This window comes from Stegodyphus dumicola, chromosome 2 (genome assembly GCF_044657685.1).
Source record: "Stegodyphus dumicola isolate Sdum_Otavi_A_Nest chromosome 2, ASM4465768v1".
NCBI classification, from domain to species: Eukaryota; Metazoa; Arthropoda; class Arachnida; order Araneae; family Eresidae; genus Stegodyphus; species Stegodyphus dumicola.
Genome location: NC_140769.1, coordinates 79,848,813 through 80,051,206, shown reverse-complemented (window position 1 = coordinate 80,051,206; position 202,394 = coordinate 79,848,813). Strand labels below are relative to the sequence as shown.

Here is a 202,394-nt window from a genome sequence, read left to right as displayed (position 1 = left end):
TGTGTTTGACGCAGTTTTCCGACGACTATAAACGTGTTTTTGGAGCTGTCTTGAGTAAAACTGGTTAATAAACTGTTTTTTTATTCTTCAGAAAGTGTTGTTGTTAATCACTCCAAATTGCACGACCACGTATAGAAACCCAACAATATAGTTGAATAAACAAATGATCAAAAATTGTCATCAAATCAGGAATGCCTCCTTGAAAGACTTTCTAAGAAAACTTGTCTGTATTGTTACGTGTATTTGAGTTCGGAATGGACTGAATGCACACAGAACCGACGATAGCTAGGTAAAATTCATTAAAAAAAAGAAAAAAAAAACTGATGTCTGAGAGTTCTGGAACTTTTTATAAAAGCACCTTTACAGCTCTTCTCAGTATCACAGAACACAATCAGTAATTACATTTCAAACTACTAAGAACGTAAGACACAACTCACTGCAACGTGCATCTAAAAGGTCACCAAGAAGTATCCACTACCTTCGATTTCTGGAAATAGCTGGAAAACATGTAGAGTTACACAGGCATATACCGGTTCATATAGGGTCGGGTGGACGTACAGTTACACTGGAATTAAATTGCAGTTATACAAAGGTAGGAAAAAATGTCGTCAAATGCCGTGCGAAGTTTGACAAACTCTGGCAATCTTTCACCAAATTTGGGACAAAAAATTAGTCGTTGAAACCATCACCTGCTTGGCGGTGAGATAGTCGTTAAATGGTCTTGCCCCTGTAATCTCATTTTTCCAGCGGAGCTTCACTTACTCGAGGAATTTTATGTTTTATTATACAAGAGACGCTACAATTTTACACGTAATTTTACTAATTAGTTGCATATAAACAATATTCGTAACAGTATTCATGTTACACATGGGGGAAGCCACGAAACCAACCATGCAACCAGCTTGTTCACCTGGAATGGAATCCGAATAAAACTCGCAGCCTTTAGAGGCCTTAACCACTCAGCCACGGGGCAAGATTCAAACAATGCATTGACAATTTATTTAATTACATACCGTGGCCGACGTGTTATCAAGAACCAAACTGGATGAAAATGGTCATCAAATAAAATGTGCTATGTTAACTTGTAAAGTTTCAGATTCCCGGGAGGTAACCATTTCTTAGTTGTTAAAGAATCCAGAATGCGGTAATATCTATGCTTATTTAAAAGATCCAGATAACTTGATAACTTTGAACATGAAGACCTTGCAGTAATCAGAACTAAAGCCCAAAATTACATTATTATAGATAATTTTGCCGTTTTATACTAAATCGACAAATGAAAACCATCTCATCCCAGCCACACTACGGCTGACGCACCAATGGCTAATGGCTGACCATTTAGAAATGAGGAAAACGGTGCGTAGGGTACGCGAGGCGGTGTATGTTTCCAAAACTACAGAATGTAGTAGTAGTAACGGAGGATGTAGGCACCATCCTTCTACCATTACGGTTAATCGGTTCTGCCCACGTCCGTCCCCTTGTTTAGTATTTATTAATAATTCTTAGAATTTTACATTGCCATATATTGTGGCTGATTTACAAATAAAGGCTATACAATAATTGTATTCACATTATTAACGTAATTTATTACATAAATTTTGGTTGGAGAATTTTCTCTAATGAATTTCGTTCTTTTGTAATTTATCTTTATTTTTAACAGACTATGTATTATTTTTTTATTGTGAAGTTTTTCTTTTGTTATTTGAACCATTTCAGCTAGAATGTTATATAAGTCCTCTTGCTAAATTCCTTTCATTTCGCTGCAGTTGTTTCATGAGTTTCTCGCTTTCAAGTTTTCTATTTTATTCCTCATCTTAAAACCTTATACAGTGAAACCTCGTTACAACAATATTTTAGGGACCAAATAAATATATTGTTGTAGAGAGGCATATTGTTATATCGAGGGCCCACATATTTTGAGCATTTAATAAGAGTTTTTTTTATTATTATTAGTTTAAGGTGCATAACATACTACTTTTAAGTCCATATTTAGAAGAAATTAATTTGTAAAATACTAATAATAGTGGTTTAAATACTAAAAAAATAAATAAATAAGATAAATTCAGAAAATAAGCACAGAAATATTCACATACCTGAAAACACTTTTTATTGAAAATAATCCAATATTTTTGTTTGTTTATTGATTTTTTTAACTGTTAAGTTCACCAATACTGTATGCATTGAGTCTAGTGCACGAAAATGTTCTTCATTTGTCGACGGAAGGCTTGAAAAAAATGTCCGTAGAGAATTCACAGATTGAAGAGCTTCCTGAGATGACAATAAGGACTGCGATGGACTTGTATTATCATCATCATTAATATCATCATCATCTTCATCATTGTTTCCTATCTCATCAGTAATTTCAGAGAGAATATCTTCATCAGTAACTCCTGCGAAAATCATAAGATCATCATCTGCTGTTAAATAGTCTTCTATACTAATTCCAAACTTTTTACCGCTTGTTTCCTCAAGTTGGGATACGGATTTTTTGATGTGCAAAACACATTCTTGATCATCTGAGAGATCATTGTCTATGGAATTTTCATCATTATCAGATTTCTTATCTTCCATAACACAAAGACCGGCCTTTTTCCAGCAATTCCGAATGGTTTTTTCTGTTACTTCCCACCAACTTCCAGCAATATTGTCACACGCTTCCTTGGCATTTACAGCTTTGAAAGGGTCTTCTACTCTATTTTCAAAGTTTACAAGTATGGAGTCCAGCAACCGTTTTCTGTTATATCCTTTGAAGCACTTAATTATGCCCATATCAAGAGGCTGTAAAATTGAAGTGCAATTGGCAGGGAAAAAAGCGATTTCGATACTTTGTAGCTTTGGAAATGACGTGTGAGCACCGCAGTTATCTATCAACAAAACGATTTTTTTCTTTCTTTTCTTCATTTCATTGTCTAACTTCTGTAACCATTCGGAAAAAAATTTAGACGTCATCCAAGCCTTCTTATTTGCTTTATACTCCACGGGAAGACTTTTCACGTTCTTAAAGCACCTTGGCTTCAATGATTTACCAATGACGAGAGGTTGTATTCTATGCGTTCCTGTGCTATTTGTACACAGAAGAACAGTCAGTCTCTGCTTTGATTTCTTCCCTCCATAACACTTTTCACCCTTGAATGCCAAAGTTCGATCGGGTAGGAGTTGGAAAAACAGCCCAGCTTCATCTGCATTATAAATGTCTTCTGGAGCATACTTTTCTAAGATTTCTTTCATCTTGTTTTGCCGCCATTCATTTGCGTCGTTTATCGGGGCTGACTTTTTCTCTCCGTGAACTTCTTGGAAAGTTATTCCATGACGATCTCGAAAACGCATTAACCAACCATTGCTAGCTTTGAAAGTTTCATTCCCTAACATTGCTGCAAATTTCCGTGCTTTTGCACATAATAAAGGTCCATTTATTGGGACATTTGTTGCTCTCATCTCTTGAAACCATTTTAAAACAGCAGCATAAATGTTTTCATTTGTCACAACTTTCAGTCGTTTTCGCTCTGAGTTAATTTCATTTGAAGTTACAGCATCTTCGATTTGCTTTCTCTTCTTTAGGAACGTTGCAACTGTAGATTGCGATAATCCATGTTTCTTAGCCGCATCATTCTGCTTCATTCCCTCATCAATATCAATGATAACGCTCAGTTTATCCCGAAAAGATAGTTGCTTTCGCCCTGCCATCTTAGAGAACGATATCGCGTGAGTAGTAACCCACGGTAACCGGCCGGCGGAAGTGACGTCACAGAAAAGGGACGTGGTCGCCGCCATCTTGAATCACGTGACAACCGGAAGTGACGTAGATGGAAGGAATGACGTAGATGGAATGACATAATCAAAATTTCGTTTTTATGGTGTGGCAACGATCTTTTCAAAGTTTTTATTTTTTGTGGCAACGACACTATTTTTTATGTTTGTGGCAATGGTCGCTTAAACCACGTGACGTCAGCTTTATTATTTTCCTTATTTACCAATTTTTTCTTTATTATTTTAGTTATTTAATCTTTTTTATTCTTTATTTTTTAATTATGTTTCATTACTTAATTATGAATTATCCTTTTTAATTATTTAATCCATCATTATTTTTAATTAGTTTTAATTGACTCCATTATATTTTAATCCATTTTTAATTAATTTTAAAAATAACTCCACGACCGAGATTCGAACTCGCTATCTCTGGGATGGGAGTCTTGCACTTTACCGCTCGCCTACTCGGTTCTCTTATCAGACTTGTTATTTGAAACCCTGTTTTTCCCTTTGAGTTTTTGCACCATTGATGACATAAGGCTGAAAGTCTGAGCATGCGCTTTGACATGAAAACCACGTCACACATTTGTATTTACACGACGGCTAGGATTTCTTTTGGCTTCTTAATCATTACTTTATTCATTGTTGTTTTAAATGTAAGATTTCCCCACAGTTTAATTTTTTTTATTATTGAAATATTTTTAATTGTTTTCATTTTTCATCTCATTCTTACTTTTTTTTAAGTTATTAGTTAATTTATTAATTTTTTTTTCATTATTTTCCCTTTCCCAAACATAAATTTTATTTTTAACTTTCACAAATTGACGTTTACTTCCACAAAAGTGAATTTAAATTTTCTTTTTGCTTTTTATCTTGCAAAGTTTATTTTTTTATATTTAATTTTCTTTTTGGTTTTACAAAAGTAATATGTATTTTTACGAATTGAATTTTCCTTTTCACTTTTTTTATTTTGCAAAAGTTTTTTTTTTTTCCAAAATTTTTTCCTTTTCGTATTTTTACTTTACTTAAATTTTTTGTTTAACTTTCTTTTTGGTTTTACAAAAGTAATATTTTTATTTACGAATTGAATTTTTCCTTTTCACTTTTTTATTTTGCAAAAATTTTTCTTTTTTTTTTTTTTTTTTTTTTTTCCAAAATTTATTCTTTTTTGTATTTTTACTTTACTTTATTTTAATTTTTTGTTTAAACTTTTTTTTTTTTTTGGTTTTACAAAAACAATATTTATTTTTACAAATTTAATTTTCCTTTCCGCTTTTTATTTTAAAAAAAAGGTGTTACTACATTTTTAACTTAACTTTTTTACAAAAGTAATATTTAGTTTCATAATTTTAATTTTTTTTTAGTTTTTTGTTTACACAAATGCAGTTTTTTGTTTTCTCCCTTATGCATTTTACTTCCTAAAATAAATTTCATTTTTTCCTCCTTTCCTTTAAAAAAAATTTTTTTTTGTTACATTTTTATTTTACCTTTAACTTTTTTCCCTTGTTTTAAATACAATACGATGTTACATTTCCATTTCTCCAAAAGTAAACTTACCTACATTTCTCTGTCTTTGAAATTTTAAGCTGGAATTTAAATGCATATAACTTCACTAGATAAAATTTTCTGTAACATTAAGGCAATATACACAATGCTCTTTCTATATAGTTTAACTGGAATACTACATTTTTTACGTTTTTACTACTAAGTTGGACATACTCAGAACTTTTCCTTCTAATGCATTGTACTAACTCTTAATGACTGTATTAACGTTTTGGTCAACTATACAAAACTTTGTTGATTCCCTTTTACACGTCTTACTTTTATTCAAAGGATTCACCAAACTATGTCTGACAAATGTAATTTTTACACTTTCCATTTACACATGTACCCTTATATTTAACTTATAAAACATATTCATGCTGTATTTCTGATTCCTTTTTCTCATAATAAATACAGACTTACACATGTTTCTTTATTGTAAGACCTACTGACTTTAAACAAATCTTATAAGGAGCAATAAATTTTCATGGTATGAAGCCCACTCAAACCAATGCATGGAGCATTTCTACCCAGTTAAGTTTAGATACGTACCAATAGTACTTCATTTCTTCTTATTTTACTCTACAGACATTTATACATATATATTCAGAACACTCCCTTTTATTCAGTAAAATTCATTGATACTACTAACACAAATTTTGCTAACTCTTTGAAATATTTTACAAAAATATCTTGCATTTTCTTGCACACATCCTACTTAAATCACCAAACATACACTGAACCTTGATTTTTCCTTCATCTGAAAACGTCATTCGGATTCTTAATGATTCCACCATTTACCGCAGAACTTTATAAACACTACTCTATTTGAACTTATCATGCCTAACTCTCTTAACAAGGTACAGAAGATTGAATTATATTTTAACTACAGAGAAGAATATCCACATTGTAACGTATCATTTTAAACTTGAATTATAGTCACATTTTGTGAAGGAGAATTTAAGGTCTATAATACACATTGAATTAATATTCAGCCATGGAAATGAAATTTTATTGCCTTTCTCCCAATTTGGAATATAAAAATGTGTTAACTTGGAATATTTTTAACGTATTCATTGTAACTTAACTGAAAAATACCCATATTTTACATTGTCAATAATTTATTTAGCACTGAACTCTTACAGCCTTTTAAGAACGAAATTTAATTTATCATACCTGATAAATGACTCCTACATAGTTATGATACATTACACGAAATATTGAGTAGAGTTCCAAATAAGGATCTAACATAGTAATTAACATAAAAACCCTAACACAAATAATTTTAATATAGAAATTTCAAACTGACAATGCCTAGTAATGAACTTTTACAGCTTTTTTGACATTTAACTTCTCATAGATAATAAATAAAATTACACACAAATAAGTATACAAAATAGGTAATAATGACAGAAAGTCCATATAGTGATCTACTATAGTCACCAACTTTAAAAATTTTAACGCATTTTGAATATGTCATAAGAAAGACCACACTTTTTTGAAAAGCATTATTTTAATTAAACATTGAAACCACGCAGTCCAGCGCACATGTATAACATTTTTATTTATCATGAGCATGACACATAATAAGTAAATAAAATTTTCACAAAGTACGAAACACATTTCGCTTTTAACTGAACTGTACTCTTAAGAAAAATGCAGTATGGAATGCTTAGAACACTCAGTGCCACAGTTCCTCATTTCCCCACGCATTGACCAAAATATACATGTACTTTAAAATCAGTTAAACAAATTCAAATGTTAGTATTCAAAGAGGAATACTTCACAAATTAGATAAAAGAGAGGTACACAATGAACTTGAGTGATAAATACAGAAAAGCATGTAAGGACCGAGAAAAAGATGTATTCGTGGAGAACTTTTTAAGATAAACTTGCTCTATTTTTGCACATGGGTTACATTTTGCATTTCAGATTAAGGAAACATTCAAGATAATTCCTGTATAACTAGGGATTTTAACACGTTAGTAATGTAATTTATTAGAACAGTGACAGACATATAGGACAACTATGCCATTTCCACGGAAAACAATTTTCCCAAGCCAGACTTTAACAGTGAAATATAAAATGGAATAAGAAAATGCCCTATTTCCAACAAAATTAGTATCTGAGTATGCAAAATCATGAACAAGAAATGAATATTTTTCTGAAAATGTTCCGAATGGAATAAGTCGGGACTAGTTTCATGAACAGAGCATGAAAAATAAAGATGAATTTTTAATTTATTTTGTCTGTAGTACATTTACTTATGCTAAAATCTTCCATTTGGTTGACTGTACTTTACATTTAGACGCAAGTTGATAAATCAGAGTGATTTTGTGTTTTAAAGCTTCAGATTCAGAAATAATACAACTGAAAAGCAAAAAGATTAAAACGACAAGAGAATATACTGTAAACAAGCGAACGTGATAAATGATGACTTTTTGGGGCTGATTTTCATGAATTCATAGATCGATAGCAAAATTTTAATGCACTGTATATGAACTACTTTTTCAAATGTATTAAGATCACTGTTTTCCAACTTTACATAGACTTTAAGTACACATTTAATATAAATTTATCGTTTTTCCTGAGATTTATCTACGTATTTACTTAATTTTTGCATTTTGTTTCCAATTATTATACCAAAAGGATATAAGAGAACATTTGTTTCTTGAAAACGTCCATATTTTTACCCAACTGTTATTTCTTTCGTATCTTTGAAGTAACCTATTAAATACATAGTTATCTTGTATTGCCCAGACAACCGTTGGTCTTGCCAATGTCTGAGTCACAAAGCTAAAGAATTTAAGTGATATTTTATCATCGCGGAGAACTTCTTACTACGTTTTTGATGAAAATTGACCGAATTTAGTAGTTCATTAGCGATCTAGGAGCCTTTAACTATTTATATTAAAAACAAACACACTCAGAAATTATCATCAAGATTTTCCATACAGATATATTTGTCTAATTTTCATGCCATTGCATTTTCAATAAAATATGATTCATTGCCAGATAATTAAATGTTTGTTATTTTTCCCGCATCCGAATGCTCATTACATATTATTTAACAAAACTGCAAACAAGTTAAATGAATAGTTCCTGAAATACGGAACATTTAATTTCGGAAAGTTTGCATGAGTATTTTCATTTTGAATCTTTTAATATTTCTTTTCCTGCATCCCAAGTAAATTTTGAACATAAAATTTTCAGTTTTGACGAAAATTAATTGCGGATGGCTGTGATGTTATCGTGTTTTCATAAACAGTTTTTTTTTTTTTTTTTTTTTTTTTCAGTACCTTTTCGATAACTTTTTGAACACTTTGAAGGTTACCACTTTTACATTACTGCCACTGCAAATCATTGAGTTTTCAAATATTTTCCTATTTATCGTTTACAACGCTTCGTAAAGACTTGAGAACAAAGTTTTACTAAACAGTTATATTATTTGATTTAATAATTGTGTTAGACATTTAGAAGATTTAACAACACTACCACGCTGAACCAGAAATTAAGAAAAGAAATGGAATTTTTATCTTAGTATACTAAGGAATAGATTAATTTTCTCTGACTTAGATGTATTCGAATGTAGATAATGGAGACTTTTAATTCAGCTCATACAGACTTTGAATATTTTCTCGAAGTCACCACGATCACTGACTTGCATTGTCTTAGATTTTTCTCGTAAAGACTATTTCTTAGAAGAATTTTATATACTAATTTCATTAGAAACATGTCTAAAAAATATCTCATCTTCTTAAGAAACATCAACGCTTTGATTTAAATTACTAGGAAAACAAGAACCATTGTTTTGTAAACATGGTTTCTCTCTGACTCAAAAAGTTTCTGCTTTGTCATATTCGAAATAAACAATTAACCATACATACCTAATATATTGCATTGATGAGTTATATTTTAACTTACTGCATTACATTTCAAGTGAATGTGTTTATTGCATCTTTTAATAAAATCGTAAAGGCTGAAATGTTTCATTACCAAATTTGTACTTTCTAACTTCATTCTACTGAAACGAAAACATTCATAACTTATTGCGAAGAAAAATGTTTACGTGTTATACTTTTTGATTAATTTTCATACTACAGTATCATCTTTGAAAATTTGTTTCCTACTCCACTGCTAATATATTACTAATTTTCGCTATTTCAATACATTTCGTACGTGACAAAAAACCTCAGTTTAGAAATTTTTTTTTTATTTAACAACTTGTATTTCATTGCTGAACCGGAGCCATGCTTTCATTTTTATTACATATCATGTGAATATTTTAAAAAAAGCATATTTTTTCCTTCTGTTAGCACAATTTTAACCAGCATTTTACTATTACAGAGACTTCTTTAGTAAAATTTCAAGGGTTAAATTGAACGTTTCATTACTAATTTTGAAGATTCTGGATATATCATACTTAAAAGTTCATAACCGATTAGCAAAATAATTTATATATGTACTTCGTTGTGCTCTTGGTTAATTTTTAAATCGTTGTTCATTTATAACACTTGATTTCTAGAAAAGTATCGAAATGATTATTTACTTTCCGCTTTTTCCAAAGAATTTCGTAGACACATATGTTCAGTATAGAAAATGTTCCTAACTTAAAAGTATTATTACCCAAATAGAAAACATGCAAAATCTTCCTAAAAATTTATATATTTGTTTTTTACAAACATGTACACGAATACCCACATTTACTTACTTAATGTGTATTTTCCTATATCAGAACTAAAATTTCGAACGAAAATTTTTAAATAATGTCATGTTCCATAAAATTTATATCTTTGTGAGATCATTGTCTTTTCTCAAATGTTTTGAGAGTGTGCTCTAGGTTGTCGTTTAGACATTTCGAAACTGTTTTCTCTTTGCTATTGGAAACTATTTTATCTTTGCTGCTTTATCTCTTTGAACATATGCCAATGAATTCCCGATACTCTTTTGGTTTATCTTCAGCTTATGAAATATTTAAATACTTAAAAATATATTTGTATATCGTTTATGTTGACACTTATGAAAGATTTTCTGGATGTTTGTTTTTGAGAATGTATTTATTCACGTGAATGAAGTTGATTTTTCTTAAAATTTTTATTATTCAGAATATTAGTCAATTATGACTGAATGCTGGATTTATTCAACATTCATATGAACTTCAGTATTCCAAATCTCTCATGTAAATATAATTTTTCCTATCAGTAATAGGAAGACGAATGGAATAAATGCAGGTTATACAGACATAAGGTAAAAATCTGGAAGTAAAAGAAATTCTTCAGATCTAAGCAATTCAGTTGAATGTGCTAATTTTCATCCTATTCGAAGCTTATTTTTGGAATTATATAGCATATAAAGTGTAAATTTGATAAAAACAGATATAATGAAGATCAAGTACTCTGCAAAATCTGGATGGTAATTACACAAAATAAGTTATAAGGCAAGTTTTCGTAAAAAGCGGTTCCAACGAAGGAGACATGCCAGCAGTCTCCTGAAACTCTAAGTGGGCATTTGATCTTCGCTCTTACGTAGAATTTACAATTCTACTTAGCTTTTGTAAGAGCAAAGATCAGGTGCTCACTTAAAGTTTTAGGAGACTGCTGGAGTGTTTCCTCCGCAGGAACGCGGGGAAATGAGACTAGGCATACATTTACACTTCTCCCCCCTCACCCACTCCAATTCCCATAATCGCGTCTTCATAATCGCGAAAAATCAATATTAATTTTTTTCGTAATTTGAATGCATGTACATATTAAATGCATATACATTTTAAATATAATATGTATGATACTTTTTGCTAGAGATTAATCACTTTTTCAAATTATGAGCACTGATGTTATTTGCTTTATTACTTTACTTCTTCATTTATTATATTATTACATCTTTATTATAACTTGTTATATGAAATTATATTACTGGACATAAATCTGTTCCCAATTTTCTTAGGATGTCCATTGTTTTTGTGATTTTTGGCACTGTGTACTTTTGTTTTACTAAGAGTTTACTAAAAACTTAAATATTTGTTGTTGGCATTTTAATATGAAAATCTTTAGTGAGTGGTCAGTTAGTAATGTAATGTTCAGACGTTCCCAGCTGGCCACAAATACAGGTATTTGTGTTTGAAGTGCTGAAACTTTCGAAATATTCGGGAAAAGGTCTGTGACCTGAAACAAAGCGCACTGATTATGGGTTTGCAATTAATCGTTGTGGGTTTACCTTGGCAAAGTTATGATGTGTTCTTTTACCCGTTTCACTGTTATTCCATTCGCCTTGCTATTTTGATATGGCAATTGATCTAAGATGCCTTTTAAGTTGAGAGTTTGGCCATGAGATATCTATATATTCTGCGTCTTGTCGTATAGCAGCCTCTTTAGCTAGTTGGTCCACTATTTCATTCCCGTATATCTCGGCATGACCTCTTATCCATTCCAGAGTTATTTTGAATGAAACATTAAGTTGTAAATCTTTCTGTGTTACTGCAACAATAGATGAGGTAGTTTTCGGATCTTTAATTGCGTAGAGTGTGGAAAGGCTGTCAGATTTTATAGTCATATTATGTCTGTAATGTACTTTAATATATTTTATTGCTTTACTTATTTCCATCGCCTCGGCTTGAAATATACTATTAATTTTTGTGAAGCTGACCCTTCCATTGGTAAATTATGATGCCATTATGAAGTGTCACTAAAGCGCATCCAACATTCTCATTAATTTTAGATCCATCAGTATAGATCTCATATTCTGTAGCAGGACGAAGGTGTTTATTATTTGTTTTGACCCGAATCCCTAATCCTTGTATTGATGGATGAGTTTCTAGATGATTTGGCTGTCGTTCATAAACATATGAGGAGAATTGAATATCATTAAAATTAGCTAACTGGCGCAGCAGTTTTACTTAATGCATTGTGGCTTCTAGTTCTGTGCTGATATGGAGCGGTATTAAACCGGCCAAGAACATTTATTGCATTTGAAGATGTTGTTCGAAAGACTTTAGTTGTATTTAAAACAAATGGTCTCTGTATACTCAGAAGATGTATAATTCTTCACGCCTGCATTGGATATGCCCATATGGCTGCACAATATGTGACAATTTTTTCAATAACGATATAAAAAAGGACCTTTCGGATATGTGGACTCAGTCTCCAATGCTGTCTTTGCATTTGACATAGTTTAATTGCAACAGCACTAGTACGTTTCTTGATTTCTAAAATATGAGGTATTCAATTCAGTTTTTGGACAAATGAGCATAGCAAATAGCTGTTAAATCTATATGTTCAAACTTTTCGGGATCTTCAAGATATGTGTAAATATCTTTGAATTCCGGATCCTTTCTTCATTCTTCAACTATTGATTCACGGGACTCCATAACTTTTGAAGGGAGCATAGCACTTAACTGTATTCCCCTCCTCATCGATTTTTATTCTTGAAAGGGCATCGGCAACTAAATTTTCTTTTCCCGGCATGTGTTTTATAATTAAATTCTTGTAGTTTTAATGTCCACCGTATCAGGCGAGGCGATAATTTTTTTCTCCGAATACAAGCGACCGACGGCCGCATGGTCCGGGTATACTGTTATCGAAGAACTTCCGAAGTAGACGCGAAACTTCTGAACCGCTAAATAAAACAGAGAGCGTTTCTCACTCTGTTGCTGAATAGTTCCTTTGGGTAGAATTCAGAGTTTTCGAAAAGAAGGCTATCGGTTGCCTTTTCTGGGAAAGAACCGCTCCAATTGCATAATCGGATGCATCTGCAGCAATCTCTAGATCTTGTTAGCCTTCTGGGAATTTCAGGACTGGAACATTAATTAGGGCATATTTTAGTTGTTCAAAAGCGGTGTTCGACTCGGTTGTCCAAGAAAATCTAGTTTTCTTTCTTTTCAGCACTAAAAGTGGCTATACGATTTTGGCGAAGTCATTAATGAACATTCTGTAATAGGAACATAAACCCGAAAACGAAGATAATTTCTTAGCTGTGTTTGGAGGAGGATATAACTTTTAATCTCTAATATTTTTGGAATTATCGGTCTCTATGTCCTTATTTGAAATCTCGTACTCAAATTACCGCAACTCATTGGTGGCGAACTTGCATTTTTTTTTTTTTTTTTTTTCCATTTATTTTGAAACCCGCCTCGTTAAGCAAAGAAAAAACTTTTTTTAAGTGTTTCACATGTCCGTCTATTGTTTCGCTGGTGACTATTATATCATCGAGATAAATTATTATACTTTTACCCGAAAGTGGCCTTAAAACGATGACCATTGCTTTTTGAAAAGTAGCCCGGCGCTCCGCTTAAACCAAATGGCATTATTCATAGACGCCTGACTTTATAATGAACGCAGTCTTTTCAACATCTTCGTATTTTACGGCGATTTGAAAATAACCCCCCATAGCACAAAACATCCTCAGGATGTCCTATTTAAGTCGCAATATCCCGGGATATAAGTAGGATGTCCTAAGGATGTTGATTCTCAGATGTCCTGAGGAGATCGTAATTTAACATCCTAAGGATGTCTTATTTAAGTCGCTATGTCCCGGGATATGACAGGATGTCCTGAAGATGTTGATTCTCAGATGTCCTGAGGAGTTCACCAATTTCACATCCTGAGGACATTCATTCTGCATTGTCCGGAGGACTTTCGTTGTCAAAACATTTTGAGGATATTTGTTCTCAAATTTACCAGTTTTAATTTTTTGACATTGCACATCTGAAACTTGTACATTATTTTATTTTTCATATGTATTTTACTAAGTTGTTTCTAAATGTTGTACATTAAAAATATTGATATGATTGATGATTTATTCTTGTTATTTTGTTATTAATTTTAACTGCTATTTTTTCTGACGTTTTTAAAAATTTATTTAGTCATAGAAAAGATTTTTTTCAATGGATTAGCATTTTCTAGAATATTTGCAAAATTCTAAATAACATAGATTTTTTTTATAAAAAATGTATAAATTACATGTATAATTACTTACAGATTACAAACCCTACTACAAATATAGGTAAAATTAGATATAGATATATTTAATTACGGAAACGAATTTTTTTTTAAATTTGGGTATAGAGACATTAGGTATTTTTTTGGAAGCAGGAAACATGAAAAATTAGCAACTGCCTTCGCCGGGAATCGAAGGACGGACCTCTGGAATACCGGCCCAGTGTGCAGAACCACTACTAAGGGGAGAGATGTCTTCGTGGAGGACTTTCTAAGGGAAACTGGCTCGTATACACGTTACACGTGGGGAAAACCACGAAAACACCCATGCAGCCAGCCCGTTCGCGGGATTCGAACCTCGGTTCGCACTACCAGGGTTCAGCGACTTTACCGCTCGGCCGCTGGTGGGCCGAAGACACGCTAGGAAAGCGGGAGAAATGCCTCATATTACTTCTCTTTTTAAAGGCCGACTTTTTTTGAAGGGGATCCAATCACTAAATCCTGGGTGTGGATATACCTCATCCAACACCTTTTTAGTTCGGGCGCCACTGTAGAGACATTAGGATTTTTTTGGGAAGTCGTAGAGATGAAAAATTAGCAACCGCCTTCGCCGTGAATCGAACCACGGACCTCTGAAATACCGGCCCAGCGTGCAGAACCACGAAGGCACGCTAGGCAAGCGGGAGAAATACCTCATACGGAAAATATTTTCCTCTAATTACAGGACAGAAAATGTTTTTCAATCGCGCGATCTGTTTTTGATATTGAATTACAGTCGTGCGATAATTTCGCAGTAAAGATACATCTCTGATGACTATCCAAGATTCTAGAAACTTTGGTCTTATATAGAGATGGTCGTCTTATAGAAATAATGCTTAATATCAATATTTATTTATAATCTCAGAACTATTGGTCACTTTCAGAAGTGGTCGTTTGAGAGGCGATATTCTATATATTTATTTACTGATACTCTCAGATTCCAAAATTTGTTTATATTCTCAGAAATATTGGACGGAAGGTGGTCGTCCCATACATACAAAATTTTACATTTCATTAAAAATGAATTCGGCATTACTTAACTATTTCCCTATTAATTAATTAATTAGATAAAGAAAAAATTAGGAAATAGTACTGTTTATTACGGAATAATGTAGGAAGTTCTCCAGAACTATATTCTTTCGCGTCATTGCACATTGTATCCGGCAAACTACTAGTTCCTCGTATTCTTCCGCAAATCCGTAAACATCTGTCTGATTTGAAACGAAATCCAAAATGGCTGCGCCATGAGGTTAACTTGTATGGATATTTTTTGTTGCATGAAAGGTAAGTTCAGTTGCAATACTTGTATGTTTACTTTTTTTGCTTTTCGAATTTATGTCATTTTGACAGTTAAATGTTTCACAGCTTTATGAATTGTTACCATTCTGTCGTGAATTACGTGTACCTCAATGGCTGGCTGTCTTTTCAAATATCTAATTTGCCCTGCTATCCAAATGTTTATGACTGAATTTTTTTTAGTCTAGTTTATGCATTCAGTTTCAGAATAATATGTGTGATCAGATTGCTTATTATTTTATTGCAGCAATACATTTATGTTAAATAGTTTGAACAATTGTACAAAAATAAGAGTTTGCATTGTTTTGTCCAAAATATGTATGGTTGAAACATTATCTTAATCTAGTTTGTAATTCAAGTTTTTTTTGGGGGTACTGTTCTGTTATTGGGACCAGAATCGGAAATGTATGAACCTGTGTTCGTAAGTATGTGCATAGATGTGTATATGTAGACATACAAATATACAAGCATACATAAATACAATTCTGAACCCGGTCCTGATAACAGAACAGTACCTTTTTTTAATCTTTTTTGAATATTTTATAAAAGGATTGAGCATTTTTCAAACTGCATATCATTTTAAGATTCGACTTGCAGGAAGACAAAATATGGTCATTCAATCAAATGCTTATGTAATAATGGCTTTTAACATTTTCTCATAAATATTGTTTGCATTTTTATTGTATTTTAGATACTTTAGTTATGTAAAGTGAACATGAGAATATTAGTAAAGCTGAAGAATATGAATAGCTACCATAATACATGTATTTTTTCATCGAGCCCATTGTTTTAGAAACCAATGCACCATTATTATATGCTGGCTTATTTTATAGTTATATGCAGTTTAATTTTATGTTCATGTTACTGTAGTATTGTCATTATAATAAAAGTATTGATAATTTTTGTTGAATCTTGCAAGTTGCCTAACATTCAGAATTATTACTACCGAATTTTACCGATAGGTTTTTTTTGAGTTGACATAATCTGTCTGATAAATAAAATAAACTGGTGTTTAAATTATATGCATTTCTCTTAATGTTTCATTGAAAGTGAGATGGAAATATAAATGCTATCCAGAAAAGTGAATTCTTTTTGCCTGAAATAACAAACTGTACTAAATGATTAATGTTTATATCATTTTAGAAATGTCAATATTAAAGTTTCCCCCCTTCTCTTCTTTGATTTTGAAATAATTTATAATAAAATAATATATGCATAAGTGTAATTAATGTAAAGTGTCATTCAATAATATAATTTATTTTTAGTGATATTTTTATATTTCTTATCTGGGTTTTCTTTTGGTGTTAGAAGGAGGAAAAGACTGTAATGTTTTAATTAAGGAAATAATTAAAACATTACAGTCTTTTAAATAACACAGTTACAGTAATGTTTATTGAAGCAATCAGTATTGTGTGATTGCCAGTGATTGAATAATGTTAAAATGCATTGTTCATAAGGAAATTTGCTTCGATTTGTGTTATAGATTTTATTTTGACACAAGCTGAAATTTGAATTATTGGAAGCACTTTGAAAACCCGAATTATTTCCTGAATCATTAATCAGGCCAATATATAACATACAAATTTTCATACAAAATTATTTCTTTGAGCATATTATAAAGAGCTCATTTAATTTTATTATTTGTACAAATTTTAGACAAAAGTAGCATGTAACAGTTGAAGATTTATTGAAGCCTACTTGTTACTTGTGGTAACAAAGAAGTGTGAAAGATATTGCCACATTAGCGAACATGACGATCATTAATGCTTAGTTTAGTAATTTAATAATATATTGAGAAATGCTGGGAACTTTCAGAAGTAGACAGTTCGGAAATGATGGGCTTGATAAGAAATTTACATGGTTTTATTATTTATTCTTTAGTTAAGAATGGATTTTAGATGTTCATGTGAAAGAATTCTGTTTAAGTATATGTGAAAGAATTGTTAAAGTTTGGCATTTAAAAAAATGAATTAATAATATGCAATTATCTTTTTATTATACATATATTACTATATATTTCTAATGTGCTATGTAAATGTCAGTGCTAAACAATTGAGATACTATTGTCAGGGCAATCTTTTCTTATACATGAAAAATTCTGATACTTTCTTATCATCTGCCCTCACAGCTTCAACTTATGCTAAAACAGCAAGAGTATGCACACGATAATAGCAAACTATGAATATGCATACCACACACATGTTTACCACACACAACTTAACATGCTTTATATTTAATCTTTATTTCTGAATAGTATTCCATTGGATGAAAAATATGTGAATATTGACCCAATGTATATATTTTTGTGTGTGTGCATCCTAAAATTTTTTGTTTCTTATAAAGTGCTTATTTGAATTACTACTTGTGAACAGAGCAGTAGATATGAACCATAAACTAACCATTTTGCCAATTTTCACAGCTTTGCAGATAGTCAGAAAGCACCAAAATTTGTAATAATGTTAAGTTTAAATGATGTTCTATACTTTTGTGTTAATTTTTCTATTCTATTAATTCTATTACTGTGTTATCAAACTTTCTGCAGGAATTTCAACTGGTTAAGATGTTATTACCATGTGGAGAATTTGGTTTTCAAGCTAGAAAAAATTGCAGCTGAAGGATTTTGTAGAAGGTCAGTCAAACTGGTTTTAGTTAATTATAATTTAATTTTGGGTGAAGAATTCTCAAATTTATTTATCATAAGTGTCTAAAGGTCTTCTAAATTAAATTCTGCTTGTTTTTGAAATTTTTCATGACATTTATTCTTTGATTATTATTATTTTTTTTTTAATTTACTAACTTAATCCAGGCACATAATTGCTTTTAATGCCATACCTTAAATATTGTAAAATGTTAAAATAATACATTTCACTTAAAAATGTGGTTGTGACAGTAAATTTTCTGTTACATTTAATCATATCTATAAACATTGGTATACATCATTTTTCAATAATCTGTATATTATTTTGTGCATTTCTTTTACATCCAAGATCTGGCATATGACTTGCTTTTCAAACTGATAACATGGTGTAATAATGTAATCTAATGGTTAAAGTTTACTATGGAACGGGCCAAATTTAATAAATTATTCTTTGATAGAAATTTATTCATTTGTTCAGTGTGTCTCATCTCTTTAAATTGCTAAAGTAAATTTTATGTACTTGCATTTAGGAATTTTGACTGTATCAGAGTAATTTTGTTTCAGTTATTATAACATGCAAGGGAAAAAATTCATTCATAGCTCTGTATTTAAAATTAGTTAAAGTCCTTAATAAAGAGGGACGTTTTGTTGTTTTTAATGTCGATAGAGTTTAATTCAAAAATATGCCACATTAAGGGTTACTTTTTAACCTAATTTAAAATTTTCATTACTTTAACATGTCCAATAATTGTTATTTTAACTCCAATATTGTAATAATATCAGAATTCCTTACTTTTTGATAGGTAATCCAAATGTAAAACAAGAAAAGAAAAAATTAAAATCTAGAAGTATATTTATTTCATACCTCTTACAAATAAAAACAACACAAGCACTTTTTACTGTCTATCTGCATAGTGTGGCATGTCCGGTAAGACTGAGATTTGTATGGTCAAATCCATGTTTCAGTTAAAGGAAAATGCATGCACAGTCTTCTGATTTTCCCTTCGATTAAGGATTCTGTATATACTAGCATAAGAAATATATTAGTTAATGCAGTGTTATACATCAATATTTATAGACAATTATTGTGGCTATGTTTATTATAATTTTGTTCACTGTAATGGCTGGAGTGCCTAAACCATCATGCTGTGTAAACAAAACTCAAATCTTCATCTCTGCATACTGCTCCACTAGTGTTTAAACCACTGAAATGGTGATTATGGTAGAACATCTTTGGTAAAAATTTACTCTACTGTAACCCTTGGTGAATCGTTTCTTTTTTTTTATATCAAGATCGTCACCTGAGAGGATCGGCACCAATTTCAAGGTGGCCGCTACACAAAACCAAAATAAGAAGTCAAAGACATACACAAACTCTGTGTCCATGTACACATTGACCTATTAAAACAGAGAACTGCACAAACTGGGCATTGTGCACTGCCTTAACTTTGTCCATGTACACATTGATCTATTTTCACTTTAAGAAAATCAGAAAGTTAAAAATATCATAGTTACCAGAAAAAATTCGCCACTGTCTTAACACACAGACAACCAAAAATACACAAACAGAGAGGAATAAATTACCAAAAATACATATTTCCTAACATAAAAACATTAAACAACAAATCTTCTAACAAAAATTAACACACAGAGACAAAAAAATAAATGAAACGTCATTTTTTTTAACATACCTTTTTTTTCACATGCATATGTTTAGGCTTCCCACCACCATCTTCCAGGTAAGCAATTCAATTAAATTTTTCGTCTCTTAGTCACTTCAGACATACTCAAACGATGGTACCCACACCAAAATAATAAATAGTATGTTCAAAATAGAAGACCATACCACTTCCGTGCAACCAAACACAGCAATTGAAAAGAATGGTAAGAACCAAAAACCTGGGACCGTACAAAAGGTTTACTATTAAAAAAAGTAGCCCAAAACTAAATGTATCACAGCACGTTGGCAATATTTGCAGAAATAACTCCTTTTTATTGACAAAAAAAGTTTTTTTTTTTTTTTCCCAAAGGCTACTTTCGCCAACATTATCAACATTAGGGTTACCGAAAAACTTATTTGACACAGTGGGCTTCCACATTTCACAAACAACCAATACCACTTTGCGATTTTTTTTTCAGACAGAAACCAAGGTGTACCATACAGTAAAGATTAGCCACATCTTCATTTACTACTGTTACAAGTACTTCTTTGGTAAATTTCTGCGGTTAAATTCAAAAGTTTAAAATTGCATTAACATGATCAGATTCAGAGTCATAGCTAGGGTTTTCAGCGCTCAGGGGCAACTGAAGATTTCGCACCCCCTACTGCTAGCCAAGGATGGAAACCATTTAATTCTAAAATGTTCTAACATCAGTTTGGCGCCCCTTGGATTCTGCACCTGGGGACAGATGCCCTCCTTTCCCCCCTCTAGCTACACCCCTGATGCAGATTTTATTTTCTGCACGTAGCTAACAATTACTTATGTGTTGTCAGATAAATGTTACCAGATGCAGTTAATTATTTTTTACTTGCCAATCTCATGAGACAAGTTTTTTTTTGCTCCTGCAAGACTTTACTTTGTGTTGCAAAATAAATTCATTCTCACTCTTTTTGGACTTGCCTACACATTAAATTTAAAATAGTTTTATGAATAGGTAAGATGTGATTATCATAATTTTGTTTCTCTCTTTATCTTGGCAACTTTATATGTTGATTCAGTATCCAGGTTACCTACCAGTGGCTGATTGATAAAACTGCTCATATGTTCAGCTGGTGGTTTGAGTTTATTTTCTGACATAAAAAATTTTAAAAGGCATCCCCCATGTTTATTTTACTATAATCGAAAAATCAAATAATTGCTACTCTGTTTATAGGTACTAAATGTTAAAATATTTTAAATGCTTCCTTTAATTTGCATTCTAATAGTCATTTGTTTAAATTTAATTATGAATTATATTGACATATAGTAATTGTGAGTGTTTTCTTATTTTAGGTGCTGTGAAAGGCAATGACAGAGATCCAATTTATCAAGAGTTCTTATATACATAAGAATACATGGATATAAGATTGTTTTTCATGAATTCAAATAAAATGTGATAAATTGGATTAATAAAAACTATTTTGAATTTTGAAAAGTGTTTTTCCTCTGTTAATCATAATATAGTGCCATAAATTTCTGAATGTGTTTATTTTTCATCCAAATAAATAGCTTTACAAAAATTTGTCATATTAATAGATATTGCATAATTTAGCATTATTATAAATATTTATTATAGCAGATTTAGCTGAACTACTTTTTTTAGTCCCTTTGCAGATGAAGTCACAAAGGTAAGTGGTTAGATATTTTTCTGTATTCCCCATTAAGTAATTTTATCTGGTAAATTACCATTACTTATATACTAAAGGTGAAAGAATAAGCTTTCCTTGAAGATACAAAAATTTGCAGATATTTCAAAAAATTGGTATACATAAAAAAGTTCTTAAATTGCCACATATGCGAAACTGAAAATGTTATATATGAAATAGTCCAGAAATATAAATATTTTCACTATTTTTTAACTATAATTCACTGTATTTGTTATATATAATCACAGTTTAAGGTAGCAGTGCTTTTCTCACTGTGATTTCTCATGTATTTTGATTCATAAATACACGTACATAAGTCCACGTATTTTGATTTCTCTTTTGAGACCGAATAAAAAATGAATTAAACATTCTTGTTGACATTGAGAGTTGAATAAAAGCTCACCTCAAAATAAAATGAATTAATAAATTTATGGAAAATTTTACATTGCATATATTGAGCAGAAAGAGTAAACTGAATATACTTAATGGAGTTAATAATTGGTAAAGTTGATAGCAGATTAAAATGCCTTAATTGCATGGTAAACAGTAGATCTTTTGAAGTTTTTCTATCTTGCGTAAAATGCAGATTTAAATTTTTGATATTGATTGTCATATAAATGGCAATTACTGTTTTATTTTGCTCTGAAATGAATGTAATAAAATTCTGGATGAGACAACCTTTAACATGCGCTAGAGTTTACAAAGTTTAATTTGGTGCTGATTTCAACGGGTAAATTTCATTTTACTGAATTTTGCATAAAATAATACTAATGAACCATTGCAAATTATTTTCAGAACTTTTTTTTTTTTTTAAATCTAAAAGGGCTATTAGTTTTGAAATGTGAGTTCATATCGTCAGTCGTAAACTTGTTTCGCTTTTCATTCAAGTCTTGCCATTTGGCAAAATTTAACATATTTACCTTTAAAATCTAATATATTATTGACTAACAAGCCAAGCTAATTAAAAGCATTACACACAGTTCTTAACAATGCTTTTTTTAATCTGATTGATTTAAAATGCATTTAATTCATGATATATCTAATTGAAAACATTTTAATATTTCTACATAATTACATGATATATTTCTTCACTTTTCAAATATATAGAAGATATATAACTTTCTGGTGTCAGTATCTTATAAAATGTTTCCACTGCCCCATCTGTATTGATAATCTATGCATTCATAAACTTTTAGCCTCTTTGAGTGACTGCTAAAATCTGAGGCCTTTCAGATTTTTTTTTTTTTAATTGTGTGAGCAGAAAGATAAAATTTTAGAAGAGCTTCTTTAGTTAGCTTTTGAATGATATAAAGAATTGTTAACATAATGTCAAATTTTTACAACTAAATATTAAATATATAAAAAAGCCTGCAGCATTCTCATGTTACAAAAACATATTTATTTATTCTGATGCTAGGAATTGATTTAGTTTTAAAAATACAATTTATTCCTTTTAACAATTTCCCAACAGTGTCATCAAAACTATAAATTCCTTACATGTTTTAAAGAAAGATGATTCATTTATGTAAAGATTATTAAATGGGTAATTTTATTATTCAATTTTTAATACAAATTAACTGAAATTAGAAACTGATTTTGTAAAATAATTTAATTATGAATAATTCAATTTGGGGGCTATTGGATGTTTAAAAATGATCAAAAGATTTTTAATATCTTAAAAATAAAAGCAAAATTTTCAGTTTTAATATTTTGTATTAATAATTCATTTTAATTTCCTTGCTCAGTTTTAATATATTCACAAATTCTGATTTAAAAACAAAATAAGTTGTATAAATATTTTCAACATTTCTGATTTTTCCATAGTAACCATAGGAGAACGATTTGAGACTATCTGTGTAAAAAAAAGTAGGTTTTAGATCATCACACCTTCACATACTACTTTCACTGGAATTTTCCTCTGTATATGTACTGGGATGTGACACTAAGCAGTTGAGAGTATGTATTTAAGAGGTTAAAGGGATATTGTAACTAGTGTTTCAAATCCTGATAACATCCCATACGCTGTCGGTGGGACGTAGATAGGATGTCCTAAGGATATACTGGGATGTGACATTAAGCGCTTAGAAGGATGAGTTTAGGAGGAAATTGGGATATTACGGGATGTCCTGAGGATGTAGTAAGTAGGACTTTAAATCCTAATAACATCCCGCACGCTGTCGATGGGACTTGGTTAGGATGTCCTGAGGATATCCCGGGATGTGACATTAAGCACTCTGGAGGAGGTTCGCGGGATGTCCTGAGGATGTGCGCATATCCCGAGAGCAACATCCTTGGGATATCCCAAGGATGTTTTTGTGCTATGTGGGACCAGACTTTAAGTCTAAGGTTGTCATGAACTTAGTAGAATGAACTATTCTGACGATTTCAACAATTATTGGTGGGGATACGTGGAATACTTTGTTATACTGTTAAGTTTGCGATAATGAACTGCAAACCTGTGCGCTTCTGGGTGCTCGGGCGGTAGCCTATTTTTCTTCCTGCAAAGGACCACCGGACTAGTGCTTGGCACACTAATTTTATTTTCTAACATTGTTTTTTATATGATGTTCCAGAATCTTTTCTTTCACTTTATCATAACGACAAGGTTTCGATCGGACTGGAGAGGCGTTTTTTTGTCTCAATAGCATGATTCAGTACTTGGCAGAAGCCAGGTAAGAATTAAACAAAAAATTAAATTTTCTTCCCAACTTTTCAATCTTTTCTTTCTCTTCAAGTTTCTGGTTGTCTAAGCTCATTTCCGGCATAGACCCTTCCTCTTCTTCCACGGGGTCCATGTGCACCTGAAACGTAGAATTCTGGAAATTAAGATTCGTGCCGGATGCGTGTAAAAAATCGACCCCTAATATGACGAGTAAATTTTTCACGACTAAAAAATTAACTTTTGACTTTAATTTTTAATCTGTACATGCAGTGCGGTTTTTCCCAAACATACGCACTGTTTGCCTTGGGCGGCAATTGCTTTTTGTCCCGTGGCTTTAAACAGTCTATAAAGACGAAAATGCTTCTTGAAAAAATCTTCTGAGAGAAATGAACAACTGAGCCCCTGTGTCCAGGAGCGCAGTGGATGGTACATTATTTCTGAGGGGTCTTTCTTCCCACTCGGTGACCGTTGCCCCTTCTCGATCACCGGTTTGCGTTTAAATTCTGGTTCCCCGCCCCCTCTTTACGTTGATTTTTATATCCGCCACCCTTAGATTTATCCACACTCTTGTTATTGGAATTTCCACCTTTTCCAGACTGCCGATACGCATTGTGCTGAACTTGCGGTTTCTTCTGCGGAGCAAACCTTGAGTTTTGGCCAAACTCATTTGCACACGCTTTTTCCGAGTTCCTTCTGCTTTGAAGTTTCACCGCAAGCTGGAATAAAACTTCTAATGTTTGCGGATTACAGACTTAGAGGAAATCTTGAGCTGACGGTAGAAGACTGTGTAAAATTACTTCAATAAGTTCATTATCGGCCCTTTTCCTGTATAATAAATTGAAAACATTAACTTTTCTTAAAATGAACTCTGTCAAATCCTCGAAATTGCCTTGGTATTTACTATACAATTCCGACTCTAGCTTCGCACGGTCTTTGACAACTGGAAATGCTTTTAGCAATGCAGACTTAAAATTTCCCAGCTGTACGATTCTGAACCTGGGTTTCGCATCAAAAATTTTCCAATTCCTTTATACCAGCCGAGGGCTTGAACTTTTAAGGCTGTAGTAGCAATGGTGACTTTCTGCATCTGGTTCACAGGATGCAAAGTGAAATGCATGTCTAGTTGCTCCAGGAAGGCCATCACTGAGCCTTTGCCGTCAAATGTTGCGGCTGGCTTCATAGAGGCACCCATCGTTTCCAAGATAAATCCGAATCCTTCCATATTGGATTCGTGGACATCTCAGGGACCTGAAAGGTCGGAGGGGTCAATGTGAACTTCCCACTTTCTAACGACATGGTCCGTTGAATACTTTTCGAGCGCCAATTGTAGGATTTTCCACTGTGTAACTCTAAGTTACAGTTGAAAGCGAAGAATCTTGTTATGTATTAATGGTTTTTTTTTAAGCTTAAGTTGTTTTGCTTATTTCAGTTTTGATTTGTAATTGAAGTTTTAATTTATTTGTTGTTTAAAGTTGGTTGTAAGCTTAAATTGTAACTTAAAAACTTTATTTTTGGTTAGGTTGCTTTAAAAGTTTTCTTGAGTTGAAGTTGTTTAATTTTAATTTGAGTTTAGGGACTTAAGATTTTTGGTTTTTGTATCTAGTTTTTTTAACCCTTAAAGTTGTTTAACTTTAATTTTTTTAAAGCTTTGCTGTTGAACTTTTGGTGTGTTATAATTTTTTTTTCTTAACCTTAAGTAACTTAATTTGTATCCCTCTTTCGTTTAAAGTTAAATGAATACATATTTTCTGACTGGCGGTAGGATACCTTTTTTTTTTTTTTTTTTTTTTTTTTTTTGGGGGACTTGGTATTTCAATTTGGATAATATGTGTGTATACTTTAATTGTGGCTGAAGAAACAATTATTATAGTGTTGACATTTTTATTATGAATTATAATGTTGTGTAATTAGTAGTTTCATTTTTAATTTCCCAAAGTCATTTCTGTATTAACTTGGTTCAGAGATTTTTCACCCCTTGCCCTCGGCTTGGATTTCCTTCTTGGAAACTCTTATCAGCGGTTTTACTGCATCCCAAAATTCCTTTTCCCAAGCGATACACCACATGTGGGGGGCGAAGTTGAATGGATATACCATATGGTGTTTCACGAAAAGAAGACCCTGTTTTGCTGGACAAGCAAGCATGGAAATGTTCTACAGCATACTTTTGGTGGAGGAAAATATTCGTTGAGTTAGAAGATCTGCATTATCGACTGGGACCCTGGAGCGAGGCTAGTTTCTTCCCCCCTTTTGTTTTTCGTCTGCAGATCTGATGACGCATTGGTGTGGCCTTGGAAGTTGAATGATGGAATAGCGAGAAACGGCTCGTCTGGTAATCGGGAAACCCCTTCCCGTGAAGATTCCTAGCGTTGGGTTGCTGGTTTTTGGCTTCCTGCTGATCAACATCTACGCCAAGTTTTCAAAAAATGCGCCGGCTATTAAAGTGGCTGCGCAGTGTTTTGGGGGGAAGAGGAGGAATGGATTGACGTTGACACATTTTTTTTTGGAGGCTTGACGCAGCTGCAGCGACAAGATGAGACCTTCTTCTATCTTCTGCCTGGCAGACCCCGAGAGTTTCGGGAATATATACATCATACTCCATATGCTAAGCCGTCAAAGGAAGATGAAGTGATCCGTGATCCTCTCAGAAATGGTCTATAGAAGTTAACCACAGCGAACCTTCCTGACGGAATTGCTGTTTGAGCGGCAGGACAGAGTCAGACTTCGACGTTGTTGTTATCATGACTTGATTTCTTTTTTAGTTACGCTAATTTCTATCTTTCCCTTCCAACAGATATGCCGAAATGCCTGTAAAGATACCTAAGTCCTACTACTTGTTAAGGCTCAAGAATTATGTATGAATTCCTTTATGGTTGTACCAACCCTGTTTGTTTTAAAGGTATGTTTTTATTTAGTGTTCTTCAGCTATGCTCAATATCCAGCCACCTCGTAATTATTGTAACGTAAATAGTGAGTGTCATGACTCTCTTCAGAATTGTAACTTAATAGTTTCCTACCATAAATAAACGTTAGTTTGATTTTATTTAACCTGTTGTAATTATTGTATTTATTACCTTACACTGGACCTTAAACTAGAATGGGTTTGCTTAAACACAACACATTTTTGAAATTTATAATTGTTTGCATATTTTGTTTTTATGTTACACTATGATAACTACTCTTATACAGTTTTGTGATTGATGCAATATTGGTTGAACTGTTCTCTTATGTTACATATAACACACAGTTACCTACCTTATAATCTAGTATGAACATTTACAATAGTTATTTCACAGTAATGATGTTCAGTAGTAAATATTAAGTATGATTTTCTATGATGCTAAAATTATATAACAATCTTAAGAACAAGTAAGCGAATAATCGCTTGCGTTCGTGAGATAGAATACAACAAGTAAGAAGGGTGAAATACTAAATTTATTATTCCAACTAAAGTTTAACAAAACTCCATCTTGGAGTTATACAATAAAGCCGATATTTGGTCTTGAATTTAAGAGACTAAGAATCAAACTAAACTAATCTTAACTAAAGAGATATGGCCGAAGCTATCAAAATTCTAAAAGAGTTGGTCCCTTAACGCTAATTGACTGCGAAGCTATCAAGGGTCTAAAGTACGGCCGAGCGTAATAATAGCTTACGAGAGAGTAGTCTAAAAGGGCGGACGCGTGCAGCCAGAATATCTGGTATCTCTCTCACTAAGACTGTAGAACTTCAAGAAAAATAATAAAGATCCAACAGATCCGGAAGCCTTCAGACCAATCAACCTCTTACCTGCAATAGGTAGACTTCTGGAACGTGCAATCGCGGGCAGATTACGCCACCACTTAGAGAAAAACGGTACCATAAGCCCCAACCAATACGGCTTCAGACCTCTCAAATCTACATCGCATGCGATAGCAGAACTTCAAGAGCAGATCTAGGAATAAATCTTCAGCTCTCCATACAGCAATACTCTGTATGGATCTCAAAAATGCGTTTGACTCCGTGTGGTGGCCTGGTATCCTTGAACCCTTGCGCAACATTAAATGCCCTCAGAACATATTCAAGCTAATGAATAGTTTCCTAACAAACAGCGCAACGATAATCATCAGCAACAATAGTATAATAGAAAGAAGAATAACAAGGGGCTGTCCACAGGGCTCTTGTCTAAGTGAAGACCTGCGGAACATCACTTTCAATTATATCACCTCCTACAAGTGGCCGACCATACAAAGCTCATCGCCTTTGCCGACGATGTGGCCTTTGTAACAAATGGGCATTCAAGAGACATACTAGAAAAGAATAGTAACGAGACTCTCTCCATATTCCATTCCCTCTGCGTCAATGAAAAACTAATAATTTGAGAGCCCAAATCACATATTATTTTATTTCCAAAACCGGGCAAATCGCTACAAAGGCTACCTTGCATTAAAATCAATAATAGAAGAATCAAGATCTCAAAAGAAATCAAATTTTTTGGATTGAAAATTGACCAAAAGTTTTCTTGGATTCCACACCTCATGGAAATTCGGAAGAAGACCCAAACTATTTCTAGAGCCCTCGCAAGGATGCAAGGCACAACGTGGGGCCTCAAGTCTAGGATGCAAAACATTCTTTATAATACCGTGATCGAAAAAATAATCCTCTACGGGGCATCGGCATTGGCTCACCCTATGACAGTGAAAAAGAAAAGACTCTTAGCTTCGATCCAACGCCCTTCCTCTTACAAATAGCAAAAGCATACAGAACTACCTCAACCGCAACTCTCTGTGTATTAACAGGAATCCCAACCCTCCATCTGAAAGCAAAAGAAGATGCAGACATAGCCACGTTATTCCACCTCAAGAAAAACATAGATGTAGAAGATCAAAACCTGTGCCCCCTTTATTTTAACAGCCACGAAATCCTTACCTAAGACACCCTGCAGTACACGCAAAACTCAGAATATCTACAAAAGAAGACACCCTCAGTGTACCTTCATTTCCAGTCGTGTGCACAGATGGATCAAAGTTAAACGAAGAAGTAGGATGCGCGTTCTTTGCACTCCTCTCAGAACAAGAAACAACAGAATGGAAAGGACACCTAAGGAACAACAACAGCGTTTTCCAAGCTGAGCTTTCAGCCATAAAACACGCTATTCTATGGTCTCATCAAAAGCATCTAACATATGTTACCATCTACAGTGATAACCAAGCGGCAATTAAAGCTGTGAGTGATGCAAGAAACAAATCATCAATAGTACAAGATATCTACGATTTAATATCACAGCACAACAGAACATCTATGAAAATAAAGTGGGTAAAAGCGCATGCTGGACAAGCCCAAAATGAAAGGGCAGATGCACTTGCTAAGAATGCAGCTCAAGACCCATTTCTACCTCCAGTCAATGTCCCATTCCCTACATCGTATGCGAAACATTATGTTGAAAAAAATTACATTAAAGAAATGGCAAGCTGAATGGGAAAATGCAGAAGTAGGTAGAAGGCTTTTTAACTTCTATGATCCAATCTCTTATAACTTCTTCATCAACATATTCTTATCTGGACATGGTCCTTTCCCCACGTACTACTTTGCGCGAAATTTGAGAGATTCAGATAAGTGCGTATGTGGGGAAAAGGGAGACCCAGAGCACTATATTTTCAAGTGCCAGCTCACAAAAGAGCTACACTGCAAAGGAAGGTCACAAATTACGCCTGAGTACATTAAATGCATGCTAACGATCCCTCAATCACAACAAAAGGTTTCCTTGATCATGCAGAAACTTTTCGCATATAAAAGAGAAGACATATGTCAAGATGTTATCACATCTGTATAAATACCTCTTATTCCATAACTTGCAATATTAATGCAAGATTTCAGAAATATTTCAAATGTCTGAAACAGGCTAAATATGGTATGAATAGTTTTTACAAAATAATTACATTAAGAATTTGAACTGTATTAGGACATGAGGGGAAAAAATCTTGTTATAATTAAATCATTAAATAAAAAAATAATATACGACTCTATTAGATATATTAGTGTAAATGTAAGTACTACGCGATCTTCTAATGTATATTTTCTGTGTTTATGATACATTAATATACAAAAATAATAATGTAAGACTTCAGTACTGATGCAGTTGTGTGTAACAAGTTAAAAAATGAAAGGAAATGTATTAATAAGATAATTCGCCTTAGTAATACAACTAAGTATAATAAGATGCACACACACACACACACACAAAAAAAAAAAAAAAAAAAAAAAAAAAAAAAAAAAAAAAATTCTTTCCCAATTAGTTTCTTAAAAAGATGTTTATTGTAATTCGATATAACTAGATATACTAATGTAAATATATTGTTTGTATGAAGTACAATGTACAATGAAAGTTTGCATGTATGTTCGAAGTAATTATGTTATATTAATCTGCCATAATCCAACTTTTGTTAATAGGTCAATCTCTTTGTAATAATTGTATACTGTGTCTTTGTAATTGTAATTGTATATTCAATACGTAAGTCTAGTATTAATGTAAAATTACTATGTAAATGTCTTGGTAGACTAGCATCCGATGCGGGCCAACTAAAAGCCCAGCGGGGTACAGTAGTGCGGCGGAGCAACACCTGTAAAAGTCACTGACGAAGTTCTGGTGCTCCGTCCACTTCCCTGTCCCTGTCCCCGTAGAACTTCGCGGTTATATACCGCTCTTCCTCATTAGCATTCAGACGGGATTCTAAAACTGCGTTCTGGCCGGAAGTAGTAAGTTGAAATTAAGAATCGATGGGAAAGAAAGTATAACTCAAAATTTAACTGTTAATAAAATTAACATAATCCTTACAAATGTAAACATATAGTACTTCGTTTTTATTTATCGAAAAACTATTTATTTTATGTTAAAACGGCAAAAGATATGGCCTTGATACAAGCATCTTCGTATTAGTACTTGTTCATGAAAATTTTTTTTAGGTTCGCACTTTTGGCAAAAAAAGGAGTCAACTAAAATGTTCATTTTAATGTTCATGTCTGTTATGTTAAAGTAAATGATACTGAAAATGTAGATTAAATTTCAGAGAGCATATAAAATAAGTACTTAGAACGAAAGGCCTCAGAATGTAAAGTTAATGTGTTTAAAGATTAATGTATTCAAGAGAAAATCTTGAAATTGCACCAAACGCAAAGTTAGCCAAGTCAAATAATGCGTTTTTCGAGTGAAAGCTTGCATGTGTTAAAGCCCGAATGTAAGCGAAATATTGTATGCATTTGTTTTGTAGGGCTCTACACCTATACTCTAGTTAATTTTCATGTGTATTAGCTTATAGAGAATTGGGAATTCGATTTAGGGTGTGTCTAAGAAGGCTGCTATATGCTAACAGGTGGAGCGTTTATTCATTGTGACATATAGCACTTGCGTTTATCGCCACACATTGTGGAGAGTCAAAAGATGATTAAGTTTAAATTAAAGCATGAATGAGTAAATGTGACCGCTGATCGCTAAAAACCGTAATGTTCGGAAAAGTTGAGAAAGCTACGGTGGTAAATTCAGGAGGGTTAGAAACTCAAATAAAAGGGTTAATATAGTGTTGAAAATAAAGTGATATTTATTGTTTGATACAAGCATGTAGTCATAAATATTCCTTCCAGATGACTGGAAGGACAAGAATTGCGCCCCCTATTGAGCAAGCAGCATGAAGTAAGTATAGCGGAAGAAAAGAAGAAAAATAATTATTTGCATAGTAGTTTAGTATTTGTGAGTGAACGGGACTCAGGGCTTCTTAGCCTTCGTTCCCCTAATTGTCAATGCCAGAATATTTAAATTTGGTAGCGCGCGTGAAGTAATGAATATTCTACTGTGAGAAGAAAAGGGTTTAAATACTAAATTCTAGAAGTAAAAGGCAGAGAGTTTGGGCAATCGCAGTCTCCTCTGTGAGGTAAAAGGGTTTAAATACTAAATTCTAGAAGTAAAAGGCAGAGAGTTTGGGCAATCGCAGTCTCCTCTGTGAGCGCAAGCGTGAGCTTCTATTGCTGGTTTACGTGGCATAACAGCTATTACTTTGCTGCCACAAGATTTCGACGCAGTTTCAAATAGCAAGAATTTCTGAGCCCTGTAGAGTAATTTCTACTACTTGTTAATATCTTCGAATTTTACTTTAGTTTTAGTTATCTGAGTTACAGTCAAGTCGACGCATTGTGGATTTTAAAGAGTTTAATAACGTGTACTTTTAACCTTTCTTCTGTGTAGTTGCTACACGTACAGTTGTCACTTAAAAGACAAAGTTACAACTTTATAGAGTCATTTTGAAGTAGGAAGCACAAAAAATGAGCAATGCCTCCGCCAGGACTCGAACTTGGACCTCTCGAATACGCACCGAGTGTGCTACCGTTACAACACGAATGCATGCAGAGAGGAGGGAGAAAATACCTTATATACTTCCCCTTTTAAAAGCGTGACTGTGGATTAGAGGACCAATCGCCAAATCCGATAGTGAAAAATTATCATCTACCACCTTTTAGTTCGGGGACCACTGTGAACTAATTACTTTTAAGCAGGAGATGTGTGAAATGTGAATTGTCCTTGCCAGGACTGGAACCTGGACCTCTCGAATATCCACCGAGTGTGCCACCGTTGCACCTCGAAGGTACACAAAAAGGAAGGAAAAAATGCCTTATAACTTCAAAGTAGGAAACGACAATGTAATAGCAAAATGTTTTATAAAAGAAGAGGAAAAAATAAATAAAAAAGCTTTCATTTAAAGCTCATAAAATAATTAATGAACTAAATCAGTTGGAACAAGGGATTAAATAATTACATATTCAAACTTCATTTACAATTTTATATCAGGAATAATAAATTTAAAAATATTTGCTTATACTTTTGCCAATGCATAGTAGATTTCGTAACTTGGACCCCCTACGCTTTTATTATCCGAAATATAAAATTACGAAGGAATTTTTTAAAGAGAGTTATTTAATCTTTTTCCCCATGAAACTATATGAAAATTATTTTTATTTTTTTAGTTCATTAATTATTTTGTGAGTTTAAAATCGAAGCTTATTTTAGGAAAACCTCTTTATACTCATTTTATTTTCATTTTTCAGTCTCACTATCATATAATCAATCAAATTATTTCGTTGAAAAATTATTTTTCTAGATTTAATAATTCCTCTTGTATCCCTAACAATTACGTTATGCAAAATGGCTGAAATATTCCGGTGATTTCTGCTAAAAAAATTCAGAAATTAAGTTAAAGCTCTCATATGAACCTTATTTAGAAGAATTTCCACCTCTATGCGACGATGCAAACAGTAAAATTCTTAGAGTTTTGATTTGTTCATTAAACGTGTGTATGCACAAAAAATCGTTTCAACACTAAATTGTAAAAATACAAATCATATCTGGAATATATTGTTTTATCACCATGTATTATATCTAGAAAGAGTGTTGGCATAAATGATTAAAGCACACACTCATTCATCTTCCACTGTAAAATCTGAATTTCGTAACGTATCAGAAAACAGTTTAAAAATTCAGCGGCACAGTCTTGAGCAAACACCATGAACGATGAATACAAACTAATAAGAACACCGCTAGTATAAAAAAATTCCCTAAAGGTCGCCTAATAAACACTTTTTTTTAATATTCTTCTTTTAGAAGAGGGTAACATTGCAACGGGTATGTTAAAATTAAAACTTGTCGTATTTTTTCCCCTAATCTGAATTTCGTAACGTATCAGAAAACAGTTTAAAAATTCAGCGCACAGTCTTGAGCAAACACCATGAACGATGAATACAAACTAATAAGAACACCGCTAGTATAAAAAAATTCCCTAAAGGTCGCCTAATAAATACTTTTTTTTAATATTCTTCTTTTAGAAGAGGGTAACTTTGCAACGGGTATGTTAAAATTAAAACTTGTCGTATTTTTTCCCCTCGCTGTGTCCATTATCAGCCAAATGGAATTTTCGCTTCAGGCAAACTTAGGAGGAAAAAAGTGTTCAGTTTTACCGTGACATAGAGATCTAATGCGTTGATATGCTTATTTAATGATAAAACTTATCGTAATTTTCTTTCTCATTACATCGTTATCAAGTACATGGATTTTCCGCCTTCATCAAAGCACACACGAAAGTATTGTTCAGTTCTTTCAGACACACACACGTGTTGCATCCACCTGCTTGCTGTAAAAATGTTAAACTCGGACTTAAAGTTTTTGCTTCTTAATGTAAAAGATTGTGTTCAGACGTACAGTGTGTCGGCTATATTAGCTTTTTTTCTTGTTTTACTAGTTCCTTCATCGATAAGGTGGTGTTTGTTTTATATTGGAGGAGTTTTTTTCTTAAGCTGTTTGATCGCGAATTTTATTGAGGACTGGAAACCAAGGAAACAAGTGAGTCCAAATAGGAAAGCGGTGTTTATAACAGGTAAGCAATTGACAAGTGACAGAATCAGTAATGAATATTTCGCATTTATGTTTCTAACTTAATGCATTGTGAAATCGTTTCGTGCATTGTAAAATTAAATGCGCCGTATAAAATTAATTAATTGAACTGTATAAGGTATTTCTTTCGCCTTATTAGCATGCCTTCGTAGTGTGGTGGTCTGCACGCTGGGCGCGTATTCCAGAGATCCGTGGTTCGATTCCCGGCGAGGGCGTTGCTCATTTTTCATGTTTCCTGCTTTAAAAAATACCTAATGTCTCTACAACTGTAAAATTAAAACTCGAAGTTTTAAATTTAAAGCAGAGGAGAAATGTGCATGCGCAGTGGGAAAAAAAAAAAGAAAAAAAAAAAAAAAAAGGAAGCCGGAAATTAATTTTCCTTTGCCGATCGACAAAATTCAGTTTGCAATGACTTATGACACACTATATTGGCTAGATTCGATTGCGCATGTCAGCGCCATGTTGTGTGTGATTTAATGTGCTCTTAAACTTGTGTCTATAATTTGGTAAATGTGATGCTTTTTCAAGTTTATGTGCTTGTTTTACATTATATTTGTGTTCCGACATTGAAATAAATCAGTGGCTAGAGCATGCAGGTCTTTTTCAAGCGATTTGGATGGTCTGAAGTTCCGGGGCTAGCTAAGCCTAACCTGCGAGTTTGTTTATGCCTGTTATTTTCTTGTTGTTTGAGAAACGGTATTTAGTGGACTTTTAAGCTGTATGAGGTGAATTGAATGTTTTATTAAGACTTTTCACATATATCTTAAACTTTTTTAATGTATTTTCTTCCATTCTTAATGTTTTTAAGAATCTGCTCAATTTGCATACAGCCTATCTATAAAATTGGTATGCATTGAATTTTAATGTGGCGTAAATTAAATTGAACACTTATTTAATATTTCTTATGTATTTTTATGCCTATTTTTAAATTCATTTGTTTACATGTGTATATAGTTTTGCATCAGTACAAGTCTTTTGGCCCGCTGGTGAATTTTTGCATTGAGCTTACTTTTCAGATGAATTATTTTAGAATACATTTTATTTGATTTCTTGTGTATTTAAATATATTGTTCATCTTTGGGATTTGTTTTGCTTCCCATTATGTTTTTTTTTCTTTTGATTGAGATTCTACGGGGAGTCCATCACTTTATTTTTCTGTATTTCAATAATTTTTGTACAATTTTTTTTAAATTGTAGCCAGTCTTATGGTAGATATAAAACAAAAAGACAAGTCTAGGACCGACTGTTTAGCATAATCTGATGAGAATGTTTTGCCCACTCTATCGCATGATAAGAGAAACGAAGTTGGCAGTGCTATTATGTCATTGGTTCGACAGACTCTCCAGACTGTGAACGTACTAATAAAAACGAAAGTGGGAAAGAAATATCTAGATGCCATATCCGAAAATCTTGAAAATATTAATGCCTTGGCAGCTCATCAATGCTTGAAAGTTATTGAAGCGGAAGTGTCAGCAAGGGATACTTTTGATGTTACAACTACTAACGATTTTTCAAACCAGAATGAACTTAGAGTGATGCAAAAACTGGAGGTTCTGCACGATGAAATTCTATTAATTATAGAATTTGTGAGACCGAACGTGGCAATGAATACGGATGAAGTGTCAAAGGGTAATGATGAAATTATTTTATGTCCTTTGAAGGAAGGTGTATCTGCACTCGATGTACTGGAGAACTTGCCGGCCCCTGAATGCCTTGGGGTTCATCCACGTAAGAGATTTGTTAGGAGAAATGGTGATGTTGTACTAAGATTAGGCTCCAGCAAAGAGGTTTCAAGGCTGGATGCACAAATCCGCTCTCGAAAAGAATGTAATGAGATCATTCGCACAAGAAGAAGATTTATACTCCTAAGATTATCATCTGTAATGTGCCTAAGCATCTTTCAAACGATGATTTAGTAAAAGCCCTTAACTGCAAATGTGGTACTGCAAATGCAAATGTGGTACTGAGAACTGCAAATGTGGTATACTGCAAATGTGGTACTGAGTACTGCAAATGTGGTATACTGCAATGTGGTACTGGTAACTGCAAATGTGGTACTGAGAAATGTGCACGTTTTCTTTTTGAAATTCGGAACGGGAGAGACAATGATTTGAGCCATAGGATTTTTCAGATTTTGCCTTTATGACAATTTGGTTTCGTGGATCACCGAAGTATCTCCATTGGATGACACACCTATGATGTTAATCTTTTTATAAGACCTAAACAGTGCCTAAACTGTCAGGAATATGGTCATGTTGTCAAATTCTGTCGAAATGCTTCAGTCTGTCGTTGGTGCGCTGGCACAAACAGTTCGAGAAAATGCCAAAATAAGAATCAACACTGTTGTATTAATTGTATTACGGCTAATAATGTGACTTGCATTGATTCTGATACTGCTCATTACGCCAATTCAAAGGAGAGTCCTGTCTATAAAAGGGAGTTAAATTTCATTAAGGCACACACGAATTTTGACACAGGATTTTTAGGTGTGTAATGAACTTTCTATAAGTTCATTTTCTATAACTCTCTGTTATATTTGTTTTCAATAATTTGTATGTTTAAATTTCAAATTAATTATTATTATTAAATATTTTAATGAGTTAGGGATTATTTATATTTTACACTAATATAACATGGTTTTATTTTTTTATGAGTGGATGAACTTCCTCATTTTAATTTAATTGATGTATATTCTTAACATTAATCTTAACCACTGTAGAACCGCTGCGTGTCAGCTCCCGATGGTCGAAAATTTAATTCAAAGAAAGATTGATATTTTATTAATCTAGGAGCCTTATTTGGTTCGGGGCATCCCTGCTTTTCTACCGGAAAACTGGAGTGCAGTTACCAAGGAGGGGGGGAAGAGCCGCCATTCTTTTTCCAAATAGCTCTATTAATTTTTTGGTAGCCCATGTGGAGGATACTATAGTGGCAGTACGTATTTACGGCGAGGGGATTGATCTTGGTGTAATTTTGGTCTACTTCTCGCCCGCCGAGGACCTTAACCCACACTTATTGAAACTGGAAGGGATTGTTAGTCTTTTTGATAATTTTATAATTTGTGGTGATTTTAATGCAAAAAAATGTTATATGGGGGGCTAGATTGAACGATTCCCGGGGAATGTTAACTCTTAATTTTATAACTCAAATGAACTTGATTCTTTTTAATGAGCCGGATTCCCCTCCTACATTTGTTTCCTCGGTTGGGCAGGGGTGGACCGATCTTGTAATCGGATCCTTCTCCTTGAATCAGTTTGATATTCAGCTTGATATTCTTGATGAAGAATCACACAGCAATCATCGTTTTATTTTGACTGATATTAGAAATTTTGAGTTCTGATGACTATGTTATTTCAGCTGATAGCAGGCGAATTCGCTCCTTTTGTAATAAACTGAAAAAAGAAATTAGGAAATTTGAATATCTTCTCGGAAATATTGACTCTAAAAAAAGACTTAAATAACTTTGTTTTTGATCTGGAAGAGTTTTTGACTTCAAATATGAAAAAACTTTATAAATCTAGGAAGAAAAATAAATCTTTAGCCACTTGGTGGAATGACGGACTGGCTCGTACTCGTAGGAGAGTCCGTGCTCTGAGGTCCAGATCTCAGGTCAGAGACCTTAATTGCGATGAAAGAGTTAAGAGAAAAATTGAATACAAAAGGGAACTTGCATTATAACAGAAAACTAATTCGTAAATCTAAACGTGAGTTTAAATACAAAACTCATTAAATTAAATTTCAAAAAATTAAAAATTATTATGACAAACCTTTTAAAAATGCTACTAATAAGAGTAAAAAAAAATATTTTTTACTCGGCAAGTGATTTTTTGAATCCTCAACATTATTACGAAAATATATTGGATAATGCTCTTGATTTTGGTTTTTTTGTGATGACACAATTTGCTTTGATGATTATACTGGCTATGAGGAAAAACAGTTCACCAGGTCCGAACTCGTTTCTGTTATTTCCGCGATTCGATTAAGGAGTGCACCGGGTCTCCACGGGATCACCCCGACTTTTATTAAAATATTTTTTGATTTCTTCCCTGGTTTTCTTTTAACACTGTTTAATAAATGTTTAGAATTACACACATTTCCTAACGCTTGGAAAATGGCTAAGATTATTTTGATACCGAAGGAAGAGAATCATTTTCGACCGATTTGTTTACTGAAAGTTTTTGCTAAAACTCTTGATAAGTTGATTACAAAAAGGATTTATCACCATTTATTTATTAATAACTTAATTTCAGAAAGACAGTTTGGTTTTGTCCCTGGTAGGTCAACAGAGGACGCTCTCTACCAGGTGGTTGATTTTATAAGATATAATAAACCTCATTTGCACGTCGCGGTGGTCTCCGTCGATATTTCCGGTGCCTTTGACGCCGTTTCTTGGCCTTCTCTTCTTTCCTCCTTGTGTAATATTGGTATTAGCTCAAATAGTTTCGGACTCATTAGGGATTTTTTCAATGATAGGATTATAATCTATAAACCGAATAACATGATTGAAATTAAAAGAAGTATCTTCAAGGGTTGTTCACAAGGATCTTGTAGTGCTCCACTGTTCTGGGGCCTCATAGTCGATAAATTTTTAAAGACAGAATTTGATTCGGGGCCTCTAGATTAAGATTTAACGGTGAAATTTTGAAAATCAATCGAAAATTTAAATATTTAGGTGTTATTTGGATTCAAAACTCAATTTTAATTATAATCTTAATTATATTCAAAAACGAACTGATTTAATTTTAAATTTTTACAAAAGAAATTACCCATCCAATATAAGAAATAATAAGAATAAAAGAATAAAAGAAACGATATTTTAAGACTTCTTTATAATAATGCTTTTATACCCATTGTTATGTATGGAATTACGGCTTGGGGTCGCAGGGCAGGGGAGTTACTACGCTTACGTACGAAACTCAATTCCATTCAGCGGAGCTGGCTTCTCGCGCTCACCCGTTGTTTCCACACAGTCTCGAGTGAGGTGCTTTGCGTCCTGGCAGGCACTCCGCCTCTCACGATAATCTACAAGTTTTATTATTATAAAACTATATTAAGAAACAATATTTCGGACTTATTTAACTATGATGAAATCCCAGTTTTTGCTGACTCATTTTCTGTCTTTAATTTACATGTGATCCGTCCGGCAAACCGTGTTTCTATCAATTATAATATTTATGATCCTTGTTTAACGGAATACCAAACTTTTACTGATGGATCGGGTTATGAGGGCGGGGTGGGTTCGGCTTTTGTTGCATATTATTTTGATACTGAGATCTATCACTATAAATTGGGCCTTGAAAAATATAACTCTGTTTATCAAGCCGAACTCATCTATCAATGGTCCTCTATCATTAGTGGTCCTCTATGCCCTTAAATGGATATTGAAAAGTAATTTTGCAAGAAATTCTAACTTCTATATTTTTACATATTGCATGTCTTGTTTAAATGCACTTTGTAATGCAGAAAATAATAATGGTCTGATTATCGATATTAAAGATCTTTTCCAAAAACTATCCTTATCCTTTAATATTAAGTTTGGTTGAGTTAAAGCCCATATCGGAATATACGGTAATGAGAGAGCGGATGTGCTCTCTCATTACCGTAAAAAAAAGAGTAGGTAAAGAGTAAGTAAAGAGGCTGCCATAGGGAGTGTTTCGGGGACGCCTTATGTTCAGGGTTAAAAAAAAATAGCAACTAAAGTTATTTATTCGTTTTATTTTAAGCAATGTCAGTTACAATGGAATTCTTCTGAAAGGAAAAGTGGAAGCTCAAAAGCGTTATGAACAAACTTGAAGCACTAGGACTAGAATTATGCAGCCCACAATAACAGACTTAAATTTCGCAGAGATTCAAAGCATCAATGTACACTGGTTTCCAGTGGCCTCTGCAAGAAGCCCATCTTGAGTCAGTACGCAGAGTAACATTAGGCTGTGAACACAAAAAACAAATGTAAATATGATTTGATATTATCCAAATGTAAATAGTTCAAGTATGTATATTTGTAATGAGCATATTAATGCATGGGTGCAATATTGTAAGCATGTGCATTTTATAAATAGAATATTGTGCAGTATATTGTGAATAATGTATTGTACAGCACACTGTGTATAGTACCTTGGTAAAATGTGTAAGTGCTCGTAGCATACTGAGCTATGCTTTGAGCCGCAGGAAGCATAATAATTATAACTGTAGTACTACAACTTAATGTATTCAAGAGCACAGAATGTAAATATTATAGTAGTAATTATTATAGTAGTTATATGTATGTAAATATTATTGCATTCTGTAAATTTTAGTGTATTGAGTGATTTATATATAGCAATGTGTTAACGTGCATATTATGAAATGTATAGTGCATGGTAAATACGGTATTTAATGTATCTAGCACATGTAATTTTTTAACCGCAATTAATTTAATCTGTAATTTTTTCCCCTCAATGTGTATTTCGAACAGTGTTTTTTATAAGCTTTTTGTATTAAGAATTATGTTGTATATAACAAAGAGTTACTACCACTGCCTATATTATTTAAGAGTAATGTTCAATGTAATATGTAGCCACTACACACAATGCATTAAGTGTAGAAATGAGTTTTGTAAGGTGTCCTAAATATAGTGCAGTGTTCAATGTAATATGTATTATAAAAATTTTAATGTATTGAGTGTTTTATATATAGCAGTATGTTAAGGTGCAATGTAACCAGTAGAATGTTTAATTACAAAGTTATTTTTGGTATGTTTTAAGAATACAGCAAAATTTATACCACAGTTAACTTTTAACATGTTATTTAATCAAAAGTAATATGGGCTGTACTGTGTTCCTAAATCTGTATTTTGTATATTATAAGTACAGCACAAAGTAAACAAAGAGGATTTCTGTGTGCAAATGTGTAATTTGTTTGTAATGTGCAATTTTGCTCTTTATTTAAGAGCTCTTATTTTATTTATCCGTTGTATCAAGTTATTTAAGTCTGTCTTATATAACGAAGTTATGTACTATATAATCCAGTTATGTCAGTTTTAAACAATTACATTGTTCAGAATCTATGTTGAATTGTCAAGAATAATGTTCAGCGTAATATGTTGCAAAGAATATATAGTGTATTAAGTGTAGCATTGAGTTGTAAATGTGCCTTAAGTACAGTGCAATGGTCAACGCAATGCATGTTATGAAATGTATATTGTAGCGAGTATATGTAGCAATGTGTTAGCATGCGATGTAGCCAGGAAAATGTTTAATTTCGCACGCAGAAAAATCTATATTTTGCCCTTGTATGGCCATGTACTTTGCCCTTGTATTGTTTTCGGAGTGTAGCTTCAGATAGTTGCGGGATCCGGACGATACCCGACTAGTCTATGTAAGCCGTCCGGGTGTCCGGACCTGCTCTGACCTTTCACCTGTCACCTGAAAGGAAAAGTCGCTATTTGAAACATTTAGAACTGATTAGGAAAAAAAATTATCTTTTATGATTTTGAAGTTAACTAGTTTCTGACCGGACATGGGCGTTTCCCGGGATACTTCGTTAGGTTTAAGATACAGAACGACGATAAATGTAAACTATGTGATCTGTTTGGTGATGCTAAGCATTTCCTCGAGGTCTGTCCCTACTTTGATGGCTTAAGAAACAATAAAAATATTGATTTTGAAAATCCCTTTTTATGCTATAAAGATTTCGCCCAATTATGTAAATCTGTGAAGAAATTTATTGACAGTGAGCGCCGGGCAGTGGGAATCAGTGTATGATATTTGCATTTTATTGCCATCATTATTTGGTATATTTTAATAATTTGTTGTTATCATTGTTTGTGTTTGTTATTCGCTTTTTTGTTTTTGTCTTTAGTGTCTGCTCTTGTCTAAATGTTTGTATTTGTTTCTTTTTCTTCACTTTTATGCTTATAATTATTATTTACACATGATTATTCTCATTTAGATATTTTATGTTTCATTTTTTCATTTGCTGAAATGGGCATGGCCTGTCATGACCATAAGACCAACTTGTTTGGTTAGGCGGGTCGGGCTGCGCCCGCTACTGATACTGATACTGATACACTATATTGGCTTTCTTATATCATTGTTCTAACATACCTATTTTCACAAAACAACGGACCTTTTTCTGATAAGGCATGCAGTTTTTTTTTCTTATTTCGAATTTACACCATAAATTACGTAAAAGTAATAAATACATGTTATTAAATTCGTATGAGTAGTTTTACATTTATTTAAATTTTCAACTAAAAGTTAGTTTTCAACCCAGCACTGAAGTAACTTCACCAATTTGTAAATGTTGTTACGAGTGCGAGTTTGCAAAAACTGAGAAAAAAATATATATATATAAAAGAAAAACAAAGGGGGAAAAAAACACAAATCTGGATAAGGTTCATATTTTAACGGTCACCCAAGAAGGTTTGTTAAGGTTTTTTTTTTTCACCCTCTCACTGAGCTCGCAGTCTACCAGGCTGCTGTTGCTCTCACTCCTGCAAACCCTTTCTTCTTATCTTTTTAGTTTCGTTATTTAATATAAGTTTTTCGCGTATACGCTAAAATTAATTCATCAGCAAAATTACAAAAATTTTAAAAGTACCATATATTCAGAATTCCCTACAGTGTTATGTTTTGGTATTTTTTCTATTATTTCTTTTCAGTTTTTTCTATTATTATCATATCAATTTTCTTTGTAAGATGATTTGCAAAATTATTTTTGTCGTTTTATTGCTAACATTTTGTGTGTTACACTTATTAATTAAATATCATGTTCTTGGCGCTTACGCCCCTTAAATTTCAATTCAACAGTAAATTCTCAAAACACTTAGAAAGGGCATAATTTAGAACTTCCGGTACACAGTCTCGTGCGTTAGACATAAAAATGTTTTATTACGCATAGTGTTCCCACTGCTCGCTTTCAAACCGTTGAGATGTTAATCAAAAACTCCTTAAAGTTTTAAAAATAGGAAATATAAAATTCGAAATTAAAAATTCGGGCTTCCAGCTGCACATGTTCCGGTGGAGGGCTAAGTTATTTAAAATTTGATGTACTTCTTTGGCAACGTCGTTTTTCATAATGCGAGAAACATACATACAGGCAAATTCTTCATTATTTAATTTCTTTAAAAGTAATACAAGGGGATAAACATTTGTTTGCAACAATTTGAAAAGTGATACAGCTGTTTATAGTGAACGACGCTAAATCCCGTTTCGCAACCAACAGAGACTAACGTCCTTTTGGACTAGAAAGGGAAGAAAATAGCCTATTTGAATTCTCTTCAAATTTTACCAATTTTACATGCCAGGAAATTACTAATCCAGTCGTATGGATTTTACAAAACGAATGCATCTGTACCAGCTTCTTATACATGATCGTAATATCATCAAATATCGCTATTGCCGAAAACAGCTGTCAGTGTATGTTCTAGACACTAATTATGAAAAACATGAAAGCAAAATCATTTCTATTCCACTACAGAAAAACGAGAGTGAATACAAATACCAAAATGTATTGAACATTATGTGTATCTTATAAGATCCGTTACTGCTGTCCCCAAGAAAACAACTGGGGGGCAGAATCATTTCTTATAGGAAGGTGAGTGTTATGTTTCATTTTCAAGGCTTCTTATCCATGGATCGAGCTGATTGCGTATATGACAACAACCTTTGTGATGACGAAGGATAATTATTGCTAAATTATTAACAAATGTTACTTTTTTATCTTAAAAATTGACATAAATAAATCTTTTAACGTTTAAAAAGTTTCTGCGAAATTTAAGCCCCCTAATGGCTGTTTATAATAAATAAGTCTGCTGCACATTAGTAGTTCGAGCTGTTGACGTTAGATTTGAAGCTGTTTAAATACGGCAAAGAACACGAGAAATGACCCCCTAAGGGAAATGATGTCTTCATGAAGTACTTTCGATCGGAATATGGCTCATGTTCAGGTTACACATGGGGGAAACCACCATGCAACCAAACCGTTCGCCTCACATCGAACTCCCAGCATTCAGTGGTTTTAATAACTCGGCTACTGGTATGACCTCCTTCTGGGTATGAATTCCGGTGAATGGGCTAATCGCATGAATCTCCCCATGATTTTTAATATGCATAATGCATATACAAGTCAATTTTCCTTAGAAATTCCTCTACAAAGGCTCTTTTACCTGTAAACAAAAAAAATTACTCTGCTTTAATTTAATCACCTGATAATTTGCAAAAGTGTTGATTTTATTTCCGGAGCTACAAAAGCTAATAATACTACAAAAATTAAGCATTTTATGAAGTACAAGTGTTTACTATATCAGTTACGTTTACATGTACTTTTAAAGTAAATTTTCAAATAAAGCACTAAAAATTTTTATTTGACGATGGAAATCTGCTAACTGAAATCATAATCAAATTTGATTGAATTGGAAAAATAAATATAAGTAATTATCTTCTCTGAAGTGTATCAGTTGAACAGTTAAAATTATTAAAATGCCCAGTTTTGGCCTTTTATGTCGCATCAAAAGTAGGTATTCTGGCGGGCATTTAGAGTTAGAGAATGCATTACGGGTGTAAAACCATAATTAAATCCTCATTTGAAATTTTTTTTCCTGAGTTTCTATTGCTGTAAACTTTGTGTCCTTTTATAATATTTATCTATAACCTCTCTTATTTTTATTTCATTTGGGAACTTCATCTCTCTGTCTTAGAAATGGCGCAATAAATTTAAACTGCGTCATTCAAATTAATCATGCGATTTTGCGTAACTCTTAATACAGATATCTCTTGCCCACTCAAAATAATTGCAAACCAAAACTTTTTTTGACTCCCACCTTTCTTCCTCAGTACAATTGCGACATTCTCTCACTCTTATCGTTTAAGCTTTAATCCTGTTAAGACGCTTTGCTGCAATCATCTATGTGCTGCTATTATACTTCTAGCAGTATAGTATCAAAATTACGAATGTTCTAGAAGTGGGCACGATTGGAGTGCCAAGTGAATTGTGGCCACAAAATGTGAATTTCAATAAATATGACATACAATTCGGCCCGACTGTTTATTCTTCATATCAAAATGGATGGACGCTTTAAGCATCACGTATCTACGCCATTAGTATTTCTGTGGTTCTACATCTCACTGTTCTTACATTCAGTGCTTCAAATATGTTGTGCTATCATTACATATATAGTATGTATATATGATATTGTAATTTTGGTCGGTGATGAAAACAATTCACTTTCTAGTCATGGCCGAAAAGACTTCTGCGTAGATGAATTGAAATTGCGGCATATTGGAATGAGTGGATGGAATTTTGGAAGAAGCACAACCCAGCTTGATATTTAAACGTTTTTTATTTTTGGATGACGAATTTCTTAGCACATAGAAGACAAGGCTGCTAAACGCCTCCTATAATTTAAGATATGCCATTACATTTAATATAATGGAAATTAGCTAGCAGAGGCGTAGGGACACGTTGTCAGCAGTAAGGCGAAGCGGCGAAAGAGAGAGCGACTATCGAATCGAATCGAACCTTAATATTCCACTAATATCGCGCAGAGCGCGACGTGTCCGGATCAATGACATATATTGCCATAATGGCACATAACATGAATGCAGTCATGATAAGTAGGACCTGGAAAGGAGTGGCAGTGAGTGGAGGCAAAGGGGGGCAAGAGGATCGTAAAATGACCCGACATCGCAAATAAGGAAGGGCTGAAGTGTATGAAAAAGCAAGTCAATAAGAGTAATAAAATTAACTAGCAGCGATTTAAAGTAAGAAAAATCTCCTCATAGTGCAAAAGAATACAATGCAAAACAAGTACAATGGAAGACAAAACAAATGCACAAACAATATGGAAGGAAAATGTAAAAAAAGACTAGGTGATAGGAAGATCAGTCTTTTTATGGTGTGCGGCAAATGACCTCAGTTCATAGTCCTTTTCAAGTATTTTAAGTATTTTTTAGTTGAAAAGATTAAATGAATTTAAGTATTAACTTCCAAATGCTATACCGAAGAATTTTGTGTTTGTCTAGCTAAGATAAGTTTCAATAGTATCAATTCTGAGATCTTCATGAAGTGTGACATTTCTGACATAGTAATGTGAGTTAGTGATACTGCGAAGGGAAAGATTTTGAATTTTCTGTAATTACAAGAGATCATTTTTTTGTAGCAGAAATCCATGCAGGTGAAGCGTAAACTAAAACTGGTCTGATAATGGAGGTGTAAACAAGACGTTTCTTCCTAAGAGCCATACTTGAATGTCTCCAACAATGAGAATTATACTATTGATAACCTTATTTGCTTTGTTTCTAATCTTGTTAATATGATCTTTCGATTTTAATTTAGAATTAAAAGTTATACCCAAATACCTGGCGGTCTTGACTAAACAGTATTTTTGAATATGGTAAGTTGGCAAGTAGGATTAGTCCGGGTTTTTTCCTTCTAATGGTAAGTAACTGAGATTTCGCCGCATTAATAGCTGATCTCCATAAAGTGCACCATCTCTTGATATGAGGTACTTGATCTCGTAATTTTTTAATCGCATGGTTAACATTTGTAGATCTAGCCGCGAGAGCCGTAGCATCAGCTAACACCCAAGAAAGTAGTGATGGTCAAGATTTTCCTTTGAGAAATCGGCGACATATAACAAATAAAGTATGGAGCCAAGGATATATCTTTGAGGAACACCGGCTCTAACGGGTCTGATGTCTGAACAGTCATTTCCTTGGGTTACGATGAATTTCCTGTTGGAGATGAATGGCATGAATAAGATGATAATTTCTCTGCCAGTATCCAGCAGAGGGGTGGGACTACGCAAAAATTGCTACGCAAGTTTTGCTTTAATCTTATTGGCCGAGAAATTATGCTCAATGTTGATAGCTACAGAATTAATTTCCAGATATGACGCGTTTTCAAACTAAAAAAAGGAACTAAGAGAATTAAAAGCTAATTTAAAGTTTAATCTAAAGTTACGTAACTTTTCGTATGACAAATTTAATTGACATAATATCCCTTTCATCAGCCTACTTTTAGTAGCTAATTTTACAAAATTTAGCTAAATTTTACAAAAGTACATTCACCTCTTTATAAAATTTTAAAAACGTCTGTTGCAGGTTGTGATACTGGATTTGGGAACGCACTAGCTCGTAGATTAGACAGATTGGGGTTGCATGTATTTGCTGGATGTTTGTTTCCAAAAGGGGAAGATGCTGAAGATTTAAAGCAAAACACTTCAAACAGACTGCACATCGTTCCACTTGACGTGACGTCCGACGACAGCGTTCAAGAAGCCAAAGATTACATCAAGAGACAACTGGGAGATAACAGTAAGTAATTACAGAATTTTTTAGTTCCGTTTCCATAATTAAATTTCATCCAGAAGCTATTATCCGTGAATTCGTGCAAATAGAATCGTAAATAGAAAACCTTTACTTTTCAATAAAAATAACCAAAGGGAAAAATCTTGAAAACGTTAGCCGTTGTTATAGCTTCCATAATAAAAATAGTAACAATAAATGTGATGGAAATCGTATTTTGAGTAAAAAGGCAGATTAAAAACCTTTGAAGAAATGGTGTGAAATACGTTTGATAAGGAAAACCTTATCATTAAGTAGTTTAATTCGTAGTTACTAAATAACTACACCGTTGAGCCTTTACAATATCGCAAAAGCGCAAGCAAGCCAGTTAACTCAATGACAACGCAAACAAGGGTTGCCGAAACTTATAAACTACTTATAACATACATTGTTACTATTATTCGTTTTCTTTTTTAGCCAAATGACAGTTATTAGTCTCAAAACGAAATTTTGCGTGGTTCAGTGTAAATACATTAGGAAAAAATTAAGATATTATTCGTTTATATTTACTCTTTCTGCTACTGAAAAACAAACTGAACTATTTGAAATCAACAGATGCTCTTTTTAAGAATTATATTTTTTTTCCTTTATAATCTGATTGATTTAAAAAAATGCATTTAATTCATGATGTATCTAATTAAAACCATTACATATTTTTATAGAATTACTTACATATTTTTTCACTTTTTAGCAGACAGAACCATATAATGCTCCCATGGTAGTCTAATTGCATACTCACCTAATATACCATGAAATACTTCCTAATCCTCCTTGTGCCATCTCTATTGATAATTTATGCTGATAAACCATCTTAAATTTTAAGAGTCCTTTTGGGCGAGCGATAAAATCTGAACTGTTTCAGAATTTAATTTATTCATTTTTCTTTTCCCTCAACCCCCTTCATAATATAGTTTAACGGAAGGCCTGTTGTCCTAGGCTGGTAAGAGGAATATTACTCAGGAATACTAGTTATCTTATTTTAAGAGATTTGATTGTGACATTTGTGCATATCAAAGCTGTAATTAAATACTCAATCCTATAGTTCGCTTCCTTTTTAGATGTTATGTAATAAGAATAGTCAAATAAAATCTGGACTATTAATCTGTGTAGGTCTTATTTTAATCAGGGCGATAACTCGCTGATATTTAACGAAGTAAATCTCTTGAAGCACCGTCAGGTGAGAACTTAATTCAGATTAAATACTAGAGTTTAAATATTGAGTCCAAATTTTAATGTATGGAATGAAAGTAGAAGCGTAACACTCTTTCATGACTAAAAGCATTTGATGCATGATATCGAAAATCAAAATGCTGCCAAGGAAGAACTGATAGATCGGTACATCCTAAACTTATCTCCTATGTCAAGAGTTTTAAAATATCAGTAAAAAGAACGCAGAAATCTGTAAATGTTAAAAAACTTTAGAGTACAGCAAAGCACACATCGGCTGCCTGTTTGAGGGAAGGGATGCCTTCACGTAGGATGCCTTCTTTGACATAAGCTGGTTCTTATTCACCTTACACATGAAAAAGAGGGGGGGGGGGACTCCAAAGACATGAAAACTCTCACGCAGCCAAACCGTTCGCTGGCATGTGAATCCCAATCGAGCTACCAGTGTTCATCGACTTCTTCTCTCGGCTTTTGATGCGCCTAGCTGTGTGGAAGAAGAAAGGCAAGAACAATGATATCTATTATAATGATTTTTCAGATCAAAATGCTTTTGATGCAGTGACGTATGAGAAGTCAGTAGAAGAATATGAGGAAGATATAGCAAAGATGAAGTCTGCGGCATGTGTAATACTGGGATGCGAAGACAGCATGTTAGATTGCGCATGCGGATGAGTAAACTATGTTATAATTAAATGGCAACGCAGAGTAAAAACCACCAGCAGAATAAAAAACGAATGTTGAAACGACGCAAAAAAGGTGATAACGTCAATTTAGTTTATTAATTTCCATAATAATCTATGTAAATTTTGTTATTATTTCATTTTAATGCAATTTTTAATTAACTACTCTAAATGTCAAACTTCTGAAGACATCATATCTTACGACCTTCACGTATTGACTGAAATGCTTCCTGTTTATTCGTTTATAAAGTATAAATTAATAAAGATAATAAGAAAAAATCGTGCATATTGGAGCCTATCAAGCATTTTAATTCTGCAGAGCATTTCCTGTTTTCAGCATTGCTAGACATTGTGGAGATTCATGTCATTTGAATTTAAAGCACTCCTCTTAATAAAATTTAACAGTGTCTTATATTTACTGCCCAAATTATCAGTTGAGCTATAAATTTCTTGCAAAGTTCATAGCAAATGATTCTGTGTTTTCAAATTAAATATGTTTAATGTTCGAGTAGCCCTTTCTACTGCTACCAGTAAGCCTTCTATTCTCTAACGAATCCAATAAACATGTGAAACTCGATACGATAAGGGATATAAGTCTATAAGTGTGAGAATGGAGAGATTAAAAAGTGTCCAACATTAAAACTGCATATACATTTTAAGATTTGACGATACAATTAACAAAATAAATAAATAAATAATATTAAAAAAGATTAAAATAAGGAGGATCAATTATTTCATTCTTTTACAATGGGTGTTTACACATTTTTAGAATGATTTAAAAAAAACACTAAGAAAACTAATATTTTGGATTAAAAAATTCTCGCAAGAGCTTTTTATTTGAAATGAGAAATATCGTCTGCTACTTTTAAATTTATTCTTTAAAAATTCTTATTCTTTTAAATTTATCGTATGTAAACAAGCTGGGAGTTAAATGACAGGTTTTTTTTTTTTTTTTTTTTTTTTTTTTTTTTTTTTTTTTTTTTTTTTTCACTTTCCAACGAGAAATATTTCTAATCCATAATTCAAAAAGTTCTAAAATTCACGCTATTAATATTTCTATGTGCAAATTAAACAACATTATTAATAGGAAAAGGGAAAAGCGTCAGTCATTATTTCTGCATGGAAAGAAGATACCAAACGAGTATACGAAAAAGGTGAGTATTATTTCTAAAGTTTCTAACATTAAATCATTGGTAAAAAGCAAAATTCGCCAGAGCAGAAGTCAGTTGCAAATTCTTTAAATACATCTGCAGCAACAATAAATAAAATAATTATATAAGATTAACAATTTAAAAAGTTAAAAAACATAATGTTCATCAGTTGAGGCATGTGGCGTAATGCAGAACAATTTGCACAAGATTAGCAGGAGATAAATGGACATAATTTGTCACCTTTGATGATGTCTGGATTTACTTAAATGACTGCAACAGAAAAAGAAGGTCTATTTATCATCAAAAACGAAGAGAAAAAGTATGCAAACATGATTCCGTAAATGCAAAGATTGTTTCAGTAAAGGCTTTATGATTGTCGCAAGATTCTCCTACAAAGTAAAATTAAAAATAAGAAGAATGGGAAAAGTTTTAAAACCAACTCCATGTACTATGTAAAGAAAAAATTTATCCTGTATTTAGAGAAGGAATTCCATTTCTTCATCTCAAGAACATTCAGAGAGTGAAACTTCATCAAGGTAAAGCAAAATGACACAGTTCGAAAGGTACCACTGTATTCCTTGAAAAAATGAAGACTAATGGAGGTATTGTAAATATACATTTCCAAAGCAATCCTGTAACGCCCCCTTAAGTTATTTTATGGTGATGGTAGTGAATAGAGGAACTATGAACAATAGGTGGGCTATGGATTATTGTGTCTTCGGTCTCTTGAAAATGAATCCTTCTAAGCACAAACCTACCACTATTGATGGACTCCTAAGAGTAGTGGAATAAACTGGGCGTGGTGCTGTAATCCCGCTGCTTTGGAAGTCGGGTCTGTCTGACGGCTCTTGAGTTCAAGCAAAGGCAGAGAAAAAGCAATTCGAGTACAACCCCACCCCTGAAAATTTTATGAAAACCCTTCTATAGAGAAAATCACGATGCATACCTGTAGTCCAGACAAAAGGCTATCAAATCCAACATTAAAAAAATTTTAAACATTCATTAAACGGCTTCAAAATATTTCTAAATTTGTATAAACATCCTCTCTGTTTTTCTGCATAACTCAAACTCTGCTCAAAAACTAGCAGCAAAATTCAGAAAATAAATATTCTCGTGAAATTAATAAAAAATTTCACTGTACCCTATGCTTCAGGGAAACACTTTGTTAAACTCTTATAGTGTTGCGAAGCCCCAACTTGTCAGCAACAGTGGTAGTGACTGCTATGAACTGTAAATTATACAAACTCGTAAGAAGGGTTTAAATCCCTTTTTATTCCACTTTAGAAATAACAGCTGCGTTCACTTGACGCTCACAAACTACGCCGACCCGGCGGTTTAACAAAACAGAAATGTGAAACTAAAAATAAATGACAGGATGAATAAATAACGAGATCACTACCTACGAGGCTCTAAAATCGTAACTAACTTAACCGCGTTCTAAGATACAGCTGAGATTCAGCAAGCTTACTGATTAAGCAGTTGAAGATTCAACGAACTGCCGAAATAGGCACACAGGCCGAAACGCGCGGTTCTTAAATTTCTACCTAGCAACCTTCACGTTAGCGATTCGAGAAGCACACATACAAACTCGTTTCCCTTCTATTTAAACTCAATTTACTTCTGCTAAAATTTGAATAGACTGCGCGTTCTACTACAATTTACATACTCTGGCATTGCCAAGTCTAGGAGAAAGTAAAGGCTTGACAGGAAAGACAGCTTAAAATAAGTGTTAGTTAAAATAAATATAAACCCTACACTCTGATAAAAGATTGATCATCAGAATGAGACCATTCAAAACACAGTATTTTCCGATATAAGATACTGTCCAGTAAAATGCATCATCTTACGTATACATTTGTAGAAAATCATTGTGATGCACTTACATATAAGCAGTTCTTGTTGTAAACTAAAGGATTTACTTATTTTTGCTCTGAACAAAAAGAGATATATTTTTTTAGCTCAGCGTATAGTATAGTATGTAAAAATAATAAAATTTCTAAATTTGGAAATCATTTGAAATTCGAAAATTTATGTTCTTATATATGTAACTAATCTGCATCTTGGAGGGAGACGACGGAAATAGAGCTGGTAGTAGAGGCAAAATAATAAAACAATGGGTTAAGTAAACCTATAATTTCACCAAATTTCTTTTCTATGAAGTTCTCCGAACAGTTTTAAATGCATTAAGAAAATGGTCTCTGAATGGGCATCAGTAATAATAACTAAAAGGAATTTAGGATTTTGCCATGAAGTTTAAAAGAAATGATAGTCTCACGAAACATTTAATTATGTATATTTCCACAAGTTTAAGCAAGGTAAACATCTTCCGAGAGAGATTAAGAAAATGTTGAAAAAACGCTATCAGTGATGTAACATTTTTCAAGAAAAACCACACTTTTGAAACATCTTTTAATCATTTTATATAAGGTATAGAACATTAGGTGTCTGAGAAGCAAATGAATGAAAATGGTTTTGTTAATTTACTTTAAACTGTCTCCTAGAATGCAAATCACATGTTCGGAACACAAAATAAAACGAGACCATATTTGTTTATTATATTGCATTTTCTTCATGTTTATCTCTGGAATATATTTTTCCACTCGATGTAATAACTTTGAGTTACCATTATCGTGTATACAGTCAATAAAAATGTATTGGTTTTCTCATTACTTTTTATTCTGTTTCTAAGAATGCGCTGCTTTCTCAAAACTATCTAAGATGGAGTTAATCGTTCGTGGTCTACGCTCTTGATATAAAGATAACTCAGATTTTAATGATAATATATAGTTAAAAAGATTTTTTATTATTTTCCTGTCATAATATTCTGAATGAGAAACTTTTCAAAATTAACTGCATAATTATTTATATACTTATTTGGATACCCATCTCATTTTTGTTTCATGTAACGAAGTCTTGTGGGCCATTGTTAACAATGCGGGCATCAATGCTGGTGGAGAAGTGATTTGGACCAGTATGAATACTGTAAAAAAGATATTTGATGTGAATACTTTTGGTGTCGTCCGCGTGACAAAGGCTTTTCTACCGATGTTGTGCAAATCTCAAGGAAGAGTGGTAACAACAACAAGCTTCGTTGGTGAGTCCTTTTTAATTTCCGAATAACAGTTTCCTTGTATCTGATTTCTATTAATCTCTTAACGTCTAATTAGAAGCATTTCTGGAGATAATTACTATTATTCCACTGAAGAAATTTAAAGCCTTAAGTTTAAAAATATTTTGTTTTTTCCTGGTTTTATTTTCAATAAAATCAATTATTTTACACAGGAAAATATTTGGACAGCATTTCAAGACTTAACTAAACTTTTATTTCTAGTGAAGTTTACTGAACAGTTTGAAATGACATCTAATGGTTTTTCTTAGCATATCAGCGCAAATTATAGGCTGTAGCACAATGGTATCTACTGTTGACGTCTTTTGTTGGAAATTGGTGCTATGCAAAATACGGACTATGCGAAAAAGGAAATTGCTATAAAAATAAGAGATCAAATTTCAACGACTAGGTGAAAAAACGGTGCATAAAGAACAGAAAAGAAAAATTCGAAATATAAAAGTGTATTACACATCAGGACAAGGAAAGTGTGCATACCATTCCATCAATCACATTGTTCAGGGCACAACAGTAGCACGAAAGTTCTGGAGGAATAGGCGTGTTCTGCTTGTTTTGAATTCAGATAGAGTCCGTATGTTTCCTCCTTAAGTACGATCTGTCAGAAATCTCCTCAACCCAATTACAGGGATTCAAGTTTGAAGAATGAGGATGTCGGGCATTCCAAAAACTTCTGAAATTAACCAACCGTCTGCAAAGTGAACATAAGGCAGTTGCTTCATTTTCCGGCCAATATGAAGTGCTGTATTATCTTCCATGAATATATTAATTTGTAAATAATCTTGTTGTTTTAAAAAAGGAATAACCTGCTGATAAAGAAATTTGTAGTAAAGAGCAATCGCGATGGTACAAGTTTTAGAATAGATGTCATCGCTAATACCACATCACACATAATACGGGACACACGTAATCAGAATATAGACGCTTTCATGCATAAAAGTGGGACTCGCAATATACCATATGCGACAGTGCTGAGTATTCACCTGAGAAAGGGTAAATTGGGCCGCATTTTACAGAGATGCATTGTCGATGGCTATTCACGTCAAAAATTCATAAGCAAAGTCAATGCGTTGATGTGGGCATCTACGATGCAACTTATGTATCATGCGGATCATGCATGTATACCGCTCTATACTAGGTTCCAGAGGCTTTCCTATTGTAGACCAAGTGATAGATAAATCACGCGACACCACTTAAGCACTTGTAAAAGAATATCGGGAACACAACGCTCTGTCAAACCACAGCTAAAGTAACTACTTCTACCACAGTTCCGTCTGAAATTTGTTCCCATCCTCTTTCTTGCAGCATATCTAGCTACCCAGTCTCTTCAAGTTTAATAATCATCTTTTGCAAGCTTTTCAGTTGTCGGTATTCTAGCAGTGCAGATACACTTTTACTGCAGTTCTGATAAAACAATTTAACCAGTAATGCTCTTTCTTCTCTAATGGCATGGTGAAGATAGAGTTTACAGCACTGAATGTTCCCATTTGAACCCTGATTTGCATAACGTCCTTTCTACATTGCATGAAAATTACCATCTAGAGTTTGAAATTTGAACTGTATTTTGCACTGCAGTTTCCTTTTTTCCGTGTCCGTATAACGTTCCAAATAGGGCGGAACTTTGCAATGACGTTGCAAACCCGTCGCGGGTGATGTTGCAAAAACGTTGCAATATATGTTGTCTTTAAGACTCCCAGTGTCCACGAAACTCCACTGTTTTGCAAACGTTGCAAAGATGTCTTTATTACGTCTTTGCAGATGAGGTTTTTGTCGCATAGACGTCGTTATTGCGTCTTTCTCAGGTTGTATTTTGGTTGTGAAAGCATCGTATCATGACGTCCTAACAACGCCCAAATGTTCGCAGAATTCCACCTTTTTACAACAGTTCTGAAAACGTCGCTGTTATGCCCTTGTGTTACACATTAATGTATGCAGAAATATAAGTTTTATAATTAATATATTTTTCTTTTAAAAAAATCGTATTCCTTGTATTTTTCTAAAATTTAAATATTTTATTATTTCCTAAAAACCAGGAGATAATACATTTTTTTCTTTAGAATAAATATGCATAATTTTAAAGAGGCAAATATTCAACAGAAATTAAAACTTACAAACCTGATACTAAATTGCAAGCATTCAGTATAAAAATAATATACTATAAAGAATGATTATTTTCTATCCTTAAGAATAACTGCGATATTAGATACTATAATATGATTCGCTTTTTAACAAATATACTGCGTCAAAGTAAAACGCCATTAACAAGATATTATTAGTTTTCAGTAGTTTATTATGCGAGAATAAAAGTAATATTACAAAACAATTACCTTATTTAACTATAAAGAAAAAATATAAATACAGAATTCTATCAAAGGTATTAAATATCAAAATTCCTACAAAATTATCAATGGCAGCAAAACAAGTTTTCTCAAGAAACATCAAATGAATTTATTGTTTTATTTATTGTTCCAGTTTGAAACAAAGTGCATAATCTTAAACAAATATTTATCATACAGTTTCATAAAATAGATTTCTGGCACTTCAGTCTTCATGAGAAATATTTTAAAAATTACTTTATCTTTTTTACTTCAAATTTACTTATACAATAAGAATCAAATTTATGCCACAAAAAAATATTAAAATTCTTACAAAATTATTAAGGTTTGCAAGCTAAATTTTTTTCTAAAAACACTAAATGAAAGTATTGTTTTACTTTACTGCAGTTTCAAGCAAAATGCATAATCTAAATAAACAAATACATGTTTGGTCTTTCCATAGATTTATCATCCACTTTCATAAGCAAATTTCTAGTATTTTAGTCTTTATAGGCATATTTTAAAAATGATTTTGTCTTTTCAACTTTTACTTATACAGTAAGAATAAAAGTAGTTACAAAATAATTAATATTATTTTACTACAAAGGAAATATATAAATACAGAAATCTGTTAAAGCTATTAAATATCAATGTCAATTAAGAAATAATTCCACCAAAAAAGTGGACTGTAATACAATATATTTTCACTTTAGCACTAAAAGAAAACACATGTCACACCAACATAGCTCTTGTTCACATACACAGGCTCCAAAACTCTCACTAGAAGGCGCTACTGTTACTCAATAACAGACATTCCGCTCCGCATTGCACTGGTTACACCATGCAATTACTATACCACTTTTAAATACACAAATGACACTTAAATTCACGCGAAGTAAAACATATTTAAAAATTGAGTTCCATTCAAAAATTGAGTGCACTATACAAACACTGCATTCAAAAAAATTCAAAAAAGTACTATTCAATAAATCAATCAACGTAAATACACAAACACTAAAACTTAAATTAATTACTTGGTATTGGCAGGATACAAACTTTAGAATTGTTCTTTTAAAAGTCTGAATAATGTAACAAATGAGTTTTCACATTGACAACTCGGATTTTTTTTATCTTCACCATAATAAACATCTATAATTCTGCCCATTTATAAGGCTGTAAATTTTCTTCTACCAAAAGCAGTAAGTCACCAATTTTTACATTATTTTTTTCAAACATCCATTTATTATATTATTGAAACTGGTTTAAATAACTGAGCTGCAAAAATTTCCACTTTAGTAGAACAATTCTAATTCCCCCCTGCCCCATTTTTTAAGCTTATTCTCTTTTAAGTTTGTTAAATTAGGTTCAACAATGGCATTCAAGATCTGTTAATAAGTGGGCAGGAGTTAAAACCTCAAAATCGTTTTCATTAGCTTACAGTGGACAAAGAGGGCGAGAGTTTAAAATTACAAGTATCGTAAGAAACTCTTCATATGTTAAATTTATAACTCTTTCAACTCTTTTTAAATGATATTTTAATGACTTAATAGCAGCCTCCCAAAGGCCTCCGAAATTAGGGAATCTTTAGGGAATAAATTTCCAGTTGATGTCCTCTGTCGCTAAATATTCAGGTAATTGGTTATTTGGCTTTATTACTATATCATAAAGTTTTTTAATTTCTTTAGGGGCTCCGACAAAATTCTTAGCGTTATCTGAAAAAAGTTTAGCACTTCTTCTAGCCATAAACCTTTTTAACGTAGCTATGAATGCTTCAGAAGTTAAATCGGACACAATTTCTACATGCACAACTTTCAATAAAAAACACACAAATATACAAACAAATACTTTCTGTAAAGCTCTTTTGCACTGTCATCTGTTTTTTAGATTGTGGATGAATCTGAATAGATAGCTTATAACATTTATAATTTTAGCATTATTATCACTTATTTCAAAAAACGTATTAGGAGTCACTTTGTTCTGAATGTCTCATTTCACATGTAAACTCATCTCTTATGTCTGACGTAGGAATTTCAAAATTGGGATACTCTTAGTCAGTCAGGAAAATAGGGGTCCTTTCGAACCACAGTTTATTGCCCAACATTTTCTCAGGATTTATTCCACTTAAAACAGTGTCAGCGGGATTGTTCTCAGAAGCTACGTGATGCCATTGATGAACTTTTGTCAAGTCCTGTATTGTGGCTATCCCGCTACATAAGAAGATGTCAGTTGTAAGGCACTCTTCACTTTAGTTATCAGTGTGGCTAAAAGAATGGCTGCACACAACTCCAACCTAGGTATTGTGTCACTTTTCAATGGTGATACACGTGATTTGCCTAATGAAACAGAGATTTCGCCTGAAAAATATTTAAGAAATGTCAAAACAATTATTAATTATGTAAGAGATGAAACGAAATCGAGGTACAAGAAGAAAAGGAACCTAACGAAATTTTGATTTACAAGCTCGGTTATTTTAAAGCAGAAGGCTGCCACTCCGAAAAGCGAATACATTTATTTTTCAAATTTAATCAACAAACTCGAACGAAGATTTTTTTTAAATGTGTTGCCAACGCCCAAAATAAAATATTTTTATGTTCCACATTCCATTGTGCTTCCATTCATTAAAGCGAAAGGTATTTAATTTTTTTTTTAAATTGAATCTATTATCTATTTGTTTTACAGCAAACTAAGCGATTTAAAACAATAAATACAATTCTTTATCTCAGTAATTCTTTAACTAATTGTTATCTGGACTCGCAAAATTACACTGGCTAGACTTATTCAAATCATTATATATTTTCTCTTTTTTTATATTAACCATTTTAAATGGCTGACAGCGCGCAAGTGGTTGGTTAACAGTGACAAAGGTCGAAAATTGCGTTTACAACTTTATTAAGTTAAATCGCTTATTAGATTTTAATGAATTACAGATCGATTAAATTTGGAAGAAATGGGGCATTCTCAAAGCAAAAATCCTGGCAAAATCTATATAAAAATTACAGATTGTTTCGATTCTGTGTTCGCTGTAATCGTTCGCATTCCTGTAACTAAACAAGACTTTGGTCTGTCACTTTCGAGCATTTTCTTTTACAGTGCGGCGACTAACACTTCTGTCTGCCGATCTGTCTCACTCACTCAAGTGTCTTTTCAGTTGGTTAAACGAATATGAAGGATGTGTTTATAATTATAAACCTAGGTGTATTCCATTTTGTACGAAATGCTCATTAATATGGCAGGAAATGAAGTTCAGTTCGCAATAAAAAGACTATTGTAGTGAGTTCGTTCTCAGGAATGAACTTCTCAATGAAATAGTTCTGGAGTGTAAGTACTTAAATTTAGTGAACTTTAGGATTGTGCTTTATAATGATTTCAATAATTGCATGATTTCCGTGCAGCAAGTTATATTTGAATTATTTAATTTTTAGTTGAGTTAATTGACATTAAGAAATCTGTTTTTCAAGTGATAAATTTAGAACTTTTAAACTTAAAACTTTTTGCACTGTATGCGGTAAAATATTTCATATTATGTCAGCATATTAATTCAGATAAATTCATCCTTACTTAAAATAATAAATAAAGTCATATTTCAGTAGTGAAATAATTGTTAACACATGACTTGCAAAGAATTAGATTTGCATTTATTTCGGAAATATGATTTTTTTAAAATATATAACATGCTTAAATTAATAACTTACTTTATAGATTATTTTCATTTTTAAATATTTTGCTGTAATAGTTATAAAAATATTTTAAGTATTAATTATTTTAACAAAATTTTAAACAATAAATTAGCACTTATTTTTAGCTAATTAAATTTAATAATTTAAAAATATTTATATTAACTTTATATTTTATTAGGTGTATCTACCTTAGATTAATATATTTAGATGAAATAAAGTAATGAAACATTACAAAATAAATCTTATGCGGACTTCAGATTCTTGAAAGGGCAAATTTAGTCTCTTTTCATTCTAAAAGTAACGTTGATGAACCATGAAAAAAAATGCTAAAATTATTAAGTCTAAAAGCAGTCAAATCACGACGCTTCAGCGACGTCGACAAATTGCAAAGATGCAACGGCAAATATTTTGCGTCTTCACTACGTTGTAAAGATGTCTGTCTCTGTTTCACGGGCGAATGGTGGATACACCAAGGTACTTGGGCCGAAGGCCCTATCCCTATCGAACAAAATTAAAAATTATTAATTATGTGTGCATTAACACAAAGAAAATTTCTAAATTTTAAAAAAAAAAAATGAGTTATATGAAGAAATTTAAGTAACAAGTTACATAACAAATTTTGTCACAAATAACTTCAAGGTAAATCGTTAAATTAAAATAAAAAGTTAATAAAGCAAGATATTAACATTAAATTGTTAATCACAAGTTAATATGAAATAAGAATTTAAAGGTGTAGTAAAACAGCGTCGACTAATGACAGAAGCATCTGGTGAAAGCCTTTCGAGCCGGCGATAAATATCCTGAAAGGGAGACATACAACAATTGGAAGAATAAAACAAGAAGTAGGTGCAACTTCTTCGGTGAAAAATTTAAAAAGAGGAAAGAATAAAAAGGCCGGTAAATAATGGATAAGTTTGAAATACTATAATAAATTAACAATATTAAATTGACACTGGTCCTGTTAAAAGGCATAACAAGATACAAAATATGTGCATATAAAAAATAAGAGGAGATATAAATATGATAAGTAAGGTGACAATATATAATACAAATGTTGAGTAATAATGCAGGTAACAGTAAGAAAACATTAAGTATCGCCATAAGTTGTTTGCAGTTAACAGAATCATTAATGTCGTAATTACATATCTTAATGGCAGGGTTTTGAATATTCTTTTGGCTTTCGAAGAACTTCCTTGCTAATTTACAATATATAGTTTTAAGCTGGTCCATTTTGAGCTCAAAATGCATACGGTTATTACAAATGTACCAGGGTGAGTTTGAAATTTGACGTTATATACAATTTCGGGCTGTTTGGAGCCTCTTTCTATCCGATTTGCAAGAATATGCCCATTGTAAAGACATCGTAAAAAGTACCACAACCACTTTTAAACTTCTCGCACTAGTTTGCAACGTCTTTGCTATACGTCATGTGCTACTTGGAGTACACATCAAGTTTAAAAAAAGGACAACAAAGAGAACGGGCTTTATGTAGGTCTTAGTAACATCGCTCAATACCTGATGTAGCAGAATTGCAAGAACTACATGGAATTTTCACAATGTTTCGCACTACCACAACAATAACCCTATGTTATAAGGATAATCAAAACGAACAAATTAAGAAAACATGTGATGTTGTAGAATTCAGTATACAATTAATAGTTTTTCTAGAATTTATTTAAAAGTGTATTTTATGAAAGATTAAAACCAGGTTTCATAAAAAGGCGGTTTAAATTAGCAAATTAGAATTAGCAAATTAAATAATGTGTTTCTGCAAGCCATATATACAAGGTCCCGCTATTACTTTCATGTTGGCATTACATTAGGATTTTGTGTTTCCATTTTCATTTTACGCAATTGGCTTTGCCCTCCTTGTTCCCATCTTTCAACACTAATTGCTAATTTGTGTACATTTACAGGCATCACACCCAAATCAAAGACCTGTTTAACTTTGGTTTCAAGAAAAAGTCGTATAACGTTTTTGATGCTGTAAAACATTTAGTAACATGATAATTATTTTTGCTTTCATCTCACAATATGCGTATCGCTTTACCTTAGCGTAATTTAAACATATTTGACGTCTCTTCTATGGCTTTTTGGTGGTTCGCCGAAGATTAATAGAAATTTATTATTGTCTTTATTATTATTATTACTGCTAATGTCAACCATCGTCATCATTATTGTTTCCAATTAATAAAAATTTCATATATGTTGAGACCTATTTAATTCTAATGAATTATTATTACTGCCGTTATCATCAACATATCAAGATGGTTACAAACTTACTGATGGGTGCATATTTTAACACTAATTTCCTACAACTTACACCGCACTTTTAAACAACGTTTTTAAATCGTAAATGTAATCTCGGATAGGATTCAAATATACTTTACGTATAATTTATACGTTGAAGAATATGTGAAAGCCCTTTTACCATTACGAAAACAGAGAAAATTGTTGCAAAAAATATATTTCATGACCATCTTTAAAAGTTAATCTACTTAATCTCAATAACATTATTAAGCTTACATTACAGAAATACAATAGCTGAAAATCTTGAAATATTTATTATATCTTGAAATATTTATATTTATATGAGAAATCTTGAAATATTTACTCTAATCTCGCGTAGAATTCACCTTTGAGTTCGTGTTTTAATACGAGTTTGCAATTTTTTATAACGATAGCATGTTCCTTAGTAAATTCTTCGAAATATTTTTATCAACATTTATGTAAAATAAGATATTTCCATTTAGAGTGTCAAGTACTCAAAACATTGGCATAACAAGTTAGGTTTAACTCGCATTGCAAAATTAGCTGTGTGAATATTTATAGCAGCAATAGCAAAAATTTATCGAAATGCAATTAATATTATTATGATTATTATTCTATTTTCAGAAAAAAAAACAGAAGTATAAACATCCTTATCATTCTTTTACAGTGCATTGAAACAACTGTGAATAACTGAAAAGAACATGCGTGTGCTTTTGTTTCATTTCCTGCACTTCTGTTGAAAATAACATTAAATAAAATTTTAATATTTTTAACGCCACTGACGCGTTTCTCGATTTAGATTAAAAGGTAGAATGATTACATATAAAACTTATCATACCTGGTTTCTTGTGTTTCTTTCATATTGTTACGAATTTGCTATTTAAAAAGCTAATGTTAGTTCAATTATAAATTAAATGGTTTTATTTCAAGGACTGCACGTCCCGGGCAGTACAATCCCTGGACAGGAAGCTAAACTTACACCAAGTGTTACGAATTTGCTATTTAAAAAGCTAATGTTAGTTCAATTATAAATTAAATGGTTTTATTTCTCGCGCAGTGCAGCGCGTGACGAATATTAAAAAAAAGCTAATCCGCGAATTCGCTGCAATCAACAAGAGCAGTTTTCTAAACAACAACAAACTAAGCAACTACTACTACGAACTGAGATGTTTTCCTCCTTTTATAAGATTTTAAAATCACGCGCTAGAATCTTCCAGTACTTTCTCGAAATCAAAAAGAGATATTTATTTATTTAATGCACGCGTTCTTGTATTTTCAATTTTCCGGCTTAGCTTTCTTTTAATATTCGTCACGCGCTGCACTGCGCGAGAAATAAAACCATTTAATTTATAATTGAACTAACATTAGCTTTTTAAATAGCAAATTCGTAACAATATTACCAAAATAAATTAAATTAACATTAATTATTTGATATTTATTATTTAAATTTTTTCATCTGCTGTAATTAATTTTTTACTTCTTTCTCAACTTAGCTAGGTGTTCAACTCCTGGCCTTGTCGCTTATAGTTCAAGTAAGCAAGCAGCTCAGAGCTTTTGCGATGGTCTAAGGTTAGAAATGTATCGGTTTGGCGTAAAAGTGGTCACCATTCAGCCATCGGCTCACAAGTAAGTAAGATATTTCTGAAAGATTAGAGCAAATTATTATTGAGTATAATAATCATCATTTGAGTGAACCATCAATGTCAGAATAATAGTACTTTTGCATGCCTTAATTTGAATCCAAAACTTAAGAGTGTGAGATAAAAAATATATAATGGGGTTTGCCGTAATCACACACACGCACAAAAAAAAAAAAAAAAAAAAAAAAAAAAACACCATAACACACACATACACAAAAAAAAAAACACACCATAACACACACACACAGACACTAATATTATACAGACTTTCTAATTTCTTTCACATGTTTAACAATATATCTCTTATATAGTCCAATATTAATGAAAATGAGTCAAATGAGCTCATTTTTTTCTCTTTATAAGTCATAATTCTGGTTTAATTTGTTTGTTTAACAGATTTGTTATAGCTTCACCATACATAAATTAAATATTTTATTTCGTTTTAGACACTAATACAATTTTTTTAACATTTTCAATTGCTATTGCTTCGTGCGTATTCAGACGTTTCTTTGCAATTTTTAATATACTTGTTATATTCTCCGATCATAACTAATCATCTACACGATTTTATTTGACATAACGTTACGCACAAGTTTCTTTTAACAACTTTAGCGATACGGTTTAACATCGTTTATATATGAATGCATGATTTCAAATATTTGCTTGAGATTTCTCTACATTTTATAGAGTAATGTTTGCTTTGGAGCCGCAGTTACTTACAAGCGAACTTGAAATACTCTCGCTTTCTATACTTTAGGAGGAAATTACAGCTTTTATCCGTAGTTTTTTAAAACCATAGTAACTGTTTCATTTACTGATACTAAAATCTTTTGCACCCTGTAAGAAATATTTAATTTTCTAAGAGTTATTTTTAATTTTGAAACTATTTCCTTTAAATTCTTGTTTTATACCTACAACTCCCTGCCAGAATTAGATTTCAGTATCGCGTTTTGTGTGAATGAAGTACAACCAATATTTAATGGGAAGTTCAATCCCTTTCGTAGAAGAGTCCAGATATTCTCAGTAAAGCGTGTTTTGCCACCGGGATACGTCCTTGCTTTAGGCCTATCTTACTACGTTCTGCCGTAGTCTTACGTGCTTGTTAGTATTTGCCTCTGAGGTTTAATTACGGGTCAATTCTGTTAGCTACTTTTGTACAACTTCGGCTAAGGCTCAGCTAGTTAGAATTAATTTAGTTCCTTAATTTTATATCTTAAGCCCAAATGAAGGGTTTCCTGTAAGCACGTCTGTAGTATTTTTTTTGAGTTAATATAAGGATATTTTAACCCTTGTTTGGACTTCCAGCGAATGGTTTCTAGACACTTCAGTAAAGTTCTAGTAGCCAAGGACACATTAAGTTAAGTAGAACTTTATAACTCTCTCTAACAAATAATACCTCCTAATTCAGTTTTTAGGTTAATTTATTGCATTCATACTGCTAATTTTACATTTTAGTCTGCATTCATTGTGGTATTTGTGCTTACTTTATTTTTCACACTCTAATTGATTATGCCCATGGAAAACTTTCTGAAGGAAAGCGCATTTACTTGTATTGCTTAGATAACGAAATAACTAAAAAATAACACTTTCAGAATTAGCTTTATCCTACGGAACTACATAGATGCTGTTAGCTTTATATAAAAATTGATTTTAAAGTTTTGTGAATGAGATTTGTAGTTAATGCTTAGAATTTCATAAAAGTTAGCCATGACAACAAAGCCTTAGCTATGTGAGTGCTAAAGTATATGTATCATGAGTTATTTACATTAATAAATGTAATATCTTCTTTCAATACGTTTTGTTTACGTACCTCGTATTAGAATGGCGCCGACATGGATGACGCAGTTTCGACTTTAAATATCCTTAATAAATTCAGTCACTCTCGGTCTATTTCAACCAAAGTGAATACATTTAATAATAAAACATTCACACGTAAACATTTAATAATAATTCAGGAGTACAGATAAGCATAAAATAATAATTACAACCGTTACAGACCAGCTACGCTTTTAGCGACCGAATCCTACAAACGACAAATCTCAAAAGCATGTTGCCAACGCAGGGCAACGAAAAGGTAGAAATTAATTCGACAGGCGTGGAAGTGAACATACTCCCACCCTATCAGGTTTAGTCCTGATACACAGGCAAAGGTGAAAGTTTATTAATTCCTCTCTTGAAAACACCAGTTTTAGTTTTGACAGTGGCTACGCGAGCTAAGCCGTCCTTGCCCGGATGGACATCGATGATCCGTCCAATAGGCCAAGCTAGCGGTGGAGATCCATCTTCGATGATAAGAACCACCGTGTCGATTTTTAGATTGGGTCTGTTGTACTGCCACTTGGATCTCTGCTGCAGCAAAGTCAAGTATTCCTTTTTCCATCGCTTCCAGAATCCCAGACGTAGATTCTGTACAAGTTCCCACCTAGAACTCCTTGTGCGTAAAGTCTGATGGCTCTCTGGAAAGGAAGTTAAAGTATCACCTGTAATGAAATGAGAAGGGGTTAAAACATTAATACAGTCAATATCAGTATCGTTCACGTAAGTAAATGGACGTGAATTCAAAATAGCCTCAATCTGGGTAAGTAGCGTTGACAACTCTTCGTAGGTTAAAAGAGTCTCTTTCAATACTCTTCTCAGATGAAATTTCGCTGAGCGAATGCCGGCTTCCCATATTCCTCCGAAGTGGGGCGAAGCAGGTGGTATAAAATGCCATTCAATAGATGACTTAGTTAGTTCTCGGGAAACCGATTCCGTTGCATACAAGGAAGACCAAATCTGATTTAGTTCTTGTGGTTTTCGGCATGCTCCCACAAAATTGGTACCGTTGTCACTGTAAATGTGCCGTGGTGCACCGCGACGTGAAATGAAACGTCTAAGTGCAGCGATAAACGAGTCTGCCGTCAGGTCACTGACTGCTTCTATATGCACAGCTTTAGCCGACAAGCAAACAAACAGAGCTATATAGCCTTTCGTTGTTTTAGAGCCACGACCCTTATTAAATTTCATGGTAATAGGACCAGCGTAATCCACACCAGATGCGTAAAAAGGTCGTTCCAAAGTCACACGATGTTCAGGTAAGTCACCCATCAATGCGGATTTGAAGCAGCTTTAAATCGATGACACTCGTATTAAGCAATGGTTGACACAACTGCGTATCAGTTTCTTTCCTCCAATTATCCAGTAAGATTGTCTGATGAGGTGTGATAATAAAGAAGGACCAGCATGAAGGTAAGTAATATGAAGTTCTTTCACTAGTAATTCGCTAAATTTATGTCGAGAAGGAAGTATGACAGGATGTTTGATGTTAAATGCTAAAGATGAATTTCGAAGACGTCCTCTCACCCGTAAGAGACCATCTTTATCTACGAATGGATACAAAGAACGTAGTTGGCTCTTCTTGGGTAAAGGTTTCTCTTCTTTAATACATTGTAAATCATCTTTGAAATGATGATTCTGAATCCAACGAATAATGAAATTTTCTGCTTCTCGAATCTCTAGAAATGTTAGCGGCATAAGGCAGCTGGAGTTAATGCCACTACGTGAAATGTTCTGAGTAACATGATGCTTCTTGCAATTATTAATAAATCTTTGGCAGTAAGCCAGAATACGAACAATTTTACAACGCGAAGAATAATGCTCGAACAAATTAGCTAATAAATCATTCGATTCACATATATGAGAAATAAAAATAGGATCAGATCTTTGTTCGGCCTTCACTTCAGCATCATCTTCAGATTTTAATTCATATTCAGGCCATTTTTCCTCTTCCTGACGCAACCATGGTGGACCATTCCACCACAAAGTACAATTTGGTAGGAGTTGAGGTTCAATACCACGAGAAGCAATGTCTGCAGGATTCTGTTTAGAGGGAACATGATTCCAATGTTTAATAGGTATCACTTCTGTGATTTGAGATGTTCTGTTTGCCACAAAAGTTTTCCACTTACGTGGATGAGCGGATAGCCAAGACAGAACTACCTTGGAATCCGTCCACGCAAAGATTTCGAAATTAAACTTCTTTAAAATGTTCAATAGAGATCGCATTAATCTGGTCAACAAATACGCAGCACAGAGTTCTAATCGAGGAATGGATACTTGCTTTATAGGCGCGACTTTAGTCTTTGATACCGAAAGATTAACCTTAACTGTACCATTGCACCTTTGGCGACAGTAAATAGCTGCTGCATAAGCCTGCGAAGATGCATCAGAAAATCCATGTAGTTGGATAACACTGTCCGTTGTAAGTATGACACATCTCGGAATTTCAAAATTATTGATTTGACTGAATGTCTCTTGAAATTTAAACCAATCATCTGAGATATGCTGGGGAACAACTGAATCCCAGTCGCCTTTAACTAACCATAGTTTTTGATAGAATATTTTAATCAATATAGTGCAAGGAGATAAGAGACCTAAAGGATCGAAAATGCGAGCAGATTCTGCTAATATGCGTCTTTTTGTTATAGGTGCGTTGATGTGCAGTGTAGCTTTAAAACTGAAGATATCAGTAGTTGAATTCCAAAAAAGTCCTAAGACTTTCGAACTCGAATTAGGAGATATCTCAAAATCAGAATTCGATGAACAATGTTCCTTAAATTCAGTTAAGAATTCTACAGAATTTGAATTCCACTTCCTCAAATCAAAACCACGTGCATGTAAAATTGAAGATATTTTCTTGCAGACAAATACTGCATCATCAACTGTATTTGCACCCGACAATATGTCGTCCATATACATATCCTCTTGCAATATACGAGATACATCTGATTCCTCTTTAGTCTCTAAAGCTATCTGCTTCAGACATCGAGTTGCTAAAAATGAAGCAGAGGAAAGACCATAAGTAACTGTTTTCAACTTGTACGTGCGCATTTTATCACTGGAATTGTATCGCCAAAGTATCAATTGATAATTCTGATCTTCAGGGGCTACCATCACCTGACGATACATCTTCTCCACATCGGCTGTGAAAACAATTTTAGGAAATCGAAAATTAATCAAAATCTCAAAAATATCTCTTTGTAATTTCGGACCTACCCCTAAAAGAGAATTCAATGATATACCATTTTCAGATTTGCAGGATGCATCAAAAACTACTCTTAATTTTGTCGTCGTGCTAGAAGGTTTAATTACGGCATGATGAGGAAGATAAAACTTTTCTGTATCTGATCTGTTAGATAAATCATCATTAATCACAGTCATATGTCCTAACTGTTCATATTTACGTATGAAATCTTTATACTGTTTTTCAAATTCCGAATTATCTTTGAATATTCGTTCCATGGAACGCAACCTAAAAATTGCTGCCGGTTTTGAATCACCCAACTTCAAATGCGAGTTATAAAATGGAAGTTTTACAACAAATCGCCCATCCGAATTAACAGCATGAGTGTTTTGAAAATGTGATTCACAAAATTGTTGCTCAGGTGTCAGAAATTCCTTCCTCCCAACATCGACAATATCCTCCATTTCCCAGAAACGTTTAAGTTCGTAATCAATATTTATATTATCTTCTAACTTTATGAAGTGTGCATTTGCTGTTTTTGGGCCTTCCATATTATTTCCGACCTTCCCAGCAATCACCCAACCGAAAATTGTATTTTGAGCTACAGGCTCATTTTTAGAACCATATATTTGGCCACATCTTAAAACGGAGAAAAAATCACGAGTTGGAAGCTGTTGTGGAAGCTGGCACTCCGCCAATTCCACGCAAAAGTAACCTTTGATTTGTTCTTTTTAATCCTAATCTTCGAACAGCTCGTTCAGAAATAAACAAACTTTCACTTCCGGAATCCAATAATAATTTAATTTCGATAGCTTCGCCACTGGATGAAAATGCGAGTGCGAGAACTGTAGGCAAAATCGCCGAATTGCAATTTTGAATCGTATTACTGACTACTACCTGACCTTGACCCTCGCATGATTCATTCGAAATTCTCTCTGGAGTGCTTTCGTTTTCATTTGGCGCTTTTAAAAGCTGTACGTTGTTAGCTTTAATATCTTCATGCAACAAACTATTATGCGTTTTTGAATTACACAAATTACACTTTAACTGGGAATTACAGTTTTTGATTAGATGTGAATTTAAACATAAAAAACACAATCCTCGTTTCCGTACAAAGTTCTTTCTAGCAGTAACATCCAAATTCTTAAATTTAACGCATTTATATAACACATGAAGTCCGTTACATTTCGAACATTTAGTATTACTAAATTTAGAATTCTGTAATGTTTTAGAACTAACATTACTACTTTTATCAACAACTTTAGCTTCCGCTTCTTTATTTATGATAATTTCGAGAGAAGAACACCTTAAATTTAAAAATTCAAAAAATGATTCCAATGTAGGAAAATCATCTTCCTCTGTTTTCTGTGCCCATAACTTTCGAGTTTCTGAATCTACCTTTTGAAGCAACATAAATATTAACCATGGATCCCTAGAAGTTGCTTTGTCACCAAGAGCTTTTAAACCTCTGATAACTTCATCGGAAGTATCAGCTAATTGCCGTAAATTAACATTATCAACCTGTGTAATACATTTTTGATCCATAAATGTTTTAATTAACGATTGTACGATTTGTTTCTTTTTATCGTATCTAGCGAGCAATTTTGCCCATGCTTCTTCATAAGAATTATTTGATAACGGAATATGTTTAATTATAGAAGCTGGTTCATCAGCAAGTGATCCAATTAAATACTGAAATTTCTGTACATTCGATAAAGAAGAATTATGCACTGTTGCAACAAACAAATCTTTAAAATTCATCCAGTCATTAAAGTTACCCGAAAAAATAGGAATATTTAACTTAGGTAACTTAATGTTACTAATATTAGAATTTCCTGTAACATTTGGCACATTAGCCACATTCATTACATCTAATAAATTTGGATACTGAAGTTTCAAACCAAAATACTTCGATTCAAAATCTTCAATTTCTGACTGTTCTTCTGGTAATTGGGCATCAAATTTATCAAAATCTGAATAAATCCTTTCTAAGCGCTCCAGATGCAAAATTACTTCATTTTTAGATAAATCGGAAGAAATAGTATTCTGAAACCTTGTGAAGGCCGCTTTTGCCCTACCACGCAATCTAATGACAGTAGCTTGATCCATAATAAGTAATCGAAGTATTCAAGTTCAAAAACCAATGCAAAATAGATATAAAACTTCAAGAATCAAATTTAGATGTAAATCGAACTAAAATATTCTCACTTATCTGTAATTGAACTGCTGACGAATTCTTGATATGATCTCGTCGGTGCCTCCAAATGATGTTTACGTACCTCGTATTAGAATGGCGCCGACATGGATGACGCAGTTTCGACTTTAAATATCCTTAATAAATTCAGTCACTCTCGGTGTATTTCAACCAAACTGAATACATTTAATAATAAAACATTCACACGTAAACATTTAATAATAATTCAGGAGTACAGATAAGCATAAAATAATAATTACAACCGTTAAAGGCCAGCTACGCTTTTAGCGACCGAATCCTACGAACGACAAATCTCAAAAGCCTGTTGCCAATGCAGGGCAACGAAAAGATAGAAATTAATTCGACAGGCGTGGAAGTGAACACGTTTCTTTTTCTTGCATCGACCTTTTAGACATATATACTGTATACATATACGTATTTAAAGTTAAATTTTTCTTTTATTATAGCTGAATAATTAACTCTTATGTGAAAGAGATATAGATATTTAATTTGCATTTATTAACTTTTCCCAGAACCCACACTGAAGCACATTCAATAAATTCTTCACTTTTTATTTCATACCCTTTAAATAACTGTGGACAGTTGCTAGGGATATACAGGTAAATGCATTCAATTTCTCTATCTTCACACTCACGACTCATTTTATCGGTAACTCCTGAACACCGTTTCAGACACCGATATGTTATTATACATTACAACTCAATTTTTCTGTAAGTTCTAATTTTATATATTCATGAAACTCATCTATGTCTTGATCATTTAAGACAAGATTTTAGTAGACTTAATGCATTGTCAACGTTTTATGGTTTATCCAAGGTTCCTGTCAGACCATCCTCCACTGTAATATGGTGAAACAGATGCCTTGTTCTTTTAAACAGATCTTAACATTTTCTAAGATGAGAAGTTTCATATTACTTCAAAGCATCACCTTGACGCTACTACATTAAAAAGAATTTCATGTGTTTCTTCAAATCCCTTTATCCCTTTTCATTGAAAAAGTATCTGAACTTCCAGTAAAATTTCTAAGAAATGAAACTTTGTGTTATTTTAAATTTTCAAGCACTTTAAATATCTTTGAGTATCTCATTAAATATCTCTTACGTTTAAAAGTAACTCTGTTAGTTTTTATACATTCTTCTAAATTATTTTCTTGAGAAAATATCAGAAACTTCAGTACAAGTTTTTGGATAAGAAACTTCTTGAAATGTCAAGTTATCATCTTCAATCTATTTCTTAGAACATGCACTACATCTGAAGGCTCTTTCATGACGTTTCAGGTGTCTATTCAAATCCCGTATTTTCACAAAAACTTGTAAACATATTGCATAAATAAAATTTCGGAGACGAATCGCATAAATTACAACTCGAATGAATCGCTTGAAACAAACTGGAAAGGTGTTTGACTGATGTACTTCACTGAAAAAGTATTTTTTAGCATGAATTCTCATGTCTGTTTAAGCCACTATGTCTAAAGAAAGACGTCACATTCTACGCACTGAAAAGGACACTTTCCCGTATGGAACATTGGGTTTCGATTTAAATTCTTTTCATAGAAAATATCTTCGCCTCAATTTAAATTCTTTTTTATAGCAAATATCTTCCCACAAACAGAACAGGCTTAAAAGAAAACAAGAGAAATTCCGAAATATTAGAATAATTTAACATATATATATATATGTAATAATAAAAGCACAAGGAAAGGGAAAGCCGGAACACTATCGATAAGTGCTTAGATCCATATTGAAGAAGAATTTTGATTGCATAATATACCAATAATGTTAACTTGGTAATATCTAAAGAACTTGGCAGTCGAGGCAGTTTTACTTCCAATTCATATTTGTGGCCACAATCACTTGGCACTCTAGTCGTGCCTTTCCACAGAAGATTTACATTTTTGATATTGTTGAGTTAGAAAGCAAGCCAGCAAAATTACATCTCAGCAGAGTAGAGAGCAAAGTTGAAGTGCGTAGTTATGCAAGATGGAGGCACGCGAAGAGAAAAGTTTTGGTTTGCAACTTGGTGATTGGTTAACAGGCATCTGCATTAAGGGATCGCATGATTAATTTCGCAAGATCGCATGATTAATTTGAATGGCGCAGTTTAGATTTAAGGGCTATTTTTAGGACAGATAGATGAAGTTCCCAAATGAAATAGAAAATAAAACAGGTTATAGTGATTTAAATTTAGAAGTTTGCTTTCATATTTTTTATCTTATATATATATAATACTCGTATCTATCTATATATCAAAAATCTTTCAAATAATAAATTAATAATAGTCCTTTAGCTTCCGTATCATCTAAAAATAACAGCAATAAATTTGTTTTCCTGCAGTTCTGATGCGCACTTACTGATGAAATCTGAACCCAAAAATCTGGACATTAAACTGTCATGGGATCTGAAATGGAATTCGTATAAAAGGTCAATTGAGTCCCAACTCCTCTTCTCTTATCGTCTTTTCTCTAGCTTCGTTTCGCTGTTTTGCATTGCCGCTAGCCTCGTAGAGTTGACGTTTCTAAATTTAGCCCATTCTTTAAGAAATGTGAGCTGTACAAAATTGAAAGGTGCATAGCGCACCCACAGTGATTATGTGCATTATCCAAAAATAAAATTATGAGTGGAATTTAACGATATGTGCGTTCTTCGAGTAACATCTTGCTAACTACGCAGCAAAGTCTTCCAAGTTACGATGCAGTCCTCTGAATCCGCTGCAACTCTCACCAAGTCATCTTATTTCAATAATAACGCAGGCTTATCGCAATAATGGACCAGTTATATGACATATATACTATATATATGTGGGGTTCTCCTTTAAATCAGAGCATGAGAGCAGCATCGTAGCATTTTTAAATATGCTTTTATTTAACGATAAGAAATAAAATTAATAAAGATAAACTAAGTAAAGATTAGATGTTGAATGATCAATGTAATGATGCACAATCACAGACTGTCCTTTCACACAGAGTTCCTCCGGCGTTGATAGAATAAATGATCATACTATTTAAAAACTAGTTCCCAGCTAGTTTTTAAATAGTATGATCATCTAAAGTCATAACAGCTAAAGGTGAAAAATCAAAAGAAGACCGTCTGTCTTCTTCAACTCTTGAAGACGAGTGAGCCGTCTGCTCACATCCACGTCTGGAAGCTATCTGACTCTGTCTGGAATGTTCGCTGAGCTATGCTGGTATGACGTCAGCTGGTAATTCAGCATCGGTCGTCGATGATCTCCACAGCTTCGGCCAGCCTGAAAGGGCATCGTCCTCGATGTCTGTTGAGTGGACATCATTATCATCTACCTGAAAAGAGAATAAAAAAAGAGAGAGAGAGAGTATCAGGTCCTTAGGTTTTGAGCTGATACAACATCAATCAATTTGACCATGGCTTCATATGGTCAGCCGCAGTAGATGTCAAATTCGGTCCTTCATGGCATCCTACTTTTTCGACTTCATATCTGTCACTTGGTCTAAAAGCTATGATTTTATACGGTCCATGAAACTTTGGTCGTAGTTTCAAACCAGTCCCATATTGAGTTCTCTGTGTGGCTACCAAGTCGCCAATCTTGTACAGTTTTGGTTTCTTACGTTTCTTGTTGAATTGCTTACGATTCTCTTCTTGTATCTTCAAAATGTTGTTTTTTGCATCTTCTCTCATTTCATCACGTTCTTGCACCAATTGCTTTAGATATTCTTCGTTCAATATTTCTTTAATTCTCATATCTTCTTTGTTCTTCATTTTTGTGCCTATGAGAAGCTCAAACGGTGAATATTTCGTACTTCTCGTAGTTATACTGTTGATTATCCTCTGGACATTGTATTCGCTCAATCTGTCCTTTACCTCTTGGAATACCGGTAGTAATTTTGATATGTTCTATACCTTTTTCAGTACAATACGCTGAAAATTCTTTCGATGTAAAGGCACTACCTCGATCTGAAATAATTCTGGCTGGATTTCCAAATACAGTCTGTTGTTGCTTCAATTTTGAAATAACCTCTTGCGTAGGTGGTGATTTCACTGGATAGAATTAAGTAAATTTCGTAAAAGCATCGACAACAGTTAGAATGTGTTGGTATCTCTTGTTCGTTGATGGAAGAGGTCCAGTAAAGTCGATATGATACGTACTCAAGGGAACGTTTTCTTTCGGTACAGGATGAAGAAATCCTTCAGCTTTTCCTTGCTTCTTGTTGTACAGTATACATTCTATACAGTTAGCAATTACTTTTTCAACTTTACATTTCAGTCTGGGAATATAGAATTCTTGCTCTACAGTATTCACAGTTTTTATCTACAGCAAAGTGACCTTTTTTATGTACCTTCTGTATGATTTCGTTCTGTAAGGAATCTGGCACTGCTAGCAGATCTTTACCATTTTCAAATTTATACAAAATATTATGTCTCACGAAGAATCCATTTTTTTCTCCCTTCTCCACTAAATTCTTCATCAATTTCACATGTTCATCTTCATTCTGTTGTTGTGCTAACCGAATCTTCTCAGTTACATCGGATGTGTATGATGTTAAAATTAAAGCATTTCTACTTAAAGCATCAGCATGTTTCATTTGGCTTCCTGAACGATGTACAATTTCATAATCGAATTCTTCAATAAACATTGCCCATCTCGCAATTTTAGGAGTTAAATCTTTCTTATCTAAAGTTTTCTGAAAAGCACTACAATCAGTTACAATTTTGAATTTAGTTCCTAACAAATAGTTTCGAAATTTCTTCAGAGCTTCTATTACTGCAAGGGCTTCTAATTCGTAACTACAGAGTTTCTCTTGCTGCGGTGAAGTCTTTTTACTCATATACTGGATTGGGTGATAATTACCATCATCAGACAATTGGAGTAATACCGCACCAAAGCCTTGACTACTAGCAACAGTTCTAATGGATATCCTTGCTTAAATATGTGTAGAACAGGTGCTTGAGAGAGAATTTCTTTTAATCTGCAAAATGCTTCCTGTTGTTTGGAATCGAATTTAAAACCAATACCTTTTCTAAGCAAATCACTAAGAGGTTTAGCTATTTTAGCATAATGAGGAATGAATTTACGAAAATAACCTGTTAGTCCTAAAAAGCTTTGTAGTTGTTTACAGTTACGCGGTTGTGGAAAATTTCGAACAGCAACAGTTTTGGAAGGTGATGATCGAATAATTCCGTTTTCAATTATATGTCCCAAAAATTCAATTTTACGCTTTAAGAATTGGCACTTTTTGAAATTTATTTGTAATCCATATTCCGAAGCAGTTTTGAATACTCTTTCTAATTTGTCTAAACATTCATCTTCATCATTAGCCGGTATGACTATATCATTCATATAAATAATTAGTACACCTTCATTTAACAAGTCACGAAATACTGAATAAATATACCTTTGAAAAACAATTGGACTAATACATAAACCAAAAGGAGCTTTAAGAAATTCGTAAATACCATTATGCGTTACAAAAGCGGTATATTTGGTGCAATTTTCATCTATGTCTACATGGAAAAAGCCATTTTTCAAATCTAGTGTCGTGAAGACCTTTGACTGTTCTAAACGATCAAGTATTTCCGGAATTAAAGGCAGTGGAAATTTGTCTTTAATAATCTTCTTATTTAATTTCCGAAAGTCGATGCATAATCTTTTAGAATTATCACGCTTGTTACACAAAACAATAGGTGCTGTGTAGTTAGAGTTGCTAGGTTTTATTATTTTTTCTTTCAGCCATTCCTTAATTTGATCGTCAACAATTTTTTGTTCCGCGAAAGACATGTATCTTCTATTTTGACAGACAGGAATTTCATCGCATAAATTTATTTGCATCTTGAAGTCAGATTGTCTATTTTTCCGAGGCTGGTACGAATTAATGAAATTACACAGTCTTTCTTTATGTTTCACATTTGAGATATGAGATAAATCTATCTCGTTGACAGAAATAGCATTCACCAGATGTGAAAGGTAATTAAACGTCAAGCCACTTCCGCTTTCGGGGTTTTTGTTTACATTCACAGAGACGCCAGACGACTGAGAAAGATCATAAACATTCTTCAATGACACAGCAATATTCAAATTTCCCATAACGCAACGAACGTTAGAATTTCGAGATGACTCAGCAGTTATCAAGTTTACATTACTTTTATTCCGATGAGAAATTATTTGAAGGCTATTCTCCGTAAAAAAGAAGTTAAACTGAGTCAATACATCCAAACCTAATACAATTTGATTACATAACGACTTGACTACATAAATTTTCGTACGAAGTTAAAAACTATCAATTGAAATATCAGAAATAAAAAAGCCGATGGGGTACGTTTGCTTTGATTCAATTCCGTTTAATGTGATATCGCTACAATTTAAACTAGGAGAACCAATCTGCTTGTGTAACTCTACGCTGCATATCGTAACATCTGAACCAGTGTCGACTAGACTATCAACTAAATGATTATTTATTCCTACAGTCTTCATAATTCTATCCTTGTCAGAAATTCGATGTAATAAAGCTGCTTGTTGTGTCTCGGGGTTCTGCTCTGGACAGTCATTTGATTTATGCCCGAACTTCCTACATTTAACACATTTTATACCCTTCGATTTGTTTACACAGTGCGAAGATAGATGCCCAAATTCCTAGCAATTAAAACATTTGACCTTATTAACGTTAGATTGATTTCGGTTTGATGACGCAAGCTTACTTCTATCTTTAACTTGAGTGTCTACTTTCGGTTTCGGATTTTTAAACTTATCATTGTCCGATCTCATTCTATCATAAATTTTAAGCCTTTGTTTAAATTCAGATGTTGTTTCGCAACCATACAGTATAGGTTTCCTCACCACAGAATCGGGAATACCATCAATAACATATTTAATTAATGAAGCATCTTCAATGTTACCTCGCGAACACATTTCTTTCATTTTCAAAAAATACTCATCTAAAGATTCATTAGGCATTAGTTTACGTTTACATGACATTTCATGCAATTCAGCAGAATTAAAAGCTTTACCATATTCAGATTTCAAAAGCTTTTTTAACTTACACCAGTCATTAACTTTAGGTTCACTCTGAATAAATAGTTTCGCTTTACCTTTTAATGATCTTTTAGCAAAAACTAATTTATGCAAATCACTCAATTTCAAAGAATTTATAACATCTTCAAATTCATCAATCCATTTATCAACATTTTCATATGCATTACCAGAAAAAGGATTAACAATACTTTCAATATCCGAAAAACTAAGATGAGGTTTAAAATGATCTTGAATTGGAAGCTGCATACTTTTATTTACTTGAGACTCGTTAAAACCAGGATCGTGTCTTTGATTATCATCAAGCATTACTTCAGAAATTTTATTAACAGTTTCATCTTCAATATCACTATTTTCTTCATGCAAAATATTTTCAAATAATACAGAAAATCACATAGGAAAGAGACAATTCGGGTTACGACTTCCGTTTTTAAACCTTCTGAATTTATGAACAATACATTGCAAACTTTAATTAACTCATTCAAAGTAAAACTATTCTGCACTCTATCTATTTTCTTATTATATTCTTCAGAACCTGGTTTAAATACAAAGCCAGAAAATTCACGTAATCTTTTCCGGTTATTTCGATCTCCATCAGTATTAAAAATAAGCTTATGCAAACTTTTGATTTCAGAACTTTTGCTGTTCTTTAAAGCTGCTTCCAATTCTGGAATTTCTACTAACTTCATATTGGAAAGAAAGTTTTGTACTTACCCGACAGATGATCGTCGTCAATAAGGGTAATCCAGGCACTTAAACGGTAATCCAATAAATCGAATAACTTGTGAGAACAGTTCACTCAATCAGTTCAAAGCACAGTTCGTAATGTCACTCGCACACTTTCGAGTTCGAGGCCGCACGGTTGGTCGCAATGTTGTGTAAGGTTTTCCTTTAAATCAGAGCTTGAGAGCAGCATCGTAGCATTTTTAAATATGCTTTTATTTAACGATAAGAAATAAAATTAATAAAGATAAACTAAGTAAAGATTAGATGTTGAATGATTCATGTAATGATGCACAATCACAGACTGTCCTTTCACACAGAGTTCCTCCGGCGTTGATAGAATATATTAGTTCCCAGCTAGTTTTTAAATAGTATGATCATCTAAAGTCATAACAGCTAAAGGTGAAAAATCAAAAGAAGACCGTTTGTCTTCTTCAACTCTTGAAGACGAGTGAGCCGTCTGCTCACATCCACGTCTGGAAGCTATCTGACTCTGTCTGGAATGATTCGCGCTGAGCTATGCTGATGACGTCAGCTGGTATTCTAATTCAGCATCGGGCGTTGATGATTCCCACACATATATGTGTGTGTATGTGTATGTGTACATATAGCTATCGTACTTATACACTAACATACCGAAAATGGAGTTTGATAAAATATTTGTGGCATACGCATTTATTAAACTGTAATTGCAGTACTCGCATTCATCGTAGCCCTCATAAATGTTACATGTTAACAATTTAACATTTTCGTATTGAATCATATAATACAAATTTATTTTCCACTTATAATGCATTGCTCTTTCCTGAGATAAACATTGATTATTTTCAAAAATTTCCTCTTAGACCTATATACGAGTATTCAGCTCTTTTTAGTCTTACCACTCGGACATTATTATCTCTTCCAGGAAGCACTTCTGTTACTAGCCTCAGTGTCTAACGTAGTGAAGGCATATTACATTCTTTAACGAGTACCAAGTCATTTAGACGAATATTTCTGCTAGGCTGGCTCCATTTGTTGCGCTTGTGTAGTTGGCACAGGTACTCTTTAGACCAACGGTCGCCAACCGGTAGTCCGCCGTCCGTGAAAACTTTTTGATGCTCCGCAGAAAACTTGGGACATTATTTATATTTTTATGAAGATTCAGTTTAAAAAATGACGAGTAACAAAACCTATTATGGAATATGGATTATACTTTTTTTTTAAATTTTAGCTATTACTTTTAGCAAAATTCCTTCTGAATTTAGCGATTTTTTAGCTACTTTTTCGGGTTATCTAGCGACATTTGAAAGTGAGAGTTGCCATCCATGGATATGCTGTTGTTATCAATAATAGCGCGAATTGGAATTCTCTTTCCTTTTGAATTATTTACAAACATGTGCTATTGTAGTCGTTAATAACACAGTTTTTCTCAGTGTCAATAGGCAACTTGATGGATTTTTATGAGCACCATCTGCATTCTTATTTATAATTGCATCACTGGAAGCGTCATCTACGTAATATAAAGAAAGAATTTTTTTCCGGAAACTTTTGATCATTTAGCACGTGAAACATACAATAAGGTAAAATTACCCCAGTTAGTGCACCTAAAATGTAAAAGCAACGGTATGAATCCGATAAATTAACGTAAAATACTGATTTAATAGGTATTAATTGTTAGAAGCGGGAAGAAAAATTTTAGCATCAGTTGATGAAACATTAATATGGTTCTGAAATTACGAATGAAAGCTGTAATTTCATTGTAAAAAATAAACAGCGAGAATATGTCAAGTTCATTTAAAAGTTCGTTTTCAAGGCTCGAAAGTACATATTGCTCTTTATCTAAAGTATTTAAAAACATGCATTTATATGTAAATTATATTAAATTCTATCGTTAAAGCTGTGGAAGGAAACTTGTGCGTAAAGTTATATCAAATAAAATCACGCAGATGATTAATTATAATCGGAGAATATAACAAGTATACTAAAAATTATAAAGAAACGTCTGGATACGCAGGAAACTATAATAATTGAAAATATTAAAATAATTGTATTAGTGGCTAAAATGGAGGAAAATATTTGATTTATGTATAGTGAGACTATGGTAAATGAAAACAGTACAACAAATGAATTGAACGAGAACTATGAAATATAAACTAAGAAAAAATGATGAAATGAATAACATAAGAAAAGAAATGAAGAATTATAGACTTGAATTTCTTAATTTTAAAAATATTGGATAGTGTAAGAGAAGTATTATTAACATGAGAAAGAAATCAGAAACTCTACATGATATTAAGTAAAACTGCTAAGATTATGAAAAATAAATGTTTCTTTATAAACAGAATATATCACAAAATTTTAAATTAAAGAGTTTATAAAGAACTGGAAAGGTTAAAAAATATCAAAATAGTTACAATTATCATTAAATTTATTTTACTAGTCAAGTAAATGTTATAAAAAGTAACGCTTATATATACACGATGGTAGAATGTAAGAAATAAGTTGAAATTCAGAGTATGTTGAAATTTTCCAAATTAAAAAAATAAAAAAATAAAAAAAATAGTACGAAAGAAATTAAAGGAATGGAATATAAAGTAATATAATAGATAAACAGCGGGTATGTGGACAACTGTTTTTGTAAAATGTAACAAGTGAGTTTAAATTCAGAGTATACTGAAAATTACAAAAAGTATGAAAAAACTTCTATGTAATATAAAATAAAATATTGCAATTTAGAAAAGTTAAATATTAAAATTTGCAGCAAATAAATGTATTATTATGAGTAGAAAATATAAGAAATAAGTTAAAAGTAAATGGGAAACTAGATATTATTAAAGTGTCAAGATAAAATTAAATAGAATAATAAACTAACAAAAAAATTTCCAGAAAGTTTAGTTTTCATCAACACCTGAAGAGACCTTTTATTATTATTATCATTATTATTATTTTGTCTTTTCCTAGCGCATTCTGTTTCCAGCAGGAACTCTACTTCTCATATCAATCAGAGACCTGAAACAACTCATCTCCACTCTTGATATCGTGGAGAATCCCCCCCCCTCTATTGTGATGTCACTGATGATGCTCCACGCTGCCCTGTAACGTGAATGACACTCTGTACGCACTGAAAAGTGTCTTAGAACTCCCATCATTTGACTACCGATGCAGTAGTCTCTTGAATCTGATTACGTTCCGACCGTCTTATTGTTTATGGATCTATGCAATATGATTTAGAAGTCAAACAACAAAAATCAGCATTATATTTTCAAATTTTCACAGGACTAGTTTCGATCATCCTCAGCTGCAAAAGCGTAAATGAACGAGATAAGATATAATGATTAGATAAAATAAGAAAGCCTGGACAGGACATAAGCCACTGACACCATCTGGTTGATAAAACCAGAACTAAAACATAATTTCTTTAAAGTCTGAAGGCAAAAATGGATTGGAATTACGGTCGTTAACGAGAACAGAAAGATTTTTTTGAATGTGAAATGCCTCTAGAAAATCCAGTTCACCAATGGAAGATGTTTCTTGAATAATTTTGGCAACAGAAAAATTCAAAGTGGGATTTCGGACCAACGATGTTGAGAAACAGAAGACTTCTGTGTTTCCTTTTTTCTAACATATGCCTCATTTGCCTTAACAAGTAATTTTAAGGCTCTCTTAGTTTGGCCAATGTAAATTAAGCCACACTGGCAAGGAATCCTCTAAATACCCCAGGAATTCATATCCGGAATGGGGTCCTTGAGTATGGAACTCGGAATGTTATTGATGGGAGAATACACGACCCGAAAGTTAAATTTCTGCAAAATACGTGCAACTTTATAGCTAACTGATGGAAAGAAGTGAATGGCAACAGAATTTTTATAATCTTCTAAAACAAGAGTGTGCCTTTTGGTGTGTTGAGATATTTTCATAAATCTTGTTGCTGTGACATCACGGAATACTTCAAATTCTATGTTGGTTCCTCGACGAAATTCTAACAACCCGCAGAATGCTAAATTCAAACTCAGTAATTACAATAATAAAATTAAAATACATCGGAACGTAAATTTGTGGTTCGGAAACTTTATGATTTGGTTTGGTTTCATTGATTATAGCAAAGCACACTAGGGCTATCTGCCTAAAGAGGGGGATGCCTTCGTGGAGGACTTTCTAATTTTCACGTGGTAAGTTTTGGCAATTTTTTGCCAAATTTCTAAGGAAACTGGTTCATATACACGTTATACATGGGGAAAACCACTAAAACCTCATTCAGCCAGTCCGTTTGTCTGGAATCGAATCCAGGTCAGAATTACGAGTCTTCAGCCATTTTACCACTCAGCCGCTGGTGGGCGTGAAACTTTATGAGACGGTAATCAATCGCCATTGTCTTCTATTACATTTATTATAAAAATATTCTCATATCGTTCTCGTTACTGATGAATAAAATGTTTTTTCTCAGCTAGTTGTATCTGTTATTTGTTCACATACAACTTTATAATAACGAAATATATTTAATAACCAAAAATAAAGTAATTTTAAGTATTTTAATTCCTTTGTCTAATAGTTGAATCATTAAAGTAACAGCGGAATATTGTCTATAAAGTCTTTCTTCTAAGAATATTAAATAAGTATACTGTAATGTCAGTAATGGTAATTTTAAACGAGATATTTCAATGTAATAAAAGTTCTTTTTTCTTTTTTCAGTACTAATTTTATGAATAAAGAAATGATTTTTGATTACGTAAATAAAGAATGGGAAGAAACTGCTCTTGAAGTGAAAGAAGTTATGGCTGCTGATACCTTGGAGTTTGCAAAGCGTGTTGCAATGAATATTTCAGCGTGGTCCACAAAATATGACCTGAAAGGGACCATCGATCAGTTTGAAGAAGCAGTAATGGCAGTGAATCCGAAATACTCTTATAATCCTGGAACTATGTATTCTCGTATTTCTTTATGGTTCTTGAATATGATTCCTAAGCCCTTTGCCGATCTTCTCCTCGCAAGAGTATTAATGAGATGAAACCTATATGTATTAGCACTCTCTAATAATTGATTGCATTATGTTGTTATTCTAACAATGAATTATATTATGTATAATAACGGATTAATTATGCATAATAATGAATTACAATATGTGCAAATATGTTGTAATAATTGATTATATTACGTACTTTCTAAGTAGTAATATAATCCATTATTACTACTTAGAAAGTTATAAAAGTTATTAGAAAGTGTTAGTACTTTCTAATAATGGATAACATTTGTTAGCTCATGTTCTTATAAGATGTACGCAAAAATTAATCACGTTCAGTTTAATAAAGAAATCCCAAACATGCTAATTTTATCAAATTACTACTTATTCAGATTAAAATAGAGATAAACTTACTATACACCAAAAGCAAAAGGGCACCAGTGATAGAATAATTAACACTAGTAGTTCGCCACGGGTTCAAATTTAGAATAAATGGGTAGCGTGAATATTCTCTTGTTTTTACACATGTGTAACGTGAATTTTCTATTACATGTAATCTAAAAAGGCACCATTTTCTTCAGGCAGATAGATGTTAAATGCTTTGCCATAGCCAACCTAATGCAGTTGAAGCAAAATCTTTAGAAAATACATTCACAATGGACTACCATAAGTAGAAATAATATTTATCTTGCGGTGCATTATTGGATCTCTATGAGACGTCATGCATAAGCACAGAATTCAAATATCCACATTTCTAGCAAATAATTCTCATGGGCTTTAATATTGTTACGGGATGCCCAGCCGCGGTAAGATAGCTTCCCCGCAGGGCGAGTTTGGGGTTTCCAGAAAATGACAAGGGAAGGCAGGTTTGCAAGATTTGGCGCAAAATCCCCCATTTGACGACATTTGGCAACAAAATTAGCGATATGCCAAAGACGAGTAGAGAACATGAGAACATTCTAGAATGAGTTCTTCCCAGTTTGGCCCAGAATGTTCTCAAAAGCCGCCCAAAAGCTATGTAAACCTTGCTTGTACGCAGAATAGCAGTCGATCGCGAGTCTATCGAATTGATCGTCAGTCTAAGTGTCGAGTTGGTCGTCGAGTGTATCGCAAGTTGGTGCATCGAGAATGTGTATCGTTGAAGCTATCAAGTATATCCTCAAGTGCATCGCAAGTTGTACCGTGAAGGGTCTCGAGATTACGCTTAGTTCCGAGAACGACCGAACCGAGCCGGGAACCGTACTCTGGTGCTATGCTGTAAAGCTGTCTTCCCAGTTAGCCTGAAGCCTGTTTTGCTGATTGTTTCAGCGTGTTTGTCACAGCTTTCCGACGACTTTAAACGTGTTTTTGGAGCTGTCTTGAGTAATACTGGCTAATAAATTGTGCTTTCATTTTTCATTAAGTGACATCGTCAATCACTTCAAATCGCACGAACGAACCCGTACAGAAACGCAACAATGTTATTGCCTAAAAAAGTGATTTACCCTATTCATAAATTCCTATCGAGCTGTCATATTTCGAAAAGGAAACCTTAGAATTCTAATAATTTTTCTATTTGCAAGCAATACATCTTACGTTACAAACACAGGGCAAAGTACACAAGGGCTTAATGGAGGGATATCTGTGCGAAAGACTTTCTAAGAAAACTTTTTTGTACTGTTGCATGCTTTTGAGTTCGGAATAGATTGAATGCACTCAGAATCGATGATAGCTAAGTAAAATCTATTTTCCGAAAAAACTGAGGTCTGAATGTTCTGAAGCGTTTTACAAAAGCACCCTTACAGCTCTTCTCAGTATCACAGAATACAATCAGTAATTGCACTTCAAACTATATTAAGAACGTTAGATAAAATTCAGTGCAAAGCGCACCTAAAAGGTGAAGCCCTGGCCACCAAGAAATTTCCACTACCTTCGATTTCTGGAAACAACTGGAAAGCATATAGAGTTACATAGGCATATACCGGTTCATATATGGTCGGGTGCAGGTAGAGTTACGTAGGAAATAGACAAATTGCAGTTATACAGGGATCGGGCCAAATGCCTGGCAATCTTTCGCCAAATTTGGGACAAAAACAATTGTCGTTGAAACTATCATCAGCTTGCAACAAAAGGCTATTGGGTGGACAGATAGCTTGGCGGCGAGATAGCCATTAAATGGTCTTGTCCCTGTAATCTTATTTTTCCTTACTTCTTAGCTTCACTTACTCGAGGAATTGTATGTTGCATTGTACAAGAGACACTACAATTTTACATGTAATTTCACTAATTATTTTCATATATACAATATTCGTAATAGTATTCATGTTACATATGGGGAACACCACGAAAATCAACCATGCAGCCAGCTGGTCCACCTGGAATCTCGAGTAAAACTCGCAATCTTCAGAGGTCTTAAGGGGAAGATTCAAACAATGCATTGCCAATTTACTTAATTACATATTTATGCGCTATATTTTGCTAAAAAATTAAGTATTATACAAACTATAAAATAAATCGTGTTATGGCAACGTAATTACTATAAGTCATTTAACAGAGTTTTCTACCTAAGTAGACGTGGCAACGTAAGCTACGCTGTTAGCCTGAAACCTTTAATAAACTATCCTTCTAAAATTAAAAAATAAGCACTTTTTAATGTGCAGTATTAAGAAAGAAACGGAAGAACACAGAAGAAGTGAAAGTTGGCGGATATCTCGCCAAAGTTGCGAGATTCATTCCTGTGGAATTCTGAAATACACTTCTACAATCGTGCAAAATTAAGAGAATTTGCACATTATGTCAAATTTCTGAAGAACTACTGGACATATTTTAATGAAACTTGTTACGAAAATATATTTATAACAGAGGTAGAGATGTACCATTCAAAAGTCATTATACCTACGGATGATTATCAGCTATGCTGATAGCGCAAGCATGTCCAAAATCTTCACTGGGTTATCGAACTGAAAATGAGTCTAGTACGGAGTATGACCCCCCCCTTACAGCCAGATAGTAGGTCGTACAGCGTTATGGCACATTTGACAGGAAGCAGCTGAGGATACCCTGTGGCAGTCGATCCCAGTCCTGCAGCAAGGCAGTTCTCAACTCAGGGATGGTTCTCGGAGAATGACAGCGAGATGAAATTGCCCTTTCAAGAAAGCCCCAAACATGCCCAAACATGGTTAAAATCAGTAGATCTGTCTGGCCAATCCATGCGGCGAATATCCTCACTCCATGTAATCGTCGACCAGCTGAGCCTTATGTGGACGAGAGTCGTCGTCCATTAACGGGAACCAATTACAACTGTTCCTCTGAAACGTTGATCATAGGACTACACAATTTCTTCTCCATACCTCAATGCGCTCAACTCAGGGGTGAATGCGGCTGTTCAGCATAATGCCTTCCCAAACAATTACGCTTCCCCAATGCGAGAAAGATCGTATCGTGTTCCAGGCTCTCTCCAGGCACAAGTACGCCGATAATCAGTCTCCAGGCTGAATCGTGATTCATCTGTAAAATGCGCGGTGGCCACTAATGTCTGGTCCAACTCTCATGTTGTCTATGTGCTGTGTTGCTTGCTGCAGTGAGCGAGACTCAAACAGCGGGTCTTCTGGATACAGCCTTATTTCATGAAGACTTCGGGCAACTGTAGACCGTGAAACTCAGGTTCCAGTGACAGCATACAGCTCACCTGAGAGCTGGGAAGCTGTAGTAGTCCTGTGCCCTGGCGCTAAAGGTGCCAAGTAACGATCCTCATTCGTCGTGGTGGATCTGGATAGACTTTTTCCACGTCTTCTCAATGTGGATTTTACTGTCTGGAACTGTTTCCACAAGTTGCCGACGATATTAGGCGTTACATTGAGCTCAGTAGCCACCTGCGCTTGTGACTTTCCTGTCTCCAATTTACCGACAACTCTCCATCTCAGTCCGTCATCTATACCTTCGCGGCTACTCATTTTACCTGAAACTTTATAAAATTTAAAACCTGAAACCCAACTCTTGAGATAAGCATGGCGTAAACTGCGCTTATGTCCCCTCGACAATCACAGCTCCACAGACACGGACGTGTACGCTTATATGTTCGAATATTTGCATAACTTTTCGAGGGCATAATTAGTACCCTTGGTTCAATGCTTTGGTTTATTTTTTATAAAAATAGGCCTAGTTTAGAAATTCTCTTAATTTTCCCAGGAGTGTATCTGCAACTCTTACAATAAAGCATTCGCCAGTCTCTGTCCACCCAATAGCCTTTTGTTGCAAAAATATTCGACCCGCTTCGTTTCTGTGCTTCGTAAAAAAGCTTTTGTCGATTTCAACTGATTTATTAGGCTGTCCAATTTTGCCGCAAGATCTGTTTGGAATAATATGAATTAAAACTTTCCGCAGAAAATCAGTCAAGGTTACATCAAGCGAAAGAGCGGATGTTATGAGTGTGCGTTGCTGTTAAATCGCGCTCTCTGGAAACAGTTTTACAATTGACGCATAATATGTAAGTACTGGAAGAACAATAACATACTTTAAAAGCATACGTAGTGAAAGATAAAATTTACACTTAAACATATAACTAAGGTATTTAGAAAAAAATAAACTTCTTTGGAAGTTCCCTTTTGTAGTAAATATAGGCAAAATTTTTAATTCAATTTTACAGATATTATTGATTACATTAAAGAAATATTTTATACCACACTGACCACAGATAAGAAGAAAGGGACTTTAACCAAATGTTAATTATAGCACTTTCATTCGAGTTATAGAATAGTTTTGAAGTGAGATCAGTGACAAGAAGACCAATGAAGGAAATCCTGTGTTAAAAATCTTTGGAAAACTGTTCCTGATGGTTTCGAATAAATAACAAATCAGTATCGTCTTTTTAACTCACGATTTCGTAAGCTAGAAAATGAATGCGTTATAAAACAGTGAACAAGGGGTTTCACATATCAGAGTTTAATGAAAGACACTTTACTGTTTGTGTTCCTCTTACTTCATCACCAGAAAACCTCATATTGTTCAAGTGCTGTTTTCTTTAATTAAAGTGTAACGATTTAATACAGCTGCTTTTGTTGAATATAATAATATAGATATACATACAGTAGTTAATTTGACTTTGCATAGAGACTTCCATAAATGGCAATAGGTCTTATTAAAGTTTTATATAAATTTAATTTAGTTTTTACGCTTATTAGTTTGGATTTAAGTTGTTAAGGCCGTAATAACATTTATTAGCCATAAATATTCTATTCTTTATTTCAATTTTTATATCACTGCAACTTGTGATCAATGTGCCCAGATATTTAAATTTCTTTACTGTTTCAAAGGTATAACTGTTTATCTTCAAGGGTGGAAAATCAACAGTTTTATTAGATGCCATCATAAATTTTGTTTTGTCTTCATTAATGTTTAGGCTCATCTTTCTTGCTGCATTTTCAAGTGAGACAATAGCCTCCACCATAGCTCGTTTTGATCGCCCAATGATATCAATGTCATCGACGAAAGCCAGCAGTTGAATGGTTCTGTGCAAGCTGGTTCCACTTGTGTTTATTCCAAAGTCTCTTATGGCCTTTTCTGAAACTAGATTAAACAGCAGTCAAGGTAGTGAGTCTCCCTGTCCTTAATCCTTTCTCAGTATAAAAAGGTTCTGAAAGGTATGTTGAAATTTTTATTCTACATATCACTTTTTAAGGGTCATCCTTGTGAGGCTTTTCAGTTTCTTAGGGATATTAAATTCTAACATCGCTTCAAGTAGTTTTTCTCTGTTAATACTGTCATAGGCAGCTTTAAATTCAACGAACAGGTGGTAGGTGTCAATTTTACATTCTTTAGTTCTTTCCAAGATTTGTCTTATAGAATGCAATTGATCAGTTGTTGCTTTTCCTTTCTGGAATCCATAATGGTAATTCCCAATAACATTAGAAGTTGTAGGATTCTCCACTATGTATTTCTAATTTACAGTTGAAAGTGAAGAACCTTAAGAACTAGTAAGCGAATAATCGCTCGAGTTCGTGAGATAGAATACAACAAGTAAGAAGGGTGAAATAACCCTTTATTATTCCAACTAAAGTTTAACAAAACTCCGTCTTGGAGTTGTACAATAAAGCCGACACTTGGGTTTGAAAGCTAAAACTATCAAAATTCTAACAGAGTTGGCCCCTTAACGCTAATTGACTGCGAAGATATCAAGGGCCTAAAGTACGGCCGAGCGTAATAATAGCTTACGAGAGAGTAGCCTAAAAAGGCGGACGTGTGCAGCCAGAATATCTGATATCTCTCTCACTAAGACTCTCGAACTTCGCGGTTATATACCGCTCTTCCTCATTAGCATTCAGACGTGATTCTAAAACTACGTTCTGACCAGAAGTGGTAAGCTGAAATTAAGAATCAATAGGAAAGGAAGTTTAACTCAAAATTTAACTGTTAATAAAATTAACATAATTCTTAAAAAGTAAATGTAATCATTCGTTTATACAAAATAGCGGAGAAGATTTTATATACTGAATTCAGTAAGGTAATTCCTCTGTAATTACAACATTCTAGCTCGTCTGCTTTTTTTTAAATAAGACGAACAGATCCGTCTTCCCTCTCAATGGGCATTTGTTCCTGCGTCCATATGCAACAAATTAGATAATTGATTGCTTTATTTAAATTCGTTTCATTGATATTTAAAAGCTCCGCCTTGATGCCATCCGGTTTAACTGATTTATTACTATTTAACTTTTTTAATTGCCATTCAACATTATACAGAGTTGGTAGATTATGCTCCATAATCTCACATTCACAACTCATAATAGGTAGCATGTTATAAATAGTTATCTCCCCCTCTATATCTCTATCCGAAAGCAGACACTTAACCCTCTGATTGCTCAATTTGCGGACCGAAATCGCTTCAAATTTTTTTTGGCATATTTTAAATCTATATATATTGGAGAACTGAAAAATGCATTTTTCCTTTCTAGAAAATATTTGTTTATATAGATATTTATCATGAGAAACTAAGTTGCCTGTAAAACAAATTTCAGATATTAGTACCAAAGAAAAAAAAATTTTAAATAAATTTCAGTCGAATTACTGTTAATTTCTATTTATTGCATAATATAAAAAAGTAAAATTTAAGAAAATATAAAGCACTGAGGAAAAAATACCTTAGAAATGCAGTTTAGTATGATAGAGTTCAAAACAGGGTTCAAGGCAAAGTCCAACTTTGCAGTCTTTGCACCAGATTCAATAAATCTAATTAATAATCAATCTAATTATTAATCTAATCAATAAATCTAATCAATAAATCTAATTAATAATTCAATAATTTAATTAAATATTCAGATAAGCGCTGAATGTTTTCTAGCAGCCATTTCTGTAAGAAAAAAGCGGCAAAAAGTGGAGATTGAGCGGTAATAACACGTGTCTTCAAACGGCCGCAATTTAGTGGACAACTAACGATATCTGTTGGCCAAAACGTAAACTAAACGTCTAATACGTTATATAATTTATTTCAGTGGTTAAACGGGGAAAAAAACGGGATGCGCTCCTCAATAAAAGAAGAAAAACGCATGCCCGCGGAAATCGCGGGATGAACAGCCAGAGGATTAAAATACTCACGCCAACAAACCAGTACTTCCTCCATGTCTCTGGTGATTTCTCCATTTTTTTTACAAGTTATTGTTTTGGGATTAAAATCAGCTCTGATATTATTTATCAGCTGATAAAATTTCCTAGCTTCTTTTTGTATTTTTAGATAAAAGTAGCCCCTACCTTTTGTTATCTTCTCGTTAAGATCTCGTTTTGCGAGAGAACATTATTTTGACCAATGTTCACACCAATGTAAACTTCGCCTCCATTGCATAAAATGTGCAGGTCCACACGGGACCGATCAATGGGAAGCTAAAAGGCTAACCATAGTGAAATGATGCAACTGCGGCGAAATTGGCCCCACGGCCATTTACAGAGGATGTGTAAACTTTCCAAAATTGTATAAGACTACTAAACAAAATGTAAATAACCCTACTAAGCAAAATTCTGTAAAAAGTACAAATCCCACTGCTCGGATTAATACTGGTCACTCCTACGCAAATGCTGTTAAAAATGACAAACAAACAGTGCAGAATCAAATACCTGGATTGCAAAAGACTGTTAAAGACACCAGAAAAAAGAATGAGCTTGGATTTGATGCCTTCCTAGACATTATTAAATTTATTAAAGAATTATGTGGAATTTTCAAAACCTGTTCTATTTCAGACGTCCTACACAAAATTGTGGCTAAAGTGCCGGAAATTAATGCTACTGAAAACTCCATCAACAAATTATTCGCACTGTTTAATCTATTCAAAGGCATTTTCACGGGCACCTTTGTAAATAATAACGAATATATTTCATAATGTATTGATCAATACAGTGTCAAAAGACCCAGCTAATGTAACATGCTCCATGGCAATTCTAAGTAACAATAATGATATTTTGTTTTTGTAAGTATTATGTTTTGTATATTATGTTCTTGTATATTATGTTAGCATACTCACAATGTCTTTGTATATTACTGGTTCTGCTATAAGTATTCCCATTTTGTTTCTACATACATACCCTGATGTATTCATTGTCCTCAGCGCCAATGTCATTGCAACGTAATTATACTCTTTATATGTATGCCTACTTTTTGCATATTAGATTTTTGTTTGCTAATTAACTCTTTAAATCATTTTTCGCCGAAGGATTCGCACTTGCCATTACTTTTCTTTTGTTCCCATGTTATTTAATTATGTTTCAGGATGTTAGTCACCAGACGGTTCTGCCCTCGCCCAGATGCGCATTTTCAGAGTCTCTCAGTACAGTTTCACCACACTTATCTTTCCCTGCTTCTCATTTTTAACAAGTTATTCATTCCATCACAGCATTCATTTCTAATTTCTTACGCCCGACTATAAATCCACTTAACTGCTTCAAAATTTCCTTATAATATATATATGAACCCTTTTTGGTTTCAAAGTTCACCAAGCAACCCACAAGCTATTAACTATCTAAAACTTAGGACGTACCCTTAATTTATTCTTACTTTATATTTTGCCTTAATGCTCTCACAGTTAAGAAATATCCAATTCTTATTCGATAGGGGTTGGGCCTGCGGACCTGGTACCTATGTGTGTTCACCATTCTCCAGTGAAACGATTATTTTGAGCTGTTTATTTTGAGCTGAATATTTGAGCTGTTTATATTATTTGAGCAGACAATTCTATTCGTTTATGCACATGACTGTGAGATTGTTCATGGGTAGAAAGAAAATTCGAAAAATCTTAACTAAACTATATGCCTAACTCTTGCGGAAGAGCCTAGAATTGACGAGTTTAAAATGACAGCAATACGCAGTATTAATGCTTCACTTCTCACCATATGAAAGTCGATGACAGCTGTGATGAACATTGAAACAACTTCCCGTTTCTGTGCCTATGGAGAACGTCCCGTTTTTATCATAAATATTTATTAGATTTTCCTAAATTGAACGATTTTTTTTAATCATTATCTGCAATACCTAGCTATGGTCCATGAACTCTTGAGTGAATTACGCGTTCAAAACAGTTACGTTCTTTCGGTTCCAAGTAATTCAACTATTATTTTCATTCATAGAAGTTGCTTAAAAAGTGTTTTCTTCTTCTAATTCATATTACATTTACAAGTGATTCTGGCAGAATAACGATAGCTGCGCTAAACTTCATTATTGTATAACAACAAGGTAATCTGTTAAATCAAATACATAAAGATGCGCGATGCGTTTTGAGATTTTATCATATCGTGATCGGTGTATTTCAATTATTGAACTGGAATTAATATTCACGCAAGTTTTCAAACATGCATGGAATTCCAATGTATGGTAGCCTTATTTCAAAAAAAGCCTTATTTCTTTACAAGATAAGTGACGTTTGATTAACATGGTTTTATTTTGTGCGAAAATGCCGCCCAGACAGTATAGTGGTTAGGGAAGTCGACTGCGATACCAAAGGACCTGGGTTCGAATATCGGAGAAGGGGTGGCTGTAACTGTCCGTCCCTTCATAGGAGGCAAAGGCGAACTACCTATTAGGTGCCTTCATAATAAAATAACTACCACTTCTATCCTTAAAAGTGGTAAAGCGAAGTCGGCTAAGAGCCCGCCATAAGAGGAAATATTATAAACAAATGTTTATTTTTCTAAGTTGATTGCAGTATTTTAAATTGTATATATATTTTTTTTTAATTAAACAAAACAAACAAACACAAAAGTAAAAACAATTCGTTACTTGCACTGCAATAAATATGTGTCCAGCTTATAGAAAAAAATAATCCAATTAATTATTCCGACCTCCCGATTATCCGGTTGGACTGGAATCGGTTTCGCTGTTTTTCCTACATCGCTAAACGCTTAGGAACATAGATCAAGGACAGAGGGAAAAACACGAAGATGATACAGGGAAAAATGCCAGCTCCCGAACACCCTTAGGGCATTCAATGCAAGACTAATTTTGACCTTGACTCGACTGGTGATAGAGAAAACTCCCACTTCAGCTCAAAAGCAAATCAAACTCATTTGCTAATACAGCCGTTTCGAACAAACATTTGTACGCTTGTTAACACACGGAGCAATTATATACCTGTTTCCGCAAATATTGGGTATGTCCTCGCAAAAGGTGAGGCCAAAGACCTTACGTCGTGCAGTGCACGATACATTCCAGAATTACGGCGTTTCAGCGATTCTTGCCGTCGTTTTGATTTTTTTTATTCCGTGGTGGTTGCGTTGGTGTTTATTTTATTTAGGGAGTATACTATTCTTAGCTTTTGTTATAGCACCTTTCGTAAATGATTGGAGGCCAAGAGCTCGAGTCCCAGTCGAAGGAAAAGCTGTATTTATTTCTGGTAAGTTTCTACGTTAGTATTTTGTTACGTGTGCTAAAAGAAAAATTGGTATGTCACCTTTTTTTTAAATTCTTAGTTTGTTATCTATTTATTTTATCTATTTGAGGAACAGTATTCATTTATTTATTTTCCCACGTCTTTATGCGTACTAAACCCATACTGTAAAATGTTAAATTCCAAAATAATTTAGAAATTATTGTAAATAAAAAAAAAATTATTAATCATGAGTGATGATTATTGTTAAAATTCCTTTTCTTTCCCTTCTTTTAAATCTGGAGTATATTTTTATATATTACTTAAAATGTGAAAATGATTAGAGATAAAACATATCCAGCTTGACCAAATAATGTGCGATTTATGTAATATATGTGCAAGGAAGAGCTGTAAAAAAATCTGCAGAATTCGGATTACGATTTAAAACCTCAAAGAGTTTACTACGAAAGAAAACTAAAATATTAAAAAAAAAACATTAATGTAAATATTGTAAGATTTAAAAATTTATATTGAACATCTCAATTCAATACCTCAATAATTGTAACCTAAACAGTTAACACAGTTACGATTAGACTACACGTTTAAGAGTTAGTTCAAAAATATTAAAAACAGAACGCATGAAATCCTTAATTTAATACGATCCGTCTAAAATAGTAAAAGCCAAATAGTTGTAAAAGTTTACTACGATATTATTTTATCATAAATTAACGCTACGTAAAGATGTGTCCTTATCAAAGAAAGATAAGACTAATTATTCAAGAAGTAGCTGAGCATTTATTTGAGTAGATTGCTTGTGCACAAGGCTTGCAAATATTTCCTTTAAGTGGCAGTACTATTTATTTTCCTAGTATAGGCTATCCGCCTATTGAAACAATAAGCATGTCTAATTAATAAATAAATAAAATTATAATGTCATTTTAATTATGTCTATATAGTATAATTTACAATAATAGATAAATAAAAATTAAATTAAAAATAACCGTTTCTCCTAATGTGAAAAGCTGTTTAAAAACGAATGTGATCTTGACAATAGTCACATAATAAAAATTTTGACAAATCAGACGAATGTTATCCTAGCTGCAAGAGTGATTTTCGTGATTCTTCCATATAATATACTTTCCCATGAGCAACTTAATTACCATTCATTTTCCTTAGAACGTTTGGTTAATCTTTAAATTATGGTAACTTGGCGATTTTTTGGCGTAAATTTGGCGACCAACCCTGCTACAGCAACCTGCTAGTTTTTGTTTGGATGCCATTTTGTTTTCACGAAGTAAAGGCATTTTTTTTTTTATTTATTTATTTTTAATTTTTTTGTTTTTACTCAACATTTTTTTCCAACAATCTGCTAGCCGAATTACGCTAATGCTAGAACTTTTGTGGAACAAAAGTGCTTAATCATGACGAAGGTTAGTTGCGAAATTGGGACAAAGTGCAGAATTGCCAACTGCTTGCCGCGTTTTTAAGAATTGCCCATACACGATATCATCCATGTACACGGCGACCTATTTTCACTTAAAAATAATCCCAGAATTGCACAAAAATGGCATTGTGCACACTCTTGACTTTATCCATGTACACTGCTAAAATCCTAGCTAGTAACCTTTATCGCCTTACCAAAATGTCGCCTTACTACCTGTTACCATATTCCAAAGATTAGCCGGAGTCTTTACTCAATAATAATAACTAACACATGTAATCAAGGTTACACTAAACCCAGCGTGTTTGTAAAAGACTTCCATTTTTGGCGAAAAATTGTGTAGTTTGGCGTCTTTTCTTTAATAGGCAAAAAGGGTCAGCGGGATTTTCCGTTAAGTACCATTATGGTCTTTAATTTAATAAAATAAATGAGCAGCTTGTTAAAATATGACGAGTCGAAATAGCTTCACTCACATTTTAATATACTTCAAGACAGTATTAATAGGTTCATTACATGCATTCACGAAACAGTATCCATAATGCAAGAGTTCAATGCAATCATTTTATCATCTTCAGAACTACACTTCCGTTGCCGTTACGTAACAACTAAAAGACTACTCTTTCTCATTTTTTAAATAATGGGTATCCCAAACTTTACAACAAAGCACTCAGGCCGTTTCCTATGATGCAAACCCTATGATGCCAGATGAAATTCTGTATTTTTCGATATAGTTATGCTGCAAGGCGTTTTGCAAAAAGCTTAGGATTGCTTGCTTCATTTTAAAATATATCATATTGCGCTGATATATTAATTGGGTAATCTTTGGAATATGGTAATAGGTAATGGCGGCATTTTGGTAAGGCGATAAAGGTTACTAGCTAGGACTTTAGCAGTGTACATGGATAAAGTCAAGAGTGTGCACAATGCCATTTTTGTGCAATTCTGGGATGTTTTTTTAAGTGAAAATAGGTCGACGTGTACATGGATGATACAGTGTATGTGCAATTGTTAAAAACCGCGGAATGGGCGATTCTGCACTTTCTCCCAATTTCGCACCTAATCTTCGTCATGATTAAGCACTTTTGTTCCATAAAAGTTCTAGCATAAGCGTAATTCGGCTAGTAGATTGTTGGAAAAAAAAATGTTGGATAAAAAAAACATGCCTTTACTTTGTGAAAACAAAATGGCGTCCAAAAAAAAAAAAAACTAGCAGGTTGCTGTAGCAGGGTTGGTCGCCAAATTTTTGCCAAATAATCGCCAAGTTACCATAATCCGAAGATTAACCTATTAATTTGCATCAATAAATTTCAAAACATATAATGCATACGAAATGTTAATCTATGTAAAATTGGGTTACAGCTCATATCAGCGTGTGTCAAACGCAGCAACTTTAAAAAGGCAATGTTATTTTCTACTGATCTTTTCGATATTATTTTGGGTCCATAAATATTTTTATCTAATGCAGTTTTATTGCAGTTTCTGAAATAAAAAGGAGACAATCTTTTAAGTTCCCCCCCCCTTTATTTGATTTCTTCCCCCTTTCTTTTTATTTGCTGAATATAGAAGCATTTTTTTTAAAATTTATTGAGTTTAATCAAATAAAAAGGAAACAGAAATGGCTAAAAGCTCAAAACGTTGTTTTTTAGCAAAGCAGATAAGAAGAAAAAAAGTTGACTCTTATCTGACCTCATCACGTCGAGTTTGAGGTTCAAAGAACTTTAAATTAAACCAATGATAGTTTGTGTCCAAAGGTACAAATAAAACTGCGGCGTAAGATGCTAAGATTCTTCAGTACGTTGGATCAGAAGCTATAGAAACCAATTATATTAGCAACGGAAATTAGCGTAATATGAGCAAGCTTCCAATACTGTTGGTTTGTTCGTGTTAGGCCAATTTCTGATGCTAATTATTGGTTTCTTTGATATTTGTTACATTTAGCGAGTTCTTTGAACACACTGGATTAAAAATTTCAACATCTCGGAGCTCACTGGATACAGAAGAGTATTTTGAGGTAACAAATTGAAACGATTGAGTAAAACTTCTTTTGGTTTTTGTTTTGAATTTAATGCATATAATTATTACGCGTTTGAAGTGCTGTATTAAATTGTTTTGTCAAAATAAAATTGAGAAAAAAACACTGTTAAGGTTGTTTAAGATAATAAATTAAAACAGTTGATCGAATTGAGGAAGCAAGTTCCTTAGAACAAAAATTTTAACTATGTATAATTCTTTTAAATACGAGTTTCAATTAATGGGTATTATAAAGACTGTATATTGTATAGTTCTTATTCTGTGATTGAGCAAAATGAAATATAATGCTAGTTTTTTCGAATTTTTAAAATTTCTTTTAAACGTTCTTGGGTTATTTAATAGATACATATAACGTTTCGAATAGTATATTTTCCAATTTTCCATTCAATACTGAACCAGTTTTCCTTGGAATATCCTTCCTTTCAGCAAACAGCTTTCACGTACTTTGCCTTAAAATCAGTCTGATGAACATACTGACCAAACCAAATGGTCAGAATTTGTGATAAAGCTCATACACGATTTTAAGAGTCTGAAATAAACTTTTCAAGTATTTTATACATATCTGTAGAATAGAAAATTTTTATGTAGAATAGAAAATTTTATTATTAGTATTATATTTCTTATATGGAGAGGGCCTACCAACGACCGAGCGATTAAGTGGTTCGAAACCCGGCCAACGGTCTGCCTGCACGGGTATTTTCATGGTTTTCTTCATGTGTAACGTGTATACGAGCAAGTTTCCCTTAGAAAGTCCTATAGGAAGGCATTTTTTTTTTTTTTCTCTTAGGCAAATAAACCTCGAGTGCGTTGCCTTAAATAAACCAACCTTATGTGGAGATCCCCGTTCGTATTGCACAATTAAATATTTTTAAAATGGTTGGTTAGCACGGTTTCAACTTAATTAAGTAGATTATCAGATTAAAAACATTTTATTCCCAAGACTAATTTTCGTAATAACATGTAAAATTAAACATTTTACACATGCTGAATGCAAAGAAAATAACATTTCCTTGTTTTGATAACCGTGTAACGTGATCAATATTGTCATAATCAGAAAGTTCTATCTTGTTACATTAATTACTTAAACTGGCATTATGAATCTGTGGCCAATCCTTCCGGAGAATAGATAATCATCCAAACATTTTTCATTTAAAACCTTTTTATGATAATTTATTACGAAATTAAAATGAAACTAATGATAAAATATATTTTTAGATATTCGCGATAGCTAAAAGCTTATGATTTACATGTTTATGGAAGTGGGCAAATTCCAATTACAATTTATGCAATAAATGAAAGAACCCTCAGTTTTAATCATGTCTTCTTCCGCTTTAAATCGATGAATATTCCCTATCTCGATCTCTCATATATCTATATGTGCTATCTTGAATTTAGAAAGGGGGGAACTATTTTTTTTTTTTTTTTTAGCCTATCATGTAGAAAATACATTTGTTTCATTTCACGGTAATTAAAAATAAGAACTAAGAGCACTGCTGTTTGATTTCAATGAATCCTGAAATCATTTTCATTTTTGTACTTTAATTTTAAATTATATAATAAATTGTTTCTCTAGACGTTTTAGTTACATTCAGTATGACTAGTTTTAGCACTGATGTATATCAAAAACCTTCTTATCTTCCTCCTCATGTCAAATCTTTTTATCCTACTAAACAAAAGGTTTCTTTTTACCATATCATTTGTCGGGCCCACGAGCAGCCGAGAGATAAAAATCGCTGAATACCGGTAGTTTCAACCTGGGCTCGATTCCAGGCGAACGGGCTGGTTGCATGGGCGTTTTCTCGGTTCTCCCGATGTGTAACGTATATACGAAGCAATTTCCATTAAAAAAGTCCTCATTGGCAGATAGCTCTAGAGTGCTTTGCCGTAATTTTACTAAACAAAACCAAAATATATCGTTCATTGGGTCTCAAGATTTATTCATCTGAGTCCGCCTCGATCAGAGATATAACTATTTAACAGCATGAGTAACTGATTGAGGCTTCTTATCTCATATTACTAATTAAACAGTTAAAATAGTTTATTTTCTCAGAAGAGAAATTTCAGTTATAAGAATTCTCCCACTTAATTTTAAGAATGTGACCGTTAATCTCTTCTATATATTTGCTATAAAATTTCACATAATTTACGAAGGTTGAATTCTGGATTATTTTTAGTGGTAATTTTTGCATTTCAGTATTTGAATACCCTGTATTTCCGGCCACAAATTCTCGTGAAATTTACAGCATTCATTATCAATATTCTCACCATTGGTCGAATCACTTGAGCATTAAAGAATATATTATTAAAAAAAACTACTTGTTGCGTTAATCTGTGAGTCATATTTTTTCGTTTACAGTTCCAGCATATTCATCAAAAAAACTAAAAGATGTTCCAACAGATTCATCAAAAGCTTCAAAAATACAGTTTATATACTATATAGGAAGTTTTATATTTATATTCCTGAAAAATCTTCCTATTTTTGTTGGTACGAATAATTTTAGTGTCGGTCCCTTCCAAATTTTAAATAGCTTAATTCTTTGATTTCTTTTTCATCAATAGACAGTGTTACAAATTTTGCCTTCTTTTGCTGCAGGAAGGCATTGTTGTAGCACGTTTTCGAATTCTTCTTTGACTGGTTTCTTTCTTGAGAAGGTTTACTGTTTTGTTAACAGCCGAAAAAGGCTCTTTCGAAACCAGTTTCGTGAAATTTTCATTTATCAAACAACATTTCCTTAAAATCTGCTGACTTCCCATTTACTTCATTTTGACATTTCTTTTTTTAGGCGATAAAGTGTTTAGTTTCAGGATGAATGACATAATCAAACCAAAACGAGTGCACGGTAAATTGTTTTAACAAGAGCATTGCGTGATGAAATACGTGACCGACGCAGTGATCTGGTTTCCTTGCTGACAAGGTCTTAGGTCTATTCTTTTGCTTATCTCCTGGAATTTTCATTTATTACACCATTTATTTCCTTAAAATTCCTATTCATTTCATTTTGGCATTCCCTTTTCTTAGCTGATTGAGTGTTTGATTTCAGGACATAATCAAATTGAAATACATGGATAGTAAATCATTTTGACGCTTGGTGAAAACAAGTTAATACAGGCAGGTTAGCCGACTCACTGATCCGTGAATTTCGGTTTAGCAATAATTATTTAAGATTCGTGTGTTACGCAAAATGTGCTTTATATATAATTTCCAGTTCCGTTCCTGCATATTTTTCATGTCAGCTGTAATTACTGATTTTTCTGTTTAAATAGCTGATGGAAATGCTCTGAAATAAATAAGAGGTCGATGTGCATCCTAGCTGCCTGTGATGTCTTAATCATTTCCCAGGTATTAGATTTGTCTAAAATATATTCCAATACTGTGATCAAAGGCTCGATCGAATGAACATTCATCCTATCAAAACGAATGACTTAAATTTGAAAACTAATCTGAAAGCTGTTATAGCTCCATCTATTGTAGAAATGCATATAATGAGTGATTGGAAATTAATCTTGCCACTTTCATTCTCTGTCCTTCCTTAGATCTAACTTATCGCAATTCAGAATAGCGTATGGTTTTATTTATAATTGATCCGAATTTAGATTGGGTTGGGTCCCGAACTTAATTTCGCAAACGGTAATGCAAGTTTTATTTTGCTCCATCATGAAAAAAATATAAAAATGAATTGAAACACGTGTTTTTGCGCACTAGCGGCCAAGCGACAAAGTCGCTGAAACCAGATTCAAATCTCGCCGAATACGCTGGCTGAATATACTTTTTCGTGGTTTTCCTGTGTAACATAGATATGATCCAGTTCCCCTCAGAAAATCCTAAACAAAGGTATCCCTCGTTATAGGCAGATAACCATAGAGATGCTTCGGCTTAATTGCACAGCTAATGTCAGAGCCTGTGTAGCAGATGCGGCCGCACCGAGCGGCAGAGTTGTAGAGTCAATTAGGATTTTTGAAGTAGAAAACACTTGAAAAATGAGCAATGCCCTCACCGGGATTTGAACATGGATCTCTCGAATACACGCCGATTGCGCTACCGTTACACCACGAAGTCATGCAGCAAGGAGGGAGAAAATACCTTATATACTCTCCCTTTTAAAGGGCGACTGGGAATTAGAGGACAAAAATCACCAAATCCTGGTGGTGAAGAATCATCATCCACTACCTTTTAGTCTGGGTCATTAGGTTATTTTAATGCAGAAGACTTGAAAAATGAGCAATGCCCTCTTCGGGACTGGAACCTGGACCTCTCGAATACTCGCCGAGTGTGCTACCGTTACACTATGAAGGCATGCTGGAAGTAGGGAGAAAATACCTTATACAATGACGGGTTACAAATTTTTCAAATTTAGATAAGCACTGGACGGCAGAATTTACAGGCCATAGAAATTGCACTAAGCGGCATAAATTTTACCCCTGGCCCTGGAAACGCGTGTTTTTTGGACCTTCTGCACAGTGGTGGAATATTTTAATTAAGAATTTTTAATTATATTTAAAAGTTTTTTACCATAACGGAACTTTTATGATATTCCTCTTTAATGAAAAGATTATTTAAGTAAGCAAATGAAAGAAAGGTGTGACAGAGTAACTGAATGAACCAGTGTTTGCACCATCAATTTAAAATCAGTTATTAAAATTTGAATATATGAATTGCAACTGAAGCCATTGCACTTTCATACATGTAATGTTTCCAAAGATACATGCGAATTTTAAATTTGTTTTATATCATGAAGAGTAAGCAACAAATTGCTTCAAAAATTTCTAGTAAAATTATGTTAAGGGAATCCTTTCCTACTCGTTCGTTGTTCTACCCGGATCTTTATCATTATAAATTTAAATGATTTATTCATTTCTTGGAAGCTTTCTAAGTTTCTAAATGCATATTTGTTTATTTAGATCAGAGGTTCCTAAACTTTGCTAACATCAACCCCTTTTAAAATAATAGTTTTCATCATCGACTCTCTCATATTTTCTTTTCAGTATATAGCACAAAATAATCATAATACAACTAAATGCACATAAGTAACTTTAAAGATAACAGTTGAGTTAAAAATACGAACAAACGTTTTAAAAAATGGTTATTAGATTTACTTTTCATTAATCTTTGTATTATTATTATTTTTAATTTTACAAATATAAAGTAACAAAATATTAAATAGCAAAATCATGTATTCTAACTGTGTAAATATTCGATTTTAATTAACCTGATGGCTACGCTTCATTAAATAATGAATTTTTTAATATTTAGCTTAATTTTTTAACTTATTTCTCAAATCACCTCGTTCAAAAAGTATTCAACCTGTTTCTACCATAGTAAATTGGTGACTTGACTAAATCCTGCTTTTAATAAATATAAAGAGGGAAAAGTCAATAATGTTGGTTTGACGACAACTTTTATTTTGTGACATTTCCTTTCGGATGACTTAAATTCCAAAACTTAACGTATCCATGTATTTTGAATAAGACTTTTTCTTGTACTGGCTGGAATCTCTGTTTATTTTATCCATAAGTATACCTAAAAGTGTTTTAAGCTTTTTTCACAGTATCTTCTGATTATATTTAAGGCATCTAATACTATATCATTCTTTCAAGAGTAGAGGATGCTAAATGGGGGGAAACAATGTCAAAAGTTGAAAGTGAGTTGAAATGTTTGGGAAACTATGAACTACAGGTTGTAAAAGAGCAACCTTATAAATCTTATACTATATACTGAAGATTTCAAAAAAATCTTTCAGCTGAAGTTTTTTAAAAAAAAGCGAAAGTTTCAAATTTAATTTAATATTCTGTTTTCGTATTTTCAAACCTTGCAGGCTGTCATGATGGTTTCAAGAGGAATATTTCGCATTTGTACTAAAATATTTTAAATCTGATGATATTTATGCAATGGAAATCAAGGGTAAATCAAGTCAAAGTTAGTGTGTTGCAATTTATATTTTAAACCACATAGTCTTACTTTGTTTACAACGAAAGAATTTTAGTAAAAGATAGTCCTTACAAATAAGGGAAAGAAAACGAGCAAATACAGAAGGGATTGCTGGAAGTGAAACCACCGACTAATTTCCTTCGTGTGTAAGACGGTGTTAACTGTTCATGCGCAGCATAAGTTCCACTACACTCTGTTACTTTAAAATAGGCATTTAAAGGTTGTACCGACCCTCGCCTCCTCTACGATCATAACCTGTATCGTCTTCATCATAAAAGGCCACCAGCGGCCGAGCAGTCGCTGAACACTCGTAGTTCGGTCTGGGGTTCGAATCATCCCAGCGAGCGGATAGGCTGCATGGATGTTTTCGTAGTTACCTCCATGTATTCTAGACGAAGTCTCCACAAAGTCCTAAACGAAGGCTTCTCTCTCCTTAGGCAGTTAGCCCTCGAGTACTTTGTCTTAATCAAATAAACTCGTTTAAACCGCACAGAGGGAATAAAGGAATTTTAATAAATGAAAGGGCATGACAGTTTTGCAACAATCGCTAACATGGCTACATAGATATGAGGAAAGACAGAAAATAGGAAACGACCTTGAAAGTGACAAAGTATAATGGCTTAGTGGTGAAGATTGCTGAATACAGGTATTTTAAAGCTAGCGAAAGAAGTGGCTTCCATTATAGCGTGAAATTCTCTTGAATTGCCCGTGTGTGCCCAAAATTGTATCATTGTTCAATTACATAATGAAGTTTTTCTCATAAGCCATTTAAAATTAAAACTGAGAGCACATCTTAATGGAAAGGGGTCTAAGAGACCAGCCATTATATAAATAAATTGTGCGAGCATTGCAAACATATCTTTCCTATTAAAACAGCACGTTGCTTAAATAACTGAGTGATTTTAAACCAGATATATGCTTTTTAATAATTTATTTTTAACACTTATTTTAACCGTAATTTATAATCCAACTCTAATTCATCACACTTATGGCCTATTAATTAATTATTTTCATAAGCATTTTTACCATTATTGCAATAGAAGACTTTTCTAACGCTTTAATACTTGCTATATTACTTGCTTTAGTACAAAGAAATATTTTGCTTTTCCCTAATAGCGAATTTTTTCCCCGTGGAAAATTCTTTAATGCTTAATGACATTGACAAGTTATTGCTTCCCATATTATATAATATTTTCATAAAAATACCATCTTTTTTTTCTTCTTAATGCAATTTATAATGCATTCAGTTGACTCTTTTTACTTCCTTGTACGAAGTAAAAAGGAAGTATTGTAATCGCGAAAAGTTTCAGGCAACATATTTCAACGAAAATATCCATTTTGACCGCTATCGAATGCAATTTAACGATGTTCCTGCGTGATATCTGTACGTAAGGACAGAATAAAATACTCTTTTCCTCAAAAAAATTATAAAACTGCTTTAAAATTAATTCTGAAGAGAATTTTTCGTGGCGTCTGTACGAACGTATGTACTACGTACGTGCGGTACGTACGTATCTCGCATAACTCAAAAACGAGTAGCCTCAGAACGTTGAAATTTTGTATATAGGACTGCTATAACATGTAGATGTGCATCTCGTATTTTGGTTGCAATCGGCCGCACCAAACGTATATAAATATATTTCTATATATATATATATCCACTCTGTTACCCGGCTCAGTGATCTCAGTTTCTTTGCTCTTATATGTTGGTAAATTGGACATTTTTTGCTTTAAAAATGATTGAATTATGTTGTTTTTATCTTCCAGTTAAGGATTTTATGCCTTTAGTAAATCTGTGTTCAATATTTTTAGAATTATCAGCAATTTTAAAGTTGTTTAATTGCCGCTAAGCCTTTCTTAATGTTTACATTTGAAACAGGAGACTAGTGGATTTGTTGCCAATCTAGAGAAACTTAGCTTCGCAACAACAAAGATAACGCCTTCATTTATTATTTAAATCATGCTTAATCCTTTCTGGAATTTTTTCAAGGAAATAAGCGTTTAAGATTTACTTCGTAATTTTTAATATAGATATTTTGAGTTTTTATGTATTTTTGCCTTCTCGCGAAGTGAGAACTGAATTAATTAAATGAGAAATACTCAATCGTCTGTGAAAAACTGTTTCTTTTTTGTTTTGTTTGCTTAATTTCTTTTATACATCATTCTAGCTTTATTATAGTATTTGAATAGAACATGTGGCAACGATTAGATAATTCTATTCTTTAAATAATATAAATTTATTTTGTGCATTATGAGTTATAATATGAACGAAATATATAAGTTAACTGTTATATAATTATTGGATTATAATAACAGTTAACTTAGTTTCCGTTATAAAATTATTATATAAGTTAACTGTTATATAATTATTAATACTGTTAAGTGAATCTAGCGCCAGAGGGTCTCGCTATGGTAAACAAATACTAGAGTGAATTTTAAAGAATGCATTTATTCTATTGTGGTTTATGCGCTGTCGGCGAAGTAGATTTAATTCAATCCAATAAGTTTAAATGAAATGCAAGAAAAAATGCGTATAATTTAATATTCCAATTTAATATTCCAATACAAGGAAGTCATATGGTGTACGCATCAGATTTTTTTAAATACAAACACAACATTGACTTCCTTAAGATTAGTTTGATTATTCTGAATGAGGAAAATATCCATAAAGAAAGCACATTATACTTCCTTATAATATTGCTTCAGGTAATGAAGGAAGACGTTACATCAAATCAGCGAAATTCCATAATTAAATTTTGAGCTGACTTGAGGTGTAAAGATTGCTTAGTTACAGTTTAATAAGGAAAAGGATTGCTAAACTTTTTTTTTTTTTTTTTTCTTTAAAGAATTCATTCCATGCAGTCAGCTTGTGCTCCGCGTTTGTTGCTTAATCTTTCATGCATCTTAAACGAAATTCCTATCAATTCTTATTTTGTGAGGGAAAGTTGAAATATTTACCTCTCTTCAACCTATACATAGATAATGTTTTCGGTTCACAAATTCGATAGTGAATTTTCAGTGAATAAGCACTAAATAAAGGCCCTAACACGTTTTAACAATTTTTACACTGATGTCTGTCTGTCCGTGAGTTATAAGTATGGCAATTTTTTTGTCTAAGATACCTCTTACATCAAACTTCCAAAAATTTTCTAGTTTTCGTATATAAGCTTTCTGCTTTTATATAATATGTTGATTAGATTTTGGATAAAATTGAACACCCAGAATTGGTACTTAACCTTTAAGGCCATAATAGTTTTTATTGAAAAACTATATTAAAATATAATCCATTCAATTTTAGTATTTAAGGCTTTTATACCAATGAAAATAACATGTTATTGTAGATTTTGGCTAAAACTGATAAACTGGATGTGATAGTATGAAGCTCTTAGCATGTTTTTGCGAAAAGAATGTATTATGATATAATTCAAAACTTCTCAAATTTAGTGTCTGACACTCGTATTTGCTTATACGATGCATATACAATCACGTTTGAGAACAACATATTAGATTATGATTATTATGTAATAAACCGGAAGTGATGCTTTACTTGAAAAATATAACAGATTTTCGTGGGAAAATATGGAATCATTAAAATAAGAATTTAATCTAAAATAATGCGGAGTACATGAAAGCTATTCCTAATATAACTTGCTATGATGTTTATTTAAATAATAAAGTAAAATAATTTTTACAGCAGTGTTTTATTTGAAAAATTTCAAAACTCTTGCAATACAGGCATGTTAACAAAACATATATTTATCTTGCATTGTTGATGATGACGAAGCAGAAAGTAAACAGCAAATTCGAAAACACCCATTACTTTACTTTATATACTGATTCCGGAACTAGAGATGGACAAAATCGCTCATTTAAGGGATCAGATCAGAACTGTCCGCTCACTGAAATGAATCGGTTCTTTTTAACTATTCGTCGCTCACTAAAAATAACCTTGATGAATGCGCTCGGAACAGACGGTGGATCAAGAGCGGTGTGCAAAAATGGGGGAAAAGCAGAAAGAATGAACAAGAAGTGGGATCGCTAGAATAAATTCAACCAAACCACTCACTTCCTGGACGTATTTCTTTCAATTGTACTTTTGAGATTCAATATAAACACTTTTCTACACAGAACAACAATAAAATTTTGGAATAAAAAAATGCTGAAACTTAAAAAAATAATGAAAACTAAACTGTTTTATTAAAGATTACATTATTTCGTTACTATGATATTTTGTTTCTACTGCAAAAATAAATTTTTAGATTGGAGGCAGATCCCATAGAACAGGAAATTATCTGCTAACAATACCGGCATTTTCCTTTTTTTTTTTTTTTTTTTTTTTTTTTTTTAAATCTAATTTGACAAAATGTTACCAAATATCGCTGGAGGTCATTCTCTTCGGTAGGATCCACATTTTGTTCTGCAACCTTGAAAAATACCTTGATACATTAGATGGAAAAATTTATATTTATAAATATGTACTAATTTTAAAGAAGATTAAAGAGAAATTCACTGCTCTTGATTACAAGACGTTAGTAAAATAAGTAAATAAATAAAAATATAATTTATTATTGTACATAAATATTACCGTAATGTTCCATAAAAAAAGGTATATACATAGCTATAAATATGAAACTCAAAGGAACAGCTCCAAGGAAGCGAAAAAAGCAGATAATCAATCCGCGACTAGAGCAGGAGCGATGAAAAGAGCGAATAATGAAGACTCTTTAGGAATCAGATCCGCGGCTAGATCGGAAAAAAGAGTGAATAATCACGACTCCTAAGGACCCAGATCTGCGACTAGGAAAAGAGCAAAAATGTCGTCATATTAACCACTTGCGTTAAAAAGACGTGCCACGCACGTCGAGATGCTTTTGTCTCAAACCGCGAGCGACGTGAACACCACGTCGATAAGCATTTATTGCAAAAATGAAAATAACGTGGTGCACACGTCGCCTAACAACGAAATTGTTTATTTCTCGAGTTACAGCTCTGGATTGCAGGGGAAAGAAAGCAGGGGAAAAACATCGCAGTTCTAAAACATCGTGGTACAAAATAGCGTCGTCGAAAATAAAGCTATTCAAAATCTTCGCAATTTAAAAACATCGCTGTCGAAAATATCGTGGTTTAAAAAAAAATAATAATAATAAGCGCCTGAAAATCATCGCAGACATGTGTTTTTTCAAGCTTTAAAAGTTGTATGCATATTCACATAAGGATTTGTACGCCCAAAATGGAATGAGAAATTTTTTACTTTTATATTTTTTAACTAAATAATGAATTTTTTTCTGAAGAATTCAGAAGGAAACTTAAGCATTTAAAAACTGAAAAATCAATGCTTCTTATAGCAGTTAATATAACTTTATAAGATAATAATTAATTAAACAATTTTAATAAAGGTAACCACATGCAATTACTCATGTTCTTTTTCTAATTTTTTTAGATTGTTTTTCTAAAATTTTTTCCATGAAAAATTACCAATAAAACTTTGTAAAAAAAAGATTATTGATTAATGTTAGTTTACTATTGTTAGTTAACTATAAAAGTTTGTGCCTAGAATTATTTTCTACTCAGTTTTAGTCTTTGAATGCTTAAATTTCTTTCTTATTTTTTCAGCAAAAGTATATAATTCAAAAATATAAAATATAAAAGTAAAAACATTCTTCACTGTATTTTGCTCTCACAAATCTCGATGTTTTCTTTTCTCCTGCAACGTTTTTTCCGCGATGTTTCTGTCGGACAACAAATTTTTTGGCTTACTTCCCAGCAACAGCTGTCAGTGAACTATTAAAGAACTGACGTTCCGTTTTCACCGGAGCGCTTATCATAAGTTCAGTAAAGTGAATCTTGTTTTTTTTTAATCGGTTCTGGAGCGGATCGTCCATCTCTCCCGGAACACATAGTACTCACTATTCAGTTTTAATTCCAAAAGCTAAGGAGCACTGTTTACTGATATCTAAATATCACAGGTATATAAGTGCAGATCAAAATGAATTTATATGTGTTGATACTACAGAAATAACGCAGAAGAAAATTTAATTATGACATTCGTTTCGAAGTATTTATTTTAAATGTACTTTACATATGCTCACATACGTTACAGAAGTAATTTACATACTTTTGTAACATATATGCGCTCAGACGTATGTCGCAGAAAAGAAAATAAAAAATGTCCATAACTTGAAAAATGAATAATACACCTATACCTCGATTTACACGATTTCGGCTTTACACGGTTTAAAAATTAATGGATTTCAAAAACGTGTTAAAAATGTATATTCTGCTGCATATACGCAAATACATATATTTGAAGTCATTTTTGAATCTCATTCCTTTGGTAACACTGGTGGCAACAACAAGGATGGGGATTCCGACTAATTTTTATCTACATATCTGAATGTTTACTAAGTTTTCAACATTTATATTTTTGTGACATTTTTATAATTTACGTAAATATTTTAAGGTTTTTATAATGCCAAAAGATTTGAAAAAAATCAAATAAAAAGAAAAGTTATTTCTTTAGAAACAAAAATTAAAATATTAGATCGTCTACGTAATAGAGAAAGAGTAACAGATGTTGCTAAATTTTACTCCATGAATGATGCCACAATAAGGACAATTAGAAAAAATGAAGACTATTAGAAAATGGGATAGCAGCTTGACCCTGCAGCAGTAAAAGCACAGTTTCATATCTAAGAGATGATACAATGGAAAATGTAGAAAAGGCATTAGTGATACGGATAAAAGACCAAAATCAAAAACGGATTCCAATTGATGTTAATGCTTTTACAAATAAGGCTTTAAAGATTTGTAAAGCACTTAAGAATCAGTCACCATCGACTTCGGCAGATGAAAAAAAGGTATCGTTTTCCGCAAGTCATGGTTGCTTTGAGAGATTTAAGCAAAACATTCTTTACATAATCTAAGATTGAAAGTAGAAAGTGCATCTGCTGATTCGGATGCACCGCAACAATATCCATCAAAATTTGCTGAAATCATTGCCGCCACCTCCTACACTTCTGATCAGTTCTTCAGTGCTGACGAGCCCGGTTTGGTCTGGGAAAAATTTCCAAAATTTAAAAAAATGCCTACCTATTTAGCTAAACTTTGCAAATCAGCTAGCGGTCATAAGGTAGCGAAAAGTCGTATAACAACTCATTTCTGTTGCAACGCTTCAGGCGATTCCATAATGAAACCATTGATTATTAACAAATCAAAAATATCTCGCTCACTTAAAGGAATAAACATAAATATCCCTCCCGTTTATTGGATGGCTAACAAGAAAGCATGGGTTACTGCCATAGCTTTCGGAGAATGGTTTCATAATATGTTTGTCCCAAATGTAAAAAATTATTTAAGTAAAAAGGAATTGTTTTTTAAAGCTCTTCTACTAATTGATAATGCACCTGGCTATCCTCAAGATTTACAACACGAAAATGTAGAACTTGTCTTTTTACCAAAGAATACAACTTCCTTATTACAGCCGTTAGATTAAGGAATAATTTCGACTTTTAAGGCATTGTATTGGGTCATATAAAAAGTCTCCGAGGATTTTTTGCCACTAGATGGTGTTGATGCCTATATATTCGGCAACACTCACTCGATTGTGTCGGACGAACATCTTCTTAAAAGGTGACATTTCCATTGTTTATGAATATAGTTGTTTAATTCGTTGCTCGTGTAAAAAGTTATATTGATTTGAAAAGGAGTGAAATATTTGAATAAATACACTATCTGACGCTTTTTTACTATAAAAAAGGTAAAAACGTTGCAAAAACATGCCAAAAAATTTGTGAAGTGTACGTTGAGAATGCTGTGAGTGAACGAAGGACCCAGGAGTGGTTTGCTAGATTTCGTTCCGGAAATTTTGATGTCAAAGTTGCATCTTGCTCTGGTCGGCCAGTCACTGAAAAAGTTGATGAAATTTTGCAACTGGTGGAGCACGACCGGCACGCAAGCTGTCAGGAAATAGCGGAGGCAGTAAACATCAACCACATGACAGTTTGAAATCATTAGAAAAGACCAGTCTACAAAAAGAAGCTCGATGATTGGGTGCCACATTTGGGCTTTGATGTTTGGATGTCCATTATGAGCTACTGCAACCTGGCGAAACCATCAGTTCGGCCCTGTACTGTGTACAACTGTACCGTTTGAACGAAGCAATCCAGAAAGAGCGACCAGATTTGGCCAACAGAAAGGGAGCTATGTTCCACCATGACAATGAGCAGCCACACACATCTTTGATGACGCGGAACAAACTGACGGAACTTGGTTGGGAAGTTTTGATGCATTCAACATATAGCCCGGACCTTACACTGTCTGACTACTATTTGTTTCAATCTTTGGAAAACTCTCTTAATGGTAAAAAATTGACCGACCCAAGTGCCGCTGAAAATCATTTTGCCAAGTTTTTCGACGATAAACTACAGATTTTCAACACCGGTGGAATGAAGCTATCCGAAAAATGGCAAAAAGCCATAGATAATAATGGTCAATATGTACGTGATTAAAACTGATTTTCTATTAAGAAATTTTTTGTTCAAAAATGTAGCAAAAAGCCGCGGAGACTTTTTATATAGCCCAATATATCAACCAAACCTTCAGGTATATTTTAAAACAAATGAAGAATGATAAATTTCTTCCTCTTATGGATGCTTGGAAGAAATTTACAATCTTAGATTGTGTTGAGCATGTTGGACTGTCATATACTCAGATTAATCAACGCAAGCAATATGGCTGGATGCTGTTAAAGATGAAAATGCTAGATTACCATTAGAACATGAACATTCTCAGATCACTAAATTGACCCAAACTATAGGAGGAGAATATTTTGAGCATTTAGCTCAAGAATATATTGAAGAAATAATGGCCGAGGAAAAACTAAATGAGAATGAGTTATTTAACATGATTCAAAACCTCTCTGTCAATTTAAAGTCGTCAAGCTGCTCTACAAATTCATTTAAAATGTGCATGTAGCGCTCGCTGTTCACTGCTTCCTTGAAAAATAGTGGTCCCATGATGCGAGTGAAGGACAGACCGCATCAGACTCCAACTTTGTCTGAATGGAGTGGCATCTCTATTATCGCATGTGGGTTTTCAGTCGACCAGATGCGTGTATTTTGGGAATTAACATATCCGGACGAGTGAAACCAAGCTTCGTCTGTGAACCATATCAGTTCCAGAATGTTAGGGATAATAATAGTCTCTTGTATGGAATTTCGCAGTTTTCGCTATTTCTTATTTATTCCTTTTTTTGGCGTTGCAGATCAAAAAGCGGATCAAAAAATGGACCACTAAATTTTCATCCTTTCTAAATCTTTAGCCGCAAACCGCATTAAAATCGGATACATTTTAACAAAAAAAACAGCCAAATATAATTGGTCAGTTCTAAAAGAATCGCCCTGTAGTATTGCACATTGTGCAGTATTTTTTCTTAGTATGTGTGTAATAGTTTATTCCCATGTATCTATTTTCAAATGGGTATAACAGTATGTTTGTAACAAAATTGTATTTCAAGAACCCAGGAAAAAACAGCTCTGTTTTTAAACCAAAAATAACATGCACTGCTCTCTTCAGCTTAATAGCGCACAAACAGAAATGCGTTTAGCCGCATGGCTGACCTTACTCCTTGTATATACACTCCTCACATCTACTTTCGTTGCTCTTTCCAATAAAACAGCTCCTCGTATCCGGACTTATGAAACGAAACTAGAATTACTGACAGGGCTTAAGGATGCAGATAAGCATCATTCCTAGGTAGACAAGCTGCTTTGTTGGTGGAGTAAAAGAAAGTCGTAATTTTGGGCCAAAGTCTTAATTTTGGTAATCAACGAGAAAATCAGGCCTCAACATCAAAACGTCACGTGAACAAAGAAAGGGTGGGAAGTTCGAAGTTCGTCGTCGTCCATACTGATATATTATAGGTGTGCAAGCCTATGGCTGTCACTCTTTATAAAGATTTTCTTAAAACACCATGTCTTTGAAATGCGATGAGGTGAATAATCTGAAGAACAGGAGATGAGAGAAGAGTGAAGACCTCTGTTCCAGGGCATTAATGATTCTTTCGCGGGATCAAAATTGAAATAAATGTGCAATTTAGAGAAATAAAATAAAGGTAATTTTCTTACCTTTGCTTTCTGAGCGATCAAGCAGGTAGAAACTAGAGAGGCTGAAAGTGTTAGATACAATAAATACTGTAAAAGTTATGAACACAAACATTTATTCAATGCACACACACTCAGAATCTTATGAAATAACAGAACATTGAACATACAGTAAAGAAAACAAAAAGTGTCGGAAAAATCTCTGGGTATGCCCGAATTCCACCCGGAAGTATTCCATTTCATATTATGGGGGTTAGAACATTTGGTTCTTAACATGGGACGTTCTGGACGGTCTTCTTTTTTTTTTTTTTTTTTTTTTCCAGAGACATTACACATTTGGAGATTCCGTGAAGTCTGCCAAATATGATATCCTTTTCATGAGACATCAGAGGTTAACACTTTGTTTCATCTGAAAACTAGCTAATTAAACTAAACAGAATTCTTTTCTCATCTTCTACATTAAGAGGGTAAAGTCTTTGTTATGACCTAAGGAATTCGCCATTCATTATCTTTATGTGAGCAAGACGAGTGTTTTTGTCTTGTCTGGGATAGGCCATTCTATTCGTTTATTGTTATCATTTCTAGAGAACGACTTCATCTGCTCTAAGGATGCCTGGGTGTTTACGTTTGGAGTACGATTTCAGTTTATCCAAATACTCTATTTGAAATCTTTTCGTGAGTTCTTATTTAAGTTTGTCACGATAATGATAAATTTTCTGTCAATGACTTTAAATTTTAATTTGAAATAAAGTTGAAATTAAAAATTGTAAGTCTTCAACGCCTTCTGGCAGATAAGTCAAAGGTCATCTTAATGCAGTCAGGTTCGTCCCAGCAGTCTTCTTGAGATTCGTTTGGTCATTCCTATTAACCGCTGTCACCATCCGCTTGCCAAATGGCGGTAAGAGGGATGAATGTGCGCCACTTTAATCACAGCACACGTAAAGAGACAAACCAACCCTTATCTCCATGAGTATAATGTCCTCTCTAATCAGTCTCCGTTATCTCAAGCGTAGTGGCATTTTTATACAATTTTCTGATAAAGATGCGGGTATAACCTCAGGATTCGAAGCTTCAAATTTTTTGCAATTTTTGCAACATCTCAAAACTTAATGAACGGATTTTCTAAATCTAATTAAGAAATTTTCTCTTAGTTATTCAATTAAAGTATTCCTTTCGGCATGGCTTAATCTTCTGTGATGTTCTAAGATAAGCAATTGAAATACAGAATCCTTGCTCGGCAGTATTACTGGACGTTTGTGTTCTCACTCTTTGAGACGTGTACTAACACGAATTAAACCATCTTCATAATGTAGAGTTTGCAGAGATTTCAAAACAGGATTAGTTATCGCTACAAAGACTTCTTGCTGTATTTTAGCGTGTTCTGTACTCTTGGAGAGTCTGTTTTTGATAATACCTTTCTAACTTCTTCACATTTGCTGTGAAACGTTTCATCAAGCAAATATTCTATCTTTAAGTAGGAAGAAAACCTGTTGTGAAACCAGCGCATGTCTTTTTCGGTGTTGATCATGGTTGTCTTACTTCTTCCTTGATTCAAACTTTCTTGAGATTCTGGCCACTCTTCTACTGGAGATTTTAATTATTTTGGACTTCGTAGTCATCTTGTTTCAATCAGGTACGGGATCTAGATGGAATAGCTGATGAATTAAGATTTCTAAGAACATGATGCCAGTCATCAGAACGTAATAACTCTCGTATTTCCTGTACCCTAAATGGCGGCAAAAGTTGCCCCTGGTCTTTTCTTAATATTATGAGATAAGCGAGCAGCAATCAAACACGCGAAGAGTGCATAAGCACTCTTAATGGCATCCACAAACACATGTGAACTACATTGTGTGTGGAGAAATTCTCTTCCTGATCCATCAAGGAATACAAATGTCTTTTAGAAGCATTATTTGATTCTGCCGGTTTTTAAAATTTCTTCGTGATAGCTTCAGGTAATTCTTCGTCCCATAGTATTTTCTGTCACCAACATTCTTGTAATAGCAGTTTTGGCAGCAACGTAACTAGGCATACAATTCCCAAAGGATCGTAAATTTGTTGCGCTATGGCTGTAATTCTCTTTTTTTGTAATTGGAGGATCTACAGTTTGATAGAAAATGAAATTTCAAAATAATGTATTCCATATCAGATTGAACTTTAATCCTAAACCGATACTAAGTTTTCATCATTTGGATTCTCGAGTCCATCATTATTCTCATTTAAAAACACGGCAGTTTGTAAGGAGTAATTGCCTTGCCAGCCTCTTAAATCAAATTTACCTAAAAGCAATAATTACCTAGATTGTTCAACGAATAGTTCCGACTTTTTAACACTGCCAAAACTAGCAAGACTATTATCGACATAGGAGTCCAGTAAAATCAAAGCTCTGCCTTTAAAATGAGGGGAAGCATTTTCTAAATGGTGTTTTATCGCGGCAGTCATCAAAGACGAACTGGAGGTATAGAACACGGTAGTGTCTGTATACTTTTAACGTATTTAAATCACCGTTTTTATTCAAAGAATTTAATTAGATTCTGTTACTTCTAAAAATACTAATTTGCAAGAAGACCTTTTTTAATATCTGCTGTAATAACAAATTATTTCTTGCGGAAACGACTTAATTTCGCTGGACTGAGTTCTGTAACCTCGATTAACCTTTGGGACCATTAGTTGGGATTATGGCAAAGCACATTGGGGTTATATGTCTAAGGATAGGGATGCCTCCGTGGTGGACTTTCTATGGTAAATAGCTCGTACACACGTTACGCATGGGTAAAACCATGAAAACGCTTGTGCAACAAGCTGTTCGCCTGGAATCGAACCAGTGTTCAACGATTTTACTACTCGACCGCTAGTGCAGCGGATTGATGATTGATCCCTGCGTTTTGCCCTCAGTAGAAGTTAGAAATCATGCTTCATAATTATAATACCGGTAACTAATGGTCAGAGGTATCAAATACATACCTAATTTTCATAGTTGTTAAATTCGTAACTACCACTCGATGAAGTAAAAAATGGCGAGGAGTCATTACATCATCTTCTTTTAGTTCTCCGATTATTTTATCTTTTAATCATGTTTATAAGACTTCTTGATATGCTTCTAGATACTAGCTGCTATTATTCTCTTAATGGAGGGGAGCAACCTTTTTTTAGATTAAATCGTTACTTTCAAGGAAAGTGAGATACAATTTGAGCCAAAGTGACGTTACTTCGTACCCTTTCCCCAACATTAGGTTTGAGACTATGTTAAAAATACACTGCTCAAAACAATTAGGGGATTTTATAATTTTGGATGTAAACTACGGATGAGAAAGTGTTTTAGTGACTGATATATGATGTATATGTGTTTTACGAAAAAAGCAACATCGGATAAGGAATTATTGAATTTTATTAAAGATATTTGTCGGTAAGCAAAAAATGCACAATTTGTGCATATTACATATAAAAAAGTGGGATTTCTCGGATACAAATAAGTTTCAATAAAGAGTATGGCTTCCCCTAGTAGAGACATTAGGTAATCTTTGGAAGCAGGAGAAGTGAAACTGAGCAACGCCTTCTCCAGGAATCAAACCACGGACCTCTGGAATACGCGCCCAGCGTGCTGATCACTACACTACGAAGGCGGGAGAAATACCTTATATACTCACCCTTTTAAAGGGCGACTGGAGTTTAGGGATCAATCGCCAAATCCTGGGTGTGGAGAATCATCATCCACCAACCTTTTAATTCGGGCGCCACTGTAGAGATATTAGGTATTTTTTGGAAGCAGAAGAAGTGAAAAAATGCGCAACGCCTTCGCCGGGAATCGGACCACGGACCTCTGGAATACGCGCCGAGCGTGCTGGTCACTACACTACGAAGGCATGCTGAGAAGGCGGGAGAAATACCTTATACCCTGACTGAAAGCAATATCGCATACCTACGAGGCATGGAATCAGTAAGGTTATCAATGACGGACTGAGGTATCCTCTCTCACTTTTATAGATCACTTCTGTAGATCTCTCACTTCTGTTCTCTCACTTCAGCTTTCAAACTGCTAAATTTTTTCTGGGGTGATAAGCGACTATCAGCCCTTCTTCTTAGAATGTCCTGAACATGTTCTATTTGGTTCAGATATGGGGAACATGCTGGTTAACCCATTCGAAGGATTCATTCGTCGAAATGGAAACTGCCTACTAGCTGAGTACGATGTGGCCTGGCGTTATCATCCATGAGAATGAATTCATCCCCGATTTTTGCAGCTTAAAGGACCACGATAGGTCTGAGGATCTCATACCTAATATCGCTAAGCCGTTAGTGCTCCATTCCTGATAATGTGCAGGTCGATGCAGCCCCTGATAGAAATACCGCCCCAGACTATCACTCCGCCGCCACCGAATCGGACGCTTTCATGCATAAATGAATGAGTATTCCGTGTACCAAGTTCTCTCCAGATAAGAATCCGCCTATTATCTGGTTGAACACTAAAGTGGAACTCGTCCATGGAGAGCGCGTTACTCCACTCATCTCTTCCGCATCTGAGACGCTCCTGTGCCCATGTGGGACAGCACGTTGGGCCTGTGTTAATGAAACACAAGCCATAGGTCAGCTGGCATACAACCCCATATGGCGGAGTTGGTTTCGAACATTTTCAGTGAAACGGTGGGACTAGTAGCCCTCTGAAAGTGCTGCAGCAAGAAAGTACCGTTAATAGTGCGGTTTTCCCTCGCCGTTAGTCTTAAATACCGATCCTCATTTTATGTTGTTGTAGGTGTATGACCTTGGCCCGATTTTCGGCCAACATTTCCATTTTCTAAAAACCAATTCCATAATCTGTAAATAGCACTTTGAGAAACTCCCAAAGCTTCCGATACAACGGAATGTATTTTACCCGCCTCTAAACAACCGATGGCCCTCCAGGCTACCGATTCAACTAAATCATCTTGCTGAAACATTGTATTCCCTATAACAAAACATTCAATGCATGTCGATTATTTTTAATCTCCCCCTACGAAGGAATGCTGCAGACTGCTTCTCACTCCTTACCTAAAACATGTAGTTTTCGATGGCACAGGAAAATGCATATTCCCAATTCAGTAAAAGTTATAATTTTCCTTTTTAACCTCTTCTATTTCATTTTTATTAAAAAAGTTGTTAGCTATTTGTTTATTTCATAACGAACACTCAATATTCCCTAATTGTTTAATTGTTTTGAGCAGTATATTCAAGTGTAGTTTTGAGCAATTTCGCATCAGTTTGTCTTTCAACTAGATCTACAATACCTTTAAGCTCTAAACATGTCTTCAACGTTAATGTCATAAATGATCAGAGAGATATGATCAACAGAGAAGATTTGGATGCCTGTAGAATCTTTCCTGTGAGCGTCCAACTTAAGTTCCAATTGTAACACGCCTGTCTCCTAAAATTTCTACTTTCCCATTTAGGTTCACCAAAGAAAACAAAATAAACTGTGATCAGAACCAAATATCAAGACCACCAAATAAACAGTGAACAGTAGGTATCTCTCTGAAACACTCCTAACTTAATAGCTTAACTGCTTTGGCACTCAGATAAGAATGTTGGCTTCCTGTATAATAAAGAACTCTTACGATGTGTCTACAATTTTTACCTTTAAGATAAGCTAACAATATTTGTAACAATTCATCTGATACAGTGTGTGTGTGGATTTTGGATTTTGTTCACCATTCGTCTGACGCATAATAATCTTCAAGATTTTGTGGCATTAAAAGTAAACCAACCAACAATATTTGTAACAGTTTCCTTGTTAAATTAGACTGATTTTTTAAGGGTCTGATCTTTAAACTGAGCACATTTCGGGTGGAATTTGGACATATAACAATGCAATGAAATTTCCTGCAAATAAAAGATATGGCATTGCTTGCAAAAATGTTGCAAAAATGGCTGGTTGTTGTTTTTCCTGTATTAAAAAGAACATGATTCTTTTTAATACAGGAAAAACAACAACCAGCCATTTTTGCAACATTTCTTTTTTCAACTGAACTCTTTTTTCCTTTATTGCAATCTTAAGAATTGTGTTTTTTATCATTAAAAATGCACTTCTTTTCTTTGTATCCATTCGCAATCAAAATATCGGTCGGAATATCACATTTATTATCATTAAAATTATGCTTAGTTGATCTTCTGATGGTGTTTCTCTTTCACTATTAAACGAACATGTAGCGATCTCCAAGTGGTTATTCCTCTTCCACTTCGGATTTCAAAAATTCTTTTAAAACATATTGCTAATTTATTCCCCTTTTTCCCATTTTTTTAACTAAACGAGAACTGATATGTCGTTCCCATATTTTCAAAATATCCTCTGATAAACTGCTCTTGATTAGAGAAAAAATTGTAGCTGTATATTTATCTTAGGTAGCACATAATGTACCTAAAACTCTTAAATATGTTTCAAGTCTCGCTAAATTGCATTTTTATGGTTCAATACTCAATAATTCGCATACATACACTTCAGTTAATAATTGGTCTTTACCAAAGCACGGCTTCTTGCATTCAATCACTACAGGATAATTATCTGACATTGGGTGCAAAACTTCCCACAAGGTCACGAGCGATCCAATATTTTTAATTATGTTGTACTAGAGTGTGATACATGAATCTCAATCATTCTACAAACATGGGTCATCATGAATATTTTTAACAGCTCCAAAACCCAAACCCACCCTTTTCTTGAATCCTCATTAATTTTGTATTCGCTTTTAGGTAATTTAGCACTCCTTTTCTTTATCATTTCAACAAAATAATCATCACTATATGTTATATTACGTAGAGCATTTAGCAATTCTTTCACTTCCCTTTTCACCGATTATGAGTCAGAATAAGAATTTGTCTTCTCATATTCTTGATCAAACGTATTTTGATACGTTTTCGGATCTTTCGATAGAAGATCTAAAATATCTCAGTTAATTTCTTCTTTTTTTCCAATAATTGATTACTGATGAGTAATTAACAGTAGAACTGTTAGCTGCCTCAGCAAAGAACTTTCCATTGGTATTTCGGAGATGCTCACTAATCAGAGACTTTTAAGTCTGTATGAGTTTCCAATGAAAATGTAAGCATTAGTGATAACGCGAAGCAACTTTATTTCGAATAGTTTGCAGTTTATTTATTCGTCTTCCGTGTGTGTTGTGATATTGGTTTCGACAGCTGTGCAATGATGTCATTGGGAATAAACAGAAAAAATGAACATGAAACAAAGATATTTTCCCTTTTAGGTTTTCTGATGCGTTTTGGTTCAGGTTTTTGAGGAAATCATCGAGATTTGAGGAATCAGTTTTCCTGAAAGCGTCAAGCTTGTGGAGTAGGGGAAAACAGTGAAATGAACATCAATGCGGCACCGCCCTCCGACATCTATATTCTTACTGAATTAAGTCGGCTTTGATTGTGAGAGAAGACACTGTTTTCGATAATGTTGATTGAAATAAACTAATTTATGCGTTCTTTGAATCTGAAATTAGTTTGATAAAATCTGTTTTGTTTAAAAAGCGAATTTTATGGTTTTCGATTACATGTCAAAATAAACGGTATTTTCGTATCAAGGCCCAGCATATCATGGACTCTAAATAGACTATTAAAGATATTCTTAAAGTATCATTTTATGTTTGAAAATAGGTTTGGAGCTTAAATAAAAACATATCTCTTTTAAACAACAAATATTTTTAATAAGCCTACAACAGAGACATATTCTAAAATTAAAAATAAATTATTCTCAATTCTAAGAAACAAAACTAACAATAATTATTAGCGACGGAAATACGTAAAGTAAAAAAAAAATAAAATAAAATATAACTACGAATAAAGTACGAACTATATGTCATCTGAAATCCAGCATGGTTATATTTTGCTTATCGAACAGGAGAGCGATTTTTGACAAGTAAAATATTAACACAGATTAATTGCAGTTAAAGAAAGAGCAACAGAGAAAACAGTTCGTATTTGAATTTGACTAAATTTAGCTTTAAGATTAATAAAATCTTGGGTGGCTATAAGAAAACACCGAGTTTCATAACAACCGAATTTTGTTCTGCTAGAGTAGCAGTGAATGCACAGTGAAAAAAGCAAAAGGTTTTACATTAAAAATTGTTGAAATCTTCTACATAATATTTCTCTTCTAGCTCAGTACTTGGTTAAAGATATATGTTTGCTCCACATTAGCTAGACAGTCTTAACTATCAAATTTGGGAAACAGAAGGAATGACAGAACATTGCGAATATCATTTCCGATAAAATATCTTTTATTTTTCGAGGACACCATAGCTTCATTCTTTAGTCAGTCAAAGAGCATATGGCTGAATAAGCTTTCAGAATTTTGTTTTTGAAAGTAACTAAATATTTAATTTAAACGAAGTACATTTATTGCATGGTATGTCTTAGAGCTGAATAAAATCGAAAAACTTAAAATTAATTTAAAACAAAATTAAATAAATATTAAATTTTACACTTTTCGTGTACAAATGAGGAATTAATGGGACACATAATCATATTAAAAAAACTCTACCTAAAAATTGCTCTAATAATGCATTGAGCCTTTTTTTTTTCCTTTTCATGAGCTCATTTAGTCGTCTAGACATGAATGTCATAAGATATTGATTGAGATTTTTTTCTGTTCTTCATTTCGTGGTGAGATTTTCTCCAATTACATTACTGTCGGAAATGTTGACTTCATTAATTTTGTTTTGCAAATTATCCTAAATATACTCAGTAGGTTTTAGGATTATAAATAACATTTCTATCGATCCTTTTTTTTATTCGTGTTCAGTGAATCTCTTCGTTTGTGATTTGTTTTTAAACAAATTTGTTTTATAATAATCCAAAATTAAGTTCAAAAGAATATTTTATTTTAAATCCAATAGGTCAGCTATTTTCTTCTCAGTTATTGTGCGATTCTAGTGAAAAATTATATGTTTGCTCGTATCAAAAGAAATTTTAATTTCTTCGACACGTATAAACAAAGTAGTTCCTAATCATTAAAATGAATCTTTTTCAGGTTTTAAATCCTTCTTTCAGGTGTCTTGCAAGAAAAGCCTTCTACAATTGGCTTTTTATAGCATTTGTATCACAGTGCTCCATAATTTCCTATTTAAAGACAATGTATTTAAAATACCTCATTTATTCATTAGTGCCACTCTATAGTATTCCTCTTAAGAGATTTATCATGGTATTTAGACACAGAAAGCAACAAAAAATATTTAGTTTGGGAATAATAGTTGAATTTTTATCATTAAATGTTTGAACGTTTCTTATATTCCATTGCATTACTGAGTCATTGTATGTCATGATGAAGATATTATATCCCATTCTTGAATAAGTGAGCTCTTTTGAGAAAATTATTCTTTCTAAATCGTTTCACAACATTACAGTTAAACTCCACATACGCCGGCTAACGAGAAGAACGAATTTCTAGTACCGTAGCTGGATTAACTATTAAGCAAAATAAGCACACGTTGAAGGAAAGGAGGCACCATAAAAGTTTGGCATTGCCTGTTTTACCATGGAATGTATGATGCAAGTGAACCAAATCTTGAAAGAAAACGAATGGAGAAAAACGTAGCATAATTTTTTTTTCGGGGGGGGGGGGGCTCCAAAATTGTTTAAGTGCTTATGAGGGCCTCTAAAAGCCTTAATCCTGCAGTGTGTGGTTCCTTTGTTTTGAAAAATCAGAAAAAATAATTGTCATTTTGGTTCTCTTTGGTCTCTTTGATCCTAAGGAACTTAAGTCTCCCATTTTGAGCTCATATGATTTGTCTCAGAATCGCAGCTATGTATCAAATTCATTGCAGCAGAAGACATTGACTCATATTAGACATTTAGATTAAATCGCAGAGGATTCTAGACATATTTCAATTAACATACTCCAAAAAAATATTGCATTTATAAGGCTATCAAAATCGGATTTTGATACCGAAGTACAAATATAGAAGAGAATAATTTAGAATAAATATACAGAAATATAGAAAAATATAGAAGGAAAGAAATGGAGATTCAATTTAATTCATGTTAGTTTTAAAAATCTAATCAGTCATTATCCGGTTTCCTTTTTATCATTTGGTTTATTTGATTATGACAAAATACGCCAGAGCTGTCTGCTTGAGGTGATGGATGCGGAGGATGTTTTTAGAGAAACTGGCTCGTAATGCACTTTATACATTAGGAAACCCACCGGAACGTCCATGTAACCAGCCCATTCGCCCTGATTTTAACCCACGTTGGAGCTCCCAATGTTTAGCAAATTTACTACTCAGACACTAGTCAGCCTGTTTCCTTTTAATTATCATACTAGCCAAAAGAACCGAATACATTTTATTCAAGAAATTTTACAACAAATTAAGTATTTTGTTCAATAAGAAATACACTTAACTTATATCCTTACTTCGTTCACTAATCACTGAAAGATGACTATAGTATTTTTAAAGAACAGTAAAATAATTTTCATCTTTACATATTCGTAGATTCGTTCTAATTTTAATTCGTTTCTGAAACCTTGTATTACTGCACTAATTTCTGTATTTAATTTTCAGTAAATGCGCAACTATGACGTAATGGTTTTCAATACGTTTTTTAAAAAGAATATATTTAATTATGGTTGGACCTTGTCAAACAGGGATCTAATTATAAAACTATAGAATAAATTTATTAATATATTCCATTCTAACTGATGTTACGGCTGAAAGAATCATACATGTTAATTGAATCGATTCGTTTACTACATCTGCTCATTCAATGATTCCCGACCATTTAGTGATGATATTTAGCTGAACAGTTAAAACCTTAGAAGCATAGCTATTTAAATTACATTTATTATGACGGGTATTTTGATTATTATTATAAGCATCATGTGAACAGTCGCATGTTAAGATGAAGCGTGGACTTGATGTATCCAATAGAGTTTCTCAGTATGCTCTTATTGATCGATAAATATATGACATCTCTAAATTTCTTCTCCTATTTTATATAATACAGTCATAATTTACAAAACATCTGGCAAATAGTGACACAAAGATTGGAAAATAACGTGTACACTGCTAATTCATGTTTCAATCTTAGCTATTTCTTACGGGAAAATTTTTTACGTGACAAGAAAATAACTCATTCGCTTCTGCCTTCTGTGATAACTGTCTGTTACTGTAACTGATAACTGTTATAATCTCTGTATCAAACCGAAATTCGGGTTTTACATTGACGGTAAAAACCAATATTGTTAACATAAATGTTTGTAAAAATTTATTTTTAGCTATTCGATACCGTATTTGAAGCTAAGAAAAAATAGGCAATTGGATTATTGGACAGAAATTAAGAAATAAATTTTATTGCTATGGCCGGGCACTTGCTCTGAAGCAATTCTTGAAATCTACTTATCGGGAGTGGCCGAATCCATCGATCTTTTAACAGCTTCATCATTGAGAATGTTATGCAGAGTGCATAATACCAGGTAGACCGATATCGCACACTCGAGCAGAGGAGGAAGACAATAGCAGCCAAGCCTTACGCGAGATTCAAGCCCGCGACGGAGAGTTCGACTATATTAGTCAGTCTCCATTAACCACTAAAGCTCCGTGGGTGACATTCTCAGATTTAAAAATTTGGCTTTTGCTGAATCCTAAAAACGAATGCCATATGAAGTTAATTTAAAAAATAGACGAAAATTAACAAAGAATAATCGTAATTTTTTTTACTAGTGCGGCTGGAAAAGAAGATAAGTTAATTAAAATTTCGAAGCGCATGCATTTTTTAAACACATTATGCTCATTCTTGTTACTAATTTTTGCTCTTTTTATAATTAATTAACATATTTTATTGTAAAACACGGAACTCACATTTTGTTACCTGTGATCTTCTTTCTTTACAGGTTGCGACAGCGGCTTTGGCAACGGGTTAGCTCAGAAGTTGGACGACTTAGGTTTACACGTTTTCGCAGGGTGTTTGTTTCCTGAAGGGAAAGGGGCGGAAGCCCTAAAAAAATCTGCTTCCGACAGACTACACATTGTTCCCCTTGATGTTACATCCGAAGAAAGTGTTAAAGAAGCTCTGGAATATGTGAAAGATAACCTGAAAGAGAACAGTTAGTAAAATTATATATTTGACTGTGCTTTTGACATTTTCACCTTAATTTTTTCAAAATACTTTTATTTTTTTTACCTATATTAAGTCATTCAATTAACTTACAATTATGGGTACTTTTCCGTTTTGCCGGCGCAAACGATAAAGTCGCCAACAATGGTACAACTGATGCCAAACGAAATATCTTCGCTGGTAACCTTTTACGCGTCATTTTCAAAACAAGTCGCAGCCATTTCTTATCAGATAGATTGTTTCTTTTAATACTGGCATACAATTACATAGAAATTTTACAAGATAGTTAAATTTTATGCTCCAAGACCATTCGCGGTAATTAAGTCGATTAGAGTGCAATCACACCGCTCACCCGAAGGCGAAAATAAAGAAGAGGCAAAGTCAAGGGTTAAATTCATCAATTCTATTGAGAATGCACTAGCGAAGTAAAGCACTGCGGTTTTACATAATTTCTGAGTAAGCTATTCGTACGAATTGAAATAATTCTTGCATTTAAACTTGTATTCCAAATTAAGATTTCACTTGAAATTAATGTAGATAATTAACGAGAGAATTAGATTTTTGTAGCGTAGTTTACGTGAGATGAGATCACTTGGGGTCTCGTGATACGAATCGGCGAATCAGGATGTTTCATGAAAGCATAGTAAATTCTTAATGTCTTTTTACAAATTTATTGTCTTTATTTATTGGCTTTTTACAAAATTTTAAACCATATTAAAATGTTTATGCCTTCAAAATAAATTCTTAGAACTGACGTTTGTTAACATTTTTTATGTGTATACTGTAAGAAAGAAAATGATTGTTGCCGTCAACTAAAGTCATTCCATTCATCAATCCGAATCGTACTTTCGGCATCAACAATTCTTGTAAAATATGATCAACAGTATCTACATAACATTCATTATCATTGCATTTATCAGCATCCGAATCAGAATCTGACGATGTATTTCTGTTTATATTTCTCTTTCTGAAAAATCCCGGCTGTGCTTCATTGCAACTATCCGAATTTTCGTGAGCCTCGTAAAAGGTTTCTTCTTCACTGATATATCATTCGCTAAGAAATAACTCTTCCATGTTTCTTTTGACGTTCCGAAATAAAAAAGAGCAACAACTTTGAAACAAACAAATTTAACTATTCGTCTCTACAGAAAAAAATAATTGGAAAAGAAGTTCGTTCTTGCGAAATGTATGTCCCAACACGTTTCGTTTTAGACATTCTAAACTCCTATGATCAGAAACAATTACCGTATAATATAGCAGCGCTCGTCGCTTGACGGAGATTTTTTTATAAACTCGCGTGGCAATAAACGTGTTAAACAAGCATTCCATGTAAATGAATATTCATGAAGTCAAGTACAAGCATTCCATGCAAATGTCCCTAGAAAATAGCAAAAGTTAATTTATGTACCATTTTCTAAATCGCTATACGTATTTGTGCTTCTGATAAATGATATTCTGTCATGATCTAAATTATACAAGATCTGGATGTAAAATAATGGAAACTTATCTGTTGGTGATATAATATTCATTCATGGAGCACAACAAATTTGCATCCCTTCTGTTTACTCTTCTGCCCGATTTATAACATTATGTCATACTTCCAGGAGGAAATTAATGCTACCAACAGAACTAATGAGACATGAACTTATGTAATGTAATGGTGATGTTAAGACCTTAATGTTTAATGATGTTGTTCTGTTGTTTATAAACTTTTTTATTGGTCAGAGATTTTCGTATTTTGAGCGAAAGCATTATATATTAGGTATAAGGTAAATGTTAAGTTCCTTTCTTGTTATCCTGCTGACAAATTCTTTGCACAAAAGTAGGAGCCTGAGATATAGTATCGTTAAATATTGCAATGGATATGTTTATTTTGGAAATTGCACAGCTTTCTTTGCATATAAAGCAGATATTACATGAAACATTGACAGTACTTTGCATCGAACTTACGTTTCGATTACAGAATGACGTATTACGCTCTGGGCATCATACTCCACTTCAACATTACTTCCACATTTTTGGTGCATCCCGCCCCCAAGGAAGGTGATGCGTGCTATCATTCACTGCTCTATTGCTTCGCTTCTGGTTTGTACCAGGACATTGACTTTCAAAATGAAAGAAAAAAAAATCAAGTAGGAATGCGTTTACAGACACGAAAAGAAATGCCGTGAGGTATAGGACTCTTCTCTTACGATAAATGTCTTACAGAATTCTGTTCAAAAATACAATGTTAAACTTCTTTAGAATTATGGTCGAGTATTCCACAAACTCAGTGATGTTTTTTGCATTTCTATAAAAATTTAGATATAGCATCGATAGAGTTATTTACAGAAATTCTAAAGATATGTGTCGATATTCTAGAGTGGTTTCTGCAGAGATTATATGAAAACTTTACGGCTTTTATATGTTCCGCGCATAGAATTTTATATAATATGTAATATATATAAAATCAACTCATAAAGTTCTACTAAAAATATCATATCTAGTTTCTAGAAAATAGGGTCATAATTCTAAAGAAATCTAAACTAGTTTCTTTTGATCTAATTTTCTACAAAAGATCTTATAAAAGCTTTTGAGTATTTAAAAGCATTTTAAATCAACAAAATTTTCTTTGGCATAAAAAAAAATTTCCATTTTTAAATAGAACTCTTAAAACTAAATTTTAAATTGATTTATGACATGGGAGGAGGAATAAAACTTTCGAAACAGATATGTTCATTTGATTTTAATAAAAAATTTCAATATCGTTTCGATTTTATAAAAATAGCTAAATAAAAATAAATACATTTTAAATAATAGATAAGTTTAATTAAAGTTAGAAAACAATTTCTGTTATCAGAGGTACGTATAGAATAATTAAAAATATTGATTTTAGATATTATATTTTATAACTTACAGCACAATTTAATCTTTTAAATTGATTTTACACTTATATAAGCAATACTGTCTATAAAACATTTCACAAAATATTGCTTAAATTTAGAAACTAAAAACATTAAGCTACAGGATATTATAAGACAAAACAAGACAGACAAAATTTATTCAGCACTTGAGAATAATTTTTTTTCCTCTTCTGTACACCATATCAGTGCATTCAGAAACTGAAAATTTGCTTTAAATATAGTTTAAAATTTTCTATAGAATGCCATTTCTATAGAATTTCTACAGATATAGGATTTCTAAAGGTTTTACGAAATTTCTATGGGATTTTACAAAATACCATTTCTATAAAACTGCTCTCTGAAAGTTTTAAAAAATTTCTATGGAATTTTATAGAAAAACATATCTATAGAGGATTATCTATAAATTTCTACAGAGCTTTAGCATCCTCTACAAGATATTTTCGCAAAGTCATCCGCTGACGTCATTAAAAATTCCGTGCAATAACTTCTAAAAAGCATGCCAAAAAGATGAAACCAAAAAATTGCTTCTTTTTTATCTACTGTTTGTGAAGAACTGCTGTTGTCCTTTAAAGCAATTTATTGTATTGCATAAATGTGCACATAAAACCTTTCACCTGCGGTTGATCTTCCTTAATAACTCTTGCTCTTTAGTCTCTGAACACTCGTAGTTCGGTCCGAGGTTCGAATCCCGCAAACGAGCTGGCTTCATGGGCGTTTTCATAGTTTTCCCAGTGTATAACGTATATACAAGCCAGTTTCCCTTAGAAAGTCCTCCACGAAGGCATCCTTCCCTTCCGTGTAGTGCCTAAGGGCGGAGCATGTAAATAAATAAATAAAAAAGAATCGAACGTAATTGGTACGTTATGATAATAAGTGGAGGCTACCTACTAACCCGAGAGGGATGGGTTTGAAATCCACGTACAGCATAAGCATTTGTAATTGTACTATCCTCGAGGAATGAGAGTACTTAAAATATGTAGATCCAGAAATCCTTTTAAAATTTGATGATATGGAAGCTTGTAAGGTATTTTCTCCCTTCTTTTCCTCATGCCTTCATGGTGTAATTGGAATATACTCGACGTGCATTCGAGAGGTCTAGGATTCGAGTCCCGTTGAAGACATTGCATATTAGACTAGAATAGAAGAGAAACACGCTAATGTGACAATCAAAATCATAAAAAACAACCTTGTATTTAGCGTAGGTATAATGAAACACTCAATCGATTTCGAGGGCAGCTAAAGGTCCCTCCTCATCAGGAGAAAGAAATACATAAGAAGAAAATAGGAGAAGGAGTCACAGAAACACGTGGTCCTTATCAGCACTGCACGTGGTTATAACTAGATTTTTAATCAGAGTTGCACTGGCCGCCTACTTTTACTGAGCCAGGCTATCTGATCAAGCATAAAGAAATATTAGCGAAGTTAAAATAGGGAGCGAGGGGCAAATGCACCTTACGCTCAAAATCTGAACTTCAAATAATGGAAAGCAACGACTGAACGGATTTTTATACCCTCTGGTAGTACCAAACGCGAGGAGGTAATGCCATCTATCGGCAAAAATAACTGAATTAAGATAGTAGAATTTTAAAGGCATTAGGAAGGACTGGATTGGACTTCAAATCATTAACTAAACTTGCTAAATCTTTATGAATGTGAAAAGCCTCAAGAAAATCCAATTCACCTATGGAAGAAGCCTTTTGGATGATTTTTGCAGACCCAGAATCAAAATTGTGGTTAAAAGTCCAACTATGATACGCTATTGAAGACTTGTTAATTTCGCCTTTTTTGACATAAGATTCATGTTCCTTGATACGAAACTTCAACGCTCTTTTTGTTTGGCCAATATATCTTAAACCACACTGACACGATATACTATAAATTCCCCAAGAATTCAAGACAGAAACGCAATCTTTTAGAATCGAAGGGTGAATTTTATTAATAGGGGAGAAACCGACTTGAAAATTGAATTTCTGGAGAATCCGTGCAATTTTATAGCTAACAGAAAGATAAAATGGAAGCACGACAAGCTCATTAATATTATTTCTAACAGTGGAATGTCTTCTTTGATGGGAATCTGAAAATTTTTTAACGGCTTTATCAATAATCACGGGAGAAAATCCACGGTCAATCGCAACTGCTCTCAAATATTTTTCACATTGCATATTTTTCACATCTCCTGCTTCAGAAATACCTGATGACTCTACAAGTGACGCTCGAACTAAAACGTAGTGGACGATAATTCGTCACCACCAAAATTTGGTGATTAGATCCCCTCATTCCCAGTCGCCCTTTAAAAGAGGGAGTGTATAGGATTCTTCCTTCTTTTCCGCATGCCTTTGCAGTGTAACTGGAAGCACACTCGCACGTATTCGGGAGGTCCGGAGTTCGAAACCCAGAGAGGCCACTGCTCATTTTCACATTTCCAGCATCAAAAACCCTAGGAACTTATGAAAATGTTGTGGAGAAATGAATAAAAGCTCTGTAGAAATTTTTGTAGAACTTTATAGGTAATCAATCCACTACAGAAATGTGTTTCTATAAAGTTCTATAGAAATATTTTAAAGCTTTCATAAAGCATAAATCTATATAAATATTGCTTTTCAAATGATATCGAAATTTTACAAAGCTTTTACAGAATGCCATTGTATAGATATCAGCAAAGTTTTCAAACTGTAATCAAAAGAATGTTTCAGTTTTTGCTGTACTATATTAGTCTATAGAAGACAAAAGTAAATACATTTTATTCACAATTGTTGAATCATTATAGAATAGAAAATTTTGCCTTTTTTTTTTACCTTCTAGCTTAACGTTTTTTAACTTCCAAATGGATGTAACAGTAACAGTATTGCTTATATAACATAAAAATTAAATCTTATAGATGGGTAAAACCAATTTAAATCATGAAATTAACCAAAAGGTAAAAACTTGCACTCCTGACAGAGAAATGGTTTCTTAATTTTAATGAACTTAAGTATCATTTAAAATGTATTTATTTTTATTTAAATATTGATTTAAATATTCTTGAAATCAAAACCATATTAAAATTTTTACTAGAGAAGAGCACATCTGTTCCAAATCCACCTTCCCCTACATATCACAGATCATATCAAAATTTAAACAATATTAAAAAGTTCTATCTGAAAATAAAAATTTAATGCCTTCTTTTTTAACTAAAAGATTTTTTTTCATTTCCTAAAGCTTTTAAATACTCAAAAGCTTGTCTAAGAGCTTTATTAGACAATTAAAGAAAGGAGATTAATTGCTTTAAATATTTATAAAAGCAAGGAAACCTTTTAAAAACTCTCAAAATATTTGTAGTAATTTTGTCTTGCAGGATTCTATAAAAAATAATCTAATTTTCTAAAAAATGGGCCTGATTTTCAGTAGAATTTTGTTAGTTGATTCTGTGCATATAAATAAGATTCTGCGCGAGGGACCATTAAAAGTTATATATAATTTTTCTTAAATATTCGCAAAAATCTCTGTAGAATCTTTATACATAAATCTATAGAAGCTATATCTAAACTTTTACAGAATTCTACGGAAAACCTCTGATCTAGTTTACAGAAAATTAGGCATAGTTCTCAAGGATTCCACAGAATTTAAATATTAATTTTTTTTTAATTCTATAAGACATTTTCATAAAAGAAGATCCTCTGATCCCTTTGCTAGAGTACTCTTGATCAAAAGGCGAAGGCAAATATATATCTTAGTATACTTTTGCTATTATTAAGTAAAGTAATTCGGTTCAATCATTCTGTGTTTGTAGCGCAGAATCACTGAACTTCTACTGGTTACTTACTACTGTTCAGAATAAGAACTACTTTATTTGCCCGGAAAACTTTATTTACCGTATAATTTTAATTTATTTTAATATAGTTTTATTTAATAAATGTTTGTTAAAACATTTCAGAGTTATGGGCAGTGGTAAATAATGCTGGACTCAACGAAGGTGCTGAACTTATGTGGACTGACATGGAAGTGATTAAGAAGGTGTTAGAAGTTAACACATTTGGTGTTGTGCGAGTAACAAAGGCTTTTCTGCCACTACTATGCAAATCCAAAGGAAGAGTTGTAGCTGTGGCAAGTGCCGCTGGTAAGACTGTCAAATTTATGCAGTTAAGCGTCCTCTTTGATTGCCATTCACTCTTAAATAATGTGTTATTTAAGGATATGTGAAATGTTTTATTTATTTATTAAAATTATGTATAAATTCGCTTTTAAATGCTTATTTAAATTATTTTTTAAAACTTCAATCTTCTTAGAGACTGCAGAATTTTGTTTATCTACTAAAATATTCCATAGGAAGATTACTATAATCGGTAACTAAATTTAATATGTAACAGATTATTATCATAGTATGATTTAGTGGACACTTTGCTGCAATCATGTGGGAGAGTCACTCATTCTTTTACGTGAAACATTGATATGCAAATATATTGAAATAGAGCCACATAAATATAGTGTGATGCAGTTTTTTTTAATGTTTTAGGTAATTATTTCTGCCTTTAAGTTACAAAAATAGTTAATTTTAGGTTACCAAAAAACGGTTATCCGAGGTAGCTTCACATCAGTTAGTTGGAATAATCCGATTTCTTATGTTTATACAGCCGAATTTTCGAGCTTATACACTGAAGTGACAAAAGTCATGGGATAGCAATATGCAAATATACAGATGGCAGAAGTATTGCGTAGAAAATTTATAAATGCGAATTTTCATTTGAAGTGCATTTATACATTATACATTTCATTTGTGTTCAAGTTATTCATGTGAAGAGGCTTTGACGTGATTATGGCCGCACGACGGGTATTAACAGACTTTGAACGCGGAATGGTAGTTGGAGCTAGACGCATCGGTCATTCCATTTCGGATATCGTTAGGGAATTCAACATTCCGAGATCCACAGTGTCAAGAGTGTGCCGAGAGTACCTAATTTCAGGCATAACATCCCACCATGAACAGCGGAGTGGCCGACCACATGCACTTAACGACCGAGACCATCGACGCCTGCGTAGAGTTGTCAATGTTCACAGACAAGCAACAATGCATCAAATAACCGCAGAAATCAATGTGGGACGTACAAGGGACGTGTCCGATAGGACAGTGACTTGGTCAGATGAGTCATGATTTCAGTTGGTAAGAGCTGATGGTAGGATTCGAGTGTGGCGCAGACCCCACGAAGCCATGGACCCAAGTTGTCAACAAGGCACTGTTCAAGCTGGTGGTGGTTCCATAATGGTCTGGGCTGTTTTAACATATCATGGACTCGGTTTTCTGGTGCAACTGAACCGATTATTGACTGGAAATGGATACCTTCATCTACTTGGAGATCACTTACAGCCATTCATGGACTTCACGTACTCAAACAACGATGGGATTTTTATGGATGACAATGCGCCATGTCAACGGGCCACAATTGTTCGCGATTGGTTAGAAGGACATTCTGGACAATTCCAGCGAATGATCTTGCCACCTAGATCGCCCGACATGAATCCCATCGAACTTTTATGGGACATCATCGAGAGGTCAGTTCGTGCCCAAAACCCTGCACCGTCAACACTTTCACAATTATGGACGCCTATAGAGGCAGCATGGCTCAATATTCCTGCAGGGGACTTCCAACGACTTGTTGAGTCCATGCCACGTCGAGTTGCTGCACTTCGCCGGGCAAAAGGAGGACCAACAAAATATTAGGAGGTATCCCATGACTTTTGTCACTTCAGTGTAATGTTATATGACCTCTAATTCATTATTATAAATGACAACGCTCGTCTACATAGAGCTAATCTGATGGATGATGCTTTTTGGAAAGTTAAAATACTAACCAGATTAGTTGGCCAGCCAGATCTCCAGACCCTATGTGTATTAAGCACTAGCAAATACATTATTTTCTTGGGAAGATAAACCTCTATTGGCTTAAGTTACGAAATAATTGATAAATCATTAATTTTTACTTTGTATGACAAAAGCATATGAAAGTTAAACTAAAATACTTATAATCTGAAACGTTGAAAATATTCGTATATGTAAATTTACATTTCAAGAAAGCTGGAAAATATTAGTCAATAAATAAAAGTTATTATTTGTTACATAAGGACAAAATATTATATTTCATTACAGCTGCATTAATTTATGTAACATACATTTAACAACTAATTTCTTCTGGGAAATAAGTGGCTCAGAAATGAAGCTATTCTCAGTTAATTTATTATGTAGTATGCAGGCTGGATTTAAGATCAGTGAGGTTCTAAGCTGAAACTTCCGCTGCTCATCCAGCACACCGAACAAAACACGTGTGTATATCGCAATTAAAATTCTAATTATTTTATAAATAAGGATTACTTAATATTGAAATAATTGGTTGCTGTAATTAAATGTATATCCTCAAAGAATATATTTAAGTTTAAAAAACTTATAATAATTATTTCCTTTGCTTTATTAGAGAAGCTGATATATCATTCAAAAAAAAAACTCTTAAATTTGTTTCTTTCTGTACATGAAGTAATCAAAGAAAAGTATTTGTTTTAAATTATTTTTATAAACAAATCGTTATTACAATATTCGATTCAACTGATATAGACAGCTACTAATGTATCCGCGTAGACATGTAAAACGTTTTAAAATTAACTTGTTAAGCCCTCATTTCGATTTTTTTTTTTGGGGGGGGGGGTTGCTTACTGAAATTTTTGTTTTGCGAAGCGCATACAAAAAGTTAAATTTTAGTTAGATTTTACTTTTTGCAGAATTACCTTACCTTAAGGCTGAAATTATTTTTGAAAGTTTATTTTAGAAAAATGTAGTTTGAGAAACTTATTTTAAGAAATTTTGTAATCGGAATTACGTGTTTAGGATGAACGTTTAAGGAAATGAAGTCTGTAGGCATCTTTTATGAACACGCTGTATATAAATGTAACTAATATTTTTTAATGAATTTAATAGAATTGATAAATTTTTGTCGTAAAAAAAATTTTCTCTTTATTAAGCTCTAAAAAAGACATTAAATTTTTGACGCCCTAAAAGTGGAAGGTCCTTGTGATATGGTCTATATAAATAAAATAGTTCATTATATATTAATCCTTTACGTAGTAATATAATGATTTGCAGTTCCTAAAGTAACATTCAATTGCAAAAATTACAAACTGGAATAAATAACGTGTCAGTTAAAAAAATGCCGCTCTGAATAATAACTTAGCATCTATTAAAATGTATAGTAATAATAGTACGTCATTCATTTTAATGTAACACGAAACTTAGAATATAAATTTTCTTTAATTCAGTTGTGAACACTTATATTTAACTCCAATGAAATAATTATTGAGTTTTTAAAAATGTGAGTTTATTTTTCATAAATTTGTATTGAACTCTAAATTTAAGTTAGGATAATTACTGGTAACTATGTTTAATAAGAAAAATGTAATTGCTCCTATCTCATTTTCAATTTTAAATCCAAATAAAATGGTTTCTAATTTCCTTAGAGAAACAATCTTTCTGTATGTGGCTATTGTTAATTAACTTAAACATATGTTTTTCAAATTTTGTGTGTTCGAAACTTAACTATTATCAAACATTATTTATGGTTCACTTCTTAGACTGCAGGAAGCAAGAAAGTGAATATTCTGAATTGTTTTGCAGATACCTGAACATGCTACAAAATATTCTTCCCTTCACTTTACTCAATTCTCTAAAAGATATTTTGCTTCTTTATATTAATTAGAATTGCTATGCCTGTGGTATAGCTGTTTAAGGAAAATGTGTTCGTTTAACACATTGATGACGAGATTTGCTTCTGAGCGTGGGCTGGTTATATGCCCTTATGAGTATAACTAATCAATACATTCTTCTAGTATTTACTCTAGGTTATTCTCATTTCATTTCATGTAACTCTGTATTTCAGGAAGGTACACATATCCTGGAATGGTTCCGTACTGCATGAGCAAACAAGCTACTGTCAGTTTTTGTGATGGTTTGAGATTGGAAATGTATCGATTTGGAATTAAAGCCATCACTATTGAGCCCTGGATGTACAAGTAAGTAGAATATAATATTGAAAATCATTTGACAGTGCAAATCAAAATACAGATTGCGTTTGCTGTGGATGCATGTCTGCCTTAGCATCAAAGAAATCTACATGCTAAAACTGAGTTGTAATTTAATTTCGACGTGAACATTAAAAAGTGATAATATTTTCGATGAATAAATTTAGATTCGCATTTTGATTGCTATGCATGATTTCAAATGCATTTGTAATGTTTCTGTTCTTTCCAGTGTAAGAAAACATTTAGGATTAAAATTAAAATTTTAAAAAATTTCAAGATTATTCTGTTGAATTTCGATATATGGGTGCAAATGCTTTAAAAAACAGATACAGGTTTTTAGAATTTAAGAATATAAGTGGGCTGTAGAATCTAGGAGCCGCACAGATTGTACCGGTTGGCAGAAGTTTGTCTCCAGACTTGGGAAAGCGTAGACACTTTGATTGAAGACCTGAATGATTTCGAATTTTATAAGCAGCAGCAGAATGTGAAGCTTAGATTTTTAGTGGTATTAATTTTCAAAATTAAAGAGCACTCAGTCAAGATAAGCAAAACGTTAAAATATCATTTTAGATGATAAATTCAGTTGGATTCCGCATATAGAATACTTGAAAGATAAAACATCTTGGTAGTACAGCAGTCTGCTCCGGATGACAAGGAAAACCTGAGGCATCTCCTCAGAACGCAGATGTTGTATCACACGGTGACAGTGCCAGCAGTCTTCCATGGAGCATCAGTTTGGTGTACCACGTTAAATGCCATAAAGTCAGAAAAAATTCTCAGTCTATACAGGCGAATAACCCTGTTAATCACCAGAGCATATAGAACTGGCCGACAAACGCAATACTGCAATACTCAGCCTTGCAGACCTCAAACCACTAAATATGTTAGCGCTAGAACGGGGCATATCGGCAAAAGTCTTAAGATTAAGAGTATACGTAATCACATATGATGCCACATACCTGAACATTGGCTATGAGAAGACAGTACCATCAGCAAAACCAATCCTGCACGATATAACTAAGAGTGTATTATATATAATACACTCTTAGTTATAGTATAACTAAGAGTATAAGTGACAAAGCAGAAGGGACAACCCACCTTAATATATATATATACATATACCAAATTGTTCAAAACCTGAGGACGGAACAATCAATGCCTTCTGTACAAAAATGATGAATAACTATACTTTTCAATTGTTAAATAGATAAAGAAGTCTTAATTCTGTCTTTTAAACAGTATTATTTTCAATTCTCAAAGCACTAAAGTGGGCTGCCGATAAAAACTTCAGTTGTATGCATAGACAGCATATCTAGTATTGAAGCGTGCTGGCGCCTCTAAGAGTGAACTGGTATATGCTGTTAGGGAATTTCTCCTTAGTAGTGATGGTTTCGCTCTCCATCAGTGGACCAAAGCCCACGTAGGTCACAAGGGAAACAAAAAGGTGAACATGTTGGCAAAGGTAGCAACAAGATTCACGTTCCCAGGGACATATTCTTTACCGAGTTAACACTAAAAAGAAAATTCAAATTAAATTCGGACAACAACTCTCAAAAACAATGGGATACAGAGGCAAGGGGGCGTATCACCCATGACTACTATCTCCTACTAATCTCGCCAACCCTAAAATCAGAAAGTTCGATGCTGACCCAACTGTACACTGAACACTGCCCTACACCAGCCTATGTGCATAGGTTTCGCCTTAGAATACTGAGACCAATGCTTCTGTGTTAATGTAAGCAATCTGAGACATTACTTACATGATTGCACCCTAACACAGGATATGCATCTCTCAGAACCCTCTAAAAATAATCTTCAGATCTGAAGAGCTCGATTACTGAAAAGGAAAAAGGTTTAAAAAAAGTTCTTAAGTGCGTATAATACTAATGCTGACAATATTTTTGCATTTCGCACAGCGTATTACTCCTAAATGAGAACGAGGTACATTGCTCACTCTGACGTAACGTTTAATCTGTAAAGCTCATATATCTTCACATTATCAAAAACTCTATTTTATAAATAGAATGTAAATATTCCTGTATTATATTCTGTAAAATGTTCCTATAATATCTATAATATACGTATAATATACAGTATTTGATTGTATATATTTGTATATGAACATATCCACAGTATATGTTCATATAATCCACAGTATGTGATTTTATGAAACTAATGTAAATAATCCTACAATTTGTTACCACGCAACTTTTAAACTTATGATATATTGTTCAGTTGCAGCAACAGAGGATTCCAATGTATTTCTTTCAGAAGCCTTGAATGCTATGTAATGTCCTTCTAGACCTTAACCATAGTGTACAGATAGTTTTTTTTCTTCTAGAGAACACGCAATAATAGCTTAATTATATAACAGCAGGTCTGCTGTCCTCATGATAATATTAGAGATTTAAAATTTTCAGTCCAATTTTAGAAGTCTGTAAGTTCTTCTCTCCCCCCCCCACAGCCTGAAAATATTATAAAGCTTATCCTAATTTTTTCAAGAAATAAACGTAAAAGTTCACAATTTTTGGAAATCATCGCTTGACTATCATGATGTAATTTTCATAGTCCTTGTCTTGAAAGTCTTTTGTAAAACCTGTTGTAGTGAATATAAAAAAAAAAAAAATTTCTTCTTTTATATTCATGAAATTCTGTTAAAAATGCGTATTTGCGAATCATAAAACAATCCACATCTTATTGCAAGCAATAATAATATAAAAAAAAAATTAGTATGTGTAGTGTGTATGTGTGGTAGCATTTTGTACTAAAACTGCGCCTGATTGTAATGGAATGAACTGGGAATAGCTGCTGTGGATTGGCGATAGTTCTTTGTGTTGTAAAAACTTGGAGGCTTAACTGCATAGTTACTTAAAGACACACGTGTTGCGTATTTGCAACACGTTCATTTTATTTCTTGAATGAACATCATTTTATTTCTTGAAAATTAATTCTTAGGATACATATTCTTGTTTACATATCATTATGGGTGCGATATTCACACAGAGTTTCTGTGTTCCTTAGCACATGTTTATACAATGAACGAAGCGAAGCGGCAAATTATGTGTTAAAACACACATTTGCAAGGAGCGAATGAAGCAGGAAAAAAAGGGCTGCGCAAGCAGTAATAGCGGTATATATAGACTTGATTCCTTTGTTCAAATTTTTTACTGCGATTGGATAAAACGTATCCGCGATTACATAATGGCGTAATACGGATTGATTTTCAGATGACGCACTTTAGATTCATATATTAGTATTTTAAGACAAGAAGAGAACAGTCAAATTAAAATGAAGAATCAAAAGGACTATTAATAAATCAAAATTAATAGTTTTTATATTTTACATCTTACATGTATATACATTCAGCAAAACGAAACCTTAAAATGCTCGGCGACGTACCAAAACTTGTTTTCGACGCACAGTTTGGAAACCACATTCCTAGTTGATTAAATATGAGGGTCTTCATTACCAACAAAGCCTCCAGAGGACTAAGATAGACACTAATATCGACGAAACTATTTTGGGGTTTATTTCGCGGTTATATAATTCGTTTTAAAATGTATCAATCAAGTAGATGCGCTTTCAGTGAAAAGCGTAAAATGCGCCACTTTGAACAAAATACTGGCACAAATATTCAACATATTTTATTAAGAAAACATATTCAAATATTTTTATATCTTCTTTTAATATCATAAACTTGCTCTAGGTTTAGGATAATATAAATAGTTTCTTTTTTACTTCTAATGCTAGTTATATGAAAGATTAAAGGCTGTGAAATGTGGGTTATAAACTTCAAAATATTCAGTATGTCATATCTATGTTATATTTATCTAATTGATGCCAAACTGGCAAATAAACTAACTAATAAATAGAATGCTGCAAATTAATATAAATGTAACTTATTTTCATTCACATTTAAAACTTTCTTTTGCCTATCTTTTGCCTTTAGGACGCCTATCACGAACGAAGACACCATTGTGAAATATGTTACCAAAACTTGGGAAAATGCTCCCCAGGAAATAAAGGAATATTTTCCGGAAGACTACTTGAAGCGTTACTTGAAAAGTACCATAAAATTTATTACGTTTTCGATCAGCGACAAGCCTCAACAAGTTGTGGATTGTCTCGAAGAAGCTGTCATGGCCATTAATCCTAAATACTTTTATAATCCGGGAACATTATTTTCTCGGTTTACATTCTGGTTCATTAGTAGGCTACCTAAGCCCATTGCGGATTTAGTACTGTATGATCACTGTGCAACGGAAGTAGATTGACGTACATTTTCATTTTTTTTTTTTTTTTTTTAGTAACTGATTTGATTTAATACTTTTTTTTTTTAATTTTTTCGCGAATCCTCATTTGAATTTTGAGATTTGCTCTTGAAATATTATGTCTACCTCCTTCACAATGTGTAGTTTTTTATGTTGTTTTATATGTAAATGTCAAACAAATAAAAGTGTCGTATTATTAAAAAAGGTGTTCATTAGCATGTTATGTAGTAGAACTGAAGACAAGAAGTTAAAAGTGGTATAATTAATTTCATGCCCTTTCATTAATTCATGCCAGTTTGTCAAAATAGCAAAATATTGGTAAACTCAGTTTCAGTTAGATTTTAACGGTTCAACAGAGTTTTCATGGAACAGTTTTCATTTTTGGTTTTCTCCATGTAGCTGTAGAAATGCCAGCCAGTTTTCTTTAAAAAAAGAAATCTTCCACGAAGATACTCCTTCCGTTAGACATACAGCGTTCACGAAGATACTCCTTCCGTTAGACATACAGCGTTAATTCTCTATGCCGAAACTGAATACTCACTTCCAGTCTTAAACTGCTTTTATTATCTATTCTCTCTCCCCCTCATAGGTATCAAAAAGCACATTTTCAAAAATATTCAGTTTGTTTTATAAAATTCCAGCATATCCAAAAGTGATGTTTTAATTAGGTTTAGCGCGCGCTGGCCTTGTTATTTTACCAATCTGTATTATTTTTTACATTTTGCATATACAGTAATGTCCGTTATCCGTGGATAATACGCGTATCCCGCTTCTGCGGGAATCTCAAAAACAAGAGATTTTTAACGATTGATTATCATTTAAAACTGTTTACAGTGAAAGCTGCCGTGCCATTACTCGTTTTTCACATTTTATAAGTGTATATACATTTTTTCTGGGAATTTCATTTTAAAAGCTGATTTCTTTAATTTTATTATGAAACGAAACAGGGCCGGGACAAGGGTGAGGCAAATGAGACACTTGCCTCTAGTGAACTACTAGAAGGAGTGCCAGATTAGTTATGAAAAATCTGAAATTCAATTTAAAAGGCAAATTATCATTTTTCAATATCAAAATTCATTCTTTGAATTTACGCTTGATGTAATGCTCGAAGTCCCCTAAACAAATATGGAAAGTGTGCAATTTTTTGCAGCATATCTGACACATAATATCTCGTTGGAACAGCATTAAGAGACTAAATAAAGATGTTTCAAAATGAAATGCAGCGTATTGTCAACCTTTCGCTTCATTATTCGTGTAAAATTTGCCACTAAATGAGACTTATATGGTTCAGTGTTTAGACTTGTATCCATTTTAGTTTGATGTATTTCTTATTTAACCTAAGATATAGTAGCTCTTATTTAAAATCAAGAAAAAAATCCTTGGTTAGGCGTAGATTTTGAAATCTACGGCAAAATAAGGTTACCTTTTTGCCTAATTTTAAATTATGTATTGGCATATTTCTCTTTTTATTTAAACCCTGCTGCCCAGATGGTATAGTGGTTAGGAAAGCAGATTGCGATAGTAAAGAGCCTGGGTTCGAATTCCGGAGAAGACATCGTTATAGCTTTATAGCTAACCGTTTCTTAATAGGAGGCAAAAGTGGCTCATCTGTTAGATATTTCCATAATAGTGACACTACTTCTGGCCTCTGCTGTGGCAAGCCGAAGTCGGCTGAGGGCCCGCCAAAAAAAAAATTTGAACCATGTAATAAAGTTTTATCGTGGTCGAAATGGAGTAGTTATATTCGATTTGAATTTTCTCTTCTGTAACAAAAGAAGTGTTCTATTTTTTCTTACCATTTTGTTTAATTTTACCAATCGCTCTGTTAATGGTAAAAAAAAAGTCAGCAACTTTAAAATAATAAAAGGCTATACAAAATCTTCACTTAAATTAGAGAAACTTTTAAATAACGTCATTCTGTTTCAGAACATGAATAAAGTGATTAAGTAAATTTTCTGAAAAACATATTGACAATTTTGTTTCGATAAAAGCATGAAAAAAATAAATTATAAAAAAAACTTGAAAGATTAATGCAATACATTTTTGTATTAATTGCATTACAATTTATATTATTTCAATGTTATTTGCCATTTATCAATAGGGAAATTTTTAATGCATCAAAACTGTAAATTATCAATTGTGTCATTTTTTCTGAATACGTAAAGCTATGAGTAAATATTATAAGAATTATGCCATTATCATTTGAAATAGTTGAATTTTTTAAGGTGCACATATATAGTTAGCTTGCACTCTGTGTGTATGTATATTTCTTTTTCAGCACTTCTTCAAACGAGTGGGCACCTTACACTATATATAGCACAATTACCTCTGCTGCAGGTAAAAAAATATATATGGTACGTATGTATATATGTACACTGCTAAAAAAAAATGGGACAGTTCTATATCTCCCGTTCTACTGGGCCGATTGACAAAATTCAAATTGCGTTTTTCATGTCTCGAAAGCACAACTTGGGATATATATTAGGTTTATATATATCACTATTCTAACATAGGTATTTTGACACAAAATCGGACTTTTTCTGAAATAATATACCAATTTTTTTCCATATTTCGATTCTACAACTCAAATTATGCCAGAATGCCAAGTTTTGTAAAAATCGTACGAGTAGTTTTTAAAATATTAGCTCTCAAAATTTTAGCTCCTCAATGTTAATTGAATTTGGCAAATATTTATTAATATCTCTTTTTTTTATTAAACTTTTTTGATTTTTCCTTTCACATTTCGAAATTTAGGTTCATTCCAAATAAAATTTACCCATTTTTTGTGTTTTATTTTTAAAATTTGTATTTTTAAATAATTTTTATAAATTTTTCGAAAAGATTTTGAATAATAACCAATAAAACTTTTACCATCGTCTTAAAGTAGGTGTAGTTCTAAACATACCTGCAAAAAATTAGAGTTTTTTATTCAAAATTCTCGAAGATATACACGAATTTACATATTTTCGCGTATTGAAATTTGGCATCTTTTTTTGAGCGATAATAACGCCAAATGTGGTTAATGCATTTTTGTTACAGTGAATTGCCACAGCTATTTTTAATCTTAAATTTCAAATAAATTTTTACGGAGAATTAATTATATGAAAATTTTTCCCTCAATGATGCGTAATAAATATTTATTAATACTATGTGAAAAATTATTATTTTTTAAATTATGGATGATGTTATTCAAATTTTGACCATTTCTTTTTTTCTTCCTTTTTTTAAAAAAAATATTTGTAAGAGTAAATTTTTATCTTCGGCGTTTATCGTCTGCTACTTCACTTAACTTCGTATAAATCGAATTGTCTAAAACTGAGAACTTTCGTTTGATGTTTATTTGAATTTTATGAAAATATTTTATGGCATTAACTGCATAATTTATTTCTAAACAAGCTGTTGCTTATGAAGTGGCTGAAAGAGCGACTGATACTATTGTCCATATTTTTAAAACACAGTATATGTTTATAGAAACATAAGATTTAAAATAATCATTTTTATAAAAGTCAAATTATGATATAAACATACAACCCTCTAGAGACCGAATTAATGGAGGTTCAATGGTTATGTAGAAATGATCTGCTGCTACTTAATGGCTACTAGATAAGCCTGCAGATCCTGTGGACAAGTAAGAATAATTATATAAATGACACCCGACATTCTGGATTCAGTTACCAACGAGGGTACGATGTTTATTAAATGAATTTAAGAAGTTTTTAAACATAAAAAATCGACTCAATTTTTATCCATAATGTATTTTTCTGCGTAAAGTATTTTCATTATATCCTTAAAATTCTAATTTTTAATGTAATTGTCAAGAACTGAATTCTAATCATCAGTAATATAATAAGTAATTATTACGGTTATTAATAAATACTTCTTATAAAGTAATTGCAAATATTTCAAAAAAACTTCTGTCTGAATGAAATATTTTTCTATGCAAATATTTCTAATTTTATATTAATCAAGATTGCACGAAATATTATTTATTTGCACTTCAATTCTTACCGTCAGCTCTAGCAGAAGTTACAAATCAATTATATTTACTTAAGGAATGACCATCTAAGTTTAGAAACAGCGTACCGTAACAGCAATTCAATTATTGGCGCCGTATCTTTCAAGTTACTCCCGATTGGCTGATTTTTAATGAATATTCAGGTTTTGCTAGTAACTTCACTTGGAAATCGCGCTTAAACTAGGTTAGTTGGTTATTTGAACATAGAAAGAACATGGGAGCTATTTAAGATGCTTTCATAGAGGACCTTTGTAAAGAGAACCTAGAAAACTGCGAAAACCAACCCGGCAACCTGGGTTAGGCTTCGCAACAAACAATTAGTATTTAACAATATTCAAATGCTAGGCTACTGGTGAGGCTAGAATTAAATCTCCAATTTAATATTTTATTTGTAAATATTTAAAATTTGTTGAATTCTTAGGCACAAAAAGCAGAATTTAAGTTTTGTTAACTCGTTAGTAAACTACCAAGCCGTAGTGCAAAAGAATATTTAATTTCTTTTGCTATAACTGTATTCACTTAATATTCTTGGAATATTAGCTAAAGAAGGAATGTTCTCGGAAGATTAAAGAAGTGTTTAAATCCAGTGATATTAGGTTTGTCTTACAAGCTCAGGTATCAAAACGATTCTGCAATTGTCCGAGTAGTTTACTTGTAAATGGCTGTGAATTAAGCAGATGACTTTTAATCTTACGTTATTCAGTCAGAAAACGTATTCAAAATGTTTTGTATTGCATGACAATGCATCTTTTCATTATTCAATAACCAATCGGAGAACCGCTTGTGTTCCGAAAATAAGTATGCGTACTCAATCGTCCTGCATGTTCTTCAAATTTGTCTTGTGATTTTTTTCTTTCCCAAAAACTAAAGCTCCCTCTCAAAAGAACGTTTTTTGACATTAAAGACACAAAAGGATTATGACATCTACTTTTAGAGGCATGTTAAAAACAGGTCTCTACAAGCCTTCATTCAGACAAAAAGTTGCACCAGCGTAAATTCTATAATCCATTTTTTTACACTGATTACTTTATTAACATACAGTGAATATATACTAAACCTTTTGCTTCAGTAATTCGGAATTTTTGACGGCATTGTTGTCGGAGCTAGGACAGAAGAAATTGAATCAAATTGAATATTTCGATAATCCAATAAATTCAAGTTGAATTTTCCATATTTTATTTTCGGAGGAAGGGGAAATTTTTTCAGTTTTGGTCCATTATCCTAAGTAGTGTTACGAATTTGGTATTTAAAAAGCTAATGTTAGTTCAATTATAAATTAAATGGTTTTATTTCTCGCGCAGTGCAGCGCGTGACGAATATTAAAAGAAAGCTAAGCCGGAAAAATTAAAAATACAAGAGCGCGTGCATTAAATAAATAAATATCTCTTTTTGATTTCGAGAAAGTACTGGAAAATTCTAGCGCGTGATTTTAAAATCTTATAAAAGGAGGAAAACATCTCATTTTGTAGTTAGTAGTTGCTTAGTTTGTTGTTGTTTAGAAAACTACTGTTGTTGATTGTAGCGAATTCGCGGATTAGCGTTCTTTAGCTGTTTTGAATTACGTTCTATTGGACATTTGAGTAATTAAAAGAAAACGACTGTGAGATATTGTAATACTGCATGATAATTTGAGAAAATTTAAGCATTTTTGTTGTGATAATAATAAATTTTTGTTCATTTTTCATCGGACTTGTGCATTCATTTCATAACGAACCCGTACGCACGCAACAATTTTTGGTGTCAGAAGTGGGATTTGAATGCCAATAACAAGAGGGATGGAAGAACAATTGAGACAGCTCATTACTGCTTTTGCTGCTTTCCAAGAAAAGATGGAAGCTGGCCAAACATCTTTTAAAGAAGAAATGAAATTGGGCCAGGAATCCCTCAAGGAAGAAATGAAAACGGCACAGGAACAAATGAAGTTGGGCCAGGAATCCGTTAAGGAAGAGATGAAATCTCTTAAAATGAGATGAAAGCAGGTCAGGACGAAATGAAAAGAGAAATTACCTGCGTAATAGAAAATAAATTTGAGGCTATGGAAGGCAGAATAGACGCGGTTGAAACTAAAGTTGGATAAATAGAAGAAAGAGTTTCTTCGGTAAAAGAACAAGTAGAAGAAAGAATTTCTTCTGTAAAAGAACATATAGAAGAGAGAGTTTCTGCCGTCGAACAACAAATTGATGATAGGGTTTCTGCTGCCGTCGCCAAAGAAGTTGACAGCCTAAAGAAGTGCATAGCGACGGTAGGAAACAATTCTGAAGGTTTCAAATTTTTATCGATGCCTGCTCGTTCCGTTCTGAAACTATCTACATATGATGGGAAGACCTCCTGGCAGGTGTATAGAACACAATTTTCTATCGTTGCGGATGCGAATGGATGGGATTCCCAAGCTAAGGCCTGTCATCTCGCCGCTTCTCTGAGAGCAGACGCAGCGGATATCCTGCAGACGCTTCCCGAAAATCAAAGGCTAGATTTCGAAGCTCTATCCGGCGCTTTGGAGCTGCGCTTCGGCGAGAAATGTTTAAAAGACTACAGCAGGCTCCAATTAAAATCTCGTCAACAGAAGCTCACCGAAACGCTTCAGGAGCTCGCCACGGATGTTGAAAGGCTGTCACATCACTCCTTTTCAGAGTGCCCGACAGAAACAAGGGAAATCCTGTCCCTGCAATATTTCAACGATGGCATCCGGGACACTGAAATACAGAAAGCACTGCGAATGGCGGATGTTAAAGATCTGAAAAGCGCTTTAGTGTATGCCATGAAATTTGAGGCAGCCCAGCAAGCCACCCGTCGAGACCGCAATCCAGTCAGAGCTGCTCAAGTCCAGGAGCCAGGGGATCAAGTCACTGCTCGTCTAGACGATTTAACTAGACAACTGAACGCCTTGAGACAGAATGTTGGTGACAAGAAACCGACCATAAAGTGCTGGAACTGCGGTGCTGAAGGACACATCCGACGAAACTGCAGAACACCCCAGGGCACGGATGCTAAGACCGCTCCTAACAAACAGCAGGGAAACTAATTAGTGGCCATCTCGCGGGCGGAGGTTGCCAGATCATGAAAAGCCCTAGTTTAAAGCGCTTCAGATTTCTGCAGTGAGAGGCGGCAGTAATGGACTTTTCATAATAGGACATATTAATGGAGTTCCCTGCAATATGACGATAGATACAGGAGCCAACGTTACCATCATCCGAAAAGATTTGGCTCAACAACTGGGAAGCAAACTTATCTGGACGCCGCCCTGCGTTACCCTACAGACTGTGCCCGGTGAGAAGATCAACATCGATGGAAAAGTAAATGCTAACATCACGTTTGGAAGTGCCGCTTACCATCACACGGCATATGTAGCAGAGATCACTAATTCTTGCATACTCGGATTGGACTTTCTAAGGAAATACAATTTTTCCTTGGACTTTAAAAATAACGAATTGCATTCTACATCTGAGGACATAGCGTTATTTGGAGTCAATGATGAAGCTAAATCTGTCCATAAAATCATAGCACAAGACAATATCACAATACCGGCAAGAACAGAAATTTTACTTCCTGGATCCATAGCCGAAAACAGAAATTTCCGCTACGGCATCATAGAATATCCCAATAACTGTAATAGCCCAAAAGGAGTACTAGTAGCCTCAACACTCGTCGACCTATCCAGAACGGTTATCCCGGTGAGAGTCGCCAATGTAACTGAGAAGGGGAGAATTATTAAGAAAGGTGAAGTGGTTGCAGCATGTACTCCAGTAACCACCGTTGAAAGAAAGAGTAACATCCAAGAATCCGTGTCCTTAGAGAGAATTACATCGGAGTTATTGCAGAATGCGCAATTAAACGATAAAGAGAGGAATGCTGCCGATCGCGTCATTAAAGATCTTCAAGTTGTTTTCTCCCGCTCGTCTTCTGACGTGGGTCGAACTAGTTTGACACAACATAGAATAGATACCGGCGATCATCCCCCGATCAAGCAACATCCAAGACGTCTACCGTTTGCTAAACAGGAAGAGGTGCGAACACTGTTAAAAGATATGAAAGAAAGCGATGTCATCGAGCCTTCAGTAAGTCCATGGGCATCTCCCATCGTCCTAGTCAGAAAGAAAGACGGCTCAACAAGATTTTGCGTCGACTATCGCCGGTTGAATGAGGTTACGAAGAAAGACAGTTACCCTCTTCCTAGAATTGACGACATTCTAGACACTCTTTCTGGCAGCAAGTGGTTCTCAACACTTGATTTAAAGAGTGGGTATTGGCAGGTAGAAATACAGCCTGAAGACCGAGAAAAGACGGCATTTACTGCGGGACAAGGGCTTTGGCAATTCAAGGTGATGTCGTTTGGACTGTGTAATGCGCCGGCAACATTCGAACGTCTTATGGAAACTGTTTTGAAAGGCCTTTCCTACGAAGCCTGCCTCATATACCTGGACGACATCATCATCGTCGGAAAGAGTTTTGAAGAACATTTAGAAAATCTTAGGAAGGTGCTTCAGAAACTGAAAGAAGCCAATCTGAAGCTGAGTCCCGCTAAATGGAAATTGTTCCGGAAGGAAGTGACTTACCATGTCATCTCTGCAGAAGGTGTGCGCACGGATCCTGAAAAGGTATCAGCCGTTAAATCCTGGAAACGTCCCGAAAATGTCCATCAGCTGAGAAGCTTCCTAGGGCTTTGCACCTACTATAGGAAATTCGTGAAGGACTTTTCTTCCATCGCAAGACCCCTACACAAGCTGACAGAGAGCAAGCAAAAGTTCTTGTGGACAAAAGAATGCGAGGATGCATTTAACAACTTAAAGGAGGCTTTAACATCTGCTCCAATCCTGACGTATCCTCAGCTTGACCGACCATTTATTCTCGACACCGACGCGAGTAATGAAAGTGTTGGTGCTGTTTTGTCCCAAGAAATAGACGGCCAAGAACGTGTAGTGGCATACTGGAGCAAGTGCCTGTCTAAACCGGAGAGGAATTATTGTGTCACCAGGAAAGAGTTGCTCGCCATAGTCAAAGCTGTAGAACAGTTCCATCACTATCTATACGGCAGAAAATTCCTGCTCCGCACCGATCATGCATCATAGACCTGGCTTTTAAATTTCAAGAATCCTGAGGGTCAAATAGCCAGGTGGATACAGAGACTCCAAGAATATGACATCACTACCCGTCATCGTAAGGGATCATCACACGGAAACGCCGACGCCCTGTCTAGAAGACCTTGCCAAGAAAGCTGCCGATATTGTTCCAGGGTGGAAGCGAAATACGAGCTGCTGACTCCGGTCGCAAGACAAATTACAACATCAACATCGGCTGATTGAGAACCGTGGAGTGATGATGAAGTCAGGAAAGAGCAGCTGAAAGACCGCGATATTAAACCCATAATTGATTTAATGGAGTCATCAAACAGAAAACCTACCTGGCAGGACATTTCTATCTGTAGTCCTACAACCAAACAATATTGGGCACTCTGGGATTCACTTCACATTCGAAACGGCATCTTATACCGGAAATTCGAATCGGATGATGGGAAGACGTTCCGATGGCAACTTATACTTCCAAGATCCCGCATTCCTGATGTCCTTAAAGAGTTACATAGCACCCCTACTGGAGGTCACTTTGGAATAATGAAGACCTTGCAGAGAGTTCGTGAGCGCTTTTACTGGAATAATGCAAAGGATGACGTGCAAAAGTGGTGCCGATCTTGCGATGCCTGTGCAGGTCGGAAAGGACCGAGGAGACGCAGCCGAGGCAAGCTGCAACGTTACAACGTAGGGGCGCCTTTTGAACGTATCGCCTTTGACATCCTGGGACCTCTGCCACGAACTGCTGATGGCAACAAATACATACTCGTTGTCGTTGATTACTTCACCAAGTGGCCTGAAGCTTATCCTATTCCTGATCAAGAGGCGGTCACAGTAACTGAGGTAATGATACAGCACTGGATTTCCAGGTTCGGAGTGCCTCTTCAGTTACATTCCGATCAGGGAAGGAATTTTGCCTCGGTAGTAATCAAAGAACTATGCAAACTACTCGGCATTGACAAAACTCAAACGACGCCATTGCATCCCCAGTCGGACGGCATGGTAGAGAGGTTCAATCGAACCATCCTTAATAACCTCTCATTAGTGGTTTCCAGAAACCAACAGGACTGGGACAAGAAATTACCACTCTTTTTACTGGCTTACCGCAGTGCTGTCCACGAGACTACCGGCTATTCTCCATCACAGATGCTCTTCGGTCGTGACCTTCGTCTGCCTTGTGATCTATTGTTTGGCCGCCCTCCGGATGCTCCTTCATCGTCTGAGGAATATATTCAAGATCTCCAGGCCCGGTTGGAAGTGATGCACAACTTTGCACGAGAGCGAGTCAACCTGGCGACGGAGAAGATGAAGACCCGCTACGACACAAGAGCTACTGAACATCAGTTCCACGAAGGAGACAAGGTGTGGTTGTGGAATCCGACTCGACGGAAAGGACTTTGTCCGAAATTACAGTCACCTTGGGATGGCCCGTATACAGTCCTAAAAAGGCTGAATGACGTCGTGGTTCGGATTCGTAAGTCTTCGAACTCTAAACCTAAAGTCGTTCATTAGACAGGTTAGCTCATTACTATGGCCATAGTACGTAATGTAAATAATTGTAAATAGTATCAGACCATGGTCCTTTTTGTTTATAAATGTGTATATAGTATTTGATTTGTATTTAGTATTTGATTTGTATTTAGTATTTGATTTGTATTTAGTATTTGTTTTGTATTTAGTATTTGATAGCATTTGATTTGTTTAAGTTAGTTATTGCATTTATTGTTTATATTGTTTGATATTGTAATGTAACGTTTATGCCTCAGTTGCATTTATGCCACAGTTGTAAGTTTAGCTTCCTGTCCAGGGATTGTACTGCCCGGGACGTGCAGTCCTTGGGAAGGGGGCAGTGTTACGAATTTGGTATTTAAAAAGCTAATGTTAGTTCAATTATAAATTAAATGGTTTTATTTCTCGCGCAGTGCAGCGCGTGACGAATATTAAAAGAAAGCTAAGCCGGAAAATTGAAAATACAAGAGCGCGTGCATTAAATAAATAAATATCTCTTTTTGATTTCGAGAAAGTACTGGAAAATTCTAGCGCGTGATTTTAAAATCTTATAAAAGGAGGAAAACATCTCAGTTTGTAGTTAGTAGTTGCTTAGTTTGTTGTTGTTTAGAAGACTACTGTTGTTGATTGTAGCGAATTCGCGGATTAGCGTTCTTTAGCTGTTTTGAATTACGTTCTATTGGACATTTGAGTAATTAAAAGAAAACTACTGTGAGATATTGTAATACTGCATGATAATTTGAGAAAATTTAAGCATTTTTGTTGTGATAATAATAAATTTTTGTTCATTTTTCATCGGACTTGTGCATTCATTTCATAACGAACCCGTACGCACGCAACAATATGTTGCAGGTTATATTGCCTACCGTGTGCGAAACAAAGACCCATCACTGGGAACAATATCTAAAAATAGTGCTGATGAACCAATATTTTAATTCAGAATGGATTAAATTATTCATTCTTAATTAAAATATTGGACTTATTAATAGATTGGAGGTTTGACTACACCTTCCCATTCATAGATGAATACAGTTTACGAGTTCGAAAATATATTTTGTGCAGTTCATGGTACAGGTCATGGTAAATGTGCAGTAAATGTGCAGGTCATGTGCAGTTCATGGTAAAGGGAAGCATGTAATTGGCTCTTTAATTAATAAACTGGAGAAACATTATCCTGAAGTTAACAGAGAAGCAATTCGTTTATTTTGCAGAGTGCGAACTTTTATTAGAATAAGTTTCTTAAATAAGAAATGCATATGATTTTTCCCAAAGAAAAGCAGCCCTAAAGACAAAAAGTGGATTGCTTCGAATGTGGCAGCCAATAAATAATATTTCAACAATATGTAGTTTCAACAATTTGTAGTTGCATTGTGACTGTACAAAAAAGCATATATAATATGTTTTGATTTGAAGTATTTGTAGATGACATTTTAGAAGTTAATAGCGTAAAGCATATTTCAAATGAGAACTAATTTTGTTAAGTTATTGTTAAAGTTATTTTTATTGTATCCTGTGTTATTATTGATTCGATGTTGTGCTAGCTTAGCATTCTAGATAAAATATAATAATATAAAATTAAAGTAATTGACATAAGAAGACCTGCCTCCTTAACCCCCACTTTTGAAAAATTAAATAATTTTTTTTTTAGGTACTGTGAGTAAAGTTGTTTTGTCTAAATTAAAATAACAATCTTACATGTATTTATTTAAATGTAATATTGATGTAAGCCTAAGTTACAAAATTATTAAAAAATATATATGTTATTATATTGAATCGGGAAATATACCAATGCAAAATTTACAATTAGGCTGAAACTCAGATTAGCAGAAATTTTGAAAACTATGCCAATTTAAGGTTGCTTTTTGATTAATTTTAAATAGCTGTTATTATAGTTATCTTAGAAGCAGTAGTAGAGTTCTTTTAATTAAATCTCAGATAAAGAAATGATTAGAAATAAACAGGCATTTAAAAAAACAATCCCTGCAAATTAAAAAAAAGGAACTTTATGTTAAGAGTAGCGTATTTTATTTGTTATTTTAAAATTTGTTAAATTAAAATTTTTTAATGTTCAGTGTAAAACGCATACTACAGTAACATTGTCTCTTCTAAATGATAACTGTCTTTCACACACAGCTCATTTTAAACGCTGATTCTTCAAATTTAAAACACTAATTTCTATGTTGTCAATTGCATCTCCGCGTTCAGTGTCATTATGGCTACGTCATCACTCCTCGCTGCCTGTTTCAGGGGAAAAAGCTCTATGAGCTAGCCCTTCTCTTTTAAGTCCTGGGTGGTGCGTGCACTGTTCTGTGATACCGCGTGATTAGTTGCCCCAACAACTTTGCTTTCATGTCGTCGGGTAATTTTGCTCTTTCTAATAACGTGTCTATGTCATCTTCCAATCTCAATTCTGGCTTCTGAAGATGTTAAGACGATACCAATTCTTCGGGTATGAAAGCCACTCTTTTGGCCATTGTAGCCCAAAATTGGGATCAAGAATTTTTTTTTTTTACAGTCGTTTGCTGATAACTGGTCCTAAAATACCACCCAAAGCGGATATTATTGCCGGAGCAATCAATGGTAAAAAGCCTCCCGATTGGTTGACTAATTTTTTTTTTCTTTTGTATGCTTTCGTGTTTTTTAGATAGCAACCTTAAGAGATTCTTATATTTTTTCAGCTTACGTATATTAACGGGGATATTTCCATTCAAAATATTTAAATAAACTTCGCAGAGAGATTTGCATTTGATCCTTATTTGCAGTCTGTAACAAAACACGTTTCTGCGATGGGTGGGAATGAGCTAATATTCGCAAGAAATGATACTGCTTTTTCAAATTCTTCTTCTTCATTTCGGACGAAATAACCACAGTATTCCGTCTTTATCTGGAAACAGATTTTCGCGCATCCGATACTCCTCCGATGTTTGAGGGTGTAAGTCAATAACTAAATAACCAAAGGGTTTCATAGTTGCTTTTATATAAGCATCCGTCAAAAAATGCCAGTTCTGAGGATATAACTGTCGTCCTAAGCAACTAACTTGGGAGACATCTCTTGCATTTTTAAACAAAATGATATAATGCGCATTAAAACTAATATCGCGCATAACCTTTAAACGAGGGAATAAGTTTTGTGATATCACTATAACGCTGACTTCACAATGGTGTGAGGCGGCAGTAAAAAGATCGGCAATTTTCTCATTTAATCGATGCATCAGGTCATCGACCACTATCAAATCCCCTTTTTCGTATCTATCCGGAAGACCTTGAATGAATTCAATGTCTGATTCTTCCCAAAACCAAAGTGCGGAATACGAATAACACCATTTTACTTTTCTGATAGGGGCTTCATATATTCGATTTCGTATCATTTCGCGTACCAACGAAGTTTTACCTGATTGACTCGGGCCAATAACCAAACAGGAACTTGGATGTTTGAATTTTAACATCGCTGATAAATTCCTTTTTTTTTTTTCTTTAACAAAAATATATTTACATTCATCCAACCGTTTCCGATATCCGAGGACTCAAATGTCTATATATTTTGTCTGCAAAAACTGCATAGTTTCATAAATTCCCCCCCTCATCATTTGTACGCCAATTATATCGGCTTTTAACATATCGATATCTTTCCAAAAATAACGTATATCATAAACTGTTTTATTCTCTGTTACACATACATGCAAATACAATTTTCGAACAATATAAACCGATTCCTTACAAGTAGAATTTCTTAAATCCACTTTTCCTTCACCCCATTCACAATTCCTCATTAATTCTCCGAAAAATATTCCTACGACGACTATTGTTATTGCCAACAATAAAACGAAATTATCATCATCTACATCACTCATCTTGCATCTACTACTCCTAATTCTCACTTTCAACTCCCTTTTTATACTAAATATTCCCCCCCCTCCAAAAAAAAAAAAAAAAAACGAAAATGCACAAGCGAACTCAAGACGACGAACCCAATGAATGACCTTGCGTTTTATGGGTTACTGCTGGTCGTCTCCGACCCCCGCCGTCCAAAGAAGATTAAAAAAAACTACCAAAAAGAAAAGAAGAAGATACTACTTTTAAGAAAATCGAAGGCGTTTTATGAATGGTGTTGGTGGTGGGCATGCACTCACAATGTCGCTGCTGTCCATCTCCAACCCCATCCAAAGAACGTTAAAAAAACTACAAAAAAGGAAAGAAGATACTATTTCTAACCAAGAAAAATCGAATGCGTTTTATGAATGGTGTACGAGGGGGACAAGCATTCACAACGCCGCTGCTGTCCTTCACTTACACCATCCAAAAAACGTTAAAAATACTACAAAAAAGCACTCACAGCTGGTGGCTATCAAACAAAAGAAACCTACCGATCGACAACAAAAATGTTCCAAAAGTCAACAACCGAGAGGTCAGTCTCTAACTAAAGCAATCCCATTTTAGAAAAACATAGTATATGACAAACAGTCTCGCCTACATTACCGCCTACTACTACATTAGCTCATCCAAGTACTTTTGAAGGTCATGGACGACTGCACTTCCGGGGTGCAGGGATACTCAAATCCTAACTACTCACGCATAGTCAAAATTAGAAAATTGACACCAGAAAACTATTTGATGTGTATTCGTGATATTTATAATGACGAGTTGATTTAAATCATATCAAAGACGGAGTACATCGAGATGAAATACTACATTTAGTAAGGAATTGCAAGCCAAATAACATAAAAACATCTACCCTGAAGATGAGGATAGTCTTGACAGATCAACTTCCAGTTCATTGTGGGCCGCGACGTTCTCATCCCCGCAGAGCAGCGTGAAATTGATAAACAGATTTCGGATTGGTTAGAGAAACAAAGGATATGGCTTTATCCATTTTTTGCAGCAATTACTATCACTTTTTGTTTGATGGACATCGAAACATGCTTTCGCTTTGTAGATCCTTTGGCAGCTCCAGAATCGGAAACTCTTTTTGACGTAATCGAAAGTTCAAGCTTACTTTTTATAAAATTCCTCTAACAGTCTGCAAAAAATAATAAGCCGGATCCAATTAGAAGATTAAGGAACAACGCAATCTGCAACATTAACTGAAATAGATAATTAGGTAATTTTAGCCAAGCATATACCATCTGATATACATTAAACGTGCATGCGTAAATGCGTTATGCTATTTTAGCTTTGAGGTCCGGATGGCTCGTTTTGAAATTTGCATATTTGTGATAAGCGATAATAATGCCGAATGTGGTCTATGCACTTTGTTAAAATTATTTGAAAATATGAACGGTTTCCTTTTTTTCTTTTTCCGCTAGGTACAATGAATAAAATTAAAGGAAAATAGGTTGCTATAAATTAAGAAGTTCATTAAGTAAATTTTTCTTGGCGCAAGTTGAAAAAAAATCCGGCAACATGAATGCACAATTTTACAAAATCTAGGCATAATTTGAGTCATCGAATTGAAATATGGGAAAAAATGGCATATCATTTAAAAAAAAAGTCTAATTTTGTGTCAAAAATACCTATATTAGAGCAATGCTATATATAAATCTTATATGTTTCCCAAGTTGCGCTTTTGAGAAACGAAAAATGCAATTTCGATTTCGTCAGTCGGCCCAGTAGAATGGGAGGAGGTAAAGAACTCCTCCTCTTTTTTTTGGAACAGTGTACAATACTTTATAATAATCTTCCATAATACACTGAAATTGTTCATGATTAGTACTATTTTGATTTTGATATGTAGTGGAAACGCATCTGCTGTGAGCAATTGTGACAAGAATACGAGAATGAATTTTCCTTTTCATGATATTTCATCCCATCTGTTTTACCTTTAAGTTTCATTAAGCACTTAGCTTAAAGAAGCTGATATTGACAGTATAACTTAATTCCGATTGTATTTCTTTACACTGCTTTTTAATATTAAAAGTTGGAAAATTAAGGGAAATTTTAAATATGCTTTTAATGAAAAACAAATTTAAGGAGAGTTTTTGAAAATACACTTGTATTTGTTACAAAGGTATAGATAAAATTTAGTGAAATATATAAATAATATCTTGAATCTTATGCTGTTATCACACACGGTATTTGTTGCCGGAACAAAACATTTGGTGGAACATTTCTGAGAATCGCTCATCCGCGAAACAGGACTATCTTCACTTGGTAAACAGGCTGAAAGCCAAACAAGAATCAGTTATCATTCAGATTGGCGTTGTTTTGTATCGCTCACACTCTTTTCGTTTTAAACTTTATTGTTAGTTATGGAATATAATAGAAAGGTGATTGCTATCGAGTTAATCACTTTGATCTCCACTCTGGCACTTCAAGTAACAGATAAACACACTTCTGGTTATAGCAATCAATTACATCAGTAATAGCCAAATTCTGTATACACTAAGAATAGTTTAAAATGTGTGCCGGATAAGTCTATTTATCAGACATTACTTATGTGTATTTTCTGATGTCTGCATTCCAATCAAAATTTGATGTCTTCATTCCAATCAAAATTTGATGGCTCGCTGGAAAATTTGTGACCTGGTGAAAGCATTTTCTTGACTAACTTTATGGCTCATAATTACTATTCTGTCCATAAATATAAACAAACAGACAATAAAAAAAATAAATAAATAAAATTAAATTAAAAAATTAAAAAAAAAAAAAAAAAAAAAAAAAAAACAAGACCTTCTATGATAAAAATCTATATGGCTGATATTTACATCCTTACAGCCAGCAGATACTATTCAGCAAAATGAGGATTAAATAAAGCATATGAATACATGAGCAATCAAACATGTGCGAGTTATTTACTGTCCCATAGAACACTCGGTAGTATACCTAAAACACATTAATTATACCAACTCTAGAAATTAGGAGGTGCACATCATGAGTTTGTTTTATGTGATTATGGCAAAGCCTCGAGGGATATTTGCCTAACAGAAGGGATCCTTTTCTAGAAGATTTTTTAAAACTGGCTTGTATACTAGTTACAAATGGAGAAAACCAAGAAAACGTCTATGTAGCCAGCCCGTTCGTGGCATTCTAACCTCAGACAGAACTATCAGTGTTCAACGATGCTTCGGCCACTAGTACGCCCATGCACATAATTGGAAAGTACAATTCATTATATAAACACACATGAAGGTGATAATCAGTTGCGTACTGTTTTAAGTAATCAAATGTTACAAGTGCACAGCTGTTACATTTCTTATTATTTATTAGTCATGTTTATATTACGTAGATCATAATGATATAATTATGAATTAACCCAAAAACAAAACGTGTACACTCTTTAGTACACAAATGCTCATCAATTATTTTTCAACTGATTATTACATATCCATAATAATTTGCAAAGAACTGATGACTACAGTTGCTGCCAATTACATGATCATTATATGAATTAGAAGTAACTTCAAATAAACTTTTTGGCGATGTTCATTTTTGTATTTATACATATGCACATAAGTTATATATTTACATACAGATAGAGAGATGCGATGGTTTAAAAATTGTTGATATATATTTATTAGTATTAATGTAATGAATAAGATTTATATTGAATGTATACAAATGATTTTCATCATGCATAATAATAAATCCATAAATTTCCAATGTTTCAATGTGTAGCATTTGCAATAAACATATAGTTTCTAGTGTATTTATAATTCAAAAAGTATTTTTTTAATAACAGGAAAATAATAGACAAATTTAATGAGTATTCTCATTATTACATAAGCTATGCTTTTCTTTTTTTATGTATCTTTTATGCTGTTTAAAATGTGTCACTGATTATGCTATTAACAATTTAAAAGATAAGTAATTAGGAGAGAAGCCTCGCATATACAAAGAGATTTTAAAAAATTATTCAACTTAAATTTAAGAAATAAAATTCTATTATATAACAGTGATAATACACGATCAGCACGAAATATGACAAATTTGGCGAACTTTTGATGACGAACAATCTGTAAACAAATCTGAACTGCAAGAACATCGAAAAATACTGTCAACTCTGAAATTTCCACGCTTATATATTTAATGAATATATAAACATTTTAAAAATGACTCGGGCAGGTATATTGCAACAAAACAGCAATAATTAAATCGGCCTTTATTTCTACTGTCCATGACTTCACAGTGAGAGCCATCACATTGAAAGTTACCTGTGATCCTTCAGAAGCAGAACATTCGTCTGATTGGTTGAATGTACGAGGAACACATCTTCAGACGGAACATTTTCGGAAAAGTTTTAAAATGTTGCTCGTAGCCAAGACATGTTCCTCCTAGCTAGACAAAACATTTCTTGGAAGCCTCCCGCTTAAAGCAGTGCTACTAAAATCTCGTTTCTCGGAATTGTCCCGCGTAGCCGCGCACGTCCATAGAAGTGATAGCCTCTTTAGGTTGCGTTCAGACTGGGGCATAAAGGGCATAAGTGGATAAAGTCGAGCTCCATTTCCAAAGCAACCAGTCTGTGTTACGTCACAAAATCCGGTTTAGGGCTCGTGGCTTAAGGTTCCAAGTTTTCAACTTTACGCCAAGTTTGGGATAAGCGTTGACCAATCAGAGCGAAGATAAAATGAAGCAGCTTTCTGCAGATGATTTTGCTGTCACATCGAAGGCGACTTTTTTTTTTAATAATACGGAGCACATCGTATCCGAATGAGTTGTAATCGTATCCGAACGAAATAACGTGTTGATCTTGCAAGAAATCTACGATAATGACATGCATTTTTTAATGAGTTTGCACAATGAATTGAAAAATGTGGATGAAACTCGTAAAGCGAAAGTTAAGCTCAGGATTATGCATGCTGTGTATGATCCTGTAGATGATTGATCCCATCCATTATTTTTCATTTTATTATGAAAATTCTTTAAAAAATGCATGCTTGCAAAAAAATTTGTTTTCTGTGTAAATTATTATTATTACTTTCTTTCTGTTTATATTAATTTTGTATAAATTATTACTATCATTTTCTTCCTGTTTAATTATTTTTGTATTTATGAACAAATTTATTGAAAAAGCTGGAAATATTGTAATGCTATTTGCTTCAAATGCTGATTTTCTTTCCAAACAAACTTCATGAATTAATTTTACTAAAACATCAAACCAATATCAAGAATGTCTTTTTACAGTAAAAATATTAATTTTTTGAAAAAGAAAAAAAAATATTTTCACTTATTTAAGAGTCACAATAATCAATTCAATGGTGTAAGCTTTGTATTAGTAATAAAAAATTAATCTTTTGAGAAAATGCTCTTATGAAGTCCAAAAAGGAAAAAATGTAGTGAAATATCCTTAAAATAACAGTCAACAGTCTAGACAGTTTTGTCTCCTGATGATGTTCTGTTCTGTTTTTCAATTATGTTCTCCTTGAAAGGAATTTACTTTTAATGAAACTGAATAGCACACGTAATTCATAACATGGATTATAATTTAATGAATAGTATTTGTTATTATTATCCATTCTTTATTAATATCATTTGAATGAAATTTTGATAATTAAATTCATGCTATTTCTCTGGTAGAAATTCCTGGATTAGGTATGAATGATTGTTATAATTTTGTTGTATTTGAAGACTTGGGTACCTAAAATTTGTCGATGTAAAATTACTTTTGAGATATTGATCGTAAACAGAAATGAAAGCATGCATATGTTGAAATTAAACTCACTTTAATTGGCATGTCTGCCAGTGAGTGAAGAATTGTCGTAATCTGTCAGCAAATCAAAAATCATTAAAAGTACTTACTTCTGACAACAGACGTGGATGAAATTTACATCTATGACATCTTAAAGCAGAGCAGAGTTTAATTTGAATTACTCATGTGATATAAACATACCAGTTTGCAGAATTATCAGCAAAAATTTCTGAAAGTTATTGTTTACTTTGTACTGTATTGTCTCGAGTGTAAACCCCCTCTTTTTCTTCAGAAAAAGCATATGAAATTCAGGGGTGCGGATTATACATGCAAATGATTAGAAATAGATGCATACAAACAGCTGGCAACACAGCAAAATGTATTTAATGATTGAGCATAAAGTACATTGTTGGGTGAATGTTTCGTAGTATTGTACAAGTTTAGTTCTGGCTGCTGGTCATGGTGACCAGTTGTGGGATATTAGTCTTAGTTATAATTGATACTGGTAGTGCAACCAACTACTGTAGTGATTGACAGTAACAGTGAATAAGGAGTGCTAAGTACAGAAACATGTTCCTTTTAATTGAAAATTAAAAAAAAAAATAATGTATGGTAAGTACTGTTTTCCGCTTAACTGCTTTCACACCTGCAAAATGGAAAAATATTATATACAAGCTATCTGACACTTATCGTCAAGATTTTTTTTAATTAGGCATATTTAGAATATCGTATTTCTTCTAAGAGAAATTCCATATAAAATTTGAAGTTTATATATATATAAATATGCAGGCATATGTTTATAGTATAGAGAGTAACTACAGTGCAATGCAAAAATATTCCGTACTGCTTTGCACAGAAATATGTGCCAACCAAGTATTGGTCTTCCCCCTCCAAATATCTCTAAACCATTTCGCTCTTTTTCTACCTTCTTCCGTTGCTTCTTGGCTAACAATAAGGGCAGATAAAAGAGCAGTAAAACTTTGGGTGGTTACCTTATAAGTGACAGTATGAGTTTGCTCAGCTGAGCCCCAATTTCGACGAAGAATAACCCCCGAGGGACAGGTACGACATTCTCCTGCACATTTTACCTTATAAACATCCTTTCAAAAGGACTTTAGAGAGGACTTGATAATATTTTAATATTTCCATGCCGCAAAGATATTTTATATTTACAAACATCCATGCCTTTTCCGAAATTTGATTCGATATTCAAGACTATGGCAACCTGCCTGCTTTTGTAACATGGCAACAGGGTGGCCGACCTTCTCACGACCTACACCAAGGGGTAAAATAGTTTACCTTTTGTATGAATTCTCATTAAATGAAATACCATGGAAGAGCTGTGCAAATATATGCTCTGACGGTATAGAATTTTTACTAATCCAAAACTTGTAACTATCTTGGTGGTCCAGTTTGTACGTAATAAGAGAGGAAAGGCTCAGTTTTGAACACAACAACAAAGAATTTATTTACATGATTACTGAAATAAAGTGTAGTATTAATTGTGCCGTTAATTATTAGGGCCGGCGACTCCCTTACAAGCATTCTTACTCATTAGTTATGCAATTCTACACTGAAGAGCCAGGCGGGGTACAGCGCCCTCTATAGGCGTTTCTTAACACTCCCCACCTAAACTCTAAACATAGAGTTTATAACAATACTTATCAATTTCCATAATTTGGATTTACATCAATCACATTGCAATAAAGAAATTACCATATTTTGACATGTGATCTAAACAAGTTTTCCATACAAACCTTTCTTGAATAAACTATTAATACAAAGAATAGAGGAATAACTATACTATTAGCGCATAACAATTAAAAGAACACAATAATAAAAAACAAAAATAATGTTTCATTCTTATGAATATCATACTGTAAATTTTTAAATTTTAGACTCAGTCATTGAGCTCTAAATTTGTTGTGTCGTTTTTGAAATTACCAATAAGGTACCCTACTAGTTGACCACAACATAAAAACTCTAACCCTTAAATCAATTTGAGTAAAAGACTGCTAAAAATCATGAGCACACAAAATAAATTTAACCATGGATTGATCTAGGAAAACTTACTTATTTAATACTTAATGCAAATTATATATATATATCCAAAATTGGAAAAATCAAAATATTAATTGGAAATAAATTATTGGAAATAAATTATTGGAAATAATTGGAAATATTAATTGGAAAAATCAAAATATATTCAACAAAAGTTGTACTATTGTTTTACACATCAAACTATTACTGAGAAATTATTTCTTAACATCCTTGGAATCTCTATTATATTTACTATTGCAATCTGGTAAAACATTCCAAAATAAACTTTAAATTTATAAACAGTACCATCCCCGGGGAGAAAAAAAAATTTAACAAATTACACCTTCCACTTCACACAGAATAATCGGTACAGAAGAAATATTATTGCACTCAATACCATCAAACAGACAATTGTATTGCACATAATAATTTTTATCATTTAATTTTCTCTTTTGATTAATAAAATATGGTTTAACAGGATAAAGATAAGTAGTGACACTATTACACTTCTACAAACAAGTTCGTCCTGAGAGGAGCAAAAATGCTCTAATACAGGCACTATTACAAATCAATCCTCACCAATAAGTAACTCAAACAAAAATTCAATTAAATAATTTCATGAAGAACTTCTTTCTCTTAACTATTAAGTTAAGTTACTATAATTTTAATAAGGTTATAAATCTTTATTCAATCTAATGCTTTTACTTAATCGACACACAAAAGAAAAATATGATTTCTATAGAGTTAGGATAAATTTATGAACTACAAAAAAAAAAAAAAAAAAAAAAAAAAAAAAAAAATTTAAGGCTCAATAAATTAAGTTAATTCAGTCCTTTTAACTGGGGAAAAAAAAAAAGAAAAAAATCTATTTTCTCAAATAGTTAAGCAAACAAAAAATAAAAAAAAACTTTACATCCAGACAGACAGCTAGGACAACCATCCCGAACAAAATGGACGTCGTTTTCTGATGAAGTAGCACTCCTCTTTATTACGAATCAAGCAATCGTGCAAACGGCAGTTCACCAAGCAAGATGAATAGTCCATACTGGTAGGCAAAGCATCGGTGAAAGCAGGAGACTATTACTTTGTTGAATTAGACTCGGAATAGGGTTGAGATGAATTTCCATCAATAAGGCAAGGTAAAGGAATCAATAAGGCATTAAATGTGGATCCAAGTTGCTCTCTCTAATTGCAGTGCAATATGCAAATTCTTCACGACCGTTAACCATGGTTGGAAGCACTTAGTATTGCAAAAAAAAAAAAAAAACATGAGTAGAACGAAAAAATGGAGCTAATATCGATGTTGAAAAAAATTATTGAAGTTGCAGATCATTTTTAAAGCTATTATCTATGCTGTCGGAATTCTCTTGATAGAGATGCCGAAAATTTTCTCGGGCTGAATGCTACGAGAAACGGCTACTGGAGCCAACATCATTAGGGTAAATTCGAGAAGCAATGGCCTAACAATGGTCCTTCAGAAATTTTCATCTCGAACATGGTTCCAGAAACAAAATCAGCTGTCGGCTAGCTCCAATTCACGGCAAGTGAAAACAGTCAAAAACGTGTCAAAAAGAGACCTCGTCCCACAAAACAGCCCGTTAAAAGGGAAAGCGTCGGAACTCCAACTTGGCACAACTCACTCCTCGCCAACAGTTAAACCAATTGCAACTACAGCATTCCTTCATGTTAGCGAACTCGCCAAAGCCACCACTTTGAAACCCCAACGGAAATTCTAAGTCGCCAAATAACCACGCCTAGTGAAGGGGGAAACTTGGAATTTCAACAACCCTGCAAGCCATCCAAACGAGGAACGCTGAAAAACTCGAAAAAGCGACTATTTTACCGGAAAAGGGCACTTCATCCCCCACAAGAGAAATCACAATGAAAACGGAAAAAAAAACTATTAATTAAAGCTCATAACTAAAATGCAATTAAAGTTAGGAAAACGAAAGTTATGTCAAATTAAAGAGCTAATTTTTCTGCAACTAATGATATTAAATACTAAGAAATCAAATTAATTTTTAACATGAAAAACTAAGTTTATTACATGAAAAATTCACCTATATCCATTGTCTGAGCGTACAAGATTGAAGACGCAGTTCGCGTAAACTCGAATAGCCGAAATAGATTACACTAGAATTGATAAGCCAAATAAAGAATATAACCAAACTTGTTGTGTAGCTCAAATTTTGAATAATTACAAATTAAAATTTTGATTTTTATGAATCATTTAATTAAATTAAATTCGCTACACAACAAATTGTAAATCAGTTGACCTGGCCTACTTATTAGTCCATTGCCAGTTTTGATCGAACATGAGCGAACTTTGCCGTCCCTTCCAGGGAAAGTCTCTATAATTCTACCTAGAGACCACATATTTCTTGGGTAGCGTTCTTCAGAGATTAACACTATGTCATTTGGTTTGAATTCAGTTACCTTTGAATTTTGCTTAGCAAACGTCTACCTATCAAAAAATGGGCAGGAGTGAGTGGAGAGGGTTGTGTGCGTTCACTATATAAGTAAGTAATGGGACTGGAATTGATCATGGCTTCAATCTCAACAAACACTGTTTCCAGTTCATTGAGAGAGAGCGATGAACGGCCAACAATTTTTCTAAGACTTGTTTTGGTCGTTCTGATCATTCTTTCCCAAAATCCTCCCCACCATGCTACTCTTTCAATTATATATTTCCAATGAATATTGTGAGAAGAGAAGAAATTCTTTACAGAAGGATCAGAAATGCAAGTCCACAGTTTTTTTAGTTCAGTGTCTGCGCGTTTGAATGATTTTGCATTGTCACTGTATATAATTGAGCACAATCCTCGTCGCGCTATGAATCTTCTAAAGGCTAATAAGATAATAAGAATGCTTCCGCACTTATCGAAGGTACCAGTTCTAAATTAATAGCACGCGTTACTGCACAAGTAAATACTAAAAGGTAATGTTTATTGTTGCTCACTTTAGTGAAAAATGGTTAGCATAATCCACTCCAGTTACAGCGAACGGTGGCGACTGAAGAATTCGATCTGGAGGAAGTAGAGCTACGTCTTGAACTCCAGGGCGAACACTGTATCTTTTGCAAATCACGCATCTGCCCAACAAGGATTTAATTCGCTGTCTGCCTTTGACGACCCAAAATTTTTCGCGCAGCTGCGTCAGAGTTGAGTCCACTCCGGAATGAAATACCATCTCATGTGCGTTGAAAATTAACAGATCGACGTAGTGACACTTTGATGGAAGTATCCATGGATGCTTGGCAGATTCCAGACAGTCTGCAAACTGTATTCTGCCTTTTAACCGTAGAAGTCTGTCTTCGTCGAGCTCAGGATTCAACGAGTAAATATTGGAACCTTTGTCAACTGACTTTCTTTGAGATAAACCGAGGATTTCCTTTTCGAAATATTGAAATTGCGTGTTTTTAATCCAGTATTTTTCTGCATTCATTATTTCAGAAGCGGTTAATGGTCCACAAAGTCTTTCGGATCTAGGATTAGAATTGTTGATGAACCTATATATTCACGCTGTTATTCGGTATACCTTGTTTAATTTACTAAACTGATTTAAATCGAGCAATAAATTATAACTTTGCTCAGAGTCCTTGTTATTAATAACAGCTTGTAGGACATTATGAGTCTTTCTCCTTTCTACGGATATCTCTTCCTGATTTTCTTCCATGCTCGGTCTTTTAGGCCACAAATTTTCAGGCTGGATAAGCCAACTTGGTCCGTTTTGCCACAATGGACTGGAGATGATGGTCTCAGCTTGTTCCCCTCGAGACAATAGATCTGCAAGATTTTCTTTGCTACTGCAATGGTACCACTGGTTAGGGTGGCAAATTGCCTGGATTTTTGGTACACGGTCGCCAACGAATGGCTTCCAGACATTTGGTGATTTCCTTATCCAATGTAGCGTTATTTGAGAGTCACTCCAAAAGATAATATTGTTGCTTAGCATAGGTAAAACGTGTTTTAAATACTTAGCTAAGCGAGCAGCTACAACAGCTCCCATTAGCTCACATCTGGGGAGGGTTAAAGATTTGAGGGGAGCTATTCTACTTTTTGCCATTAGGAAACTGGTTTTAATTTCCTTATTTTCATCAGTGTATCTAAAATATGCCACTGCTCCAAAAGCTCTAGGTGGCGTATTTCCAAACCCTACCCCACTTTTCGAATTTTTGACGTCACGGAAATATCGACTAGTTTCACCTGGCAAGACGCCTACCCCACGTTTGACTACGGCGCGCTTTCGAAAGAATTGTGCTGCTAAATAGTGTGTTTAGGTGCTAATTGTAAGATTTTCGCAATTTAAATTATTATGAGTGGGAATTTACGCAAAATCTTTAGTGAATGGTTATTGTTTATCGCCGTAGTGTATTTGAGGAAAGAGGAGAATAATTCACTGCTGATGTATACATTAACACTATGAAAAATCTGGAAGGTGATACTCGGCAATAAATGTGCTGCATTTCATCGCAAAATTCAGCGATCCCAGTAAAACAAACGAAAGTGTTCGAAAAACTTATCCACATCTGAAGCCACTATACAAAAATTGTATGTGTACCAATACAGCAATTTAAATAAAGAAAACAATTACAGAAAACTTCAGATCAAGGAATAAGAAAGAATCGCAGTGCCTCTATGTGCTTAAAAACTAGAAAGCATTCAGCAGACTTTCGTGCCAAAATCAAGGTTGACAAATAGATTAATACATTGTAATGTTTCTTTTAGTGTATTATTTCAAAATTTTTAAAATAACCTGGAACAGTTGTTTAATTGCTTAAAACAGCAATAAAGTTCATTTATAAAGATATACAAGGAACTTCATAATTCATTGCTTTGGTGAACAATTTTACTAAATTACCTAGCTTTATAACATTAAATATCTTCGTAAGTGTGGTATTATGCTCTGTTTTATAAAAGCTTAACTACTTTATTCATTTGTTATACATTGATATTTTCTGATTTATTTACTAAATGCGTAATCAATTATCAGAATTACTAAATGTATTAAGAATTTCCACACATGCTTGTGCAGTGTGAATGCATGTTTGTGTAATGAACTTTAATTTTCATGAACGAAAAAGAAATACAATCTCCGAATAAGTACTTTTTTGTTTTCCAGTTCCCGTGTTTAGCTGTAAAAGTAAATTCACTTCAAGTATGTGTCTGTGCAATTTTGACAATGTAAATGCTGAAATGTATGTACAGTAAAAACTCAACAAAAAAATATCCGGAAAGCTCTTGAAACTTTGGATAGCCGAGCATATAAAAAATGAAATATTGTGATAAGTGAATGGAGGAATAAACTACTAGTCTAAAACCATAAAAACAGTTCATCTTATTTGTATCAACTTGACTATCAAAAGTCAATATTTAATATTATGCACGATTTTGAAAAAATGTATACTGCTGATCTTTCAATATGATAACGGGTGATTTTTACAATGGTTGTTCTGTGGATTAAGACTGCAAGTTGAGACTTTAAATATGAACAATAGTAATCTGAAAATTTTAAGTAGTAATTTTATATGCAACAATCTCTGCCAAATAACTTCCATGTTTTAAGTAATTAAAAAATATATTTTTAACCACTTATTATTAATTTTATAAAGTACATTCTATAATTTAAATTTTATTTACTTTCATCTATTTTTAATGTTTGCCATTATAAATTTCATACTATGTACTTTTTTAAGATTTCATAGTTGCTAATTAAACTTCCTTTACAATTTATTTAGTTATTTTATACATACATTTATATTTTATGTAAGAAAGTAATTTACGTGTGAAAATCATTTAACACAAAACTGAGGGGACTGAAATATTTTTTCGTGTTAAAGAATATTGAAAAGAAAAAAAAAAGCATATATTTAATAAAATTAAGCTTATTAGAGTATATTTTATTTACATAGATATGTATGTATGCATGTATTTAATAAAAACCAATGAAACAAAAACAACATCCACAAGAACTTAATTTAATACAAAATTTTGAAGTTTTTGAAAAACAAAACATTGAGTTTTGGGAAAATAATCTGATATTTTTCTTTGCATTGTCTTTTTTAGCATCAAATTGTTCAATGTCGAACATTTTGTTATTCATTTCACCATTGGAATGTGCGTCGAAATAACTGTCCATACTTTTTATGATATTCCTCATTTCAGATGATGTGGGAACAGGAACTGCATTCATTTTATTTTCGTCATCAGAATCTGCATCAATGATATCTTTTTAGCTTTGAACAAACTCCAAAATAACTTTGTCTGCCATAATTGGGGCTGTACACACATTATCATAAACTACTGCAACGAATTCTTCCGATAGTACAGTAGGACAGTTCATTAATACAGAAACTTTCTCAATTATTTCATTAAGTGTCAGCTCAGTTTCAATATCCTACTTCTCCATTTCTTTCGGTGCCAAAGAATCTGATACTTTTGAGAATCGTGTAATGAAAATAATTTTCATTCATCCTTGGAGTCGCTGAATTGTATGCAGTGCAACATATGAGCCAAACTCACTAATTTTTACTCACACTGCCATGTACTCATCACTGAATTCCAAAGCTAACTGATGAGGGATGAGATGTTTGTGTGGCGTTTGTTGGAAGGCGAAAGTAACATAGATAAACGAAACTGGCTCGTGTCACAGGCTATTCCGAGGGTATTTCAAAGCCAAATTCCTCTTTTCTACGAAACATGTGAAACCACCTCTCTTTCATTTCACACCCCGCTTAAATCTTCCCTGCGATGCCAGTGTTTTCTGTATTTTGTTCATTTCCAGAAAGGATATCTTTTCGTGTTAAGCAATTTTTGTTTCATGTTAAAAGAAACAAAATGCATGAAAATACATAGTAGTTTGTCAGGACTGTTGCATTATTTCATGTTAACCGATATTTTGCGTTAAATGTATTCCACTGTATACAGATGTGTTTGGACTATGTATATACAAATAATTTTTTAAAAGGAAAATTTATAATCCTTCCAAAAATTTTTGTGCATTATGCTGTTAAAAATTGATCAGTAAATATATAAAGAAAGAAATTTAGGACCAATTTTTCAGAAAGAATAAAAATTGAAATTCACATTAACTTGATAAAATCCTGTTCAGACTAGTAAAATCTTTTTAAATTGGAAGATATTTTTAATGATTTTACTTCCCCCCCCCCCATTTTCCTTTGCTACTGCTGTTTGATAAGAGGTTCTAGAAAAGTTTTGCGTTAAAATTATTTTGAACTTTCAAAGATTTTCCACTGCAGGATTTTAATTTTTTCTACATTTTTAAGGGCATGTTTTCTTTTCTTTTTAGATTCTTTTAGATAATTCTTTAGAAAAATATTTTTAAATCGGAAGATATTTTCAATGATTTTCCTTCGCTTTGAGGAGGACTAGAATTTTTTGGTGAACTATTAAGATAAAAAATATATTGAAATAGCTCATCAGCTGATTCTGGATACAGAAAAGCAAGGAAGAAGAAAGTGGAAATGTAATTAAATTCGACATAGCTCTGTGATGGTTTATTTTAACATGTTGATTGCCGTGGGGGTCACCGATGACCTGCACTCGACTTGGCTACAGCGCCGTGGGTGTCACCAGCAACGCGACCAATAGTAAAATACATAATTAGAATAAATATTGATACTGATAAATTTTTAAATAGTACCATTGTTACTATAATGGTTTGAAGAATAATAAATCGTAAAAATTTAAATTATAAATCACAAAAATGGTCTACAGATGTTTGGAGGTCGCTGATGACTCCCAGCATGAAGCACAATTATATAACTATGTTCTGTAGATAATATTTCGACATAATAGATATTGCATAATAAAAATTTCAAGTTGGCATCATGGGCAAATCACGTAAAATGCACGCGGCAGTCAACGTGTTAATTTTTACATTTTAAATTATTCTTGTTCCACATTTATAGGATTTTATGAAGATCATTTGAACTTCAATTTTTTAGTTTTTGTGAAAAGTTGGTTCTAAATTTCTTTATATACTATATATAAGAACTCCTAGATAAAACTAATTTATATATTTATTTATCCCAAATTTTCATTTTAGTACATGCTTTTCCTCAATATTTTAAAAGTTGATTTTTTGTTGAACTGAAATATGCAATATGGAAAAATTCTATCAAAAAACATAACTCAGAATCAAAACAGGAGATAAATAAAGATGATAATAATGTGGGATATTTGATTCTCTTCCCCTAATAGTCATTTGAAACATTTTAGCATGTTTTTCCATTCAGCTTAAACAGTAAAAATATAGAAAAATTCCTACAGAAACATAATTCGGCTGAGAAACAAAACAGGCAAAAAAATGGGTTGGCATCAGGAAACTGATTGGTCTAAAACAGGGCTTCTTAAACTTATTTTCAGTCGTGACCCTTTTTTATCATAGATTTTTTTCACGACTCCAAAATATTTACGAAAATTTTGTGGGACCCCATAAGCATTGCGAAAATCTGACACACTGTCAATTTTTTGAGTGAAACTGTCAATTTTTTCACTTGTATTGTAAGATAGTATTGCAGTTTTAGGTCATTATCTTTAATTTCTCATTTTTAAGACCTAGAACAATGTGAAAATTTTAATTAAGTAACAGACGAAATGACAGGGTCATGTGCAAAGCAAGTAAAATGAACATTTATATTATAATCAGAATGTGTTGAAACATTTTTGTTTTTCTCTTTGTTTGTATTGTCTTATCTATATCTATTTTCAGATAAATATGTAAAAATATTGTGTAATTGTAAAATTATTATATTAAGTTTAAGAAATACCAAAAATTCTAAAATTTTTGCGACCCCCTGCTGTAGATGGGGGTTGCGATCTACAGTTTAAGAAAGTCTGGTCTAACATAACGTTACAATATTTGATTTTGTTGGAACGTTGAATAACTGAGGCCACAGCCAGTGCAGTTATGGCAGGTGTGCAAAATTTTGGAATTTACAGAAATATCGAGTAGCAAAATTTTTGGAATTTAGGAGTGGAAAGGTTTTTAGAATTTAGGACCCAAAGAGATTGCATACCACAACAAAATGTACCTGCTGAAACTAGGACTCCAGTGCATGGTTATATTCTTGTAAGGAGTGTATGCCTGAATGCAGAGATGCGTTTTGAGTCATCATCGCTAGGTCACCAGCCTACACAGCATTGTGTGATACATCATTCATGTAAATAAGCAATAAAATTGACAGCACTTTAGTTAAATAAACTAACTCATTCCTTGTAAATATTATGCAAGAGAATTGTAATCGTTAAATGAGAATACAACACTTGCTTTCTGTTCATCTGAAATAGGATAGATATTTTAGCAGAAGTTTGAAGGAACGGATCATTTTGTATTTATTTAGATAATCAAAATACACAAGCTATGAACATAACATATTAAACCGTAATTCACTTTTCACATTGGACAGCCAATGTTTACAATTTTCACATAAGTCATACTTTTCCGTAAATTTGAAAATACTCTATTGCATGCTGTTCTGTTGAAGACAAGCCTGAAATCATTTTTTTTTTCAAAATGCAATTGATAACTTGTATTGTTTTTTATAAAATTTTAACCTGAGAGTCATGAACAAATTTGTGGGAGGTCACCAAATTCAAAGAAATTTATTTGACAATAAAAGATATACGGAATTTGAAGAGAATTTTGGATGTTTTTTAACATTTACCAGTAATTTTAAATTAAACATTTCCATATTTTAATTTTGATTTTATTGCTTTCCATTTGATTTATGTTATGTTTGATGATTTCTAAACAGCTCGAATCAAATTTCAAAGCAATTGCATACGCGCAGCTTAGATGTAGTTTTTTTGGCTATCTTAGTAGTGTCTTGCATGTAATTGTAATATGCATCATTTATAAACTATGTTTCTTATTTCTAATCAAATTTGTTGTCAAGTAAGCACAGAATATTTCCTAAGCATTGGAAAATTCAGTAGTGTCTCGAAGGATAATAAAAACAATTTTGTTTTAGTTGCAATTTTATACACAATGTTCACAAGAGAAACGGATGGATGGACCAACATCAAATAAACTTAGAGAAAAACTGTTAATGAAAATGCAAACAAAAATGAAACCATTGGCTTTCTACTTCTAAAAAAAAAATTGAGTAAACATCAAGAAGAATTTATTTTATACTGTTTTACTTGTTGCATTATCAATGGAAAATGAATACCCATTGTGTGTTAAATGCAGTGAAAACTAGGCACGTGGAAAGCATGAAATCTGCGAAATTAAAAACACATTTAGAAACGGTACTTTTCCCGTTTTGCCGCCGCAAACAATAAAGTCGCCAACAATGGTACAACTGATGCCAAACGGAATATCTTCTCTGCCAACCTCCAACGGCTCATTTTCAAAACAAGTCGCAGCCATTTCTTATCAGATTGATTGTTTCTTTCAATACTGGCATACAACTACATAGAATTTTTACAAGATAATTAAATTTAATGCCCCAAGACCATTCGCGTTAATTAAGTCAGTTAGACTGCAATCACACTACTCACCCTACTCACCCGATGGCAAAAATATAGAAAAGGCAAAATCAAGGGTTAAATTCATCAATACTAATGAGAATGCAGTAGCGAAGTAAAGCACTGCGGTTTTACATAATTTCTGAGTAAGCTATTTGTACGAATTGAAATAATTCTTGCATTTAAACTTGTATTCCAAATTAATTAAATTAAGATTTAACTTGTCATTAATGTAGATAATTACTGAGAGAATTAGATTTTTGTAGCGTAGTTTACGTGAGATGAGATCATGTGATACAAACCGACAAATCAGGATGTTGAAACATGAAAACATAGTAAATTCTTAATGTCTTTTTATAAATTTATTATCTTTATTTATTGGCTTTTTACAAAATTTTAAAAGATATTAAAATGTTTATGCCTTCAAAATAAAATTTCTTAGAACTTATGTTTGTTAACATTTTTTATGTGTATATTGTATGTTGTCACCAACAAAGTCTGCTTGGCGCGATTTGCGCCAGTGAAACTGAAAAGTACCTCAGAAACTAAGCATAAAGATTAAGTAAATAAATCTGAAGAATTTTTTTAAGGAATGAGCTGAGAGCATGAAAAATTTAAATGTATTTTTGAAAAAATATACAACAGTTCCTGAGAAGGATTTACAGGCATTCTTAAAAGTTTCATATTTAATTGCAAAAAATTTAAAACCTCATACAATTGGAGAATCGCTCATTCTTCCTTCAGCAATTAAAATGACATCATTTATGCATGCAGAAAAATATAGTAACGATTTAAAAACAATAGCATTAAAAAAAGATACCGTTTCTCACCAAATTTTTATCATATCAGACACTATAGAATACAAAATCCAGTTTTTACTATAAAACTTGATGAAACTACCGACATTATTAAAATGTTTCAATTAATTGTTTATCTGAGATATGTTTTTGAAGACGATGCAGTAGAATATTTTTTATGTTGTAATATTTGGGAAGGAAAAGCAACTGGAGAGAAAATATTTGAAATTATTAACAGACATTTTGAAACGAATAATCTTACCTAGACACACTGTGTCGCAGTTTGTACTAATGTAAGCTTTTAAAACTAAGCCAATACTTTGGCAAGGAGAATTGAATAAAAAAAAACTGGAAACATGCTTTTCAGAATTTACTAAAGAAAATAATACAGATTTCTTGTTTAAAACAACATATGATAAAATTGACAGAAAATTTTTTGAAAAATTTCCAAATAAGGAATTAGGTTGGATCTGTGACCCATTTTGCCTTTGGTATTTTCAATTCCAATGTATCTCTAAATGAAAAAGAACTATTAATTGATATTTTTTAAGTGACAGAATACTGTGTGTTAAGTCTCTAACTTGCCAAAAATTTTAGTTGATTGGAAACTAATACGCCAATTTAAAAGGAATGAAAGTAAATTATTACGTTTCTTACATAAAATCATATAGTAAACCTTTAGCTTATATTTAAAACTTCTAAAATGTTTATGTTATATAAGCCCATTGCTTATGTATTGCTAAAATGCTTATGTTATATACCATTTTTCTGTTATATAAGCATTGAAAGTGGATTTCTCACTGAAATAGAAATAATTTTGCTATTGAATTAACATGGAGAACTTTTTTATTGAAATATTTTTTCTCTGTGACATTAGTTGCATCTACTACAAAATTAAGATTAAAGAACTGTTTTTAAAACATTTTGAATTCGTTGTCATATTGATCTATGAAGCACTAGATTAATGAGTTTTTATTACATTATTGACAAATATAGTTTTCAAACAATCAAAAAATTTTCAGCGGAGATAATTATTTGTCAAATATGAATGTGTTTTCAAAGAGGAAATAAATAATAAGTGATAAAAAGAAAATTCAGTCAGAACATTCACACCTCTAACAAAGTAATTTGCTTTGACTTAATCTTTATAATACAATATATTTTACAATGATAAGGCAAAATCCAATGTGAAAGGTTATGCGAAGATTACGATAGTACCTAGAGTACTCAGCATTTCGTATAATCCTATAACCAGATAATAATAATATTAAAATAAATTTTATCTGAATGAAGAAGATGAAGTTTTCTTATTACAGAAACAGTAAAATTATGCAATTACATAAACGAATGCACTTTCAGACAATATACTTAATACTGTTTACAAATACAAGTCAAAGTTCTGTTTATGTTACTTCTCGCCCTTCAGCGCATGCTCAAGAATTACCATCCAGGCGAAACTAGTCGATTTGTTCATGACGTCAAAAATTCGAAAAGTGGGTAGGGTTTGGAAATACGCCTCTAGGTGTCGCATCACAAAATATATGAACGCTCAGCTGCGTGTAATTAATTTTATGAAAGAACTTTCTAGGGAATTCAGAAGTTTTTTAAATTTTCATTTCTGCACACCAGTTCAACCACCTTTTCTTGATATCTGTGGGAAGCGCAGCATCCCATTATAAACCCAGAAGACAAATATCTTGTAAAATGATCTTAACCCGAACTATAAATGGTTGCAAATATCCCGATAGGGTCAAATATTTTGGCGACAGTTTTCAATATCAGTCTTTTTGTGTCGCCTTCACCATTTCCAATTGACTCATGAACTGGTTTCATGTTTAATTTTATTACATCGTTACTAGAATCCCAAATCATGCTCCAAAATTTTGTTTCTTTATTGAAATCATCTTCCCCTTTAAAATTTGACTTAATCCATAATGTATTTAATTCATCTGAATTCGATTTCAGTTTTCTCAAATTCATACCCGCATCGCGAAAAATATTTACAGCATCTACAGACAATCGGTATGCATCTTCTACAGTTTTACCTCCATAAAATAAGTCATTAACGTAAATAGAAGAATTAAGCAATTTAAAACTCTCGGGATGGTCCTCTTTATACCCTTTGATGTGATATGTTATTGTAGCAGCCAATAGAAAGGGACTAACCGCTGTTCCGAAAGGAACCCGACACATGCGCATAATATAACATGATTTCTCATCATTCCCAAACCAAAGAAATCTTAAGTAATCCCTATCTTCTTCTGCAATGCTAATCATTAAAAATGACTTTTCTATGTCCCCACAAAATGCTATTTCAGGTTCACGAAACCTCAGGATCACGTCAAGAACATTCAGATTCAAATTTGGACCGGTTTCTAGAATTCGTTTAAGGATTTGAAGTTTCTGGTCTTCGAAGAAGCATCGAAAGCTACACGGACACTAGTAGTCTCAGAATCGAAAATTATAGCACGGTGCGGCATATAATACTGTGAAAGATTAATTTCATTAGGGCATTTTTCGACTATATTTTCCCTTAACTGCTCTTAAATAATTCCCCTATATTTTTGCAATATTTCTGGAGTTTTCTGTAATTTTTGCTTTAAAAATTCAAACCGCTTTTTGCGATATCAAAATTATTTCCTAATTCTTCCCTAGTAGATTTCCACAATAATTTACATTGGTATCGCCCGTTTTTAAACCTTATATCTCTTTCAAAACAGCTGATTAGATCGTTATCAGTTTGATTAAATTCATTTTGCCCTTCGTTTATTATTCCCATTGAATCGAGTTGCTTAATCATCTGACACGCTTAATCATCTGACAACGAGGCATTCAGTACCATTACTGCTAAGTGCTTCGAATCGTTTCCTTCCTTTAGTTTATTTTTTTTCATTTCCCACTAACATCCATCCAAAAATGGAATTTACAGCTTGGATGTGTTTATTTATGCGTTTCCGACTTGTAAGTACTACATCCCAGAATCTGTCGGCGCCAATTAATATTCCCACATGTTGTAATTCTTCATTGTTGTTTACACTTAAATCTGCTGAATGTAAACCTAAGCGCTTCATTTTTTCGAGTGTGTTATGTCTGGGACTTTTTATGGGACAAGCTGATATCGTGTTAGTCACTAGGCATTCTAATTTTATTTTATTCTTTTGATTTCTATCCCTTAATTCAATTACGACCACAGGATAATTCTAAACTATTGGTTTCTTAGTTCCAAACGGAAAAAACAGACAATTTTTCATTTCGAATAGGCTATAATTTTAAAGATCTCGCTAAGGTATCTGTTTACGTTCCTCGTATTAGAATGGCGCCGACATGGATGACGCAGCTTCGGTTTTGATTATACTTAATAAATTCAAGACTCTTGGTGCATTTAAATCAAACTGAAGACATTTAATAATATAACATTCACACGTAAACATTTAGTAATAATTCAGGAGTACAGATAAGCATAAAATATGAATTACAACAGTTATAGGTCAGCTACGCTTTTCGTGACCGAATTCTACGAACCACAAATCTCAAAAGCGTGTTGCCAATGCAGGGAAACGAAAAGATAGAAATTAATTCGATAGGCGTGGAAGTGAACATACTCCCACCTATCAGGTTTAGTCCTGATACACAGGCAAAGGTGGAAGTTTATTAATTGCTCTCTTGAAAACACCAGTTTTAGTTTTGACTTTAGCTACGCGAATTAAGCTGTCCTTGCCCGGATGGACATCGATGATCTGTCCTATAGGCCAAGCTAGAGGTGGAGATCCTTCTTCGATGATAAGAACCACCGTGTCGATTTTTAGATTGGGTCTGTTGTGCTGCCACTTGGATCTCTGCTGAAGAGAAGTCAAATATTAGAAAATAGAAGAGAAATCAATACCACGAGAAGCAATGTCTGAAAGATTTTGTTTAGAAGGAACATGATTCCAATGTTTAATAGGTATCACTTCTATGATTTGAGATGTTCTGTTTGCCACAAAAGTTTTCCACTTACGTGGATGAGCGGATAGCCAAGACAGAACTACCTTGGAATCCGTCCACGCAAAGATTTCGAAATTAAACTTCTTTAAAATGTTCAATAGAGATCGCATTAATCTGGTCAACAAATACGCAGCACAGAGTTCTAATCGAGGAATGGATACTTGCTTTATAGGCGCGACTTTAGTCTTTGATACCAAAAGATTAACCTTAACCCTACCATTGCATTTTTGGCGACAGTAAATGGCTGCTGCATAGGCCTGCGAAGATGCATCACAAAATCCATGTAGTTGGATAACACTGTCCGTTGTAAGTATGACACATCTCGGAATTTCACAATTATTGATTTGACTGAATGTCTCTTGAAATCTAAACCAATCATCCGAGATATGCTGGGGAACAACTGAATCCCAGTCGCCTTTAAGTAACCATAGTTTTTGATAGAATATTTTAATCAATATAGTGCAAGGAGATAAAAGACCTAAAGGATCGAATATACGTTTCTTTGTTATAGGTGCGTTGATGTGCAGTGTAGCTTTAAAACTGAAAGTATCAGTAGTTGAATTCCAAAAAAGTCCTAAGACTTTCGAACTCGAATTAGGAGATATCTCAAAATCAGAATTCAATGAACAATGATCCTTAAATTCAGTTAGGAATTCTACAGAATTTGAATTCCACTTCCTCAAATCAAAACCACGTGCATGTAAAATTGAAGATATTTTCTTCCAGACAGATACTGCATCATCAACTGTATTTGCACCCGACAATAAGTCGTCCATATACATATCCTCTTGCAATATACGAGATACATCTGATTCCTCTTTAGAATCTAAAGCTACCTGCTTCAGACATCGAGTTGCTAAAAATGAAGCAGAGGAAAGACCGTACGTAACTGTTTTCAACTTGTACGTAAGCATTATCACTGGAATTGTATCACCAAAGTATCAATTGATAATTCTGATCTTCAGGGGCTACCATCACCTGACGATACATCTTCTCCACATCGACTGTGAAAACAATTTTAGGAAATCGAAAATTAATCAAAATCTCAAAAATATCTCTTTGTAATTTCGGACCTACCCCTAAAAGAGAATTCAATGATATACCATTTTCAGATTTACAGGACGCATCAAAAACTACTCTTAATTTTGTCGTTGTGCTAGAAGGTTTAATTACCGCATGATGAGGAAGATAAAACTTTTTTATATCCGATCTGTTAGATAAATCATCATTAATCACAGTCATATGTCCTAATTGTTCATATTCATGTATGAAATCTTTATACTGTTATTCAAATTCCGGATTATCTTTGAATTTTCGTTTCATGGAACGCAACCTAGAAATAGCTGCCGGTTTTGAATCACCCAACTTCAAATGCGATTTATAAAATGGAAGTTTTACAACAAATCGCCCATCTGAATTAACAGAATGACTGTTTTGAAACTGTGATTCACAAAATTGTTCCTCAGGTGTCAGAAATTTCTTCTTTCCAACATCGACAATATCCTCCATTTCCCAGAAACGCTTAAGTTCGTAATCAATATTTATATTATCTTCTAAATTTATGAAGTGTGAATTTGCTGTTTTGGGACCTTCCATATTATTTCCGACCTTCCCAGCAATCACCCAACCGAAAATTGTGTTTTGAGCTACAGGCTCATTTTTTGAACCATATATTTGGCCACAGCTGAAAACGGAGAAAAATAATCAGCTCCTAAAATCAAATCAATTTCTTTGGGTTGAGCAAAATTCGGATCCGCTAACGGAATAGATTTAATGTATTCTATATGCTTTACATTAATGACTTGTTCCGGCAATGGCAAAGTTAACCTATCCAAAATGTATGCGTTAACATCAATTATTCCATTATTTAACTTTGACTGAATTTTAAAATCAACAGAACCACGAGTTTTGGAAGCTGGCACTTCGCCAATTCCACGCAAAAGTAACCTTTGATTTGTTCTTTTTAATTCCAATCTTCGAACAGCTCGTTCAGAAATAAACGAACTTTCACTTCCGGAATCCAATAATAATTTAATTTCGATAGTTTCGCCCCTGGACGAAAATGCGAGTGCGAGAACTGTAGGCAAAATCGCCGAGTTCCCTGAACGAAAATGCGAGTGCGAGAACTGTATGCAAAATCGCCGAGTTGCATTTTTGAATTGTATTACTAATTATCTGACCTCGACCCTCGCATGATTCATTCGAAATTCTCTCTGGAGTGCTTTCGCTTTCATTTGGCGCTTTTAAAAGCTGTACGTTGTTAGCTTTAATATCTTCATGCAACAAACTATTATGTGTTTTTGAATTACAGAAATGACATTTTAACTGTGAATTACAGTTTTTGATTAGATGTGAATTTAAACATAAACAATTCTCGTTTTCGTACAAAGTTTTTTCTAGCAGTAACATCCAAATTCTTAAATTTAACGCATTTATATAAGGCATGAAGTCCGTTACATTTCGAACATTTAGTATTACTAAATTTAGAATTCTGTAACGTTTTAGAACTAACATTACTATTTTTATGAACGACTTTAGCTTCTGCTTCTTCATTTATAATAATTTCGAGAGAAGAACACCTTAAATTTAAAAATTCAAAAAATGAATCCAGTGTAGGAAAATCATCTTCCGCTGTTTTCTGTGCCCATAACTTTCGAGTTTCTGAATCTACCTTTTGAAGCAACATAAATATTAACCATGGATCCCTAGAAGTTGCTTCGTCACCAAGAGCTTTTAAACCTCTGATAACTTCATCGAAAGTATCAGCTAATTGTCGTAAATTAACATTATCAACCTGTGTAATACATTTTTGATCCATAAATGTTTTAATTAACGATTGTACGATTTGTTTCTTTTTATCGTATCTAGCGAGCAATTTTGCCCATGCTTCTTCATAAGAATTATTTGATAACGGAATATGTTTAATTATAGAAGCTGGTTCATCAGCAAGTGATCCAATTAAATACTGAAATTTCTGTACATTCGATAAAGAAGAATTATGCACTGTTGCAACAAACAAATCTTTAAAATTCATCCAGTCATTAAAGTTACCCGAAAAAATAGGAATATTTAACTTAGGTAACTTAATGTTACTAATATTAGAATTTCCTGTAACATTTGGCACATTAGCCACATTCATTACATCTAATAAATTTGGATACTGAAGTTTCAAACTAAAATACTTCGATTCAAAATTTTCAATTTCTGACTGTTCTTCTGGTAATTGGGCATCAAATTTATCAAAATCTGAATAAATCCTTTCTAAGCGCTCCAGATGCAAAATTACTTCATTTTTAGATAAATCGGAAGAAATAGTATTCTGAAGCCTTGTGAAGGCCGCTTTTGCCCTACCACGCAATCTAATGACAGTAGCTTGATCCATAATAAGTAATCGAAGTATTCAAGTTCAAAACCAATGCAAAATAGATATAAAACTTCAAGAATCAAATTCAGATGTAAATCGAAATAAAAAACATTTATCTGTACTTGAACTGCTGACGAAATCTCGCCGGTGCCTCCAGAAATTTGTTTACGTTCCTCGTATTAGAATGGCGCCGACATGGATGACGCAGTTTCGGTTTTGATTATACTTAATAAATTCAAGACCCTTGGTGCATTTAAATCAAACTGAAGACATTTAATAATATAACATTCACACGTAAACATTTAGTAATAATTCAGGAGTATAGATAAGCATAAAATATGAATTACAACAGTTATAGGTCAGCTAAGCTTTTCGCAACCGAATTCTACGAACGACAAATCTCAAAAGCGTGTTGCCTACACAGGGCAACGAAAAGGTAGAAATTAATTCGATAGGCGTGGAAGTGAACAGTATCTTTAATAAACCATCTTTCGCTACCTTGATCAAGAAGGATACGAACAACTTTAGTTTCGTTTTCGTTGCAAGCTAAACCAGCACATGTTTGTAGTAAAGTATTTTTTGAAACAGAAATATTACACTGAGAAACCAAAGTGTTAGTATTAACATTTGACACTAAAGGTTCCTTTTTCGAACTCGTGGTAATTGATTCATTTTCAGATAAATTACATGAATTTGATTTTTCCTCATTACCTTTCAAACAGATAGATTCATGATAATTTTTGCCATTACATTTAATACATACATTTTTATCTCTACAAAAACGACTGAAATGAAATTTCTTAAAACATTTAAAACATCGATTATGCGCTTTGAGAATATTTATTTTCTCAGAAACCCCTTTACAGCATTTAAAAGAATCGTGATGTTTCTCACAGAAGATACATACTCATTGTACTGTAGTGTTAAATGCACTAGCCGTGGGTGTATTTCTGTTGTGTCTTTTATTTATAGCTTTCTGATTATAATAATTAGTAAACGTTTTATTTTCACCGCAAGCCAATAAAGTACTTTCGCGACATTCGACCTCCTTCTTTAAGAATAAAATGAATTTAGAAATGTCAACGTCGCCTTCATCTCTTTGCCTGTTAAACTCTAAAATTAGATGGTGAGGCAAGATCTTTTGCAAAATAGGCATTAACAAATGGCCGAAAGAGCCTGATGTAACATTTATTGCTTCTCAATTTCGAATAAACATCTCAAGCTCATCATAAATTCTGCGTAACGCTGAAACATTAGAAGAATTTTTTACTTCTTCCAAATTTAGTATTTTATTCATAAAGGAATTTATAATGATATTTTTTTTTCCGAACCTATCTTTCAGAATTTTTACGCAGTTGTCATAATTATCGTTAGATAATTCGAATCCTGAAACAACATTGGCAGCTTGACCAGTCAAAAAGGTTTTAAGATACGCGAATTTTTCAACTTAAGAAATGCTTTCGTTTTTATCAATCATACTTTCGAAACTATTCCAAAAACTTTGCCAATGTTTCGGATCTCCGGAAAAATTTTCAATTACTAACTTTGGCAATTTAACTGAACATTGATTTCTTAAATTTTCACTTAAAGATACATTCGTACTTTGATTATGCGGATCACTTGAAGCTGACTCAATCTTAGTTTTGCTTTCAAGGTAACGTAATATTCTACTTGAGTATTTCAAGCATTTCGCTTTATATCCCTGACTCGCAGTAACCTCTTTTTCCATTTGATCAACTGCAATGGAAGTTTCGATTTCACTGTCGAGAGCTTTCAGTTCGTTACTTCTTTCTATTAAGAGCTCGTAATCGTCTCTTAAATCTTGCTCATCAAGCTCCTCTCCTGACTTTAATTTAGCATCAATTTGATTAATTAACTGTGTTGTTAATTTTCGAACTGTTGTTCTTTTAGCTTTTGCTAGTTCTAACGCTGCCATTTTCCTAATACAGTTCAACAGAAATACATCCAAGGATCTCAAAATAAATACCAAATGAGAGCCTACCTTTTATTTCCTCCCGAGCATGATTTAGTAATCCAAAATATAATGGCCTAATAGTCCCGGAATTCCTTCGCTGACGATGCACCATATAGAATTTTTACTAATCCAAAACTTGTAACTATCTTGGTGGTTCAGTTTGTACGTAATAAGGGATGAAAGGCTCAGTTTTGAACACAACAACAAAGAATTTGTTTACATGATTACTGAAATAAAGTGTAGTATTAATTGTGCCGTTAATTATTAGGGCCGGTGACTCCCTTACAAGCATTCTTACTCATTAGTTAAGCAATTCTACACTGAAGAGCCAGGCGGGGTACAGCGCTCTCTATAGGCGTTTCTCAACAGACGGTGCAATAATGAGTCACAATGCTGAAGCCAGTGCCAAAAACAAAATGCAAGCAAATGAATGTAGCAAGAGCCATTGAGCTCTTAATAGACACTCTTTGTACTTGTGAAAAATGCCTTCTGACCTTATGATAGAGTTGAATGATGCGATATTACAGTGCTGGCCATTAAAATTACAACATCAGGAAGGAATGATCTGACTAACGTCAATCGCATAAAAGGAAGAAGAGGTTGGGATATGCAAATGATTAGTATTTTGGCCCATGTAGACGACGCAGGAGGGAGAAACGACATATGAAGATCTGCATAAAAGTAAAGTTGTGTGGAAGATTTCTCATTCGGAAAGCACTTTGTAAAGTCGGAGTTTGCTCGGAATATCTTGTATGTCTTGAATAATAATAATAAATGCTTACCAGCAAGTGTTGGAATGCAATAGAGGCAGGATCGTTGCCTATAAAGAGTGTAGATTATCGTTTCGTGATAACGCCTGTCACACTGGTCAACATCTAACCATTGTCATACGAATATGGAATCAATGGGTTGCTGAGAGTCATATTGAACGACATGCAGGATCTCAGCGCACCTCCTATGACTGACGCTCGAGAAGACAGAGATATTGTAAGGTCAGCCCTGCAAAACCGTACAACCATATCACGGACCATTAGTCAGGAAATGGGCATGTTTGCAACACGCCTAATAACCGCTCATACGGTGCGTCGACGTTTACAGACGTGTGAACTATCAACACGACAACCATTACTTGGGCTTCCCGTGACAATGCAGCATAGAGAGAGACGGCGACTCTGGTGCGCCGATTGACAAAGCTGGATACAGTAATGGCACCATTTTAGACGAGTCTCGGTTCTTCATGTAGTATTCTGATGGCCGTTTACGTGTCTGGAGGCTCCGAGGAGACTGCACGTTGCCTACTTGCATTCAATATTGGCATAGGGGCCCTGCGCCTGGTCTAATGATTCAGACAGCCATTGGGTGCACGATACGCACATCTGTAGTTCGGATCGACGGTAATTTGAACGCAGATCGGTTCATTTCAGACATCTTACGTCCAGTGGTTGTGCCCTATCTTTGACGCCTGCCAAACGCAATCTTGCAACAAGATAATGCAAGACCACATGTTGCATGTCGTGTTCTGACCTTCCTCGATACACAGGGCATTTGATTGCTGCCCTGGCCTGCACGCGTTTCAGATCTGTCACCCACTGAAAACATCTGAGTCATGGGTTGGTGAAAGACTGGCCCGCCACCCTTCTCCAGCTAATACGTTTGATAAAGTGTGGTATAGACTTGAAACAACATGGAATGAGTTGTCAGGTTTCATCCAAGGTTTGACTCAATGCAGGGCCGTTTTAGATGACAAGGGTGGCAGCTGTTTCTACTAATTTCGCACCTCTGTAAACTGCCAAACTGCTTACAAATTTAATCATTTTATCTTCATGCCATATTGTTGACGTACAATAAATATCTTTTTTGTATTAGCTTTCCTTCATGGTGTTGCAATTTTAATGGCGAGCAGTGTAGATGAAAAAGGAAGATATGGATTAGTTGTCTCTTACAAAAAGCTTCTTGAATGGAAAGAACATTCAAGCTGTAAAGGAAAAAAAAAAAAAAAAAAAAAACTGAACAAGATGCGTATCTCGAGCTTGAAAAATTTTGCAAATTATTTTCCGACAGCTTATTTAAAAGTACTTAATGACTTTAAATAGGCACTGAATGTGTTCAGGATCAACAAAAACCATTCAGCTTAAAATACAGCTTGATACGAGATCCTAACAGATTTGATATCTTAGAGCGAAATTGCGTTTAAAAACTCAAATCTATCTGAGTTTTGGCTGCATTTACAAGGTGAATTCAAAATCTTGTCTGAGAAAGTCATGTTAATCCTGCTGTCTTTCTTAACTGCATATCTGTATGGAAACGAATTTTCCGTCTGTAGCAAAGCAAAATACAGGAGGCAGAACTAGAACCTTAATGCTGAACTAGACATTCGCCTGCAGGTGAACCTAAAGTAAGATCCAGAAAAATGCTAAAACAGCTGTCTCATTAAACTTTAGATTACGCTACGCTTACTCTTAACTAAAACCTGTTGTAGGACCACAGTGTGCTCCTAGTTGCACTAAAATTTATGAAATTAAATTAGAATTACGTTTTGTAATAATTGATAAAAATTTCGGATGGCAAGCAGGAAACGAAAATTAACAGAATGTAATTATTAAATTGAAAGATCTGAGTGTGTAATTTTGTTGCGTGCGTACGAATTCACAATATACTGAATGCACACTTTAACGTATTTTGCAGTTTTGATCGAAATAATAGATGAGCTTCTTTGCAAAACATAAATTTTATTCCCAATTCACGAAGCTAGATAATTTAAATACAATTCTATCCGTTACAGCTTGACACTCCAGCTTACTATTACAGTTTCTTTCTCTATAAATTTTTCATACATCTACTACTGGTAAAACTTTCAGAATAATAATTTTAGACATTTTCTGACGTTTCTCAGCAACGGTTTTACACGATACAAATATGGCATTGCCATTCCAATGCCAAGAATAATAACTATAATTACTTGTTAAATAATAAAATATTATAACCTCTCTCCTCCAGATAAACTTTAATTGATATTCTTATAAATTAAAATTTATAATTTTTTTTCTTTCTAAACAATACAATATCATATACATAATTGAAATACAACATATAACATAATAACATACAGTCAGAAAGAGAGGAAAGAACAAAATTTGTTTATCTATATAGAGAAACAAACTATTTAATCAGGCAAGGGAGTATGACTTAATGCGTCTACATTTTTATGGTTTTTACCACTTCAGTGAACGACAGTGTAATTGTAGGGTTGTATACGTAATATTAGTGCCCATCTCCTAAGTCGTGGATGTAGACTCGCATTATTTTTGAGCCAAACTAAGGGATTATGATCGGTTATGGTGAGGAATTTAGTATGCCTGTCTAAATAATGTTGCAGTTTCTTTACAGCGAATATGATGACGGCGCATTTCCTTTCTGTGGTAGAGTACTTTTTTTCAGTTTCCGTAAACTTCTTAGTTTAATCAGTGGCCTTTCTTTTCAGTTTCCGTAAGGTTATAGTACTGGATGTTTATTGTCTCGTTCATCCTTCTGAGCTAAAATAACACCCACACCAGAGCTTGAAGCATCAGTTTGCAAAATAAACTCCTTATTTTAAACAGAGGCTTTTGCGGCAGTTTTACTTTTTCAACAACTTGCTTTTGTTTGTTTTGTTTCTTTAAAAACCTCTCCTTAACTTTCATCTCAACTGTAGAACTTGGCAATTCGTCTAGAATTTTTAACTAAGAATCGTCTAATTTTGTCAGTTATCTCTTGTAGTTTTTGTTCCTTGCGAGATCAATTTTTGTTCTTATCTGTTACTTGCATTCTCACTGAATGTGGCAACTTTGAGTATCCTTTATCATGTTTATGCCTCTTTGCTAAGTTTACTGACGTATTTTTAATTCTGAATGTGTTTTTAATTTCTTAGCTTTAGAAGCAACATCATGAGTTCTTTTATCAGAAGTTCTTTAATCTGCCCTATTTTTAATTCTGAATGTGTTTTTAATTTCTTAGCTTTAGAAGCAACATCATGAGTTCTTTTATCAGAAGTTCTTTAATCTGCTGTTAACAAGCTGTCAAACACATCTTTGCTTTTTGGAAAAGGAACTGGGGAACTTGTAGGCGAATAATCTCACACACTCTTCATAGGTGAATCACCAGGTAAATAATGTGAGTCAACTTACATATCAATAACTTCAGTTTTCTCTCCAGGAGATGAACGCTTAGACTGTTTGTCAGATTTCTGTGAAGCATTGACAGAAACTTGACTATTAGGAGGGGGCAAATTATGCTGCGTTTTAGCACTATTATTTGCTTGGTTTTGCATCACAGATGTACGTTTTGCATTTGGACCCTATATTTTTTCAGTAATAGCAATTAATTCCCTTTCATTTCCATTTCTATCTATTTTCATTGTCACCAACAACCCGCTTTCTTTTATTTTGAAATCATTTGTCTTGCTAGAATTTTCATTTTTATCTTCGCTGTGCAATGAGGCTAGATCTCTGCTCTAGTGTTGAAATTCAGTTCATTCCTTAGAATTAACATTAATTACTTTCTTAATTTCCTTATCTTTTTCATCAGCGTGAGGTAAAATATCTTCGTCTGTGTCGATAAACGGCAGTTCTCTTCTAGTTTCTCCATTTCGGTGTCTCTATGTTGATCTTCTTCACGAGATCTTTTTACTTGAGATCGTGTCAAGACCGCATTTACCATTTTTAAATTAAAGAATGGTTTACCTTTGGACAGTTGAGCAGTGTAGCAGTTTTATTACCCAATACATATCTGCCGGGATCATTTGTAGCAACAGCTGCCTTTGTCTTTATACGACCAAGTTCACAATTAATTTCAACTTCCGCTAACGGTAGGCACACTAAATGGCCATTTAAAAGATATTGTACCCAGACATGTTCTCCAGTCATATTTGCTTTATTTATGTATTTTCAAGAAATAACGTCTATTGTGGCTGCACTGTCTTGAAGAATAGGCATTTCATACCCGTTAACTAAATCGTTAATTGTATGTGTCTCGAACAAACCATCATTCGAGGATAAGCAATTTACTTTTTCATTTGGTTTTAAGCGAGAGCGTTGAGGCTTAAAAATGTTCGTATGACCCACACTCGGAACAACGTGGTCAATATCTTTTGTCATATAAATTTTCTTGGTTCTTATTTTGGAACTGATTTCTTTGTCGGACGTCTTCTCTTTTTCGGTGATCTTTCTGGTATTTCGAATCATCCCATTTATCAGAATGCTTAAAATGAAGCGGATGTTCTATTTTTTTCCACAAAATTTTCGTAACGAGATTTAAATGATTCTTTGTTAGTTCTCTCAGGTTGATTGGCAGAAAATTTCGGTTTTATTTTTTTTTCTCACATCCTCAAAATTTTCAGCTTTCTTAACCATCTCGGTAGGTGTAATGATGGTAGTCCATTCATCCATAAAAGCCCTTTGAAATCAGCAGAAGTACGCTTTTTAATTTGAACAACCACCATGAGAACTTTTAGCTGTTCAAAAGTTTTAATGTTTAATCTATTAAGCCATCCTTCTAAATAATTCTTTAATTCATAGTAAAAATCATACTAAGTACTTTCAGAAGAGTTTTGGTGTTTATTTAAATAGTCGCCGCTCTCAATTAAAATTTTTGTAATAGTAAAGTTTTTACATATTCATACTTTTTCACCTCTTCTTCTGCTTCTCTAGCAATAAGCTGAACTATATCAGGACGCAGCAATGAAAAACGTTGAGTCAGTTGTGTTTTCAGCAGGTATATTCATAATTTTAGCTCAAATTTTGACGCTCAAAGAACATCAGAAATAAACTTATTTCATATTCTTTAGGGTTAAAACGTGGCAGGAGACCATGAATTCTGATTTTCAAAGGCTGCTCAGATAACTGTGTAGTTTCTACCGACTGTGCTTTTGAAGTCATTGCTTCCAATTCAAGTTTCCGAAACTCAAAGGTTCTAATTCGCTCTCTTTTCTTCTTTCTCGCTCTTCTCTTTCACATTCTCTCTTTTCTCGCTCTTCTCATTCATCTCTTTTTATTTGCTCTTCTCTTTCACGTTCTCTTTCTTCTCTTTCGCTTTCCTTTTCCCTTTCTTCTCTTTCGCATTCTTCCTTTCTTTCTCGTCTAATTGCAGCCAATAGTACTCGAGTAAGTCCCTCAACATAACCGGGATTTTCAGTAATCAATTTATGCAACTGAACAATCTTAAATTCAGGTCTCACGGTTAAACCTAACTCTTCTGCCAGTACTCTTAAATCCTGTTTTCTACTCATAGCTAAGAATGGCTTGTTAAACAAATCATCTTTAATATGCTTTCTTTTAAAACTGAATATTAAAAGTCGTACCTTTATTAAAAATATACAAATTTTGGCGAGACTTAACTTGTCAAATACGAAATTCTCTCTAACAACTTAGCTGTAATACGTCTATGGACCTTATAAGAAATAGACTAACCCAAATAGGTTTTCTCTCTCGTCTGAGGTGTTCCCGGCTGTCACCTTGATCACATCCGAAGGAGTAGGGACGACTTGCAGAAATTTAACAGTGGTTGCCTATCGCAGCGAGTATAATTGTCAAGAAAAAGCTGGTTGTCATTTCACAAATTAGAATTTCTCCATATTTTTAGTTTTGAAATTGAGATTGATTTTTAAACATTTAGCATATTTATCAAGCATAATTAACGTTCCAAATAATTATAAAGCTATTGCATGCTTTTAGGGCTGAATATTTATTTAGCTTTTCCTATGCTGTAAGGAAATTTGTAACTACTTCTTTTAGAAAATAATATTTTAAATCTGAACTAATAGAAAATTTCTAACAAGCAATTTTCTCTTGCATTTTTTGTGCTTTTTATTGGTGTAAAAAAGTAAAAAATACTAAAATATTTAAAAATGAATTTTTGAAAGTTTTGTTTAAAATTTTAAATTGTGCTGCTTTTTTAAAATTGTAGATGAATATTATAGCACAATTTCTGTAAAGGAATTTTATTTCAATTATATTTCATAATACATCTTAGTGACAACACTTTTGATTCCTTAATAATTTTTATACATTTAATTCTAATATTAAAATTGCATTTAACCATAATAATGAATTTTGCTTGTATTTTATAGTGATTATTTTTTAAATTTTATTTTTAGTTCTGCATAAGGTTTTTTTTTTTATTTACTGTTAATTTAATTTATTAGCCGAAAGGGGCAGTAGCCTAGAAAGGCTGCTAGTTTCGAAGCGGCATTTTGCGCTGTTTCACTATAAATGTCCGTTTCTCTTTGCAAATTGTTGTTACCAAATATTATCGCCCTGTATTATATTTAAAGAAATTAAATAATGAATAATCTGCATGAATGCATGTATGTTTCTCGCCCTGTGACAAAAACGACAGTATCTAGAGCCATCAAATTTTGAATAATGCAATCCTCCACTCGAACATGGGCATATGGACAGCTGAATTTCGAATTTGTTTTAATCTACTTCATATTTTGTAAAACTTTAGCGAATTTTTGATTAACAAATTTTATGCTCCGAATTTTATAAATTACTAAAATAAATATTCCACTTTAATGTTAATAAGTTAATGATGATATAATCAAATAAATTATTGTTTTATAATGTTATTATAGTTTTGAAAATCACTGCCTGAAAATGGTCATTAAATTAAAAAAAATTATCAGATCTTGTTTAATTTTACCTTATTTATTTCAGAGCATCACGTTCTATCAATCTTATTTAATTTTACTTTATTTGTACGCAAAATTAAGTTCATAAATTTTGTACCTAGAGTTTTTACCGTTTTACCAAAGTAAAGATGTTTGTACAAGAATTACGCGTAAAAAAAATGCGCGAAATGCAGTAAAAAGTACTTTAATGAGATATATTAAATCCTATTTGGAAAAAATTGTGGCTTTCATAATCTCATCACTATACAACGTATCACATTTAATAATTAAAAAGAGTTATGTGATACAAACGCTAGGTTTCAGTGTTAAAGTAAATCAGATCATCCCTACTCTTTTTTGCCGACATGTCGGTGACGCGCGCCCCGCCCACTGGGTTAGTCTATCTCTTATAAGGTCCATGTTCCAGACCAATGAAACATGCAACGGAACTGCTCTACGAGATCGAGAAAGAGCAATACATCACCGTGTTAGACTTGACGAAGGATATTGGCAAATCTTGATGAGAGAAGAAGGCAAACATTTTACGGCATTTGTGACGCACTCAGGCCATTTTCAATGGAAAGTATTACCATTTGGAATGAAAAATGTAGGAAACGCATTTTAAAATGTAATGGACAAAGTTTTAAGCCCATAAAAAAGTACTGTCGTTCATATATTGACTATTTGGCAATTTTTTTCGAAAACTGGAAGGATAATTTAAAGTACGTAAAAGAGGTATTTAAAACATTACGAAGAGTAGGTCTTACTGTAAATTTAGAAAAATGTGATTTTGGGAAAAGGGAAGTGAAATTCTTTGGTCCTATTATAGGTTCTGGGAAACACTCACCGGATCCAGAAAAAGTGGAGAAGATGCCTAAATCGACTACAAAAAAGAAAGTACGCCGCATTTTAGGACTTGCCAGCTGCTATTGTGATTGCATTCCAAATTTTGTCAATTTAGTGTTACTCTTGACAAACTTGACAAGGAAGAGAGTACCCACTAACATCCCATGAGGCAATGAAGAAGAAACAGCTTTTCAGAAACTAAAGCAAAATTTTCCGATATCCCACCACTGTTTACTCCAGTACTAAATAACCCACAGCTATTGGTTCCTGTCTATCTCAAACAGATGAACAAGGAAAAGAACACCCAACAGTATTTTTCAGCGGAAAATTAACGCCTTGTCAGAGCAGATGGCCTAACAATTGAGAGAGAAGCCTACAGTGTTTTGGCAGCTCTTCAGAAGTTTGAAACATGGATTTTTGGATCCGAAGACCAGGTCGTATCCGACCATAATTACCTGAAGTATTTAGCGCAATCTCAACCCCACAGAGTCAAGCTCGTGCTTTGGGCGTTCGCTTTAAAAAGATATAATGTAAAGATTTCTTACCGAAATGGACCACAGCTCGGAAACGTTGACTCTCTGTCCAGATTACCTCAGTGTGCTCTATCCAGATTACCTCAGTGTGCTCTATCCAGATTACCTCAGCATGGTATACAGACCAAATCGAGCTAATACAATGTCTGTGGAACTCTTATGGAAACATGCATATATTATTGTTGGTATTATTGTATTAGAAAATATTATTACATATGCATGAATAATTAACATAGTATTGTGCATTTTGATGTAAATGATGTTATATAAAATTAAGAATTTGTTATATTATCATATATAAGTATTGTGTATGTAGAGGTCTTCGTATATGTGATTTGTATACTTCAATTAAATGGCACATTTAGGATAGGACTTTGTGAGCGTGTGCAGAGGTGCAATGAAACAGGTACATTGAAACATGTACAGTGAAAGAGGTACAGTGAAACTAATATAATCTTACTATAATTTAGAGATACATAAACAATGAACTTAGATTTTGACTGTGCGTATGGTCTCTAAGGAGACGTATACGCTCAAGGAGGAACTTGCAAGATTCAAAAAACTGATAGAAACGCCAAGTAAGCGAACTTCGCCAACTGTGGACTTTGGCGCAGAAGCACCAGTGAAAGAACTTCGCCAAAATGGGCAGTTGAAGAGGCGGAGAAAAGGAGAGGTGTGTGCGGTTTTACCGTCATATTCTGCCGGTGTATTAATATGTAAAATTTACCTGTTATATTTTTGTGTGTGAATAAAATAAAATCACGTTATAGTGAAGGTAGTATCTTCATTTTCTGATGACTAATCGACCATTTATTACGAACTATCAAGCTTTTCTACGTCATGGAATGATGCAGTTTTAAAAGCAAAAATCGAGTTTCAAAAATTGTTCTTTAAGTAAAGTGTGAGTGTTATGGTCATGTTTCCGAGGATAAATTAAATATAAACTTTATTCGGAGCGAGAACATTCTAGAACGCATTCTTAGCCGTTTTCTCAAGAATATCCTCGAAGCTAAGCTATATATATGCTGCCTGTACCCGTAGTAGTATTATCTTAAATTCAGTAGTGCAGTAGACGTGACGTGAATTCAGAGATTAGCTTGAGAGCGATCGACCGAATCGGGAGCCACTCACTTGGTAATGGTGTACACACAAGGTTACCCCATCCCTTATCGAATACAATTAAGTTTTTCTTAATTGATGTAAGAAATAACAATTCTGATGCAATTTAGGAATTTTGCAAGAATTTTGAAGTTTTAATTAAATGACAATTGAGCAACTATATGGGAAAAACTTGCAATTGCGCAAGTGGTAGAATAACTCGATTTCGCACTAAGTGAATTTAAGATCATTCAACATTTGTTCTAATATAGGTATTTTGACACAAAATCGGACTTTTTCTGAAATGACATGACAATATTTTTCCATATTTCGATTCTACGACTCAAATTACGCCAAACTGCCAAGTTTTGTAAAAATCGCACGAGTAGTTTTGTCATGGATAATGAACGGAGAAATCTGAAAAATTTCCATTTACTTTAATAACGCAGCTCTGACCGGTATAATGTTTAGTGTGCTCCTGGCTTCTGTGCAATTTGTTAGAATCCTGGAGAAGGCTTGGATGTTTATAAGTGTGTAGTGTCTGTGCGGCATACGGGCACTCAAAATACGCAGCTAGCTGGTTCTCGAGTAGATTATTGATAGGGAAAGAGACATCAGAGACCCTCTGCCCGTCCTTCTTCGGGGTGTTTTCCGTCAAAAACTGGGAGGAAGCAGAGCAAAATGTATTTGTGAACTCTATCCTATTCAAGGCCCATGCCAGTAACAGATGCAATCTTACTTCCCTTGCCGCAATGATAAAATTAGTGGCATTTTACGTGAGAAAACATGACCTGTATGTTTGAAATGAGAAATAAAACAGTTTTTGATAGCTAGTGACAACTGGACACTTAATCACAGTGTCGACTTTCGATCTATAAAACGTATTCGTAGAGTTTTTCGGTAAGTAAATTGGATTTCTTTGAAACTTTTCACATTAGGAATTTTTTTTTAAACTCAATGACATTAATTTTTTAATGTTTTCAAAACTCTAATATCTTAGCTTTTTCGCATTTCATTATTATTTTCCGCGATGGGTCGCCCACCAGCGGTTGAACGGTAAAGTCGCTGAACACTGGTAGTTCGGTCCGAGGTTCGAAATCCGCGGTCGGGTGTTCCGCATGGGAGTTTTTAACATGTGTAACGTGTATAGGAACCAGTTTCCTTCGAAAGTCCTCCACGCAGGCATCTCTTCCCTTACGCAGATAGCTCTCGAGGCTTTGCCGTAATCAGATAAACCAAACCATCCGCAACAAATCACATTAAATTTGATTTCGATTTCCATATAGAATAGTTTCTGCTTTCCGACTGCTGAAATTTTCTTTCTCAGTTCTGAAATACAGAGACCGGGGCCACCAGTGGCCGAGTGGTCCTCTTCGGTTAACCCAGATGAAGCTTCGATAGAAGTCGCTGAATATTGGTAGCTCAACCCGGGACTAGAATCCCGGCGAACGGGCTGCTGCATGGGCATTTGTAGGTAAAGAAAATTAGGGAATTTTACTATAGAAATAATATGTATATTTTACTATAGAAATAATATGTATGATGATGCTGGAGAAAATAAAGAAAAAAAATTATACTGAGCATTCAAAGAAAGCGAAATAGGGATGAATTCAAGTTTTACTAAACAAAAACAATGCTGCTTTGAAAATTATTTTACTCTCTTTGTCGATGGAAGAACTGAAAATAGTCCTCTTAATATTTTTACTGTATAACTATAAATATTTAAATTACTATTTGCCTTGTGCCATCGAGTTCAGCAATGCAAATATAAAATAAATTAAAACTATTTTGTAAATTTTAGATAGTATATTTAATTTTCAATCCTAAATTAATAAAGTATTACTTGTTGTACAACGTAAGCAAAAGTTTTCAGTAACAAATGAAAATAGATTCCTAACGATACCGTTTTCATCAGGTTAAATTGCGCAAATGATTAAAAAAAATAGTACAGAACTAGAATATATGAGGATTCAATATTTAGAGTGTATCATAATATAAAATTTATAATTTGTGTAAATATAGGACTCAATGCATTTACGTAATTAAGATTATGATTAAAAAATATACTTAGCAAAGGTAACGCAGACGATATTCTGTTTAGTTTGAAATTATTCCGACAAAACGTGATAAAACTGCATCGCGAATATTGAATAGCAAATAGTATTCGATCTCGCAATTTGTATTTAGAGTGACATAATGATGTAGATGTTAGAGCAAGCTCAAAATATGAGCAAGTATGATTTCAGCTTTTCAAAGAATAACTATAAATTTTTAGCTATTCATATCCGATGTATGAAATGAAATATGCAAGGTTAGCTATGAAATCCTTTTATCACTTATTGTTCTGTGTTCAAAGTTATAGCGTAATTTTTTCTCTGCCTGCTTTTTCAATAGCATATAATTTTGCGAGTCAACAAAGTTATTCAAAAATAGGTAATATAAAGATGGCAACATATCATGTTTATTTACTTTTGCTGAATTATTATTGTACAATTCTCTAAATGCATGAAAAATTATTCCTTTAAGTTGCATTTATTTTTATCAAGATCTGTTTTTGATAAGAATTGTAATATCTATGTCATCTGAGAGAAATTCTGAGCTTGTGGATGAAATTGCTATAGTTTCTTCAGCGAAAATGATTGACCCAAAATCATTCAATGATTTCACACTGGAAAATTCTATGTCTGACAGTTTCACTCAATGGACTAACGATAGCTTGCAGCTTCCTCATTCAACTTCTATGTTAGAAAATTCTCCGAATTCGACTAATGATACGTCAGAACTACCTCACTCTGAATGCAGAAAGATGCCGTCTTCAAAATTTGCGCAGTTTTTCAAATTAAATTCTTGGCCGTTACATTTAGATACAAATATTAAAACTGCGAGCCATGAAAAACCACTGGAAGGAAAAAGTAGTGATATTGATCCATCATCAGTTCTAGATTTACTGCAGCGCGCGATCGAAATATGCCTTCACACTGCATGTGAAGATCATGAGTATGATTTATTAATGAGGGATTTCGGAACTGTGGAAGTAATACATTTTAGGAAAAGTGGTCCAAATTTTGCTAAGCGTAATTTTGATTTTCATGTCTACGCTCCTGCAGCTTTTCGTTTTTTTCGACAATTGTTTGGCATAACCACAGAACGCTTTTTAACATCTCTTTGCGAAGCACCTTTGGCTGTTAGTAATGCAAACGGCAAGAGTGGTAGTAAGTTTTACACAACAATGGACAGTCGGTTCATAATTAAAACTGTAAACCGTAAAGATATTGACTTTTTGATTAATCTCCTCCCAGGTTATTATCTGAATTTGACGCAACGAAGAAATACATTTTTGCCGAAATATTTTGGATTATATAGTTACGTTCGTGGTCATAAGCAAATAAGATATTTAGTGATGAATAACTTATTGCCTCCAAATATCAGTTGTCATGAAAAGTACGACCTGAAAGGTGCAACTTACTACAGAAGAAAAATTTCATACACAGAAAATGATAACTATGAAAGGAATGCTAATGTAGCTCATTGTAAATTACGCGGAGTTTCAATCACATTCAAAGATTTAGATTTTCGAGAAAAATGGCCTTTTGGATTTTACTTGAAACAGAAAGTTTATAAAATGTTGATGAGTTCCATTGAAAAGGATTGCAAGGTACTTGAAAGTTATGAAATTATGAATTACAGTCTTTTGCTTTTTATTCATATTCCTGATCAGAATTCTCAAACTTTTAGAAAAAATTCAAAAATATCTTCAGTGGGAAGTGTTGCATTTCCTGAAAATTTAGTATCATCGAAACTTTCTGAAGAATTCATTCTAAATACAACTGGTCCTTTTGAAGCATGCTCTATGAGGGGTGAAAGAGTATTCTTGTATATGGGTATTATCGATATCCTGCAAAGCTACCACTGGAGGAAGAAGTTAGAGCATAGCTACAAAGCTATCTTATTCTCTAGTAGCATAATTTCAGTTAACAAACCTAAGTTTTATTCTGAAAGATTCCAGAATTTTTTGAAACAACACGTGTTCAAATGTATTCCAGAATGGCTACTGATTAAAGATAAAAAATTGCCAGCAAGAAGACAGCAAAGGAAAAACAAATAAATTACTAAAATAGAAAGGAAATTGTTTTCCTTTGTGAAGGAAACTTCATCGAAATGTTTTAGTTTTAATTTGTCATATATACGAAAATTGCAACTCTGAATTTATATTTAAAGTTATTTTACCGTATTTTATTACTGTATATATATTTAAAAGGTGATATTTGATAAACAACTATTGTACAGCCCTTTGAAAGTTGCAGTATTTTAATTCTGTATTAGTATATTCTCTTGCACTGAAAAATAATTTACAATTATTCTTGTGTGCCATCATGATGTTAAATGCATTGATGTATACTATCGTAGAGGGACATGATAACATTTGGAGGCAATATAATTTTATTTGTGTTGTTATACATTTTTTTTTACATTCGCTACATTATTTCTTTAAAAAATAATACATGATGCTAACATATGGTGACAACATCCTTTTATTTGAAATGTGAGACGAATTCAAAAATCATACGGGAAAAAGTGAAGTTCAAGATAAATAGCACTTCTAGTGCTAAAGAGAAAAGAAAAAATTTGAATTGATTTTAAGGTCGCAGCAGAGAGTTTGCCATGGTTTTTTTATGTTTTTGCTGAGATCGCAATTCATTGCATTTACACCACATAAAATTCAACAGCAAAATCACAAAACTTTTTAGAGCAGGATTCTTTCAGGATTTTCGATTAAATGTTAAGATTTGCCACATAATTTAATATTTTTTTCAGTCTTTTTTGAGTTCATCACATCAGCTCTCAGTTTTCTTAACAAGATGATATACATAATTTTTTTTGTCTTTTTAACTTTATTATTAAACATCACTTTCTTCATACTTACGCCATATAAAACTGATCATTAAAATCACAAAATGTTTTCAAAAAATCACAAAAAAAAGTGTTTAGAATTACTGATACGGTGTTGCGATTAATATTTTACACAACTTTTTTTGATCTTTTTATTATAAACTTTTTTTTTGTCTTTTTAACTTTGTTAAAAAACAAATTGATGTTAAAAAATTTTGAACAAATTGATGGTAATGTATTAAACACCAATTTATTCGCCCCTACGCCATGTAAACTTCATCCAAATCACAAAATATTTTGAAACAGCATATCCCAACACAGTGTTAAGTGTTACCATGCATTTTTATATTTTTTTAGTGTTTTCTCAGTTCATTATATCAATGTTTAGTATTCTTAAGAGGATGGCCTACTAATTCTTCTGCCTTTTTAACTTATTATTGAACATCACTTTCATCATACTTACGCAACATAAAATTTAAAAGCAAAATCAGAAACTTTTTATAATTAGCGTGTTTAGAATTACCGATACAGTGTTAATTGTTGCCATTAATTTTTTACAAAACTTTCTTGCCTTCTTATTAAATTTTTGTCTTTTATTTATTAAACATCACTTTCTTCGCATTTACCCCTCATAAAATCTAACAAAGGGTGTTTTCAGAATATTGAAAATAATAATAATAATAATAATAATAATAAAAAATCTGAAATGTTTCAGATTTTAAATTACGTCCAAAGGGGCGTTTTTTTTAACGTTTTGAGTGTTACCTTTATTTATTAAATATCATGTTCTTTGCACTTAAACCATAAAATTCAGTTCAAGAGCAATATCGCAAAATAATGTTAAATTAAGCATATCTTTAGAATTTCCGATATACACAGTCTCGCGAGCTGGAGATAAAAGTATTTTTTTTTCTATATAACGTTGCCATTTCTCGCTTTTAAAGCATTGAGTTTGTAAATCAAAAATTCGTTAAAGTTTTACAAAATATAAAATCTATAATAAAACAAATTCCAAATTTGGGATTTCAGATGCCCATATTCGCAGTAGGATTTCGTCATTCAAAATTCGATGGCTCTATGTACCATTGTTTTATCACAATGCGAGAAATAGACAATCATTTATGCAGATTTTTCATTATTTAATTTCTTCAAATATAATGCAGGACTCTAACATTTTGTGGCAACAGTTTGAAAAGTGAACCGACGTTTATGAGTCCGACGCAAAATCGCAAAACGAAAACAATAGGACTAATAATAATAATAATAAAAAAAAAAAAAAAAACAATGGTGGACCTGGACTGAATAACCAGGCCTCTTGAGGATTAGTCCCGTTTCGTCCTTTCCTGATTCATCCTCAACTCAAAATGGTGCCGATTCTTCCCGTGCTTTTCCACTGACTCCCTCTTTCTTGCGTCACCCGCTTCTCAAAAACTCACTTTCTGCTTTCCTGAATTAAAGCATTTTAGAAGAAATGGCCCCTATCGATTTCACTTAGCTTCTGGTTTGTAATATTTATCAAATATTTTCTTTAGACAATTTATTCTTTTCAGAAGGAATGATTTTGTTATAAAATGCCCAAATTGTTTACTTCCTTGTAGGATGCAAAGGAAGTATTGTGATCGCGAAAACTGTTGGGTATCATATTTCAAGGGAAATATGCATTTTGCCCGTTCCTGAATGCTTTTGGATTTTTTTTTTTTTTTTTTTTTTCGTGACATCTGTATGTATGCACAGACTAAAAGACTGTTTTCCCAAAACGTATTATAGAATGGATTTAAAGTTCATTCAAAACGGGATTTTTTTTTGTGACCTCTGCAAGTAAGCACTATAACTTAAAAACGATTAGTCGTAGAATATTGACATTGTGTTTTATATATATCCACTCCCTTACCCGGCCTTTATTTTCGTAATCGTTAGTCGTAGTCATATACTTTCAATTACAGAAGTGTTTTAAATGACTGAAATATTCATGTTTTGGCAATGCTAAATTAAAAAAAATTCATTTTTGACAAACAACGAAATTTAATTTTTATGCTGCGGTCTTCCGATTCCTATATTTACATTAAGGAAAGTTTTATACTCGCTATAAAAAAAATAAAATTATAGTAAGTTTGACTTCCGTCACATTTCCATGAAGACAACAAGTGACTGTCATATTTAATTTCAAAATTTGCAGTTTTTTATGTCATTTTCAACTTGTCTTGAGGGTTTGGTTGTTTAAGTTAGAATAATTCGAGTAAATAAGTTTAACTGGGATGTAGCAAAAAATTTGTAATAATTTAATAGGCCGTGCAAGGAAGTAATGTGATCTCTACATCAGGGTTTTTTGTTTCCCATACTTTTAAAGTAAGGCTCCACTTCTCTGAAAGACAATAAAAATATAACAAATTTATAGTTCAGACTAATAGGTACTTGCTTATTAAAAGTGCAGAGAGTCCTCTTTAAACCCGACTATGCGCGGTTGTAGAGAATTTTGTTACTCTGTAGACACATGGTCTTAGGGAAGTGATATTTAGTTCAATTGCTTATGTTTTGAAAAATACAGAAAAATACTGTTTCAGAAGTGTCGTCTCAGGTCAGATGTTCACTACTAGAGGGTTAATTATAATAATTTTATAATAAGGTAATGGAATTAATTTAATATAATGACAGTTTAAAAAATAATTGTTTATTAAGAGAGATTTATTGAGCTGTTATATAAGTTTAATTGTTTTCTATATATTTTTTACTCTCTATAACCGATATATGCCCATGCGTACTCAACAAAACTCATAACAAATTATTAAAATCATAAATTAAAACTAATATTAATTTTTATATTATTGTATACTATATTACTATTTATGAAAGACAAATTTAAGTAATATTAAACGCACTTAAGGTCTAAACCTGTAGAAGTTTGAATTTTACGATTCATATATTTATAAATATTTTTTTCATATTATTACAAAACGTTTTTAGATGCCTGTTATATAAGTACTTATCATTTGTAATCTTAAAAAACAGTGATAACTTGATATATATTTATCATTACATTCTATAATGAACGAAAGTATGTTTTACATGATCGCAAA

General features: G+C 33.3%; 3 protein-coding genes and 1 long non-coding RNA gene across 4 annotated transcripts; all 4 read left to right on the top strand.

The window, feature by feature from the left end:
• The first annotated feature begins 15,460 nt into the window (after positions 1-15,460).
• LOC146998491 (uncharacterized) lies at positions 15,461-21,321 on the top strand. The gene is made up of 3 exons (XR_015039462.1): positions 15,461-15,542; positions 18,097-18,183; positions 21,186-21,321. It is a non-coding gene; the product is annotated as an uncharacterized LOC146998491 (long non-coding RNA).
• Positions 21,322-34,273: 12,952 nt separating this feature from the next.
• Positions 34,274-84,200, top strand: LOC118197973 (retinol dehydrogenase 7-like). Its single transcript, XM_035369547.2, has 5 exons — positions 34,274-34,591; positions 47,691-47,903; positions 53,843-54,025; positions 63,812-63,944; positions 83,566-84,200. Exons 1-5 carry the CDS (start codon positions 34,357-34,359, stop codon positions 83,879-83,881), a joined length of 1,080 nt encoding a protein of 359 aa, XP_035225438.2. The 5' UTR covers positions 34,274-34,356; the 3' UTR covers positions 83,882-84,200.
• Positions 84,201-94,309: 10,109 nt separating this feature from the next.
• LOC118197972 (short-chain dehydrogenase/reductase family 9C member 7-like) lies at positions 94,310-141,650 on the top strand. The gene is made up of 5 exons (XM_035369546.2): positions 94,310-94,677; positions 126,012-126,224; positions 133,052-133,234; positions 137,034-137,166; positions 141,125-141,650. The coding sequence occupies exons 1-5, from the start codon at positions 94,437-94,439 to the stop codon at positions 141,447-141,449; spliced, it is 1,095 nt and encodes a 364-aa protein (XP_035225437.1). The 5' UTR covers positions 94,310-94,436; the 3' UTR covers positions 141,450-141,650.
• A 55,355-nt stretch (positions 141,651-197,005) lies between these two features.
• LOC118205419 (phosphatidylinositol 4-phosphate 5-kinase type-1 alpha-like) lies at positions 197,006-198,535 on the top strand. The gene has a single exon (XM_035377707.2). It carries the CDS (start codon positions 197,006-197,008, stop codon positions 198,533-198,535), a length of 1,530 nt encoding a protein of 509 aa, XP_035233598.2.
• Positions 198,536-202,394: the final 3,859 nt, after the last annotated feature.

Excerpts from the sequence above, each read along its gene's own strand:
- LOC118197973 (XM_035369547.2), top strand. The coding sequence starts at position 34,357 with ATGTTAAACTCGGACTTAAAGTTTTTGCTTCTTAATGTAAAAGATTGT. Across the intron at positions 47,904-53,842 it reads GAGACAACTGGGAGATAACA|TCTTGTGGGCCATTGTTAAC; the intron begins GTAAGTAATTAC and ends CATGTAACGAAG. Across the intron at positions 54,026-63,811 it reads AACAACAACAAGCTTCGTTG|CTAGGTGTTCAACTCCTGGC; the intron begins GTGAGTCCTTTT and ends TTCTCAACTTAG.
- LOC118197972 (XM_035369546.2), top strand. The coding sequence starts at position 94,437 with ATGTCCTCGCAAAAGGTGAGGCCAAAGACCTTACGTCGTGCAGTGCAC. Across the intron at positions 94,678-126,011 it reads AAAAGCTGTATTTATTTCTG|GTTGCGACAGCGGCTTTGGC; the intron begins GTAAGTTTCTAC and ends CTTTCTTTACAG. Across the intron at positions 137,167-141,124 it reads ATTGAGCCCTGGATGTACAA|GACGCCTATCACGAACGAAG; the intron begins GTAAGTAGAATA and ends TTTTGCCTTTAG.
- LOC118205419 (XM_035377707.2), top strand. The coding sequence starts at position 197,006 with ATGTCATCTGAGAGAAATTCTGAGCTTGTGGATGAAATTGCTATAGTT.